At 40.0% G+C, this 288358-nt stretch overlaps 1 protein-coding gene across 3 annotated transcripts; it reads right to left on the bottom strand.

Moving 5' to 3' along the window:
* Nucleotides 1-98818: 98818 nt before the first annotated feature.
* LOC136863335 (uncharacterized) lies at nt 98819-217552 on the bottom strand. 3 transcript variants are annotated; one of them, XM_067139721.2, is made up of 6 exons: nt 217397-217552; nt 206981-207222; nt 187765-187987; nt 183928-184065; nt 106289-106382; nt 98819-99157 (listed from the first exon to the last, which is right to left on the bottom strand). In XM_067139721.2, exons 1-5 carry the CDS (start codon nt 217500-217502, stop codon nt 106303-106305), a joined length of 789 nt encoding a protein of 262 aa, XP_066995822.2. In that variant the 5' UTR covers nt 217503-217552; the 3' UTR covers nt 98819-99157; nt 106289-106302. The 3 variants fall into 3 exon arrangements, with proteins under 3 accessions (XP_066995822.2, XP_066995823.1, XP_066995821.2); XM_067139722.2 differs by lacking the exon at nt 106289-106382; XM_067139720.2 differs by lacking the exons at nt 98819-99157; nt 106289-106382 and adding an exon at nt 162550-163746.
* Nucleotides 217553-288358: the final 70806 nt, after the last annotated feature.

The following is a 288358-nucleotide window of genomic DNA, read 5'->3' as shown; positions in this document are numbered from 1 at the left end:
ACATGAACAACAGAGGGGGTTACAGTGTTGTGTAGAGAGGTGTGTTTGCTTGCCGTTCGTGTGCACAGACGACTTAATTATGCCTTATCAAATAACGATACTGAGATACCACAGGTCTGTGACTTTGATTGAAGGAAAGGTGGTGGAATATCAAAATTACGGAACATTCTTCCGAAACATGATGCTCATATTGGGTCGAATGCGATTTTGAAATCAGTAGGTCGAGGATACGTCGTATGATCTCAGTGGCCCCGTCATAGAGGAGAGACATCTTGTTTTGCAGGACTATTTCAGACACCACAGTGACGTCAGAATTCAGGTGCTCAAAACGCTCCTTAACACGTAAAAGTGCAAGTTACGAAGAAAGTACATAAGAGAGCCTTTCTAAGAATATTAATTCCAAACCCTGCTTGTTTTAATAGGACTACCAGTTTACAACTGGAAAGCTACTAGAATTAGGAAGAAAATGCATAAGAAGTTTTAATTGAGCGTATTCACTTTTATGGTTGCTATTCTTCTGATACTGTAGACGGAATGTTCCAAACAACACAACACACAAGGTCCCTATAAACGGTGTTGTGTTGTTTGGAACATCCTGTATTCTCTCCCTCACAACACTTCTACGAACAGTGTATGAGCAAGGGAATTAACTGTTTATTTATAATCCCCCGACCTGGCCTGGAATCAAATTCGGGACTCTCTGAACCGATGGCCCATTCATCCACGGAGGAGACCACCTTCCCCTCTTAAATACATTACTGCTGGGTGAGTGGTGATGTAGAGGTCAGTCAGGTCACGAACTGATTCGCCTCAATCAGCACAAAAGGTATGCATCGGAAAAACTACTTCAGAATTATTCAATTGGAACTCGGTACGTGCGCGCATGTCAGATGGCTATACGTACCTCAGAACTGTACCACTGTCGTTGTAACTTGCATGTAAATCTCGAGGCCACAATATCAAAAGCCACGTAAAACTAATGTTTCTCCTTGCATGAACTCAGATTAGAAGATGTAAAGTACCATCCTGGGGTTCGTCCTGTCTCGTGTGCTACCTCAGCATGGGTGTTCATTGAACTGATCTTAAATTTATGACAATGCCGGGAATTGATCTACAGGCCACTTGACTCACTTCGGCATACATTTCAGCATGCCTGGTTCGTTGACCATCGGAGAACTCCTTCAGTTTAAGCAACGGTCAAAGAATGCATGTTATTGTTTGAGTCATCAGTCCATAGACTGGTGTGATGCAGCCCTCCATGCCACCCAGGGGCGTATTCTCCTTGAATGCAAGGCATTCATTGCGTGCGTTATGATTACACAAAGAACTGTCTGATGTACGATTTTAGGTTGTTTCAAGTCAAATATTAACGATTTTATCTCTCAGAAGTTCAAAAGTTCCACGCAGCTGTACTAGTTCCGTTGCTTGACTACGTGTGGTGCTCGTGTAGTCTCGCCGTCTACTCCACTCTAGGAAGAAAGAGACAGCAAATGGAGGAGTTAAGGATGTAAGGCATTCAATCTTACAATTGCATTCGGTGGCAGACGTAGTTCTGAAACCCTCCGAACGATGTCGCTGCAATTGAAACTTGGTCAAAATTTGTCACCCCATACCCGTGCTACCCTCTGCCATATGTTAGCAACTTGGAGAAAGTCGGCATGTTTACAGCGAACGGGACCCACAATTACGCCCCAGCGAGAACCCAACGTGACGAAACTGACCAATGCCACTGGGGTGACTTACCTCCAGTGCTTGAGTTGTGGCTAACTAGTGAGTTAATTCATTGTGTGTTTTGCTGATTAGTGAGTTCATTCTGTGTGTGCTGTTCCTGTGCTATTCGTTGTTTTCGGTGTTTTATTATATTTTGCACACATGTGGTATTAACGATGGATGAGTCTAAAACGGATATAATTGTAAATCAGTTTGAAAAGCCATTTACTGGCCGTTCGTTTGATGAAAAGATTCAAATAGTTAAAGCCGGGAGACCTCTACCTTCCCTCGTAAATTTCTTCTTCTTCTTCTTAATCCGTTTACCCACCAGGGTAGGTTATTTCCTCGGACTCAGCGAGGGATCCCACCTCTACCGCCTCAAGGCCAGTGTCCTGGAGCTTCAGACTCTGGGTCGGGGGTACAACTGGGGAGGATGATCAGTACCTCGCCCAGGTGGCCTCACCTGCTATGCTGAACAGGGGCCTTGCGGGGATGGGAAGATTGGAAGGGATAGACAAGGAAAAGGGAAGGAAGCGGCTGTGGCCTGACATTAGGTACAATCCCGGCATTTGCCTGGAGTAGAAGTGGGAAACCACAGAAAACCACTTCCAGGATGGCTGAGGTGGGAATCGAACCCACCTCTACTCAGTTGACCTCCCGAGGCTGAGTGGACCCCGTTCCAGCCCTCGTACCACTTTTCAAATTTCGTGGCAGAGCCGGGAATCGAACCCGGACCTTCGGGGGTGGCAGTTAATCACACTAAACACTACACCACAGAGGCGGACCCTCGTAAATTTAAAAACAGAAAACAAGAATTGTGTACGCACGTTCAATCCAGAAACTTACAGTAAAACTTTTTGGCTCGAGTTCACCTACATGTAATTAGGGTGAGTAGAATTGAAATTTACTTAATACATTGTGTTAACTGCATGGTTACTAGTTGCATGCCTCAGTGGAGATTCCAGGATACGCCACTGATGCCACCCTATCCTGTGGTAACCTTTTCATTTCTACGTAACTATTGCATCCTACATCTGCTCTAATCTGCTTGTCATATTCATACCTTGGTCTACCCCTACTGTTCTTACCGCCTACACTTCCTTCAAACACCAACTGAACAAGTTCTGGGTGTCTTAAGATGTGTCCTATTATTCTATCTCTTCTTCTCGTCAAATTTAGCCAAATCGATCTCCTCTCGCTAATTCGATTCAGTATCTCTTCATTCGTATTTCGATCTATCCATCTCACTTCAGCATTCTTCTGTAACACCACATTTCAGAAGCTTCTATTCTCTTTCTTTCTGAGCTAGTTATCGTCCATGTTTCACTTCCATACAATGCCACGCTCCAGATGAAAGTCTTTAGAAACATCTTTCTAATTCCTATATCAATGTTTGAAGTGAGCAAATTTCTTTTCTTAAGAAAGCTCTTCCTTGCTTGTGCTAGTCTGCATTTTATGTCCTCCTTACTTCTGCCATCGTTAGTTATTTTACTACCCAAGTAACAATATTCATCTACTTCCTTTAAGACTTCATTTCCTAATTTAATATTTCCTGCATCACCTGCCTTCATTCGACTGCACTCCATTACTTTTGTTTTGGACTTATTTATTTTCATTTTGTACTCCTTGCTCAAGACTTCGTCCTTACCATTTGGCAGCTTCCCGAGATCTTCTGCAGTCTCAGAAAAAATAACAATATCATCGGCAAATCTCAAGGTCTTGATTTCCTCTCCTTGGATTGTGATTCCCTTTCCAAATTCCTCTTTGATTTCCTTTAAGGCCTGTTCTATGCAAACATTAAAAAGGAGGGAGGACGAACTGCAGCCTTGCCTAACTCCTTTCTGGATTACGACTTCTTTTTCAAAGCCCTCGATTCTTATCACTGCAGACTGATTTTTATACAGATTGTAGATAATTCTTCGTTCTCGGTATCTGATCCCAATCACCTTCGGAATCTTAAATAGCTTGGTCCAATCAACATAATCGAATGCCTTTTCTAGATCAACGAATGTCATGTACGTGGGCTTGTCCTTCTTGATTCGATCCTCTAAGATCAGACGTAAAGTCAGGATTGCTTCACGTGTTCCTACATTTCCTCCGAAACCAAATTGATCTTCTCCCAACTCAGCTTCAACTTGTCTTTCCATTCTTCTGTGTTAAAATTTTGCAGGCATGAGATACTAAACTAATGGTGCGGTAGTTTTCACACTTGTCAGCACCGGCTTTCTTGGGAATAGGTATAACAATATTCTGCCGAAAATCGGATGGCACTTCTCCTGTCTCATACATCTTACACATTAAACGGAATAACCTTGCCATGCTGGTTTCTCCTTACGCAGTCAGTAATTCAGAGGGAATGTCATCAATTCCAGGTGCCTTGTTCCTATTTAGCCGGCCCCGTGGTGTAGGGGTAGCGTGCCTGCCTCTTACCCGGAGGCCCCGGGTTCGATTCCCGGCCAGGTCAGGGACTTTTATCTGGACCTGGGGGCTGGTTCGAGGTCCACTCAGCCTACGTGATTAGAATTGAGGAGCTATCTGACACTGAGATGGCGGCCCCGGTCTAGAAAGCCAAGAATAACGGCCGAGAGGTTTCCTCGTGCTGACCACACGACACCTCGTAATCTGCAGGCCTTCGGTTGAGCAGCGGTCGCTTGGTAGGCCAAGGCCCTTCAAGGGCTGTAGTGCCATGGGGTTTGGTTTGGTTTGGTTTGTTCCTATTTAGGTCTCTCACAGCTCTGTCAAACTCTGACCTCAAAATTGGGTCTCCCATTTCATCAGCATCAACACCCTCTTCTAGTTCCAGAACCAAATCATCTACATCTTTACCTTGATACAACTGTTGGATATGTTCCTGCCATCTTTCTGCTTTGTCTTCTTTCCCTAGAAGTGGCTTTCCATCTGGGCTCTTAATATTCATACACCTAGATTTCCTTTCTCCAAAGGTTTCCTTGATTTTCCTGTATGCAGCATCTACCTTTCCTAGGCCTTCGACATGCCTGCACTTCTCCTTCAGCCATTCTTCCTTAGCTACCTTGCACTTTCTGTCCACTTCATTCTTTAATCGCCTGTATTCTTTTATGTCCTCTTCATTTCTAGCATTCTTGTATTTTCGTCGTTCATCAATCAGGTCTAGTCTCTCCTGAGTTATCCACTGATACTTAGTTGATCTTTTCTTACTTCCTAACATTTCTTCAGCAGCTCTATTGACTTCATTTTTCATTACTATTCACTCTTCCTCTATTGTGTTTCCTTCAGCCTTATCATTAAGTCCTTGTGCAACATGTTCCTTGGAACAATCCCTCACACTCTTTTCTTTCAACTTGTCTAGATCTCATCTCCTTTCATTCCTTCCTTTCTTCAATTTCTTCAAGAATGCATAATGGCACGAAAATCTATTGGATGGTCCCGGTGTGCAGTGTTGCTATCCAGAAAGTGACAGAAAGGGGGATACATCTTACAGTGCATCCTAAAAATTGTTGATATTCTCCCATTATTCATAATATAATTAGCCTATAGCATTCATGGTCATAATTAGAAGGCAAAACATATACCGGGTGGTTCACCAGCCAATTATTTTTTTTTTTTTGGAGGTAGGTAACCCAACTAACGCGTATGTCATAGTCATCCGAAAAACATTAGTATCTGCTTTTGTATGGCCTTAGTACGACAATACCATTCATATAATACTCGAGAATATGGTAGAAATCATCAACGGCTGTGTTATTTCTATTACTTAAACTATAATAAATATGTAAAACGAACACAGCTCTGAATAACAATACGTTTGGACAGAAAGTGTCTTATAAAGGTCTGCACACACCAACGCGGGGCGCAGGAAGCGGGAGCGGGAGCGGGAGCGGGAGCGGGAGCGGGAGCGGGAGCGGGAGCGGGAGCGGGAGCGAAACCTACAATCCCGCAGTCGCTGCGAAGTTCGTCTTTCTGCACACACCAACGTGGGACGCGGGAAGCGGGAACGGGAGCGAAACGTACAATCACGCGGTTGCTACGAAGTTTGTCCAGTACATTACGTCCTTCATGTCATGGCTATCTGTTTGAGGAAGTTCGTGATGGTTTCCTCACGTTCTGTTGCTTCCAGGAGTGAATGTAGCAGGCGCTGCCGATACTTTCTTTTTAGACATTCCAAAAGGGCCTGATCCATAGGTTGTATGAAACTTGTTACGTTAGGGGGCGAAAATAAAACACAAATTCCATCACATACTAGTCCGTGTTCATCTGGACGTGGCCCTGCGTTGCCCAGCAAAAAAAAAAGAAACTGCTTTAATAGCCAGACTTGGTCTCAGTAGAGGGGACCCACAGTACGATGACATGGCGGAAATACGCAAGGAATGAAATGCTGTAGACAAATCATCTTAAATTTACGAAAATTAACTAAGATGGTTAAATCACGCATAACTGCTATGTGGTAGTGCGTTCGATACACAGGCTGGTACACTCTTTTTTTCGATTAACGCCGTGAACAGTGACTGCAATATGGCCGCATATCATCCTGTTCCAAAGAGTGAATTTTTATTTGGTCCTGAAAAGGACCGTTTTCATCCATGTTACATAGCCAGGTTGGACATGCTGGTCTGTAGGTAGGAAGTAGGGTGCTCTGCATAATCAGTGTAACATTGTTCGAAATATTGACCACTTTACAGTGTTCTTCTTCTCTTCTTAATCTGTTTACCCTCAAGGGTCGGGTTTTCCCTCGGACTCAGGGAGGGATCCCACCTCTACCGCCTCAAGGGCAGTGTCCTGGAGCTTCAGATACAACTGGGGAGGATGACCAGTACCTCGCCCAGGCGGCCTCACCTGCTATGCTGAACAGGTGCCTTGCGTGGGGATGGGAAGATTGGAAGGGATAAACAAGGAAGAGGGATGGAAGCGGCCGGGGCCGTAAGTTAGGTACCATCCTGGCATTTGCCTAGAGGAGAAGTGAGAAACCACGGAAAACCACTTCCAGGATGGCTGAGGTGGGAATTGAACCCTCCTCTACTCATTTGACCTCCCGAGGCTGAGTGGACCCCGTTCCAGTCCTCGTACCACATTTCAAATTTCGTGGCAGAGCCGGGAATCGAACCCGGGCCTCAGGGGGTGGCAGTGTTTTAACTATTTGCTTCGAAATTCACTCATTCACTTCATTTTTTTTCTGTAGCAGTGTATATAGTACAATAGTAATTGTTGCAGTAATAATACTCGTAGTAATTCCACTCACGAGAAAACCAGGTTTCTCCATCGGTCTTGTGAAGGCTTGCCGCTTTGCCTGAGAAGGGCACAGAAGACTCCAATAGTCAAATATTTGGGCTATCATTAAGCGACGAAACGACCAGGAGCTGTTCACCGGCCATTATTGAACACCCAGTTTTGGATTTCTGTGAACTTTATTCCGAAGGAGTTACGAGGTTTCCTTCCCCCAGCGACGATTGTGTACTATTTATTATTGTTATTATTGGGAACAGGGTGGTGCTTGCCTGTCATCCCGGCGATCGTAGTTTGATTCCTGGTGTTGTTGGGGTGGGATTTACAGTTGAAATTTCCGTGATGTCAGGAAGGGCATGCAACCTTAAAAATCCCGTCACAACTCTTTCATGCCTCAGTGCGTAAAGGGACTCTGAGCAAGCGAAGACGATGATGATGATTATGATTAGGTCTCGGATGTTTATGACCTAAAATGTTAGAAACATGCAAGCATTTATGACTAAAAATGTATTAAAATAATATTAATCTATATATATATAAAATAACTTGTCCTGACTGACTGATTCATCATCGCCGAGCCAAAACTACTGGACATAAAGAGATGAAATTTTGGGGATATATTCATATTAAGACGTAGGTGCTCGCTAAGAGAGGATTTTGGGATATTCCTTCGCTAAGGGGGTGAAAACGGGGGTGAAATTTTAAAATGAGTTGCTCTATATCTCAAAACTTTAAAAGTTTACAGATGTAAAAATTGGTATTTAGAATCGTCTTTAAAAATAAGGAAACACGTATTTTTTTGTTTTCAGAAAATCCCAATAGGAGGGGTGAAAAAGGGTGAAAATGGGGAAAATGGGTTGAATGCCTTTAATCAGGATACCGGTACCTATATCTCAGAAACTGAAGATATTACAGACCTGAAAATTGGTACGTTTGATCTCTTTTAAAAATAAAGAAACACGTATTTTTTTGTTTTTGGAAAATCCAATTAATGGGAGGGTGAAAAGGGGGTGAATTTTTAAAATGAGTGAATCTATATCTCCAAACTTTTAAAGTTTGCAGCTGTAAAAATTGGTATTTAGAACCTTCCTTAAAAATAAAGGAACACGTATTTTTTTGTTTTCAGAAAATCGCAATAGGAGGGATGAAAAAGGGTGAAAATGTGGGGAAATGGGTTGAATGCCTTTAATCAGGATACCGGTACTTATATCTCAGAAACTGAAGATGTTACAGACCTGAAACTTGGTACTTTTGATCTCTATTAAAAATAAAGAAACACGTATTTTTTTGTTTTTGGAAAATCCAATTAATGGGAGGGTGAAAAGGGGGCGAATTTTTAAAATGAGTGAATTTATATCTCCAAACTTTTAAAGTTTGCAGATGTAAAAATTGACATTTAGAATCTTCATTAAGAATAAAGAAACACGCATTTTTTGGTTTTTTGAAAATCGCAATAGGAATCGTAAAAATGGGTGAAAAAGGGGTTGAATGCCTTTAATGAGGCTACTTATATCTCAGAACCTGAAGATATTACAGACCTGAAAATTGATGTTTGGGATCTCTTTAAAAAATAAAGAATCACGTATTTTTTTGTTTTTCGAAAATCCAATTAATGGGGGGGGTGAAAAGGGGGTGATTTTTTAAAATGAGTGTATCTATATCTCAAAACTTTTAAAGTGTATGGATGTAAAAATTGGTATTTAGAATCTCCTTTAAAAATAAAGAAACGCGTAATCTTTTGTTCTCGGAAAATCCCAATAGGAAGGGTGTAAAAGGGTGAATAATGGGTTGAATGCCTTTAATGAGGCTTCTTATATTTCTGAACCTGAAGATATTACAGACCTGAAAATTGGTATGTGGTATCTACTTTAAAAGTAAAGAAACACGTATTTTTTTCATTTTTTGAAGATATAAATATTGGGGGTTGAAAGTGGGGGGTGAATTTTTAGAAATGAGTGTGTTTACATCTTAAAACTTAAAAATTTACAGATGTAAAAATTGGTAGTTAGAATCTCCTCTAAAAATAAAGGAACACGTATTTTTTTGTTTCCTGTAAATCCCAATAGGAGGGGTGTAAAAGGGTGAAAAATGGGTTGAATGCCTTTAATGAGGATACTTATATTTCAGAACCTGAAGATATTACAGAACCGAAAATTTGTATATGGGACCTCCTTTAAAAATAAAGAAACACGTATTTTTTAGTTTTTGGAAATCCAATTAATGGCGGTTAAACAGGAGTGACAAATTGGGTGAATTTTTTGAAAGACTATATCTACAGAATATCTTGGAAACGTAAAATGTTACAGACGTAAAAAGTGGGTGTTTGGAATCTCCTGTAAATGTAAAGAAACATAGGTGATTTGTTTTTGGAAATCCACCTAAGGGGAACTCAAAAGTGGTGAAATTTTAAAATGAGAATTTTTACAGTATATCTAAAAAAACTTAACATGTTACAGAAGTGAAAAATGGTATTTTTTATCTCTATTAAACATAACGAATCGTGTATTTTTATTTTTCGGAAATACCACCTGGGTGGTGGGGGGTGGGTAAGAGTGACTGAAAATGGTGTTGAATTCTTTTAATTAGGCTACTGATATCTCAAAAATGAAGATGTTACAGACGTGAAATTCGATATTTGCAATCTGCTTTAAAAGTAAAGAAACACGTATTCTCGGAAAATCCAATGAGGGGGGGGGTGAAAGTATTGAAAATTTAATTGACTTAATTGTATGAGAATGCAAACATCTAATAAAAACTAAAGTTGTTACAGACGTGAAAATTCGTATTTAGATCTCCTTTAAAAACAAATAAAAACGCGTTTCGGTGGGGAAACCATCTTGGAGGGTGGGAGTGTAAAGGAGTTGAATTCCTTTCATGACGACACATAAATCAAAAGCTGAAGAAGTTAGAGTCGTGATAATTGGTATTTAGAAGATCTTTTACTATTAAAGAAGCAAGTATTTTTTGCGGGAAAATTCACTTACGGGTGGGGGGGAGTAGTGTGAGATGAAGTGAAAAAAATAAATTATTTTTATGGGGATACTTATATCTCAAAACTGACGGCAATAGACGTGAACATTGGTGTTTGGAATCTCCTTTAAACATAAAGAAACAAGCCTTCTTTTAATTTTTTTTTTGGGGGGGGGGTTTGCCGGTAAATAAACTTAACGGCGGTGGGGTGTAGAAGGAGGTGAACCCATTGATTTTACTGTTCTTAATGTACTTATAAGTATCCTCCTTTGCTAAGGCGGCAGCGCGCGGGCCTCTCTCACAGCTGGGTTCCGTGGTTCAAATCCCGGTCACTCCATGTGACATTCGTGCTGGAAAAAACGGAGGTGGGACAGGTTTTTCTCCGGATACTCCGGTTTTCCCTGTCATCAGCCTTTCCAGCAACACATAATAGTAATAATAATAATAATAATAATAATAATAATAATAATAATAATAATAATAATGTTCCGGACCGTCGTCAAATGTGCGGATCGCACTGGAAACGGCTCCTGGACGGGTAATGACTAAGAATGCAGTCCGGCCGCGGGTTCAGTGCCGCCAAAGCACCCAATATGACACCACGCCGGATCTCCTGAAGGATTTTATACATATTAAAATGATTATAGGAAAAGATGGCAAAGATTTACGGAGCCAACTGACCGGGAGGAATACCTGAGCCTAGCCCGGGAAGTACGAAATCGATTGCTGGAAAGGAAGATTGAAAAATGGGAGGAAACGTGCCGTAATCTAATAGAAAACGAGTCAGATCGGGAATTTTGGTGGATTCGCACAGAAAACGAGTCAGATCGCGAATTTCGGCGGATTATATATCTAAAACAATAAGCATTCAATTATAAATTTCAGTACAATACCGTAGCGAAGCACGGGTATCTTGCTAGTATTAAAATATAACTGGTCACATTTTTGAAATCTTCAAAATCTTGCCGCTGTTTAAATTAATATGATATTGAAAATATACTTTTAAGATCTAGCCCATTCAATAATAAATAAGTAATAATATTAATTGAGTAATTAAATTAAAATAATATTCAATTGAGGCACACTATAATGTCGCTTTCTATGCATCAGTCTCTTTCTATACAGCCTACCCTCCTAATTCACTTACATATATATTTCTAAGAAAGATAATTGTAAGAAATTACAGACAACAATTAGGAGATGTGAAAAATCCGTCTCTGAGACGACTGAATGCAGGTATGCGATCATTGAATAACAAGATAAAAATAAGACAAAAACACGAAAATTCACGGAAAAATATGACCACAATATGAAAAATTACCGGAAAATGACAAAAAACGTTCAAAGAGCCAAAATATGACTTTATATGGCCCGTGAAAATTTCATAATTTAAGTCACCGTAGATAAAATCATGCTTAACTTGTATTATCTATGGAAATAATATAAAGAAATAAAATATGGCATTTCATAAATATCCGGGCCGTAATTATTATTATTATGATTATTATTATTATTATTATTATTATTATTATTATTATTATTATTATTATTATTATTATTATTATTATTTGCTAGTTGTTTTACGTCGCACCGACACAGATAGGTCTTACGGCGACAATGGGACAGGAAAGGGCTAGGAGTGGGAAGGAAGCGGCCGTGGCCTTAATTAATGTACAGCCCCAGCATTTGCCTGGTGTGAAAATGGGAAACTACGGAAAACCATTTTCAGGGCTGCCGACAGTGGGGTTCGAACCTACTATCTCCCGAATACTGGATACTGGCCGCACTTAAGCGACTGCAGCTATCGAGCTCGGTATTATTATTATTATTATTATTATTATTATTATTATTATTATTATTATTATTTCGCATCCAGCAACAAACAGTTCTTATTTCTGGTACAATTGCAATGTAATCTTACTTGAGGTGTATGAAGGTAAAACAATTGGATTTTGCGGTACGCCCACAAGAAAGTTTGAATATCACTGAACTAGAGCATGTACGTGTTGACTGAATGTTTCAGAGGGTGCCAGGTTCGTTTTGGGGTTCGTCACACAACACACCCCTCCCGCCGCTAAATCGCCAGTACTTCATGTACCGTATGTATGATGTGAATGTGTGTAATGACCATGACTTTAACCCAGCCATTAAGAGACAGGGGAAATATGTATTTCATTTATTTATGAGTTTCGATCCTTCGAAGAACGAACAAAAGAAAGGGAATGAACTCACCAGGCGTGTAAATGAAGACTGCGTAGTCTCGTCGGGGTCGGAAAACACACAAGGAGATGGGAATGTGTGACATCAGACGACAGTGTAAGTGAAGGGCGAAACATTTGGTTTTAGACGTATTTTGACGTATCATGGCCACTAGACTACGTTTCGTAACATACAGTAATTGTAATTTAACACCTCGTCTCAAACGATATTACCGGTACCGTGCGTTACTTCCCAATTAGAGGGACACTCTTTCTACATGCTGTATAGTAGCTATAAAGTGTCTATATGCCATATTTTTCAAGTTTCCTGCTTCCATTTAATGTCTTTACATTCAATATCATAGGAGGCAGGGATTGTAAGTATAAAATAACGATATTCTAAATACATTACAGCAGTTAACTATGTAAAACAAAAATAGTCTACATTTCTGATCCCAAGTTGGTGGGCCCAATCCCGGCTCAGTCCTGTGGTATATGAAGTGCTCAATTGCTTTAAAATGATTTGCTTTAAAATTGCTTTAAAATGATTTGAGTGCCTCTAGAGGGAATTTTGGGAACTGGAGTGTGTTTTCCACCTGCTTCATGCTGTTAACAGAATATGTTTTTAATTGTTTATTCAGTGATTGTCTGCACTGTAAATTTAGAGTGGTATTTAGCAGTAGTGGCTGGTGGTATCTGAAGCTGGGTGTTGCACCAAAGTTTTCAGTGTCACATTTTTAAATGAGAAGTTTACAGAAGTAACACGAAACTATATTATCGTTAAGTAATGAACTACGGTACCGTACATTCCTATTAAAACTGAAATATATCCGGCGTTTAAAACGCAGGAAATAAGAGTCTCATTATACAGTATAACTACAGCTATTCTTGCCTTCCTTGAATTGAAAATTTGCCCTCCTGTTCTTTATTGATGCAAAAGGTTGGTCACACTGTGCCTTGACCGGTATGGCGCACCCTAGTAGTTTGGAAAATAAATTACCGTTGCGAGAGGAGGTAAGCAGGCATGAAGTCATATGTGCAGAGTGGTGCAATCTAACGGGGACATTTGGAGTTTCTTCTCGACAGGGGTTTGCTGGTCTCGTGCACAACCCAAGAACCGAAACTGGCGAGCATGCTACCTGATGCTACGTACAGGTTTAGGCTTACCGCTTGGGAGTTGCCGTAGGAAAGCAAACCCCCTGAGTTTGATTCGAAGTCGGCGGCGTTCATTGGTCCATTAAAGTATTAGTACATCGAACGACAAAAGATGGTTGATTTTTAATATATTCTACAATGTACGCTAGATTTATTAAACTAAACAATTAGAAGAAAAGACGACAAATAAAGTGTAAAATTACTGGGAGTTGTGCAACACGCACCGCCCCTGGTATTTAGTAATTAGCGGGAATGGGTTACGTCATGCTGCACTGAGTTATTTATTCCGTCCACATGCATTACAGTACAGTACTTGAATATTATAGACTTACATGAGAAATCCAGACCGGAAAGATGTAATTACTTAAAAGTAATATCATACCCGATCGTAGGTACGTTCCATATGCCTGTTATTATATATTTCCTTGCGTTTTCCACAACTTTCTTAGAGAGGAAATAACGCCTTTTGAACAGACACTCCTCAGTTGAAGTTTGATATTCAACTTGTTGCGTATATGCTACATCATAGATAAACATTCGTTTTCCGAGCGAGTTGGCGGTAGGGTTAGCGTCGCGTGGCTGTGAGCTTGTACTCGGGAGCTGGTGGATTCGAATCCCATCGTTGGCAGCATTGAAATGGTTTTAAATGCTCTTCCATTTTCACACCAGGCAAAACTTATACGTTAATTAAGGCCACGGCCGCTTCCTTCCTAATCCTAGCCCTTTCCTATCTTTGCATCGCCGAAAATCTTCGATTTGTTTGTGCGACGTAAAACTAGTAGTAAAAAGGAAAACCAACATTCGTTTCACTTCGGACGTGTTACTGTGTTCTCCTGTTTGCTACAAATTTGTCTACATGCTGTATATTCATTCATGGATGAAATAAATTTTCATACATGGTATGTGTTTATTAAATGATGAACCCCATGATTCCGTCTACTTTCTTGGTGTCTTATACTCTCAGTGTTTCTAACAAAATGAAGTGCCCGTGTAATCACTCAAATCTACAGATGGAAGTCTGTTTAGTAGCTCTTGCCTTTGTTGAAACAAAGAAACACTTCGCAATTTTTTGCAAGAAACAAGTGTGAACTAATTGCATCCAGAAAACTTTCATCGGTTCCACTTGGTATTCTACTTGAGACAGTCATCAGTTGAGTCTTTAAAACAGTGATTTACCGGGTGAGTTGGCCGTGCGGTTAGGGGAGCGCGGCTGTGAGCTTACATCCGGGAGAGAGTGGGTTCGAGCCCCACTGTCGGCAGCCCTGAAGATGGTTTTCCGTGGTTTCCCATTTTCACACCAGGCAAATGCCGCGGCTGTACCTTAATTAAGGCCACGGCCGCTTCCCTCCAATTCCTAGGCCTTTCCTATCTCATCGTCGGCGTAAGACATATCTGTGTCGATGCGACGTAAAGCAAATAGCAAAAAAAAAAAAAAATAACAATAATATTTTCTCTGACCCATAGGGCCATAGTGTGTAGCAAAGGCTACAATTAAGGTGTCCGAATAATTATGTGAGTCACTGTATTTACCCCTTTTTTCATATATGCATGTTCAATACAACTACCTTGTTATAATACAAAAGGAATTTAATCATGTCTGTTACTCTAATTATCATGTAATAACTTGTGCCCATATTCCCGACAAATATGCCCATATTACCTTACGAGTTTGGCAAATATGGGCAGTTGCAGGGTTTGCTGCGAAGCTGCACAGTACGTAAACCACTATGGATTGGAGGCTGGTTCAAGCTTTATTAGAATGGGAATGGTTGTAAGTTTTCAAGGATTTTTTACCAGAAAAATGGAAGTTGTTTTAGTGCTCCTTTTTTTAAGATACGTCTTGTAGTGCCCATATTTGCCAAGCTTACCCTAATCTTTCTGCGGGTCGATGACCTAGATGTTAGGCCCCTTTAAACAACAAGCATCACCAAGTAATCTCCGTGGCTCAGGCGGCAGCGCACTGGCCCCTCACCGCTGGGTTCAGTGGTTCAAATCCCGGTGAGATTTGTGCTGCAGAAAGCGGAGACAGGTTTTTCTCCGGGTACTCCAGCTTTCGCTGTCATCGTTCATGCCAGCAAGTTCTTCTTCTTTATCTGTTTACCCTCCAGAGTTGGTTTTCCCTCGGTCTCAGCGAGGGATCCCACTTCTACCGCTTCAAGGGCAGTGTCTTGGAGCGTGAGACTTTGGGTCGGGGGATACAACTTGGAAGGAGGATCAGTACCTCGACCAGGTGGCCTCACCTGCTATGCTGAAAAGGGGCCTTGTGGGGGGGGGGGGAGATCGGAAGGGAAGATACAAGCGCCCGTGACCTTAAGTTAGTTACCATCCCGGCACTTAGCTGGAGGAGAAGTGGGGAACCAGGGAAAACCACAAGGTTATCTGGTTCGATGGGGCTGAACTCTGGATATTGAGATGATGTTGTACACCCTACACTGGTCATCTTCGTGTTATCCTTCTGGTAATTATCGTGTTGTGTTCCTAACTGCCCAGTTTTAAAACACACTCCGTCAAATTACTACGGATCCTTCAACTACTGCCAGTTCACTAACTCCTGCAGCCCCAGTCTTATGGCATCTGCTATGCTTCACCGTTGGTAAGCCCTACTAACTTACTTCTTTGCTGTCCAGTTCCGCATTTTATCTTCACCAAATAAATCGTAGACAGTCAGATAATAACAATATTGAATGTACTTTCGTCCGCCTCTGTGGTGTAGTGGTTAGTGTGATGAGCTGTCATCCCTGGAGGCCCGGGTTCGATTCCGGGCTCTGCCATGAAATTTGAAAAGTGGTACGAGGGCTAGAATGGGATTCACTCCGCCCCGGGAGGTCAACTGAGTAGAGGGGGGTTCGATTCACATCTCAGTCATTCTCGAAGTAGTTTTCCCTAGTTTCGCACTTTTCCTCCAGGTATATGCCAGGATGGTACCTAACTTAAGGCCTCGGCCGCTTCCATCCCTCTTCCTTGTCTATCCCTTCCAATCCGCCCATCTCCTCACCAAGCCGCTGTTCAGCATAGCATGTGAGGCTGCCTGGGCGAAGTACTGGTCCTCCTACTCAATTGTATCTCCGACCCAAAGTCTCGCGCTCCAGGACACTGCCAAAACCAACCCGGAGAGGGGGGCCATACGGATTAAGAAATAATTTACTTTAATCAGATAAAGAAGACATTTTTGCAAAAATCGTGTCCCTTGTTTGCATATTCCGAAGCTCTGCCTCTATAACCAGCTTCAGGGCGGTGATTCCGCACAGTGTAGGGTGTGACAATCATTCCTGAAGTTCGGTCATCTGAGCCAAGGTGCTCCAAGGCCGCATGTACGCATGAGCCAAGGACCCTGGTGGCAATTTTCTTCTCATCAATATTTCGATTATGCCATAAGTAAGAAATGAAGTGTTCGCGGTCATGATACAAGTTCTTAACAGAATTGCCTGGTAATTAAACGACGTGTTATCTTCAAATACGTACTGAAGTTTGAGTTGCGTCACGCGCATTGCACCGCTTGTAACTTCTTGTTACGATGCAACTCGTATTACTTCAAAGGCAAGTAACATCTATTTTACGCATTTTGATTCGACAAAAGGTGTCAAAATGTGTCGATATAAGTTTGTTTTTGTACCTGTGCACCCCTGTGACGAACAGAACGGCCGAACCGTTATTTTTGTCATGTTGATGAATCAAAACATATCTTCGTTCTTCTCTTTCTGAAGAAAGCTTACAGTACTTTTCTCTTGTGTGCACTGGTGATGGTGATGATGCGAACGAAGCCTTTGCCGAAAGCAGAAAATGCGAAGAAATCCTTTTCAGCCGTGTCGTCTCAGAACTCACGAGTCTTAAAACTCACGAGTATCAAAATTCACGAATTCCAAGAAGAGGATTAGTAAGAGTAGTCTCCTTTGCCTGGGCTAGCCTCAAAACTCACGAGCTGGGCCAGTTCTGCTTTGAATGGATAAATGCCCACCCTCCCACTTAAACGACTCATGATGATGACGCTTGTTCTTTAAAGGGGCCTAACATCTAGGTCATTGGTCCCTGACACTTAACGACTGTAGATATTTGAAAATATAATCTGAATTGTGCGGAAAGTTCAATTGGTAGCGCCAGCCGAAAGTGCGTGGTCTGGTGATTGGCACAGAGTGTTCGCGACAGGAGGTTGAGAAACCCACGGACAGGAGGTAAACACTGGTGGGCTGTTCCACTTAACCCTCAGCTACTAACGTGGAGTCTCACAGACTCCTGTAGAAAATGAGTCATTCGCTTCCGTTCAGACCTTTCATTTTACGCCCTACGAACCTACTACGCTGTCCGACTCGTTGGCCGAATGTTCAGCGTACTGGCCTTCGGTTCAGAGGGTCCCGGGTTCGATTCCCGGCCGGGTCGGGGATTTTCACCTTCATTGGTTAATTCCAATGGCCCGGGGGCTGGGTGTTTGTGCTGTCCCCAACATCCCTGCAACTCACACACCACACATAACACTATCCTCCACCACAATAACACGCAGCTACCTGCACATGGCAGATGCCGCCCACCCTCATCGGAGGGTCTGCCTTACAAGGGCTGCACTCGGCTAGAAATAGCCACACGAAATTATTTAACCTACTACGCTGGCTTAGCAGGGGGAGAGGTGATACTCCCACATGGCGCGTCCCAGGTGGCGGATAGGGGGGTCCTAACCGGCTTGCCGGCGGACTTGAGGGAAATAAAATACCTCTCGCGGACCAAACACACAAACCCCTGTGGGTGGGGGACATAGACGAAGAATATACCCACGGTATCCCCTGCCTGTCGTAAGCTGCGACTAAAAGGGGCGACCAAGGGATGATTGTCTTGGAACCACGGAACTACTTGTGATTAGTACCACCAGGCGGGGAACACGAGTCGCTTTTACTTGCGCGTAGTACCACTATATTTGGTACCAAATAGGTTTGTGATTAGTAGCAAACAGGAGTACCGTGCGGTCGGCTTTTGCAGTACCTGTGATTAGTACCACCATATGAGCATGACCGTGTGATGATAGCTACCATGGTTCTGCCTTGCCTATGATTAGTACCCACGATATGAGGAACATCACGGGATAGCGCAGGTCCCTGTGGTTAGTACTCTTATGTGATGAACACCATAGGGTTGCGTTGCCTGTAAATGGCGCTGCAATGTGAGAAAAACCATAGGTCTGTATTATATGTCGAATTTCATAACCTGTGAGTAGTACCATAATGTGTGGAATACCGCGAGTGTCTGCTACTTTTGATTAGTACCGCGACATGACAAATACCATGGTTCTATTTTCCTAGCGATAAGTACCGTTATGAGGGGCCGATAACTTGGATTTTGGACCCCCTTTAGACTGCAAGCATCATCGATTCAGTGTTATGCTCTAGCAGCAGTCCCTTGGTCAGTAATCCTATTGTTTAGGTCAGTTTCTGTGGCTGTAAGGCATTGCGGGTCGCATCCACTGATTGTTTCAAATTCATATCCATCCATTCATTCATTCATTCTTCGTCCTCACGTTTTGAATTCTGGCCAGTGGAGAATTTTGGACTTTTAATTTGTCATTCCATTTCGTCTCATTTCGTACCATTAGGGGCCGATGACCTCGATGTTAGGCCCCTTTAAACAACAAGCATCATCATCATCAACATTTTACACCGTTGTGTCTGCCTGGTACCTTCCTCTTTCATCGTCTTCAGCAATCGCGCAGCAGGTCATTAATGAGGAACAATGTGAAACGAATAATAATGTCTGAAGTAGTGGAGGAGTCTCACAGACTCCATGTCAGAACAATGAAATACGTGTCAGTTTTTTAACCGGGTATGATAAAAGAAATATATTCTGCATACTTTTATTTTTCATACCTTATGAAGTAGTAATCTGGTATTTATTCATTTATGCACGGTTTAGTTTTTATATGACGAGAAAAACTGTGAAATGTGACATTTTTTGAGTCATTAAAGGGTATGTCATGTAAATATACAGGTCAGAAAGCACGTCATGTCGAATCATACACCAAACCATTTCCTACAATGCATGCTAAACCCATTGATAATACTTTGCTCACGAAAACTTATACCAATAATCCGTAATTTGAAATTGATTTCAGGGATATTCTCAGACCCTACGTCATTAACAATGTTATTTAGTTCTCACCTCAGCAGCTGAGGGTTAAAACGCTCTTGTCACTTGCAATTATAACTTTACCGATACACGCGAAGGACATTCTTTTATGACAAAACCATACTGTTTCGCCCGCCTTCTTTTCTCACTGCTTATAAAACCTATAACCGTTGTAAATGAAAGTTAGTTTACCCTTTTGCAAAGTTTTGAATTCCGTGTTGTGCAATGTTTGATGACAACCAAACAGAATAATTGGGTAAAGATCAGTGCTACATTTGGAGAATTTGGTCTATGGAAGGGTGATAAATCCTGTTAACAATACATAGGATATCCCATTCGAAAAGTGGGTGGACAACAAGGCTTGAAGAGCAGCATGAGTCACCGCGCACCTCATTCCTCCCGCAGGGACCTGCTGTCCGGAGTCGACACTCATGAGAATGTTAATTTAGCTACTAGTTTGTAGTCGTGAGTTTTGAGACTATTTTTAGCACATGAGTTTTGAGACTCCTGAGTTTTGAGGCGTAAACTTTTCAGCGATAACAAGTGATTTATTGACTTTTGGTATCAGATATTTCTGTTTAGTTTCCCCTCTTTTATGTTTTAAATTTGTTTACTGGTACTGATTATTCATTTCATTGTCTTACTTTCGATTATTTTTACGTATACCCGCAATGTCGTTGAGAGTTCAAGGGTGGTGTAAATACGGCCTTGAGGTGTTCCGGTTATTTAGAAGCATAAATTCTGTTTTTTAGGCTTCACGAACCAAATAGGTCTACAGAGAGAACCCCTGCTAGTCTCGCGCGAACGGGCGCTCATTTCATTAGGGTAGCGCTAAGAGATTGGTAGATGAAATGAAAAGAAATGGCGTATGTCTTTTAGTGCCGGGATATGTTCGAGGACTTCGGCTCACCAGAGTCAGGTCATTTTATTTGACTCCCGTAGGCGACCTGCGCGTCGTGATGAGAATGAAATGATGATGAAGACGACACATACACCCAGCCCCCGGGCCAGCCGAATTAATTATGGTTAAAATGCCCGACCCTGCCGGGAATCGAACCCGGGACCCCTGTGACCAAAGGCCAGAACGCTAACCATTTAGCCATGGAGCCGGACATTGGTAGATCTTACCTTTCATAAAAGCAGGTGTTCTCCATACAAACGTTGCATCGGTGTAAACAGTTCTGAAACACTCGTTGTCCCTCCGCCTCTGAATTTTCATGTATCTTTTTTTTGCTATTTGTTCTACGTCGCACCGACGCAGATAGGCCTTATGGCGGCGATGGGATAGGAAAGGCCTAAGAATGGAAGGAAGCGGCCGTGGCCTTAATTAAGGTACAGCCCCAGCATTTGTTTGGTGTGAAAATGGGGAAACCACGGAAGACCATCTTCAGGGTTTGAACCCACTGTCTCCTGGATGCAAGCTCACAGCTGCGCGCCCCTAACCGAATGACCATCTCGCCCGGTATTTCATGTATCAGTTGTCTGATTTCATTCTTCAGAGCTTCAAGAGTACGTAGACTCTGTTCTTGTAGACTTTCTGTTTTAAAGTTCCCCATAAAAAAAATATCAGAGACACTTGAATCGAGGGAACGAGGGGCCAAAGTCCACAACATGATTATTCCCTCATCAAACATCTGTTCTAATGAGCTACAGTATATGTGCAGTGACGTCATCGTGCTGGAGGTAGGCATACTGGTTCTCTTTCTCTATCAACATTTCAGACAGTGGTTGCACATAACGTTCCGAGTTGTCTGTATCACAAAAGAAAACAGGACAAATTACTTCGCGTGATACCGTGCGAGTTGGCCTTTCCTATCCCATCGTCGCCGTAAGACCTACCTGTGTCGGTGTGACGTAAAACAAATAGCAAAAAAAACTTCGCGTGTAGTAATGCCACACTAAGGCCCCTTTCACACGATCTACTGCTGTCCACGCCACTCCACTCCACCAGAGGTGTAGAAAGAGGCCCGGAGAAATGAAGTGGCGTATGGGTTTTAGTGTCGGGAATGTCCGAGGACATATTCGGCTCGCCAAGTGCAGGTCTTTTGACTTGACTTGACTCCCTTAGGCGACCTTCATGTCGTGATGAGGATGAAATGATGATGAAGGCAACAAATACACCCAGCCCCCGTACCAGCGGAATTAACCAATGATGGTTAAAATTCCCTACCCTGCCGGGAGCCGAACCCGGGACCGCTGTGATCAAAGGCCAGCATGCTAACCAGTCAGCCATGCAGCCGGACAGGGACCCGGAGCATTCACACGACACACTTCGGGTGGCCCCACCTCCCTTCACTCTCGTCAACAGCAGGTCGCTGTCTACTGGCCTGAAGTCTTGGCGACAGGTAGCTCACTAAATCGGATTAGTTCGTTCAGGCGGTCAACATCGTGTGCGCCACAAGTCCGAAGTTTTCGTCTCAGAATGACGGTCCCATTCATAGGTGCTGAAAAATTAATAATTGAAATAGAAAATATCACTTACCTTAAAGTAACAGCAAGCCTCTCTTTGGGTGGAATCCATTTTCTGGTGTTGGGATCTTTGGTCGACATCTCTATATAAGAAGACTTAACTTCTACAATATCCCCTATTTTTGATCGGCCGGGGTGACGCTACAACTATAACTCCGCACCTCGCCGAGCCAATTACGCATATCGCCTGGCACCAAGTTGGAAGCCGGCCTCCCCAACGACAATGTATACCTGCCATATTCCCGGTGTAGATCCCGCCTTTTCTGAAGAAGACATTCTCACCTATCTTCGCACAACCGGCGTCCCAGTCCATGATGTTTTCAGGCTCTTGGATGGTTCCACTTCCTTACCATCAACGCAGATTCTGGTCTATCTACGCAGCGAGGACGAAATGCTAAACTTCCAAGCCGTCGGCGCGACTCTTAACCACAGATTCTACGAAGTCGTGCATACTCCTTCATACATCCTCGATCAGCTCTTCGCAGACCCATCTTCTCTCCAACCGTCAACAAATCTCAACCCCGGACATCGCCGCAGCCACCATCGCGTTCCCTCTCGACTTACCTGACAACTACTACCACCACGACCATTACCACGTCCGCCTATACCTCCTCCCGTATTCCCGTCACTACTACCACAACTTGCCACCCTTCGTCCATGTCATCATCTCTCATAATTTCCTAGACTTCTGCACAACTTAGTCCTCAGCAACTCCCTGCCGCCTCCTTGGATTCGACCGCCACAGCACCGCCATCGCCATCATCATCTTCACAAGACCGTAGCAGCCGCCACCGCCACACCTTCATCGCCCTAGCAGCCTCCACCATCATTCCATGCCATGTCTAGTTGTGTTCTCCGTGGCATCGAACCTGCCATCTCCGAAAGAGACATCATACGGGAACTGCAAGTAGCAGCGTCCCCGCCCGTCGCGCGTTTCGAATTCACAACGCCAACGGACCTACATTTATGGTGCAACTACACCTTCCTACTGAAGAAAATGTCCAACACCTAATTAGCACCTGCGCCCGTATCTACAGTCATCACCACAGAGTGGAGCCTTCTCGTTCTCCACCCCCAACTGTTCGCTCTCGACCCAACAATTCCTACCGCCGCCCCCGGCCAGCCCCTCCACCTGTTCCACCCCTCAACCAGTTTGTCCACCTCCCCAAACTAGCTTCTTCCTCACACCCCTTCTGACATTAGACCTCATTCGCTTTCTCGCCACTTCTAATATCACAGCTACCCTTCATCTCCTCACATTGCATCTCCACCATGGAACTTTCTTCTAACCTACACACCCCGCACACATCATCCCTTTAATCCCATCTACGTAGCCACGAGGCCCCATCCGTTTTCATTCCACACTCCTTCGTTTTCCCACCTTTCTCCTTCATTACACCTGACACTCTCTACACATCTCCCGGCCCGAGAGAGAGCGTAACTCTCTAGTGGGCCCGCCCCGCCCTGTGGACGGGGAATGAAAACTTTCTCAGACAGACAGACTGGTGTTGGTATCCTGGCACTGTAAACCTGCTTCATGGATTGAAAACAAGTCATCAAACGAGCGCCCACTCATACGAAAGTAATCACAGAATATTTACGGATCACTGGTAAGTTCATCTAGAAGAAAACAATGAGCTCCTCGTTCTAGGCGCTATGAATTGAATGGGTGGACCCAATAAACCCTAGTGCTATCTCCTCAATCGTCTTTTCGCAAGAATAAAAATCCCAAGTATAACGTATGCGTCTATGGTCCAAAGCCAAACTGAGACCCAAAAGAAGTGGAAGGGACTAGAAGGTGCAGGCAAGTGAACGGCAAGGGAAAACAGTGCCTGAAGAGTGGCGTGGCGTGGCGTGGCGTGGCGTGGCGTGGCGTGACGCGGAAAGCAGTGGATCGTGTGAAAGTGGCTAAACACCAACTTTGTGATCGTGAAGAGGAATTTCGCCTGCATGGCGTAGTGGTTAGTGTGATTAGCTAGGGTTCGATTCCCGGCTCTGCCACGAAATTTGAAAAGTTGTGCGAGGGCTGGAACGGGGTCAACTCATTCGAGGTCAACTGAGTAGAGGGGGGGGGGGTTTCGATTCCCTCCTCAGTTATCCTTGAAGTGGTTTTCCGTGGATTTTCCACTTCTCTTTAAGGCCACGGCCGCTTCCTTCCCTCCTCCTTGTGTATCCCTTCCAATCTTCCCGTCCCCACACAAGGCCCCTGTTCAGCATAGTAGGTGAGGCTACCTGGGCGAGGTACTGGTCCTCCTCCCCAGTTTTATCCCCGACCCAAAGTTTAACGCTCCAGGACACTGCCCTTGAGGCGGTGGAGGTAGGATCCCTCGCTGAGTCCGAGGGAAAAATCAACCCTGGAGGGTAAACAGATTAAGAAAGAAAGAAAGAAAGAAAGAAAGAAAGAAAGAAAGAAAGGAAAAAGGCATTTTGCCTAACTTCCGGGCTCTACCCGTGAGTTCTGACATGAAAATAAAGCGTTCCGGACCTATGCCCTTGCAGGGTACAGGAAACTTAATTTCGTAAATTAAAGGAGTGTTAGAGGGAACAAGTACAAGTATCGTGAACATAGGAACCTTAGGTCTGCATGTTTTGGTGACGAAGGATACTTGTAAATATGTGCGAATTCTTTTTTTTTTAACGGAAACGCGCTTGAATCGTTTATTGACTACTGATTGTGAGTTGAGTCTGAGAATATTTTACACAAAGGCCCGTCAAGCGCGCGTGCCACTATTCTGGAACATGTCTGCAGAAATAAAGAATGAAACGAACTGACGCTATCGAGTGATGGCACATATTGAGTGGACAACGCAGCGCCCTTCATCAGCTGGACTCTCTCCATCAAATTGTTCTTCATTCATACAAATGACCCGTGGGTGGACACGCTTCTAAACAACTCTTCTGTTACCACTTCCGGTTATAATTCATACAGGGACACTTGATACTCTCAATCACACGGATTGGAACTTAGGCCGTGGTCATTTAAAACAAAAGCTAATGACCACGTGTCACGTTCCTTCTCTACAGATAATAATAATAATAATAATAATAATAATAATCATGATTTACGGCCCATAATTACTTTTACCCGCCTCTGTGGTATAGTTGTTAGCGTGATTAGCTGCCACCCCCGGAGGTCTGGGTTCTATTCCCGGCTCTGCCACTAAATTTGAAAAGTAGTACGAGCACTGGAACGGGGTCCACTCAGCCTCGGGAGTTCAACTGAGTAGAGGTGGGTTCGATTCCCACTTCTGCCATCCTGGAAGTGGTTTTCCGTGGTTTCCCACTTCTCCTCCAGGCAAATGCCCGGATGGTACCTACTTTAAGGCTACGGCCACTTCCTTCCCTCTTCCTTGTCTGTCCCTTCCAATCTTCCCATCCCTCAGAAGGCCCCTGTTCAACATAGCAGGTGAGGTCACCTGGGAGAGGTACTGGTCATCCTCCACAGTTGTATCCACCGACCCAATGTCTTACGCTCCAGGGCACTGGCCTTGAGGCGGTAGAGGTGGGATCCCTCGCTGAGTCCGAGGGAAGGACCAACCCTGGAGGGTCAGTAGATTAAGAAGAATTACTTCTACGATTTTAGAGATGCTGAGGTGCTGTAAATGTTTTCCTGCAGGAGTTTCCTTACGTGGCGTTAATATCGACACGAGGCTGGGTTTAAAACTATCAACAGTAGGCTGGCTTATTTAAACATCTTCAAATACCACTGGACTGAGGGGGGATCGAACCGAACAGTCACTCAACCCGGCACAATGGAAGAGAAGCTGTGACTCAAAGTAGTTGGATCTCTTCAACATAACAATGTGTTTAACGTTAATGGTAACTAACACGGGAGAGCAGACGGTGATGGATATTCAAAATACTTTTGATAACGTGTGCAACCGAGCGCGTGGCTGCGCGGTTTGGGTAACGTACCAATCAGCTTGCATTCGGGAGGCAATGGGTTCGAACCGCACTGTCGGCTGAAGACGGTTTTCCGTGGTTTCTCATTTTTTCACACCTTACAAATTATGAGGCTGTACCTTAATTACTGTAAAGCCGCAGCTGCTTCCTTTCCACGTCTAGCCCTTTCCTATCCCATCGCCACAATTCGGTGCGACGTGAAGCCAATTGTGAAAACAAATGATGTTTGCTGGTTTAGACTGTACAGGTGACAGGTCAGAGGGGCAGTAGGGAGTGGGGAAAGGCTGATCATTGCCGTCTGACTTGTGTCACAACTTCTCCTCATTAGAAGTTGTTGACAGAAATAGAGTGCTGCCACTGAGACGTGGCGGGGATAGCGCATCGTTAGCGGTAAGCGTACAAAAATGGACTTCTTGTTGAGCGCACATTATTAGTATTGTTGTCCGACTCCTTGGCTGAATGGTCAGCATAGTGCTCTTCCATTCAGGCGGCCCTAGGTTCGATACCCAGCTAGGTCGGAGATTTTAACCTTAAATGGTTAATTCCACTCGCCCGAGGATTGGGTGTTTGTACTGTCCTCAACACACACAACACTATCCTCCATCACAGTAACACGCAGTATCCTATACACCGCAGATGTCGGAGGGTCTGCTTACAAGCACTGCACCGGGCTAGATACACTCACACGAAATTAGTATTATTACACTTGTTGTTGAACGATATTTGTTTTAACTCTCGGTATGGTGACTTATAGATACAGTCGAGCCTCGATATGTGGAACCTGCATTACTTGAATTTTCATTATCTCGAAGTAACTTAAATTTACCGACCGTTTGTTTTCTCTATTACTCGAAATTCGGTTACACGAATTTCTCGTTTCCTCGAAGGTAACATTTCCTCCCTTGAAGCAAAAAATACTCTGTAACTCGAATTTTGTGCAATATTAACTGTGCAATACGGCATTTGTGGTTTGTGAGGAACAGTTAACAAGTAAAGAAAGGCTTACAGTGATGCTGGGAGCAAATATGACGGGAACCAAAAAACTAAAAGTTCTAGTGATCGGAAAATCGGCGAAACCTCGGTGTTTCTCGGGTGTGAATTGATACCGGTCACGTACGAAAACAACCCCGAAGTCGCGGATGATAAACTCAATTTACGAATCTCGGCTGCATGGTATTGACGAGAAGTTCCAGCGTGAAGGGAGGAAAGGTTAACAGTAACAAACAGAAGAGACTAACGGATTTTTTTTCCAAATGTGCGATAATGGCGTGGGCTCTGCTGCAAGTATTTCCAGTTGACACCCGTGGGTGACCTAGCCACTTGTGAAGAGTGGGACAACACATGCGATGAAATCTAATGTTGATGGCGGCACAAACACCAAGTCCCGATCTGGAGGAAATAGCCAATGATGATCAAAATCCCCTGCCCAGCCGAGAATCGAATCCAGGAACCTTTGGACTAAAGGCCAGCGTGCTAACAAGTAAAACCATGGAGCTATATTCTAACGTAACGCTTACACGTAAAATAAGAAATTCGTTTATCGGGCAAGTTGGATGTGCGGTTAGTGGCGCGCAACTGTGAGCTTGAATCCGGGAGATAGTGGGTTCGAACCCCACTGTCGACAGCGCTGAAGATGGTTTTCCATTTTCACACCAGGCAAATGTTGGGGTTGTACCTTAATTAAGGCTATGGCCGCTTCCTTCCCATTCCTAGGCCTTTCCTATCCCACCGTCGCAATACGACCTACCTGTGTCGGTGCGACGTAAAGCAAAATAGCAACAACAAAAAATAAATTCGTTTAGCCGCTCTCTAATTTTCTAGTAGTTTCTGCACACACTCGCGTCGGGTCGAATTTCATCGCAAGAGCAAATGCGCAAGAAATGATTGTTAAGAATGACCCCTACGGCACTATGACAAATAACTCAACAGCACTAACGATATTTTGTATTGCCATGTATCAAAGAATATTCAGTCGGGTCTCGTTGAGCCGACGCGAGTAATTAAGGGATAACGGGAAAATTTGCAGGAACAATCCTGGAGCTGCAGAAGAATTAAGAAACGAAATAGAAACAGTATTCATTGGTTTATAAACAGCGTTCCGTGACCTCATTTTATAAGAGCGCGTGCCGGCAAGATTTGATGAAAAATGTTCAGTGCGTGAAACGTGAAGCTGAGGAGAGGCAGATTCATTAGGCAAATTTGGCTTGGAATCCCATCGTACACCTTCAAATCACATGCTCGGCTTGGATTGCTCCTCACTGAATGGCGGAAGAATGCTGGCTGGCTGCAATTTGCAGACATCTTGCTGTCCCTCGGAAGGATATTTTCCTGTGACGCACTTCTCATAATTAAATGATTAGATGAGAATCATGCTCTCAAGTTGTCCATAATTTCCCCTAAATTAATTACAATGAAGAGCAACTGAGTTTGCGTATATGATAACTTCACGTCGAACAATAAACTAAATGTATTTTCCCTCCTAGATTGGCGCTACAGATGTTCTCAACTTCTGTTGGCTGGACATACTTTCGATGCTCATATTTTTGGGAGTAACTATTCTTGTGAAGGAATGTCGTGTATTTTCTATCCTCGTTTTTGTAAAAAAAAACTCCTTTCCTTGTCTTCATGTTCAACCGTCTCTTTGTTCTCGAAATGTCTTGTCTTGTGGAAAACCTGGTGAGAGCTGTTCCTCAGCGGTATATTAAGTTTTATTGGAGGGAGATTATGACATAATTTTCAAAACAGACCGTGACAGTAAGAACTTCTGCGGGCTAAGGATTACTACAGGGAGGTCTTTGATAAGTTCCAAGTGAAATGTTCGTTCTGAACACACTGCTGGTTGAATTTTATATGTAAAATCGATTAAATTTATCCCCTAGGGCATTAGTGTTATTTGTATAGTACCTAACTTAAAGTCACGGCCGCTTCCTTCCCTCTTGCTTGCCTATCCCTTCTGATCTTACCATCCCCCCACAAGGCTCCTGTTCAACATAGCTGGTGAGGCCATCTGGGTGAGATACTGGTCCTCCTCCACAGTTGTATCCTCGACCCAAATCTCACGCTCCAGGGCACTGCCCTTGAGTCGGTAGAGCTGGGATCCCTCTCGAAGTCCGAGGGAAAAACCAACCGTGGAGGGTTTACGGATTAAGAAAGAAAGAAAAAAGAAAAAACGAAAGAATGGACAAGTATAAATAGCCATTATAAACCGTAGTATACATGGCATCGATCGCAGGCGTCTTCAGCGGGTGCATCAGTGAAGACTGTTAAAACAGTTCCTGCAGCACGGGTTGCCTACCATACAGTTAGCGAGAATAAAAGTATACGTTCTCTTCTCGTCCCTTCGCAACTATTCGGAGACAGGCAATGTTACATGATGTTCCCTGACGTGGCCTGATATCTACCCTGAATAGTTAAAAAGGACGAGTTCTGCTGTATTGTAGTGGTGAAGTTGTAGCCTGCTATCCATGAGGTCGTGTGCTCGAACACAACCTAGAGCGTTTTTAAGAGAGAGAAAATATAATTGCTTCTGTCTATTTCACGGATGTTTTAGAAATGTATAATAATACTGTTATTTTTTGCGTCCCACTAACTACTTTACTGACGGTTTTACCGGGCAAGTTGGCCGTGCGGTTAGGGGCCCGCGGCTGTGAGCTTGCATCCGGGAAATAGTGGATTCGAGCCCCAATGTCGGCAAGCCTGAAGATGGTTTTCTGTGGTTTCCTTTTTCACGTTAGGCAAATGCTGGGCTTGTACCTTAATTAAGGCCACGGCCGCTTCCTTCCCACTGCTAGGCCTTTCCCATCCCTTCGTCGCCATAAGACCTATCTGTGTCGGTGCGACGTAAAGCCAATTGTAGATAAAACCTAACGGTTTTCGGAAACGCCGAGGTGCCGTTACTTTGTCACGCGGGAGTTCTTTTACATCCCAGTAAATCTACCGACACGAGGCTGATGTATTCGGCCACTTTCCAATACCACCGGACTGAGCCAACATCGAAGCTGCCAAGTTGAGTTCAGAAAGCCAGCGTCTCATCCGTCTGAGCCACTCAGCCCAGATATTTGAGAATTTAACACCAGGTTCATGCATTAACTATGCCTTGACTTTATGATTATTTCTTATGACAATGTGGCTACAAATAGGAAGACAAAAGTTTTTGTTCTGAACATTTTTTCGTGGCATAAACAAAAGAACATAACACACTGGCGTTTCCCTTAGAAAAGTCAAGCAAGTAAACGTTCAAAAACAAAAAGAAACACCACGAATCAATACTTAACGATTTTTCCTCCCAGCTCGCAGTCGCGTGGGCATGGAATCGATTAGTTTCTTCAAAGAAGAGCTGTTCTCAGCCAGGACATCCCAGGCATCCTGGACGATCTTTCACATATCTTGAGGACGTCTTGGAGATCGATTAGGTCAATTCTACCAATAGAAGAATTTCAGCAGGCTAGAACAATCTAGCATAAAGAACCATGTAACGTTCCAGCAACCGTTGCTATTTCTGCTGGTTCAATTTCTCACGAAAGCGACTGATTTTGTCCATTCCACGACGAGAAATCCATCCCGAACACGACACAGGCACTCTACTACTGCGGGCAGGAATGGCGGCGTATCTCTGGCCGAATAGGTGCCAAAAGTACGATACACCAAAGTGGGTCCTTCCGCAGTAAAAGAAAATGTGACTGCATCGGTCAAGATTACCCTTTTCCAATGCCGATCAGTATTTACCACTACAAAAACTAAACACTCGTTTATATGCTCCTTCTTAGGAATGGCACGTCGAGACCTCAAATTAGCAGTCCTGGAGCGGGTTCCCACGGTCTGCTGGTGGCCAGGAAATTTAACAACTGCCTTCAAAGTAGCAGCGGTATGAAAAACATGAAAATCAAATACTCTTCATTCGATTCAGCCTGTCCGCGAGACTTCACTATTTTCGGGCGTTAGAGTGTTGCCTACCACTACGGAGAGATCGTACTATTGCTACAAATAATATGTATATACGAGGTACATACTAGAGGCAGGCATAAAGACCACAGAGTTTACGAACGTAGTTACCTATCTCGACGTCAGAGCTGTGATTTGTTTCCTAAAGACCTACATTGAGAGTAACTGTATACACAAAATAACTCCTAGACCATTGTTTCGTTAACAATACATTATTACATCACTGCTGAGTTATTTAGTATTTTGTGCATGATGCAGATTTTCGTTCCCAACCAACATTCATGATGAATCTGCTCTTAGCTTGACCACCAGCATTATAGGCCGGCTTCTTGTATCAGTGTTAGCGTACTGGCTTTTTGCTGTATGTGCTTACATCCTACGGCTCGGGGACTGGGCGTGTGTCCTAACAAATAACAAAACATCACAGTACCAACCGCCACATAAGCTCGCAATAGTGAATGTTACCGTAGTTTGGTGGATTAGCAGAGGTGAAAGAAGGTGCTGGGATGAATACGTCTCAATATACGAAATTAAAGTTAATTTAAAATTTAACAAGGTTATATTTTCTTTTTAAGATCAAGAAATAACAAATATAACAGGTACTCAGTAGCCTAGCAACAAATCGAGAATGTACAATTACAGTGTTACAGGATTTGGGCTCCGAGAGCCAGACACATAATTCTTGAGCAATTAGCCCAACTTTAGCCAGATACCAGGTTTGCCAAAGGGGCCGAAAACCCCAATCATGCCCAGGAGCTCTTGCTCCCTATTACTCAGCAAAGCCTGCTCGAGGCACACAGAAATCAAAATGTTAAGAAAGAGCAACCCGCTCTTAAAGTTCAAGCCTATCAAAGGCCACACCAAACTCCACCTTCAAGCTGACCTCCAAGCACATGAAAACAGGGGTAAAAATACCCAACCTACTGAGGCCTACTCAATAAAGAAACAGGACAATTACATGGCCTCCAAAATACCAACTTGAGAGGAGGCGTCCTTGCACTCCTAATACACTTTATTTAAAACCTATTTGGCACTAGGCCGCATATGCAAGGGCTAATCCCATACTAAAGAGGTGACACGATAGGAAAACTTATTACATTACGAAACGAAGAAAAATGGTTGAGAAAACGTAGTCACCTCAAAAACAATATAAAAAGGGAGCTCGAGAGGGTTAGGCACTCTCTATCCCAATTTGTAGTTTAAAGAGATAGAATTTATACCAAGAGTCTATTACATTTTAGAGGAAAGTTACATGATAAAAGGTATCGAACCTGCCCCGAGAGTTAAACTGCTGAGCTAGCAAGAAAAGAAGTTATTAAAAGGCCATTACCTTATTGATGAACCGCTGCCCGACGAAAGAGGCGCTTCCCGCCCCCTGCTACATAATTTACACAATGACAGATGTTACTGAAGTGGCGCAGAGACCCGAAAATCAGCAGTTTATATACCCTCGCGGAACATTCGAGACCTTTCATGAATAATAACACCCGCCCACAAGCATTTTATTGGACGGCCAAAACATTACAAGTCAAAACTGAAGAAGATATCTAGGATTGGTGGAAAATTAATTACAAAAATTACTCATTGGTCGAATTCAAAACTGGCGGAAAGAGAAGGGTTATAGAGCCAACCTAAACAATGACTGAAAGAAATTTAACAAAGAACAAACTTATGCATACTAAAATTCTTCAAAAAAAAGTTCTTTCACTTCGCACTAGGGTGCACCGTTGTATTTCTTCAGTAGTGCCATCTAGAAGAGAATGTTCACACTTCTCACTACAGAGAAAACAAAAATAAATCGAAAAAGACACAGTTCAGAACTCTTCAAAATTTGCAGATAGCGACATCTTCTGATAACCTTTAGAATTAACATGGTTGTTAGAGTTCAGGCTTCCTCCAGTAGAGGAGTTTCAACTGGCGCAAAGTTTGAATTAGCGGCGCGGAGGTGTACCGCCTGATACAGTGAATACATCCCTCCACAACGGGTTGGCGTCAGGAAGGGCTTCCAGTCGTAAAACAGGCCAAGATCCCGTTGGGCTCCACAGTTCGCAGCCGTCATCCCACGAGTGAGGGAAAAGCGCTAGAAGAACAACATAGTATCTAGATGAGTAAATGAATATGACCGAGCAAGTGACCGTGCATTAGGGGCGCACAGCTGTGAGCTTGCATTCGGGAGATAGTGGGTTCGAACCCCACTCTCGGCAGCCCTGAAGATGGTTTTTGCGTGGTTTCCCATTTTCACACCAGGCAAATGACAAGAACAGCTGCAGTATGGGTGCATCTCTTGCAGTCTTCTGTTGCGGGTTGCTGTGTAAACTGGTACGTTGTCATCACACTATATAGAGCGTGATTCAATCGCCCCATCCAATGTAGTTTTATGCAATCCACAATATTCATTCCGTCCTGAAAACCTCTGCCCTGCCTGTATGCTCAGACAATACATTCATTATTCACTATAATTCACTATAATCTATATAAATAAAAATGAATCGCAAAATGTGTTGCTAAGCGCAAAACTCGGGAACGGCTGGACCAATTCTGCTAATTCTTTTTATCATATATTCGTCGAAGTCCGAGTAAGGTTTTTACGAAGAGAAAAGCTGGGGAAAATGCGAGGAAAAACGTAAAAGACCCATTTCTCTTTTTCCATTCAAACTGTTCGTCTCTCTTTCCTTCTCCCACGTTTGCGCTTAGTGCTGTCCTCCCCTAATCCAGCGCGTTTGCCAAATGTCCGTAAATCTCACTGTTATCGGTTAACATGGGTGAATATAGGATTATGTACAAAATTTCAAGCTGCATTTGATGTCGTTAACAAAAAAAGGTTTACAAAATAATTGAGTGTGAAAATGTTAATATAATGGAATGTTACCTCAAATGCAAAATCTTCATTGCATAGAAATCATGTCATAACTCCTATTTTATATTCACTATATTTGTAATTTTTTCACTGCTGGTAAAGGAACATTTCAGCTCGACGTAGATAAGTTTGTTTTTAAATTCAAATGATAAGAAGACGCACTATTTGATTTCTTTTCAGTCATGCTCAGAGATTTTTATGTGCAGGCACGAAAAAGTCAGTCGCTGGCCAACTTCTTTGCTATTGAATTTGCATGGGGGGTCAACGCGAGGCAAATGGTCTTCAGATATGGAAGTTATTTTTAAAACAAACCCCACGTTCTTATCTCGCTTAGTTCTCAGTTTGTGACAGGAAGAATGTCTCCTTGGGTTTTGGTTTCGCGCGGGCTGTCTGGCTGCCTCGACTGCCGGTACCGATCTCGCCAAGTTACGCTCTCCATGCAGTGTCGTGTTTTGTTATAGTTGGAGACCTTTGTCTACCCTGGTTGTTTTTAAATCTTCGCTTTTCAACAAACGCTTCTCAATAAACAAGTTCATCGATTTCTTTGTTTGACTGGTTTATTTTGTGTGTGCTTCCATACACTGTATACTCATTTCAAGAAAGACTCATGCCGCCCATAAGACGCGGACGGAGAAACTTCGGTCGAAGAATTCGAAATGCTAGAAGCCAAGCTAATTTTCATTCTAATCGGACTGCACAACAACGTGAAGAGCGAAATGAAACTGATAGGATCCGAATATCACAAATCCGTCAGCGTGTTGATTACTAATAATCTTCCAAGTTTGAATCGAGCTGCTTTCAGATACGATGTTTCAATTGACTACAGTGCCTACCAATGCGTTGCTATTGGATCTATGCACTCAGTTTGCCAAAATTGTAAGGTACTGAAATACTAAAATGAAGCCGCTGGATTGTGTTGCGCAAATGGCAAAGTGAAATTAGTGCCATTGATTCCACCACCAGATCCATTGTACTCATTGGTTTCAGCAAATTTGGTTTCAGGAACAGGAACAGATTCCAGACATTTCCTTACAAATATCCAAAAATATAACAACTGCTTTCAAATGTTTTCATTTGGGGCAACAAATGTACTTCGGGACAATTTCATGCCAACTTTCAAGGTAACATATAACATTGCTTTCTTTTAACATATACCGACCTCGATAGCTGCAGTCGCTCAAGTGCGGCCAGTATCCAGTATTCGGCAGATAGTAGGTTCGAACCCCGCTATCGGCAGCCCTGAAGATGGTTTTCCGTGGTTTCCCATTGTCATACCAGGCAAATGCTGGGGCTGTACCTCAATTAAGGCCACGGCCGTTTCCTTCCCACTCCTAACCCTTTCCTGTCCCATAGTCGCCATAAGACCTATCTGTGTCGATGCGACGTAAAACAACTAGCAAAAAAATTATTTTAACACATAACAAACAACGTGATCGAAGCTACCAGTCTAACGGGGAAGTATAAAGGAGAAGACGTTTTGATACCACGCATCTCTATGATTCCGACTGACATACCATTTGAATTTAAACGACTACAGTTTCCGGTGTGGGTCGCTTTTGCTATGACCATAAATAAATCCCAGGGCCATTCATTGAGTGTTTGCAGCATTAATCTTGAAAACCCATGTTTCTCGCATGTCCAATTGTATGTTACCTGTTCCCGTGTTGGAAAACCATCAACTTTATTTGTTTACGCGGCAGGTAATCAAACAAAATATATAATGTACCTTAAAGCTTTACAATGAAAAATATCTTCATAGTGTTCATTGGAATCAGCGTTTTCTGTCACAGTTATTTTCTACGAAGAAAGAGGAGTAACTTTTGCCACATTATCTTTACGCCATCAACTTATCAAATTATTTGGGTCCGATGACCTTCGATGTTAGGCCCCTTAAAACAACAAGCATCATCATCATCATCAAATTACCTGATTTGCAACGGGGGATAATTAGCTTATGGCTCTGTGAGGGATTTGAAGACCTAGTGAACAGTTCCCATCTACGTTACAGTCAATCAGGGTTATTTCAGAGTAGATATATGCTGTGACCTATTTGAGCATTTCCTTATTCACAATCAAGACATTTATATTGCAGGTAATGAAAACACTTTTTTTTCAGTAGTTTGTTACTAACCTTTGGTAGCGGTAGAAAATTAACTAATTTAATGTTGATAATGTAGTCATTTGCATTATTCTGATTTTTGCGTGCAGTACAGACTGAATTTCAGTTCGTTCCATTGTCATTTATTTTTGACAGAACGACGTCAGTCGGGTCAGCTAGTATAATAATAATTTCGTGTGGCTATTTCTAGCCGAGCGCAGCCCTTGTAAGGCAGACCCTCCGTTGAGGGTGGGCGGCATCTGAAACATGTAGGTAACTGCGTGTTAATGTGGTGGAGGATAGTGTAATGTGTGGTGTGTGAGTTGCAGGAATGTTGGGGACAGTACAAACACCCAGCTCCCGGGCCATTGGAATTAACCAATGAAGGTTAAAATCCCCGTCCCGGCCGGGAATCGAACCCGGGACCCTCTGAACTGAAGGCCAGTACGCTGACCATTCAGCCAACGAGTCGGACTTGGTATTCGCTGCCTCCCCATGATATGACGCCGTAATGTTATTCTACTATTAAACACTGGAAGACATGTGACCTTGACACGCCGGCGAAAAACTAAATTGATATTGTGACCGCAGTAAACCTAATACTTGCTGCAAGCTGCGCAATGTGCCGTACGGGACCGTAGTGCAGTTAGTAAAGGTGTGGCGGAGCGGGCTTGTATGTCAGGTGGGAGGTTCGAGCCCGGGGCGAAGATTACAATTTTTTGAAATATTTGTATAAAACGTACCGCACGCAATGTAAGCTCAGTACCCACTTGCATGCAAACTGTGTGAATGTGTTTGTGGCCCTAAGAAGGGCCGATTAGTTAGGAGGCCGGACACATAGCAAAACAAAGTCATCTCCGTACAGACCATGAAGGCCCTTGGAGGGGTGGAAGGTCAAGGCTTCCACTATCCGGAACCTGGGCATTTGATAGGGTAGAGTGGTTAGCACTACGCCCGGCCGTCTTTGCCCCCAGGAATTAACCTGGTACTCATTTTTGGTGTAGGCTGAGTGAACCTGAGAGCCATGTGCACCTACGGAAGTGGAAATCTCGTTTCTTAAATTTTACGACTTCCTGACGGGGATTCGAACCCACGTCCTTCCGGGCGAACCGAGCACACCTTAACCACCTCGGCCAGGCAGCCCCTGCCGGACACATCCAGACCGGAAATAATAGGAACACAACTGCCCTGACAATATTTATCACAGCAAATGTTCGATGTGTCCGCGTCTGTGGTGTAGTGGTTAGCGTGATTAGCTGCCACACCCGAAGGCCCGGGTTCGATTCCCGGCTCTGCCACGAAATTTGAAAAGTGGTACGAGGGCTGGAACAGGGTCCACTCAGCCTCGGGAGGTCAACTGAGTAGAGATGGGTTCGATTCCCACCTCAGCTATCCTCGAAGTGGTTTTCCGTGGTTTCCCACTTCTCCTCCAGGCAAATGCCGGGATGGCACCTTACTTAAGGCCTCGGCTGCTTCCTTCCATCTTCCTTTTCTATCCCTTCCAATCTTCCCATCCCCACCACAAGGCCCCTGTTCAGCATAGCAGGTGAGGCCGCCTGAGCGACGTACGGTACTGGTCATCCTCCACAGTTGTATCCCCAGACCCAAAGTCTCGCGCTCCAGGACACTGCCCTTGAGGCGGTTTAGGTGGGATCCCTCGCTGTGTTCGAGGGAAAAACCAACCCTGGAAGGTAAACATTTTAAGAAAGGAAAACAAAACAATAAAGAGAGAACAAAATTAAATCAAAAACTGTTCAAATAAAGTTTGAAAAATATCAGATCACAGAAATGACAAGCCTAGTTTATTATTAACTTCGTGCAGAGAGAGCTAGTTCGAAACTGAGTTGACTGATTGTCACTACACCAACGTCTTATTGGTATTATACGTTGTTGTCGAATAACTGTGTAACAAAAGTTCAATGTTGAGAAAAATGAGTGCATGATACGATGTCACTACCGATCAACAAAGTATCATTTTTCTAACTAAAATATCATATTTTGGTACCAATCTTCATTGTTGGACAGTCGAACCTCCATTACTAATTTTCAATATCTCGAAGTAACTTCAGTTTCCCGGTCGTTTGTCCTATTCTTCACGTGTATTTATTTCTCTATTACTCGAAATTCGATTACACGAATTTCTCGATTTCTCAAAGCAAACGTTTCCTCCCTTGAAGTAAAAAATACTCTGTAATTCGAATTTCGTACAACATTGACTGTGCAATACAGCATTTGTAGTTTGTGAGGAACAGTTAACAAGTAAAGAGACGGTTCCAGTGATGCTGGGAGCTAACATGACTGGAACCGAAAAACAAACGTCTAGTGATCGGAAAATCGGCGAAGCCTCCGCTGCTTTTCGGGCGTGAATTCATTACCGGTCACGTAGGAAAGCAACCCCGGAAATCCTGGAGGACAAGCTCCATTTACGAATCTTGGCTGCGTGGTTTCGAAACTAAACAGTAACAGAGAGACTAACGGATTATTTCCAAAGGTGTTAACGGAGGTATGTTTCTTGCTAATGGCTTTACGTCGACACAGATAGGTCTTATGGCGACAATGGAATAGGAAAGGCCTAGAAGTTGAAAGGAAGCCGCCGTGGCCTTAATTAAGGTACAGCCCCAGCATTTGGCTGGTGTGAAAATGGGAAACCACGGAAAACTGTCTTCAGGGCTGCCGACAGTGGGATTCTAACCCACTATCTCCCGGATGCAAGCTCACAGCCGCGCGCCCCGAAGCGCACGGCCAACTCGCCCGGTGTATGTTTCTTGTTTCACTACTGTATGTACTGTATTCTATCTTCTTAAAAGTTACTTTAATAAAGTTCATAATTGAAGCGATGCCGCAAAATACCAGTTTGTTAGTATATTTTAAAATCCTGTATTCAATATAAGCACGTAGATACATATGGTTCAATTATGCGCTATACATGCTCAAAAACGGTATTCCCTATATCTCGAAATGTCGATAACTGGAAATAAAATTTAGCTCTCGATGTGAACCGAGATGTCGAGGTTCCACTGGAATTATTTTTCAGTAATTTTGTGCAGGTCTTTTGTGAGGAGCACGTCGCGAGAGAGACCAAGGGCGAGAATTATTGTTTACAGCTGTGCTGTGTTATACTGGGTACAATAAGCTGTTGCTAGGTGCAACCAAGTGACAGTTCCTCAACAACTATTTCCACTGATTCTACAAAACCGCCCTCATCATTTCCGTGCGGAGTAACAGTAGGCTACATACATACAGAGTTGTTTCTTTTTTCTTTTTTTTTTTTTTCGGAAAATCTGCGAGGCCCGTTAAAAGCCCGGGCCCGCCTGCAGGACTTAAGGTTACCCCCCCCCCCCCAGCCTTCAAAGCATTTATCAGAGCGCTTCATTAATTCGGCAATAATTTCGTGAAAAAATGTGTTTAGATATAAACAAATGTTAATAAGAGGCCTGTCAGGTTGACGAAGCGAGGTGACAGCGTTATCTGGGCGTTCATGTACTCAAAGCGAGACAGTGACGTCTGCTAATTGATTTTCTGGAGCCAGTCTATTGTTACTTGGCGGACAATAATCGGCTTCTCGCGTGTTTCGTGCATTGCGGTTGTCAATGATCGCCCCAACTGCGCCAAGCGGTGGGCGCACTTTCTCCGAGCATTTCAAGAACAAGTGGGCTCTTACATAGTTACCAAACTGATACACTAGAGGTAGCAGCAGACACATCTCATACCGCCGTACTCAGCATGTAAATAGAACTGTGCGGATATGGTTTAAAATTCTTAAATATAAACATTCTTAGAGGCTCCCGTCCAATAGTAAGAAAGCCCAAAAAGCAGTGGCCGCCGATCACAATAATAATAATAAAGTCTACCAGTTGAATTATAATTCACTGTACTCACATCATTGGTGAATGCTCGACTGCTGCTTTCTAAGTGACTGACTTGGCAACACAGCGCACATCAAGACATAATCTGTTGTACTGTTTTACTCACTTGTTCAATATGTTTGGCCGCAGACTGCTGATAGTGCCAACTTAATTCTGTTTTCTTTTTTCAAGTTGCTTTACGTCGCACCAACACAGATAGGTCTTATGGCGACGATGGGATAGGAAAGGGTTAGGAGTGGGAATGAAGCAGCCGTGGTATTAAACAAGGAAACCACGGAAAACCATCTTCAGGGTTGTCGACACTAGGGTTCGAACCCACTATCTCCCGGATCCAAGCTCAAAGCTTCGCGCCCCTAACCGCACGGCCAACACGCCCGGTGAGTCAATGCATTGTTTCACTTAAGCACCACTACGAGCGCGAATGTGAGTCAATGTACAGTTTAACTTAAGACCTTATAAGCACATTAGGTGTGGATATTTTTCAAAAAATCAGAAAAAGCCTGAGGGTATTGAACCAAGGAACTCTTTACAGAAATAATTATGTAAATAAGTTAATCTGGCTCGGATTTGAATAAAAAAGAAAATGAGTAAAGAAACAAGCAATTTTAGGCTGTATTTCCGGAACTGCATTTAGGCCGGAAGTGATTTTCGAATTTTAATTTTGATAGAGCTATCCAAGACTCAATTTGAAACCTTTCCGGGCCCTTTAGACCTTGAGTTTTCGGCACAATTTACGAGATTGCTTAATTTTACGATTTTCGTGGAATGGGGACCCCTATTTTGCTAAGAAATGCTTTCAACATTGAAAGCTACATCAATGATGGATGTTTACAGCTGGGATAAGCACGTTCAAAACTATAGGTACCATAAAAATAGTTCAAGGGAGAGCCTAGCCTTGTCACACGCCCTAATTAGCTAGTTGCTTTACGTCGCACCGACACAGACAGGTCTTATGGCGACGATGGGACAGGAAAGGGCTAGGAGTGGGAAGGAAGCGGCCGTGGCCTTAATTAAGGTACAGCCTCAGCATTTTCCTGGTGTGAAAATGGGAAACCACGGAAAACCATCTTCAGGGCTGCCGACAGTGGGGTTCGAACCTACTGTCTCCCGAATACTGGATACTGGCCGCACTTAAGCGACTGCAGCTATCGAGCTCGGTGCCCTAATTAGCAGTCCCACTGCTGCATGGACGTTGGACAACCAGACAGGCTGCTGATAATTTTACACTGATCGTAAATTGGACACGAACTAGTCTTTCTTCTCATTCATTTTTCTTCTGTAAGTGGAATGATCGCAAATGGGATACAACGGTGGGAAAGCCCCTCGGTAATACTCTTTACTGGGAATGACCCTTGCTGGTGGCGATTTACAGGGCACCATTACCGATCTCTCCTCAAATTTATGAAGCTAGAGGGGCGAGGAGAGGAGAGGAGAGGACGTATGTTAAAAATAACAACGTAATATTATCCCGCCTTCACACTGTTCGTACACAAGTTGCACCTTCCTTTCTTTGCGTGATCATTGCTTACCACTTTCTCCTTTTCGCGTTCTTCTCCGCCCGTCAGTGATCTGGCTCGTTTTCTTGTCTTTGTTGTCAGCTCTCTTCTGCAAATGGTTCCTCAAAAGTTCTTTTCCAAGAGACTTCAGAAAGTTTCTTCTGTTTTTGTCTTTCTGACTGTTAGATTTATATACCGTATTATCAGACTGTTGATGGCGGCAATGTTAAATACGCAGAATAACAGAGCAAGTAGCCAGCGATTTGTTGTCTTCGCTACGCCATATACAGTACCGGTCAAAAGTTTAGGACCACGTGAAGAAATCACGAAATATCACCTATAACCTAAAATTGTGCCACTAGACGCCTGCAATTTTCTGTCTGAGCTCTCACATCTAATAGGATATATGTCGCCTGATTTCATTGAGTTAGTCCAAGTACTGAAGACGTTATGAATTTTTAATTCCTGGAAGGTCACAATAAAAAATCAAACATTTTGGTAATATTCACCAAGATATTTTTTTGTAGTCTTAACAACAGCTTTTTGTTAAACAACAAGCTTTCGATCACCTATCACAACTATGGATTTGTGGTTAAAACAGAGATGTAGTTTTAAATAATCTATCATAGCCCTGTTCTGATAATAAAACAAGCATAAACATGTAAAGACGGAACGACTCTGTTGTGTATTTGACCGGTTCTCCGCATGGAGGGTCGCTGATGAGTAACCACAACACTGACGTGTCTTTACCCAAGACGTGTCCACTCGAATAGGCCTCATTCCTTCAGCTGTCTGTGTAGCAAGCAGTTCACATTAGTTTTCAGTACACTGTGTGCAGCTAGCAGTGTGTTTATGAATCTGAGCAGGTTCATACCACATTACCTCCAAATGGGACGAAAGCAGGAGATTGGAACTGAAAAACGTGCTGTAATTGTAGCTCTGCATCACGAAGGGTATTCTAGTAGGACAATTGCAACAAAAGTTGGCGTAGTCTAATCTACAGTGGTGTATACATTGCAGCGGTTCAAGCAAACCGGTGCCAATGCAAGTGTTTCGCGATCTGGAAGGCCCCGTGTAACATCATACAGGGAAGATCAGTTCATATGTGTACAGAGTAAACGTCAGAGGACTCGTACGGCACCTGAAATTCGCGAGGAAGTCAATAATATGCGAGCTGCTCCAATCTCTGTCTCAACAGTGCAATGCCGTCTTCGTGAACGAGGTTTAAAGGGGCGCATAGCGGCCAAGAAACCTTTATTACGGACACAAAATAAGGTGAAAAGAATGCAGTGGGCACAGCAACATAAAAACTGGAGCGTGCAGCAATGGTCCAAGGTGTTATTCACGGATGAATCGAAGTCTGAAGTATTTGGGAGCCATCGTTAGCCATGTTTGTTCGTCGACTTTGTGGAGAACGTATGAAGAGTCAGTATGTGACACCTACGGTGAAGCATGGTGGAGGGTCGGTTATGGTGTGGGGATGTTTTGCGGGTGATAAAGTGATCTAGTGCGAATTAATGGAACATTAAAGAAGGAAGGATATCACAGGATACTGATCAACAATGCAGTTCCATCTGGCAAGAGGCTTATTGGTCGTGGGTTTGTTATGCAGCAGGACAATGACCCCAAACATTCTTCTAAATTGTGTAGAGGGTATGTCAATGGAAGAGAGAAATGTGGGGAACTGAAAAATATGATTTGGCCAAGTCAGTCACCTGACCTAAATCCCACTGAACTGTTATGGGATGAACTTGACAGGGAGGTCCGAAAACTGAGGTCAACTAATGTTGAAGAGCTATGGAATAATTTACACAGTTGTTGGACTGCAATATCTATACAAACAATACAAAATCTTATTTCCAGAATGGCAAGAATTTGTGCAGCTGTTCGGAGGGCAGAGGGTGGATACTTTGAAGAGGCTAAAATATAAACCACATTGTATTCTACTTAATGATAGAGAGAGAAAATACATATTTTGTTGGTCCATTTAGTTTTTACGATGTGTTTGTACATTGAAATAAAGTATCTAGTTTTGTGCATAGGTGATCGAAAACTTTTGACCGATAGTGTACCTGCCATGATAGTTTCATTTTTACTCTGCAGTTACATCCAAGAACACATTTCTGATGCCGATAACTCACACCGAGTCCTAGGACAAGTATGAGGAAAAATTGACCACCTTAGCGTTGGTTTGAAAAAGAAAGGTAAGCACACAAAAATCGGTGCCGGTAAGTCTACAAAAGAATCTTGGTGGTGATACTTGCAACGAATTAGAGTATACAGTAGATAATATTTCCAAAAATGTTCACTTTCTGATGTGACCTTCCAACAGTTAAAAATGTATAACTTCTACAATAATTGGCATAACTCAATGAAATCAGATTACGTATGTCATATTAGATGCGAGAGCTCAGGAAAAAAATACAGAGGTCTAGTAGCACAATTTTAGGTTCTAGATGATATTTCATGATTCTTTTATGTGGTCCTAAACTTTTGACCGGTACTGTAAGGCACTCATTTCGTCGACCACGTCTACTCTACCTTTTATAGCATTGTAGAGGGTAATAATCTCAGGCTTCTTCGCATCGCCTTTGCTCTCGTCAATTTTGGCATCATGGTGCATGGTACTCATTACAATCACACACTTAATCTTCTCCGGCACATAGCTGACAATTGTGCAGTTTTTCAGTCATTCAGGCCATCCAGCATCTCAAGAATACGTAAACGTTCCGTTTCATCCATGTTTCCTGTAATATACACAGAGAATGAAGTTATGGGCTATGATTTGTGTTCATACTGAGGTAAAGAAACACAAAAGCGCGAAGTGAATCTACGTTGGGTCTAGTGAACCCGTGCTTGACATACCTGCTTGCTACCGTTGGGTCTGTGGAGCTCTAAACAATTGAAACAAAGCTGGAGTGTAACGTCACGATTGGCGCGCACGACCAAACTATTAACAAAAGTAAAGTAGGAAGCTATACTGAGACCCACGAGAGTTGGAGACTAACGTTTAGCGCCACCGGCGAAAAAAAAGTTGACTAACGCTGCTCGAAAATGGTTTGTTGCTATGGCAACGATAGCAGCCATGTCAAATTTAAGGAAGCTATAGCCACGTGGGTTGGCTTGCTCTGTCACTTTTGTGATATGATTCAGAGTGGCACTGTGATAGTTGTTGCTGCTTTCTGTATTTACGTGTTTGTTTTCTGAATACTATTTTCGTTGTTAGTTTTTTGTCTTGTAAGTTAATCAGTGGCTAGCTGTACAGTTCTATTCTGTATTTATCATGTGCATTTGTTGAGGCTATTGTCAGAAACTGATGAAATGAAATGTCGTATGGCGTTTAGTGCCGGGATATCCCAGGACAGGTTCGGCTCGCCAGGTGCAGATCTTTCTATTTGACTCCCGTAGGCGACCTGCGCGTCGTGATGAGGATGAAATGGTGATGAAGACAACACATAAACCCAGCCCCCGTGCCATTGGAATTAACCAATTAAGGTTAAAATCCCCGACCCGGCCGGGAATCGAACCCGGGACCCTCTGAACCGAAGGTCAGTACGCTGACCGTTCAGCCAACGAGTCGGACAGAAACTGATGATTTTAGTGATCATGAAAACTCACATTTATCGGCAATGACGGGTTCTGTCTTAAATGCTGGAATTAGTAACATGAGTTGAGGAACGGGTCAAAGTTTATTGAATTGCAATAGGCCTGCATGTTTTATTAACAACTCAGCCGGTATGAAAGTGTGATATATCGCAAATGAAGGTAACTATGACAACGCAGCGTACTTCGTAGTTACTGCTTTCGCCGCCCAAAAGTCAGACTACAACTCTTGTGGTCCCAGCTACAGAAGTCAGATGAGCATTGTCCACTGTTGCCAACATGTTCAGAAACACGAATGGACAACTGCATGGTTTCTAAGATCCAAGAGTAGCAACGGAGGAATAAAGGTATTTCTGGTGTACACATATAGTACAAGTCACCTACTTATGACAGAGATGAAACATTAATTTGAAATTTTTGCCTCGTAGAGTTTCACGGCCGGAGGTAATGTCGTCATGTTGCAGTGGAATAGTGGAACTAGCCGTCATCGCTAAGTTATGGTACACGATATGCCATTAGTTCAGCGAGAGCAAGGCTGTTCTATCCTGGAATATGATTTGATGATGTAACATTGTGACACGTGACGATGATTTCCATCCCATCTTCAGTTTTACTGCCGATGACCTCACGAAATTTCAAAATACACGAGCTACTCATTAATAATTATTTCGTATGACCTACTCATTTATAATTATTTTGTAAAATCCAGTATTACGAATTACTTTGCTTGACAGAACGCAACGAATGAATTTCAATTAGAGGTTCAGTAAACTTTAATGTTGCTGCTAGTAACTTGTATTTACATACAATAGTGACTAGTGAAGAAACCTTTAACGCAATTGCTGGTATTTGGAATCGTTCTCCGTCGGGATAGAATGAGTCGCGAAGGAATTGGAAAATAATCGTAAGAAGCGATTCGTAATGAATAAATGAATCGTTAGAATCGATTCTTGAAAAATAATGCTATTGCCCAATGCTAACCGCTTGTTAACCTCCTCCATCCCCCTCCCCCTGCCTGGAATTCTAAAAAATGTTGGAATTTGATTGTTTAATGTCATACCAGATTATTTCAGAAACTGAAGTTGCTGAACAACTGTTATAAACGGTTACGATAATTTTTGAAAAATGAAAGTGGCAGAAAAACAATGGCAAGTTCTTAACACAGGCAAATACACTAATCAGCTAGAACATTATGACCACCTAGCTAATAGCCGGTATGCCCACCTTTGGCACAGATAACAACGGCGACGCATCTTGGCATGGAAGCAAAGAGGCCTTGGTAGGTCGCTGGAGGGAGTTGGCACTACATCACATACACAAGTCACCTAATTCCCGCAAATTCCGGAGAGGGGCTCGATGAGTTCTGACAGTACGTTCAATCACATTCCAGTTGTGTTTGATCGGGTTAAGATATGGCGAGCTGTGGGGCTAGCATATCAATTGAAAATCGCCACAGTGTTCCTCGAACCACTTCATCACACGCCTGGCCTTGTAATATGGCACATTATCTTGTTGAATAATGCCACTGCCATCGGGAAAGATGATCGTCATGAGGTCCGCTAAGGGTGTACGATACTTCTCGGCCGTCATGGTGCCTTGCACGAACTCCACTGGACCTATGGATGCCCACGTGAATGTGTCGCAGAGCACAATTGAGCTGCCGCCTGCTTGTCTCCGTCCCGCAGTACAAGTGTCAAGGAGCTGTTTCCCCTCATAGACGACGGATTCGCACACTCTCATCGGCATGATGAAGAAGATATCGGGATTCATCGTACCATGCAATGCTCTGCCACTGCGCCAACGTCCAGTGACGATGGTCACGTGCCCATTTCAATTGTAGTTGTCGATATCGTGGTGTTAACATTGGCACGTTCATGGGTCGTCGGCTGCGGGGGGTCACCCTTAGGAGTGTTCGGTGCACTGTGTGTTCAGACACACTTGTACTCTGCTCAGCATTAAAGTTTGACGTTAGTTCCGCCACAGTCCGCCGCGTGCCCTGTTTTACCAGACTGTCCAGCCTACGACGTCCGACATCTGTAATGAGGGGTGGCCGCCCAAAACCTCGACGTTTAGACGTGGTTTCACTTTGGGTTTGCCACTTGTTGTGAGACACCACACCACTCCTAGAACACCCAAGAAGTCGTGCAGTTTCCGAAATGCTCGTGCCGAGCCTCCGGGCCATCACAATCTGCCCTCGGTCAAACTCAGATAGATAGCGCGTTTTCCCCGTTCAACACACGGACAGCACGCTCACTGATACTAAATGCACCGTGCGTGTGTCCGACTAGCAGTCATTCCTCGTCAGGTGACGCTGCCATCGTCTGGATGGGTTTATATCGATAGTAAGTAGCTGATCATAATGTTCTAGCTGATCAGTGTATGTGGAACTCGTAAGTACGAACTATTACTAACACAATGGGCTCCACAAATAAAGTACGATTTGCGACCTGCAGCCAGCCGCACTTTCAGACACCAGTGGTTACAGGAACATTCTACGTAGCTATGCTATTCTCGCGAGCTGCAGCCAGCCGCACTTTCAGACACCAATGGTTACAGGAACATTCTACGCAGCTATGCTATTCTCGCGAGCTGCAGCCAGCCGCACTTTCAGACACCAGTGGTTACAGGAACATTCTACGTAGCTATGCTATTCTCGCGAGCTGCAGCCAGCCACACTTTCAGACACCAGTGGTTACAGGAACATTCTACGTAGCTATGCTATTCTCGCGAGCTGCAGCCAGCCGCACTTTCAGACACCAGTGATTAAAAGAACAGCGTGGCTATGATATTCTCGCGAGCTGCAGCCAGCCGCACTTTCAGACACCAGTGATTACAGAAGCATGCTACATGGCTATGCTATTCTCGCGAGCTGAAGGGCGCCTTACGCCGAACGTGTGTTCTGTTTAACCCGAGTGTTAAGAGGTCTCCAAGGGGCGTTCATTACGAAGCCTTTAACAAAATACGACGACTTAAACGCCAGCGCCAAAGATCATACAGCACCAAATTAAGTACAGAGAACCATCAAACAAGGTCCAAGAAAAACACGTTCTGGATATCTATGAAGGAAGACAACTCACGGTGGATGATCAAATCAGTAGTAGTCTCCACCATCAGATTGAACAAAATAGAAGCTGGAACCAATTTTGTCAATATTATTTTCTGTGGCAATCATGTTATCTCACATCAAGGAAAAATGTCAGATACCGCAGTGTTTCATGATTTATTGGCGTTATGCCTGAAAGCGGGAGAAGTTGTACTAAAAGAATATCGTTAAAATTCTGCATAAAATGCCAAGTACACTTCTCATCGAATTCAAAATGAAATGATAGTGTTTTGTGAACAGGAATTATGAGAGATACTGGTTACGGAAGCAAATGTATCTATTGCCTTCTCTGTTATCGCTGACTAGACAGCTGAAGTATCTGGAACTGAAAGGCAGCCTATTGGAATTTGGTTGTAAAGGATACTAGCTGAAGTATCCGTCATTGATGGGATAATTACTTAGCATGTGCATTATTATATTTTTTTGTCCACACCTCATGGTTTCGCCAGATTCTGAAGCGCATACGTGGGCAGGGTTCTCCCTCTCAGCGGCTTGTCGTGACGTACTCTCTTCCTTGCCCTCTGTGGCCCATTGCAGTTTAATATTGTTTTGAATTATTGCTGATCTTGTCCGGCTCTATGGCTAAATGGTAAGCGTGCTGGTCTGTGGTCACAGGAGTCGCGGGTTCGATTGCCGGCACGGTCCGAAATTTTAACCATAAATGGTTAATTTCCCTGGCACGGGGACTGGGTGTTATGCCGTCTTCATCACCATTTCATCCTCATCACGACGCGCAGGTCGCCTACGGGAGTCATATTAAAAGACTTGCACCAGGCCTCCCTGGAGGCCACAGGGCATTTCATTCCTGATCTTGATTTGATCTCTTCCTTCCGCTATAAAATAAAGCCAAGTATCGGATTCCGATATTGTAGGCCTTCACATCTAGTTTTCTTTTGACTGTGATATTGGGGCATTCAATGTAAAGGGAGTCCTTCTTCCTCCTTTCATTACGTTTCTTCCACGACTTTTTTTCACTACGATAGTCATCTTTACAATGTTCCTTGCGGCAGCTAGCCCTAGCCTCCGTCATTGGCGGGGCAGCCATATAGAATGTGCAAATTTATCTAACACCCCAGCAACTTTTCCGCTACCGAGCTCGATAGCTGCAGTCGCTTAAGTGCGGCCAATATCCAGTAATCGGGAGATAGTGGGTTCGAGCCCCACTGTCGGCGGCCCTGAAGACGGTTTTCCGTGGTTTCCCATTTTCACACCAGGCAAATGCCGGGGCTATACCTTAATTAACACGCCCCCTTCCTTCCAATTCCTAGGCCTTTCCTCTCCCATCGTCGCCATAAGACATATGTGTGTCGGTGCGACATAAAGCAAAATAGCAACAAACAACAACTTTTCCGCTAATATTCAGGTTGCTGTTTTACTCGGAACGCAGCAACAATCCCATCTACGGGAGATGAGTGGCAGCAGAAGAGACAAATCACATCACAACAATGATCAACGTAATGTTATTGTTGATCAGGTTTATGAGCTATCAATATTTAGTTTTCTTCCGACTCTGGGATATGGAGTCCTTCCTTCATGACTCCCTATTGTCTTATTCTTCAAGCGAACGTTCCCTTAAGATTTTTTCGCACTTTTTGGTAATCATCTTCATCATTTTTCTTGTCTATATGGACCAATAACAACGCGGTTTTACACTTTAAAACAATCATGACAAAAACTATCGCCAGTTGCAATTAAAATCTAAACTCATGAATTCTCTTATCATCGTCGGTACGGTAAAATTGTATAAGACACAAATGATTGGAAGTTTTATCCTCTATAACTTTTGGTTATGCAGTACTTTTCTATAGAAACAATAACATAGATATTTAAAAAGTAAATTTTACACGCCTTCCCCTAAGCTACCATTTCATCCAGAGTGAATAAAATTATGTATAGCCTAAACTGTAGTGTCTTATTCACTGACTTTACTTACCGATTTTCATTAATTTCTGTGTCCCCGTTTTCTCGTGGTTTGGCGTTGATATGGACTTAGTAACTAAAATCGAAATTCATGAATATCTCTGCTATCATAGCCGGTACGGTGAAAATATATAAGACACATATGATCGAAAATGCAATTCTATATAACTTTAATTATGTAGTATTTATAGACAGGACCACAAATACCATAGATATTTGAGAATTAAATGTTATGCCTTCCCCTAAACAAACATTTTACTTCTTGTGAATAAAATTATTTATATCCTAGATTGTATAGCTTCATTCCCAAATTTTACATACCGATTTTCATTAAATTCTGTTCAGTCATTTACTCGTGATGCGCATTCGTTCGTACATACATGCATGCATACAGACAGACAGACAGACAGACAGAGATGACGGAAAATTTAAAAAGTGAATGTCCTTGTTACTGTGGACACGACCGATACGGAAATACCATTCCTTTTAGATTGTGATTGCAACGTACAGACAAATCTCTTATTTTGCACCAGGCGGCCCGCGAGCGCCGTAAGCCATACATTCTACTTACAAATGCCCCGCATAAAATAATGATGAATGGGATAACTACTAACTGATTTTCACAGGGGCACTACTGCCAGCAGGCAGGTTACGTCGGAATATGAACAGATAACAACCGGGCGGTCGCTCGCAGCATGTTCCTCAGCGCTACCCGTCTAATGCAACCCCTTGCATTCGTAAGCCTCGTTTTCGACCGCATACTACTAGGCTGGTCTATGATACAACAGCACGACATTTGCTGTTTACATATCGGCAATGACTAGTGTGTCCAGCAATGACGAGTACACAGACATCATTTTAACCTATTGAGAATCTGGTTGGAAGGGGAAGCAAAAGATCGGGGTGGGAGGTGCGTCTCATCTAGAGACATGAAATGGAAGAAACAGATATCCTCTTTATGGGAGGAAGGTTGGTTTATAAAAGTGTTACTGTGTACATACGTTCAATGGTGAAAGTGCGGACTTACAGTAAATAAATTCGTAATATGCAAGTAGAAAATATTCGTGTTATCTAAGAAGAATGAGTACTTTGATCCTTTAAAATGTGTGTGGCACAGCACAATACCAAAGTAGGCATTAGGGTGTTTCTTTCTTCGATATCCTGTAACCTTGTTCCTAGAAACTACCTCCGGACGCTAAAATGTCCCGTATTTTGTTAAACATGTGAAAATTTATTAATTTTTCCAATTTTACACATCGTAACTTTAAAATAATTGTTATCGACCGAGTTGGGAGTGCGGTTAGAGTCCCGCAGCTACGGGAGATTGTGGGTTCGAAATCCACTGTCGGCAGCACTGAAGATGGTTTTCCGTGGTTTCCCATTTTCACACCAGGCAGATGCTGGGGCTATACTTTAATTAAAGCCATGGCCGCTTCATTCCCTCTCCTAGCCCTTTCCTATCTCATCGTAGCCATAAGACCTGTCTGTGTCGGTGCGACGTAAAGCAAATTGTAAAAATAAAAATAAAAAGTTATTATATTACAGACCCTGTTTTGAACGTAATAAAACCTCTGTTTTAAAAGGAAAATATTTTTCTTTCAGAGGTTACCAACACTACATCGAGTACCGAGACACTTTATTTCTCCGTCCGAAGTTCGTAGTCGACACATATTTTATGGTGTAACGACTGTAGCTAACGTGTAGAAGAAAATTGGTCGAAATAAAGCACCTATTCACAGAAGATTTTCGGAAACAGATTCCTTTCGTGAAGGCTCTCACTGATGACAGACGAAAAGGACAGACTTCCCATTAACACAGTGAAATGAATGCTAATTGCGAAATTTCACTTCAACAAATAATGTGTAGACTTGTTCCTGAAAAGACCTGCACCACCTCCGGATAGAGACACGAATTTACTTTTTCATTTAAAAAATGTGGAAGTAAAGAAGAACAAAAATATAGTGGGATATTACTAAAACACTTTGCAATTGTAACTTAGTAAACATCATCGTCCCACTATTGGGTAACAATTGAAACTATTTCACACTTAACTACTACACCACACAGGTGGATAATAATAGACAATAATGGAGATCTCTTCCGCAAAAAGATGCTGACGAATGGGCTAAACCGAGACAAGCAACTGAAAAGAAGACAAGGTACCACCTGGACAGAGGAATGCAAGCTGGCTCACTCGCAGAGAATGAGGGAATTCTGGGCTCAAAATAAAGCGAAGCAAACTGCCAAATGTAACAAGACTTAATGTGGTCCTAGATAGCCCCAAATAATAATAATAATAATAATAATAATAATAATAATAATAATAATAATAATAATAATGGTAGGAGGGCTGAAGCAGGGTTCACTTAGCTTCGACAGGTCAACTGAGTAGAGAGGGATTCGATTCCCGCCTCAGCCACCCTCGAAGTGGTTTTTCGTGGATTCCCATTTCTCATGCAGGTAAATGCCGAGATGGTACCTAACTTAAGCCCACGGCCGATTCCTTCCCTCTTCATTGTCTATCCCTTCCAATCTTCCCATCCCTCCACAAGGCCGCTGTTCAACATAGCAGGTGAGACCACCTTGACGAGGTACTTGTCTTCCTCCCCACTTGTATCCCCCGACCCAAAGTCTCACGCTCCAGAACACTGCAAGTGAGGTGGTAGAGGTGAGCTCCCCCGCTGAGTCCGAGGGAAAAACCAACCCTGGCGGTAAACGGATTAAGAAAGGAAGAAAAAGGAAAGAAAGAAAGAGAGAAAGAAAGAAAGAAAGAAAGAGAGAAAGAAAGAAAGAAAGAAAGAAAGAAAGAAAGAAAGAAAGAATAATTATAATTAATAAAAAAATAATAGGAATATGAAATTACGTTTCCCACGTCGCGTACAAGAACTGCGAATCTAGTGTTCCTCTATCTGACAACCTCCCCCCCCCCCCCCCCCACTGAAAACGATAGAAAAATAGGCAGGAGTATGCACTCAAACTTCGGCGAAAGAATTTTTTGAAATTTGGAACACAACAAATTACAACTTGATTCGGAGGCTGGGTGTTTGTGCTGTTACTTCATCTATTGTATACCCACCACACTAGTCTCCACCCGATATGGAGTTTCATATGCACAGCAGATGTCGCCCACCCTTACAAGGGCTGCATCAGGATAGATACAAGAAATAATTAGTAAATAAATAACTTAGTTTTATGGGAAATTACATTGTCGAAAGTATTTCTCACAAATGAATACCAGAATGCTTTTGGCAAATGATTGTAACTTGGCATACAGCTTGTGCAGTTTGTTAGCCGAATCTTTATCTTCCTATCGTTTATACAAGGTGTTCCCAAAATCACCAACATCGCTTAGTATGTTGTGCGGGAAGGTAAACAGATCCGTTTTCAAGAAAGAACACATTTCCAGAAACGCACGGCTTGGACGCTGTAGCGCATCGAAGTATGAGATGGTGTGCGTTCCGCATGTCGTCAATAAACCGAACATGAGTAGCACATTGGGCTCATTCCAGACTGGGTTCGAACTGTGTACCTCATGCGTCATTGCAGAGCCTACACCGGCGGTGCTGAGCCTCGCGCACATGACCCAATACGTGCGGTTGACTTTGAAAGATTTCAATCGCTCCTTGAACTCGAAAATAAGGTCCTCCGCTGACGTTACAGGAGTGCCATACACCATACTCTACATACTACCTACGTGGAACTGTCCGGCTCCTCTTAGTCGTCTCTCGATGGCCGCAAATGTGGAATGATATGGGGTACGTTTGTTTAGAAAACGTTCCGCATACAATATTGCAGCAGCTGTACCATTGCAATAAGCTTTGACATATGCAAGCACCGTGTCGGTCATTTCCGCAGCTGTGAACTGTACATGTCGCACTGCTGTTAACAAGATACTGCACTGGCAGACTACAGTACACAAGTAACGCAGTAGGATGCGCATCAAGGACTGTGTGGAGGAATGTAGCGCATGCGCAGGAATGGTATTAGGTTGTAGTCGTCCATCCGCAGTACACAGATGGCTACAGGGTTGCATACCTTCCGTATTAAGACACCAAATCGGAACAAATTATTGTCACAACCGTTCTCAGACTTCGACGCTCTCCAGCGCCCAAACCGTACATTTTTGGACAGGGGCTCCTGCTTGTAAACCGATCAGTCCGCCATCCCGCACAACATAATAAGCCTTGTCGGTGTTTTTTGCGCAAAGACACAATGCAGTAGGCCTGCCTGACAAAGCACAGCAGATGCCGCCCACCCTTCAAGGGCTTTGACATATGCAAGCACCGTGTCGGTCATTTCCGCAGCTGTGAACTGTACATGTCGCACTGCTGTTAACAAGATACTGCACTGGCAGACTACAGTACACAAGTAACGCGGGGGCGTAACGTTAGAGCCCAATGCAGGCGGGCCCAGGCCTTTAAGGGGCCCCGCAGACCGCTAGCAAAAATTAAAAATAATATCTATACCTAATGCCTCTCTGCACGGAAATGGTGAAGGCGGCTTTGTAGAATCAGTCGAAATAGTTCGTTTTACAATACGTACGCAGAGGAATGGATATTTGGTGGCTTCTAGCAGCTGTTATCGTAATTGTGTTGAGTGTAACACACCACAGGTGTAAACAATACTTGCCTTTGCTGTCTCTCGCAACACCGCGTCACACTCCTCACAAAACACCTGCACCAAATTATTTAAATATAAGACTAAGTTAGGAATGAACTCGATGGATGAAGCTGTACGCGTAAACCGCCTTCGGTGGTGGGGGCATGTGAGGCGAATGGAGAAGGATAGGTTACCTAGGAGAATAATGGACTCTATTATTGAGGGTAAGAGAAGTAGAGGGAGACCAAGAGGACGGCGGTTGTACTCAGTTTCTAACGATTTAAAGATAGAGGTATAGAACTAAATACGGCCACAGCACTAGTTGCAAATAGGGAGTTGTGGCGACACTTAGTAAATTCACAGAGGCTTGCAGACTGAACGCTGAGAAGCATAACGGTCTATAATGATGATGTATGTATGTAATAGCAGCAACGAACATTGATGCCGAAATATCATATTTTATTTAGAAAATGATATTCTTGATGCGTTGTGCACCTGAAATCTTAATATGCACAAATTTTGCTGAACATTTAACTTTTGTCACACATTTACTTGACAACAATGTATAATGCCAAAACGAAGTTGGTGTAGTGACAATACTTCTACTCAGTTTCGAACGAGCTCCCTTTGAACGAAGCTAATAACATATACTAATAACAGGCTTATCACTTGTGCGATTTGATATTTTTCAAATTTGATTTGAACAGCTTCTGATTTAACTTTTGTTCGTATATTTCTTTTGAGTTGTAATCGAATACATTATTATAAATGAGACTTCGGTATCAGTTACATATTATAGTTCCATAGTTACTGAAAAAATGAAATCACCGAGCTCGATAGCTGCAGTCGCTTAAGTGCGGCCAGTATCCAATATTCAGGAGATAGTGGGTTCGAACCCCACTGTCGGCAGCCCTGAAGATGGTTTTCCGTGGTTTCCCATTTTCACACCAGGCAAATGCTGGGGCTGTACCTTAATTAAGGCCACGGCCGCTTCCTTCCAACTCCTAGGACTTTCCTATCCTATCGTCGCCATAAGACCTATCTGTGTCGGTGCGACGTAAAGCCAACAGCAAAAATAACTATGGAGGCAGTCAAATAAAAACCTATTAAACATTATTTTTTAATAATCTTACAATGATGAATAATCCCTTTGCTTGTATAATTTAACTATATTGCTTTAGTTCTACCTGCTATAATTACATTTATATTATTATTTTGGCAGGAGTGCCCGTATCGCATTCGTTACGCCCCTGATCATACAGTACATCCTATCTACCAGAACAGTAAGACCTTCTATAGCAGTGCTTAATTCAGCCACTGTCTCCTTCATTCGGCTCCTTTCTGGCACAATTCCTTTTCTTTCTGTAAGCAATTCTCTTGGTCTTCAATTTGGCCTATTTGAATGTTAACACAGGTTTCTCCACTATTACTTAAGACTGAACATTAGACATCAGTTTTTTTTTACGTCACACCGACAGAGAGAGGACTTATGGCGACGATGGGATAAGGAAGGGCTAGGAGTGGGAAGGAAGCCTTAATTAAGGTACAGCCCCAACATTTTCCTGGTGTGAAAATGGGAAATCACGGGAAACCATCTTCAGAGCTGCCGACAGTGGGATTCGAACGCTCTGTCTCCCGGATGTAAGCTCACAGCTGCGCGGTCCTAACCGCACGGCCAACTCGGCCGGTCAGGTATTTCCTATACTGCCATAGAAGAAACTAATGAAACAACTGTTACAGTTTATGGAGAAATTATAAGAACTCTCCTCTCCTGTAAAAAAAATTGTACTCTCTAAATGTGTGCGACGTAATTCTCACATCAAATGTGTAGATAGGGGTGTTTGCCTGTGCAGTCTCCCCACCCTACAGACTTGAGTATCCCTCTTGGTTTAAGAGTTTTACGATAATTAGTTAGTGTGGTGGATATACTTCTGTCTGTAGTACGTCAAATGTAGGACATTTTCATTATTGACCTCGTAATTAATTTATTTGAACATAAACCTACTATATACACCGCTGACAAAAGGAGTTGCAATTCTCTATGACAGGTAAAACGGTCGCTAGAGTGCGTTAGTGTTGCTAGCAGGCCTGGTAGGGTAAATAAGGGGCGTGAAAAGCGTCAGATGTCGACTATGAAGGACACAGAGATGCCGCGTAGTCGTGAGATAGCGTTATCAGCACCTGACAGGGGCTTCGTTTTTGGTCTCCGTTTGGGCGGCTTGTTAAATCGTGTAATATCCAATTTGTGGGGCATTCGGATGTGACAGTGGCCCGATGTTGGACTGCATGAGAACGTGAGGGCAGGCATACTCGCCGTCAAGGTTCCGGTCGACCATGTCTGACCACCACAAGGGAGGATCGCCGTATTATGCAACGAGAACATCGTAACCGCTTCACATCTGCGCCTATCATCTGAGAACAAGCAGTGGACTCCCTGCAACATTCTGTGTGATCCCTCACCCTTGGTCAGAGATTACCAGCAGCCGGACTAGGGAATCACCACCCCATGCTTAGGTTGCCGTTAACACCACAATACAAACAGCTGCGTTGTGCCGTGACCGGGAAGTATGGAATGCTGATGAATTGCGTCGCATTGTGTTCAGCGATGAATCGTGGTTCTGCTCTATCCCGGATGACCCTCGTCTAAGAGCATGGCCGCGACATGGGGAGAGGTCCCATTCTTCCGATGTTTTGGAGAGGCACAGCGATGTTACTCCTGGCGTCATGGTGTGGGGAGCCATCGGGTATGACTGCAGGTCACAGCTGTTAGTGATTGAGGGAACTCTGACGGCACAACGATACGTCACGGGCATCCTGCGTCCTCATGTGTTACCTCTCATGCGACAGTATCGTGGTGCCATTTCTCAACAGGACAATGCTCGTCCACCCACGGCATGCGTCTCTATGAACTGTCTGCGTGATGCCGAGGTATTCCTCTGGCCAGCAAGATTTCCAGATCTGTCCCCAACATGTGTGGGACCAGCTCGGACATCAACTCCGTCCCAGTGCCAGTATCAATCACATGAAGGACTAGTTACAACAGTGGTGGGCTAGCTGGCCTCAGGAGAGGATACGACGGCTTTTATGACACCCTTCTCAACCGAATCAGTACATGCATCCAGGCCAGAGGAGGTGCAACGTGTTACTGATAAATGTGCTCGTACAGCCAAGTTCTTTGTAAACTTGACTGGATTTTGTAATGAGCGAAATAACACCACATACCCTCTCAGCACATGGAGTTTCACTTCGCTTCCTCCTCCCCTTCTGTGCGCTTCAATTTTTTTCTCAGGCAGTATGTATTTTTTGTTGTATATGGTATTACGTGTATACACCGTCTATATAAATTATCATGAACTGTTCACAATGTTGTTGCTTTATCTAATATATGCCTTTGTAAAAACGTTCCATTATTTTTTAGCTATGCCTTGCAAATTTGCTATACGTTAAAGTCTAAATAAGGATGTAAAGGGGAGGGCATAATAGTCTCTGCTAAGACCCCAACTAGTGTATGGTTCCAGTTTATTGGACCCTCACCAGGATTACTTGATTCGAGAACTGGAAAAAATCCAAAGAAAAGCGGCGCTACTTGTTATGGGTGATTTCCGACAAAAGAGTAGCGTTACAAAAATGTTGCAAAGTTTGAGCTGGGAAGACTTGGGAGAAAGGAGACGAGCTGCTCGACTAAGTGGTATGTTCCGAGCTGTCAGTGGAGAGATGGCGTGGAATGACATTAGTAGACGAATAAGTTTGAGTGGTGTCTTTAAAAGTAGGAAATATCACAATATGAAGATAAAGTTGGAATTCAAGAGGACAAATTGGGGCAAATATTCGTTTATAGGAAGGGGAAGCTGCCTCTGTGGATCAGCGGTAGAGTGTCGGCCTCCGGATCCCAAGATAGCGGGTTCAAACCCGGCAGAGGTAGTCGGATTTTTGAAAGGCGGAAAAAAGTCCATTCGACACTCCATGCCGTACGATGTCGGCATGTAAAAGATCTTTGGTGACACATTTGGTGTTTACCCGACAAAATTCATTAAATCTCAGCCATAGACGCCCAGGAGAGTTTCGGTTTACTCGGTCTGCCACCTAGTGGGGGCCTAGAGTAAAACGGAACGTCGAAATTGACGAGCAGACAGCCAGATGGCGTCAAATTGAAATGTCTGCACACGGTAGGTGAGGCCATACGATGATTATTATTATTATTATTATTATTATTATTATTATTATTATTATTATTATTATTATTATTATTATTATTATAGGAAGGGGAGTTAGGGATAGGAATAACTTGCCAAGGGAGATGTTCAACAAATTTCTAAATTCTTTGCAATCATTTACGAAAAGGCTAGAAAAACAACAGATGGGGAATCCTGACACCTGGGCGACTGCTCTAAATGCAGATCAGTAGTGACTGTGATTGATAAATACAATTTTATATACTGCAGGAAATAATTCCAAATCTTTAAGCTACTGCGATCTATTATTAGTTCTGGACTGCGAGTGCATCTCATTACGACTAAGATGCTTTTCTGTTGCGTCAAACTGGTAAAAAGACGAAGCAACAACACCGCGATGCCTTAATATATCTGATTCTGATAAGAATCAGCAGGCACAGCTGACCTAGTCAATATGGCGAGCGCATTGCAGTCTAGTATAGACATCCTGGAGCTGATTTTAACCCAATGCCACGTGATTTTAGAGATGATGGAAATTCCAATCCAGGACGGACCGAGATTGGAACCTGAATCGTCCGGGTGGAAGCAGTTAAGCCCAGAGCCTGGGGGTGGAGGCTGGCCGTAAACAGCACCGGTTAACAATCTACAATTCGTTTATCGAAGATTTCAAATGGATATTAAGGCTGGAAGGCTTAGAAGAACTAAAATAATAGTAATTAGTAAATAAATAATTATATCGTACAAACATAAAGCTTTCCTAGTCAGTATTTAGGCATAATTCTAACCGTACCTGTAGTGACAAAGATGACTTCAAAGAATATGTTTAATAAACTGTGTCCTTTTTATTTGCTGACTTTTTTATTTTTCACTATTTTAAATTAATTTAATCAAATTAATTTGTCATAAATTATTAAAACGAAATCAAACCAAAAAGGCTAACAGGGCGTGTTCTAAATGCCTAATTTTTAAAAATGTTCGTGGAACGGCAGGACTGGGACCATCCACAACGGCATGGTTTTCTAAAGTTCACTCCCTTAAATTAGACCATGGAGGTGAGGTTCGCACAGGTTCTGGTCAGGCTAAGCTACAACACTGATCAATTCCCCTAGACTGTATTCTACCACACTCTGGTGGACTCGACCATGTTTTACGGCCGGATGCCCTTCGTGACACCAACCCTATATGCGTTCGTGTTGTGTGAATATGAAGAATAGTGTATTGAAACAAACATAATTGCTCAGTCCCCGAGTTAGAGGAATTAATCAGACGCGATTAAAATCCTTAACCCGGCTGGGAATCGAACCCTGGACCCTCTGAAACGAAGGCCTCAGTGCTAACCAGTCAGCCAAAGAGTCATACTCAATAAACGGCTGCCTAGCCGAGCCAGTAAAGTCGTCTTCGGTTCATCCAGGACGTAGGTTAGATTCCCCGCCAGGAAGCCGAAAAATTTACTAACGAGATTTCTACATCTGCCTAAACCAGAGATGACAGCTAACAAGTCTATCCTCCATGTATTTCATGCCCTGCACAGGTCAGCAGCGTTTAATAATAATAATAATAATAATAATAATAATAATAATAATAATAATAATAATACCGTCCAACTTCTTGGTCGGATAGTCAAGCTTAGCGGGCTTTGGGTCTAAAGGTCCTGGATTCGATTCCCGACTGGGCTGGAAATAGTAGCCGCACCTGGCTGGGGGATTAGTCGTGTTGGTTCCCACCTCACACTATCATACAGGGTGGGTTCAAACCCAACCGTTGCTACCTTCGCCATTGGCTTTCCGTGGTTTCCCAATTTCATCAGGCAAATGCTAGGATGCACCATGACTACTACTCTTCCCATCTGCACGTGTTTTTTGCAACTTAATTTACGTCGCACCGACACAGTGGGAACGAAGCGGACGTGGCCTTGCATTTGCCTGGTGTGAAAATGGGAAACAACGGAAAACCTTCTTCAGAGCTGCATGTGTTAATAAGACGTTAAACGATAAGAAACAGTTTTTTAAAAACGTCGATGAGAATTTAGCCTACTTAGATGTCGTCCTATGTACGTCACTAATGTGCGTTTCTGTGGTGTTCATGTTGTCACACATCCATGGAAGTCAGACGATTCTTTGGCAGAGAGTTAGGAGGTAGATAGTGTTAGTATAATTGAATTGGTTTAAGAAACGTCGTAAGTCAACCAAAATAAAATGTACAGGATGCTCATCAATCGGTATCAACAGAAATGCATTGAATCAAAGTAAATGGTGCATGGTCCACTACCGGGGAAAACATGCAACATCCTCAAGGACAAGATCACTTTATTCACAAGCGATGTGCCAGGTAATTCATCACTGCAAGAGTATATGTTTAAAAATTCAGACCAAATGAAACACACATGTCACGATAAAGTGTGCCCAAACAGTCGCATCAATACACGGTGTATCCCTCTCTGGCGACAATGCAGGCGTGTATTCAGTCATGCAAAGGACCATAAAGGTGCCGAGTGTCATCCTGCAAAAGATTGTCCCAAGCATCTTGCGCCTTTCTGTGCAATTCGGCAATGGTTCTTGCGGGCTCTAAAAAACGCATAAGTTCCCGCTTCATAATGTCCCGTACGTGTTCAATCGGTAGGAGATCCGGTGATCTTGCTGGCCAAGGCAGTTGTACACAACATAGAGCACGCAGCAGCTTTATTTGGACGTGCATTGTCCTGCTCAAAAAGCGCATCACCTTCCTGTCGAAGAAATGGCAATAGCAGAGGGACAACATCCTGTGCAATGTAGCGGGCACTGATTACATTACTCTGCCGGAACACCAGCTGTGACCACTAGTTGTAACTGATTGCCCTTCTACACCATGAAGCATGGGGTGAGACCTGGGTGCCGTGGGCGAATGCACTCTGGAATAGGCCGCTCACCAGGTCTACGCCATACAAGTGGAAGTCTATCGCGTGCATACACACAGAACCTACTCTCGTCACTGAAGACGACAGAGTGCCATTCACATCTCCAGTCTAGTCTTTCACGACACCAGAGTAGCCGTGCCTGGCAGTGTTGTAGTGTCGATGGTAACCTGGCCAGAGGCACACGTAATCGTAATCCAGCTGCAAGTAGACGGTTCCCAATGGCCCTTGGTGACACATGAGGTGCAACATATGAACGGATGTCGTTCCTGGATGCTGTTCGGTTTACGGGTGTGGCAATGTTCCACAGACCACTGCTGAAAGCAACGATACACCACAGACACATTGTGCCCAACATGTGCAACAATCCGTCGACATATCCACCCAGCTTCCTTCAGGCCCACAGTGCGACCCCGTTCAAATGGCTGCAGTTGTTCAACAGGAGCACGTACTCTTCTGCGGGGCATGGTTTTTACCCTGGAATGAATGTTGCAAACACTGTTCACCTAAACTTCAGCACAGTTAATGCCCGCAGAGTCAAAACAAGAGTGTGCATAAACTGGCCTCTTGTGGGTCATCTGATCGCCGATGTCTGTGACAAATTATTCACTAACACAACAACGCCACCGTATGCACATATTATACCGCAGTGCCACTGAACACAGTCTTTGAGGATGTAGCTTGGATTTTTGCTGGCAGTGTATATACATTTTCTTTTGGGGAAGAGATATTCTCTATCCAATGATGACTATATCTTCCAAGATTCAAATAAGTCTAAAAACTCACTGTGAGAGAAGTGCTGACTTACAACGTTTCTCAAATCAGCGATTCAAGTTATTTACTATCCCGTACACATATTAGCTCACTGGACAAAAAGTATTCACCACTGGAGAAATCATTACAAGCATCATGAAATACTGGGTAACTCCACCTCTGGACTTGATTAACCACCTGGATTCGGTTAGGAATTGAGTTCACAAGGTTGTGCAGGTACGTTGCATCCAGGTTAAGCCACTTGCTGAGGATTTGATCGCTCAATTCCACCAAATTGCGGAGATGTTGATGTCAGCATTTTACCCGCTGTTCCAACGTGTACCACAGATTTTCAATGGGGTTCAAGTCAGGTGATTTTGCACGCCAATCGAGATGTAATAGGGTGGTGGAGTGTTCATAAAACCAGTCACATATGCGTCCAGCCGGATGAACTTTGCTCTTGTTATATTGAAAAATCGGAGTATAAATAGCATGCTCATCATGCAGATGTTGACTGAAAGGCAAGTCCGGCTCCATGGCTAAATAGTTAGCGTACTGGCCTTTGGGGGCAGGAGCCCCGGGCTCGATTCCCGGCTGGGTCGGGAATTTTAACCATAATTGGTTCATTTTGCTGACACGGGGGCTGGGTGTATGTGTAGTCTTCATCACAATTTCATCCTCATCACGACGCGCCGGGCGCTTACGGGTGTCAAATCAAAAGACCTGCATCTGGCGAGCCGAACTTATCCTCGGTCACCCCCCGCACTAAAAGCCATACGCCATTTCATTTCATTACTGAAAGGCAACACCTGATCATCCAGAATGTTTAAATAAATATGCTGGTTCATGTTAGAGGTCACCTCAGTAAGCGAGCCCAATCATTGATACGAAAAACATCCCCAAAACGTCACAGACCCACTTCGGCTTGAACCTGATCATGCACACATCCGGGATGAAATGCTTCATTTGGCTTTCGGTGCACTCGACGACGTGCGTCATTGGAATATAGGCGAAAACGTGATTCGTCAAACAATATTACGTTCCGCCAGTAAGCTGCTGTCCGCATTCCATGATTTCTAGCCCATTGAAGACTTGCAGCTTTGTGTGCCTATGTGAGCAATGGCCCCTTGCGAGGTGGCCGATTCCAAGTGTTCATTACATGCAGTTCCCCTAGCAATGTTCCCTCGTTAACAGGTTGAGATAAACCTTGATTCACTGACTGCAGCAATTTCTGTCGGGTATGGAAGCGATTATGATTCACAAGCCGTGAAACGCGTCTCCGGACCCTCTTAGTCAGCATCTTTTTCCGACCACAATTCTCACGTCGTGTTTCGTGGCGACGTAAAGTACTCCACCGCTTGTAGACACGTTGAATAGTCCGCTGCGAAACACTAACAAATCCAGCAACTTCACGTACCGTATGGCCTTGGGCACGGCCAAACACGATTGCACCTTATTGCCACTCTGTCACATCCGTACATCCACACATGTTGACGTACACTGTCCGCTTGAAACATCAATGTCTCACAGATCGAAACTGCCTTATGCTCACGTAGAGGCAGTGCGCGTGCGATTGAGCGTGGGATTCGTTCGCTGCGCCAACTGTATAGGCTTAACTATCCATCTGTGCGCACTAGGGTGACTAATTTTGTCCCTTGAGCTTATTTTCCTACACCAATGCTTAAATTTCGAGGTATTTGCACTATCCACAGTGTTTACCATAAACAAATAAGTAATGTGTTAAATACAAAGCCTATACAAAAGAAATAAGTGAATAAAATTGTCACTTTCTACCCTATACGGGTGCCTTATGCCAATAGGAAGAGGAGCTGTCCACTTTTGCGGCGCGTTTTCGAAATATAGCTTACGTTCATTACAAGGCCACGAGGCTGCAGTTTCCAAAGTGGCCGGTCATTAGAGGAATGTATTCCGTGTGCTCCGATTTGAGGTTTTCAATTCCGTTATTAAAGTGTTTCTTTTCCCCAATTGGATACTGATTCAACACCTACGTTCTCCAAATGTACGGAGCTCCTCTTTATTTTGACTGGAATGTACAAGTGTTCCTCAGCCATGTTCTTTCACAGCACTGGACTGGCCGACAACTTTCTGCGTAGCCGAAACTCACGACCTACGATTCTTTCCTCTGGGGACAAGTTCAACACAACGTGTACATGCCACCATTACCCACGTCCCACCAGGCTCTTCCAAGTGGAATAGAACGTGAACTACAGTAATTTGATTATCATGTTTATATGGGCGATGTGATGTGACCAATACATTTTAGGACTCAAACTTCGACAGCCGCTCCTCCTAATGACACAAACTGTACCTGTGTCACACACTAAGAGATACATGTGACGGACAATTTTTTTAAATAATGTTATTTACTGTTTACGTTTCGGAAGAGGCAAGTTCTTGGCATACTCTGATAGTGAGATTCGTAGCTTTACTGACGGCCAATAAAATCCATTCTGGAAGACAGAGGTACGGGCGGACAACTCCTCCTCCTCTCTGTTCTGAGCGATATGCAAGTGATCATATCTATAGAGACAGATCAGGTCAGTTTATTGGGTTCTCGTCTTGTGGGGCGGGCGACGATGTACTCTCTATAGCTTACTCATGTTCTCCGCTGTTGTCGGGTGCCAAACAGATGGATCATAGTCAGAACAGGCCGCAACTATAGAAAGTTACACTGCCCTTATTACTCTTAGCCTGAAGTCTCTTGAAGTTGTGCACAGGAAACGCAGGATTTTCGTTACTTCATTTCGCCTCTTCACACTGTACTTTCTATTGTAAGTCGTCGCACATAGTTAGGCCTAGAATACTCTCAAAATATCAATAGAAAACAGCAAGGTCACCATGCTAAAGAGAAAAAGATAGGATTTACTAAATACATAAACAAGAGCAATGAAAGGCAAGTGGAGAAATAACTCGAGGTTGGTATGAAGAACAATATGATGTGTGTTGCAGGCGGTCGAGACAATGCGGCAAATCCCTCAATGGCACTGTTTGCGGTACAGGAGGTTCGACCTCGTCAAGAGATGCCGCAACTACAGAAATGGTCGTAAACATTAATTAAGGTATGTATGAAACATGTTTTTCCAGATTTTTGAGTGTGTTTTGTATACAAGTACTTAATTCAAGTTTTCATTTCGATAGTATAAAACAAATAAAACCGAGCTCGATAGCTGCAGTCGCTTAAGTGCGGCCATTATCCAGTATTCGGGAGGTAGTGGGTTCGAACCCCACTATCGGCAGCTCTGAAAATGGTTTTCCGTGGTTTCTCATTTTCATACCAGGCAAATGCTGGGGCTGTACCTTAAATAAGGCCACGGCTGCTTCCTTCCCACTCTCCTAGCCCTTTCCTATTCCATCGTCGCCATAAGACCTATCTGTGTCGGTGCGGCATAAAGCAGCTTGCAAATATATATATAGCGTCTGCTTTCGTAGCCCCCTGTGAGACTATTATGTTGTTAATACGAATACAACTTCCCCCATGAGGAGGCTGGTTCTGGTTGAGTCGATATACTGATTGGCAGTTCACCAACGCACAGTTAAGGAAGATTGTTTTGGGGGAAGTAACATGTCCCCCAATAGCCGAGCACCATACTGTATGGTCGATCTCCGTCAGGTCCCCATGAGCGACCGCTGCTCAGCTCGAGACCTACACATTACGAGGCGACGCGTGGTCAGCGCGAAGAATCCTCTCGGGCGTTATTCTTTTTTTTTTTTTTTGCTTTACGTCGCACCGACACAGATAGGTCTTATGGCGACGATGGGACAGGAAAGGCCTAGGAATGGGAAGGAAGCGGCCGTGGCCTTAATTAAGGTACAGCCCCAGTATTTGCCTGGTGTGAAAATGGGAAACCACGGAAAAACATCTTCAGGGCTATCGAGTGTGGTTCGAACCCACTATGTCCCGGGTGCGAGCTCACAGCTGTGCGTCCCTAACCGCACGGCCAACTCACCCGGTTTTCACTTGTTTATTGTCAGTTTGTTTATTTTCTTTTGTAAAAACTTCACCCCGGTCATTAGCCCGGATAATCGAGAGTATACTGCATATACACTCTGGTGATACACAAGTATCTATGCACTCTCAATATTATAGAAACTGTCATCAGAATCTCTCATTTCATGTCTAATTACAATAATTCACACACAAAAAATGCTGTGTGTTCCTTGAAAAAAGCTTTGTTGCACAGCTTGCAGTATGTAGTGGTCGTTCGTCTCTTCTTTGTAGGACAAATATAGCAAACAGTACGTCTTGCAGATTGACGGGTCTTCCTTTTAAAGTGCCAATAGTTGGAATTATGTTTTCCTTGCCCACCCTGTGAAGATTCTCGGTTTCAAGAGAAGCACTTCCTTCTGCACTTAGAAGGTCTTCATCGGAGCTGTCAACTTCTTCTTCTTACACATTATCGTCTGTTTCCAAGCAAGTGCTTTCATCATCAGTAAGAACATCATTCAGATATTATTTCCCAAATTCGTCCAAAATAGTTCCAATCTTATCAGCAAGGAAAGGTCGTCCGCACACAGACAACTGAAAGTGAACGAAATATCGATCTGATTACTAAAAACTAATGTGAGATTTAATACATACACTAATCCACGAAGTACTCCAAGAAAGACTATATGAACACAAGAAAAATAAAAGAAATCTACCGTCTATCTTCTTCAGCTCAAAAACTTCACATCCACTACAGGTAAACGATCATCATTTTTACGACGAACCTCCGATACAACAAGACGCGGGAACACCGCACACCGAAGTATCGCTTGAGCTCATTGTTGAAGGTACTGAGGGAATCAGACTCGAGATTGCTCACAAATGCCGTTTAGAGTGAGAAATGTATACTAGTGGCGTAAATTTTACAACCTTACCTATCCAGGGTTAAGATCGTACGATAGCACCACATCTGAAAGCAGTGGCGGCGCGTGACTTTTACTGTAAAGGAAGCACATAACATAAGCTAAGGAGATATATACAGTAAAATAAATATAATAACTCAAATTGTCTTGTGCTATTTGAATGTTAATTCCATCCGCCTCTCGTTCCTGACGAATCCTTCTATGACAAGGCCGTAGAATTCTTCTTCATTGTTGAATGCGCTTGAGAACGGTTGGCTGTTGAGAGAGCTCTTGCATTATTGTAGTGAAAAAGTAGTGAAAACCTATTGAAATAGCTAAATTTTGTGTATATCTGATTCATTTTGTGCTGTTTATATAGTGGTGTTTAGTACTTGTTGGTAGAAATTGGGAGTAGTGATATTTATTTAAATTTTGTAACAAGTAATTCAGCTGGTCGTCAGTAAATTACGTTTTCTAGGTTAAGTAGGCTAGCTAGGTTTAGGAAATACTTTAGGTAATAATATTAACTTTAAAAATATTTGTAAGTATCTGTAGGTTCGTTGGTTTTACTTACAAAGGCAGATTATCATAAGGAATAGTACCGTAACTTCTGCAGCAACTTCTCCGGTATTTCGTATAGATATCCGTTCAAACTATCGCGAAGGTAATAATTTACTACATTAAAAAACACGATACGCCTGTAAACTACCATTTAAAAAGAAGTTAAAGAGATTACACGGTAACAGTTAACAGTCGTTGTATTGTTATTGATTATTGTCGCTCCTCATATTCAAATATTGCATTGTTGGCTACAGTCGTGAACAACGGGTGTAGTGTAGTCAAGTAAATATAAATAAAAATCAGCTGACCTTGTATTCCATTCATTTGTACTTCTGAGTAGGTAGTTAAAGTATCCGTAATTTATATTTCGCTCCCTCGATCTTTCAGTATTTATGAGCGGTTAGCTACTAATAATAAAGTTCATATATCCCAGCAATTGCAGTTCAAGTCCCTGGAGTAGTAGTAGTAGTAGTTTTGATAGAAATATTTGAGAAATTATTGTAGACAACCTCGTATTTTTCAGTAGGCCTAATTAAGGACACCTTTATTCTCCGTCCCGTGGAGTAGGGAAAATAATAGTAATCCACCAGCTGTAATAATCACATACCGGTAACCACATTTCAGTAGAATTGTAGTGAAGATAAGGTATAATATATTAGATAGTATCTTGCCAGTTATATTCGTGTTTTTCTTCGTGTACGGCAATCCTTTCGATACTTAAGCATTTAACCAAACGCAGTGTAGTGTAGATACATTGTAGTACAGATACAGTACATTTAGATAGTGCCGTATCTTGCCTGCTATATTCGTGTGTTATTTTTCGTGCGTATCTATTAGACCGTAGGGACTAATAATAATTTGTCTAGGCATTTAGCTTCGTTAGCTTCGTTGGTAATCTTTGAGTACAGTAGTTCTTGCAAATTTCATTTCTGTTGTGCTTAGTTTAGTGACATACGGTACGGTACCGGTATCGTAATTAGGATACGTCTGAAAGTAGTTTAAAATTACTGTAGTGTACTGTACAGTAGTATACGAGTAATATCCTATTAGAATTTAGTGTGATTATTTTATTATTGTAAAATATTTGTGTAGTATTGGTGTAGTAGAAGTATCCGTAGAAACTCTTACTAAAATACTGTTGTTGTAGTTAGAATAGGCTTAATTGCAGTTTGGAATTGTGTAGTTCTTGTGTAGGCTATTACTTTAGATATTCAGTAATTAACAGCAGTTTTTATCCTGTCAGGGGTTGTAGGATAAAAAAATAGAGCACGACTAAGTAGTATTCTGGGTAGTCGTATATTAATTACCTTATTGTTGTGTACTATCCCAGACAATATATCCCTCCGTTCATTTATTTGTTTGCAAATAAGTTATTTTATTTTTAATTTCATTTTCCCCCCGTAAAGAATGGCCAAGGAGCGCGAGTGTACTTACTGTGGGTGTGGCGAGGTATTGAGGGGTATGAGGGAGGAGATGGAAAGTTTGAGGGAGATAATTGGGATTCTCACAGAAGACAGGAAGGAAGATAGGACTCCCTCAAACAATGTACAGGTTACAGTAGGTGTACAAGAGGGAGGGGTAGGAAAGGGAGGAGTTGTAGAAGACAGGTGGTCTAATGTTCTAAGGGGAAGGAGATTGCAGGCTAAGGGCTCTATTCAGGATCAGGATTCAAGACAGGTGTCTGTGCGAAATCGGTACGAGTCACTCCAGGTAGAACAACAGAGGGACGATGAGGGACAGGGAACTGTTGCTGAGATGTGTGGAAGTAGGAGGAAGGGAAAAGGTAGGAAAGGAAAGTGTAGAGTAGAGGATAGGAAAAGACAGGTGGAACAGGGTCATGGGAAGGAGAAAAGGGAGGAGGAAGTAGCTTCTGCAGCTATCAGGAAAGATAGGGCTGACCAGGAGGGGAGGGGATCAAATGAGGTGGGTAGGGTTGAGACTCTGGTCATGGGGGATTCCATCGTTAGACATGTGGGGAAAGTGTGTGGAGGAAAGGGTACCAGGGTAGAGTGTTATCCAGGAATTAGGTTGAGGCAAATGTTGAGGAAAGTAGAAGAGAGGGAGGAGGGGAAGGAGAAGGTGGTAGTGTTTCACGTTGGTACCAACAACGTAAGGCAACACCTGATATAAGTACCAACATAGTTGGAGATGTGTGGGATCTGGTAAATGCAGCACGGGTGAAGTTTAAGAAAGCGGAGATTGTTATTAGTGGAATACTGTGTAGAAGGGCTACTGACTGGAGGGTGATTGGGGATTTAAATGAGACTATGGAGTGGGTATGTGGGAAACTGGGAGTGAAATTTCTAGATCCTAATGGGTGGGTAGGAGATAGGGATCTGCACTCAGATGGCCTTCATTTAAACCGCAGTGGTACGTATAAGTTAGGAAATTTGTTTGGAAGGGTAATAGGGAGGTACATTCAGGGAAACGGGATGGCCTAGGGAGCGGTGATAAGGGAACAGGGAACTGGAAATCAAGTAGGGATGACATAAAATTGTTAGTGTTGAACTGTAGAAGTATTGTAAGGAAAGGAATAGAATTAAGTAATTTAATAGATATATATTTACCCGATATTGTAATAGGAGTTGAATCATGGCTGAGAAATGATATAATGGATGCAGAAATTTTCTCACGGCACTGGAGTGTGTATCGTAGAGATAGGATAGGAAGGGTGGGAGGGGGAGTGTTCATTCTGGTGAAAGAAGAATTTTTAAGCTACGAAAAAGTTAAAGATGAGACACATGAAATTCTAGGTGTAAGGCTCATTTCTAAAGATAATAGGCAACTTGATATATTTGGAGTATACAGATCGGGAAGGGTAGCACTGACGCGGATTCGGAATTATTTGATAGGATAGTCAGGTATGTGGGAAACGACATGGAAAGAAATGTGATTGTAGCGGGAGATCTGAATTTGTCAGATGTAAGTTGGGAAGGAAATGCAAACGACAGGAAGCATGACCAACAAATGGCAAATAAGTTAATATGGGAAGGACAGCTGATTCAGAAAGTGATGGAACCAACTAGAGGGAAAAAAAATCCTGGATGTCGTGCTGATAAAACCAGATGAGCTCTATAGGGAAACTGAAGTAATAGATGGTATTAGTGATCATGAAGCTGTTTTTGTCGTAGTTAAAAATAAATGTGATAGAAAGGAAGGTCTTAAAAGTAGGACTGTTAGGCAGTACCATATGGCTGATACAGCAGGCATGAGGCAGTTTCTAAAAAGTAACTATGATCGGTGGAAAACGGTAAATAAAAATGTAAACAAACTCTGGGATGGGTTTAAAGAAATTGTTGAGGAATGCGAAAACAGGTTTGTACCATTAAGGGTGGTAAGGAATGGTAAAGACCCACCTTATTTTAATAGAGAAATAAAGAGACTAAGAAGGAGGTGCAGACTGGAAAGAAATAGTTAGAAATGGCTGTGGAAGTAAGGAGAAATTGAAGGAACTTACTAGAAAATTGAATCTAGCAAAGAAGGCAGCTAAGGATAACATGAAGGCAAGCATAATTGGCAGTCATACGAATTTTAGTGAAAAATGGAAGGGTATGTATAGGTATTTTAAGGCAGAAACAGGTTCCAAGAAGGACATTCCAGGAATAATTAATGAACAAGGGGAGTGTGTATGTGAGGATCTTCAAAAGGCAGAAGTATTCAGTCAGCAGTATGTAAAGATTGTTGGTTAGAAGGATAATGTCGAGATAGAGGAGAAGACTAAGGCCAAAGAAGTAATAAAATTTACATATGATAACAATGACATTTACAATAAGATACAAAAGTTGAAAACTAGAAAAGCGGCTGGAACTGATCAGATTTCTGGGGATATACTAAAGACAATGGGTTGGGATATAGTACCATATCTGAAGTACTTATTTGATTATTGTTTGGTCGGAGAAGCTATACCAGATGAATGGAGAGTTGCTATAGTAGCCCCTGTGCATAAAGGAAAGGGTGATAGACATAAAGCTGAAAATTACAGGCCAGTAAGTTTGACATGCATTGTATGTAAGCTTTGGGAAGGCATTCTTTCTGATTATATTAGACACTAGCAAGATACCCGTGCTTCGCTACGGTATTATACTGAAATTTATAATTGAATGCTTATTGTTTTAGATATATAATCCGCCGAAATTCGCGAACTGACTCGTTTTCTGCGAGAATCCACCAAAATTCCCGATCTGACTGGTTTTCTATTATTTCACGGCACGTTTCCTCCCATTTTTCAATCTTCCTTTCCAGCAATCGATTTCGTACTTCCCGGGCTAGGCTCAGGTATTCCTCCCGGTCAGTTGGGTCCGTAAATCTTTGTCATCTTTTCCTATAATCAGTTTTAATATGGATAAAATCCTTCAGGAGATCCGGCGTGGTGTCATATTGGGTGCCTTGGCGGCACTGAACCCGCGGCCGGACTGCATTCTTAGTCATTTGTCCAGGAGCCGTTACCAGCGCGGTCCGCACATTTGACGACGGTCCGGAATATTATTATTATTTTTATTATTACTATTATGTGTTGCTGGAATGGCTGATGACAGGGAAAACCGGAGTATCCGGAGAAAAACCTGTCCCGCCTCCGTTTTGTCCAGCACGAATGTCACATGGAGTGACCGGGATTTGAACCACGGCACCCAGCTGTGAGAGGCCGGCGCGCGGCCGCCTGAGCAACGGAGGATACTTATAAGTACATTAATAACAGTAAAATCAATTGGATACACCTCCTTCAACACCCCACCGCCGTTAAGTTTATTAACCGCCACCCCCCCCCCCCAAAAAAAATAATAATGCTTGTTTCTTTATGTTTAAGGGAGATTCCAAACACCAATGTTCACGTCTATTACCTTCAGTTTTGAGATATAAGTATCCCCATAAAAATAATTTACTTTTTTCACTTCATTTCACAATACTCCCCCCCCCCCCCCCCGAAGTGAATTTTCCCCTCAAAAAATACTTGTTTCTTTAATAGTAAAGGATCTTCTAAATACCAATTATCACGACTCTAACTTCTTCAGAGTTTTTGATTTATGTGTCCTCATGAAAGGAATTCAACTCCTTTACACTCCCGCCCTCCAAGATGGTTTCCCCACCAAATGCGTTTTTCTTTGGTTTTAAAGGAGATCCAAATACGAATTTTCACGTCTGTAACAACTTTATATTTATTAGATGTATGTATTCTCATAGAATTAAGTCAATTAATTTTTCAATTCTTTCACCCACCCCCCTCCCCCCCGCCTTCAAGGGATTTTCCGAGAATACGTGTTTCTTTACTTTTAAAGCAGATTGTAAATATCAAATTTCACGTCTGTAACATCTTCATTTTTGAGATATCAGTAGGCTAATTAAAAGAATTCAACACCATTTTCAGTCACTTTTACCCCCCCCCCTTCCACCCGAGTGGTATTTCCGGAAACTAAAAATACACGTTTCTTTATGTTTAATAGAGATAAAGAATACCATTTTTCACTTCTGTAACATGTTAAGTTTTTTTAGATATACTGTAAAAATTCTCATTTTAAAATTTCACCCATTTTGAGTTCCCCTTAAGCGGAGTTTCCAAAAACAAATCACCTATGTTTCTTTACATTTACAGGAGATTCCAAACACCCACTTTTTACGTCTGTAACATTTTACGTTTCCAAGATATTCTGTGGATATAGTCTTTCAAAAAATTCACCCCAATTTGTCACTCCTGTTTAACCGCCATTAATTGGATTTTCCAAAAACTAAAAAATATGTGTTTCTTTATTTTTAAAGGAGATCCCAAACACCAATTTTCAGGTCTATAATATCTTTCGTTTCTGAGATATATGTATCCTCATTAAAGGCATTCAACCCATTTTTCACCCTTTTACACCCCTCCTATTAGGATTTACAGGAAACAAAAAATACATGTTCCTTTATTTTTAGAGGAGATTCGAACTACAAATTTTTACATCTGTAAATTTTAAAGTTTTAAGTTGTAGACACACTCATTTTAAAAAATTCACCCCCCCCCCCTTTTTCACCCTGCAATATTTGGATTTTCCAAAAACGAAAATGTTACCGTGTTTTTGCGGTAGTTAGAGGTGAAAGAAGGTGCGGGTGTGAACGGGTCTCAAGCTACGAAATTAGAGTGCATGTAAAATTAACAAGGTTATATTTTCTTTTCAAAATAAAGAAATAACAAGCATGGCAAGTACAGAGTAGCAAGGCAACAAAATGTAGTTACAATATTTACCGGATTTGGGCTTCGCGCCCCGACTTCACAATTCTTGGGCAATCAGCCCAACCTTACTCCAAAATAAGTTTTAACAGAGGGGCAGAAAACCCCATTCATGCTCAGGAGCACTTGCTCCAAATTACACAGAAAAGCCTCCCCGAGGCATACAACACTCAATTTTCGAGAAAGAGCCACTCGCTCTCAACATTAAGCCTATTAAAGGCCATACCAAACTCCACCTTCAAGTTGTCCTCTCAGGACATATACACAGGGGTAAAATACCCAACCTACTGAGGTCTATTAAATAAGAAAAAAGGTTAATTACATGACCTCAAAAATAACCACTTGAGAGAAGGCGACCTGCACTCCTAATACATTTGTTTAAAACCTACTTGGCACTAGGCCATTAATGCAGGGGCTAATCCCATACTAAAGAGGTGACTTTAGAAAGGAACAATTTACATTACGTTAAAGAAGAATAGGTTGAGAAAAAAATAAGTTCACCTCAAAACAATATGAGTGGGAGCTCGAGAGGGATAAGCACTCTCTATCCCGATATGCAGTTTAAAGATAGAATAGATACCAAGGGTCTTTACATTTTAAGGAAGGTTACATTATGGAAAAACTCCGGACCCGCCCCGAGAGTTAAACTGCTGAGCTAGCAAAGAAAGAAGTTATTAATCGGCCATTACCTTGTTGTTGACCGCTGCCGAATAAAGAGGCGCTTCCCGCCCCCTGCTATGTACTTTACACACAGAAAGATGGAACAGAAGTGGCGCAGAGACCCAAAAATCAGCAGTTTATATACTCTCGCGGAAAGTTCGAGGCGTTTTTGGAATGAGAACACCCTCCCACCAAAACTTTATTGGTTAGGGATAAGCAGCATATTCAAGTTGGGGGAAGATACATCAGATTGGTCAGAAATTAATTAAAGAAATTCGGGATTGGCTAAATACAAAACAAGGGGAAAGAGAGGGGTATACAGCCAACTTAAACAATAACAGAAAGAAATTTAACAAGAAACAAACTTTTGAAATAAACATTTCTCCAAAAAACAGTTCTTTCACATCGCACTAGGGTGCACCATTGTAGTTTTTCAGTAGTGTCCTCTAGAAGAGAAAGTTCACACTTCTTACTACCGGTAAAACAAAAATACATCAAAAGTGGCACAGTTCAAAAACTCCAAACTTTCCAAGTAGTGACATCTTCTGAGAAACTTGAAAATTAATACCGTCGATAAAGTTCAGACTTCCTCCAGCAGAGGAGTTTCAACTGGCGCACATTTTAAATTAGCGGCGTGGAGGTGTACCGCCCGGTACAGAAAAAAAAATACGTGTTTCTTTACTTTTAAAGAAGATCCAAAATACCAATTTTCAGGTCTGTAATATCTTCAGGTTCTGAAATATAAGTAGCCTCATTAAAGGCATTCAACCCATTATTAACCCTTTTACACCCTTCCTATTGGGATTTTCCGAAAACAAAAGAATACGTGTTTCTTTATTTTTAAAGGAGATCCTAAATGCCAATTTTTACATCTATAAACTTTAAAATATTTGAGATATAGATACACCCATTTTAAAAAAATCACCCCCTTTTCACCCCCCCCCATTAATTGGATTTTCCACAAACAAAAATATGTGTTTCTTTATCTTTAAAAGAGATCAAATGTACCAATTTTCAGGTCTGTAATATCTTCAGGTTCTGAAATATAAGTAGACTCATGAAGTGCATTCGACCCCTTTTTCACCCCTTTTCACTCCTCCTATTGCGAATTTCCGAAAACAAAAAAAATCGTGTTTCTTTATTTTTAATGAAGATTCTAAATACCATGAAAATTAGCCTCTCGAAGACTAAATTGATGTCAGTAGGTAAGAAATCCAACAGAATTGAATGTCAGATTGGTGATACAAAGCTAGAACAGGTCGATAATTTCAAGTATTTAGGTTGTGTGTTTTCCCAGGATGGTAATATAGTAAGTGAGATTGAATCAAGGTGTAGTAAAGCTAATGCAGTGAGCTCGCAGTTGCGATCAGCAGTATTCTGTAAGAAGGAAGTCAGCTCCCAGACAAAACTATCTTTACATCGGTTTGTTTTCAGACCAACTTTGCTTTATGGGAGCGAAAGCTGGGTGGACTCAGGATATCTTATTCATAAGTTAGAAGTAACAGACATGAAAGTAGCAAGAATGATTGCTGGTACAAATAGGTGGGAACAATGGCAGGAGGGAACTCGGAATGAGGAGATAAAGGCTAATTTAGGAATGAACTCGATGGATGAAGCTGTACGCTTAAACCGGCTTCGGTGGTGGGGTCATGTGAGGCGAATGGAGGAGGATAGGTTACCTAGGAGAATAATGGACTCTGTTATGGAGGGTAAGAGAAGTAGAGGGAGACCAAGACGACGATGGTTAGACTCTGTTTCTAACGATTTAAAGATAAGAGGTATAGAACTAAATGAGGCCACAACACTAGTTGCAAATCGAGGATTGTGGCGACGTTTAGTAAATTCTCAGAGGCTTGCAGACTGAACGCTGAAAGGCATAACAGTCTATAATGATAATGTATGTATGTATGTATGTATGTATGTATGTATGTATGTATGTATGTATGTATGTATGTATGTATGTATGTATGTATGTATGTATGTATGTATGTATGTATTACACCCTTCCGGGCCTCGAATGGATGACCCACGCATAAGAATGCCTCCACGTAACGGGGTAAACACCTACGGATGAGATTGGATTGAAGAGCGGGTCGAATTGCTTCACGAGCTTCGAACCGCTTCCCTTCCTACTCTCTGTGCTTGCCCGGGCAGCCTGAGCACTTGGGGAGTGGTACGTTCGAAAGAAAGAAAAAGAAAAACAAATACTTAAGATGGAGCCTTATGTCTATAATATGAAAGTAGGATCTCTGGGTTCAAATGCCTAGTGGATACTGCTTAGCACTGCTACAAATGACAAGAATCATAAAATAGGGGTTACGAATACGAATTTATTCAAATATGACATATTAAAGAAGTTGACACAGCTCTATACAATGAACTCTCCACATATGGGAGGAAAAGAAAATAATGATCACTTTAAAATATGAATCGCCCATGGGCGTCGTCTGCATAACGGTATGATTGAGGTTTTTGCGATTTGCTATCGTTCATCTTTCCTCATTAGTTCAGACCGTTCATGAAATTTTTATATTTTTCTGTCGATCACACCGTGAGATGATCTGATGTCCCTATTTACAAATTACTTGTTGTTCTTAGCACGAACATAACCGGGGCCTACGCTACATAATTATCATATTAAAAGAAACATTTACATGATACACAAACAAACACACATACCATTTAGCTAAACCCCGGACTCCTCATCTATCACCAAGACCACGCAACGTGCACATAGGTTCTGTTTGAACTCAAAAATATATGCACATAATTACGAAACATACACAGATATACGGATATATACACTTCATGCACAAAGGAGAGCCATTCCTAGAAAGAAACAGCATGGTTAACACTGTCTCCGGCCCAAGGCGCAAGCCTGGAGCAGCCCGCTCAAGGGCGCCATCATAATCCGGAGTCGAACTGGCCGACTCCCGACCGAGAGGTACTGTGGGTTTCTGTAGATCCCTAGAATAGCTACAGTCTCATATCACCGGATATCTGGGGGAGATCCCTACCCATTTATTAAATACCTTTTAAAATCACCGTGATATTATCATTATACAAGTATTCTTAGCTAAGCCATTTAAACCAAACAGAAGAGCACGGGGTTGACACAGGGCTCCAAGTCTTAACACAATGGTACAAAGGGATCCCTCTGTCACGAGGGCGAGAGCCAGACATTCACAAAAAAAAAAGGAGGGCGGCCATTCACTTCGCACGGCCATTTCTCATTCATTGGCCACGCCAGATTCTTCTCTCCCTCACACGTCCACCCTCTCATCTCGGGGACACATATCCATGGCCCACTTCATTTGTTTATTCATATTATCGTGGAATTCCCCTGAAATACTCTTTTATTCTCTCCCTTCTCATTATTATCGCTGAGCGCCGACTGTGGGCACGATCACTTCTAACTCATCTCATCATAAATTACTCGGGCATTCGGCCCTCTCACTACGTCTCATATCGCGTATCTTCTTCCCGTGGGCATAGGGCTCTCATGACTATCTCGTTCCTGCCACAGGAAATATACTTATATTTAAATCTTCTGACAAAAGATTAGGGACTCCTGCCTCTGGGCCCCACCCCGGCTATAGATTAGAAAAAAACACTCCAAACCATTCTGGCCAATTAATCAACAATCACGGGAGACTTGCACATGGTCCCTCACACCTACCTAAATAACACAACATATACCTCTCCCGGTCGGGATTTCTTCTTTCTTGCTGTATATGCACTGATTATATGTGTAAGCTAGGCATGCATTGACTGACTGACCCATGAGTTTCCCCGGCATATACGACAGCCACGTGGGACAGTAACTACCAACATTTTGACATGGTTTTCCCTGCTCGCCAGCACTATTGTTCCAACCACCCCTAAGGGAAACTCAAATATTCTCCTAACCTTGTTCCCATATTTGCTAGGACATTCTACATATTACTAAAAATATAACCTTCACGATAAGCTAATCATTAAGAAAAAAATGAGTCGTCCGGGAATTTAGCTCCCTTGAATTTACTCCAACATTATAAAAATCAATAAAATTTCCATATAGGACATGCATTATCTTACAACATTTTGATATTTACAAAGAAAGCTAATCCTATCCCCCGGTTATGTTATCATGCTTAGAAATTAGATTTTGACATCACTCATCTGTTTGGTGGCCGTTGTTTCTCCTTCCACGGGAGACCCATGGTGGAGCTTTAGTACTGCATGACCACGCGGTTGGTGGCGGGCGTGCATTCCTTCATCCCTGGTCCACACAAGTCCGACATCCTGGGAAACTCGTTCACAGCTGAAATCTTACAGTAATCCAAAATGGGTGACACTTTACACTCGTCACACGGCCTCTATTTCCAGAGTTTACACCACGAATAAGACGGTCTTTCAAATCACGGCGGGCGCGTTCACAGCAGGGATCGGGTGGCTCACGAGACTCGAGCCCTCTGATTCAGAGTAACACTTTGGGTGATACCAAATTATGAATTTCACTGACTCATTAAGGCCGGCACTGTCTCAGCCGTATTCTGCTACTCGTTTGTAAATTATGCTCGCGGATTAACTAGTTTGACACGCAGCACAAAGACAATTCACCTAGGCTCGTTTGGCCTCCCGTTCACTTCACAAAGGCTTTGTACTACACAGCGGCGCTGGACACAATAACTCTTAGTAAGCGGTCGATGGGTTCGGACCGTAGAACTAGAACACCGCGGGACACAGTGTCCTTCTCAACGACCCGCAAAGAAACAACTGTCTTCTCCGATGGCCAGCCCGGCCTATATCATTTTGCCCGCCGGAAGCCTGGGGGCGTAAACGTTCACGGTTCATTAAGAACAAGAGCTCCTTTCATACCAAGAATTGAAGACATTTAAATAGTGCATCTTGTAGCCCTCTGTCTCCTCTTTCATTTGAGCAAGGCGTGCTGGACCTACGATCGGCAGTTTTTATGCAATTTGCCTCCCGCCTTTGATTAATTCATAGCGTCCCTCGGGGGGTTGGAGTCATCCTTTGAGCGCGACTCTTAGCTTGGGTGACGCTGTTGTCTTCACATGTGTTAGCAATATGTTACATCTGGACAGCTGGTGACCTCCTTTCTTCCCCTGAATAAATTATTACATATTTTTAGTCTGGGGACCGCAGAAAATTCCGCTCTATTCAATGGTGCGTCTCACATAATTTTCCTATGTCTGGATCAAAAATATCATCCCATTTTTACGCGCCAAAATCCGACGTTGGCACCCGTGACACGTGCATAAAAACCGGAAGTTCCTTATGTTAGTTTGGAACTCTGGGAAGCTAAGCCACACCTCGGGGCGTATCTGACTATTCCAGCATCGCGTCCTCTTCTATCTCTCTCCGCAAGTTGAGAGGGTATTTCCGTGGGAGCTTGGCTCTTGCTCTGTCTTCCCTTTGTTTTGCAGGCGCTCTTTCGCGGGTTCCGTTCTGGCCGGACGCCGCTCGATCCCCTTCGCCCATACTGCTACCAATGACGCGACCTTTAGGAGTAATTTTAATGGAGTAGAAAGGCACATATCATTCCCATGAACTGTACAGGACACTGTACGGTGTCAGTATGTATGTATGTATGTATGTATGTATGTATGTATGTATGTATGTATGTATGTATGTATGTATGTATGTATGTATGTATGTTCTAAATGCCAATTTTTACATCTGCAAACTTTAAAAGTTTGGAGATATAGAATCACTCTTTTAAAAATCCCCCGCATTTTCACCCTCCCATTAATTGGATTTTCCAAAAACAAAAAAATACGTGTTTCTTTATTTTTAAAAGAGATCAAATGTACCAATTTTCAGGTCTGTAATATAAGTAGACTCATGAAATGCATTCGACCCCTTTTTCACCCCTTTTCACTCCTCCTATTGTGATTTTCCGAAAACAAAAAAAAATACGTGTTTCTTTATTTTTAATGAAGATTCTAAATACCCATTTTTACATCTGCAAACTTTAAAAGTTTGGAGATATAGAATCACTCATTTTAAAAATCCCCCCCCATTTTCACCCTCCCATTAATTGGATTTTCCAAAAACAAAAAATACGTGTTTCTTTATTTTTAAAAGAGATCAAATGTACCAATTTTCAGGTCTGTAATATCTTCACTTTCTGAGATATAAGTACCGGTATCTTGATTAAAGGCATTCAACCCATTTTCCCCCATTTTCACCCTTTTTCACCCCTCCTATTGGGATTTTCTGAAAACAAAAAAATACGTGTTTCCTTAATTTTAAATAAGATTCTAAATACCAATTTTTACATCTGTAAACTTTTAAAGTTTTGAGATATGGATACACTCATTTTAAAATTTCACCCCCCTTTTCACCCCCTTAGCGACGGAATATCCAAAAATCCTCTTTTAGCGAGCACCTACATCTTAATATGAATATATCCCCAAAATTTCATTTCTTTATGTCCAGTAGTTTTGGCTCGGCGATGATGAATCAGTCAGTCAGTCAGTCAGTCAGTCAGTCAGGACAAGTTATTTTATATATATAGATAATGGAAGTTTTACAAGGTGGTGTGAAATTTTTACAATTTTACAATATTTACAGTTTTACACCTAGATATTTACAGTTTTTCAGGATATAGTTTTTACAATATTGACTATGATGCCAGAAGATATTTACAATATTTACGGTGTATAGATGTTAAGTCATTCAGTACCTTGAGCTGGAGAGTACTGGTTTCTGCAACAGAGTAAATTATTTAATACATTGCTCTTAGTGTAACTATAGGTTTTATTGAGGGGAGGGAGGAGGTTGATGAAGGCTCACTTGTTTTGATGATTTTTGATGGTTTTCTTGTTTTGTGTGTGTGTGGGGGGGGGGGGATATTCAGGGAATTATGGAAGTTGGGGTGATGGGTTTGGTGTCACAGGTCCCATATTTTTCTAGGTGGCACCACTTTCAGGTGGGGGGAGAGACCGGAAAAGGTGGTACGGTGTTTAGGTAAAGTGGGGGATGGGGGGAGGGGATTCAAGGGAAGCTTTTTTTTTTTGCTAGGGGCTTTACGTCGCACCGACACAGATAGGTCTTATGGCGACGATGGGATAGGAAAGGCCTAGGTGTTGGAAGGAAGCGGCCGTGGCCTTAATTAAGGTACAGCCCCAGCATTTGCCTGGTGTGAAAATGGGAAACCACGGAAAACCATTTTCAGGGCTGCCGACAGTGGGATTTGAACCTACTATCTCCCAGATGCAAGCTCACAGCCGTGCGCCTCTACGCGCACGGCCAACTCGCCCGGTAAGGGAAGCTTTATCGCGGTCTAGGGCTTGGCGAAAGGCATGTTGGAGTTGGGTGAGGATGTAGGAGTCGAGTGGTGGGAAGTAGGTCAGCCATTGTACTTCAGTGGTCAGTAGTTTAGTTGTTACGTCTGCTCAACAGTCGTGTTTGGAGGTGTGAGGGTGAAACAACTTACAACAGGTTGTCTATTGCTGTTTTCCATACTCTCTACTGCAAAATTCTGGGGTAGAACTACTTCAGTCTTAAGTTACATGTAGAGAAGTGGTGCACTAACAGGGATATTATGGTACTCGAAAAGCAGGAACATGGGACCCTCTGAACTGAAGACCATGACAGTTGTGTAAATGAAGCTCTACAGATGGCGCGCAGATTGCAGCTTAAAAGCACGAGAATTGGAAATTATAATAAGTAGGAAATTTCGGTATTTCAGTTTTCAATATTAGCAACACAAGCCAACAAATACATTGCAGGTAGACTATTGTTGTTTAGCTTAGGAAAAGAGCATCTCAAACTGATAGCAGAATGTAGTGAATGAACTGAAACATTGTGGGAAATTTCTCGCTCACACAGCAACTTAAAATAAATATATATTTATAGGCTGTAGCTCCAGACACTCAGAGAATTATGATTTAGCTGAAAGTCATTCAGCATTCGTTTTTGGTCTTCAGTGTTTGGCCTTGGGAAAATGTTTGGTTTTGCCCGTGAATCAAGTTAAACATGGAACAGAGTCTGTACCGAGGACGTACAATCCTCACGTTGTACCACTACATATTACGTGATATAGCCTATGCCGAATACGCATGTTATCGCAATCGAGCAGACAGGTTTGGTCTTATTCGAGCAAGGAGCCAACCTTGATTTTTATATGCCAAGCTTGGTGGCTTAGATGGTTAAGGCGCTGGCTTTCTGAGCCCAAGTAGGCAGGTTCGATCCTGGCTCAGGCAGTGACATTTGGAGGTGCTCAAATACGTCAGCCTTATGTTGATAGATTTATAAGCACATGAGTGAATTCCTGTGGGACAAAATTCTGGCACCTTGGTGTCTCCAAAAACCGTACAATTAGTAGGGCATAACAACCAGTAACATAATTATTCATCTGCTGGCTGCAGTGCACTGAACAGCTTTCGAGGAGAGGGTGACCTGGGGAAATCACAGCCATGTGATGTTATATTTTACAGAGGGGAATATCCAGTGCCTAAGATTTGTGATGTATTTTATCCTACACTAATTAAGAGAGGAGTAACATTTTTGAATATATTTCCTTACAATACCATCTTCCACAATCAGTTCAAATGATGAACATCATTTCAATTACACTCTGTCTGCTGAATGATTGCAGCAGGCACCTTCATACCAACTATGCCAACAATGCTGATCTTTCCATGAAGCAATATGACAGAAACACTAATGAGATGAGGACCAGCTGGATCTACAGGATGAACAAAAAATGCTGCACCCAGAGCACTCCACACAATTCCTTATCCAATTTAAGATGAAAGTTTATCTAACAAAATAAAAACTGGGTGCATTTGAAGAAACGGCGTCAGTGAAAGTTGACCTACACCCCTGCCACAACGTGTGGTACATCATCATGCAAATACAGTAGTAATGTGGATTACTAAACAATACCCAAACCAACTTACACCAGGGAGCTTGGGTTCGAATCCTGATCTTCCTTTTTTTTTTCCCTTCACGTTTGTTCAGTTCAATGGTTAGCTCACATCATTTACAAGCAGTGCACCATTTTGTTATTACATGACATGACAACAATAGCCTATCACATATTAGTGAAAGCCAAGTTCCCTATGGACACTGGGGTCCTTTAAATTGCATGCATTAGCCTTTGAACCGCACAGTGCAGTACCATGACTCATCCTGTTAAGTTCACATAGTGCATCTTCGTGATACAGCTCATGTTACTGTTATGAAGGAAAATCAGTGTTTGTTTACATGTGTAAACAGTTAATCTTATGTTTCAATGTTAAAATGAAGTTAAGCATAAATGAACACTGCCTCTATGGTGTAGTGGTTAGTGTGATTAGCTGCCATCCCTGGATGCCCGGGTTCGATTCCCAGCTCTGCCACAAAATTTGAAAAGTAGTACGAGGGCTGGAACAGGGTCCACTCAGCCTTGGGAGGTCAACTGAATAGAAGGGGGGTTCGATTCCCTCCTCAGCCATCCTTGAAGTGGTTTTCCGCAGTTTCCCACTTCTTCTCCAGGAAAATGACGGGATAGTACCTAACTTAAGGCCATGGCCGTTTCCTTCCCTCTTCCTTGTCTATCCCTTCCAATCTTCTCATCCCCCACCACAGAGCCCCTGTTAAGCATAACAGGTGAGGCCGTCTGGGTGAGGTATTGGTCTTCCTCCCCACTTGTATCCCCCAACTCAAAGTCTCATGCTCCAGGGCTGCCCTTGAGGCAGTAGAGGTAGGATCCCTCTCTGTGTCTGAGGGAAAAAACCAACCCTGGAAGGTAAACTGTTTAAGAGAGAAAGAAAGAAAGAAAGAAAGAAAGAAAGAAAGAGCCACACAAGTAGAAATACTGCATTGTACAGAATGAAATTAGAAAATTAGATACACTAACTACATTAGATATATTAGATAGATCGGTACACTAGCAGAAAGAATGAATGACAAAAAACCCACATGTGAGTGAGACTCAAACCCTGGCATTTATGTTTTTTCATATCCATCAGACATCTCACTGAGCTAATCAGACAGCTCTGGTATAGCCGTGTGTTCCTGGTATCTGTGCTTAGCTGCACCACACATAGTTACACTGTCACCAACATCTCCATTTTCTATTATACTTATTGGCCATACAATATTGTTTGCTAAGTCACCTTTGTTTTACAGTCATGCAGAATAGCATGGTGTACTCTGAGTGCACCAATTTCTATTCACTCTGTATGGGTAGATGTCACCTATCTGGTTGTTTCTACACAAAAAAAAAAAAAAATCTGTTTACTCACCAATCTTGCTCATTCTTTATGGCCATTACAGCCATAAAGAAATACTGAGTAGATCGAAATGTCCGGAGGAAATCATATTGCCACTGTAAGCCTTCCACTACATACAACTCACCATCTGCAACCTTTAGACATAGTATTCATGGAGGCACTGAAGACATATTATAGCAAAAATATTTGTCAGTGGATGAGACACAAAGAGCACACTCCTAGTCCATATGGCATAGCAGAATATTATTCGGCAGAACGTTTCTCATTACGTCGCACCAACACAGATAGGTCTTACGGCGGCAATGGGATAGGAAAGGCCTAGGAGTGGGAAGGAAGCGACCATGACCTTAATTAAGGTACAGCCACAACATTCGCCTGGTGTGAAAATCGGAAACCATCTTCAGGGCTGCCGACAGTGGGCCTTGAACCCGCTATCTCCCGGATGCAAACTCACAGCTGCACGCCCCTAACCGCATGGCCAACTTGCCCAATAAAAAAAATTTAAAAAAGATAAATTATGGCCGCCAGTGGTTTTAAGGAGACTAACATATATCCTAGTGACAATGGTGTATATACTGATGCCGATTTGATCATATCTGAGAACGAAACACGAAAGAAAAGGAGGAATCTCTGATAGCTATTACAAATCCAGCTACAGTACGTGATTGCACAGAACTAAAGTGAAGAACATTAATGGACAAAGGATGCAGCACATCTTCAACTCCTGAAGAAAACATCAAAAACATCAATTCCGAGTCCTGTGTCTCCATAAGATATTTCACCAATTCCACAGCATCATCACAGGATCTCCCTAAAAGAGAGAATTACAAGTTTCCATCAGAAAATCACAACAGTGTGCGGAAGCTTCATGGTGCTGGTTGTAGTAATGTGTTGGTCATGTAAGTCATGCTACTAAAATGTCAGCAAACCTCTTCAGAATTAAGTAATTTGGAAGAAGAATTCATCTGTATGTCAGCAGATTCATGTTCTTCATTTAATTTACCAATATTGGACAACTTACCACTTGTGAAAAAGATGTTACCTGTCTCTTCTGCAATACAAAGTTTTTGGATAGCTGTCAAGGTGATCTATGGATTCAATGTATGGTATGAATGTGCAGGATGTGAAACGGATGCTTATGTGAGCAGTTTCTGCAAGTGAACACTCCTAAAAAAAAAAACTGTTTCTTTCTCATATCATGCATAAGATTGTGATTTTCAGAGACTTACTCCGGTTTAATAATTTCTTCACATACCAGTACCCAGTTTATTATGCTTTAGCAGTCTAATTTTGGTTTGTTTAAACTTTGCCATATTATGAGCATATTTATCAAGAAATGATATTGAAGTTGTTTAAGAAAAAAGCTCTGTTAAATATAATACTAATTTTATATTTCAATAAAAACATATTATAAAACAGAATCTGTTCTGCTATGATTTATGAAATTTTATTCTACAGCAAGATAAAGTGATTACAAAAAAAATGAAAAAAAACAAACTAGAGTGCCACATTACAATTTTCTCCTCCATTGTCAGTCTGGAAGTGGGCAGCAAGTACCTGATGATTGATGTAAAGGTATATAGTAATACCAGTATTTAAGAAAGGTGACAGGCAGGTATGTGAGAATTATCGAGGTGTTACACTGTTGTCACAAGTAGCCAAAATATTGGAGAGAATAATAGAAAGAAGGATGAGAGGAAAGGTGGAAAGAAATTTAGAAGAAGAGCAGTATGGATTTCGACAGGGCAGGTCAACGATAAACCCTATATTTACCATGAGATTACTGATGGAAAAACAGTGGGAATATGGAAAAGATCTGGTCATGATATTCCTTGATCTAGACATAGCATAGGATAGTGTCAATAGAGAAAAAGTGTCGGAAACCATGGAAAGAAAAGGAAGTGGAAGGTATTCAAGGGAACTAGTGAAAGCAATGTATAAGAATTGTTTTCGTTGTGTCCAGACTCCAGTGGGAAGAACAGATTGGTTTAGAAACCAAACTAGAAAAAGACAAGGAATTGTATTGTCACCACTCATGTTTATAATGTTTATGGCTGAAATTCTAAAGGAAACAAAGGCAAGATATGGAGGGAATATGAAAATATTATTGTTTGCAGATGACACAGTGATCTGGGGAGACAGCAATACAGAAGTGCAAATCCAACTAGAGGCTCTAAATTACCATATTGAGAAATATGGTATGAACATCATTGTGGAGAGAAGCAAAACAGTGCTGATGACAAGAGGAGAAAGAGAAGGAATCATTAGTATCAGGGGACAAAACCTTGAGGTTGTTGAATACTTCAAATATTTGAGAAGTGAAATAATGCAAGATGCAAGTTTGGTTATGGAGATAATCAGAAGTGCACAAGCAGGAAACACATTCTACCAGAATATAAGGAACCTGGTGAGGAACAGAAATGAAATGTAAAGAGATAATGTATAAGATGTACTATACCCCTATATTAACATATGCATCAGAGACTTGGACTTTGACAGCAAGAAATGAGAGTAAAATTTCAGGCCAGTGAGATGAAGTTCCTAAGAAGTATGGTAGAGAAGACAAGGAGAGACAGAATAAGAAATATTAAGGTCAGAAAAGAGATAGGGGTAGAAAAACTGAGTGATAAGATGGAGAAGAATAAATTGAGATGGTTTGGACATGTTACGAGGATGGAGGAGGGAAGGATACCAAAACAAGTCTTGGAGGCTAAGGCAGAAGGAAAGAAGCCAAGAAGGAGGCCCAGAGCAAGATGGATGGACTCTGTCAAGGGCAGTATACCAGGTGCTCTACCAGCCCCTTGCGATCCAGTATTATCCATACCTTCACATTTACCACATTTCTGAAAGACATTGGTCCCTCTCCCTAAACCAGGGTAATATAATGAGATGTGTGTTTACGGGCTAGAAGACAGCAGGAATCGTGAGCGCCACTATTAATTCATTATGGGTACCTCGAAAGAACCCGTAAAACAAGGCTTCCCTGGGAAGGACACGGCCTGTTTGAGATCATCCCGTGACATCTGCTGACAATAACGCTATCTGGCGTAACACTCATACTAGCACACGGGCCATTGCACAGAAGACAAACATCAGCCGAGCATCTGTTATGTGGTATTGCATACCCACCAGTTTCACTCGTACCATCTGCACTTACACCAGGAGCTCCATGGTCATGATTTTGATGCCTGGGTGGTGTTCTGTCAATGGATCCTACAGCATGTGGACAATCATCCAGCTTTTCTAACGACTCTCTTATTTATGGATGAAGCACGATTCCACAACAATGGAAATGTTAATCACCATAATATGCATTACTGGAGTGTGGATAATCCCCACTGGGTGTGACAGACAGCTTATCAGGTACAGTGAGGCGTGAATGTATGGTGTTAAATCATGGGTGATCACCTCATCTGAGAGCCATCTGATCAGCCAATGCTATCTGTGATTCCTCCAAGATGAACTACTGCCGTTTTTGGAACATGTGCCACTCCATGACCGCTGCAGGATGTGGTTTTAACATGATGGAGCTCCACCGCATGCGGTGGTCGTCTGGAACCATCTCCATGCAACGTATCCTAATAAACTGATTGGAAGGGGAGGACCTGTCCCCTGGCCCAACAGATCACCCGATTTTACGCCCCTGGATTTTTTCGGTGGAACCATGTAAAACATCTGTTGTATGCACAGGAACAGGCCTGCCCTTGTCACCTTAGACAGCTCACCACCGAGGCATGCCGATCCGTTTCGCCAGAGATGTTGCAATGGGCCAGACGGTCCTTACAACATGGCGCGCAGCTTTGAATTGACCATGGAGGTAGTCAGTTCAAGCCAGTAATGCATTAAACAATGTAGATAACTGAAATCCTGTCACAGGTTTCCTAGCCTCTATCAACCCAGCTCCATACCAATGGCCCTTTCCAGGGCCAAATAAACAAACCAGTCTGTGAAAAATACTGGTATTAAGTACACAACCTTGCCACATCGCAGGCAACTGGCTTAAAAAAGTACTTGCATGGGACTTGAACGTTATAACCCTTGAGCATGGTCAACTATCACATATCCTACCCCTCACTAGCCATGTGACCTATGACCTATGGTGCCCACTTCCCAGCCTACACTGGCCGCAGGCCATTATCTCCACATTCTTGTTAAACCCAGTACCATACCCAATGCAACGATACATACGGTCTTTTACAGGGTCAAATAAACAAATCAGTCCTTGGAAGCTATCAAGTATGCAACCTTACCACATCCCAGGCAACTGGCTGTTAAAAAAAAAATTCTTATGTGGGATTCGAACCTTCTACCTTGAGCATTGTCCACTATCACATATCTCCTCGCCCGCTTGCCAAATGAGCTGCTGTGTCACTTGACCTATGGCACCCACTTCCTAGCCTGTACAGTACCATGCTCCTGGTCTGTGCATCTACCTCCTGTTATAAAGTACATGTTCTGTGCATCTGTACTCATTTTACGGGTTCATTTGGGGTACACATAATGAATTAATAATGGCGCTTACAATTACTGCTGTCCTCTACCCCGTAAACACACATCTCGTTATATTACCCCGGTTCATGGAGAGGGACCGATGTCTTTTAGAATTGTAGTAAATGTGAAGGGATGCATAAAACTGGATCGCAAGGGGCTGATGGACCACCTGGTATAAGAAATAAATTTACAAGAGGGTGGATCCTCTTGTCAATTTAATTCTTATAATTGCACTTCAATACAGAACAAAAATTAAATTTATAGCTTATAAAGGACAGTATAAGAAAAAGAAGACTGGACTGGAATACAATTACTGAAGAGGAGTGATAGAAGGAGAGGCAACAGTGGCGAGGTACCATCAACAACTCGACCTGGCAGGAGCTGGACAAGGGAAAATGAAAATGATGGTGACTAATAGAAACAAGAGAACTGAGTGGAGGGGCCGTGTTTATTAACATGCTACAGCTATGAAAGCCAAGTTCTCCATTTGGGAGATGAGTAGGTTTAAACCTCACCTGTTGCTGTCCTGAGATTTTTTTTTTGTGGTTTCCCATTTTCACTTCCAGGCAAATGCTGAGACAGAAATGGTTATGAAAGTAAGGAGAAATTGAAGGGACTTAATAGGAAATTGAATCTAGTGAAGAAGTCAGCAAGCACAGTGTAATTGGCAGTCATGTACTTCAAGACAGAAACAGGTTCTAGGAAGGCCATTCCAGGAATCATTAATGAACAAGGGACTGTACATGCAAGGATTTACAAAAGGCAGAAGTATTCAATCAGCAGTGGGTAAAGGTAGTTGTTATAAGGAAATGTTGAGGTTGAGAAAGTGACTAATACTAACGGAGTATTGGAATTTACCTAGGATAACAAAGACATTTCAAATAAGATACAAAAGTTGAAAACTAGAAAAGCAGCTGGAATTGATAAGAATTCTGGGAATATACTAAAGGCAAAGGGTTGGGATATGGTATCATATATGAAGTACCGTCGAGTGCGGATACTTGGGACTGGAGGGAAACTTGGGACAATTTTGGGTATACTTGCATTAGTTGTTATTCTCAGCTGAAGTGAATGTTTTAGGCACACTGTCTAACCTTATTCAAGCTTTATAAGTTGAGGTATGTACATAATAGTTGTGATTTAGTTTCATTATTATTTCTGTTTGCTTTAGTAACCTTCTAAAACTTCACATACCAAGGACAGCTAAACTATCACTAAAATCAGTTTATTAGTGTCCCATATAACCTATAATTTATTAAATGTAATAACAATATAGTGAGCTGATATCTGATATTCTATAGTACAGTATATCCACTATGTGATCAAAAGTATCCGGACACCTGGCTGAACATGACGTACAAGTTAGTGGCACCCTCCATCGGTAATGCTGGAATTCAATATGGTGTTGGCCCACCCTTATCCTTGATGACAGCTTCCACTCTCGCAGGCATACATTCAATCAGGTGCTGGAAGGTTGCTTACGGAATGGCAGCCCATTCTTCATGGAGCGCTGCACTGAGGAGAGGTAGCGATATCGGTCAGTGAGGCCTGGCACAAAGTCGGCGTTCCAAAACATCCCAAAGGTGTTCTGTAGGATTCAGGTCGGGACTCTGTGCATGCCAGTCCATTACAGGGATGTTATTGTCATGTAAACACTCCACCACAGTCCGTGCATTATGAACAGATGCTCTATCGTGTTGAAAGATGCAGTCGCCATCCCCGAAGTGCTCTTCAACAGTGGGAAGCAAGAAGGTGCTTAAAGCATCAATGTAGGCCTGTGCTATGATAGTGCCAAGCAAAACAACAAGGGGTGCAAGCCCCCTCCATGACAAGCACAACCACACCATAACATCACCGCCTCCGAATTTTACTGTTGGCACTACACACGCTGGCAGATGATGTTCACCAAGCATTCGCCATACTGACACCCTGCCATCGGATCGCCACATTGTGTACCATGATTCATCACTCCACACAACGTTTTTCCACTGTTCAATCATCCAATGTTTACGCTCCTTTCACCACGCGAGGCGTCGTTTGGCATTGACCTGCATGATGTGTGGCTTATGGGCAGCTGCTCGACCACGAAATCCAAGTTTTCTCACCTCCTGCCGAACTGTCATAGTACTTGGAGTGGATCCTGATGCAATGTGGAATTGCTGTGTGATGGTCTGGATAGATGCCTGCCTATTAAATCTTGACGACACTCTTCAAATGTCGGCGGTCTCTGTCAGTCATCAGACGAGGTCGGCCTGTACACTTTCGTGCTGTACATGTCCCGTCATGTTTCCACTTCACTATCACATCAGAAACAATGGACCTAGGAATGTTCAGGAGTGTGGAAATCTCGTGTACAGACTTCTGACACAAGTGACACCCAATCACCTGACCACGTTCGAAGTTTGTGAGTTCTGCGGAACGCCCCATTCTGCTCTCTCATGATATCGAATGACTACTAAGGTCACTGCTATGGAGTACCTGGCAGCACAAACAAGAGAGTGGGAGCAGGAGATACCATGATTTTACCCATGAGACTTTGGAAAAAGCCATAAAATGTGTAAAATTTGGAGGTATGTCATTCAGAGAGGCATCCGAGTTGTTTAATATACCGAAATCTACTTTACAGAGGAAGATGGCAAACAAAAATTTTATGAGTTATGGTCGCCCTCGTATATTGTCATCAGGAGATGAGAAATCGCTGACTGATGGACTTATTGTAGCTAGTAAGTGTGGTTTCCGTTTCACAGTTTTTGACATTCGATGCCTGGTGAAAGCCTTGCTGGACCAAATTGGTGTTAAGGAACCGCGCTTTAAGAATTTCAAATTTAGGTTTGGTACCATGACTAAAATGTATAAACTGACACTTTAACATTCCATTTGGGAAAGTTAATGTTTAAAATAGGAATTTAATTATCACAAGCAACGAATAAATTTATTTGTTTTAGTATAATAAACCACAAAATAGCAGTGTAACCAAAACATGAAAATTGTAGCAGTTTGAAAATATAATCTATTATGGAGAACTTTGTGCCCGTTCGCATCTCGTAGACCAATTGCAAAATGGCGGCGTAGGAAGGTATGGCCCATGCGATCTATCGGATACAATGAACTTCTTGGTAATGTGATGTTATAGAAGGCGATGTACGTCACGGAATGGACCATTTTGGAAGGCACAACGGGACAGTAGAGGGTCAACTGTATTGTTTTGAAAAAAGTGTAGCAGCGAGATGATTGTTAAAAAACTTCACTCTTAAAAAAAAAAATTGCATCGGTAAAGGAAGGATGCAACTGCAAGTCGAACTTCGTATCGGAAGATAATAGAAGGATTAAGAAGAGGATATCAAAGATTTACGATCGTCGTTCAGAAACTGACGAAATAATTCACCCCCAGACGATATAAGAAGAGCCGAGGAATAAAAATAAAAAATAAATAAAATACGGAGACCTACATCTTAACAGGGTCCCGTAAGCAACCATCCCACGTTTTGGGAAAGGAGGACCAACTGTAAAAGAGGAGCGACAATTTCAATCGAGAAGAGGATTATTCCTGCTCAATTTAAGAAGAACGAGAGTGAATTTGGAGTTCTACAGAGAAAGGCAGATACATAAATTTGCATATACGGAGAACTTAATTCCGACCAAAGCAGAAACTTCATCCCAAAGAACAAAGAAGAGTATATCAACTGAGAAATAAAAATTATAAAAATGGAATTTATTATGACTGAATTTTTCGTCGAAATGTATATCTTTGATGCCTACAGAACTGAAGTCATGACTGTTTGCTAATTCTACAAGATGGACCGAACTGGGGAAAGGTACATCCTAACCAGATGACCAACCTACGGCGTAGGAAGGCAACGGCCAACCAGACGACCAGCCGATGACGTGGAAGGCGATGTCCAACCTGATGTCCAGACCATGACGAGCGAGAATCTCAACCCACCAGGAGCCGATTCCAAACACGTGGACGAAGGATGACCAGACCCGGATCTCAACCGCGGGTCTAACCACATCCAAGCACTGGAGCTACTACTGGACCACACACATATAACAACTAATGAGCTAAGTCCTTACACTTTTATCTAGTTACATAGTTTCTTTTTTATCTGCACCCGCACTCTAACTTCGGCATGTGTCGATTATTTGGAGATATTAACTACTTAATTAAGAATATGAGTGAATTATTCAAGTGAAGTCTGAGATATTTAAGGCTTTAATATAAGATGGCAGTGTAGAATAAGATCTATATTACATTATATACGCGCTACCGTACTTGGTCAGAAATAGTATAAAGTGGCATGAGTAAATGAAAGTAGTGTTTTTCTAATATCTGATAGCAATGAGTTAACACACGTTGTTGGAACTTAAATAGATCTCGTTTTAATTGTACAATGGTTACGTCACATTTGACCCGCGCGGCAGATATGATTGAATTTGAGTTATGTACTCTTTGGTCTGTTGAATGAGGGCATTGAACTCTGTCTTATGTTAAAATATACAAGGTTATTGAAATGCGTTTTATAAAAAGGTAATTCTGAGATGCTTAGTATAGCGGTACAAAAGTAATCGGCGATATGTTTATGGTAAAGAGTATGCAAATGAAGTGATAGTAGTACATTGAAATGAAGTTGTAATGTGATTATTAGGCGGAGTCTAGTAAGGAATATTGAAACGCAGATATTTATTTATGTGCTTCGGTGTGGATATGAATTGCTATTTGCTGAGGAAACGCTATGTTACGTTAATATGAGGAGAGATGCCGTGTTGAAATAAAAAGAGTACGTGAAAGAGAGTACATTGCGCGGATGACCTATTTGAGGTAAGATTGATATGTACCATAGTAGAATTGAGATTCGTGACAGAATTTATCTGACAGTTGTAGAGGTTGTGTATTAAATACGAGAGTTCATTGACATGTTATTTAAATGCGCTCATGACCAAGTGTAATTATGATATTCTTTGATGTGGTGACATATTCGAAACATGAATGCGTGTTATTTTCATTCTAACTGACCATATGAGTTTAGTAGCCCGTAAGGATACGAGATATTGTATAATGTGAGAAAAGGAAGGCATATTGAGCCTGGGATAGATGTGCGTGTGGATCGGAAACTACGTAAACAGGTAGTTAGGTGATTTATTTCTTTTAAAACAGAGATTATTTTGAGGCGATGTTCTTAGAAAATATAATGAGTAGGGAAATGGTAGGTTAGGAGCCGTGTCTCACAGGCACTAGGAAGGTATTGCCTTAGCCCGTAAGCTGTTATTCAAACGTATTAAAGAAGAAGGACTATATAATCAGAGTTCAGATTTATGAATGCCAACTTAGGAGAGCAATTTTATGAGTTCATACTCATGCTAAGGTTTATTTCAGAGGCATATACCCAAAGATATGCTCGGTTTTATATTTGCAATCTGATTTTAATCTATTTAATTATTATTATGCTTCATTATGGTGAACTATATGTTTGATTCAGAAGTAATTGACTTGTGTGTGTTGAGAATAGATAATACAATTAACATGACAGTATTTACGTCAAGCTAAAGAAGTATTTTAAGCAAGACTGTGATTGCTCAGTGATCAAGTGTACATATTAAGGGTCATTTTGATCTCATTTCAGAATAATATCAAAATAATTATAAATATGGAACATAAAATGAAAATATTGAATATGAATGAACAAAAACATAAATGTGAGTATGTGAGTGTGTAAATAGTCGGAAATTCAAATTACATTTCTTTTATTTTGAGCCAGCGCTGACTCTGAACTATTATGTGTATATGATATCAAGATACTACTACCCAAATTTACATTAATTTTTCGGAGGCTGATATTTTATTTCAATAAATACTATTATTTTATTTTTCTAGAATGTGTCTGTGTAATGAATTCTTTCTCTGAATGCTTAGCTCATAAGTTAGTTGTTAAGTTAAATAGGCCTAAGCAATTGAAGGGATTGACGAATGCTAAGAATTTTTTCGAGGTTTTCGGTAGTCGGTACTCTCATACGAATTAATACTTCGGTGATACGTCTGCGATGGACTGATACTCTTCAGAGCTCCCGTTAAGCGCGACCAAATGTAAGATCACAGATTTTACGAGAGGCATGGAACACCCTGAGAAGAAATTGAGCCGCTGGAAAAATAATATGCTGACCGTGCTACCACGGGGCACAACTTCAATTAGATTATGTTGATGACTATATAACCAAATCAAGGAGAAACCCCTGCATGGGTGTCCAAAATTTGATTCATAATGGTTAACATAATGTTCCTGTGCAATTTGTATTACTGTCCCAAGTATCCCCTCCTGGAGGGAAACTTGGGGCACTTTGTTTTTAATTAAATTAAAGCATTTTAAATAATATTTTCACAGGGTTTATTGCACAGATGTTGACAGCTGTCACAGACCTGTTCCCTGTAATTAATTCGGTTTTTTGCTATTTGCTTTACGTCGCACTGACACAGTTAGGTCTTATGGCAACGGTGGGACAGGAAAGGCCTAGGAATTGGAAAGAAGCGGCCATGGCCTTAATTAAGGTACAGCCCCAGCATTTGCCTGGTGTGAAAATGGGAAAGCATGGAAAACCATCTTCAGGGCTGCCGACAGTGGGGTTCAAACCCACGATCTCCTGGATGCGAGCTCACAGCTGCGCGCCCCTAACCGCATGGCCAACTCGCCCGGTATAATTAATTCAAGTTTGTATGATTATAGTTTAGCGTTCTATAACAATTTGAATTTTAAAACTGTCCCAAATAACCCCACTCAATGGTACTTATTTGATTACTGTTTGCATGAAGGAGCTGTACCAAACAAATGGAGAGTTGCTATAGTGGCCCCTGTGTAAAAAGCCAAGGGTGATAAAACATAAAGCCACTCATTAGAGGCCAGTCAGCTTCACATATGTTGCATGTAAACTTTGGGAAATCATTCTGTCTGATTATATTAGACATGTTTGCAAAATTATTAGCTGGTTTGATGGAAGGCAGTTGGTTTAGGAAAAGTTATTCCATTGAAGCTCAGCTTGTAGGATTCTAGCAAGATATAACAGATATTTTAGATTCAGGTCAAATGGACTGTATCACAATTTATCTCTCTAAGGCTTTTGATAGGACAGATCAAGGGAGACTTGTCAAAAATGAATGCAATTAGACGAGACAAAAATGTGACTGAATGGGTGTCTATATTTCTAGAAAACAGAATGCAGGTAATTAGAGTAGGTGAAGCAAAGTGTGCCCGCTCTCTCGCTTCACTGTGATGCATGCTTGTTACGTACGCTGCCCACATTTACGTCACGCCAGCCCGGTTGCACTGGGCTAGCCCCAACGGCGCCCAGCTGAGCACCTCTGGTACAGAGTAATAACTAAGAAGATTGTTAGAGATTCCAAAAAGACGTCAAGAATGTTGTAAGATGGACATGTAATCATTAAGAGGGAAATTTGTCAAGGCAGTATTACTGGACCTTTATATTTTCTTATAAGTATCAAAAACACTTTCCTGGCCTCCTTGAAAACAGGCATACCACTCGTACACACACTTCAAGGACAGTGCTTGATCTTGAGAAACAGGTACCAGCATCGCATGCGTTTCTTTCGGTGTCTTGCTAAGTTTAAAACAAAATTGTACATTGAAGTTTTGGATGTTCATGTTCCTGTTCGCAGTTCAGAACGAATGCACTAAACAAGCACTGTGTCAAACAGGTCTTACACAGCACACACACGATGCTCAACTGAACAACGTTGGGAGCAGGTGGTCAAAAGCTGCTGCTAGGCAGGTGCAGCGTTATGTGTCATCAGTGTTGCCAGATCGACCGTTCTGACTTCATTCACTGAACTTTATTGTCACAGGTTGTAGTTCCAGTGTATGGGATCCTCACCAGGATTACTTATTAGAAAACTGACTAGAAAAAAAATTGAAAGGAAAGCATCTTGACTTGTTCTAGTTGATTCCCAACATAAGAATAGCATTGCGGTACGAAAATGTTGCAAAGTTTAGGCTTGGAATACTTGTGACAAAGGAGACGAGCTGCTCCACTAAAGGGTATATTTTGAGCTGTCAGTGGAGAGATGGCATGGAACGACATTAGTAGATGAGTAAGATTGTGTGGTGTTTTTAACAGGAGGAAAGATCACAATATAAAGATAAAGTTGGAATTCATGAGGAAAAATTGCAGAAAATATTTTTTTATAAGTGGTGTGAAGAATTGGAATAATTTACCAAGGGAGATGTTTGATAAATTTGTAAATTCTTTTAAATTACTAAAAAAAGTTACTAGTTTAATGTTGCACTGACACATCAAAGGTTTTTGGTGATGGAAGATTGGTAAAGGGCTAGGAATGGGAAGGTAGTGGCCATGGCCTTAATTAAGGTACAGCTCCAGCATTTACCTGGTGTTAAAATGGGAAATCATGGATAACCACCTTCAGGGCTGCTGACAGTGGGATTTGAACCCACCACCTCCCAAATGTAAGCTCACAGCTGCATGACCCTAACCGCAAGGCCAACTCACTCCATATTTAAGAAAGGACTAGGTAAACAACTGATAGGCTATCTGCCATCAGGGCAACTACCTTAAATGCAGATCAGTGGTGACTGATTGATTGATAGGCCACAGCCGATTCCTTCCACCTCCTTACATAATTTCATTCACTATCATTCATTCGATCTTCATTAGCTCCTCAATCGAGGATGGCAACAGGATGGGCATCCTGCTATAAAAGCATGCATAAAATTTAATTTCACCTTAACCATGACCCCGTATCAGGAAATGGTGCTAATGGTGCAGAACATAGGGTGACCAGAGATCCGATTTTCGGGTCTATATTCCTTCCACCACACGGTGATTTGTCTTCATTTTGGTAAGGGTTTGGCTATAAATGTATAAGTCATTAGTATGGAGCATTAGAATGGATCATTTAACATGTCTGAAAATATTTCACAATAATAACTAAACTTATGTCGTAATGGTCCACCTCTTCAATATTATATCACGTAATGTTTATATTTTTAATCTAGGATCTAGTTTTGGCCTTGGCTGGCCATCATCAGCCATAATACAAAACTGTAAAAATACACCTAATAACTAAAACAAATGTACAGACATACACAAATGTCATTAAAAAGTATTAAAAGCATCTGGAATGAACTACGTGTACAACACACAAAATATGAGATGAAAGTAAAATAAGGCTCTTAGTGAGATGTAACATCCTTGGATGCATTGTATCATGTTAAAATGTTTCATTAGCGCTTGCTGTTAAAATATCTTGAAAACACTGAAAAAGTTCCTCTATCAGAAGCTGTCAATGGTTGAGTGAACGATGGCACACGAAGATGTTTAAATAGCTGGCACGTTCTTAGATTACAGCTGGTAGAGATTCGTAATTCAATTCAGTGTCCATGAAGTCACCTTTTGTTGTGACATGTGGTGTGTGGCCTACTGTTGTATGCATCATACTAACGCATATCCCAGGAAAATATTTGTTAAAATTATACCAAGATGGTGATATCAATAGAGATTGCGACCATAACATGCTGGACTTTCGAGATATGACTGGAGGAATGTATGCCCATGTACAAGGATTTGCTCGATAACAACAGAAACCTCCAAGTGTCAAGGAAGGGAATAAAGTACCAAAATATGATGTGTAAATAGTAAATAAGGAATAAGTGGACTTAATGCAATTTGTTTTTTATTGTGGTTATTAAATTATTTCCTCAATGTAGCTTTCAAATCAGTACTTCAATACTATTTTGAAATTGTGATAATTTAAAACGCCTTTTTTTTTTTTTTTTTTTTTTTTTTAAATTTTATATTTTGTAAGCATCGGAGTAGATTTTCATTGTGCTGATAATGACTGAAGTTTGGTGTTATTTGGAAATGGTCTCTCTAATAAAAATGCCAGAAACAAATATTAACAGTTAACCCCATTTCTTGTAAGGGTCATGGGTATTATGGTTAAAATAGCTAAAAAATGCCTTACGCCGGGCTGAGTGGCTCAGACAGTTGAGGCGCTAGCCTTCTGACCCCAACTTGGCAGATTTGATCCTGGCTCAGTCCGGTGGTATTTGAAGGTGCTCAAATACGACAGCCTCACATCGGTCGTTTTACTGGCACATAAAAGAACTCCTGTGGGACTAATTCCAGCACCTCAGCGTCTCTGAAAACCATAAAAATGTGGGACATAAAGCAAATAACATTATTAATAAAATGCCTTAAAATGTAAACAAAGTGGAATATCCTGATTGATGAAAAGCCTAAACACTGACACACGGTCCTGCTCAGTTTCTTCGAGTGCCATATATAAACAATATAGGAAATGGTGTGTGGCCTCTGAAGAGGCCTGGTGCAGGTCTTTTGAACTGACACCGTATAGGTGACCTGTGTGTCTGTGGGGATGGGGCCCTACCTATGATGAATTCTAATGATGGAGACAGCACACACGCACCCAGCCCCCGAACCATCGGAAATAACCAAAGAAGGTTAACATCCCCTAGCCAGCCAGGATCAAACCCAGAACCCTCTTAACCATTTAGCTATAGAGCTATGGAGCCAGACAAAATAAGATGAAAATTCCTTACAAATTCGGTGTTCCGTATATCATAACTTATTTCCAATGTGTGCACGTTCTATTTACATCACACGAATTACTGTTTTTTCAAAAATATTTATAGGAAACTTTATTCTACTCATGATTTTGTAGCTTTTGAATGTGATCTGCAGCCAGTCCTTTGTCTATTGGCCAACCCAGCAAAGAGTGCATGCTGGAAGATTTGATGGTTGCTAACACTGTGACAGTTGATGTTGCTCACCATTGGGCAACATGTGTTTGATATTCTAGCCACCTATTTTAATGTCATGTTTCTATTTATTGTAAATATTATAGTTAGTGTAAGTACATTGCACATCTGATTCCAATACCCTTGACTTGACTAATAATAATAATAATAATAATAATAATAATAATAATAATAATAATAATAATTAATGAATATGTACTGTTTGGGCACTTTCAGCAACTGCCCTTCTGTGTCCCAGCTTGCAGACACCCTTATAATGTGATAAAAGATATTTTTCCTGCCAGCTTTGCAGATAGCAGGCACATGATCATGTTGTAGAGGGTAAGCGCCAAAGTAATGTTAACTGTCAATGAACAGGCATGACAAGGACGAGTATATTTAAGAAGTATTTCCAACATTGTGTTACATAGATCAAGAATAAGCAGGGGCGTAACGTATATAATACGGGCCCGTCTGCCAAAATACAAATTTGTGCCCCTCATACAGAATGTAAATCCTATAAATAAGCATTAAATGACAGCAGCCAGAAGTAATGCAATATATTATAAGTTGTACAAGTTATTGTAAAACTCAACCACCCAATGTTGTCACCCTCACAGCCCACAGCCATGGATCCTGGACTTAACCACTTTAATTTGTTTCATTTTACAGTAACTTCAGAACGATACTCTGCTGCCAATATGGAAGTCTCAGTAATAATAATTTATTTGATTACATCACCAAAAATTAAACAAACAAAATCAAATCAAAAACTGTTCAAATAAAGTTTGAAAAATAGCAAACTGCTCAACAGATAAGCATAGTCTATTATTAACTTTGTGCAGAAAGATCCCATTTGTTACTTCACCAAATTCTTATTGGAATTATACATTGTTGTCGAATAAATGAGTGACAAAAGTTAAATATTCAGCAAATTTGTACATAATACGATCTCTGGTATTACATCAAGAAAGTATCATTTTAGAGCTAAAATGTGGTATTAATTTTAATTGCTATAATGATTTTTAAATTATTTTGTGTAGGTCATTTGTGAGGAGCATATCACAGTGTTGTGACATACGGCAAGCTGTGGTGTGTTACACTCAACACATTGATATAATAATAACAATAATAATAATAATAATAATAATAATAATAATAATAATAATACACAGATGAAGGGAAGTACGAGGGGATGCAAAAGAGAAGAATTATTTTTTAAAAGCTATGCATTTTCGTTTTTTTTCTTGACCTCTTTAATGTTGTCAAATCGGTGTCCATTCATACCCCTTTCCAAGCATGGAAATAAGAAAAAGTCGCACGGAGCCATGTAAGGCGTGGGGCAATGGAACCATGCAATTTTTAGCCAAAAACCATTTAACAGAGATGGCTGTGTGTGCAGGTGCATTGTGGTGGTGGATGAATCAGTCTCCTGTCTGCCACTAATCAGGTCATTTTTGATGAACACTGTTGTGCAATCTTCTTAAAAACTACTTAATTAAAGGTTTGCACGTTGTTCACTTAAACTTACCATCATAAAAAAACGAAACAAGAACAAAAGAGTGCTAGCAAAGACAATCACTGAGAGGATGGGGCCCTATCTAATGTTGAAGGCAGCACACACGCAGCAGGCCCCTGAGCCATTAGAATTAACCAAAGAAGATTAAAATCTGTGACCTAGACAAAAATCGAACCCAGGACTCCTTTGACCATGGAGAAGCATGCAGACCATTTAGCCACAAAGTTGGACATTTTTGTCAGTGATATTAAATTTCTGTTGCGCTATACACGTCTAGCGGCAGAAATGCGTACTACACAAGCTTCGCCCATGGCAATGTTATTCCAGTTATTTTTGGGTACCCCCTCTATATTAAGACAAACATGAAAACCCAGACCCTAATCCAGAATTAATCATAAACAGTCAATAATCTCTGGCTCAGCTGGGAATCGAACCTGGGGCTCTGTGAACCAAAGGCCAATATGCTGGCCATTCAAACAAAGATCTCAACAGTCATGTAGCTTTAACTGTTTTATATAATGTAGATTTCATCAGATACTACTTTATATTCTTGTAACCACTTCTATATTTGTTGACTTTCCGAGTTTGTATTTGCATATTTTTGATCAAACATTATCATGTGTCTGATCTTGTAAGTTAAGTGTACAATGAAGTCTTCCATATTATATATGACTACTGGCATATACCTAGGCATATATTCTCATTCATTTTTCTTTCTCTTTTTTGAGTGTGGCCTTTGAAGAGGCCTGGTGCAGGTCTTTCATTCAGTCATCATCAACTATCAGTGATCTGAATTTAGGGCTGTTGCTGAGGCAGCAGTTTCCCTATAAATTGCTTGTCTGGCTGTTTTTTAAACGTTTTCAAAGACCTTGGAAATTTAAAAACATTTCCATTTATAACTTATTCCAATCCCTTACTCCTTGCTCAAATTTGTCCTCTTGAATTCCAACTTTATCTTCAAATTATCATCTTTCCCACTTTTAAAAATTCCACTCAAGCTACTAACATCATTTCATGCCATCTCGAGGTGATGCCTATAGACGATATGCGTGACTGGGAGGATGGGGCCCTACCTATGATGAATTCTAATGTTGAAGGCAGCACACACGCAGCAGGCCCCCAAGCCATTAGAATTAACCAAAGTAGATTAAAATCTGTGACCTAGACAAAAATCGAACCCAGGACTCCTTTGACCATGGAGAAGCATGCAGACCATTTAGCCACAAAGTTGGACATTTTTGTCAGTGATATTAAATTTCTGTTACCAAAAATTGGCAAATAGACTCAACCATTCTTGTTATGTCATCCACATTAAGAGAGTAATATCTTTATTTTTTCAGGTGATCTGCTACAAAATGGAGTCTTCGAGAGGAACAGCAAAAGGACTCCTCCATGGTATAGATGCAACATCTGAAGATATATGACCACATTTATAGCCCTGCTTAATGGGTAAGAAGGATGACATTCAGACTAGAAAACCTTTCTTCTAGAGCCCAATGGAATATATAGACCTGAAGCTTCCTTCCAAACATTTTGTGTAGTGTTATTATTATTAGGTGACAAGGATTGTGAGACCTGTTATGCAAGTTTGTCTCCGTTTACCAGTAGAGAGGTTTCTTTAGATAGTTAGTTGGTAAGACCAGAGCTATAACTACAAGAATACTTCATTTGAACTGCACTGCATCCACCAAATATAAATGAGTTCAGCAAACAAAAATATAATCATGTTTCCATTCACTTCCAGATATATTTCTGATTGTAATATGTACTTCATAAGTACTGTATCTGAACCATACGAAGCATATATAATATGTTACCCAGTTTACATTGACTGCACTTTTAACCTAAGAGGCAATTTTCTTTGAGTATGTCCTAACTCATTCTTGTTGAATGCTAAGTGGTATACACTGAGTGGTCAAAAGTCACGGGAAGACACTGAATGTAACGAGTTGCTCCTCCGCGAGCCCTGAAAACGGCAGCAATACGGTGAGGCATCGACTCTACAAGGTGCTCGAATGGTTCTGGAGGGATCTGAACCTACGCAACTTGCACTGCTACCCACAATTGGTCTTGTGTAGTTGGTGCCGGGTACACGGAACGTACACCAGCATCAACAGCATCTCATAAATGCTCGATTGGATTAAGATTGGGAGATCTGGAGGGCCAATCATGGTTGTAACTTCACTGGAGTGTTCCTCCAACCACCTGCGTGCCACCACAGAGCAGTGACATGGCACACAGTTCTGCTGAAACATGGCATCACCATCAGGGTGCTCTAGGGTCAGAAAGGGTTGCAGATGGTCTGAATGAATGTCCACATAAGTGCACCTGTCAGCTCTCTGTGCAGCCAAACAATGGAGCCTAATTGCGACCATGAGAACACTGCCCAGACCAGAACTGAGCCACCTCCTGCCTGGACACAACCTTGCCGACATGCAAGATCCATAGCTTCATGGGGCATTCGCCACACTCTCACGTGCCCATCAGTTTGATACAACACTGGAACTGGGATTCATCAGACCATACCACATGCCGCCAATGTTTCATGGTCCACTGCTGATGTTCACAGGCCCATGCACATCATTGAGCTCTGTTTCAAGGAGTTGACAAAGGGATACGAGTAGGTCGTCGGCTGGTGAAGCCTATGTGGTGCAGTTGCCTCCTTACAGTCCTGATAGAAATGGGTTTCCTGACTCCCAACATTCAACTGGGCAGTGATCCAACTCACAGTAGCCCCTTCAGCAATGAGTATGGTTCTGTGGGAGTGACAAGATGTCCGTTTGTTAAAACCTGTGGTCTTCCCACGCCGTGGTTTATGCAGGTGGTAACATTATCTCTGCGATATTGAAGATCCACCCTCAACATTTTTTACCTCAGAAACCTGAATTTACGTTTAATCCCCGCGATGTTATGACTCATGCGCCATCTGCCAATGATCATCCCACGTTCAAAGTTGGTTAACTCACGACGTATTGCCATCTTCAAGACACCGGTGTCTGTGACAGACTGCTCAGCTATGCTGCAATGCTCAGGGGTCATACATGGTACATTTTGTAAAGGGACACCCTTTCCCGTGACTTTTGGCCACTTAGTGTATTTGTTTCACTTTCATTTGTTATTACTTGTAATTCCATTTCCTATAGCTTCAAGCGCTTTTAGGTTCTTGTTCATGGCATATTTTTAGAAAATTATGATAAAGGAAATGTACTTAATAAATATAAAATCCATCATAATCTTTGAGAGTGCATTTCATTTCGGCCTACACTGATAGGTCTTATGCCGATGATGGGACAGGAAGGAGCTAGCTAGGAGTGGGAAGGAAGCGGCCGTGGTCGTAATTAAAGTACAATCCCAGCATTTGCGTGGTGTGAAAATGGGGAACCACGGAAAAACATCTTCAGGGCTGCCGACAATGGGGTTCGAACCCACTATCTCCCAAATACTGGATACTGGCCGCACTTAAGCGACTGCAACTATTGAGCTCGGTAGAAAAACTTGTAGGGTGGTCAAGAGTGAGATTTAACCCATCTTTCCAACATTCCATAGTGCAGGGATGAGTGGCTCAGACTGTTGAGGTGCTGGCTTTCTGACCCCAACTTGGCAGGTTCGATCCTGGCTCAGTCCAGTGGTATTTGAAGGTGCTCAAATATGTCAGCCTCGTGTCGGTAGATTTACTAGCATGTAAAAGGACTCCTGCAAGACTAAATTCTGGCACCTCAGCATCTCCGAAAACTGTAAAAGTAGTTAGTGGGACGTAAAACAAATAACATTATTACTATTATTATTATTGCATTCCATAGCTCAGTTTTTCTATTCTAATCTCTCAACTCAGCAGTAAATTTCTATCAGAACCAGGAGTCAAACCTGACACAACCTTGTCAGAAACTCCAGTGTACAGGCAATCATTGAGGAGAAATGAGCATATGAAATTATCTAGTGTAAGAGGAACCATCCTGTTCAGTATGCGATATGGAATTACTGTCAACTTTTAGCTGATATTGGTTAATCTGAATGTTATGGAAACTGCTTTGCAGCATTTCTTGAGTTTTCCATACAGATGCAGATTAATTCTAGCTGTTCTGCTTCAGACTCTTCTGTCTTTAAAATGATGGCATACAGTGTGCTTTGAAGGAAGTATTCTGCTGAATGGTCTCACCAACCAACCATTGTGTTAATAATGCTGTTGACAGGAAGAACTAAATTTAAGGAATGAAAAAGTATCTAAAGTTTTTCTTGTAATGACAGATACTTGTGGATAATCAAAAACACTTAGTAAGAGGTTATTGTTTCTTGTAAACCAAATTGTCAGTAAACAAATCTCATTCAATAATTTTATTCATATCACCATTAGTGATAAGGTTTAAGTCATTGTATAATTACACCGATGGATAATGATAACGTTGACGTGGTTTGTGTAGCATTCAGGTGCATCCACCTACCTCAGTGTATTCTCGGTCTAATATGTCATTCTAGATATGTGAAATGAATATATTGTTGAATGGTAAATGAGTCAGAGACATCAGTATCTTAGAATGTTTGATTGTGATGGGTTTAAGCCACTCGTGAAATATTTACATATTGGATGGGCACATAAATTTAATAGTTCATTATAAGACCTCTCCCAATCAACAATGGCTACACACTGGAAGGAAATAACTTACTCATTTTTGTTACTTTCTATTTAGAGATGTGATTATCTCTAAAGTATTAAGTGTAATGCATAGGCTAAAGGACATACAAGGATTTGAAACACCAAAAAAAAAAAAAAAATTAAAATTTACAAAAGTAGTAATATAGCAAATTACTTCATTGAGAGCAAATTCATCAGTCTTCTTTTGCTGTCAAACTGGATATAGATTAGTTTGGCAACCAGATATTATAAACAGAAGAAGAAGAAGGACTTATTTTTCAGTCTGAATTTGTAAACTAATGGAGAAAAGTAACTAGTGTAGCTGCTTTTGAAATAGTTCCCAGTTCAATATGTTACACTGACCTTGAGAGAGCTAGCTACTGGTAACCCAGTTCGCAGTCGGTCGATCTAGTCCAAAAATGGTTGTAGTATCTAGAGTGCATCATAACACCTTTCACTGTAAAGTAAGAACCAAAATCACTTGGATGACTTGTAAATTCTTATCCTTAAGCCTGATCATAATGAACACCAATGGTCCGTATTGACTTAAATTACTCTTATTAATTATTTACAGGTCCGCCATGTCAATACAATTCAAAATCTATTATATTTACTAATATATCAGTAAAAGTATCAGTAAGTATACTAGATTTTAAATTGTATTGACAAGGCAGACCTTTAAATAATTAATAACACTTGCCAATTCTTTTCAACACGAGGTATGATACGGGAGTGGCATAGTCGCTGGCTTGCCACGGTTCAAATCCCGTCCAATCTAAGTGAGATTTTTGAAAGGTAAAGTCCTGCCCCTGTGGTTCTGATTGACATAAAACCGAATAACAATAACAACAGTCATTTGAAATTACTTTTTCACTGCTCTGCATTTCAAAGAGGTAACTGCACTTTCCCTTCAACATCTTGAGTACGCATATAGCATGCACGTACAAATCACATTTAAATTACAACTCCTATTTTAATCACTGAATTGGTAAACATAGCTGCCAACTGAGCAATTCAAGGGAAACAAATAAGCAGATACTTTTGTGATGCATGTTCGAATACCTCCTAATGACGGAAAGATGCCAATGATAATAACTTTGAAAAATATTAGCTCTTTTTGATTGAAATATACATCCGAACTTATCCCAACACAGGGTATTCTCATTCATGCTGTCCCAAGATCAAAGGAAGTGACATTGTGTCACCCTAATGTACATTTAAAAACAAGTGAAATTTCCTTCAAAATATTCCAAAGACTTTCAGCACAATTGATGAGTGAAAATGGAAAACTACCTAAGTGCCAGAAGGTACCTAGTGGAGAAATACGGACAAAACGATTGCTGTAAAGAATATGGCACTTGCGTTGTTCTCCATTTCCCTCTGCTGGCACATGTGACATTTTCCAGGTCGTTATACAACACAATAATGAATGACCTATCATTCTGTTTTGGAACGTACTCAGTGCATTTAGAAACATTTTATTGAGTGGTATATGTATGTATTCATCACATTTTATCTCTCATACATTGTGATGTAAGCCTACATACTATGTAACGTGAAAAGGGTAACAAATGACACTTTTCTAGTTAAGACTTACAATTGTGCAAGTTTCATAACTGAACGACACACCAAGTATCCTTCCTACACAGCATAGAACATGTTAAAAACCACTGTTATCATCATTATGAATGTTACACGGTAAATGGTTATGAACACACAGTTTCTTTTTTTTAACGTAAGAAATTTCATTATTCCGTATTGAACTAAGAATTACAAATATATAAAGTTTTGGTATTTCCACCTCCTCAATACATAAATCAAATCACACTTATGTGTCAAAACTAGTTCTGTATAATTCTATAAATGTTGTAGTTGAATAACAGCATTAAATTATGTATTGAATAGGTGGAAATACCAAAACTTTATATATTTGTAATTCTTAGTTCAATACGGAATAATGAAATTTCTTACGTTAAATGAAGCAGCTCACCAAGCAAAAACCACAGCCTACCAATGTATGGGCTTAAGAGTCAAAGTAGGAAAAATAGGCAAAGACATAAAATTTATTAAACAGTGTATTACACAGAATTTGACCCCCAAATTCCTGAAGAGCATTTTCAGAAAACAAAGTTCATAAACATCAAAGCGATGTTCATTTAAAAGCTAAAAAGTTATGGTTAAAGAATGAATTAAAGTTTCTTCATAAGAAAAAATCCTTTTTAAACCAGAAACTGTATGAGGCTCACTTCAAGGCCACAACTTTACTCACGAAGGCTTAATGGCATTTTGAGGCGAGTCTCTCCTCCCTCTTACAAACACTCATCATTTTCAGGTTGTACATACTCAGACAATTCCAACATAGGTTTTTTAACAGCGTTTCATTTCATTACAGGTTCCATATTGAACTAGGAAACATACGCTCTAGTAAGATCTTAAGAAGCCATCTGAATGTTTTCCACCTCATAAACCTAGGATATAAACTAAAAATTGTAAGCCTTCACAACTTTTATGATACTGCTGCATTATACACATGAATGAAATGCAGCATTTTATCAAGAGCAAAAATTCAAGAACATCGCAACCGGCCGTTTATAAGGAGACTTAATGAACTCTTAACATATAACTGACTTGCAAGTTTTTTACTTGTTATAAATATTTTTAATGTGTTAATATTTTCAAAACAGTTTTTTCCATACCCATTATTTTAAGTCATATTATGAATTGTATGTATGCCTATTTTTCATTAACAGCTGAGGATGACACTATTGTGTGTCGAAACTAGTTCTGTATAATTCTATAAATGTTGTAGTTGAATAACAGCATTAAATTATGTATTGAATAGGTGGAAATACCAAAAATGTATATATTTGTAACACAGTTTCTTCTGGACACAGCTGACGATAGTAATCTCTATACTTTACAAGTAGTCACAGAGCGCCAGCAGATCCTTCTTTTCTGCACTGATATGATGATGCTTCTGCACATCGGGAAGCTGTGATGGTGGAGGAAGCCCCCACATTTTCTTTGTTTCCTTAAATATATTGTAGGACACTCAATCACTATTGAATGACGTTCCGATATGTATTACTTTAGGGTGTCTGTTACTCACTCTAATGTGTGAGGCTTTATTGAGCAGCAGCTTGGTAGGTATTGATGTACTCATTGGCGAGAGCTCCAAACTCAAACCAATCATCTTTACCCATTTTAACTATCTTAAGTGTCCGAAGCCGCTGATTTGCGCAGCAAAGATGTCCTCGAAGGTGTTGCTGCACACTTGCACATGCTCACCTCTTCTGTTAGGGACACTGTAGCACATTGTTACTTGTCTCTATCTTTCTGACAGATGGTTGTATATTCCATGTCGTCTTCTATTTATGTTCACAAGTTTCAGTCTCTTTAAAAGGTATGCACCTTGCTCATTTTCGCCCAAAGTGTAGGACTGGGTGAACAGACTCTCCCTGTACTCACGTTTTTGACGTCTTACAAGCATATTTACAATTACATGTAAGTTGTTCTGATGGCGCTTTCTTGCCAGGAATCTCACGACCTGTAGATGTTGTGTAAGGTTCACCAGCGGTACGTTTCTCCTTACGCTCTTTGTTTATCGTTGATTTGTAAACCTTCTGAGACGTATGAGGTTCCATGTTAGTTCATCTGCATTACTCACAGACAATGTAATAACGTGTCACACAACCGCTATAACAGCACTGGCTAGTACGATGTAATGCGGTGCGAGCTGCGGCACTACACACATTGACGACCGGACCTTCCTAGGCACTTGCGTCACCCTCCAGGTCACGGTCACAGGCACTAGTGTCTGGTCGAAATCCTAATGCTATTTGTGTACCGTGCTTGGAACAAATATAAATGTTTCTGGTACATGAATCCTTTCCAGAGGGATCACCACAACACACAGATTCATGTCGTAACAAAAACCTCAAAATGACATTTGCGGCACTTACATCGTTTTCCATTTCCACTCCTCAATTAGAATATGATTCTGGTGTGCTCAGTTTAACATTGGCAATTCATCACAATCTTTGCACTGTGAAGTGAAGGTAGGCAAAATTCATATAACCTTAGGATATCTCTAAATACTGTTACTGTGTCTGTAGAAACAAAAAAAAAAAAAACTCTACTTTGTTGTGCCAGATCGCAAGTTTCAAAACTGAGCAGTATTTAATTAATGTTGTTATTCATGGCAACTGAAAATGCAAAATCTGTACAATGCTTCTGGAAATTCAAGCTGTTTGTAATGTTCCTGAAAAGTATATTACTAAGATAAACGTGGCAAATATTGTAGAAAAATAGAAATTACAATGTTTTTCAATGTTTGTTCAATGTCATAGGTAAATGTAATTTTTGTGAAGATCATCTGTCTCCACAGAACAGGCACACAGTTTAGGGCTAAAATTTGATTTAGGAAGAAGTATAAGATGTTAGAGAGAAATACAAAGGACTTCCTTCAAAACGTGTGGTAATTACAAAAAAAGCAGCCAATAGTTGTAACTTAAATTAATAAAAGAGTTGGGTATGTAAACCTCCAGATTTTTTGATACTGCCACCATAGAATAGTGTCCACCATTTTATTTGAATTGCTTAAGTCCATCATAAATTGAACATAAAAAGATGCAGCAAAAGATGTCTTATATCAATATTTATTTAAGTCACAATGCTTATAGTGAATATATTGCCTATTTTTGATCAAGAAGGGAATATTCAAGAGCTGGTTAGTTAGGACATGAACTCAAACTGATATTATTTTTATTTATTGTTCATGTATATTAATCGAATATCAAACAGAATGTTTTCTTTGAAGTAGTTTCTTAATAATAATAATTCAAACTTCCAAACTAAAGATTGTACTTTACCTTATGTCAACAAAGAGCCGAAAGAAAAGTGATGTGGTGTTTTCTTGATTTTCTATGGTCCTTTAATGTGTAATTTCTATAATTCAATCAAAGTCATAGAATTGTTTAAAAGGTATTCAATTTCTTGTCTTAAATGTATCCTACTCAAGTTAATCTTTAATACTTTACTTATCACGCTGAGTAAACTCTCAAGTGATATTGAGTTAATATTACAATATAATCTCTTAACACTAGAACCGCGGCAATCTGGGTACCCCCTAAAACTGTGGCTGGGTCACTTACTCCTTTTTGTTATTATTAGTGAATGGATGAGGATGTGGTAACCAAAGAATATACCCGTACGTGTGCTGGTTATTTTATTTGAAATTTAATACTCATAGTGCATTTTGATGTAGAATATTGAACATACAAATAAGGAACATGTAGACAATAGGATTGCCCCACTTTGCTGACCACAATGAATCCAGTTCTAAGCTCTTGCTCCTATGGCACCCCAAATGTACAGTATAGCAAGAAAAATTTACATCTCAATTTTTAGAGACTAATCATCTGACATCAGTACACACGATGAACATTATGCTGCATATAGTTTCTTTGTAGGAATGACACTTCACATGACACACATTGAGCATACATAATATTCCTTGGCTGTACACTTGCTACAAATAGCTTTTTTGCAGAAGATAGGAAAGAAAGAACTAACAACTGGGTCACAAATGACCCAGCCGCAGTTCTAGTGTTGAAGCATTATATCAAAACTTATGTAAAAAGAAATACCAGTTACTTTCTCATTTGATATATTATTACATAATATTTACTTTCTTAAGTTTTAGCACAAATCTGCAAAGAAAAGTAATACATGTATCTTAATATAATGTTTGTTTCTCAGGAAAGTAAAGGCTGTGATGAACTCCTGTAAAGAGATTATACTGGCTCTGAAATTTGTTCTCCATTACCATGGGTAATAATAGCCCATAAAAGTACCATTTCTAATTTCCTGAAGATTATGCATTAGGCCCTATAAGTACCAAATAATATATCCATATAGTGCTAACTGAAATCTTGTGCCTGTAGATTGCAGGCTGAATTTTTGTACATACCACCCAATATTTACTTGCTGTCTACAAAACAAGCCATTTTCATGTCATGATTCAACCACCCTAGACAAGGTAGTCATTTGATGAAGTGAGAATAATTAAAAAGGTTTACATAATCTTCTAGTCCTAAAGTGCTTTCATGTTAAGAAAATTAGTATAACAACTGAATAAGCTGTGAAGCACCTTAGTCAACATGGTTCACTTATTTAGAATATTACTGTATTTCCAATATATAGGAAAACACTTTCCAGTGTATCATTAATATTTACAAGGAAGTACATTGACTTCATTACCATCAGTCATTAACAAATGGTATTCATCATTTCATTTGTTAGGCAACGACCATCCTCACGGACCAACAATTGATAGTAATGATCTCTTAATGATCTCCTTGGATTATCTTCATAAAATATTTATGAAAGGAATAGATTTCAGTGGTAATAATTTATATATACTTATATGATTATAGGACTGACATTTGCCGAGCCCAAATGTTTAAAAGAGCTCCAACAAGTTCACACTGAAAAAAGTACTCTTTAGGCCCTAAAAAATGACATACTGTATTAGATAATAGAAAAAATAATTTATTAATAGGTCTTCTGTACTAATTTTTTGTTTTTGTAGTAGAAACCAACATTTAATTTATAAAAATATTATTACTCAACGCTTGCATTGTACATAACAGAGAATGGTGTAACAGAAGTTCATATGGTAACTTTGACTAGATTTTAAGGTATGTTTGTTGTTTTATTTATATTTTTTACTGCATTTTTATACCAGAAATTGAATAAAGATTTTGGTCTCAATAACATGTTCTTATTTCCTTCCCTACCTTACAGAAATAAGATCAAGTATTGGAAATCATGTATTTAGAAGTAAAATTAATACATAAGAAACTAGAGATTACATTACATCTATATATATAAAATAAGAGTTTTGTCTGTACATTGCTCAGAAATTAAAAAAGGATGGTATTTCTGTATCGGTCGTGTCCATAGTATCAAGGAAATGCACTTTTTAATTTTCCGTAATTTCTCTCTCTCTCTATCTGTCTGCCTGTATGTATGTACACGCATCACGAGAAAACGGCTGAAGAGAACTTAATGAAAATCGGATGATAAGTCCGGGAATAGGCCGCTACAATCTAGGCCATGAATAACCTTACTCACGCTGGGACAAATTGTAGTTATGGGGAAGGCCTAAAATTTAATTCTCACATATTTATGTTATTAGTGGTCCTACCTTAATGAAAATAGGTATATGATGTCCCGGAATAAGTCGCTACAATCTAGGCCATGAATAATCTTACTCACGCTGAGACAAATGGTAGTTTAGGGGAAGGCCTAAAATTTATTTCTCAAATATTTATGTTATTACAGAGGTCCTATCTTAATGAAAATCGGTATGAAAAGTCGGGGTATAAGTCGCTAAAATGTAGGCTATAAATAATTTTATTACCGCTGAGTGAAATGGTAGTTTAGAGGTAGGCCTAAAATTTAATTCTCCAATATTTGTGTTATTAGTGGTCCTATCAACAAATACTACATAACTAAAGTTATAGCATTAAATTTCTGATCATTAATTCTTATACACCGTACCGGCTATGATAGAGATATTCATGAATTTGGATTTTTGTTGCCAAGTCCATACCAGCGCCGAGAACTGCGTAAACAGAATTTAATGAAAATCGGTATATAATACAACTTTCAGAAGATTGATACGAAATTTCAATGATTTCCAGGAGAAGGAAAAGAGGGAAGGTAATAACAACATCTGGACACAAGAGAGGAAGAAACAGCAAAGTGAAACAATGAAGAACTATTGGAAGTCAAGAAAAGAAGGATTAAGATGAATGCACAGGGTTACTTTCCATGGTCCTTAGGTGGCCAAAATCGAAGAAAGAAGAAGAAACTCGGTATGTAAAGTCGGGGAATAAGGAACTAAAGTCTACGCTATAAATAATTTTGTAAGATGTCCTCATGTCACAGAGTCTAAAGAAAACTAAATGTGAAGGCCTACAATACAGAAAGCTCATAACACTGATCAACAATAACGTTACATTGACCATTTTTTGTTGTGATGTGCTTTGTCTCTCTCTTGCCAGTCATCTCCGATAGATACGGTTACTGCTGTATACAGAGTATTTTTTTTCTTAATTTGCTTTACGTCGCACCGACACAGATATATCATACGGCGACGATGGGATAGGAAAGGGCTAGGAGTGGGAAGGAAGTGGACCTGGCCTTAATTATGGTACAGTTTCCTTCTGAGAAAATGGGAGACCACGGGAAACCATCTTCAGGGCTATCGACAGTGGGGTCCGAACCCACTACCTCCCAGATGTAAGCTCACAGCTGCCCTTCCGTAATCACACGGCCAAATCGATCAGTCGACCGAGTATAACAGCCTGTCTGAATACTGGTGGGAAGCAGCTGGGGAGTTAGATAACTTTCCTTGGTTCAAAAATTTTCTGATACTACTGGTACGTAACACATCGGTTCATCATAGCATTCAATCCCTACTCTGAAGCACTGAATGGAATGAGCAGTGTGCATATTTATCGGAATAATGGCAGAGGAGTGTTCACGGCTGTCTGCTGCCTGGTCATTCCAGCACTGGAACTTTGGGCTGTTAGATCGGCACCGTAGTATACAGTATACAGTTAGTTAAAAGTGAGATAATGTGTGGTTTTTCATTTGATCTAGAATTTTATACGACAACGTGGCTTTTAATCGCTACATTCCAACTGACGCTTTTGTAACGGCCTACCGAGCTCGATATCTGCCGTCGCATAAGTGCGGCCAGTATCCAGTATTCAGGAGATAGTGGATTCAAACCCCACTGTCGGCAGCCCAGAAGATGGTATTCCATGGTTTCCCATTTTCACACCAGGCAAATGCTGGGGCTGTACCTTAATTAAGGCCACGGCGCTTCCTTCTCACTCCAAGCCTTTTCCTGTCCAATCGTCGACACAAGACCTATCTGTGTCGGTGCGGCGTAAAACAACTTGCAAAAAAAACAATGTAACGGCCTAATTTGACTACAGTTAGGAAAACCACAAAGACGTAGCGAAGCACGGGTACATCAGCTAGTAAGTTATAAGGAGTAAAAGAATGCCTTATCATTTTGCAATCAATATTTTACAGTAATTGATTTCATTTAACATTTATACTGCCCATAATGTCTTTATATATTATTATACTATATATATATATATATTGTACCAGTAAAGCCTAGGTCCTGGTCCATAGTTATCAAAAGAAATGTTGTTCCAGCATATAAGATCCGTCCGACGTACGAACATCTAAGTAAAAGAATGTTCCAGTATGTACCCGACTCCACGAGTGCGCTAGGCGCAGTCAAGTGACGTCACCTGTCGTTTAAAGCTCACCTCCCCTAGAGATATTTCTCGAAAATATCTTTCTTTTCACAAGTTTTCAACGCCTGTACCAATTTTAATGGAACAAACGCTAAATGGTAGCGGACATCATGAAAATTAACCTCTATAAATTCCAAATTAATCCATCCTATGGTTGCTGAGTTACAATGATTTAAAATCTAACAGAAATTACACACTCACGGTCACATGACCGAGAGAAACTACCCCTCCCAGCGCCAGCTATATATGCCACTGGGTCAAGGCTAACAGGTAAAAGGAGCAGCTGACTGTCGTAGCGAGAGGTCGTACGTGCCTGTCGCTCCGTTGTCTCTCTCCTTGCCAGGCGCTCAGTACTCTCAAGTGCTAACCAGGCAGCTGTACTTATTAGTACGACTTCGAAAGGGCTTTTGTCTGAGCTGAGCACTTCTCAGTGCTCGCTTATTCTTATTCTCTTTCAGGAGTACCAGGATGAAGAATACGGACGTGTGGCGAGCAGCAGACTACTGCTGGGCATCGGAGGAGAACGAGCCGCCTGCACCCGAGCCGGAGCCGGAGACCGAGGTGGAGACGGAGCCGTACAGGGACGGGTGCGACCCCCCTGACGGCTTTCTCTTCTCCGAAGGCCACACCGACCCGGAGTACGAGGCGCTGCTCGTGTACTACAGGCCAGGGCGCCCTGTAACTTCTGAACGGGGCCTCGTCCTGGACAGAATGCGGCGCCCTCGCCGAGGAGGCAGGGTCATCTCGACAACCATGGCCGCCGAGAGCTTCCTACCAGGAGGCCTCATTATCCGGCATCACGACCAGGAGCGGATGCGCGACGCAGAGAAGGAGCTTTCTACTCTGTTCCAGGTCATCCGTCTACCAGGGAGGGACGGCGTGCCAGGGATGAACACCGGCGCAGTCAGGGCCGCGACGGAGACCAGGGAGACGCCGAGGAGGCTAAGGAATAAGGCGGTTAATACCGACCTAGTCCTGGCCACCCAGCCGGCGACCAGCGACGCCATCACGGAGGTGGGGCATGACGCCCCCTGGCGCCGCGACGATGCGACTTCAGTGGAGGAGGACGCCCCCTGGCGTTCTGAGGCTGCTGTCCAGGCCCAGCCTGACAGCACGTCTGTCGAGCTGCAGACCTCGATGTGCGCCCCACAGGACAGGGAATGCACTCAGGCGTTAGCACCGACCGACGCCGCCGCCGCCGCCAGCCAGGAGAAGGAAGAAGACGGCGACGCAGCGGAGCCATCAGCTACCCTGGAGTCACCAGGCCAGGAGGAGGGCCACCAGGACGAGGCCTCTTCCCCCGCCGAGAAGCAACCCCCGGGAAGGAAGAAGAAGAAGACGACGCTGCACCAGGAAGCAGAAGGCGTCGCTGGCTCACCAGGAGAGGACCGCCAAGCCGCAACCCAGGACTGCTGTCAACCGAGGAGCCAATCAGGAGAGGACCTCAGCGGGTAGCGGCAGTCAGGTGAGAGTAAAACGTCCCCCTCAGCAGCTCTTGCAGTGTTTCCGCTGTCTGAGGTGGGGCCACCGTCAAGTTAGCTGTGGACTCCAAGTGAAGTGCAACCGCTGTGGTGGTGATCACCACTACATGGCCTGCGCAACACTTAAGGAGGCGCCGGTGTGCGCCAATTGCGCGGGGGGCCACCCGGCCTCCCACCGCAGTTGCCCAGTCTACAGGGCCATGGCGCGGGCAGAGAGGAGGGAGGCCCGGCGCCATGACCCACCCCATTCCAGGAGGCCCCCGCCTCGGCGGGCTTGGCCTCATTCTCCGGGATCGGAGACTGGGTACGAGGTACCCCAAGGAGGTGGAGTCGTGCGACAGGCCCTAGTGGTACTTGACGCATGGCTCCGCAGCCGGCAAGGACCGCGCTAGTCCCAGCAGTGCCCAGACGGACTGATCCCCAGGCGATGGAATGGCGAGGAATTGGTTTATGTTTTGTGCATGTTACCTGTTCCTAACTAACACAACCTCTGGTCTTTTTCCAGCCCACATCCTTGCATGTGCTATCACAAGATGTCAGGTTTTACATGTAGGCTCTTTCTTCTTTCTGCCTATGTGGTTTTTCCCTGACCCTTCAATACCAAACTTCAATACCATATACCTAATACAATATCGCCTGGTAGCGTGTTTGACATGGAAACAGGCAGATACTCCTTGTATCACTTCCCACTCTTCCCTGCTATCTCTTTCTTCTTCTTAGAAATAATAGCATGTCGGAGGCCATGTAGATTGAGTCGTTGGTCACGCGGGGGGAGCGGGCTTCGGGGGCCCCCCCGAAAAAAAAAAAAAAAAAAAAAAAAAAGCTAACAGGTAGTTGTGTGTTGAGTTGAGTTCAGTTCATTGCAAGCAGTCCAGTCTAGCAGTGCAGTATGTGTATGAGTAAGAGAGAGGGGAGACTGGCCCTCACATAGTATGTTCGTGCAGTCTCGAAGACAGTACTTTTCGTCGTGTTTCGCGGAGACGAAATTACGGGCTAGTAAATAGCCATCGTACTTGAAAAAAAAAGACGTCGCACCGTAAGTAGTCTATTGTGCCGCGACTACGATATAACTTACAGACATTTCAAAGTATAACACGTACGAAATCAGTGAAGTTCGAAGTTATATATTGGACATTCACAACATGACGTGTGGACTTAATTAATTGCACACAATATTAAATTACCAACAGAAACTGTCGTGTACAGTAACTTTAACTATTCTAGAACTTATTTTCTAACATAGCACATCCTTGGACTATGTCTTTTTATGTGCCATATTAGGACATGACGTGTTACAACTGATTAACTTAGTGAAAGTTAAGAACTTTTTCTAAAATAAGATAGTCCTATCAACATTAGAGAATCAGTGTTATCTGTCAGGACAACGATTCAAAGACTGTGGTTAGAGACGGCAATGAGAAATATTGCGTGTTTGCACTGTGTTGGACGTTCTCAGTGACAGTTTAAAATAGTGTTTTTTTTTTTTTTTTTTTTTTTTTTTTTTTTTTTTTTTTTTTTTGCAACAAGGACTGTGATCACTCATTGGACGTCCTAAAATTAACATAGTATCTGTAAATACTACTTGCATGTTCCGTGTGTTAAGATCATTTCCACGAGCAGCACAAATCTTCCGAAAATTCTACAAGATCCAACTACCTTCAACATCATTTCATCTATGACGTCAACGTGGTTTCTTCGTGGAACTTCAAGTTTGAGTCATCATCCGCACCCGCGGAATGTTCCAGATTCTCATCAGTATTCGTAAGCCAAGTTTTTTTAATAAGTGAGTAGTCACAAACTGACTTTCTTTTTTTTTTTTTTTTTTTTTTCTTACCAATCGTGAACAGTGGTTTACCCAGTGCTGCGTGTGACGATACTTCGTAGTTTTCCACCATTACTCAAAATTCATCTTTTAATGATAAATCTATTTTCAAAATATATTTCACATAAGAAAGACTCTAGGAGTTTCAAGGCTCACAAACTGAGAAACTCTCAACAGAAGTTCAAATTCTTATTTTCAATTATAAGTGTGTTCATGTCATGTCATAATACTTAGAAAGACTTTAGGTGAAAAACTGACACTTTATGTTTTCGCAAAAGACTATTGGATCTGTGAGATTTATTTATTTTCACAAATTACATTCAAGAAGATTTACGTTAACCCTTTTGATTTCAACAAATTATTTGCATTCTATATCGACATTGCAGGGTGGTGAATTGATTGACATTATTAATAAATTGTTTGAAAAAGGGTATAACCATCTATTATTCGCCCTGCGAGTCCATCCTGCTCTGTACCGGCTCCAAAAACCAACTTCCACTACCTGAGATCCTTCTCATGCCTTACGCCCCGAACTTTTACTGGTACAGAGAGGACAGAATATATAATAGATGGCGCACAACGTGGGGCTCAATTTGGAGCCGTGCCATAAATATAGATGATACGCCAGTTATAATAGACATCATCGCAATATTCAGGGTTCGATTCAAGTCATAATAAATTGCAATTTAAGTACAGGATTCGACTGCAACGAATTCAAAGAACTTGTTCGAATATTCTGGAAACACGGATAACTTACTTGCAGCAATCGAAGCTCTCAGGCTTAGCATTAACGATCAGAATGCTAAGATCGATAAGTCTAATACGCAAATGGTCGAGTCCCATAACCAATTGCAAGCACAAAATACTCAATTACAGGCTCAAATGAACGCACAAATAACCGCGCTAGTCACAACTACAAGCGCAGTTAACTGAGTCAAATAGCAAAGTCGAAGACTTAACTTCTAAAATTGATAGGACCTTGAACACTAAGTTTGCAGAGGCCGATAAAGTCATTAATAAAAGGCTCACTGAATCCAGTGCCCTTATCGAGCAACGATTCCGTGAAGCTGGAACTCGCCTCGAAAATAAAATTATTGACTCTAGTACACAAGTCAAAGCCACATTGAAAGACATGCGGGATCAGTTTGTTGAAAACTTGGAGTCCATCAAGGAAGAAATAAAGATAGAGGTCGTCAAGTCTTTAGACAAAGATCTTAGAAATGTTCTTCCTTCTGTTCAAGCATTTTCAACCGAACTCAAAGACTTACGAACTGAATTTCAAGAATCCCATGGTAACGTCTCACAAGCTCAAGCAAAGTTAGCTCAGGTGCAGGAAAACCTGCGAGATGCATTAAAGAATGTGGGCAAATTACGTAGCGAGATAGGATTAGTTAAGAGCACGCAAGGAGAACTTGACAAGCGTATTACAGGACAGCTAGACAACACGCATACCCAGATAGCTGCTTTCTGTGAAGACGTACAAGTAATTAAAACTGACTTGAGAAATGAAATAAAAGATTTAGACGCCTCAATTAATTCTAAAATTGAAAATTTGTCTGAAGAAATGAATCAAATTAAACTCAAAAGACATACGCCTGACGTCACAATTCCTGGTTCTTCGAAGGAAGTACATAACACAACAACCCTCATTAAAGTACTAGATGACAAACCAGTCAAATTTTCACGACGTGACGAGTATACTGCTCGGGAATTTTTGTTAAATGTCGACGATTACCTGGAAGAGAATAGGGTAGATGACGATAGAAAACTTAGAGTAGTATCCAAACTTCTAGAAGGACGAGCCTTATCATGGTTCATAGCTTTTAAGAGCAACTTTAAAAACTATGACGACTTTAAAAAGGCACTTCTCAAACGCTTTTGGGATTCGGAAAGACAACACCTCGTCAAAATGCAACTCCACTCTAGTAAATACAATACTTCAGTCAATACTTCCCGATATTCCGATTATTGCCTAATGCAATCAAAGAAGCTACAGTTTTTAGATCCACCTTTGCCAGATATCGAACTCATTCAGATCCTGACACTTCAATATCCGCCTCATGTTCAAGAGATACTAGTCGCTGCCAACATTAAAACATTGGAACATTTCGACGCTACTTTGCGTAGGTTAGATATGGCTAATACCCAATCTAGTCCGAAAACTAACAGGAGTCGAGAAATAAATGCGAACTCTGCGGAAATAAAACCGCCGAAGAGAGAGGAACCAAGGACACGTGAAGAAGGCAGATTAAGCCCTACCAACCCAACCAGATTCCGGAATTTTAGACGTCAGAAGGATCAGGATAGACACCCTTACCAACCTAGGAATTTACGGAGACAGCATGAAAGCACTCCTGAAGAAAATCGTGAGTCCAGACGACGAGAACTCGAAAGTAGATGGAAGGATACACGGGAATACATCAGGGAGAGAAATTGTAATCCTGATGAGCTTGGAGCCACATCCCTGGAATACCAACGTCAATACGGGCCAAGAGAACAAAAACCACCTGATCCTGAATCAACAGGCGCTATAAAAAAACGCCAATCCCACAATAGGGAGATTGACTACAGAACACGATGAGGACGAGATTTCAAACTACTGTACTGCTGTTGTCAATTACTAGCACATTGACGATTCCGAATTACTATTCGAAGACGCACAAACACCAAGGCCAATTATTACACGTTCATTACCTGTCATAACAGTACGCACAGGCAACCTACAGGTGATTACGCTCATCGATTCTGGAGCGCAAGCTTCTTTAATTTCTGATAGGCTTGTAGACTCACTTAAAAATCGGAACAATGTTTTGTTACTGCCTGTAGCTCAGATCAAAGTAAGAGGAATAGTTCCTGATAAAATTGTTAAGTGTAAATCCCAGGCATTTTTAGAATTTGAAATTAACAGCCAGTCATTCGAACACATATTTTTGGTAGTATCACGTCTTAACTTCAACTTAATACTTGGATCAGATTTTATGATCAAATATAAAGGAACCATTGACTATGATGCCAACCTCGTAAGATTAAAGAATAGTTCCGAAGGACTACAGCTGGCAGGACGAAGTGACCTGGAAGTTCAAGAGAATGGAGCCCGTTTCGAAGAAACCGGTGGTGACATTATTGGGCCCGCTGTAAGCGAGGTTGCGCCAGCCGAAGCAGAATGTAGAAACGGTGACCAAAGCGGGGATGACGCAGAGTCCCTATTCAATGAGAACTCCATTATAGGTCCAGATTATATAATGTCTATAGCCAGTGTGGTTGAAGATCCGGAAATTAAAGTAAAATTGGAGGAGGCCAAAAATGATGACGTACAAAAATTTGCATGTGTATTCGATGACAAGCCTGGAAAAGAAAATCCTGCGTATTTTCTTTTCGTCCAACCAAGGGGAAGATGTACCAGTAAAGCCTAGGTCCTGGTCCATAGTTATCAAAAGAAATGTTGTTCCAGCATATAAGATCCGTCCGACGTACGAACATCTAAGTAAAAGGATGTTCCAGTATGTACCCGACTCCACGAGTGCGCTAGGCGCAGTCAAGTGACGTCACCTGTCGTTTAAAGCTCACCTCCCCTAGAGATATTTCTCGAAAATATCTTTCTTTTCACAAGTTTTCAACGCCTGTACCAATTTTAATGGAACAAACGCTAAATGGTAGCGGACGTCATGAAAATTAACATCTATAAATTCCAAATTAATCCATCCTATGGTTGCTGAGTTACAATGATTTAAAATCTAACAGAAATTACACAATCACGGTCACATGACCGAGAGAAACTACCCCTCCCAGCGCCAGCTATATATGCCACTGGGTCAAGGCTAACAGGTAGTTGTGTGTTGAGTTGAGTTCAGTTCATTGCAAGCAGTCCAGTCTAGCAGTGCAGTATGTGTATGAGTAAGAGAGAGGGGAGACTGGCCCTCACATAGTATGTTCGTGCAGTCTCGAAGACAGTACTTTTCGTCGTGTTTCGCGGAGACGAAATTACGGGCTAGTAAATAGCCATCGTACTTGAAAAAAAAAGACGTCGCACCGTAAGTAGTCTATTGTGCCGCGACTACGATATAACTTACAGACATTTCAAAGTATAACACGTACGAAATCAGTGAAGTTCGAAGTTATATATTGGACATTCACAACATGACGTGTGGACTTAATTAATTGCACACAATATTAAATTACCAACAGAAACTGTCGTGTACAGTAACTTTAACTATTCTAGAACTTATTTTCTAACATAGCACATCCTTGGACTATGTCTTTTTATGTGCCATATTAGGACATGACGTGTTACAACTGATTAACTTAGTGAAAGTTAAGAACTTTTTCTAAAATAAGATAGTCCCATCAACATTAGAGAATCAGTGTTATCTGTCAGGACAACGATTCAAAGACTGTGGTTAGAGACGGTAATGAGAAATATTGCGTGTTTGCACTGTGTTGGACGTTCTCAGTGACAGTTTAAAATAGTGTTTTTTTTTTGTTTTTTTTTGCAACAAGGACTGTGATCACTCATTGGACGTCCTAAAATTAACATAGTATCTGTAAGTACTACTTGCATGTTCCGTGTGTTAAGATCATTTCCACGAGCAGCACAAATCTTCCGAAAATTCTACCAGATCCAACTACCTTCAACATCATTTCATCTATGACGTCAACGTGGTTTCTTCGTGGAACTTCAAGTTTGTCATCATCCGCACCCGCGGAATGTTCCAGATTCTCATCAGTATTCGTAAGCCAAGTTTTTTTTTAATAAGTGAGTAGTCACAAACTGACTTTCTTTTTTTTTTTTTTTTCTTTCTTACCAATCGTGAACAGTGGTTTACCCAGTGCTGCGTGTGACGATACTTCGTAGTTTTCCACAATTACTCAAAATTCATCTTTTAATGATAAATCTATTTTCAAAATATATTTCACATAAGAAAGACTCTAGGAGTTTCAAGGCTCACAAACTGAGAAACTCTCAACAGAAGTTCAAATTCTTATTTTCAATTATAAGTGTGTTCATGTCATGTCATAATACTTAGAAAGACTTTAGGTGAAAAACTGACACTTTATGTTTTCGCAAAAGACTATTGGATCTGTGAGATTTATTTATTTTCACAAATTACATTCAAGAAGATTTACGTTAACACTTTTGATTTCAACAAATTATTTGCATTCTATATCGACATTGCAGGGTGGTGAATTGATTAACATTATTAATAAATTGTTTGAAAAAGGGTATAACCATCTATTATTCGCCCTGCGAGTCCATCCTGCTCTGTACCGGCTCCAAAAACCAACTTCCACTACCTGAGATCCTTCTCATGCCTTACGCTCCGAACTTTTACTGGTACAATATATATAAAATAACTTGTCCTGACTGACTGATTCATCATCGCCGAGCCTAAACTATTGGACATAAAGAAAATGAAATTTTGGGGATAAATTTATGTTAAGATGTAGGTGCTCGCTAAGAGAGGATTTTTGGATATTCCGTCGCTAAGGGGGTGAAATTTTAAAATGAGCGTATCTATATCTCAAAACTTTGAAAATTTACAGATGTAAAAATTGGTATTTGGAATCTTCATTAAAATAAAGAAACACGGTTTTTTTCGGAAAATGCCAATAGGAGGGGTGAAAAGGGGTCAAAAATGGGTTGAATGCCTTTAATGAAGATACTTATATCTCAGAAACTGAAGATATTACAGACCTGAAAATTGGTATTTGGGATCTACTTTAAAAATAAAGTACAGGTATTTTTTCGTTTTTGGAAAATCCAAATAATGGGTGGTGAAAAGGGGGTGAATTTTTAAAATGAGTGTATCTACATCTTAAAGCTTTAAAAGTTTGCACATGTAAAAGTTGATATTTAGAATCTGCTTTAAAAATAAAGGATTACTTATTTTTTGTTTTCTGTAAATCCCAATAGGAGGGGTTAAAAGTGTGAATAATGGGTTGAATGCCTTTAATGAAGATCTCAGAAACGGAAGATAATACAGAACTGAAAATTTGTATATGGGATCTCCTTTAAAAAAGAAGCACGTATTTTTTTTATTTTTGGAAAATCCAATTAATGGCGGTTAAACAGGAGTGACAATTTAGGGTGAATTTTTTGAAAGACTACATCTACAGAATATATGAGAAACGTAGAATGTTACAGACGTAAAAAGTGGTATTTGGAATCTCCTGTAAACGTAAAGAAACATAGGTGATTTGTTTTTGGAAACTCCTCTTAAGGGGAGCTAAAAAGGGGGTGAAATATTAAAATGAGAATTTATAGACTATATCTCAAAAAAACTTCACATGTTACAGATGTGAGAATGGTATTTTTATCTCTGTTAGAAATAAAGAAACGTGTATTTTTAGTTTTCGGAAATACCATTTGGGTGGACGGGGGGGTAAAAGTGACCGAAAATGGAGTTGAATTATTTTAATTAGGCTACTGTTATCTCAAAAATGAAGATGTTACAGACGTGAAATTTGATATTTGGAATCTGCTTTAAAAGGAAAGAAACACCTATTCTCGGAAAATCCAATGAATATGGAGAGGGGGGGGGGGGGGGTGAAAGAATTGAAAAATTAATTGACTTAATTGTATGAGAATACTTACATCTAATAAAAACTAAAATTGTTAGGGCCTACAGACGTGAAAATTGGTATATGGTTCTCCTTTAAAAACAAAGAAAAACCCTTTTGGGGGAGAATCATCTTGGGAGGCGGGAGTGAAAAGGAATTGAATTTTCATGAGGACACATAAATCAAAACTGAAGAAGTTAGTCATGATAATTGGTATTTAGAAGATCCTTTACTATTAAAGAAACAAGTATTTTAGTGGGGGGCGGGGGGGAGGAGTGTGAAAGTGAAAAAGGTGACTTATTTTTATCTCAAAACTGAAGGTAATAGACGTGAACATTGGTGTTTGGAATCTCCTTTAAACATAAAGAATCACGCCTTCCTTTAATTTTTTTTTGGGGGGGGGTTACATAAACTTAACGGCGGTAGGGTGTAAAAGGAGGTGAGACCAATTGATTTCACTGTTCATAATGTATTTATAAGGAACCTCCGTTGCACAGGCGGCAGCGCGCCGGCCTCTCACAGCTGGGTTCCGTGGTTCAAATCCCGGTCCCTCCATACGACATTCGTGCTGGACAAACGGAGGCGTGACAGGTTTTTCTCCGGATACTCCGGTTTTCCCTGTCATCATTCATTCCAGCAACACTGTCCAATATAATTTCATTTGTCATTCATTAATCATTGCCCCAGAGGAGTGCGACAGGTTTCGGCAGCCGGCACAATTGAGGAGCGTTTTTTCAAAACTTGATAAATGCAAAATTTTTCGAAATTGAGTTATGCATGCTAATGTTATCAGTTTGACCTTGCTCACCATCCTGTGCAATCATCCTTTGCATAAGTCGATATTTGCCGTGTATAGAAGTGGTTGAAATCACTAGGTTTTTGCAAAAGTCGATATATGCTCTCGGAAAGTTAAAGCAAAACTCGATAAGTGCAGTTAACTATTAATCATGTGGCATTCTCATGGATAATCGGAAGTGTTATTCTGTGGTACAATGGAATGCCGGACTCCATTATTTAAAGGATGTATTCTTGGAACTGCATGCCACATGTTCCCGCGATTAGCTCTCATTGTCGTCGACAGAATAAAACTCACTTCTTGAGAAGTTTTAAGCAAGTTACTGCGTGAGGAACTATTTCACTCTACAACAGTATGAATAATGAATCTGAAGATTCTGAAGCTGGCGTGCCGGTTCAGGAATGTGTCGGTGGAAGAAAGTCTAGATACAAGAAGAGAGTAGCTGGAAAGCTGACTAGAACTAAAAACGAACCTAATATTAAATGCATGTATGGACTAAAAGACTTGCCCACAAGTACAGAAGCTAAAACGATGAAACAATGCAAAGCTGCTGAACTCTGCTATGAAGATATCACAGAATTCCATCATCATGTGACTTCTTTAAACAAGATCGATCAAGACAAGTTTCTTTTGAAGTATATGCACATTTCCACACCTCAGCGCAGGGTAGTGAACACTGCAAGTGCTAGGAAGAAGAAAACTGTTTCTGTGAAGTACAGCATTAGGAAGAAAACTGGTGAAATGCTTCCTGTCTGTGCTGCAACTTTTCAAGGAATTTCTGGGATGTCAAAGGACAGATTATCTTACCTGGCTAGTAGGTTTCATCACACTGGGAAGTTACCTAAGGAAAATCGAGGTGGTGACAGAACAGGCAAGGAACACAAGGACATTACGGTTACCATTAAGAATCACATCAAAAGGTATAAATGCAGAGAGAGCCATCATGGCAGAGGAAAGTCTAAGAGAGGATATTTACCGTCATATCTCTCAGTCAATAAGATGTGGAAGACATTCTGTGAAGAAAGGAAAAGTTCTGGATTGAAACTGTGCTCGCTATCAAAATACAAGTATACATTCTATAAGTGCTTCAATCTGTCATTCAAAACTCCTCACACTGATACCTGCTCCACTTGTAAAATTAGTCTAATGAAAATAAAGACAGAAACATGCCTAGAGAAGAAGAGTGAACTGAGGACAAGTTATAGATTGCATAAACTTCGTGCAAAGCGGTTTTATCAAATAATGAAAGAAGAAAACCCAGGTGTCATCAAGATATGTTTTGACATGCAACAGAATCAACCAATTCCAAAGTTATCAGTGAGTGAGGTTTTCTATGCTAGACAAGTGTGGTTATACAATCTCTGCATCATGATTCACTCAAAGGAGCAGAGAAAGGAAGACATATTTTTCTATACTTGGCTAGAAACAGAATCTTCAAGAGATTGCAACCAAGTTGCTTCGGCTTTATTGGCCTTTTTTTTTAACCTGGAAAAGAAACTGCACAAAGATAGCCCTACCACGATACATTTATTCTCAGACTCTTGTAGCAGCCAAAACAAAAACAGTGTCATCCTGGCCACACTTACTGCTTTCTTGGAAAAAAGCACATTATTCAGTAATATTCTACATTTCTTCCCTATTCGTGGACACAGCTACATGGCTCCAGACAGAGTGTTCGGTAGAATTGAGAAATCTTATAGAAGACAGGAAAACATACTGTCTCCCAAACAATACTATGATATCTTAGAGAAGCATGGCACCCTTAAAATTCTGAGCAGGGACTGGGAAATCAAAGATCTAAAAGAGAGTTCACAGAAGGTACAACGAGCTAGGTTGCCATTTAAAATGAATAGTCAACGTGTTATCACATATAATAAGAGACATAAAAGAGTCTTCGTATCAGTACAGGATACCTACTTCACATATCCAGTGGATGTTGAAGTTCTGAAAATGAAATCCAGCCATGAAGTATTGGTAAAATCCTCTGTTTTACCAAAGAAAAATATGGTGAGCAAAGAAAAGAAGAAAGATGTTCAAGCTCTGTTGAAGTTTTTTGAAATACCGGATGATGCTGTGGATTTCTACAGGGTCGTGTTAGAAGACAAGTAACAGCCTTCTGATGGCTAAGTGTTTTGATGAGTTCTTGGAGCAGACTTTATTTTGTAAGACTTGAATTTAACCTGCGTGATATTAATGTGTTCATTCAATACAATAGGATTGATATTATAGATTAATACCTTATTTTGTTTTATGTTACACTGCTTGATGCTCAGTATATTAGAATCTAATAATAGTATGTAATCTTACAATACCAAGTAGCCTATATTAAAACATGTATGACAATGGAGCTCAAAAATAAATAAATTTTCAAAAAATATTATTCACAAAATAACAAAAATAAAAATAAGTAAATAATTCCATAAACAAAAGTATATCATTCAGTTAGGGTATTAATGTGAAGTTCCATTTTACCAGAATATTTGCATATATTGACTTTTGAAAAAACTTGAGAAAATTATCTTCTAATCTTACCTCATCCACCTTAAGTTTCAACAAGTTCTATTCAGACATCGTACTTGTCTCTATTAGAACTAACATCGACGAAAATTTGAAATGTTTCATGCATATGCTTCTAAGTGGAAATAAAAAAACACATTTCCTGAAAAATGATGTTTGCTGCAAATGTCGAGAATTGAAAAAACGCTCCTCAATTCCTGTTGTTGCCGCTAGATGGGGGCTTTATTCATTCCATTCCTGACCCTGTCGAGTGACTGGAAACAGGCTATAGATTTTCGATGTACTTATTCTGATCATAAACCGATCATTTTTAATCTTTCCTGGGTTTGTTTTCAAGAGCCATCTTCTCCTTTGGAGAACGTTCTTAGATTACAGTAGATTCTCCTGGCATATAAATAAAAATTTAAACGCATTTGAAATAAACGATAGGAATGAGATTGACCGTCCAATTGTTCACCTCTATAATAAGGTCAATAATGCACGGAAGTATGTCATTCGTATCGCCAGAAATCCCGCACACTTGACTACGCGGGACAATGGTGCTGGTCACATTGTCAACAATGACAATGGCAGCAGATGTAATTTACCGCCAAGTAGCAGTCTTGCATCTTGCTGTGGGATCCACAACATATAATAATAATAATAATAATAATAATAATAATAATAATAATAATAATAATAATTTCTTGGACCGTCGTCAAAATGCGCAGACCGCGCTGGGTGTCCTGGACGGATAATGACTACGAATGCAGTCCGGCCGCGGGTTCAGTACCGCCAAGGCACCCAAGACGACACCACGCCGGATCTCCTCATGGATTTGATCCATATTAAAAATGCTTATAGGAAAAGATGGCAAAGATTTAGGGATCCAACTGACCGGGTGGAATACCCGGACGTAGCCCGGGAAGTACGAAATAGATTGCTGTAAAGAAAGATTGAAAAATGGGAGGAACTTTGCCCTAATCTCTCAGAAAACGAGTCAGATCGCAAATTTTGGCGGATTTATATAACACGTAAAGCATCCAATTTTAAATTTTAGTATAATACCGTAGCGAAGCACGGGTATCTTGCTAGTTATTGATAAAATTAATAGGTTTTAATGGTAGTATACACTGAGTGGCCAAAAGTCATGAGAAGATACTGAATGTGATATCAATAACGAGTTGCTCCTCCGAGAGCCCTCAAAACAGCAGCAATATGCACACGCTTGATTGGGTTAAGACTGGGGGATGTGGAAGGCCAATCCATGGTCGTAACTTCACTGGAGTGCTTCTCCAACAATCTGTGTGTTAACACAGAGCGGTGACACTGCACATTGTCCTGTTGAACCATGGCATCTCAATCAGGGTACTCTAAGGCCAGAAAGGGACGCAGATGGTCTGAAAGAATGTCCACTTAATGTGCATCGTTCGGCGCTTCCTGCAGCTGGACAATGCGGACAATTGCGACCATGAGAATGCTGCCCACACCAGAACTGAGCTACCTCCCACATGGACACAACCTTGTTGACACGCAGGATCCACAGCTTCATGGGGCATACGCCACACTTTCACGCGCCCTTCAGCTCAATACAACTGGAACCGGGATTCATCGGAACATACCACATGCCACCACTGTTCCATGGTTCATTGCGTATGTTTGCGGGCCCATGCATATTGTTGAGCTTTGTGTCAGCAAAGGGATATGAGTCTGTCGTCAACTGGTGAAGCCTATGCAGTCCAGTTATCTCCGAGTCCTGGTAGAAATGGGTTTCTGACTCCCAACGTTCAACTGGGCGGTGATCCGACTCACAGTAGCTTGTCAAGCGCCCAGTATGGTTCTGTGAAGACGATGTGATGTCGTTCGTTAAACACCTGTGGTGTAATATTCTCTCTGCGATATTGAAGATCCATCCTCGAGACTGTTGACCTTGGTAACCCAAATTTGCCTGTTATCTCTGCAATGCTATGACCCATGCGACGTTCATGGAATGTCTGATGCCTCAGAAAATGAAATGGACAAAGATGGATATGACAAAAGAAATAAGGGTCCAATGCATGTGGAAGGGTTTGCTGCCAAGGAAACTGCAATGATATGGTTTGAACATCAACCTGGATTCTGCTCAACTCAACTTCTTCTACTGAAGGGATTTAGAGACCTTGCAGCTAGCAAACACAGAGCTATATTTCAACAGTTAAAAATCACTGACCGAGCTCGATAGCTGCAGTCGCTTAAGTGCGGCCAGTATCCAGTAATCAGGAGATAGTGAGTTCGAGCCCCATTGTCGGCAGCCCTGAAGATGGTTTTCCGTGGTTTCCCATTTTCACACCAGGCAAATGCCAGAGCTGTACCTTAATTAAGGCCACGGCCGCTTCCTTCCAATTCCTAGGACTTTCCTATCCCATCGTCGCCGTAAGACGTATCTGTGTCGGTGCGAAGTAAGCAAATAGTAAAAAAAAATTTTTAAAAATCACTGATTACTGTATTTCAGAATATAAAGGTAAGTTGATTGTATAAATTACATTAAAAAATTTGACCTTCATGGTGAAATTATGTTCAGAACCTAAAATTTTGCGCACTCCTTGATGTTTGGTTATCCGAAAATTTGATTGTCCAGACTATATCCGATCCCAACTGATTCGGATAATTTAAGTCCTACTGTACCGCTAATATGACTGAGAATTTTTTTAAATGCTATTTATTCAGGGCATCGACCTAAGAAGATCTTGCACCATATGTTGTGAACCTGCGTGCATTTAGAAATGGCGGTAGTGTAAAGTGTTGAATGTGAGGAAAGGATTATTAAGGATGACACAAAGACCCAGTCCCCAGACTAGGGATATTAATCATTTATAATCAAAAACCCCTGACCCAGCTGGGAATCGAACCTGGGGCCGCCGAGTGACAGGCGGACGTGTTGCCCCCTACACCGCGGGGCCGGACATATGATTGAGTTAGTAGGTTGTGCAAAATGATCTGTTGTGATAAAACCTAAACGAACACTACCAAACATGAATCAGAGGTATGACATGAAAATTAACTGTTGAAGTGAAGGAGCATGCGTAAGTAAGAACTTCCTGTAAGCAAGGAGAGTGTTGTCATATGGCTGGTAAGGTCTTTGAGATTTGAGAATGGATTCACGGTTCACATCCTACTCTACGCAGATATACTTGATGACACTCACAGCCTCACTGTACCTTGTCTCCTGTGAGACAGCATGTATGCTTTCTGAACTTCACACCTATTAAAAAAAAAAAAAACACAAAGATTATTTATTCACTTGTTTAGTGGAAGCAAACATTACTGTTTTTAATAATTTACACTTGCAATATATTTCAGTGACAATCATCATCATCATCATCATCATCACCAATGTCCCAGTCCAGTTGCCCAGGTGTGATTAATTTCAGTGACAAATACATACATTGACTGAAGATATCCTATAAGAGGACGAAACATGTTTCATGAGTGTAATTTAATGTAGTCTTTTTAATAAAGACAATTACAGTATTGTAAAGGTGGAATTATAAAATCTAAATTTTCACAAGTTAAATACATACATACAAATACATTCTTTCCAAAAATAAAAGTTAAACTAAGGTCAAGTTGTACATGGGTAATATCTGGAATATTTTGGCAGTGAAAAGAGGAACCATACACTAGTTGCAAGGGGCAACAAGCTCTCCAGAGAGCTGTGTTTCCTCATCCCACGAAATGAAGATAAAGAAGTTATTACTCATTAATATTAGATAAATTTTCTATAGCTCTCCAAAGAATCACAAAATAAAAACAGGGAATAATCAAATTCCTAAAACATATTCTACAAAATTTCCCACAATGTATCTGAAGAGATTAGAAAATATACTAACTAAATAAGTGAATGGTTATGATTATTGTTTTCTGAAATTTAACTGGTTGCAGTGGAATTTGATCCTGTAATCATGGAGGGAGGAACAGGACCAGAATGACTTTATTGTGGCCCTTTGGTCAGACAAACCCTGAAGCACCCTGTGACCACTTTCACCACTTTCACAATTAACCAGCTGAACCCGTCAGGACATGGTCAATAGGGTTAAATATTCATTGGAAGATTCCCTTATATATGACATTCTTTGTACTTTATTTTTTTACATTTTGCACTGACACAGGCAGATCTTACAGTGATGATGGGATAGGAAATGGCTAGAAACTGAAAGGAAGCAACTGTGGCCTTAAATGAGATACAGCCTCAGCATTTGCCTGGTGTAAAAATGGGAAGCTACAGAAAACTATTTTCAGGCCTGCCGACAGTTGGGTTCGAACACACTATCTCCCAAATGCAAGCTGATAGCTAGACCCAAACCATGCAGCCACTTGCTCAGGGTATACCTTGTACAATTAGATTACCTTTTGGCACAATTCCAACTTTAAAATATTGCACTCTTGACAGTGCAACATTTAACTGGCCAAGGTAAACAGAGACCTGCACGTCCCTTGAGGTTTATTGATCGTGATACAAAATGCCAGGAGAATTGGAAATTGATGCCTCTGGAAAGAAAATGAAAGTTTTTTACCGGATATTGTTAAATCAATTTGAGGGATAAGAGCTCTCTCTATCCAGCTTTATCTCCACTAATTATTTCCATCGTCGCCATAAGACCTGTCTGTGTCTGTGCGACGTAAAGCAACTAGCAAAAAAAAAAAAAAAAAAAAAAAAAAAAAAAAAAAAAAAAAAAAAAAAAAAAAAAAAATTTCCAAATCTAAGCAATTTTTGTACATACGTCTCTAGAATTAGGCTTTAACCTGGTTCCATTTAGGAACCATTGGGAAACATTCCAAATTGTAGAATAAGAATTTTTAGAATAAGAATATGTGGAGGCAAAGCTTTAATTTGAAGGAAATCAAAAATTGATGATGATGATGATGATCATGATGATGCTTGTTGTTTAAAGGGGCATAACATCGTGGTCATCGGCCCCTTAAATAAAAAATTATGTAGGGAATTGAAGTAGCAAGCTTTCATCTTCAGTATTATAAACTGTTGATGTTAGTGTATGAATTTGAGCTGCTGGGTATAAGCCCAATGACTTTCAAATTAATTAATGAATAATTAATTAATTCATTAATAATAACTTTGGAGGAAATGTCTTCTTTTGCAGAATTGAACGTTTTGCTACAAAATTCGATCACAATATCATCATGTGCTAAAATTCTGGTTGGTAGTTCAGTAACATTTGATCCTTCACCATTTACAGAGGGGTAATAGCCATTACTGTTTGCTTGCAAAAAAAAAAATGAGTGAATTCAATTTTTTTGTGCTTAAGCCCGCATATGTTTATGTAAGTGGTATATTTTGAAGAAGGGCAAAGACCAGACTATTTAATACAATTATAAATAAATAAATGTTTGGTGATAAGCATGTGACAAAACAGACAACACCTTTATGAAATCTCCCCCAAGAACAATGATATATTTTAGAAGATGATTCACACACATTAATGAATGACTATTTGCCACTGGGGCTTTATCCCATATTGAGCCATGCTAATCAAATATCAAATATGGAAATTAATTTTAATCTAGACACTGAACTGTCATTCAAATTCAGAGGAATTTTGAATGTAATGTACACTGTTAAACTGCTGGGCAGGAAATCAGTGGCTATTCCTGTCCACAGAGTACAGCTGACCAGGAAGACATCCAACTGTGTATGTGTGCTTAACCCCTTCCACCTCCCATAACATGCCACATGCCTCCACACACAAACGGTTCACGCGGCCTTGAAGCACAGGTGATGCTTTGGCCAATTGGAATGCTACGTTTTTCTTTAATAATTTAGACATATACGGCAAGAAATGTTTATGCTTTTAAAGGCACTCTGTAGAGCTTCTGTCAGAATGCTTTACAATGTCAGTCGGTTCAGCCGTTCTCTCAAACACTCTGTCACAAATATCACCCCAATGTTTAAATACACTGCTTGGAAAAGAAAAAAATTCAACACCTCACCAACAAGGTCATTTTATTCACAAGCGATGTGACAGGTAGTTCATCACTGCAGTATATGATTACACATTCAGACCAAATGAAACACACATCACAGAACAAGGCATCCAAACAGTCGCATCAACATACCATGTACTCCCCTCTGGAGACAATGAAGGCATGTATTTGTGTGTGCAAAGAATCATAAAGGTGCCAAATAGAATCTTACAATACAGCATCTTGCACTTTTTGATACAATTCAGCAATGCTTCTTGCAGGCTCTGGAGAACATTTAAGTTCCTGCTTCATCATGTCCCATACATGTTCAATTGGTGAGAGATCCGAGAACTTGCTGGTCAGGGCATTTGTTGTACACAACGTACAGCAAGTTGCATCGCAGCAGCTGTACGTAGACGTGCATTGTCCTGCCAAAAATGCACATCACTTCCTGTTGAAGAAATGGCAGTAGCACAGGGACAACAACCTATGCAATGTAGTGGGCACTGGTTATGTTACCCTGCAGAAACACCAACTGTGACCACGAGTTGTAACTGATGGCCCCCCACACCGTGAAACCTAGGGTGGGACCTGGGTGTCGTGGGTGAATGCACTCTGGAATAGGCCACTCACCAGGTCTACGCCGTATACAGCCAAAACCTACTCTCATCACTGAAGACGACAGAGTGCCACTCCCATAATTTTCCAAGGCCATCCTATATTTTAGGTGTATATACGTTGACAAACAACAAGAAGTCTAACATTTAGACTATTTTAACCAGATCATGAATCCATGTGAAAGACTATAAATATAACTTATATGGTGTTTTGATTATACATAGTGTTATGTAATCTTTATTATAGAAAGGACATTGACCTAGAAGACAAAATAGGGCTACGAATTAAAGAAATTTTAAGAGGTTAAAAAAATAAACTTTTCTTTGAGTAGATATTATTGAATAGGTTGTTAGACAACAAGTAGCTTAAACAACATCCAAATAATTTCTAACTAAATTCTGAATACTGTAAATGTTCATAACATTCTTATGTGATGATTTCTTTTGTATAATGTGTAAATGTAATCTTTATTCTATAGGACATTGATCAAGAAGACAATAGTGCTACACTATATAAAGAAATTTTAATAGGTTTCAACACAAGCTATCCAATGAGCAATTTAAATACTGCTTCAAGAATTTTCACATAATTTCTAAAATTTTCTGCCAGTTAGTTAAAAATTGCCAAAAATGTATTTTTCTAATCCATATTATTTTTACACTTAAGTATTAAGATAGTCTGTAAGAGAAAATCGGGATCCCGATGAATTTATGATTCTGGGGACAACGTTTAAGCTGATGCCCGCAACTAAGGGCGAAACATGTCCCAATTTGATTGTAATGTATAAGTCATAAGCATTCAGACGAATGTAATGTATTCAATAGGTTGATCATTTTAATAAACTTGATTGTTTTAAAATAGTATATAAATCTTCAATAAGGACCAACCATGAAATTTATTACATGTAAACTTGGATTATCCGGTCAACACGGGGATAGCAGCCTCCATTCTGTGCCCGTCACCAATGTGTTAAATTGATAGTTTCACAAAACAAAACATAGTGAAGCTGAAAAATGTCTAAGTAAATTTTAGTCTAATTTACTAAAAAAATTAAACTCTTGTCCTCATCCCGAGGTGGTGCAGCTCATTTTTAGGCATGCCCCCGATGGAGGTCAGCTGTGTGTACCATTTCAACCACATGCCAGCCCTTCTGCCATTGTCAAATTTCTGGCAGTACCGGGAATCGAACCCAGGCCTCCAAGGACGGCAGCTAATAATGCTAACGGTTACGCTACAGAAGCGGACGCCCAGTTTACTGAAAATGTAGCACCATATTTCTGTATTAACCACTTGAAGTAAGCACGGGTAGATACACGTAACACCATCACATTGAACATAAAGCACCATACTAGCATCATGACACAAAATGTTCTTTAAGGAATTGCTGCACTAAGAGAAAGATTAATGTTTATACAAAATCACTCATTTCTGATAATAGCACACTTAACTTGATTTAATATCAGTCTTCTCAGAAGATACTAAAATTCCATTACCAGAGCCAGATAAGCCCATTGTTCATTTCACATGCTGATAGTTAAGAAATTGGGCTAGTATAACAAGTGAAACTTGAGACTGGTGTTGTGGAGTCATGGCCTGGTGTGGCGAGCTGTGCAATGACGAACTAACATACTGAGTAGACTAGAAGAGAGGCGACAGTTAATTTGTAATCGTTGTGCAGATGACGCAAGACCTTCAAGAGAAAGTATTTAGAAATCTAATATTTAAATAAAAAGGAACCAAGTAATAAATATTTAATTTTCAATTATTTTAAGTATAATTTAAATTTTGTGAAAGTACTAGATTAACTAATAAAAGTACCAAAAATAATTCGTGAACTGACAGTAAAAAAAAAAGTGCAGAGGCAGGGATTTCAAACACAAACAGGTGATTTGAATACCTGGACTACAATATCTTTGTGTGGTGCACGAACACATGGTGAAAGGAGAGAAAGCGAAGTCTGAGCTCGTGACAGACTGGGCAGGTGAACCATACAGCCACTTGCTTATGGGCAAGGAGTGTACTTCTCCAGTGGCCAGATAAATATCACACTAGCGAGTAGAGATAAGGAAGTGACCCACTCTTCACCTTGCTGCCTCACAATCTAAAGGAAGACTTTGTTCTCTGGACTTTTATAAATTTTGTCCAGCTGGTCAAACTGCTGATTAAACAGTGCCATGCCGAACTTTTGTTTACCTTGGACACCAATACAATTAAAACAGAACCTATTCTCATAATATACAGTTTTTAGGAATGGAAACGAATTTTGTAAGACACTATTTATTGTACTATTCTGTTCCAAAAAAGTTGTAAACCAGCCACTGTTCGTAATTTCCTATACCTATAATATTCCTTTCTTGTAGGCTTCCTGTGAAAATCAGATGGTATTGAGATTTGGAACTAAAGAGGTATTAAAGTCAAAGGTGGCAACAGTAATAGTACATCAATACTCTTGTATTTTTTCTGTGTAGTGACGAACAATGCAACATGGCTACCGACTTGAGATTGACAAAATCCTGTTCAATACAATGCAATCCACTATTTCATGGGTTTAAAATTTATACATAATATTTAAAAGTCATAGGTGCATGTTTCACCCTTTTTATGGGTATCATCAGCCTATATCAATCTTAAAATTATTGGATATGGGATCTTTCTAATCTTATGAACTATAGAATAAAATGTTGAACAATTATCTCATAAAATGTTATAGTATAACATTTAAAATGATGACAATGCACAGAAAGTATGTTAAAAATACTGTAAATTAACAGTTTTGAAGATTACAACGTGGTTAATCTAGAATATTTGAGTGTTTAAAACCAAAATGGATCATCATCTTATACACCATTAGGACTATGACAGCCTTGAGTGTGAAAGCACAATCATCCACTCCCATAACATGAGTTCAAGATAGTAAAATCAATGTCAAATATTTAAAATAGAAGTGTGAACATATCAAGTGTATTAAAATATATACGGTTGATTTATCAGAAATTCGTAGAAAAGAGATAGGACTTCTTGTAGGAGACGTTGCTGTTGATAAAATGTTGAGGTGACAAAGCTAGCTGATGTCAATGTTTGGTTATGTTAATACGGTAATTGATTGGATCCAAAAGACAGTCAAGTGGGTGTTATTATACCTGTTGAAATATTTATTTGAAGAAATGATCGAGTTTTACCTGAAACAAAATATTAAAGAGAGCTAGTTAAATGGTATTGTGCATGCGACTTCTCATACGTCAAAAATTCCTAAGTCGGTACTTACTCGTACGGTGCGTGTTAAGTTGTTTCAGGTAAAACTCGATCATTTCTTCAAATAAATATTTCAACAGGTATAATAACACCCACTTGACTGTCTTTTGGATCCAATCAATTACCGTATTAACATAACCAAACATTGACATCAGCTAGCTTTGTCACCTCAACATTTTATCAACAGCAACGTCTCCTACAAGAAGTCCTATCTCTTTTCTACGAATTTCTGATAAATCAACCGTATATATTTTAATACACTTGATATGTTCACACTTCTATTTTAAATATTTGACATTGATTTTACTATCTTGAACTCATGTTATGGGAGTGGATGATTGTGCTTTCACACTCAAGGCTGTCATAGTCCTAATGGTGTATAAGAAGATGATCCATGTTGGTTTTAAACACTCAAATATTCGAGATTAACCAAGTTATAATCTTCAAAACTGTTAATTTACAGTATTTTTAACATACTTTCTGTGCATTGTCATCATTTTAAATGTTATAGTATAACATTTTATGAGATAATTGTTCAACATTTTATTCTATAGTGCATAAGATTAGAAAGATCCCATATCCAATAAGTTTAAGATTGATATAGGCTGATGATACCCATAAAAAGGGTGAAACATGTACCTATGACTTTTAAATTATATGTATAAATTTTAAACCCATGAAATAGTGGATTGCATTGTATTGAACAGGTGGATCTATAAATATTATTATAATATTTGTGATATAAGTGGTACGTTCCGAGCTGTCAGTGGAGAGAAGGCGTGGAATGACATTAGTAGACGAATAAGTTTGAATAATGTCCTTAAAAGTAGGAAAGATCACAATATGAAGATAAAGTTGTAATTCAAGAGGTCAAACTGAGGCAAATATTCATTCATAGGAAGGGGAGTTAGGGATTGGAATAACTTACCAAGGGAGATGTTCAATAAATTTTCAATTTCTTTGAAATCATTTAAGAAAAGGCTAGGAAAACAACAGATAGGGAATCTGCCACCTGGGCGACTGCCCTAAATGCAGATCAGTATTGAATTATTGATTGGTACAATTCACTTCACTGCGTCCAGCCATGCATCAGACAGTATCGCGCATGTCTGGAAGGTTAAATATTGTTTAAAAGTCAGCAGTCAAGCCATGTCTTGAATTTGGTTACGTACCCTGTTGTGCAATTACAGCATTACAACTATCTGAGAGGGGTCGCATTGTGGGACTTTTCGCAAAGCAGGATGTACACATCAATGGATTCCCACACACGTTGGGGCTGTAACACATCAACAATAGAGATCAGAGAAAATGTGGCACCAGGGAACTGTCCACTTGCAGCAAGACTATGAACTTGTGTGCTTTTTTGCCCAGTTTCCTTTCATGTCACAAAACCATTCTGAATGGAAAAGCACTCCGTTGTGTTTAGCTATGCTAGCAGACACTGTCTTCATTCAAGTGATGGCCTTTTACATGGCAAGTATCATTTTACAGAGGTGTTTTTGTCCCCGACATATGGGCCCCAACTCCTGGCATCAAGGTGAGGGGTGCAATAATCTACAATTTCTGTTCACCTCCAGCATTTATGGAGAGAGTGTTCAACCATGCCTGCTAAATCCAAGACACTGTTCAACCCATCCTGCTTCCATTCCTGCAACAGGAATGTGATATATTATTCAAGGAGGATAATGCTCCTCCACATACTGCTACTACTTCATGGTGTGTGTGTGTGTGTGTGTGTGTTTCTGTACATGTCTACTGATTTATAGGAAGTCCAAATTGTAATTAACTCCAAGTCCACAACACTGGTTCACCTTATCTGCGTTATTTAGAACGTTTTTGTAGGCGAATCTAAAGTTCCTGCACTAACATAACTTTTGGGATGAATATGATAAAACAAGGAGAATTCAGGAATTTAGATATATTTCAAACCATTTAGCTGCAAAGAAACTGGACATTTTCTAAACATATTCTACTCTGTACACTATTTTACATTTCAACTGTATGTGGTAATAAAACAATAACACAGAAAAATTAATTACAATAGAAAATAATATAATATTTATCTCCTGAATAAATCATATAGCCTACAGTGAAACCTCATTAGGACATTTTTGCAGGGAACAAGGAAAAGAAAAGGTTTAAGCGAGAAAACGTACTAATGAATATACGAATAAAAACTATCCAACAAGGATATGGAAACACTAGGTACGATTTTTTCCAACATGAGGGCGTTTTACATCGTGAATCCGCAGGTACAATGTAAACTATAGCCCTATCTACCATTTCTGAAGACGAGAGGAAAGTATTAAAAGGTATGAAAAACACGAGAGAACAAAAATGAAAACCTTTTCTGCTGGGGATTATAAAATAACAAGTACCGGTACACTGAAACGCGTGAAACAAATATGAAAACATGCACAGGGGCCAACAAAAATATCAAAATATTACTGCAGAGCACACTCTTTCTAAAACAAATGTTAGTAGGAGCCTTTTATTTCAGAGCAGTGGTTTATTAAACAATATTTTCTTGTCACACCCTTAGATGATGAATCGGAGGTTACACTCTACCATCTGCAACTGCGAGGAATGAGGAATGACTTTGACCGCCATTTTGAATCGAACAAAACTTTGACCAACTTGAATGATCAAGATAAAACTCGAAGGTATGAGTTTCAACACTGACAACCTCTGTGCGCTTATGCCAGTCCACTTTCTGACAAATTTTAATTCTGTCTTCATTATTAAGGAATTTTACAACAGTTCATTTTCTGTATCCATAAATAGGCTATCACATTACAAATATGCAACACGCTAGTCAATTTCACATGATTATGTTCCTAATCCAGATATAGGCTACTGTATCATGCAACAAATATTAGTTACACTTCACCGTACCACTCAACAAAAAATACATTTCTATCTTCTGAATGGAATGCGAAATACAAGCACAAAGCAGGCTCACTCTGCTGTTCAGCAATTTTGCTGCTAACCGACAAGCAAAACTAAACATTCCTGAGGCTAACGGCTTGCTCCTCGAAAGTGCAACTTATCCTTTGAAGTTCAGGAAGGCCTTTACCCATAATCACGCAACTGTGGTAACGGCTCTTACCCGAGTTGGAAATCACATTTCTTTCAGAAGGGATGACAAATACAGTAACATTTTTCAGATCTAGGAAAAGTATGATTGTACTAAGCAGTAATAGTGAAAATTTGTGACGCAATAAGGGACATATTTTTTATATACATCTAATACGATGAGAATCGGGACTTTGAATTTACGACGTGCTAAGCGGGAAAATGTGTTAATGAGGAACGCACTAACAAGGTTTCACTGTGATTAATCTGGAATCTTCCCAAAGGGAAGATATTCAAATAAAGTAAACCATTTAATAAAAACACTGAAAATCAATCCAATTCATGCACTAGAGATCAAAATTTTTAAACTATTTCCTTTGGAGTGCAGTTAGTCAGTTTCAACAGTACATGACATGACATGTAATATTTTTGAAAGTGTTTTTCTAATCTTTCACTCTGCACTTTCTACTTTAAAAGAAAATCAAAGAATGGATTTACAAGGAGACTAAGTTATAATTAACTTATCTTCAACATTGGTACTTCTCTGCTTCATTTAATACAGGGAGAGGCAAACCTAATGCATTGGGAAGTTCATGGGCTGGAGCAGGTCCCATCTGACCAATGAAAGCTGTAACATGATATTCTGCAGTAATACATGTAGCTGACAATTTATGACACTGAAGGTTTTGTCTTACCTGTACAGTACTTATTCATTTACCTCGTTATCCTTGGCATACTTAAGGGTTGTTCCTGTACACATTTTGTTTGAGGGTACATGAAGATAATGACACACAGTGAAGTCTGGCAAACAATGAGAGAGCGGATGGGGAGCGGGGTGATTTAAGGTCCGCTACTAACTAGCCATTCACAAAAAATCTTGTGAACAAATTCCACAGAACAAAGCGTGTGCGAGCTGTAGTGCAATCCTCCTGAAGTATGTGTATTGTTTTCCTTTTGAGTTAGCATTTCAGGGAATATTCACATAATGTCATTCGTATAGCTCTAGGAGTTTACAGAGTTGTAAAAGAATATAGGACCGATCATCTGTTTGCACTAATCACATGCCATACTTTTTGATGGCCAGGCAGCCTCTGGATAGTGTGTGTTAAAATTACGTAAGGATTTCTCATTTCAACTTTTCTTTAAAAGATGTGTCTCAATGACAAATAATTGTTGATGTCTAGTGTATGGCCTATCTGTCCAGATACAAGCCCTCAACTGGCGGATTCTCTGCAGCCCGTGAATTCCCCTAAGTGTCAGGTTTGCCTCACCTTGTACATATTTGCTGGGAACCTACAAGAGTTCCTTCACTCACATACCTTTCAATGTGAATATTCTAATCAACAATATCAAATAAGAGATAGTTTTGCTGCACAGAACTTATCAATTTTCACCAACCATTCTATACACTATTTTAAGTGTATGTGGTAATAAGAAATAAGTAACAATAGAAATGTATCTGGTATATAAACCATCTGGGAAACAGTTTGTGGCTCTCACGGGAAATTATTCTAGTAAATACTGATATAACCTTTAAGGCACCATAAAACGTTGGAAGTCAATCCAATTAAATCACAACTCAGCACTCAGCATAATTGTCTTTCACAAAAGGAAAGTCCTACATCAGTATACCACAATCTACTGTACATCAAAGCCTACAATAGCGAGTTATTTTCAACCAGCCAAGTCTTGGGAGTTCACTGCATTGTACGTCCATTCACTATCACTCACGACTAAAGAAGAACCGCAAAAACAGCTTACAAAATACATAAAAGTCATCACAATATAGTCAAAAGGACTTGGTACATTTGTAAAAAAAGTTTGTAAACTATCGTTGTCATCGGGAAGGAAAACACAAAACTTCATCCTGAGTGCTACGAGCATAACTAAGTACTCTCTCCTGAACCAACATAAAAAAGATCTCTCCTTCCTCAGTACATTTCATACAAACGCTAATGTCAAAATCTTTTGTTTTCTCCTCATGCTGTACTTATATTTTATAAAATCCATAGGAATTTGTAAGTATTGATAACAACAACAACAACAACATGACTTGTCTTGCACACAGATAAAGAAAAAGCCACCCATTAACACACGTTTTCTGTCATCAACTTGAAATTTCTTACAATAGGTTTAAATGAAATAGCGTATGGATTTTGGTGCCAGGAGTGTTGGAGGACATGTTCGGCTCGCCAGGTGCAGGTCTTTTGATTTGACACCCGTAGGCAACCTACGCGTCGTTAAGAGGATGAAATGATAATGAGGACGACAGGTACACCCAGTCCTCGTATCAGTAGAATTAACCAATGATGGTTAAAATTCCCAACCCTGCTGGGAACTGAACCTGGGACCCCTGTGACCAAAGTCCAGAATGCTAACCATTTAGCCATGGAGCCGGACAATACATTTTAAAAAATTAAACGATAGTTTTTAATTATGGCCATTCATCTCAACAGAAAAAATTACTTGTGAATGAATTGATCGACATATGAAACGAGACAATGCTCCACATGATGCACACAGAGGAGGTGTATTTTGAGCTGTAAGTAATATTACTTAATTTACTGCTACAAACTATGGATCTGGTTTTTGAGGTCGCAGCCAAGACAAATTTGTGTTTACTATGAAAGTTTCTTATCTCGTGAGAAGATATTGTCATGGTTTTCTAGATGAAGTATGACAACTGAGGATACCAATTGAGTTGGCTGTTAGCTTGCACATTTTGGGAGATGTTGGGCTTGGAAACCACCATCAATAGCAGCCCCTGAAGATGGTTTTCTGGGGTTTCTCACTGGCCAAATATTGGGGCTGTACCTTGAGACAGCCTTTGTGTCTCTATGTACATTTATTTCTGTTTTGTTCCATAATTGTTCGAAGTACTTGTGAATTTACGTCAGTAACCTTTTATTGGTACCTAAACACTGTCTTGTTTTTTACTGTGTCCATAGATGCTGATAATTTTCCATCTTGCCTAGTAGATTCTTTCCTTTGTCCTTCTTGGGCCCTTTTGTTCCTTGATTTTTCAGGAACTCTTACGATGACTAAAATGGAAGCTGGGAGCGATGATTGCGTTTATATATTACAGTCATATTTTCTCTAGATTTAAAGATGATTTGTTCCACGGTTCACGCTGTTGACAGACTTTCAATTATGTATATCCCTCCGAGGTACTGTATTTTTCTGTAGCCTAATTCTTTGGTTTGGTTATCCCTTGGTTGCTTTCACCTTTAGGAGCCTGTTTGTAATTCACTTTTGTCCATTTTTGACTACCCTATCTTTATACTGATGCTACGTCGTTTAAGATAACATTTTACTCCTGTGATTTATGTTCTCTTATGCCACTTCATTTAGCAATAGGTTTTCGGCCTATTCTTGTGCGAATTGTTTAGTTGTTTTACTCTGATATCTGCCATATGGTGGTGATTCTTCGGGTAACTGCTGTCAGGGATTTATTTAAACTAGGTCCTTGACCCGATAAAATATATGTCTCATACCCTGCTTTGTAAATGCCTATCTGTAGTATTTATAGTCGAAGCTTGACGCTGTGAGACTGGAGTCTGAATGAGTAAGTTATGATATTATGTGATCTTGGTTTTGACACACACTTTTGGTCTATAGGATTTGGGCTAAACCGATGGCTGTATCCCCAGTATACTGGTGGTGTACCTTAATTTCGTGTGAAGTTGGATTGTGGCACATGAGATTTGAGAGCAGGATTGTGCGTTGTGATGAAAGAGTGGTTATAATAGACCAAAACCTTTGCTAACTGAAGGAGGAGAGTCTAATTTACTTTTCCTCCCTGGAACTTATTTTCTTTTCTCCCTGCATTTTTGCTTTTTCTACTTGAGTTCTCTCCTTTGTATTCCTGTTATGTTAATATTTTGTGTTGGCACCATAGCAAACAGTTCGCTTATATTTTTCCTTGTAGCTCATGGGGGCTGCCATATTAGTCCGATTAAGAGTGTGAATCGCTCCCTTTTATCATTGAGGTCATGCCTTTTAGTGACATCCTCTTATCCTTAATTTTACTTTAACTTTTATTCTGTGCAGGGGATTGTTGGAAGATATGCTTTTCTTTTGGGCGTGGGTGTGTTTTCTTATCTGATCAGTACCAATATATTTATTCTGAATATCGTACAACCAGATAAATCTTATAAATGAGATGGAATATCAGTTACCGTAGATGTGATAAGAGTATATGCTATAATATCACTATATGAAGATAAGTGAGCAAACGACATGTTAAAACGAGTTATTTAAAAGAATCTGTAAGTACGTTTCTTGGTACTGAAATGGGAATGCCCTGCGAGGCGTTCATGTATTTCTCGAGAAGAACACGCTAACACCCGACTGTATGGATTCAAAACGAGCGCCGAGCGCGCGGGCATAATGGGTGACAGCATGCAAGCAAGCGCTGCTACAGAGTGCCAGCCAAGGCCAAGTGACGTCACACCGAATGTTCTATTAGATTCTATGTCATTTCATCACGAACAGAAGGTCAGATCATTTTTTGGAGAACGTTACCTTGCAGGACTGGTCAACAAATGCTACTACCCAAAATGTTATTAAAATCAGCAGAAGGATGGCCGCGATATGAATTTTTTAGAAGCTCATATTTCTAGTCTCGCTATCCGACCTTGAGCAATATAAGGGGGTCGCCAGCCTCGAGGAGAACAGAGTGTGTCAGTGTGTCACAGTACTTCGACATGAACCAGTCGTCTCGCTGATGTGATACAATTCGTTACTCTGTGCGGCTAAAGACCGGGGTTTGAAAGTGCGTAATACGAATGTTGAAAGCCTTCTCTGTGGACTAACTTTGCGTGTAAGCGAAAGCTTATTCACTGATAATATCGGTCTATCGAGCCGAATAACATTATTTTGTAATCTATAATCTTCATTTCCGTATTGACAATTGCACAATTAAAAATAGGAGAGGATTTCCACCAATCAATACTTATTTATTGTATATATTAAACTACAGGACCGGTTTCGACCTCATATTCAAGGTCATCTTCAGCTGAACCATATATACATATTAATATAATGAAGCTTTGATTAAGATTGTGGTGTTGAAGGAATGCCATATGATGATGATGTACATTTAGTTTCATACAAATGGGGCACGTCTTAGCGTGAGCTGGCGTATATGTCATTCTGTGCAATATTGCAACTGTATGTCTAAAATGTTGAAGGTCTTAAAACTAGTGTATAAAACACGTCTTTTCCTAAACTAACTTATATATATGTACAAGATAAAAACAATACATAAAAACACTTCATGTACATGAACATTCGTTCTTGCTTGGTGGTCAATACATCGACTAACTTCCGTATTTAAGTCTTATTCACAGTTGTACACTTCAGCTGCTATTCATAGAGTTTGTAAAATTGCATGGATAAAAGTTTTGTCTTCCTGTGCGTATGTGAGATAAAACACTTTCAATTTAAAAAGGGTGCCAAATGTATGGATGAAATTCAAGTAAAATATGTTCAGCTCTGCTGTGTGTGTTGCCCTTTTATAAGAACCAGTTCATGTCAAACCAGTTTGCATGTCAAACACAACTCAGCTACACCAACAACAATAAACATAACATCATTGCACAGCTACAAATGGGAAAGGAGCCACTACTTTGAAACCAATGTCACCCAAATTTACGGACGCCAATAAGTAAACATGAACTGGTTCTTATAAAAGGGCAACACACACAGCAGAGCTGAACATATTTTACTTGAATTTCATCCATACATTTGGCACCCTTTCTAAATTGAAAGTGTTTTATCTCACATACGCACAGGAAGACAAAACTTTTATCCATGCAATTTTACAAACTCTATGAATAGCAGCTGAAGTGTACAACTGTGAATAAGACTTAAATACGGAAGTTAGTCGATGTATTGACCACCAAGCAAGAACGAATGTTCATGTACATGAAGTGTTTTTATGTATTGTTTTTATCTTGTACATATATATAAGTTAGTTTAGGAAAAGATGTGTTTTATACACTAGTTTTAAGACCTTCAACATTTTAGACATACAGTTGCAATATTGCACAGAATGACATATACGCCAGCTCACATACATTTGTATGTAACTAAATGTACACCATCATCATATGGCATTCCTTCAACACCACAATCTTAATCAAAGCTTCATTATATTAATATGTATATATGGTTCAGCTGAAGATGACCTTGAATATGAGGTCGAAACCGGTCCTGTAGTTTAATATATACAATAAATAAGTATTGATTGGTGGAAATCCTCTCCTAAGAGACTGTACAGTAATCACTTGATATTTTGAAACTGTGTCTAAAGGACTTGGGGCATAAAGAGTGTGCTTTAATTATTTCCTCTTCAAGAGACTGTTAGGTTGCTTCGTGAAATTGTGCCCTAGTGAAAGTACAATTCTTTTCATGGACAGTGTTATTTGTTTCATAAAGGACAGTGCCTACTTTTCTTTCAAAGACTGTGTCAATTACGCCGTGAGAAAAACAGTGTCGACATTTTCTTTTCATAAAACTGTGCCAACCTTCATTTTCAAAAAACAGTGTTAATTCACTTCGCATAACCGTGCTAACATTTTCTAACATAAGACTGTGCCGATATTTCCTTTCAAAGACTGTGCTGATTCATGAAATACGGTGCCTTTATCTCTTCTCAAGGGACTATGTTAATTCCCCTCATAAAGACTATCTACATTTACGTGTAATATTGTGCCTCAGTGGAAAAGTTATCTCTGAGAAATTACGTGATTTTTGTCGTAATAGAACTTAGTTCTCGTTCATAAGACTGTGTCATAAACTGTTCTTTTTTCTGTCTTTGCAGAAACTTTAACTTATTTCTACATGTGCGTGTGCTAGAACACTGCATATGCTCATTACAAACAGTACAAAGACAGTGTCTGTGGGACTTAATTTACTTTCTTTTCGCACTGAGATTACGTGAAGTGATAAATGGTTGTATCTCAGAAAATTCCAGATTATTTTCATTACCTATCACTTTGGGTTTGACAGTGACTATTGCACGAACAATATTAATTATTTTCATAGAACTGTGATTTTGAATTCATCTCTTTTCCAAAAGTAATGTGCGCCCAACACCATTCCCGGTGGAACTTGTTCTACCAGTAAACAGTGTCTTGACACAATTTGCAGTGCAGTGCGGAAGAGAAGTGTCGTATCAGATTCTATTGACATTCTGTGTGAAAGTTTTTCATTTCTCTGCTCCCTTCCTGGGACTTACTGGAATACAAAACGCAACAACTATTCCACGCTGCACTATCATCAGATGACTGCCCCAGCTTCGTGTCTCCTTCAACATCAAGGGCAACAACCGCCGTGGGATGACACCGACAACGTGGGACGACGCCTTCTCCACATCTTCGAGGACATTCAAACCATTTGTCTGTAAAAGGTGATATAATTTCTATGCATTTTCTTTAATAAACTGCAAGTTCCACTTTAAATATGAACTCATTTCACTACCCTTCTCTCGTACTCTCTAAAGCATGAACCGTACACGCCTTGGCGTTCATCCATGCTCTCCACAAAGCTGAAGTAAGGGCGTTCCTGTTTCAGTACTAAGTGTCTTGGTTGGATGGCACAACTATGCCCTTATTTTGTAAATTTTACTTTTCTCTTAAATTTTTCAATTTAATAAACTTATGTGTTTTTCCTTCTTTCCTTTTAGTTAGTTAGGTCTGTTATTTTGTTGGTATCTCTGGTGGAGGAGAAACGGGTCTAACTTCGGACTGTTTTACGTCCAGCTTGGTCGGGATTTACACGGGCCTATGGGTGGGTCATACACCACTACTGTGTTCGCGTCTCTATTGAGTATATTATCGTGCAACTTATGCATTTTATCTCTGTTTTCTGTTGGTGTCGGTTTAGGCTAAGGGTCAAGGTTTGTTTCAACCTTAATAAAGGCCACGGTTGCTTGCTTCCCAGTCCTAGCCACGTCCTGGTGGAGGTGGATAATGAAGATGTTACAAAAAGTTATTTTTTTAAACAAGGAATGACAATATCTCCTGGGCCCTGTTTCATAAAACTAACTACAGTAGAAGTCCGCTATAGCGAGTACGGCATATAACGAGAACTCCGTTATAGCGGCAACATTTTTTGTCCCTTCAAAATTCCTATATTAAACTGTGTATCGTCCTTCGGTTACAGCGAGAACCCTATCACTGGCGCATCCGTTATTACGAGCGATTAAGCGCGCGCGATTTTTCTGTTACCGATATTTATGCACCCCAGTGATGATATTGCATGCGATCGATTACCTTCGGCATCGTTTCCTCGCCATGTGCACTAGCGATTTCCCTCGTCGACATTCGAAGGCGATGTCGGAGTCGATTAGTAATATCCGTCGACAGTTGTTCCGTAAAGAAAATTCGAAATGAAAGAGAACATATTTTCGTTACAAATGCGTAAATCACGTGTCCGATAACGGTTGCTAACTCGTTAAAATTAAGGCTGACTAAACGACCGCTTAATTTTGAGGCTAAACACTGCAATTAAGTAAGAATGGGATACACCTTGAGATATGGCAGAGTGCTTAATTGATTTCAGAGGTTGGTTTATATTTTGTCGCGTCTGGTTAAATTACGGAAAGGCTAATATGAAAATTTATAGCGAGAAAGGTATAGTTTCTCTACTGGCGCTTGAAGTGTGTTTTAATCATATGTATAGTACGGTTAAGTTAGGATACGTGACGCTGTTTGAATAAGAAAACTGAAACGTTTGCAACAAAATGCTATCGATCATCTTCGGTACGGTATAGTTTTCTCACTTTGTGCATTTGCGAGCTCTCTCGTTGACATTCAAAGGCGATATTGGAGTTTATTAGTAATATCCATTGACTGATGTTCTCTAAAGAAAATTCGAAATGAAAGTGAAAAACACGTTTTTGTAATAAATGCGTAAATAACGTGGCCGATAGCAGTTGTTAACTCGTTAAAAATAAAGACTGAAGTAAACGATATCTTAATTTTAATGTTATATACGGAAATTAAGAAAGAATGTGATACACCTCAAGATATGGCAGAGTACATTACTGATTTCAGAGGATATTTCATATCTTCTGGTGTCTAGTTACGGCTATTTACATGTAAAATTTTCGCGAGGAGGTTATTTCTCTACATGCGTTTCAAATATGTTTAACGGTTAGGTTAGGTGACGCTGTTTGAAGAAGAAAGCTCAGGTGTTTGCCACAGAAATCTCTGTAGTGATACGGTATTTCTCCGAATCCAAGACTTTTTTTCTCAGAATCTCATGCGAAAACTCAAGGGTTGTTGCATTCGCGGCCTAACAGTAAGTTAATGGATACCACTGGCAACTACCGCGGTAACCAGGCTGCTTCTTTTCACACGGGCACAGAACTCGTTGACAATAAACGATCGCCTCTTTACTACACATCGCTAGCCGCGACAACCGGATGTACAGAGCCTGTGTGTTTCTCAAATTTGCAGAATGGCATCAAAGCATGCGACCCTTCGAAATCTTAGAAAAACCATGGCTACTCAGTGGCAGAGTCATAACGCGTCTATTGTACTCGACTCTTAGTAAAATTAAGGTTTATAGACAGCAGGAATATTTTCGTGATGGATAGTCGTATTGTAATGATACGTGGGAAAGGTATTGCCGGCAAATTTTCAACGGGTTCTAGTTGATATTATGATGCCAATTATAAGTTAATGTTTATTAAACACTCGGAAATGTAGAATAATTGTGCAGCCGCAAGAAAACACGGCATAGACCTAACTAAAGCCAATATTTGGCGTTAGCGTGAACACAAAGAGCTAAAAAATGCTTACCGTACAAAAAAATGCACCCAGTGGTCCGCAACAAGGACGCTTTAAAGAAGTCGAAGATGAAATTGTGAGGTATGTGGACGAAAAAGCACGGGCGGAATGGCCATACCGTGGTGCAATAAACTCGTTCGTTGACTTTCAACATTCGCGATTAGGCCAATACATCGCTAGCCGCTGAATTTGGCCGAATACGACAAGCGAGACGCGCGTGTAGCGGCAGCCGGTTATATATGACGCTGCGTAAAAGTAACAGTTTTATAGACAGCAAGAATAATTTCCTGATGGATCATTGTATTGTAGAAATGCATGGAATAGGTATTGCCGGAAAGTTTTCAACGAATTCTCTTCGGTATTATGATGCCAATGTTAAGTTAATGGTCCTTAAACCCGCGGAAATAAAGAATAATTGTGTAGCCGCCAAAAATAAAGAAATATAGTGCGACGAAAGTCAATTTTCGGCGTCTAAAAATAGTCTAAAAATGCGTAGGCCCACCGTACAACAAGGCATTCATATGATTTTACAAACTTCTTTTTGAGCCTGATTTAAATTTTTTGAAAGAAAAAGTGGGGTTCATCTTGGATTCGGAGATATACGGTACTATATTTTTTCAGAAGGAAATTAAACATACACTTTCACATAGTAGCGGATTACGAAACAAACAAGTAAGCCGTAGTGTAGATATCATCCTCGGAAATGCAAGTTTTGACAAACTGATTGCCGTTTCATACCGATTTTAAATTGCATGAAGGGTTTGCCGACTTTTATACAAAAATCGGATATAACGACAATCCGTTATAGCGAGTAAATTTTTCGCCATTATGAATTCTCGCTATAACGGACTTCTACTGTAATAATATTAGAACTCATAAGAATAATTATTAGTTAACCAAATTCTGTTTCATAAATATTTACACATGACTAATAAAATATCTTCACTCATAACATTAGTTCATTAGTTAGCTGATACAAATGGAGGTTAGAATTGGTCTGTTGCACATGTTTATGGTTTGTGTTTATTCTTAGCACTAGGCAAGTGCTTGACTACAACCGGCTATTAATCCGTATGTTCAATAGGCACTTGATATTTTCATTGTTGTAACTTTGATACATATGAGAAAGGATAAAAGAAGTGAAATTAATGTGAGAGAAGAGAGTTCCTTTGCGGAAAGTGATTGATAATACCAATATAATGGTCCGTTATTGGACATTATAAATTTTCCAGCTAACTCATTCTTGGTTGCCTGCGTTTCGCCCTCGTGTGCTAAGTTAGGCTCGTCAGCTGGGACATAGCACACCACCCAAGACGCAAGGCTAGTGCATACCGTGGAGGCCACTGCATAGGCTATTTGAAGCCACCAGCAGTGCCAATGCACTATGAGAGCTATGTCTGATTGAGTTTAAGTATCAACTATTTGCACTTTTTGCACACTATAACTCTAATTGTTCTTTTTACTTATTTATTCTATGTGCTCTAAAAAATCTCTGTTGAGATGGACCAGCAAAATCTTTGTTTACTATCCCCTGTCGGTGGGGGCGCTAGAATAATACCCACGCTATCCCCTGCCTGTCAAAAGAAGCAACTAAAAGGGACCCAAGGGGCTCTCAACTTTGGAGTGTGGGTTGGCGACCAGGGGCTCTGAGCAGAGTCCTGGCATTCCTGCCACTTGTTTGTGCCAGGATCATCACTTTCATCTATCCTATCCAACCTCCCTTGTTCAACACTTGTTCTTTTCTGACCCTGACAGTATTAGGTTGCGAGGCCTAGAGAGTTCATTTCCATGCCCTTCATGGCCTCTCTCTTTCTTTGGATGATACCTTCATTTTTCGAAGTGTCGGATCTCTTCCATTTTTCTATCTGTGCTATATAGAGGATGGTTGCCTATTTGTACTTCCTCTTAAAACAATAAATTGTTCGAACCCCACTGTCGGCAGCCCTGAAAATGGTTTTCCGTGGTTTCCCATTTACACACCAGGCAAATGCTGGGGCTGTACCTTAATTAAGGCCACGGCCGCTTCCTTCCCACTCCTAGCCCTTCCCTGTCCCATCGTCGTCACAAGACCTATCTGTGTCGGTGCGACGTAAAGCAACTAGCAAAAAAAAAAAATTTTTAAATAATGTAATGCTTCATTCCTTGCAATGGAACACTCTAGGATACTAATCATCTGTCTGTCCATTAGGTCATCAGCCCAGAGGCTGGTTGGATCCTCAAATAGCACCACCAAAGGTTATGAGGTTATCAGGAAACCGCAAAAACCAATGGCAACACCAAAATGAGGCTTACTAGGCAAGACGAGGAGTGAGGTAGTTTGCCATTGCTTTCCTCACTGGGTCAGAAAGTGCTATTGCAGCACGACTGACCCCATGAGCAACACCTTTCATAACACTAAGATGCACTAGTCGTGCTCTGAATGCCATTACTCAGCACCACCCATACCCCAGCAGCTTCCATATTGTCACAGCCATGGAAGAGACTGGGACTTCGGTGAAAGCTACACTTTATTCTAGCCTGTGCCATGAGATGGATAAAAAAGTACCGTATCCATCAAGAAATGGCAGCAGGCAATATACTAATCATATCAAGCAAATACTCCCAAAGTTCGGTAATCTAACCTGAATCTCTCACTGTATTCATATGTTTGTTACATACCAGTACAGGCTGCTTTTGGCCTAACATTTACTGAACGGTGAACACCTACACTCGTTCCTCATCACTATTTGAATCAGAGTCGACCATTTCACTGATCTTCATGATTTTATGCCAAAATATTAAAATACCTTCACTTTGGTTTCACTAATAATATGGATTATGAGTCAAAATATGTTAATGGAAATAATCCCAATAATATGAGTAACTTTTATTAGTCATGTTGTCTACGAAACAATTTACAAATATTATTAGGAATATCTACTAATCATTTTGACTCAAACTAATTACTAATATTATTAGCTAATAATTCTATGAAACGTAATACACAAGAACCTCGTTTATCCGGCCCTCATTAATCCGGATCTCCAGTTTATCCAGATTGAAAATAATAAAAATTTATTTTTACTTGTACAGTATTAATCTTACGAGGTTGATTCTTCTTAAATGCCTTTTCCGCCAAGGATAGTTAAAGACAGGAATTGAAAATAAGTCAGCCGCGGTCATCAAAGGTACCATCCCGGCATTTGCCTAGAATTGAGAATGGGAAACCGTGGACTCTTCCGAGTTCCTCGACACATTTGCACGCATTCCCGGATGCTTGGACGTAGATTGAACGACGTAAATGGCCGGTTCAAAAATGACTAATTCAAGCTACGGTATAATGACAAATGAATAAATTATTGCCTCTTGTTCCTTAGCAGGTAATGACGAGAGTGATGGTGAATTTGAAAATGAAACCAGCGCTACATGAGAAGAAACAATGACTCATGGAGATGCAAAAATGTAGCTGGACAAACTGATGGCCTATTTAGAATCCCAGACTGAAACCACACCGGCAGAACTGATGTTAGTAAAATGTCTTCGTGATTGTGCTGCGCGCAAAGGCTATACAAATGTAAAACAGAAAAGCTCACACATTATTTTAGCATGTAAAACAGTCATAAATGTAAGAAAAGTGTTCTTATATTTTTCTGTACTATTGAAAAAAGGTATAACTGTACAACTTATGTTAATATATTATATAACATGTACTGTATTTATTTTTAGTTTTTTCAGATCATCCGGATTTTCGATAATCCAAATTATTTCCGGTCCCACTCAATCCGGATAAACTAGGTTCTTGTGTACTAATAATATTAGTTAATATTTATTGGTTTCTCACTAATAATATTAGTTTTAAATGTTTTATGAAACAGGGCCTTGGAGCCTGCATGATGCAAGGAACTCCACCAGGGCCTTGCAGCGACATAACATCTACCAGTGTGATGTGATCAGGGCCTCAATCTCAAGAGCTCTAAGAAAGTAAATGGGACAATAAGTTATTTGTCAGGTGACTGGGCAAAAAGACTGAAAAAATATGATGAGGAGAAGACCCATATGATGAGTCTTAGCTAAAGCCCAATGGACTGCATTCAGGAGATGATGGGTTCAAATTCCAACGTCGGCAGCTCTGAAGATGTTTTTCTGTGGTTTCCCATTTTCACACCAGGCAAATGCTCGGAATGTACCTTAACCCATTAATGCCCACCGTATATCATACGCAAAAGGTGATTTCCAAATTGCATTATATCTCCATCCCTGTGACCGTTTTGCAATTTTTAAAGGCATTATTTAGCGCATCAGGGACGCAAATAATGTTTCCTAGCTAATGGCATTGTTGTTTTCCTCCTGTTACGACGATAGTTGGCAAGAAAGTGCGGGTAGCGCAGCAGGCTGACAAAAATGACGCGCCGGTGAGTATTTATAATTATTGTGGAATTGAGCTATGAAAAATTAATCATATTTCAGTACATTTTTTATGGGAATAACATGAGGATTTGACCTTGTATGATAGTTACTATCTTCACTGATCGAGATGGCATTCAAACACAAATATCTTTTAACGTATGAAATATCATACACTGGGCATTCGCAAGATGAAATTTATCAATTTCAGATAAAATAGAATAACAGATGGGGAGGTCATTCTGAACATTCTAGACAGCTTACAAAATGATGATTTTGATGATGACAAGTTTTCAGAAGCAGATGAAATAAGATCAGTGCTTACGGGAGCTAATGATGGCAATGACAGTGATCAAGACGTTGGGCCTAGTGGTGATGATGATTGTGTTACAGCTTGGGACGTAGGGAAGGGTGTACTTAGGCAGAAAATCGAGGTCAGAGGGTAAAGAATAATCCATGTGGCTTAAAAGAGTGACTCGATATATTGAACCCGACAAGGGCATGATCTAAGAACCTTTGGCTAATACTGATCTTCCAAATTACAGACGCAATGCTATCTGAGAAAAGGGACATCGAAATAATCAATATTCGCATCAGTACGATATATAAATTGAGTCTTCAGAATTTATATTACAGGATTTCTTTATTTGCAACTCATTGTGCAATACTTCCTTTGTGTAACGGGGGGACACAGCAGGAGCCAAGCCTAGCCACCGGCAAGAGGGGTTATGAATGGGGATTCCCCATGACATCACTCGAGAGAAGACATCCCTTCCTCATGACTGAGAGAATGAGGGGGAACAGATTTTTTCGAAGCGGAATACCACAGCCATCTTTATTTCGGACTAGCCAACTTAATTCTCTACGAGATAAAATTTATTCAAATCTGAATTCTGGAGTCGTTCTTCACTTTAAAAGAGACAAATATGATTGAGCCATTTATTTAGAGTCTCTAATGCCATATTACATGCTAACTTTTCATACAAGAAAGAATACGGCCTCAGTTATGAGTGGAAAGTTACCAAAGGCCATCTGGTTATCGTCCCCATTCACCCTTCAGACGGGAGTTCACCAGAGCAGAGAGGGGGAAGCTGGACAGACTAATTAATTAAAGGAAATCTAATGAAGGATAATTGGGCGGTTATGACTCGATCACATCAGGCGGTTACTGGTCACCTGATAGTCACGCTATCACACCTCTGAGGTGCCGTGAATGGGCCATATGCAGATTAGGGGTGGGAGAAATGATCCCCTTGTATAAACCACTGCCGAGGGCGCAGTCTCTCACTCGGGATTTTCAGCTTGGTAAGGGCGGAGCTATATTCGCTACGCTCGCACTAGTTCCTTGTTCTAGTGACTTAAACTTAAATTTTTAAGTGAACTCAAATAATTCGTCTAAAAAAATGAACAGAGTTAGTCTCTGTGATACCTACGTGAATATTTAATGAGCAGTGTCGTATCGCGAAGTTACAGTGCAGAATGTAATAACAGTATTATTATTATTATTATTATTATTATTACTGTAGCACTGCAGTGCCAACGAGCAACAATGGCTAAAGTAGCTGTGACAGACTGAATTCGGTACTGAACCGTGAGTGACGGGATAGTATTCAAAGTAGTGCCCGAACGTTCATGTTGAACGCTGATTAACTGAAGTGTAAATTTTAATAGTGACGTGACTGTGCACAGGAGTACTACCAGTGGTTTCATCAGCAAGGAACAATGGACTTCAAACTGAAGCGGTGATGGAGCTGCAACTGATTACTGTGGTATCCATGGAGCGGGAGTAAACCCAGGAGGGATCTCCTGACCTGACAAAGATGTCGTCATCGTGATAGAGATGAGTATTAATCTTAATATCTGGCGTGTCAAGAGGGGATGGGAAATGTTTATCATAAGCTGAAGCTATAAAAGGTTGAAGATGTAGTCCAGTGGAATATAAAATACCAAAATGGACATGTAGTTGTTAATTATTAGTTTATGAAGTCGGCGACAGGTCTGAGTGATTGATTGTAAATAATTTAGGGAATATAATACTTTAGTTTTGCATGTGGTAGAGATTTATTCAGTTATTTTATCTTGGGAGATTTTTGTTTGATTATTTGCGTCAGAAGACCAGTAATAATGAGTTTAGGGAATTGCAGTTAGAGTGTAATTAATCTAATTTGATAAGTGCATGACAGGAAAAAAATGGTAAGTACTATATTGCGTGAAGGCATGGAGCTACAAAAATCGCCGGCAGAACTGATACCCCAAGACCTCCCCTGAAATACTTAGATAGGGAGCGTTATATTTTAAATTGATTATTTGATTAAATTCATCAGGATTTAATTACAATTCGAGCGTGAGATAAATATCGTGTGAATATTGAATTGATTACTGTATTGCCGTGTGACGATAAAGTAACCAAGTGCTAACTATCAATTAATAAGAAGTTATTAATTCGGTGTTAATTGCCGTGTGAGTACGTAATTATATTGTAATTGCGAAGTAGATTCCGCACGATGACCAGGTATGATCAAAGCACCAGGTAAGTCATGTAGAATGACAGTCAAAAGATGGAAATAATAATAATAATAAGTCACGCAAATATTAGCATTGTAATACCGGTGTCGCGTTGTAAAAGTGACGTGACACTGTTGAGAAGAAATGTGTTGAATTCAAGGTGATTTATGCGATTTATGAGGAATGAGCCCTTAGATTATTTTGTGGATGTACTTCAGTGTGAAGTGTTTTTGTTTCCTTTGAAAGGGAATGTTACGCTTGTTATGTAGGGCTATCGACCCCTGGGGTGGCGGACGTGGCCGTTCGACCTTGCTCCTGGTTGTGTTTTTTTTTGTGCGGGTGTCCCGTAACTGAGGAAAGAGGGACATTAAGTTAAAAGGAAGTTGGCCTGTCTGAACGGCTAAATATGTGATTTATTCAACACGCCAGAGTAGTGGAATAACTTACCAAGAGAGATGTTCAATAAATTTCCAATTTCTTTGAAATCATTTAGGAAAAGGCTAGGAAAACAACAAATAGGGAATCTGCCACCTGGGCGACTGCCCTAAATGCAGATCAGTATTGATTGATTGATTGTATTTATTAACAAGTGACCCGGTCGATAATGCTAATGTTTGCCAGTGAATCATTGTTAATTGTTTGAATATAATATAGATAGGGATTACAGGACCATGTCTTCATCGCAAGGGGTTGTCAGTTCAATGCTCAGCGTAGGCATTGGAAGCCTACAATGCCAAAAAGAACATAGGAGTGCCTCATGTATTTGCTGCATATCATGTATTATTTTATGTGTTCTATGTGTCATGCTTTGATTGTAAATAAGGTCGGCGATGGTTCTATCCATCGGCCCGGCACTGTCTATACTAGCAAGGATTGGTTCGAACCCAGGTGTCATTTCATATTTGTGTATTTTTGTTTCATGTCATTTCATTGGGAAATCTAGGTTCTCATTACAGTAGGGATCGCTCAGACATGTTGTTGCGTGCATGTTAGTTTTATGTGTTAGTGATATGATATAGCCTCAGTGTTATGGTAAAATTTTCCGTTCGCGTCATGTCACGATACATCGCTTCGCGATAAACTCACTCATTTCTATCACGCATAATGGACAAACGTCCACAGAATAATTCACTACACCACTTATGAATATTAATGTAGTTCATCAGTGTATCTTAATGCGTCATTCTCATCACCATCAAGGTTAAATAAACGGGTCTTGTTAGCTAAAATGTAATCCGAATGTGTTCTCATTGTAGTAAGGTATGACCTGTATTTCCTACCCAGTATGCCTATAAGGATTACTTTAGTAGAGCGCCTATTTATTTATAATTTCTTAGACCCATATGCTTCAAGGATCGGTTATAGATGTAATGTTGGAAAAAGTACAAGAAAACCCAAAAAAAATATTTTCCGGGCATTAATGGGTTAAGGCCATGGCTGCTACCTTCCCAATCCTAACTCTTCCCCATCCTTGGGCCACTGAAAACACTTCTTGTGTTAGTTTTACATTAAACCAATAGGTAAATAATAAATATACAGTAAAACCTGACTTTAGTGGAACCTTTATGAACCGGAAAACTGTCTATTGATGGTTTACGTTGTTATTATTATTACTTATATATTAAACTGTCTATATCGAAAAAAAATTCCGGTCCTGTGAATTATGGTTTACCTGTATTTAGCAGAACCTGTTCGACATGGAAATGGAAGGAAATTTTCCTACTACAACGGAAAAAGGATGTAAATTTCCTTCCTAACCATTTTTAGTACACGTGTATTCCAAATGGATTTAAGATGGCCGAGATAGCATTCAGCCAGGAAATGTCTGTGCTCGACGCTGTAATTTAGATTGCAGAAGCAGTGACAGGAATGTAGCCAAATATGGTACATCAATGATATCATAAAGCCAAGTTTGTCCGACACACTGACGAAGGAAAAATAATATACGAAAGTAACGTATTTACTCGTGTATTAGACCCCACCCCCTTGGCTTTACAAGGCGAAGTAAATGAAAAAAAAATACATCTCGCATAGAAGACCCCCAATGTAATTCGGCAGAGAACAACAATAATTCCGCTTCAAAGGGGGTATAAGCCTTACTGCAGCTCTGATGACATTACACAATTTTGTGAACACTTTTGTCCGTACAACCCACGCGATGAAAACCAGCCAAGTACATCTGTGCTCCGTAGTTAAGAAATGTCTGCCTCGATAGCGTAGGCCTATTGCAGCTCTGATCACGTCGCACAAATAGGCGAATCGTTTCGTGTCCGACCTGCGCATTGCAAGCACGCATAAGTCATGTATGCCAGTGTTTTGTAGTTAAGTATGTCCGCCTGTGTAATGGTTAGCAAAATTAGCTGCTGTTGTCGGAAGCCTGAGTTTGATTCTCGGTCCTGTATTGCCAGAGATTTACGTATGGCAGGAAGGTTGATATGCAGTAAAAATGGCACATGCAACTATCTTCCACTGGAGGCCTGTCTAAAAAGAGCTGCACCACCTCAGAATGTGGAAATAAGCTTATTCTAGTTAAGCAATATTCACAGTTGTTGCTATTAATACAGCAGGCGAGATCATTAACAGAGTGATCGTGTAATATCTTGTAACTCGGGCCAATAGGGAAAGTTCTTTTTGAGAGAAGTAGGTTTAAAACGTGATAAAAACAATCCAATCATAATGATTGTTTTACTTGCCAACATACCTCATGAATAATAATAATAATAATAATAATAATAATAATAATAATAATAATAATTTTACATCCCCACTTAATGATTTTCGGACACTGTAAACAAAACATGGTACTATGAGTTCATAAAAAAAAAAAAATGGAGACAACGATCATACGAAATTAAACATTATGATAATAAAATGTATTACCGCCACACTTGTAGATATCCATAAATGCAGCAAACTTTCCTGTTATTTATTTTTAATCTTCCCATCATGGAACTTCTGGCACTGTGCGGGCACTTGATTGCATACCTAACCTAAACAGAGCAGTCTGTCTCATCTCATTTACAGAAGTTTAGGTAAATCCTGAAGTGATAAATGTGGAGAACAAGCATCAAATATACTTAGAAATAAGAGTTTGACTTTCAACAGCAGCAGTTATACAAAGAATGCTTCCAGTCACTATGCATTATATTCGGAAGTACAACTCGCAACATACGCTAGTTATCAGCTGGTTGTTTGGCACGCTTTTTACAGCTTGTCTTTAATTGGAAGAAGTGGTTTCTGCTATACATACACCAACTGGGAAAATCAGAGACCATCTCCAGAAACCACTTGCGAATAGATTCTCACGGTTTGGACTCTAGTCGGGAACAAAACTATTTTTAGAAGTTTCAGAAAAGACGGGATCTCGAATGCTTTCGATGCATGCTGATGAGATGGCAGTGGAGATGTCATTTGGAAATACGACATGCCGGTAGCAAGGAAGTTGGCGGCACAAGACGATATTCAAATGCAAGCAGTGATTAGGTTTACTCAGGTTTACTGTGTGGTAGGCCTACTGCTGAACTGACAGAGACAAATGATTCTTTTGTATCAATAACGCATAATATGATACCCTTATCCCTTTTCTGTACGGGGTCAAGTATGAAATGAGACAAACCTTCGTAGTGAGTTTTTACGATTGTATGCCCTTCCTGTCGTCAACCTAATCAGAGGAATTAATGAGATGAAACGAATGACGTGATATAAGTAACTAAAACTGACCATATTCACTTTATATGTAGGCCTAAAAGACGTGTTTAACATTTATTGTCTTTTTACATTTAGAAATACTGCCTTCCAATGAAAAAAGGCAGTATAATTCAAATACATTCATAAGCTTGTTCAAGAATAGTGTAGAATATTTACATGTATAATTTAAGGCTATTTATAGCCTAGAAGCCATGTGTGTTTACGGCATAAAATTTGAGGTTATCGCATATTGGACCCCACTCACTTCACCGGTTTTTTGTAGTAAAAGTGGAAAAAGAAAATGGGATGGTCAAATATGCGATTAAATACAGTATTTCTATGCTACAACAAATTCTTGAACAGTGTAATTATGGTAATGTCAATGCAGAAGATTATGTGGCCAGTGATCTAAAAGTTGAGACAAAGGTAGGGTTACGGAACATCAAAGAGTTCGTCAGTCATCAACTCCAAGACAAGAAAACAGAAATCAATGGTGATGATGATGATGATGAGAATGAAGACGATGAGGAAGATTGTTTATATCATACGAAGTCCTACCGAGATGCCTTATAGACCGTAAAGGATATAGAGTCTTTTTCGCTAGCCAAAAATGACTCAAAATTGTTAGACATTACTTCCCATGCCCGCATTTTAACTGACAACCGTGCTACCATGGATAGCTGTACCAGTGTACAACTGTGGATTACTGGAAGATGTAAATGACAGTACTGTACAGTATTACTATTGGTGCTATTTCTATAACACATGTAATGTGTAGTAAATAAGTGTGTGTACTGAACTACTGTTGTTTGCTTTACGTTGCACCAACACAGATAGGTCTTATGGTGACTATGGGGTAGGAAAGGGCTAAGAGTGGGAAGGAAGCAGCCACAGCCTTAACCATATTCAAGGCCAGTGACATTGGGGTTCAAACCAACCAGCCATTTCCCAAATGCAAGCGCACCTGCGTGACCCTCACCACATGGCCAACTCACTCGGTTTGAGACATCATTCATAGCATCTAGACATCTATCCTTTCCCTGTTGCCAGGTGATTCCAGAGGACAGATATAAATCACAGGGTGCTAATGAACCTGTCAAGCTATGAGAATGTTTTGTGTGCATCAGCTTCACACAAATGGTATGGCTTTTTCTTCCCTCAGTGCAAAACCTCCCTGGTAACATAATGAGAACTTTAACACATATGAACAATTAAAACTACCAATGTAGTATTAACTCTACAATGACAAAAACATACATTAACTAATAAACTGAGTCACTTATGTATAAATATTGCACAGTCTTAATGTGCTCTTTCCAGTCAAATATTTGGAAATATACTAAACTACAGTGTAATAACTACAGTATAATAAAATTCACATGAACTCTGCTTAACCTTGGAAGCCCAAATCACTCAGTTGGGAATAACCAGACTAGTTTTTCTTACTTGCAAAAGAGTCAGTCTAAATAATGGAAGGCAAGTTGAAGAGGAGTGTTGCCATATACGGTACATCAATGCTTTCATAAAGCCAGGTCTGCCTGACACACTGACTAAGAAACCATAATAAACGAAAGTACTTATATGCTGCAACAAATTCTTGAACAGTGTAATTACAGTAATATCAATGCAGATGATTACGTTGTCAGTGATCGAGAAGTTGAGAAGTATCCACCACTGAATACTACCTGCCAGGAAAGAGTGACTCGTAAGGCGGTGGCAAGTCTTTGTTGTCTGGTGTTATTGCAGGTGCAACAGTAAGACCACCATCATTCGAAGTTTCAGGAGGAGGAACTGGATTGGGAATGGTTTGAATCCCATGCTGGCATCTCTCCTCGTCACAGTGGGCACCGACTGCGTGCTGACATACAGTTGGTGGTATATGCATCATTCTTGAAATTCTGGTACGACTGAACTCGGCAGACCAGCAAAGCTTATGGTAGCGTCGAGATAACCAGATACAGCAGAAGAATAGAAAAAAAGACATCAGCACAGCAGTAATGGCGCCAATGGTCACTTTGCTGCCGACGCCTATTTTTCTGCGCGCTACATAAAACAAAAAAAAGAATAGTATTTATAAAAACAAATCTTGAAAGTTCATAAAACAGCACATAAATTACTAACAGTAATGTAAAAGAGATATGGTACTTGTATTCAAATGGGACTCTGGATACCACAAACAGTTGAAAGCTTGAACTACACAAAACATTTCCCTTTTCATACTTCACCAATCAAATTCATGATCACTCTCAATGCAGTCTCCAGATAAGATCTAATGGAGTTTGAATGACAAATATTTTTATTTTAGTTTGGTTTGCTTTTTGCATTGCATGCACACCACCACTGTGCCACAATTAGGAAATTAGAAGAGACATCAATCAGATAATTAAAAGAATATCAGAATATATTAACTATTGATGCCAGAGGACAGCGGAATTCATATTCAAAGGTATGGCATAAACACCTTCATTAGAGGCTCTGATGGTGAAAATAAACAGCAGAATTACAAATGACAAAAATGAGTAGCTGAAGGAGACCAAATTACAAAGGATGGACCTGGTAGAAAATAGCAGAACTGGAACATGGTGATGAATGAGAAGGGATGGAAAGATGGAGTAAAAACGAGATGAAACCTTAACTGCAGAATCCCATCTGCATCTAGAACTCCTACTCCTTAATGTGCTTGTTAGGAAGTCAACTACCTATATGAGACAACACACACCGACTGCTACTTCAATAAAGATGCCAATTACAATTTACGATGATGAAAACACTCTCTAGGTGAGCTAAAAGGTTATCTCAGACAGAGTAGCTTCCCTTCTCACCATTACCTTGCCAACAGACAAAGCAAACTGAAATAAAGACAACAGTAGAGAAAAAACAAAAAGAAAGGTATTCCTTACAAATATCCAACAATTACTGGGAGGAACAGCAAGGTCTAACAGTGTCATAACATCAAGATCATCTTAGGAAATATACCAGCAGTTACGCTCAGCAACGACACTACCTGTAGTGTAGGCGTATGCAGAACTCCCTGCTCATGTGGGAAAATATACATCGACAAACACCGACCGCAGTCTTAATACAAGACTGAAAGAACATCATCACAGTAGTCTCGTCCAGCCACAAAAATCTGCGTTATCTCTTAAATCAAAAAAGAAAATTTCAGGAAGTTACGGTTCTGGCTACCACTCGCCAGTATCATGCTCATCTCTACTGAAAAGTATTTGAAATACTACTTGACAACTGACCGAACAAGAAAGGAGAGCCAAGCTTGATGACATAAAAATGGCTGCACTGAATAACACTGCAAGAATCTTGATAAAACCAATCTCAATTCATGACATGGTAGCTGAAACATCAACACACTTGAATATTGGAATATTCTGCTTAACATTCAACAATGTCAATGAGGAATTACTTGACAAGTCGTAACAGCCTACACCATATTCCATCATGTTAGGTCTTAGAATGAAATGTAAATTTCAAGAAATAAAATAAAATAAAATAGTTATTTGAATCTGGTCAAACTGACTACTGTATATTATTTTATGAATGTAAGGTTATAATTATTCTAATGTTAAATTTCACCAAAATTCAATACTCTTCCAGAAAGTAAACTAATAATATTTCATAGAATTCAAGATCCAAGCCAAGCTAAACAATCAGATCACAGAGAAGTTCAGAAATTATTCAATTTCAATGCCATTTTGAAAGAGAATGGGTGGCATACAGGGATGCCTAGGAACAACTGTATGTAAAGATAGGAAAAAGCAAACATCTTGCTGGAATGATAAAGTGAAAGCAAGCTTGTAAATGAAAATGAATGTCAAATACTGACAATGGTTATGTAATTGGAATGCTCCTCCCATTTTATACTAAACACTGATCCTATTTTATACTTTTTTATTTTCATTTTATTTTTATGTACTTATTCCGATCATAAACCGATCATTTTTAATCTTTCGTGGGTTCGTTTTTAACAACCATCTTTTCCTTCGGAGAACTAATCTACATACTGTATATAAAATAATTTGTCCTGACTGACTGATTCATCACAGCCGAGCCAAAACTACTGGACATAAAGAAATTAAATTTTGGGCATAGATTCATATTAACATGTAGGTGCTCACTAAGAGAGGATTTTTGGGTATTCCTTCGCTAAGGGGGGGGGGGGGGAGGGGAAGGGGGTTGAAATTTTAAAATGAGTGTATCTATATCTCAAAACTTTAAAAGTTTACAGATGTGAAAATCGGTATTTAGAATCTTCTTTAAAAATAAGGAAATACGTATTTTTTTCGTTTTCAGAAAATCCTAATAGGAGGGGTGAGAAAAGGTGAAAAAGGGGTTGAGTGCCTTTAAACAGGATACCGATACTTATATCTCAGAAACTGAAGATATTACAGGCCTGAAAATTGGTACTTTTGATCTCTTTTAAAAATTTAGAAACACGTATTTTTTTTCTTTTTTGAAATCCAGTTAATGGGAGGGTGAAAAGGGGGGTGAATTTTTAAAATGAGTGCATCTATATCTCAAAACTTTTAAAGTTTATAGATGTAAAAGTTTGTATTTAGAATCTCCTTTAAAAATAGAAACACATATTTTTTGGTTTTTGAAAATCCAATTAATGAGGGGGTGAAAAGAGGGGTTAATTTTTAAAATGAGTGTATCTATATCTCAAAACTTTTAAAGTTTACAGATCTAAACATTGGTATTTAGAATCTCCTTTAAAAATACAGGAGCACGTACTTTTTGTTTAGTGTAAATACCAATAGAGGTGGTGTAAAAGGGTTGAATGCCTTTAATGAGGAAACATATCTCAGAAAGTGAAGATATTACAGAACTGAAAATTCGTATATTGGATCTCCTTTAAAAATAAAGAAACAAGTATTTTGTTTCTGGAAAATCCAATGAATGGTGGTTAAACAGGAGTGACAAATTGGGGTGAACGTTTTGAAAGACTATATCTGCAGAATGTCCGAGAAACGTAAAATGTAATAGATAAGAAAAATGTTCCATCGATCAATACATTTATTGTGGATGAATTACAACACTAGTACCGGTTTCGACCTATCTTGGCCATCATCAGCTAGCACACAAATTTACAGTCATGGGATAAATTATAAAGGAGTTACTTAAGAGCATCCAGATGTCTGATAAAAATGGAAGTAAAATATATTGCAGTATGTTGCGTTAAAATAGCTCTGATTAAAAGTAGTGATGGTTAGAATAAACTAAAACCTATTGATTGAGCATGGACATGAATACATAAACACATTAAAATATATATGCCACATCATAAGACACTAAAAATTATATAGCACATTAAACACATTAAAACATGGTATATTTTTAAAATGTCTATTAAAATTTGAGTTCATGTTGCGTTGCATTCATTCTTCAATCCTCTTGTAGTTCTTTCAACTTAATCAACACAAGAACTACAAGAGGATTGAAGAATGAATGCAACGCAACATGAACTCAAATTTTAATAGACATTTTTAAAATATACCATGTTTTAATGTGTTTAATGTGCTATATAATTTTTAGTGTCTTATGATGTGGCATATATATTTTAATGTGTTTATGTACTCATGTCCATGCTCAATCAATAGGTTTTAGTTTATTCTAACCATCACTACTTTTAATCAGAGCTATTTTAACGCAACATACTGCAATATATTTTACTTCCATTTTTATCAGACATCCGGATGCTCTTAAGTAACTCCTTTATAATTTATCCCATGACTGTAAATTTGTGTGCTAGCTGATGATGGCCAAGATAGGTCGAAACCGGTACTAGTGTTATAATTCATCCACAATAAATGTATTGATCGGTGGAACATTTTTCTTATCTATTACATTCAATCCAATCAATACGGAATATGAAACTTATTAATAATAAAACGTAAAATGTTAGACGTAAAATTGGGTATTTGGAATTTCCTGTAAATGTAAAGAAACATAGTGGTTTGTTTTTTGAAACTCCCCTTAAGGGGAAATAAAAAAAGGGGTGAAATTTTAAAATGAGAATTTCTACAGTATATATCAAAAAACTTAACATGTTACAGAAGTGAAAAATGGTATTTTTTATCTCTATTAAAAATAAAGAAATGTGCATTTTTAGTTTTCGGAAATACGACTTGGGTGGAGGGGGGGGTGTAAAAGTGAGTGAAAATTGTGTTTTCTTTTAATTAGGCTACTTATATCTCAAAAATGAAGATGTTACAGACATGAAATTTGATATTTGGAATCTGCTTTTAAAGTAAAGAAACACGTATTCTCGGAAAATCCAATGCAGGTGTGTGTGTGTGTGAAATAATTGAAAAATTAATTGACTTAATTGTATGAGATTACATACATCTAATAGAAATAAAGTTGTTACAGACGTGAAAATTGGTATTTGGATCTCCTTTAAAAACAAAGATAAACGCGTTTCGGGGGAAACCACCTTGGGGGGCGGGAGTGAAAAGGAGTTGAATTCCTTTCATGAGGAAACATAAATAAAAAACTTAAGAAGTTAGAGTCGTGATAACTGGTATTTAGAAGATCCTTTACTATTAAAGAAACAAGTATATTTTGCCGGAAAAATCACTCAGGGGCGGGGAGTGTGAAAGGAAGTGAAAAAAAAAAAAAAAGAATTATTTTTATGGGGATACATATATCTCAAAACTGAAGGTAATAGACGTGAACATTTGTGTTTGGAATCTCCTTTAAACATAAAGAAACACGCCTTCTTTTAATTTTTTGGGGGGAGGGGGGCTAAATAAACAATTGATTTTACTGTTCACAATGTACTTATAAGGAGCCTCTGTTGCTCAGGCGGCAGCGCGCCGGCCTCTCACAGCTGGGTTCCGTGGTTCAAATCCCGGTCACTGCATGTGATATTCGTGCTGGACAAAATGGAGGCGGGACAGGTTTTTCTCCGGATACTCCGGTTTTCCTTGTCATCATTCATACCAACAACACTGTCCAATATTTCATTTCATTTGTCGTTCATCGATCATTGCCCCAGAGGAGTACTTCGGCAGCCGGCACAATTACTATTGTCGCCGCTAGATGGGGCTTTATTCATTCCATTCCTGACCCTGTTGAATGACTGGAAACAGGCTGTAGATTTTCGATGTAATTATTCTGATCATAAACCGATCATTTTTAATCTTTCCTGGGTTCGATTTCAACAGCCATCTTTCCCTTCGGAGAACGTTCTTGGATTACAGTAGACTCTCCTGGCATATAAATAAAAATTTAAACACATTTGAAATAAACGACAGGAATGAGATTGACCGTCAAATTGTTCACCTCTATAATAAGGTCAATAATGCACGGAAGTATGTCATTCGTATCGCCAGAAATCCCGGACACTTGCCTACGCGTGACAATGGTGCTGGTCACATTGTCAACAATGACAATGGCACCATATGTAATTTACTGCCAAGTAGCGGTCTTGCATCTTGCTGTGGGGTCCAGAACATCTAATAATAATAATAATAATAATAATAATAATAATAATAATAATAATGTTCTGGACAGTCGTCAAATTGTGCGGACCGCGCTGGAAACGGGCCGTGGCCTGGCAATGACTACGAATACAGTCCGGCCACGGGTTCAGTACTGTCAAGGCACCCACGACGAGACCATGCCGGATCTTCTCCAGGATTTGATCCATACTAAAAATGTTTATAGGAAAAGGTGGCAATGATTTAGGGACCCACCTGACCGCGTGGAATACTTGGACCTAGACCGGGAAGTACAAAATAGATTGCTGGAAAGAAAGATTGAAAAATGTTAGGAACTTTGCCGTAGTCTCTCAGAAAACGAGTCAGATCGCGAATTTCGGAGGATTATATATAAAACGTTGTGCGAAGGGCTGGTAACTCTTCCACTTAAAAACTTACCTCACTCATAAATCTCAGATGAATAACCGGACGGATTCTATGATGACGACAAAGGCAAGATCAAAGGCCAAACGATTTGGAATTAGAGATACATTAAAGTTGGGAACTTTGAACGTGAGAGGCATAAAAGGAAAAGAAGAAGAACTGGATAGAGAGCTGGCTAGGAAAGAAATCTATGTTGCTGTAATTACTGAGACAAAAAAGAAATTACAAGGAACAAAAGAAATTGATAAATACACTATGATTTATAGCGGAGTTACACAGGATAAAAGAGCTGCAGCAGGAGTCGCAATATTAATAGACAGGAAGTGGAAAAACAAAATAGAAAGCTACACCATTATAAATGAAAGGATTTTGGTGTTGAGGTTGAAGGTAGAGAGAGGGAAATTAACCTTGGTAGCCGTGTATGCTCCTGAAGAAAACAAACAGGAAGAATCTGAACAGTTTTATGAAGTTCTTCAATCAGTGTTGGATAACATATGTAAAAGTGACTTTGTTGTTCTGGCTGGTGATCTCAATGCTCGAGTAGGAAACAAACCAATTGCAGAAATAGTGGGAAATAAAGGTGAACCAACTTTGAATGAAAATAGTAAATTATTGATAGAATTTTCATCCTATAATCAATTAAAAATTACTAACACCTTCTTTGAGAAGAAAGATACACATAAATTCACATGGACTGCAAGAGGACAGCGATCAATTATTGACTATATAATGGTCAATAAAAAGTTAGGCCCAGATGTAACAGATGTCAGAGTACATAGAGGAAGCGATTTATATACAGATCATTATCTGGTCATTGCAAAAATCAGAATTCTTGCTAAATGGAGGAAAAGGCTGAATAGAAATATACACAGAAACCAAGAGATCTATAAGGTATATTTACTACAGGATGATGGAATAAAATACTTATATCAAAATCGGCTGCAACAGTATTTAGGTCAGATTCCGACAAGTACTGATATTAACAAAGAATGGGAAATCATAACCTCAGCAATTCAGAGGGCAGCAGATGAAGCCATTGGAGTGAAGAAGAAATTTAGGAGAAAAACTGGGCTTAAAATATGGAATAAAGAAATTTCAGAAGCTGTCAAGCAAAAACAAATATTATACCTGAAAATGATACAGCATCGCACCCCACAAAATGAGAAAGAATATAAAAACAGCAGGAACAAGGTCAAGTCACTAACGAGAAAACTCAAGCAAGAATCATGGGATAGGTTAATAAACTCAATAGAGGATGATATCCATGGTAGGCAAGAGATGGCATACAAGTTAATGAAGCACCTCAACAGTGATGAAAGAGCAACTGCTAATATAAATGTAATCAAAGAAGAATCGTGGATACAACACTGCAAAGAATTGTGGTATAACGGAGAGTATGGAGAGAGTAAGGAAGATCAAGATATAGATATCGACATTGAAGGAATTGACCTAATAGATATAGAAGAACTTAATACTGTTCTGAAATCTTTCAAAAATAGAAAAGCACCAGGTTTAGACAACATAAATATGGAGTTGTTCAAATATGGTGGGATCATTCTTAAATTTAGAATGTTACATTTAATTAATCTTTGTTGGAAAAGAAGAAATATACCTGAAGAATGGAGAAAAGCTAAAATAATATCACTTTTCAAGAAAGGAAATCGAAGTTTTTGCAGTAACTATCGAGGAATAAGTTTATTAAATGTTGGCTATAAAATATATGCTAAAATAATAAATAATAGACTTAAAATCATTGCACTCAATCTCTTATTGGAAGAACAATGTGGATTTAGGAAGGGCAGATCCTGTACAGATAATATATTTAGCCTCAAACAGATACTGGAGAAGAGAAGAGAATTTAACTTGAATACTTATGTCGCTTTTGTCGACTATGAAAAGGCTTTTGATAGGGTAGATAGAGAACAGTTATGGAATATAATGGTAAAAAATGGATTCCCTAAACATCTTATTCAAGTTACCCAAAGTCTGTACAAAAGGACGAGAATTGTGTTAGATTTAGGATACAAACTAATGGAAGAAATATTAATTAATCAAGGTGTATGTCAGGGATGCAGCCTCTCTCCAACACTATTCAATATATATACAGATGAAGTAATCAGAAATTGGAAACGAATTGTGCACTCTGGAATAAAATTGAACACAAACACATACATAAATACTATGCTCTTCCCAGATGGTCAATTTATCCTGCAGGATGATGAAGATAAACTCCAGAAATCAATACATCAGTTAAACACCATTTGTAAAAGTTATAATCTTTGGCTATCCAGAACAAAAACCAAAGTTATGGCATGGCAAGGGAAATATCCTATAAGAGCGAAGATAGTAATCGACAATCAACCAGTAGAACGAGTCACAAATTTTAAGTACCTTGGTTGTGAAATATCTTTTAATGATGATGACGAGGTGAAGAAGAAGCTTCATCGATTTCAATATATGTGTGGGACAATTCGCCGAACACTGAAAGGAAAAGTAAGAGAAGATACTCAACTTAAATTCTATAAGACTATGGCTGTACCGACTTTGCTATATGGAAGTGAGACATGGGTAGATAAAATAAGCTATAGGAATAAAATACAATCATCTGAAATGAGATTCCTAAGATCAGTGAAAGGATACTCCCTAAAAGATAAAATACGAAATGAAGAGATAAGACAAAAATTAAATATATTCTCAATGAATGAAAGAATATTCCAAAACAGGATAAATTGGAAAAACCACGTTCTGAGGATGGATAACGACAGAATCCCAAAACTTGCCCTGGAATACCATCCTACAGGAAGAAGAGATATTGGTCGTCCTATGAAGAGATGGAATGAAATCTGAGGTCGGAACAGGCTATTAGCCTAATCCATGAAGAGGAAGTAAGTAAGTAAGTACGTTAAGCATTCAATTATAAATTTCAGAATAATAGTGTAGTGAAGCACGGGTATCTTGCTAGTCTCTTATAAATATTTCGAGTAATACACGCCAACGTCAAATACTGACAATGGTTATGTAATTGGAATGCTCTTCCCATTTTATACTTAACATTGATCCTATTTTATACTTTTTCTACCATGTATTAACTTGTCAATTTCCTTCTGGATCAAACATTGACCAAGGCCTCAAGCCATCAATCATGTTACATCTAGTCAAATGAAGCCTCCTCCTTTAACCCGTTCGGTGGGCGATGCAGCAAGATACGCGGCTACAAGTAACTTGCTTGGCGGGGAACGCGGATATATCTGCCGATTCAAATTAATTTTTTTTTTCTCAGTTGCCTGCCTGCGGAGGTTTATTTCCTTTTCAGTAGCGTATTCTGGATGAGTCTGCCCTCTGATGTGAATTTTTTCATGTACATTTTCCCAATACCAATGTGTCATCCACGAGTTGCATCAAACAGGACGCAGCAAACGTCCAGGCAAGAACGACCTAAGGCCTAATACCTTCACGCTGAAACTTTAGCTCATTGCATAATTGTACCTTGGATGTAATAATATTGCTGTACAAGGGATTTCTAGAAATTATGATACTGAACAGACCTCTCTAATGACATTTTAGAACTGTGACCTGATTTATTATCCCCAGTCTTGAGTTCTTCCTTCAGACTGGAGTGTGTTTACCACGAGTTACACAATATTTATTAACGTACGCATCCGTAATACAGGCTCAGTTCATGATTTCTGTCCAAACTGCATAGACCAGGGTTCTATTACATCCTTTTTCTTACATTTTTTCCGTTAAAATATCTATAACGAATTACCGGCCCCCACCGTTAAAGGAAGACAGGCCAAACAACAATCGACCACAAGTAGTTTTTCATTCTCTAATCTAATAAAATAAACCACATTAGGTACAAAAGCGCCCAACATGATGGCAAAATCCTTTTCTTTAAATCTTCCATTGTAATTTGGTTACCGGTTTACTGTTCCCAGTCAGTTTACGGAAATCTTGTACCGCATAAATTAGGCCTAGGCTACATCGACTTTTAAAGGTTATGTTGAACGCGAGAATATGGTTTCGAAAGTATCAATCCTCAAGTTCTCGAATGCATTATATTTAGTTCTACCCAACACTAATCACAATCAAATTGGAAAGAGAAAAAATAACATTAACACTTCCGAAATTACGATTATTCGCAACCTTGAACTCAGCTGGAAAGCGCGCTCGCTGTACGAGTTAGTACGAGTGCGAGATACAAAGTTTTTAAGTGTAACGAGCGCAAATAAAATGACTACGGCTTTTATAACGTTTTAACACAAAAACGTTAAATTCCCAGTCTTATATTAGGACCAAAACAGTAATAGGCAATCCCAAAACCTCCCATGGCTTTATGTACGTACAGTGGCGGTCAAAATTATAGAGCCACCTCTATTGACGAGATTAAGAACTAGGATATCTATTAGTTCGCAAAATCTCCACGAGTGCCGTGTTGTCAGTCCCTTTTAGACAATATCAGGGAAGACGTCGCTGCTGTCTGTAGTCGTGCGAAAGGAAGCGTTTGAGCTAGACGTTCGAAAAGAGGCATAAAGGTAAGAATCCTATGGGTCAAAATAATAGAGCCGTTTTACAGAAGTCCCGTTCAAATTGATTTTTTGCAGTTGTTTTGGGGGCTAGTGATATTATTTGTCAACAAACCTCCACTCAATATTATTTTGTATGTAAACTGACGTTTGGTTTTGTTTACATTCTTCTAGATGGGCAGAGCAGAGCATACAAGTGATGATGGTCGTATAGTAATGTTCCGGATGTTCAAAAGTGGGATATCCATGAATCAAATAGCCAAAGATTTACACGTTTCGCGAAAACGAGTCCAGAACGCCATTAGACTGGCAAAACAAACAAAGCCGCAGGTGGGGAACAGGGGGCGACCTCGTGTAACTACTCCTCGCGTAGACAGACTCATCACTAGGGAAGTAAAGAAACCCATTTTTGTCACCACCACGACTGAAAGCCATTTTGTTTAGCAACAAAAATGATGTTCAACCATCAACTTCAACGATTCAAAGACGACTGAGATCCGCAAAATTGAATGGGCGCATTGCGAGACAGGAGCCACATGTTTCAAAAGCTAATGTTCGGAAAAGGTTGGCCTTCGCCCGGAGAAATGAACACAAACCCAATATTTGATGGAGGAACATCCTTTGGTCCGATGAATCCAAGTATAATAGGTTTGCCTCAGACGGAAAAGTCTATGTGCGCCGCCCACCAAACCAGGAATTTAATCCCAAGTACACTTTAAAAACTGTGAAATACGGTGGCGGAAGTGTTACGGTATGGGGATGTTTTTCATGGTATGGCCTGGGTCCAATACACCGTATCAACGGCATAATGAACGCAGAAATGTACAACGACATCTTAGCAAATGTGATGCTGCCTTATGCTGAAGAGGAAATGCCGCTGAAATGGAAATTTCAGCACGATAACGATCCAAAGCATACTGCAAGGATCATAAGGCAGTTTTTTCAATATCACCATATCGAAGTATTAGAGTGGCCACCTCAATCCCCTGACGCATCATCCATCGAGAACTTATGGGAGATCGTAGACAAGAGAATTGACGGTTCAAAAGCTACGTCTTAGATAAACTTTGGGAAGAAATCCAGAGAGCCTTGTATGCGATCAGCTGCGACGAATGCAGGCGTTTAGTCGACTCTATGGGTAAGAGGTGCAGGGAAATCCTAAAAAATAAGGGTTACACCACGAAGTACTAATGCACTCCTATGCAAAAACGACTGTTCCTGTAAATTTCATAAGACTTAGATCAAGTACAAAATATTTGTGTCAATTGGCTCTATTTTTTTGACCCTGTGGTCTGGTATTATTTTGAACATTATTGATTAGTTTCAGTTGTGTTATTTATATAACTGACTGTGGTACAATGTGACTCTGTTGTAATGGTTCCTGTACAACGTAAAATTTTGTTTCCGTCATAGTACAAACATGTCTAGTAATAAATTTGCACTTTATTCTAAACCTTTGCCAGGTGGCTCTATTATTTTGACCACCACTGTATGTAAGGTGCAACATCTGTTCTGGTCTCGATAACATAATCGTATTCGATAATATTAAAATACTAAATTTGTATTTACTTAAGAAGGAGCAGTTTTGATTCCTGCCTGAAAGCCCAGTGACTATACAGTGCCCTGAGGGAAATGCCGAAAACCTGTTCGGCGACGAACTCGGAAGAAACAAAAAAAAAAAAAAATCTAACCCTGGACATAATGTAGACGTTTCGCAAGTACGAACATTTGACGAAACTTGTTCCGTCTTCAAATAGAGCTGTCGAAATGCGCTCTGTCTCCTTCCAGTTGTCGAGGGCACTCTCTGCTTTATGATTTCCGAGGATTCTCTAAACAATACAACCCGAATGCGATGCTAAGATGATCCCTTATGCAAGTTCACTGTCGATCGCTTTTCCAGTACAGTACCGGTACTTCTTCAAATTACCACAATGACGGGACGTCAACACCAAGATCCGTGCCATAGCCATCCTTTCATAAGATAGTTTCTTACAAAACGTGTGATCGAGGATTTAACGTTGATGGGACTGAAATTTTTGGACGGTTGATCCGGGAAATCATTTCTTCGAGGAACGGATAATGTGGGATTTTTATAACGTGTTTTAATTAGGATGCTCGCGGGACCACGTAATTTGAACGAATAATACGGGGAAACGTAGTTTCCGGGAGCGTATAATCGAGGTTCTACTGTATATGTAATTACTGGGCAAATAATATCCAGAATACTTTTAATGATGATGGGGCGATTTTCAACTCCAGTGGCATTTGACTTGAGTGAAAGCAGTTCATGTTTCACCCCAATTTCATTAACAGTATGGAATTTAAACACTGGTCTATTTGGTGGCAGTTTAGTCAGTAATCTTAATTGTATAAGTTATAATATGTGGTTGGTGCTTAATTTTAATGTCAAGGAAGTGTACATTTAAGTCGTGAAGTGGTATATCTGGGTAACAATGGCTTGGTTCAAGTTTCCCTATTCCCATGGAGCAAAGCTCTCACCATGTGCTTCGTGCATTCAAATTATTGGCTAGCTGTTAGTAGTGAAAGAATATCTTATTTCGGATTACCACTTTAATTTTGTTGCGCAGAGACCGATACTCTTCAAGTACGTACATTAGGAGAAATGATTCGTCTAATTAGCTGATGTAAAGAAACCCGATGGGACATCATGTGTTTAACGTCATCAGTTAGCCATGGGGAGGAAGGTCTAGATACTTTAACCCTACGTTTCGGAGTATGCTTGCCTAGGAGACCAAGTAAGAGGGAATTGAACTTTTGTAGTTTCATATGAATGTCATCCATGTTAATTACATCCTCTCAAGGAGAATTAGAAGTTTCGAGTCTAAAGTCACGCATATTTATATGTTTAAGTGAAAGTGATTTATTTCGTTTTATATTTTGGTACTTTAGAGAATATGACAGGTATATCAGTCATGCTTAAGAATGCATGAAACAGAAATCTGACCATGCAATAAAATTTTATAAGAATTACAGCAGAACCTCGAGTATAAGTTCCCGGAAACCAAGTTTCCCCGTACTCTCCGTTCAAATTACATGGTCCCGCGAGCATCCCAATTAAATCACATTGTAAAAATCCTGTATTATCCGTTCCTCAAAGAAACGATTTCCAGGATCAACCATCCAGAAATTTGAGTCCCATCAACGCTAAATCCTCGATCACGTGTTTTTCAAGAAACTGTATGTCACGAAAGGACAGCTATGGCATACTTACGGATCTTGGTGTTAACGTCCCGTCATTGCGACAATTAGAGGCAGTACTGTTCTGGAAAAGCGATTGGCGGTGCACTTGTATAAGGGACCATCTTAGCATTGCATTCGGGTGGTATTGTTTAGAGAATCCTCGGAAATCATAAAGCAGGGAGAATGGCCACAACTGGAAGGAGACAGAGCGCATTTCGACAGTTCTACTTGAAGACGGAACGAGTTTTGTCAAATGTTCGTACTTGCAAAACGTCTACATTATGTCCAGGCTTAGATGTATATATTTTTTACTTTTTTCTATTGTATCGCCGAACAGGTTTCCGGCACTTCCCTCAAGGCATTGTATAGTCACTGGGCTTTCAGGCAGAAATTGCAACTAACACAAATTTAGTATTTTAATATCATCGTATACGATTATGTTATTGAGACCAGAACAGATGTTGCACCTTACATACATAAAGCCATGGGAGGTTTTGGGATTGCCTATTACGGTTTTGGTCCTAATATAAGACTGGGAATTTAATGTTTTTGTGTTAAAATGTTATAAAAACCGCTTTCGTTTTATTTGCGCATGTTACATTTAAAAAGTTTGTAGCATTTCGCACTCGTACCGACTTGTAGGCCTACAGTGAGCACGCTTTCCAGCTCAGCTCAAGGTCACGAATAACTGTAATTTCTGAACTTTTGATGATATTTTTTTCTCTTTCCAATTTGATTGTGATAAGTGACGGGCAGAATTGAATATAATGCATTCGAGAATTTTCGAGAATCAATCTTTACATTCAAAACCATTTTCTCGAGTTCAACATAACCTTTAAAAGTCGATGTAGGTCTAATTTACGCGGAACACGATTTCCATCAACTGACTACGAACTGTATACCAGTACCGGTGACCAAATTAAAATGGAAGATTAAAAAAAAAAAAAGGGATTTCGCCATTATGTTGGGCGCTTTTGTATCTAATGTGCTTTATTTTATTAGATTAGAGAATTAAAAACTACTTGTGGTCGATTGTTGTTTGGCTTGGCGTTACCAGTATTAGACTTTTCAAAGTTTGCCTAACTAAAAGAAGTTTCCCCGGTAAAACTGAATGTAAAGTTTCGAGTATTTTAAGTTGCGTACCGGTACCGGTAATTAATGTTTGAAGCCAGTCCCTTGATCTAGCTTGTCTGCCTCTCACCCGGAGGGCACGGGTTCGATTCCCGGCCAGGTCGTGCATTTTTACCTGCATATAGGGCTGATTCCAGGTTCACTCATTCTACGATTACCTTTAATTGAGGAACTATCGAATGTTGAGATGGGGACCTCGGTCTAGAGAGCCAGGATTAACGGCCGAGAGGATTCGTCACACTGGCCATGTGTAACCACGTAATCTGCAGGCTTTTGGGATGAGCAGCGGTCGCTTGGTAGGGGGAAGGTCCATTGGGACTGTAGTTTGGTTTGGTTTAGGAGTGTTTATAAGATTATAATAATACACATTTCATTTTTGTGAAATTTAGCCAAATTATTGATGGTTCATTCGTTCCCGGATATTCCGTTTTCCCGTGTTGTACGATTTTTTTCGTGGTCCCTCCAGAAACGGAGAATCGAGGTTCCACTGTATTCATAACCAATAAATCAAGAAGGGTATGAGATGATGAGGTCATCCTGTTAGTGTGGTTAGTCGGTTATAGTGGTAATACACGACTGGAATATTTTTTTTTTTTTTTTTGCTAGTTGTTTTACGTCGCACCGACACAGATAGGTCTTATGGCGACGATGGGACAGGGAAGGGCTAGGAGTGGGAAGGAAGCGGCCGTGGCCTTAATTAAGGTACAGCCCCAGCATTTGCCTGGTGTGAAAATGGGAAACCACGGAAAACCATTTTCAGGGCTGCCGACAGTGGGGTTCGAACCTACTATCTCCCGAATACTGGACACTGGCCGCACTTAAGCGACTGCAGCTATCGAGCTCGGTGGGAATATTTTTAGCAGTTGCTTTGTTTCACTTGTCTGCTGTAATATGTCAGTATTGAAGTCCCTGAATATTAATATGCCTTCATAAGTTGGTAATAGTCAGTGTAGAATGTCTTCATAAACAGTCGCATATTCCCTATTTGGGGGGTGCCTGTAGACAATAACAATTAATATCTTTACTGGGGAAATAACTGCTTCCGCAAACATGAACTCAGCTCTCAGCTCAGAGGAGTGGCCAGACGTGTAAACTGATTTACAACCGATATGGTCTCTAAAAGGGATAAGTGAAAGGCTGATTTAAGTCAAAATAACAGTCAAATGAAAAACCTGGCAAACTGTAGAAGTATACGCCCCACAAATATGATCCATGCAACAGGATAAAGATGACTAAGGAAGAACTGGAGAGACAGTTGAATGGCCAAAACAGCGTAATAATGGGGGACTTGAATGCCCATATTGGCATGGAAAGGGACATGAGAACATGCTTGGAGCGGAAGGATGGGGAAATAGAAATCAGGAAGGGGAAATGCAAAAGATGGTCGATGGTTGGGAACTCGTGGTTCAAGAAGAGAGAAAGCCATAAGATCACCTGGTAGAGCAGTGACTGGTCTAGGAAATCAGTTGTGGATTACATGATCTACGACTGGGAAATGAAGGGAAACGTTACAGATGTAAGGGTAATACCATCAGAGGCCCTAGATAGTGACCACAGACTAGAGAGAGAGAAGCAAGACAGACTTATCAAAATATGGAATGTGAAGGAGAAGAAAACCAAGGAAGAATACCTGGAAAAATAAGACTGAACTTAGCAACAGATGATACATTTTTTTTGCTATACGTCGCACCAACACAGATAGTTCTTATGGCGACGATGAGATAGGGAAGGCCAACGCGTGGGAAGGAAGCGGCCGTGGCCTTAATTAAGGTACATCCCCAGCATTTGCCCAGTGTGAAAATGGGAAACCACGGAAAACCATCTTCAGGGCTGCCGACAGTGGGATTCGAACCCACTATCTCCCGGATGCAAGCTCACAGCTGCGCGACTTGAACAGCACGGCCAACTCGCCCGGTAGATGATACAAAAAACAGGAGAGGAGGAATGGGAAAGGTTCAAAAGGACATTAGTAATAACTACACAGGGAGTTTGTGGAAGAACTAGTACCAGGAACAGATGCAAGAAGACCCCATGGTGGAATGACACGAGTCAAAATGGCAGTTGGGGAGAAGAGCAAAGCTTTTAGAGAGTGGTTTCAACAGAGGACAACTGACTCAGACAAAAATATAAGACCAAAAAGGAAAAAGCTAAAAATGGTTGTAACAGAGAAGAAACAATGGATAGAAAAGTGGACAAACATGATGGAAGAAGATAGCAAAGAAAATAAAAACGTACTGTATGGAATGGTCAAAAGCAAGAGAAAAGGCACAAGGGAAGATGTTAAAATGATAAAAATGGAAATGAAGTGCAAGAAAAGGAGAAAATCAAAGGAATGTGGAAGGAGTATTTTGAAGATTTATTAAACCCAGAAGGATGCACTGAGCAGGAAAGTAGAAGCAGTGAGAAAGGGAGATACATGGGAAAAGACTTTAAATGGTGAGAAGTGGAGGTAGCACTGGGCAGGATGAAAGGAAGGAAAGCCCCATGTTTAGGTGACGTGAGTATTGAGATGGTGAAGGTAGCAGGAGAGGTAGGGAGCTTTTTCGTGTGTTGAATGTAGTACAGAAGGAGAAGAACACCCCTGAAGACAGGAAGAAGGGGAATAGGGAAGATTTTAAGAAGAAGGGGAATAACATTCATATGTCACTGTGCAAAGATGTTTGAGAAGATTCTGGAGAATAGAATCAGAAAGAGAGGAGAAGTATGGCTTCAGATCAGGAAGGTCCACACTAGAATTTATATTCGTAGTAAGACAACTACAAGATCATTATGAGTGGGGTGAAAATCTACTGAAGGGCTTCTTGGACTTTGAGAAAGCAGATGATTGTGTGTGCAGAAACAAGGTAAGGGAAAACTTACGGGAAAAAAAGGTGTCGAGAAGCAGTGAGGGAGATGTACCATGGGAGTGTCAGTTGTATGAAAGGAGGAGAGAGAACAGACAGGTTTGAGTAAAAAGGTGGGTTAAGACAAGGAAGTACTCTTGTCACCTTTGCTCTTCATTGTAGTAATGGACAAGTTAATAACAATATTGGCAAGGAAAATTGGGGGGGGAGGAAAACTGAAAGTGATTACATTTGCAGGTGACTTCTTGGTCTGGGGGAGAAAAGGAAGAGGATATTCAGGAACAGGCATGGGAAGATGAGGTGGAACAATATGGAATGAAATTTAATGCCAAAAAAGAGCGAGATAGTGATTACAACTAGAAACGAGAGACCTAAGAAAGGAATAATGATTTGAGGGGAACAGAGGGAAAGAGAGTTTTAAGTACCTGGGAAGTATCATAGGGGAAAGTGTAAGAAATGATAAGGAAATAATCGAGTAGGATTCCTAAAAAGTGCCAGAAGCCTGGTTTGGAGGTCCCTCAGAGAAGCAAAAGAGTGATACACAGGACATACATACCTATTCTGATGTATGCAGAAGAAACTTGGGCAATGAGGGAGAGAACTGTGACTAGGATACAAGCACGTGAAATGAAATTTCTAAGAAGCAGGATAGGAGTGACAAGAATGGATGAGATTTTTTTGAAGTGGCGTGTAGCCTCCGGAGTTGACGCCATATAGGCGACCTGAGCGTCTGTGAGGTGGGGCCCTATTTCAGATGAAATCCAATGCTGAAAACATTACAAACACTCGGCCCCCGAGCCATAGGAATTAACTAATGAAAGTTAAAATCCCCGACCCAACCAGGAATTGAACCCAGGACCCCTTGAACCAAAGGCCAGCCGGACAGATGAGAAATGAGTCGGTTAAAAATATAGTAAAAGAAGAGCCGCTACAGAATCGGACAGAGGAATCTAGACTTAGATGGTATGGACACATGAAGAGAATGACAGAGGAAAGGATATCGGGGAGGATGCACGAAATGGAGATAACAGGGAAACGACCAAGAGGAAGACCAAGAGACAGGTGGATAAAAAGAGTGGAAGAGTGTGTACAGAGAACAGGAGAGGACTGGGCAAGAGTGACGAGGGAGAAGCAGTGGGAAGACAAGAGGAGACGGAGGGGCTTCTGTTCCAAGCAGACCTGGCCAACAGCCGGAAACTGCATATAATGATGATGATCGTCTCTACAGTATAAAGCTACTCCTCTTCCTCTCCAGCCAACTCTGCCATGCCTTTAAAGACAATATTTGTTTATATCAACCATACTACTAGGAATGGACTTCCTCAACCAAGTTTCACTCACTCCAGCAATATGCACATTGCTGTCTTGAAGTAGAGCTCTAAGCTCGTCAATGTGGGCTGGGGCAGACTCTGAATTTGTATGAATGCAGTTCGAAGAATGGGGTTTAGTCACAAATACTTCCTGTAGAGTGTTACAAAGTGATGGTAGCGAAGGCAGCAAGTGTTGGGAGGGTGGGGAAGAAGGAGAAGCAGGCCCGCTGTCTAGTTGATGGTCATTGTCACACTTAGAGTAAGGCATAATGGTAATCTGTAATACAGGCATTAGCCAAGAGAGAAAGACTTCTTACCTTCGTATCTATATAGATGTATTGCCAACATATACTTTCACTCAAACACACAAGTTAAAAATTAACTGAAAGAAGGCACACGCACTATAACATAAACCTATCATAAAATTAATACAGGATAAAACAGCCATAGCAGATTGATCAGTTCATCTCTGCACCAAGTCTTTGCAGAACAGAGTCTAGTTCAGCAGGTGCATTTACAAAATGTCCTTTGCCGCCACTGTCCATTAAAATGGCACATCCATTTTGTGACCAATCTCACCTACCCACACATTCCCTGGCTTTGTGTAGCATCTCCTTACGTGTCTGAGTAAGAAACTCTGTTATTAACAGCCGAGTGCCCTTTAGAGCCCGCTTAGTACACCACACTGCTTCTCGCTCACGGTACCTAGCAAATTTTACTATTATGTGTCTTTTTCCATTAGTCACTGCATCTGCCACTGTCCTCTTACGACCTCCAAGTTTGTGACACCTGTCAATGCGGACCATTGTCAGTTCTATGTTCAGTGCTCCTTCACAGTGTTTAGAATGTTTGCAACTGTATCCTCATTAGGCCACTCACTAACACCATGAAAAAGAAGACAATTCTTCCTGGAGTATTGCTCTTGAGCGTCCAGTATCTCATTTCACTTGTTAGCTCTCAGTTGAAGTGCCGAGAGTTTTTGCTTAATGGATTCAAGCTCAGCACTTATAGATGCCTGAAATTCGCTGAAGTTCGAGTGCATAGCATCCAGTTGTTCCATGGGGTTGGTGGGCCTGCCTGCAGCCATGGTTGCTTGTTCCAGTTGTTTCTGAAACTCATCCATGCGTACTTCAAATGATTCAATTGTACTACCTTTAGAGTCATAATGTTCATTCAAGACGGTGACATTACACATATTCAACAGTTTCTGTCAATTGCAATAACTAATTGATAGTTTATGTGAGGATACGGCTGGTGTTAAACGGAGTGACTTTGTACTACATGCAATCTTCTCCATGTATAGTACATATATAGTAATATACAACTACTTTACCTGGAATAGATCTGTAACAGCCATCTTCATCTGGGCAGTTTACGAAAGGACAATTCACAAAACCATCCTTGAGGAATTCCCTGCGGATACACAGATTGTACCCACATACCGAGTACTCATGAGATGCTGATGGACAGTCTGAAAGAAGAAGTTTCACCAGTTTATTGCTGAACGTCCATATGTTTTAAATATTAACAGTGTGATGTGACAAAGAAATTATGCTTTGTTATTATTTTCTCAGCCTGTGGAATGTGGTTGGAATTTATATTAAATATGCTCATTGTAAAACCAAACTTGTTATACCTTATCTGGGTCTCATCTTAACTGATACATTGTTAACTGCAAATATCTTTGTGAATTGCAAGGTATTGTAATTATCAACAATTATCAACTTATGGAACTTTCTTCTCCACCAACATCTTCCTTGTCAGTAGCTGGAGAGAGAGAGAGAGAGAGAGAGAGAAATGATAGAATGAAGCAGTAGTATGACCTCTAATCGAGAGAAGGGGCTCAACATGATGCATGTCGAAAAGCTGGACTTGACACAGCATCATCTATTCGTGTTGGATAAATATCTAAAGACTGAACTACCATTGGACTGCAGTACAGTGATATATATATATTTTAAAAAAATTGTATCAAAATCCATGGGCAATCTGATTTAATGTTTTTTTTATTTCTGAGCAATAGTGTGGCTATTATTGTGTAGAAATGGATTGTGTATATGGAGTGTATTGGAAGATAAGTATGCGTGGAAAGGTCTTTATTTGAATTTTAATTCTTGTTTGCAGTCATATGGAGATAAACAGAGCATATTCCTAGTTATATTATGTGTTCCTTATTTTCTGTAACTTAAATTATGGTAAGTGACAACATAGTGGTTCAGTTGACTTGATTCAAAGACATCTTAAATATGGTTTAATAATATTAAATTCACTACCTCCCCTGAGCTTCATCAACAATTTTACTTGAAAATAAAGTGTTGTTATTATGTGCAGTATTGTAAGTTTACTTTTCATGTTCCTAAAAATTTAATTTAATCTCTTTTCGTGTAAGGAGTATAGGACGTCCACCTGAGCCTTTAACTTTATCTCACATGTTGTTTATTGGCCACTCTTGTTATCTTTTCCCCTTATTTTTAGCCAATAATGAAAAGTTGCTTTTAACTTCTGTCCTGGTATGAGACACAGATCAGACTCTCGTGTTGTTTGGCTTATGTATTTTATGGTTTGGAAATATTTAAGTAAGTGGTGTGTTGCATGGCAAATTCAATTGGATTGTTTGATTTCCCTCTAAGGTGTTTATTTGTCCCTATTTCTAATTTGTGTGAATTTGTTTCTGTGGGATCTTTATTTCCATATGGATTCAAGTCATATGTTCAAAACTTTATTTGGTTTAAAATTAAAAGCATCATTTTCTTCCTGGTATTATTCTTCTTTCTCAGCATTTGTCCCACAATGTGACAGAGTCCGCTTTCTTGGCTTTATTTCTCCACTTGGCTCGATCATATGCCTCGTCAGGGTGTAGACCTACGACCTTCAGATCATTATGATGGGTGTCGAGGCATCGTTACATTGTTATTTGCGCATTAAGCATAGTCTTACTGTCTGCATATCATCCTGCATGGGCTTTGTCTGCCTCTGAAAATATTAACTACTGTATTTACCCTATAGTATGTAACTGCATCTGAAATTCTTTTGATCTTCATTTTCTTATTTTCAAATTTATTCTATTGTTCCAGTGAGTGTTGTTTTTAACAGGTAACAAACTATACATATGTCTCTCTGTACCGCAAACATATATTTTCTCCTTTATTCAATAATTCTACCTTTTAAGGGAAGCAGGGGTATTAGGACATGGGGTAATTAGAACATTATCATATGAATACCACATGTAGGAAAATGCAAAATTAATAGGGAATTACATCATAAACAGCCTAACTAGCCCGACATACAAAACTTCACAATTCCTCCAAACATTTCTCAAAAAACATTTTAAATTCCACAAATGAAATGGCGTATGGCTTTTAGTTCCGGGAGTGTCCGAGGACATGTTCAGCTCGCCAGGTGCAGGACTTTTGATTTGACTCCCGTAGGCGACCTGCACGTCGTGATGAGAATTAGCCTGCGTGCCAGGGGAATTAACCAATTATGGTTAAAATTCCCAACCCTGCCGGGAATCGAACCTGGGACCCCTGTGACCGAAGGCCAGCACACTAACCATTTAGCCATGGAGCCAGACGTTTCACAAGATATAAACCTTTGGACAACTCATGCTGTCATATGACAATCAGCCTGCCTCATTTTATTGCCACTATAATAAGTCCATAGGTGAGAAGTTCTCTTCTTGAAGAGAATTTAAAAAAAAAAACAGATTACAGTGACTGGTACAGATTACAAAATTTAAATCAAAATGTATTTAAGGCTTTGGCCTTCTAATGACTGCTACCCAACAAGACAGGAAGTAAATATGTGTTACATGGTCAGGGACACAACATCCTTGACTTCCATGACTCGCTTCGCTGCCTCCTGTATTTGGCGATGTCATAACGATGAGGGGAAATCATTGTAATATTTTAGAGGGCAAACTAAAATATTAAGGGGAACAAAAAACCTGAGGAAATGTTGTTAAAAACACTACACTCTTCGTTCTCAAGGCTATGAAAAAAAATGATCCAGAGAATACCTGTCCATTTCAACAAGGTAGTCAGAGGTAATTCACACTACAAATTATTACATCCTGCTCAGATTGATGCTCTTGCAGCCCAGAACAACAGACCCAGTATTCTTTTTGGTTTATGCTGAGTGGAACAAGAAATTGCAAGGAAACTTCAGTCTGGTTCCTCAGGTATGTGTTCACTTCGTGAACCATGACAGATCTAATAGCGGCAATGGACAGTTGCTCTATTGAAGCTTTGCTTTTCTTTTGCTAGTGATTTTATGTTGCACTAATACATTGATGCCAGGATGGCCAAGGTACAGCTGCAGCATTTGCCTAGAGTGAAATGGGAAAACTCATTTTAGGGCTGCTAATGGTAGGTTTTGAACCCCTTCATCTCCCGAATGCAAGACCAAATCACCGTGTGCTTGAGGATGCATATTCCACCTATGTTCAAGTGCACAAGCACTTATTTTAAAAGATTTAGAGTTTTGATTGCAGAATAAATCCTGAACTACTAGTGCACCAGCACTCAGCATTATTGCTGTTTTCAACAAAGTTTGATATACAGATATATTCTTTCAACCTTAGAAATAAATATCCCTGCAAAATATATGTGGAATAGCTTACCTCTCTCCATGCAACTTTCACGAAGTAGATGTCGCGAAGTAATACTCTGTATCTCAGCCAGGAGGCTGGTTGGATCCTCCAAATGCACCACCGCAGGTAATGCAAAAATGAATGGCAAGGCCATAATGAGAAAAGGCGTGAGGTAGTTCGGCATCACTTTCCTCACTGAGCCAAAAGTGCTACTGCAGCACAACTGACCTTTCGTAATATGCTGATACACAAGTCAATACTCAGCACCACCTATAACCTCATCAGCTTCCATACGACAGAAATCAGTGAAAGCTAAATTTTGCTCTGGTCCAAGACACAGCACCCATCAAGAAATAGCAACAGGAGGAATACTCTGTGTACACTAGGAAAATTCTTGAAACTAATGAGAACTGATCAGAAAGTTTGAAAATTCCTTATCTCTACTGAAATTACCCAATTTCTTCCAGTGTTCTAGTAGTAGTAAAAGAAGAATAAAACATAGAAAACACAGTACCTCGGTCAGAGAAACTACTACAATTATGTTAAACATCACAATGTACATCAGTGTTAAAATCTAACCTCGAGCAGATGTGAATACTATTTCGAGGTCCAGCTCTTCTTCCGGATGCAGCTTCTTATTCGCAACGTATATAATTACATCCAATTTCCCTTCATCATGAACGACAAATGCATTAGGAGCAATATTACTGGCAGGTATGTCAGGATCCATTGGATACGTTCCTGAGTGCATAGCTCTTATAAAGCCACAAAATTTTTCGCTCTCTTCTGTGCCTGACTTGAACTAGGAAAGAAATTACATTCATTAGAAAACAAATAATATATAGATTTACTTATCTGCAGTACAAAAACAAACGAAGATAAATACAAGATACATACATAGTAAAAAAACACAACCATTGTGTTGTAATACTGTGAAATCTCAATATGATACTGGGTATTAAATTGTAAAAATCCTTACAACAAATGTTCCACCTTTACAACAACAAAAATAGTCTTTATTGATTAAGACTGCATTAAAATATATTAGTGATACGTGTTTTGTCCTGCTTTCAAGACATCTTCAGTCACAAACAAAATTATTTAAAAATATGGTAAGGATAATGGATCTTGTGACGTGACAGATCAGCGTCTTGTCGAGTCTTGAGTCATAAAAATAACACGAACATGAATATAATGTGAACCACCAAGTCCAAATGTTGGGATCCGTGGATTGCACAGATGTAATAAAACATGAGTGGCTTTATAAAATGAATTAATCATGTAGATAAACCAACATTGTAAAAAATTATCCAATGGTTCTATTATGTCCTTACCATATTTTTCAATGATATTTTTTTGTGACTGAAGATGTCTCGAAGGCAGGACAAAACATGTATCACTAATATATTTTAATGTAGTTTTATCAATAAAAAATGATTCATGGCATTGCAAAGGTGGAACATTTGTTGAAAGGATTTGATAATACGGGCTCAAATATGAAATTTATCACGTGTAATGATACTGGGTGAACCATAGAAAAATAATGTTGTAGAGGGAGTTATGAAAGAGGATTTAAATGTAATTGACAAGCATATAGGTAAACATCCTATAAGTGAACTGTAACTCTCAATAATGATAAATCTCTATGAAGAGGACAATGTTCTCGAACATGTACGATTAGATATACCTAATATGTATTAAACAGTTTTCTTTGTATAGTACTGACAAGGTGGGCTCATATCAACTCCTGCTTTTTCAGTGTAGCGAGTTTGTTAAATCTTCCTATTACAATTACTTTTTCACACCGTTGATTTACTTCCCCCTGCTCCCATACCACGAAAATACGGACCATCATGAAAACATGTCCCTGTCATTTGGAGAGTAGCCTTAACCACTATGATGTAGACTCTATTGTGAACATAGCCAAAAACCTCACTGTCATTCCAGTGCACTTGTTGACCTACCAAGTTACTGCTGCCATACCAAATTACAGGAAAATGTGGTCTGCATGGCAGAAGGATTTAACAACATCAACATCATTTTCCTCCTCCCCATGAGCTTGGCTGTTTGTAACACCACAATGATGATTTCCTTTTACATTGAGAAGATGTTCAAAATATTCCCTCCACCTCTCCAGTGATTCCCTGGGATCTATTATGAGTTCACCTGAATTACTCAAAACACTGTTTATTTCCTTTTTCCCTCCCTTCCTAAGATTCTTTATTACTGTCCAGAAAGGTTTCCCTGCTGCTTGACCTAGCCTTTCAAGGTTATTACCAAAATCTTCCCATGACTTCTTTTTGGATTCAACAACTATTTGTTTCGCTCTGTTTCTTTCATCTACGTAGCAATCCCTGTCTGCCTCGGCCCTTGTTTGGAGCCATTTCTGATAAGCCTTCTTTTTACGTTTACAGGCTGCTCTCACTTCATCATTCCACCAAGATGTTCGCCTTTTCCCATCTTTACACACAGTTGTTCCTAGGCATTCCCTTGCTGTTTCTAGTACAGCATCCCTGTATGCCACCCATTCACTTTCTATATCCTGAAACTGCTTACTGTCTACTGTTCGGAACTTCTCACTAATCATATCCATGTACTTCTGTCTAATTTCCTCGTCCTGGAGATTTTCTACCCTTATTCGTTTACAGACAGATTTCACTTTCTCTACCCTAGGGCTAGAGACACTTAGTTCACTACAGATCAAATAGTGGTCTGTATCATCGAAAAATCTGCGAAAAACTTGTACATTCCTAACAGATTTCCTGAATTCAAAGTCTGTTAAGATATAGTCTACCCCTAGCCTCCCACGTGTAGCAGTGAATAGCCTTATGCTTGAAGAATGTATTCGTAACAGCTAAACCCATACTAGCACAGAAGTCCAGCAAACGCTTCCCATTCCCTTCCATATCTTCCCCACATTTACCAATCACCCTTTCGTATCCTTCAGTTCTATTCCCAACTCTCGCATTGAAATCACCCATTAGCACTATTCTATCCTTGCTGTTGACCCTGACAACGATGTCACTCAATGCTTCATAAAACTTGTCAACTTCATCCTCATCTGCACCCTCACATGGTGAATACACGGACACAATTCTATATATGAAAATAAATGGCATTCATACCACGAACTGCAGAACAAGGAATAGATTAAAAACATTTTATTTTATCGGCATCATGGGTCTGCACTCAGTCCGCCTGCTGAGCTGTAACACAGTCTTCTCCTCTCACTTTCTCTTTGATTTCCACGTCTGTTTGTTCTTCACAAGCATTGCTTACACTATTAGTAATATAACTGCTAATTTCACTGAAAAAATGACATTCCTAATCATCATTACTTTCTAAAAGGGGTTATATATCGGTAAATTTCAGTTCTTTACTGGCAGCCATCTTGTTTACAAGCGAATCTCAAAGTCTAGAGATAGCCAACTTCAAACTAATATTACCAAGCACACTATCGATATATATTAGCAAAGAGCATATACCATTGCAAAGAAAGAGTCACTACGCAAATCACAAATGCAACTCACTCTGCCATGTCTTGAGGGAAAGTTGAATTACATAGTAAAGTGAGACAACGGAACAGTTGAAGCACAAAGCGGTTCCATGGCTTGGGGGCAATGAGTTAACACAGGCAGATGGAAGAGAAACAGTGGGGTAAGGAGGAAATCAGAAATTTAGAATGTTAACTAAGTTTCGAACAACATTATGCTAAGAGCTATGGCACTCCTGTAAGTTCAGCAGGACTCAGAACTTGCATGGTATTTGATCTCTCCATGTTGAATTGGACAATTTTTCAACATTACATTTTTAAAACTGATGAATTTATTAATTTTTTCTTAGGGAAAATTTAAGAGACCTTTAACATTTTGCTGGTGCCGAACTTCATATGCAAATTATTGGAAAAGTGTGGGCACTAACAGATGTAAATAAACATTTTTGTTGAATTCATCACAGGGAGTTGATCATAGTGAGAACTTATAAGTTCATCCTATAAATATTTAGTTTCTCTTCATTTTAAGTACATCTTAAATATTTTACATAATGTTCACAGGAATAAAATAAAAATATTAATGCATCCTCAATGTAATTCTCTTGAAGTGTGCAAAATATCTAAATGAGATCTTATATGACAGAATAAAAACAAATATGGATGTAGAAACAATATAGTAATTGTTCTAGCTGCTGCAGTCTTAGAGGATGCTCTATGCTGTAGTTAAGAGCAGAAAAGCAGCTGGTGTGACTGTTGTGATTGGTACTCTCTCTACTCTGACATCAGTGCACCAATTTTGAAATACAAGCTGTCTCTCCTTACTACAGAGGGAGAGAGAGAAGCTTTCTGGAGTTACCTTCAAAGTCATTTCAGTCCTTAAAGATGGAAAACTCAAACATCTCGCCGATACCTTGTCCAAACAAGACATCTTAATAACAGCATTACTGGAGACCAGGTTCACAGACGAGTCAGCTTTTGAATCAACAGGTTATCGGATTTTGAAAGGAAAATCAGGCAAGAAAGTGATTAAAATACGTTGTTCACCTGGGAACAGGGGCCTATTCCACAAAAGTATGGTCTTGTACATTACAAGTAAATTCTCTAGTAACTAGTACAAATACCAGAGTTTCTGTTCCACAAAAGAATTTTCTACAGTTGTACTTCACTACTCCATACTTACAAATTACCAGTGAATTTTTATAGGTATGTTCCACAAACATACTAGTACTTGTAACCTACTAGTGAATTGGGAAGTATTCTCTACCAGGGAAAGGACAATAATATATAAATGTACTAGTGCTATTTAAATATACTTATTTCAGATACATTTTGATAAATATGTGGCCTAGCAGTAGTGATAGTGATGGTAACGAAAATGAAAACTACTGCCTGTATAGGGAAAGAATAAACTTCTAGTTTAACACTATTTGAATACAATGAGAGTTTTAGGTTAAGCACAATACAAGTGGAAGAACTTTTGATGGATATTTATCATAGGTTGAAACATCCTATGAACGGAAATAAATCTATCTCTGCTAAACAACAGTTAGGCCTACTAACAACACTGCTTTGGCTAGGAAATTGTGGCCAGTACCATGGTATTGCGCATATGCATGGGATGGCAAAATCTTTGGTCTGTAGGTCAATACATTCTGTAGTAGCTGCAATAAATGATATAAAATTTCCTCAAATTGTTCGTTGACTTGAAAATACTGAACAAACATGTTCCAAGGAGGACATTCCTGGAATCATTAATTCCAAGTAATTCCAATCATTAATCCAACATTTCCCCTCAAAAGCTCCATGAGCTTTTCCAAATCAAATATTTCCATCCAACCCTTTATTTTGTCTTGTTTTTTCAGACTCTCGCTGAATGCACTGAAATGAATATCTTTCCTTCTTTCTATTTCCTTCAAAATGAATAACTTCCTTTCCTTGACACCATTTTAACAATTCATGCAGAGCGCGCAATTTTGTAACAATTAAGTTTGGCGGCCGAATGTCGTTATTAGCGGCATCCAATTCCAAATGACAGACCAAGGTGGGTACGTCAGACCATCATGAAACATATGCGAGGATCGCGGAAGAACAGAATGTGTGATAATAATGGAGTAATTTCCTATCATCAAAGAAATAAACTGAAAAATAACATTGTAGCATTGAGAAATTCACAGAAATATTCTTTGAATCTTTGCTACATAACTTAACTTAAAATATGATATTAAGATTAATGAGGCAAGCATAACCTAATTCAACTAATGGAATATGAAGATAAACAGCTGATTCATGCTATGACGTAGTATGTTTATTGATATGTTGCCACTTGTAAAACTTGTAACAATTCACTAGTAATATACAAGAGACTGTCAATCTTTTGTGGAACAGAAATGTACAACTTCATACATTACAAGAACCAACACTAGTAACTTGTAATGTACAAGACCATACTTTTGTGGAATAGGCCCCAGGTTTCATAATCAATAAGCAAAACCAAGGAGCAATCACAGACTTCACTTACAGGAATGGCAGGATTTCCACCCTTTCCTTCAAAGGAGCAAATAAGCTTCACACGCTAGGCAAAGCGTGCGCGCACACACACACAAGATGCTGTTTTTATCTTCAATTGTTCTTCATCATCGCTCAGGACTTCAGTCTTTACCTTAAGTTCTGTTTCATCTCTACTCATAGTCTCAGTTCTTGTCCTCGCTTGTGCTTCTTCATCACTATTGACTTCAGATTTTACTGTGAATTGTGTTTCATCACCATTAGTGATTTCAGTTTTTACCTTTTCTAATGCCACATTTTCATATATTTTTCAATATAGCAAACGGGGAATGTTAGACACAGGCAATTCATGATTTCTAAGACTTTTGGCCCAGAAAATAAGGCCTAGTGATAATAATGTTATTTGTTTTACGTCCCACTAACTACTGTTTAAGGTCTTCGGAGACGCCGAGGTGCCGGAATTTAGTCCCGCAGGAGTTCTTTTACGTGCCAGTAAATCTACCGACACGGGGCTGTCGTATTTGAGCACCTTCAAATACCACCGGACTGAGCCAGGATCGAACCTGCCAAGTTGGGGTTAGAAGGCCAGCGCCTTAACCGTCTGAGCCACTCAGCCCGGCAAGGCCTAGTGAAAGTACACACTCTTGTCTCTTTATGTAAGTAGATAGGCATTCCAGTAATGTGTACTGCTTGAATCTAACCCTCTGGTAAATTTCTGTACTAGGGATGATTGATTCCTTTACACAGAATCTTCTCTGTCCCTTTATACTGTCTGTTTGCACTACTATAACTTACCTGATTGAATTTTCTTTGCAAAAGACTTTCTGCTTCTTTGTCGGTACCATTATTATTTGTCGTACTACAAGGATAACTATTTTTTTCTTAACATGATTGTTATCTTCCTTAGTTGCACTTATGCCAAATTGCACTGTTGTGCTATTCGTGAGGAGATTCACTGCAGCATTCCCATCAGTCTTAAACTTACCATTATTTGTCATTTCATTAGAATTTTGTGAATAAATTAATTTATTTCTTCTCCACTGTAAAGGTTACTGGAATCAAATCCTTTATCTACATCCTTGTCCATTTTTTCCAGGCACTTCTCTTGTTTATTCAAGATGATACACGACACTAATGGGACATTAGAATCCTCCACCATCAACAGTACACTTGAAGATAATGTTAATAATGTAACTGAAAGTTCAAACTATTCCAGCACAATTTTAAAGAATCTCGTCTGCTTCTCAATCGCACTCAGCTGTAGACTTTGTATGTGATGCTATTTTGTAGTTGTATTGTCGTGGTCAGAATTGTTAAGTGACTATTTCCATTGATTTTAGTGCCTGAAAATCTGCAGTGTGATTACACTGGTACACACAGTTGGAAAAGTTGAATGTTAGTGGTGCAGAGAATGATTTCATTATGTTTTTTGGGTGACCGAACCTGAAAATGAAACTTATATTTAAAGATCGCTTCTCATTTTCGAGATAATGGTATTTATTATATGAGGCGTGTAGTTTCAAACACGACCAAGTCCATCTTTTTCACGTTCTGATGTTTTGACTTCCATGGATTCATCTTCAGAAGATGAATACAATGGGAACGAAAGTGGGTTTCAAATCCGGCCAGATCACATTTAAAATTGCAGCAAAGAATGGAGTTTCATATCAAAGTCGGCCAAGTGCCTGTTAATCCGCACGGGCCAATAATCCTGCGTTATCCAGTCACGTGTTTTCTTCCTGTAATATGGCGGCCTGACGTTTGTTCGAGTCACATGTGGTGGTTTTGTTTGCGTGTATTTTAATAAATATTTTATAAATAATAAATATATACATAATTAATTGGTCGTTTTTAATAGTATTCATATTTGCTGTGCAATAAAATGGAGGAAATTAATAAACGCCATACCAGAAAGCGGCAACGTGATCTTTCCACCTTGAAGCGCATGAGGGAAAAACAGCTGAGATGAGTACAATCAACAACGTGTTGTTAGTGGTGATTTAATAAAGGCTCGGTGATATGTTTAGAAGGCGCGATGGTATTGAATAGGTATAATATGAAGAATATACACTGAAGTAGCTACATGAATTCATATATTTGCAATATATACACTATTTAAATGTTAATTAGCCTCTACATTGGTTACAATATTGGGTAATTTTACACAAACATAATGTTTAAAATAATCTTTAAAGATTTTTCACTAAATCGTATATCATTTTTAATCATATTTGTTCCAAATAAAGTCAAGATGAACACAGTTGGAAAATAGGCCTAATCTAGATTTCTTTTTTCTTTAGGTATTAGGCCAAATTTTCTATTCTAAGTTTCAAAGATGGCCAAGTCCTCTTACGTAAGTTTCAAAATCGGCCAAAGTCCCACAGTTAGTTTCAAACATGGTCAAGTCCAAATTTTAAATACATTTTTCAATTCATGTAATATATTTAGACGGTAAAATTTGTATGGTAATGAATCAGAAGCCTCTGCTAAGCAACAAAAAGATTAAAGTGTTAGAATATATATGAATTAATAACCTAAACGAGTTTTTTGCTTCTCCTGAAAAAAAAAAACAGCTCAACGGACTTGGCCATGTTTGAAACTATACGCCTCATATGTATCTTACAAACAAAGGTGAAGAAAAAATTATATGAAATACCTTAACAGCATCTCTATTCTGACCTGTTGGTGGTACTGTGTAGCAATAATCACTTAACATAGCAGCTCTCAGTTTCCCTCTGTACCTTTGCTCCGTTACTGAAATATGTTGGTGAAAGGGCTCACCATGTCCATTGCTCACATCACCACAATTTGGTGGGAAGGAATCCAGGTGTGATTGCAAAAATTGTTTTTTTAGTGCAACTCTTCATATGAGCACATTAGATCCTGTACAATGTCTTCGAAATTTTCTGTTTCGTAGTTACCCAGAAAAACCATTCTAAATATTGTTAAAAGATTGCCATGCTGTTTCCTCCTTGTTCCTTAGTATTTTATTGAACAATAGTGTGACAATTATGACATGTTCAGGCAGTGCTGCCAACTGCTTATAAATGGGCACGCAGTGTTTAGTGCAGAAAGTGTTATTACAGTTAATGGCTTTAGTTCAAAAACTAGAGCTAAGATGCAAATTTTAAGATCACTTTTCTATTCAGTGGCACAAAATTAATAAAGTTTGGCTCATTTTCATTTCTGTAAAATTTGTGTGTTGAACAGTGTTGATCCTATTCTTCAAGAAAGAAGAATCATAGTTCAGAACATTTTGAAAAACCAATTTTCATTTCTGGATATTTATTCCTAAAAGCGTGGATAGTTTCCTTCGAATTGAGTACCAAGAATCTTTTGTACATTGTGATGTAACTTCACATAACAAAGTTCTTCTTTCTCTTATTGAAGTTGTTCATTATCTTTTTACTTCTGATATGTCTTAACAACACTGTTTTTAGTTTAGAATTCGATTTACGTTGTGTCGACACAGATAGGTCCTTAATGAAGGTATAGCTTCAGCATTTGCTGGTATGAAAGTGGTAAACCGTGGAAAACCATCATCAGGGCTGCCAACAGTGGGGTTTGAACCCACCATCTCCCGATTGCAAGCTGATAGCTACGTGACCAAAACCGCTTGCCAACTTGGTTCTGCATGTTTTGAGATCTCTCTGTGATCAATCTGGAACTTTCCAAGGTTGGGGTTGGAATACATCCTTTTTTTTCCCCTACGGTGGTATCTGAAAGCTATTGATTTCATGACCAGGTTGAAGGTCTTGCGTAATTCTGTTAATTGCTCTCCATTATGATTCACCCTTTTGTGGGCTGGATAGTCTCCCATAATATCTCTGAATCTCCTTTCTTTCCCTAGTTGTGCATTAAAATATCCAAGGAGTGTGATTATATTTTTGGTTGGTACCTTGCATATTGTTTCCTGTAGGTCTTCCCAGAACTCCTCTACCTTCTCTGGGCCTTTTCTGTTGATCTCTTTCGTGGTGACGCAAGTGTGATAACAGGTATAACTTGAAAACAATATTCTCTCACCCATCGGTAGCTAATGTAGATATCGGGCTCGAATATTTTTTTAATTATTAGGCATTTTTAATGATCGTGATGATGATGATGATGATTATTATTATTATTATTTCTTGTATGTATAGCTCTGAAGTGTTACATACATTTAGTTTTAGTATTACTGTTATTGACGTAGTCGAATGATCATATTATGTATGAGGTTATGTCATGGAACATATGTTGTACGTAGACATTGATATCAGTTCCGTTAATGTAAATACCTGTAAATTAATATTATGTAATTTATTCTTACCTGTATATATAAATTGTAATCCATAATTGTGAAACACAATGTAACTTCCAGAATGGTGTAGATAGACAAGAATGATTGAGAAGTTTCTGTACACTATTTCTATGTATTGGACACTCTGGGATATTGAAGAACGTAGTTATTTTTGGTAACGTATTTTTCTGGAAATCTGGCAAGATATATATGAGGCGATCTTGACGGTGAAGTTAGTTACTGTTGAGTTACTGAAGTTGTGGTTTGGAAGTTATTGTGCAGTAGCACGTGGCTGACATGCTGAGTTAAGGCAGTCTCCATGTTGAACTGATCAGTGGTCATCTGTTTTTCAACTGTGTTTCAAAGTGTGACCTCTTTGGTATTTGGTGTCAGTTGTCAACTGTTTTAATAATGGCAGCTTGTTGATATTCTTGAAGTGTTTTATTGTGATACTGTGATTAAGGTCATGTGAGTGTGTAATTTGTGAATATATGTGATTAAAATTCATTCGATGTCTACAGGGTGCAAAATCCACGTCTAAGGCCCCACAGAATGGTACATGTCGCGAGTAAAGTAGAACCATGGTATTTGTCATGTTGGGGTACTAATCAAATGTAGCGAAGACTCACGGTGTTCCACACAAGATGGTACTACTCACAAGTATTGTACTTCGTATAGGTAACACAAACCTATGGTGTTTCTCACACAATGGCGCCACTCATAGCCAACGCAAACCGATAAGGTTCCTCACCTAGGTGTACTAGTCACAGGTGCCGGTATTCCCGTGGTTTTCTCACATAGTGGGTACTAATCACAGGCAACGCAGACCCACGGTGTCGCTCATATAGTGGTACAACTCACAGGCAACGCCCAGACCCGCGGTGTTGCTCACATGGGTACGACGCACGGGTACTGGAAAACCCCAGGCTAGGCTCTTGGCTGCTACTAATCACAAACCTATTTCATACCTAATATAGTGGTACTACTTGCAAGTACAGACAACCTACGGTGTTCTCCGCGTCATGGTATGAATCAAAAGTAGTTTCATGGTTCTAATTCAATCATCCCTTGGTCACCCCTTTTACGTCGCCTCTCACGACAGGCAGGGGATACCGTGGGTGTATTATTCATCTGCGTCCCCCACCCACAGGGGGTAAAGAGAGAGAGAAAAGAAGAAGAAAGAAGGGATCCATCACTTCGAAAGATGAAGTAACGGACGAAGAAAAGCAAGGGCCACGAAAGGCGTGAAAATGAAAGACTCCCTAGGCCTCAAATGCTCTAATACCGTTGGGGTCGGAAAAGAACAAGAGTTGACCAAGGGAGGTCGGACAGGATAGACGAAAGTGAGGAGCCTGGCACAAGTAAGTGGAAGCAATGCCAGGACTCGGCTAAGGGCCCCGTGGTCGCCAATCCACACTCCCAAGTTGAGAGCCCCTTGGGCCCCTTTCAGTCACCTCTTTCGACAGGCAGGGGATACTATGGGTGTATTCTTCATCTGCGCCCCCCACCCACAGGGGGTTTAATCAGTTTCAGTAACATGCTCAAACATTGTACTTGGAAAACAAAAAGCTTCTCAGATTATGTTACAACGTTTACATCCTAATCTTAAAAACTGGGATACACTGTTCCAACTGTATGGCAAAAATGTAATAAAGAAAAGAAGAAGAAACTGCTCGATCTGGACATCATCAAACAGAATGTTATGTTACAACGTTTACATCCTAATCTTAAAAACTGGGATACACTGTTCCAACTGTATGGCAAAAATGTAATAAAGAAAAGAAGAAGAAATTGCTCGATCTGGACACCATCAAACAGCATGAAATCATTCTCTGCACCATTAACATTCAAATTTTCAGAATTTGTGTAACAGTGTAATCACACTGCAGATTTTCAGGCACTAAAATCAATAGAAATGGTCACTTAACAATTCTGACTACGGCAATACAACTACAAAATAGCATCACATACTAGGTCTATAGCTGCGTGCGATTGAGAAGCAGTCGAGATTCTTTAAAATTGTGCTGGAATAGTTGGAACTTTCAGTTACATTATTAACATCTATCTTCAAGTGTACTGTTCATGGTGGAGGATTCTAGTGTTCCATTAGCATCATGTACCGTCTTGAATAAACAAGTTTCCTGGAAGAAATGGACAAGGATGTAGTTGAAGGATTTGATTCCAGTGACCTTTACAGTGGAGAAGAAATTAAGTAATTAATTAATTAACAAAATTCAAATGAAATAGCAGATAACGGTAAGTTTAAGACTGATGGGAATGTTGCAGTGAACCTCCTCACGAAGAGTACAACGGTGCAATCTATATGGTATATAAAATAAGAGTTTTGTCTGTACATTGCTCAGAATTTAAAAAGGATGGTATTTCTGTGTCAGTTGCGTCCACAGTAATAAGGAAATGCACTTTTTAATTTTCCGTAATTACTGTCTGTCTGTCTGTATGTATATACACGCATGATGAGAAAAAGGCTGAAGAGGATTTAATGAAAATCTGTATGCAAAGTCGGTGAATAAGTCGCTACAATCTAGGCTATAAATAATTTTATTCACGCTGAGTTAAATGGTAGTTTTGGGGAAGGCCTAAAATTTAATTCTCAAATATTTCTGTTATTAATGGTCGTATCTTAACGAAAATTGGTAGGCGAAGCCAGGGAATAAGTCGCTACAATCTAGACTGGAAATAATTGTATTTATGCTGAAAAAAATGGTAGTTTAGGGTGCGCCCTGGTGGGGGTGTGATAGGCGTCATTCAATTGTAATTAATTATTTCAGTTTCAGAAGCAAGAATATCTTACTTTACATATTTGTAAGTGCAGGCCAGGCCGAGATGGTATTGTGCAACCTGCCACAGACTGTTGTCTCCACTAAGATTAAGAATTACAATGGCCAGCAGAATTAGAATTCTCAGTGAAGGGGAAGGAGAGAGGCATGAGTTGTTGACAAGTTAGTGGAAAGATTCATCGCTGCGAGCGAAATTTGGTGTGGCAACCCCGCAAGAGCCGTGTGCAAAATTCCTAGAAAAGATGTCAAAGGAGCTGCTAGTTACTAGCAGGAACTGAGCGCAAGGTTGGCACATGAAGAAAAAAAATATGAAACTTCTCTGTCCCACGAGAGCTTGGACCAATCGTAAAATTCATAGACCGGTAGCAGGTACGCCAACTTCGTATTGTAAGAAGCACTAGCAACCGTAACTCCACGGATTAAATTTATAGAAGGAAGTGAGTTAGAAATTCGAAATAAGGTGAAATTTAGAAGCCTAACCATATAATAAAAGTTATTAAAAGTTATTAACTGAGGGAGATTGATTGGCGTAACTCTGAGAATTCATGGATGCTATCCATTGATTGGCTGCAGGCAGGAGACGCTACAATATGGCGCGAAATTCCCGCCTGGAATACAGGAGCTAAATTCGCAATTATATCCATTACCAGCAAACGATATTAGTTGAAAATTGGCGTGGAGCCTTTGAGAACATAATCACATCATTGGATCCCATATTTAAGCCACTGGCAGAGCCAAAAATACTCGTATGAGGATATCGGAGCTGCGCGTCGTAAGATGACCTATCGTGAACTCGGAGGAGAGGGGAGACGAATATAAATATAGGGTCGTGGAGACGGACTTACTTACTTCTGATAATGTGTTTGAGCTGTTACAACGCCAGGGGTGCGTTACTTACTTGTGAATATTTTCCGTGCTGTTACTACGCCAGGGAGCATGTGTGTATTTACTCGTGGAGTAGTGTTCGAAGTGTTAGAATGTTACGTAGCACGGTGATTCGTGATGTGTAGTAGTTCATATTACAGTCTTGAACAGTCTACTAGCAAGAAGAGTTCCAATATTTACTGAACTAATTAAATTACAACCTATGGATAGGAGTGTGAGATTCTACAAAAAGAAATTAGGAAGTACGTGGCGTGAGAACGATCACGGGCGTTCGACGTATTTCATCCAGTAAACAGTCAATCATCAACTGATACCTGGTCAGCTGCACGAACACACGACGGGAAATCGAGTGCGCGTCCGGGCCGTTGTAAAGGGGATCCCGAGGTATCCCATGTTCCTAGTGTCCGGGAAAGGAACGAAGAATGTATATTTACATTAAGTGGGCTAGATAAAAGGCCAGACATGTAAAGTTTCAGTTCAATATTAGTGTGTGTAAATTTGTTAAAATATTAAAATTTTAAAACTTGAAAATTAATATGTGTAAATCTGAAAAGTGCATTGGATTACCTCTTCAAGCTGGCATGAAAACCAGTAGGATGCAGGGCTAAGCTGGACGGGGCCTGTGCTCCTCGTCCAGTTTAGCAAACTATAAGGCTGCGATGAGTACCCATTAATATATTTGTAGATTGCTATCGTTAGCGGGAGGAAATCATATTCCTTCATTATGGTAACTTGATTGTGAAATGAACTGTTTCCGGCTCGTATAAATTCAGAGATAGATAAAGGGACAAATTAAAATGTACATAATTAGATCAAGCACTCATCATAATTTTGATTATATAATAGAGTAGAGTAGGGTTGATTTGTTTATTCACGTGCTTGAATTGTTTGAAATTATATGGAGCATGTTTCACATAAAGATAAAATTAATATTCATTTTAGAAGTGCTCACAATGTGTTTTCCATTATCGGAACTTTATAGATATTAAGGCATGGTGTAAGATTATCCAGAGGTAGAGGGTTGCAGAGTGATTTTTGTTCTTGTGGGACGGAATGAAGTCCATTGAAATGTCTGTAAATATCGATGATTATTCGTGCAGCGAAGTTTCGCCAGTGGACAGAAACATAATAATCAGTAGAAGTATCGGAGTGTTAACTGAACATGGGTAATGTGTAAATGCGTGTTTATTGCAATGCTTTGTGAATAATGGCGCAGGCCTAAGTTAATGGAATGATTGCAAGTTAAAGTAATTTCAATGTGGAGATAACATGTGGCGTGAATATTTTGATTCGGGCAGTAAATTTGATTTAACCTGAATTGTTGATTTAACGTTTTTGGACTCCATAATAATCATAAATATTTGTTTAGAAGTGATAGAGGCATGTGTATAAGATGGTCATGATATGCTGAAAGCCCATTTTTGAGATCGGAAGTCATGCGGGACGAAAATCCGGCATGAGGTGAGAATTGAGCCGTACTGTGTTTGATGATGAAATAGATAAATCTCGATGCCTACGTCGATATAATATGCCGATTCGGTGTCATGAGTGGCAGGAGTCCACGCACCAAAGATTAATGAATGAATTAAATGTTTGAAGAGTTCCAGTGAAAAAATGGACTTCAAAACGAAATTAACGACAGTACGAAAATAGGTTGCGGGTTCGAATACCGTTATTATGTCCCAACCGATATGAAATCGGATCTGGGTGGTTCATATTTGGAAGTTAACATATCTGACTAAGTTCTAAAGAAGGGAAATAACAATATAAATTTTCGAAATAATAATAATAATATTCCAAGTAAATCATGTCTTAATTGATTAAGTGCCAAACTAGACCGGGATTGTAAAAGGGGTTATGCGTTAAACATAATAATAGTCGACTGACACTATCAATTGAAATTAAAATATAAATTTTCAAAATAATAATAATAATAATAATAATAATAATAATAATAATAATAATCCAAGTAAATCATAAATCAATTGCTTAGGGCCAAAGTAGACCGAAACTGTAAAAGCTTATGCATTAACCATAAATATCGCTAATGGTGGTATAACACGTGAAATTAATTTACCATTATAATAATAATAATAATAATAATAATAATAATAATAATAATAATAATAATAATTTGAAGAGGCAGAAGATGAAGAATTTCTTTCTTTATATTTCTGAACATAACAATGATGGTGGGAATTACAATTAAAATATAGAATTTCCAAACTACTTTAATAATAATAATAATAATAATAATAATAATAATAATAATAATAATATTTGAAGTATCAGAAGAAGAAGAAGAAACTACTTTTTTATTTCAGAAGATAATAATAAGAGCGAGAAGTAGAAATATTAGAGCGAGGATGATTACGGGTTACGATAATCACGATCTGCACTATTAATAATAATGTTGATAATAATAATAATAATACCTTTTTTATTTTTATTTCAGATGATGATGATGAATGATACTAGGGAAGTCAGCTGGCAAAATAACGTAATAATGTCAAGTTGTTGTAAATAATAAGTTAATATTTGTAATAGGAAGGCAAATCCCTACACCTGGACCATTAGGTTAGAGTCTCTTTGTCGTTTCCTTCAGTTAACGATTAGCATATCTTGGTTAGGAACCCGGGGAGAGTTTGTAGTTTCCCGGGTTGGTCTCATCTCAATAAAATTGGAGGCGAAGACAGGGGTCATGTGATCGCGCCCACTTGGCCAACAGGTAATTGGTCCATGACCAGAAATGGTCATTGTGTCAACAAGGGTAAATCTGATACCTTCAGATATCAACGGTTCCACCACCCAAATGGATGGGTGGTCAAAAGTGTCAAATATTGTGTACAAATTTTCTGGAATAATTTGCTAATACCGGCAAATTAAGGATCAACAGATTTTGGTTGTGTGTAAAAAATTATTTTGTTTACTTAAATAAAATGCTCCTTTAGCATTTGCAAGGAAACAGTTCCAGGTTCCTGTTCTTGTAGAATAGTAAACCCTTGGTGACCGTTTAAATATCCGTCCCCATTCCTAGGACGGAGCTTTCATATTTTTCCCTTTGATCTGATTTAATATATTTTTTATGTGTTTTTATGATGGGCCTTAAAGTTAATGATTATAGAGTATCCCGTTCAACCCTGTAGTACTAACTGGATGGCGCCCATACATTTAATTGGAGATCTTATATCCCGATATTAATTTTATTGTTTATTAGTTGCGATAGTTTCGGACCGTAACACTCCCCGAGATAAATGCTGGTTGGGATTCAGGCTTTGAGCGGGTACAAGGGGAAGGTCTAAAATGTAATTCTCAAATATTTATTAGTGGTCCTATCTTAATGAAAATCTGTATGCATCCATTATTGGACATTATAAATTTTCCAGCTAACTCATTCCTGGTTGCCAGAGTTTCCCAGCCTAGCACATGGGGGCGAAACGCAAAGCAAACCATCATATTGGGAAGCAGCAGATGATGTATGTAATACACTTGTTGTAAATGCTACTAGAAGGGACTGCTTTCTGGAAATATGTTTCTTCATTCATTGTATGGATAATATTCAATTTGATAAGAATGATAAGATAAGGAAATTACAAACTATTATGAACAAGCTGAAAGAAAGATTCCTTGTGCATTTCTGGCCTGAACAGGATTTTGACGAATGCGTGGTGGAATATGATACAGTAGACACAGCTGCAAGCAATTTATCTGTGGGTATAAGGTCTGGTGTTTGAACACTCCCTCAGGTTATCTAAAAAATGTTGACATTTGCCAAGAAATGAATCCTTATGATAATCCTGAAAATGGTCAACAATTTGGAAAGTATGCTGATTCAATTATACTAATACTGGATCAACTATCCAATGATATGTCACACTTGCCCTTTCAATTACATTTTGATAATCTTTCTTTTTTTTTTTTTTTAACGGAATGGCCCTTTTGGCTCATCTAAAATGTTCCGGACATGGCACTACTGGAATTAATCGTGAGACTCGAATTCCCAAAGACTGCCCGATCACACCTTCAAACGAAATTAAGAAACAGGGTCGGGGAACATACAACATGGCAAAGAACCCTGAGGGTATAAGTATTGTTCACTGGATTGATAACTCCGTGGTTACCATAGTATCAACATGCCATGTTGTTGAACCAATTTCTATGATACCACGATACTCCTGGGCAGAGAAAAGGAAAGTGCATATAACGCGGCCAGCTGTGTTTGGAGCTTAAGACAGTGGAATGGGTGGAACAGACAGGATGGACCAGAATGTGTCATAGGTATACGTAGAATGAAGTGACATTGGTCGCTGTCCACATGGCTCCTGGATGTTTCCATTCACAATTCATGGTTCCTTCTAAGGAGGTGTGGATGTGATTTGTCATATCTAGAAATTTGTCACGATTGTGCAGACATGTCTCCAGAAATCTAAAACACCGTAATGCCAATAGGAAGAGGCTGCCCTGTCACCTCAAGATATAGCATCCAGCAGAGCAGTGTCACTGACGACATAAGACTTGATGGCATTGGTCACCCTGTAGCACCCTACATTCAATGAAGCTGTGCTGGAAAGGAATGCTCCAGCACTGTTTGGCACTGAGTGCATAAAATGCAATGTTGGTCTCTGTATTCCAAAATATTTCCTATTTTATACAGTATAAAGCACACAGTTCTTAAATATTTGTTTCTTTTTTTTTTTTTTGCTATTTGTTTTACGTCGCACTGACACAGATAGGTCTTATGGCGATGATGGGCAAGGAAAGGCCTAGGAATGGGAAGGAAGTGGCCGTGGCCTTAATTACGGTACAGCCCCAACGTCTGCCTAGTGTGAAAATGGGAGACCACGTCAAACCATCCTCAGGGCGGCCGACAGTGGGATTCAAGCCCACTATCTCCCGGATGCAATCTCACGGCCTCGCACCGCTCACCGTACGGCCAACTCGCCCGGTTAAATATTTGTTTCTACTGAATAATTTCTGTGAATTGGATAACTGTATGTAATTTATTAGAAGATCTTGGAACTTTCAGTGCTTTTTTTTTTGTGGATTTATTTATTTGTGTATTGTAATTAGTGCAATTAGTGTATATTCTTCATAGTCCGGCTCCATGGCTAAATGGTTAGCATGCTGGCCTTTGGTCACAGGGGTTCTGGGTTCGATTCCCGGCAGGATCGGGAATTTTAACCATACTTGGTTAATTTCGCTGGCAACGGCGGCTGGGTGTATGTGTCGTCTCCATCATCATTTCATCATCACGACGCGCAGGTCACCTAAGGGCGTCAATTCAAAAGACCTGCACCTGGCAAGCCGAACTTGTCCTCAGACACTCCCGGCACTAAAAGCCATACGCCATTTCATTTTTTTCTCCATAAATGATCATTTTCAGTTTATGTTAGTGTATTTTGTTCATAACTCATCAATACAAATACATAAAAATCTATAAATATGAAAGAAATGCCATAGAGACTAGAATGCTGACATATCTGCTAGCGTGATCATATGAACACGGCACCTGCTGACAAAACTGTGATAAATACGAGCTTAATATTTTGTAGTTATACTATGGACTTGAAGTGATATAGACGAATTTGAAAGCAAATAGAGGGAAAAAAAAAGAACTTTTGGGTTTAAAGGGGAAGGTTGGAAGAATTTGAAAACCAAATCTGCCAAAAGATGAACTCTCAAAATATGTTTAAACGATGCCAAATGTGTGTTACAATTAACACTTGTAAAACACATAATCACATGAATAAGGCAAAACAAGAAACTAATGCATTCTTACAGGAAAAAAAAAAAAAACTGATCAATAGTGAAACAAAAATAAACAAAATTCATAAATACCTGAACATAATCAGTACAGTTTCCAGATTCATCCTGGCGAAAGGACAATTTTTGTATTACTGCTACAATCTTATTCTTTCGGTGCTCTTTAACTTCAAATCTGCATTTAGAGATTTTGCGACCAAACCAGTAATTGAACCTACTAGTCTCACTTATAACTATACCATGTTCATTATATTTTGCACCCAGTTTCAATGTATTATTTTTGAAAGGTGAACACACTTTGCCGGCATCCATTGTATCTGAAAAAATAATGATAAAAAATCAAAATTGAATGTTCAAATGAGAACAAAACCAAATAAACATTAGGTCTCACTTCCTGCTTATAATGAAAAAAAAAAATTATTATTAGTACTGTTATTATTATTATTATTATTATTTTAAGGGGTCTATCGGCAAAAAAAAATGGAAGGCAAAATGAACTATTATATTACCTCTTTCTTCTTATTAAGAATCATATGAATGAATTAATGACACCCAATACAACAAGTAGCCTACTGTCATGCCTGAAATTGTGGCAAAAGCATGGAGTAAACAATTAGCAGCATGAAGGGAAAGACTTTCCAGAATTGTTTGCATTTTTACTGTACCAAAACAATGTACTCACCGAAAAAAAAAAAAAAAAAAAAAAAAAAAAAAAAAAATGCTCCACTTACTAGGGTGAGAAAATTTACAAGTAAAAACACATTTTTCAGAACCAAATTTCTCAAACTTGAAACCATTACAACTCATTTTACTCTCAGATACAGTCCTTGGATAGATGAAATACAGCCACGTTTCACAAACTTGACCAAATGTGGACTGAGAGAGAGAAACATGGCTCCGACATCCTTGCTTCATAATTGCTTGGCCTCAGGGCGTGATGGTGCTTTCAGATTTTTACATTTGAGAAAATTTCCCCACTGAAGGCACAAACTACTGGGGGGGAAAAAAAAAAAGTCCTGATATAAATTCTATACGAACAATGATAACGTTACCTCTCTATTGTGAACACTCCCAGGTACAGAAACAGACAGCTATTACATGGTCCCAAAGTATGCTGTTACCTCGTCACTGCGGACACAAATGTAAGGGGTCATGCAAAAGAGACCCTCAAAGGAATTTAAAGGGAATTTATTATTTTCCCTTCAAGTCCCCTTTTGCGTGACCACCCAAAAATAGATTCAAGATTGAACTGCATGACTGTAGGTTTACACATTTCAAAAGACTTGTGAATACAAATAAATGCAATGCAGTTTGTGTACCAAAGAACATCCTGGTGATCTTATTTTTACATGAAATTCACACAGTAAATTTCCAGTAACTCAAGATTCCATAAAACTGAACATCAGCCAAAGTTTTTTTTGTCCATACTTAACAAATCTTGAAATTAGTCTTTGTTAACTTATTTCTGCATTTACACTGGTCAAGCAATATGACTATTTGGAACATACGGTAATGCAGTGAAACCTCTCTATTACAGACAATGATTGCATGAAAAAATTTGTATCTGGGAAGCGTTTGTTAATGGAAAGGGATGCTTACATAAGCAAAATTTATCCCTCGCAATGCATATACTGTAGGGCTACTATCTGAAAGACATTTTAGGAAATAAGCTAATAAGCAGCTGACAGTCTATGCACTACAACACTTTTTTCACACTGACACTTCACAGACTCTGTGGACAGCATATACTATTGTATATTGTACTTCAAGTCACCAACACTCACTCTTGTATGACATATTTCCCTTTTAAAAAACTTGTCTATGCTGGTTTGTCCAAGAACATTCCAATTTCACTATCTTTCTGCAGAGATCAGAGGCAGAAGATGCAATGTTCAGGTTTACTATGAGCTGCTTCAGTATTAGCTGTCTGCACTGGCCTTTGAAAACATGAATGTTACCTTGATCAAGAGTTTGACAGATCTAAGTAGTGTTCGAGGGATAGATCACTAACTAGATATTTTTCAAGTTCAATTCAGGATGGGAGGTCTCATTGTCTTTTGGCTTATCATTTCCTTATCAAAAGAAACAAGCCAGTCAGTCATAATTTCTTGCACCTTCCACGTTTTTCTATCAGCTATCCATTCCACTGTTAACTCCCTTACATCCTGTCCTTTCCAATAACAGGAGGTTTTGATGCGTCAGGTATGATATTTGAGAAGAGTAGCACAGTCAAATGCTCTTTAGAAAATTTTCTCCCCAGAAACACTTCTGTCAGGATGAGCACAAAAAGAATAGACCAGTTCATCCACATTTTAAACATCTTCTTCGTTATAACCTGCAATAATGGAGGCCACTTTTTCTTTCCACTGAACAATCTGCAGGCAAGCAACATCAGGAGATTCTCCATGCACAGTTTTGTAGCTAATTTTTTTTAGCCAACCATTCGAAGCTTTAAAATCTTTGTAGCCAAGTTCCCTTATTGCTTACTTAGCCTTTTCTCGAATAATAGGACCGGAGATAGGACTGTTTTTTCTTCTTGCAGCTAAAAACCACACAAACAGAACTTTATCAATGGCAAGACCTTGAATTTTAAGTAATTTGCTTTTCCTACTGCCATCAAAGTTCTCATGCAGCTGTTTTAATTATGCTGCCTTTTTGTTGGAGAGTTGAATTTATTCTTGTCTTTCCCATATTGAATTTATCTGCAAGCACACGCATACTGAGCTTGTTTATTTCTGCACTCCTGATAACTTCAATCTTCTTCCGAATTGTTAAAATTTCCTTTTAGATGCCATAGCTATGTACTAAAAAAAGCGACTGCACAGTATTACTGGGCCACTCTGTTGTATTTCTTCGATACTCCACTGTCAGCGCCAAGATAGAACTTCCCTGTGTTGAAATGAAGAGTAACAATTCTAGTTGCTCAGGAATGCTGCCAGTGACCGTTCACTCACAAGTTACGAAGGGATTTTTCAACAAAGCTTGCATCATTCCATTCATAACCAAGGCTGTTGTTGATACGGTCAAGATCAGACAGTTCAGTTAAACTTAACAAGGAAGAGAACTACATGAGCAAACTGTTGAGATAGAAATACCGTAACATTTCAATCTCCCAGTAAACATGAATAACAAGGGAAAGGCGGGTTTGGATCACGACACAAGAAAAATGTAATTACAGAAAGTGCAAAAAGCTTTCAGTAAGAAAGTCTACCAAAAAATTCAAATGGAGGAAAGCACAAACAAACACAATTTTGAAACATAAAAATAAAATTTTAAGGGAGTAGGAGGAAAATAGGAATTGAGAAATGAAAACAAAAGCAGGAATCAATTTTTTCAGAAATGGATGTTGTATGAGTGGTTCAAATGTGCTCGAGCAAAAGAAACAGTGAGGGGGGAGAGCAATGTTACAAGAAAAGGCACGAGAAATTGCAAATAATCTGAAAGTTTAAGATTCTTAAACAGAGAAAGAATTTGTGTATTGCACTGGAACACACGTTTACTGGAACTATTTAACAGATTTTCTTCCCTTTTCAAGAATATTGCAGTAAAAAAAAAAAAAAAAAAAAAAAAAAATGTTAAGTTGAACGATTACTATCTGTAGTTGTAATGTTTGTAAAGGCTCTAAAATCGCTTCTAATATCTCACACAGAAATATTTAGTATGAAATTATTTAGAATAATAAAAATAAAAAATGTATGCTTGTTAAGGTCTGGTCTCGAAAGTCCAGAATAACGGCCGAAAGGATGCATCGTGCTGACTACATGACCCCTCGTAATCTGCACGCCTTCGGGCTGAGCAGCGGTCACTGGGCATGCCAAGGCCCTTTCAAGGGCGTTAAGTGCCGTGGGGTTTGGGGGTTTTTGGTATTCAAGGCGGGTGTTTTTTGCCGTTACAAATTTTTACAACCCTGTAAAGGATATTATTCCGCAGAACCAATGGTATCCGCAGAAGAGAGGCTCAACTTAATTACTAATTTAAATACAGCAGTCCATTTGGAGTGAACAACAACATTCTTTTAAAGGATGCTTTAGCTCTCAATTAATGCCACAGAAGAGTAAAAAGACTAGTATATTCTGATTCTTAACTGGTGTATATACAACTGAAAATGTAAAAAGGTTTTTTGATGATATCAAATTAGTATCCTAAGCTTTGCAAGTTCTCACTGAATTAGAAGTCTTGACAAAATATACATTTGTTTTTCAATCTGCTTTGCGTCGCACTGACACAAATACTACCTGCGCACTTTTTAGCGATAGATTTACACCCTAGTGCTGAATCGGTTGACTTTGGTTATCTTCGAGATTCGTATTGACAACCTTTGAAACGCAAACTAAGAATCGCTTATCATCGTTGTGAGACATCTGGCGTACACTTTAAGTACTCGTACTGTTGTTGTTGTTTACACAGCAAAACCAAATTATAGAATTCATGCTAGGAACACGTTTTGCATCGGGAAATGTTATATAGCATTATATATTGTGTGTGTGACACAGTTGTTTGTTTAAGATAATAAATGTTTATAAAATTCATATCGATCGATCATATTATCGATTCAATTCAGATTTCATTTCCATTCAGTTGGCAATATTACCGGAACTGGCAGTGCTCCCTTCTTACTCCTGCAACGAGTACAAAAATCTATCTCTAAAAAGTGCGCATACTATAGGTCTTATTGCGACGATGGGTTAGGAAGGACCTAGGAGTGGGAAGGAAACGGCCCTGACCTTAATTAAACTACAGTCCCAGCATTTGCTTGGTGTGAAAATAGGAAACCACAGAAAACCACTTTCAGGTCTGCGGACAGTGAAGTTCGAACCCAATATATCCCGGATGCAAGCTCATAGCTAACCGTAGGCCTACAGACAACTCGCCCGGTAAATTTTGTTTTCTAACAGACTTAAATCATATACTCATTATTAGATTAAGTGAATTTTTTGATAAATTTCACTAATTAATTTGCATATTTACAAAAATACCAAAGTCAGAATTTTTAATTTCCAACAGTAAAAGAAAATTTTATTCATTAGAGCTAAATGAGTAAATTAAATATTGACAAATACTGTACATTCAACATAAAATATCACAGTGCTACTATCTCTGTTAATAAACAAGTCAAACATCAATTCTTAGATCGTTCTTGTGAAAAGTGAGACAAGTTACAAGGTGAATTCTTTGCTACATCTCAAAGGATAGAAAACTAAAGTTCTCCTGAGGATTTAATGTCTTGTGTGAAGTTTACTTAGAATCCTAAGAGCTATGTCTACATTAGGACACCTCCACTATGTCGTCCTGACACACAACCATGCTTATTGCAATTAAACTAACATTTTTATCTTTAGATGTTCCTTGTTCCGGGAGTGACTTTAGGTGCAAACATTCATCTATAAACAAGGACTCAATATTTTGTACAAATTCATTAACCTTTCTGCTCTTCATGAAACATAAAGAGACCGGGCGAGTTGGCCATATGGTTACGGTCCCGCAGCTATGAGTTTGCATCCGGGAGATAGTGGGTTCAAACCTCACTGTCGGCAGCCCCGAAGATGGTTTTCCGTGGTTTCCCATTTTCACACCACTTCTTTTTAATCTTTATTTCTTCAAGAAATTCAAATGCACTGTGCTGATGGTTGAATTTTTCAACATGCTTTCTCACATCTGTACTGAGTGTATCCAGTATGACAGTAAATGTGTTTATGCAGAAATTTATGGAGCCATTCAGCAAAAATTCTCCACCTCTGGAATCAACAGGAGCCAAAGCTTGTTTTATCTTCCTTTGCATATCTGCTCTGTATTCCTGAAAACAGAGTTTTCCCTTTGTCTGGCTTTCTAAGCGATTGAAATAACTTGTAAATGTGAAATGAATTTGGAGAGAGAGCTATAATACATTAGTCTGACCCCAATTTGGCAGGTTCAATCCTTTTTTTTGCTAGGGGCTTTACGTCGCACCGACACAGATAGGTCTTATGGCGACGATGGGATAGGAGAGGCCTAGGAGTTGGAAGGAAGCGGCCGTGGCCTTAATTAAGGTACAGCATTTGCCTGGTGTGAAAATGGGAAACCACGGAAAACCATCTTCAGGGCTGGGATTCGAACCTACTATCTCCCGGATGCCTCTACGCCCGGTGGGGGAGGTTCAATCCTAGCTCAAATACATCAGCCTTGTGCCGGTAGATTTACTGGCAAGTAAAAGAACTCCTGCTGGACAAAATTCCAGTACCTCAGCGTCTCCGAAAACCAAAACAATAGATAGTGGAACGTAACGCCAATAACATTATTATTTTGTTGAATATTTGAAGTATGGTTTCCCATAATATAGTCAGAAATGCTGTTCCAAGTGACTGTACTTTCTCCCTTAGCATGGAATCTTCACTACTATTGTAGCTTTTACATCATCATCATCATCTGAAATAAAATTCAAAGTCTGAATTATACCAGCCTGCTTTCCAGCAGCGTTCGTCAAGCACTATGGACAGACTGTGCACTGTAAGATGACAGTTTTCAAAAAGAAGACCCCAGCAGTGTGCTGAAGAGGAGAATCCCAAAGAGAGATACTGTGCTTGAACATGATTCAGCAGCACAACTGGCCTCTACAGTTACTGATATTCAAATTAAATCAGTCAAAAAACACATAAAATGGTCCATACTATTTGTTCTAATTTGTGCCCGACATATGGCAAGAAACCCAAAAATTGTTCCACTGGGTTACTACCTGCTGTAACACATCTAATAACAAATGACAGCCGGCCCATATGTGAAATGTCTGGTGTAGAGTCAAGCACGACACCAAAGTGCATGGCCTCTGTCACTTCATTTAATATTTTTGTCAAGCAGTTTTTGAGACTTTATACATTTTTGCAAGCAGTTTAACATAGTACAAACACATCAAAGGTTTTCGGGCTAGGATTGGGAAGGCAGCAGCCGTGGCCTTAATTAAGGTGCATACTCAGCATTTGCCTGGTGTAAAAATGTGAAATCGTGGAAAACCATCTTTAGGGCTGCCGACAACTGGATTCCTCATAATGTTATAGAACTGCAATGCATGGTACATATTTTTACAGTCATTCTGGTCACTAGATGATGTAGCTCAAAATCTGCCTTCATCCATTTGGTAGAAATCGCTTCCGTGGTGTACATATCTTCCCATATTTCTATTCTTTTATTCTGTAGTTCCGCTTGCAGCTAATTATATGGTGTAGTAGAGGAGGGACAAAATATTTATCTGAGTTCTTCTGTATAGTAGGCTATAACTTCTGGGTTTAACAACCGAGTTTTGTGATTGGAAGAACACCTCCCAAAGAGTGCATGACCATGAAATATCTCCTCACCACAAAACAATTGTAGGAAACTTAAGAATGCAAGCAAATGCACAAGGAGGATTGATTGCAACCTCATAGAGTAAGCACTAGAATTTCAGTATTGGAGGGAAGTTCTAAAGCGAGTCTTCTCGGCTGTTAAATTTCTACCAATAAGAGGAATGGCATTATAAGGCAATAATGAGCATTTGGAGAACTACATGGAGGTAGTTTTCTTGTTTGCTAGAATTTCTTGTTGATTTTGACTCCTTTCTGGCATTGCTCAGAAAATGCTTTCTACCTGTCTAAACAAAATTTGATACCAATGATAAACTCTTCAAATGAGGAAGAAGATATTATACAAATCTTATGCGGAATTCCTTTCTAGAGGAGTGATGTGTTCATTGGATGTCCAGGAACCCACCAGCCATCCACCAGAAATGCATTTACATTTAAAACCTAATAAAGAGCAGCACAGTTCTCCATTGCTTAAGTAACTGCTAGCATTGCTATTGGCCAACAAAAAATGGGATGAGACATCATTCCCAGCAACAATGAGAATTACATTCAGTTACCAACCCCCACAGAATTAAAGCACAAGTAAAGCAGCATAGTGTCTGCATGGCAAGGAAAAAAACAAAAGGTCATTTAGTAACTGTAACCTATCACTGCACATCCAGGACAATCTCTGTCATCAGAACAGTGGCCCCAAAAGGGGCCACACTCCCTTAGGGAGGCTTTTATCTGTGGCCACGGTACATACTGTCCGCACAGCAAGAGTAAAGGTCATTTACTGCTTATCTTAGTTCCTAAGTAGACAGTTTGGCTACCTTGTGCACCACCTGATCACATCATCTGGGAAATAAAAACAAACGACAGTCATTCCGCAAGCAGATGTTTGCGATACAAGTGGTGACTTGTGGCGCTAATGTTGAGGAACGCAGGATATAGTTTTCGTTATCATGTGTGCAAGACCATAATTTTTCATTCTATGAACATAGAATGCGTGTGTGCACAGCAAATTCTCACACTTAACCCTGATGGACAGAGACCAAGAAAATGCTGGATGGACTGCTTACACGAGTATATGTGGTATGTAAGCATATGATCTGCTGATACCATTGACCGGATGAAGTCAAAGGTCCAATGTCGAATTATGGCAGACCCCGCATCTTGGCGGGAAAACGCCTAGGAGGAAGAAGAGAAGAAGAGAGAGTGTGTGTATGTGTGTGTCAGCTATGCGGGAAAACATGTGGAAGGTACCATGATGTAAATTGCTCCACAAGAACAACTTCAGTGTTACTTTTTCGTTAAGAATAAGTCTTTTGCTAATATCTGCACATTGTGTGCATTTCTACTTTTAAAATAAACCCAGTTGTGAAAAACCTGTGTCACTTGGGCTTCCAAATCGCATACATGGCAGACTTACACAGTATGCACAGTCTGCATGTACACTAGCCAACACATGGTATAAATTTCACCATTGCAAAGTTTTCTTTTAAAACGTGCTTTTAGATAGGTACCAATCTTTGTTTGAATACTAGCTCCTTACATGTACTAAAATAAACATCACCATTTTTCAATACACCCTGTATTGCAACATCATCTCATAACTCTTCGTTATTTCTTCATAGAGCAGGATCCGCACCAGGGAAAAATGTTATACAAATCTGACTTTTTTTTCAACAGCTAACTGCAGTGGTTGTGTTTTCTGTCTATTTAACAATATTGTCTAACACAAGAATAGGGGCAATCATGTCAATGTCATTGTTGTAAGTTACTTTCATTTAGATCAAAGTGCGAGGTACTGGAGAAAGCCTCTGACGAAAACACCACTACTACCATCACCCACATTAATTTCATTGCTGTCCTCATCTTTATGAGAATAGGAAGTTGTCATTTTTGCAGGCCATTTCATTAATTCACCATACCTATCCTCCTGCTCTTCCCACCGTTTTTTATATTGCGCACTACTACGCTTGTACTTCCCACTACTAGCCATAAGATTGTCCATCTCTCAGTCACATTCACATATGATTATACTAAACCTAAACTAATCTGTACATTAACACTGCCACGACTAGCAGAAAAGTAAAGCTAAACGTACATACAACGCACTGTAAGAAACTACATAGGTACACTGCTGATTGTTACTAACAGATACACGAATACTTGCCCAGACAGGTCGGTCAACCTGCAATAATCAAGCCAAATTTTGTAGAGCTGAAATATATATGCCAGGGCCTAGCGAGCCTAATTGGAAATACATGCGTGACAAGATGACAGTGGAAGTTGGGCGAATTGCATTTTGCCGAACACAGCTAATGGTTCTGTCGACTCACAACTAAACGGGTGATTTCAACTACACAGTTACTTAATTCACAAGTTAATAGGCACTGCAAACACAAAAAACACCTGATTAATACAGATTTCCAAGGCTCGCCACAAAAACTGACAAGGTGTGCTGCAACAGCGGGAAGAACCTTAAGGCCCATAGTGTTTGAGGATAATGTAAAAAAGAGAGGTACCATCCACAAACCACCATTGTTTTGCTTAATATGCATATTTTCAACAAAATTCTCAAACAGTGCAGTACACACTGCTTGGAATTTTTCTGTAATCAATATGGGACATCTGTTATGACCCTGTTCACACGTTCCTCTGACTTTAGTGCATGCAAGTTTTATCTATCAGGAACGCTAAAAGATACAAGCCAGGGGAATAGGTATAATAACTTGCATATTGAAAAGGAATTTGAAAGAATAAAGCAAACAATGGAAGAATTACAGGAGCACAGCTGTTCTAAGAGCTGCATTACAAGCAGCCTATGGGAATTGTTTCTTCTATGATATAAAATGATAATTTCCCAATAAGTGCAACGTAAAAAATAAGGGATTTCGGACAAAGAAAAAAGAACGAGAGAAGTACAGTTCCAGATTTGCATTGAAAAACACCAATCCGGTAATACATGATACCACAACGTTGCGGAAGTTAAGCCTGTCAAATTCTCCCGCCACCAACCAATAAAATTATTTATGTAACAATTAAGAGGAGTAAGATCTGTAGAAATAAGCGTGTTTTAGAAAGTGGATTCAAACAATGTAGTACATCAAATGGAAAACAATTGCTAACAATAATATACCGTACATTGTCAGATATCATTCAAACTAGCTGTTAAATAATTAAACGAATAGCTTACAGTTTAGATATGACAAGCAAATATGGTTGGTTAGGACCACACCAAAAACAATAAAAAATGTAAATAAAATATTGTTCGTTTCCATCATGCCACCGGGACACAGCATTTCGAATTTTTCCTCAAGGAACTACTCCACGCGACTACATAAGCAACACATACCCGGACATGTCAAACATCGGTGTGGGGGAAAATAAACCACAGAAGATATATATCCATAATGTATAGTATAACCAAGACCAACTACAATATCTCAGACCTTAACCGACCTATCGAAACTGTCCATAATGGCGGCAGCTGGAGTGTTAGCATGCGTTTGTTTTGATTTGTGAAAGTCGTGTTGTTACCAAATATTTACGGAAATTTGAATATTATTAATCGTACATTATATTTATTTATGGTCTTAAGAAGGTTATAGATCCTCTTTCAGTGCCGTAAGAAGCTGTTTGTTCTCAAAGAGCTTATTTATTCCAACAATATCGGCGATGATTAGGTTAACGTTCATTCTCGTGTTGTTCTCTGAAAGTATTTTCTTCATTTTTAGTTACCTATGCAATATGTTTATAGTTTAATGTGCTGTGTGCCTTGATGTAAGTAAGAGTTTCAGTGTTCCCGTTTCCAAAAGACCTAATATTAAGGCAAAATTGGGTTAAGAGCATTCGTAAGGAAAACTTCGAACCGAATCATAGGCCTAATAATGCTGTGTACATTAATCATTTTATCATTTTTGAAATCAAATGTATTGTTAGGGAAAACATTATATACCCGTAGAAGGTGGTGATCTAATTCGAGTGCCGCGCAAACTTCCGAAGTTAAAACTAATGATGCCTATCCTAGCATTTGCCCTATCAGCCAACGTAGCTTACTACAAAGAAAATTAAATCAGTCCCAAAAACATCCGGAAAATCATGACCAAGATTTATGATTTAGAGACGAAATTAAACGGTGGTGCAAGAATGATGTAATTAATTTTCTACGTTTTACAATGAACGTGCGTAAACTAAACCTAACCCCTTTCCCGTGAGTGAACATGTGGATTATGTTCTTTTTTATGTAATATACAATTTTGCCGTCAATTCTGGTGAGTTATAAGGTAACGAGTTCTTTAGATGGCCAAGTGTATCATACAAATATCGCTTGTACCTACTCAACAATACAGGTGGATTTTGGAGGGTTGAAATATTGTTGGAGAAATTTGTTTGCGTGTTTTACATAATGGGCGGTGGTTAATAGTGGTGTCATAGTATTTCATGTAAGGTTAATAATGTTCTTTGTTGACATCTATATATCGTATTTAATTATTCATATTTCGAGTTAATGAGTTGCATTTCATGACGTTCGACTTGTGATCTTTTCTTTAGGTGACTCGGAATAAACACGCATAACCTTGCCCTCAACCTCTCATATCGCCCACCGATGTCCGCCATGTTTTTCCTGGATTACGGTCTGATGTAATTGTAGTTGGTCTTGGTATAACCATCGCCCTCTACAATGAATGCGCTAATACGCCTTCTCATTCGTCCAGTTTCATATGTAAACGAGCGAACACGGCGTAGTTACCAGTTCAGGCGCTTGGAGCGCTGAAAAGCTGGCTTTAGTCTGCTTGACGAGACACGCTCAGTAATCATTGCTAAGAGTGCTGGTGTAATTTAAGCCTGTATTTACCTTATTTGGTAATTTCTTTGGTCGTGAACCGTTTTAGTGTTTATGTATATAATATTGTTTACTGCTGTGTGCCTTAATGTACGATGAAAGCAGATCGGGAAGAGGGATTTTGTTTCATGAATTTCCTCTCAACGAGCTACAACGTCATAAATGGCTAAATGTTATTTCAAGAAACATTTCTCACCGAATTTCAATTCAAGATCATCCTAAGGATATGTTTGCCACGCCGAATAAATCTACACTTTCATGCTACGTAGGAGATATGAACTGCGTGACTGGAATAACACTCTTAGTAAAGGAGCGCCTCTTAGCAGAAAGTCAGTGCATAAGTGAAGCAGAGAGATTGTGATTGTTGGTAGTCCATTGAACAGCAGACGTTATATGACAAGATACTCGGCACCTTCTTTCAACAGAAAGACGCTTCATTCCATGTTGAGCGAATAAAAACTACTGAAGATGACCATCATCCAAACGAAAGTAGAAATCGAATTACCCTAGTCAATAACATTTTCTGTTTTATAATTTCTGCTGTGACTACAAAATAAAGGTTGCAGCAGCATTTTTCTTCTTTAAGAGGCTTTTAGGTACAGAGCTACATAGTTTAACACTCAAAGCAATAAACGAAGTCGAAGCTTGCTGTTTTATCGTATTGCGCGTTGTGAGTGACAATCATAAGACTAATGTTAGCAGGATAAGAAGAATGTCTTCCTCAAAACACATTAAACCGAAGATCTGTCATCCTGTTGGTAGTGAAATGCCTCTTCTTGCTTTCGACAAATAGCACATTCTGAAAAGTAAGAAATTCTTTACTCAAAAAATCTATGTTTGATAGTTTCCATGATATAAATGGTGATTTTATCAAGGAACTGTATCAGATGCAATCAAATGAAACTGCAAAACGGGTTCATTTTTCTTACATAAAAAACATCGAGCCGTCTAAGTTTAGGAAATGAATGTGCTGCGCGAGAATGATATTTTCGCGACTGAAGTAATAACAGCCATATGATATTTAAAAGACCATTCCTATACAGATATGCAGGATTTTTTAATGCAGGTACCAATGTCAAATACAAGTTATCGATAAAAAATTGATTCGACATACGTGTCAGTAGCACAAATGTAGCAAAATTGCAGTCGGACAAGATGCTTGATTCTTTTGACAAGACAATGTGTTCAACAGTGCTAATGGATTGATTTATAAAAGAGATCAAAAAAGCAGGCTGCATTACCCATCTGATTTGCCACTATGAATTTAGAAAGTAATTCATGATTTTGTATTGAAAGCACAACCATTTGTACACAGAAAACCTGTTGCATCTACGAGTGACCATTTAGAGTCCTGAAATCGGACATTCATAGTTATTGAGTGACGTTACTTGCGAGTGTGGTATTCCTGTATTCTTAAATAACATGGCCACATAAATAATAGAGATCTTGAAACATTTGAACGCAAAAACGCGAAACACCTAAACAGAAAAGTGTGTGAAATTATTTATTTTCTACAGTATTTACTACCTACAGTTAACATTATTTTGTACGGTTTTTCCGCTGCGGTGGGATACGTTCTTCACTGAATTTCTTTATTAAGGTGTAAGGTGTGATTCAAATATAATTATTGAGTGATTGGCTTTATATTTGAACAGCAATATACAAAACACTTAACGTGTGCTGTAATGAACAATCGTGTTTTAATGCCAGCGAAACAGTGCTCGGTGGTAAAAATGCGAACTAGGCCCATATCGCTCATATAGCTGTATTGGGAAGGCGTATTAGCGCAGTCATAGTAGAGGGCGATGGTATAACCAACGAGATATCATGACGAAGTGAAATATATTGTGTGACGACTTGTGCTGGTTGATATGTTCCTCCAATATGCGACGCTGGTTTAGATAGACAGGGATTAGCTCTCTGAACATGTGTTTCTAACTGGGAAAAGAGGTGATTTGATTCGGAATTTATCGTTTAAATAAGTGATTTGAAACCGTGTATTCATTATTGTGTTTACTGTCTGATGACTGTGTTTATATGCTGTATATATTTGATGTAAATTAAGATTTAGCGTTTTTGATTTTGAAAGTAATCTGTGAAAAATACGTAGGAAGTATTTTATAGTTAATAGTACCGGTAACACAAGGACTTCACTTCAAAAATTGGTTCGTCCGTAACGGGTAATCAAACGTTTGTGCTTAGTTGCGCTAAGTGTTCTTTCAATAATTCGCTTCGAATATGTCTGCATACAAAACTCTGTAGCAATTATCAGTTATAATAATAGAGTTAATAAATTATACACTAGAGGTTCATTGGCGCTGCAGTAGCGTGCGAAGTTGAGCGAGCGCGCTGTTTGGCAAACGGTGGATTGTTTGGCACTGTCATTACTGCAGATTTCTGGTAAATTGAAATATATACGTCTGTGAAGGACGATGCCAGTCTCTTGTGCACCTTATGGGTGCAATGAGAGGTTCAGAAAGGGCAACGGCGTATCATCTCACGGGTATATTTCATTGAAATTCATTTTCGTGTGTATAAAATAATATTTTGTGTGGCACTTATTGTCATGAGGATTGGCCTACTCGCGCCAATTTTTTTAAATTTTCCTGTCCGAGTGAATGGAAATTTTTCGTTACCTCTGCATAGGAAGGAAATGCTGAAACGCTGGATACGGGGCATGATAAGAGAAAACTGGTTGCCAACCAAGAATCAGAGTACATGTTCCAAACATTTTAAAGATGTTGATTTTACCATAGAGAAAGTATGCAGAAGACTATTGAAGCATGATGCAGTACCTTCAGTGTTTAATTTTCCTCGGCATTTGCTGAAGGTAGGTCCATTTTAGTAACATTATTTTACTATTGAAAACCTAATGAGTTTGAATGGTACTTTAATGTCTCATTAGATACATTTTCTGACACAGTAGCAACTGTAGATTAAGGTATTTTCTGTAACCACTTCTTTTCTTGCAAGAAAAGAAAATAGTGATAACATATTGTGTTATTTTCTATCCCAAAGTGCAGATCACATCATTCAGAAATACCAAGCCCTTCTAATACTACAAATGCTGCCCATTCTGGACTTCTTAGTCCAGAGTGTTCTTTACAAGATCAATCCTACAGCTTCCTTGTTTCATCATCAGAGGCAGAAAGAAAATACTCTGATGCTATTTCGACTCTGAAAATTTATAGGGAAAAGAAGCAAAAGCAAGTCTATGCCAAAGAACAGAAGTTGAAGCGGAAAGGCATCAAGGTTAATTCGCTGAAAGTGTTAATCGATACCGTACCTTGAAGGAGGAAGGGCTTATGACTCAGGTGAGTAATGATATCATCTTAGACATTTTCGCAGACATTCTTGCTTCCATCATCAAAAGAAAGTCAAATACCGGTACTCTCCATGGTGAATATGATTGGACATGCAATCATTTGCTTTAACTTTGCATTTCTATTCACCTACGGCATATGAGTTTGTAAGAGAATCTCGTGATTTGTGTTTGCCTCATCCTTGCACATTGAGACGCTGGTGTAGGGTTGTGAAAGAGCTACCATGTCTTACATCAGAAGCCCTTAATTCAATTAAACATAAAGTTGAAAACTGGAAAGAGTCTGCTCCATTTTATGGCTGTTTGATGTTTGATGAACTGGCTATAAAGAAAAAAAATGAATGGAATGAATTAAATTTTGTGGGTTATGTTGACTATGGATTGGGAATCAGTAGTGAAAATTTGTTTGTTGCACAAGAAGTATTGGTTTTCATGGTAGTGGCATTAAATGCTTCATGAAAAGTGCCCATAGGTTACGTTATGTTGATGGAATATAACTGGAAGAAGAATGTAATATACTGGTCCAGCCACTTCAAATTCTTAATGGTATAAGGCTAAGGATAATTTCAGTAACTTTTGATGGGTAAGCTGCAAATTTAAATGCTGTAAAAAGCTTAGGGCATCATTTTCTGCAGATGATCCTAAGCCCGTGTTTCCAGACTCTTCAGATGAGAACAGGAAAATATTTGTTGTACTCGATCCTTGCCATGTGCTAAAATTGGTTAGAAATCTTTTAGGAGATAAGAAACAACTTCTGGATCATAATGGTGAGGTTGTAAACTGGAAGTACTTTGGAAAGTTGCATGCACTGCAAGAAAAGGAGGGGCTGACTCTAACAAATAAATTGCGAGCCAATCATTTGTTGTGGTATAATCAGAAAATGAAAGTTAAATTATCGCAAGTGTAGAAACAATGTAAAAAATTTAAAAAGGAGCTTAAAAACAAATATTACTCTGAAAAATTTAGAATTCATAACAAGAACCCAAAGCAAATGTTGAAAATAATCAATGAAATCATACATTACAGAAAAACTACAAAAGGCGATAATTGTACATCTCTAGAAATAGATAACAAGATAATTACAGACAGTCAGGAAATATGTGAATCATTACATTTATATTTTTCAAATATTTCTAAAACCCTGGCTTCAGCAATCCCTCCCCAGAGCACTGAAACACATGGGGTTCCTAGTTACTTGAACTCATTTTACCTATATCCAGCTGATGAAACAGAAATAAGATCTATAATATCAAATCTAAAAAAATAGTAGCTGTGGGCAGGTATGTATAACTGCCAACTTTTTAAAAGAATTCCAGGATTCTTTAAGCGGGATGCTAACGGAGATCATTAACGAATCCTTGGCATTTGGTACATTACCTAGTGAGCTAAAAGTAGCTAAAGTAGTTCCTGTCTTCAAGGGTGGGGATGGGAGGAATCCTAATAATCCTAGGAATCCTATCTGTATTCTTTCCATAATATCCAAAATATTAGAAATTATTGTTAAAAAGAGACTTCTCACTTTTTTAAACAAAAATTATTTCTTTTACAATGCACAATATGGCTCTCGTGAGAACTCTATCACGGAAATAGCAAACGTAGATCTCATAAATCTGCTGCAAGAGTCAATAGATTTTAATAATTTTGCTGGTGGGTTGTTTATAGATCTAAAGAAGGCCTTTGATACAGTGGACTATGAAAAACTGTTAGATAAATTAGAGAGAGCAGGAGTTCGTTCTTTGAAGTGGTTTGATAATTATCTGTCTGATAGAAAACAGTATGTAATGCTGAATAACTGTAGGAGCTCAGCAATTAAGGTAACCCATGGCGTTCCACAGGGGTCGGTATTAGGGCCGATACTCTTTCTAGTGTACATCAACGACATTGTAACTTGCCGTTTGAAAGGACGTATCGCACTGTATGCCGACGACACAAACATGTTCTATACTGATTGCAATATAGACTCCATTGTTAAATATATGCAGAATGTGCTCAATACTCTGTGCTTTTGGTTTCAAGCAAATAAATTAACAGTTAATGTGCGAAAGACTAATTATATGATTACAAAACAAGGTCAGAATGAAATCCCTAACAGTAAAATATATATGCAGAATACTGAAATAAAACTAGTTAGTGCTGTCAAATATCTTGGATAGGTAACTGATAGGAACTTGAACTGGACAGACCATGTAGAATACATTACTAAAATGATCACACCTTTTGCAGGAATTTTAAAGAAACTTAGTTATCTTATCCCACAACATCTTCTAAAACAGATCTACTACTCTTTAGTTCATAGTCACCTACAATATTTGAATATAATCTGGATGTGCTGTGAGAAGTCTGACTTGAATGAGCTAATGGTAGTACAAAATAGAGCTGTTAGAAATATACTTAATCTTCCCTACTTAACGCCAATAAAATATCTATACCTAAGTGCTAAAATACCACACCTAAGCATGAGTACAGAATTCAATACAGCTGTACTCATGTATAAAATAAAACATAAATTTATACACCACAACACTACGTATACTCTGAATTCTGACAACCATCCATATAGTACTAGGCACGCAAATGACTTTACCTTATACAATGTTCGTTCTTATAAATATGGTATAAACAGCGTGAAGTTCACTGCGATCCAATTATTTAATAACATCCCTGTGGAGGAAAAACAGCACCAATTTTGGCAAAATTCAAACAAAGAGTCAAGCATTATTTTTGGGAAAGGTACAGTGCTGTTTAAATCAAAATATCAGTTGTCATTTAAATCATTCTCCCAAACAATCTTGCAAACTGACGGGAACTATTCTTGTACCTCTGCAACTTTTATGTTATGTAAATGTAAATACTCTGTAATCTGTTATTCTACCTCTGCAACTCTGTGTTATGTGTATGTACTGTAAATACTCCGTAATCAGTTCTTGTACGTCTGCAACTTTCATGTTATGTAGTTGTAAATAATAAAAAAAAATCAAAATATCAGTTGTCATTTAAATCATTCTCCCAAACAATCTTGCAAACTGACGGGAACTATTCTTGTACTTCTGCAACTCTTATGTTATGGAAATGAAAATACTCTGTAATCTATTCTTGTACCTTTGCAACTTTCATATTATGTAAATGTAAATACAGTCAGAAATAATTCTCTGTAGTCCTCATGTTGATGATGTACATATTTTATATGTTGTATGTGTTTATATGCTCAACCGTTTACTAATAATCTTATATGCGCAAACTATATTTTGATATAAGTAAATTTAATCACTACAAAATATAATTGTTTTGAATAGGTGGACACAGTAATTTTATTCAAGAAAGAATTTACTTATTGTATCTTCAATACGGAACAAAATGAGATTAGTTACTTCTAATATTTTGATATGTAAGTGCCCGCCAGTACCGTATGTAATGTCCTGTACAATTCCTATGTATAGCCTGCAGGCTCGTTGGAATTAATTGAAATAAATAAATGAATTACCTGCTGAGCTCCTAAGTACCAGTATCTCGGTTGGTGATGCATTATCTGTGTTACAGCATGATCCCAAAGTTACTGACTTTCAGGGGTCTGGTCCAACTGCTAGGCTTTGTTTTACTTTTTATAGAATATCTGACATATCCAACTCTAAGAACCCCTTTGCGAAGGGATAGAAAGCAGTGCTCAGAGCTAGTAATGAATCCTGCTGGAGACAATTCCTGAACAATTTGTGTAGCTATATTTTAGTTATAATTGACCCTGTTACAGGTAAAAGAATTGTTGATACCAACAGAAGAACAGGACTTGTTGGATTTATTTGTAATGCTGTAGTTTTTAACCAGATGTTCGAGGAGCTGATAGCAATAGGCTATATTGACTACCTCCCAACATACAAACTGATTCAGGACCATACTGAAATGCTTTTTAGCCTAATTCGTGCAAAAGGAATTTGGAATAATACACTTTTTTTAGTTCAGTTCCAAGCAGCGTACAGAAAAGTCCTTATAAACAACAGCATAAAAGTTGTTGCAATGGGAAATTTTGTTCCACAGGATGTCACAACTATATTAGTGAGGAATTCATGGCACCCAATACCAGCAAAGTTATGTTCAGTTCCTGCAAAGTGTCGCTCAAGGAGAACGAGAATTATGTACAGTGTGACGGGAAGTGTAGTGAAACGTTCCACTTAAACTGTGCGCGTGTTTCAAATGCTGTTTTTAAGGCAATGCTGTAAATCCGAGGGGAAATTTGTGACATTGTAAACAATTCAAACATAACCCTACTTCTTCTATATCGCCTTCATACTCTTTTCAGCAGAATAAAGTCAAAGCGGACAATACAAGCCTATGTGAAGCTGTGAACAACATGTAGCAAATCCTGAAAGTTGTCTGCAGCTCACTGGAGTTTCAGTCCAGGAAATTTGATGAACTGCTACAGTAAAAGAGTGAACTTAAAAGGTGGATAGACCATTTAACCAGCGATGTGAACTACAGAAAGGCTGAAAATAGTGCTCTCAAAGAACAAAATAATCATTTGAAGGATCAAATCAATGATCTTGAACAGTATTCTAAGAATTATAATCTAGAAATCGCCGGCGTACCAGTCTCTATGGATGAAAATATGTATGACATAGTAACTGAAGTTGTAGGAGCAGTTGGAGTGGAAATTGACATTGAATATTGCCACCGACTCCCAGCAGCTACAGACAAGGACGGAAGGAAGAAGATTCCTCACATAATTGCGAAATTCTATTCGCGTAAAACAAAAGCGCGATCATGGACAAAAAAGAAAGCATGGGAAACTTTTCTGTGCAGATATTAAATTCAGTGGGGACACAACTATATATTTAAATGAACATCTAACATAATAGAACCAAAATCTACATTGGCTAACCAGAAGTACGAAACACTCCACGAACTAAAAAATCGACTGGACCAAGAACGGGAAGATCTTCAAGAGGAAAAATGAGGACAGCCCCATACTACAAATCAAGACTTCAGCTGACTTACCAACATCTCCTACGAAGAAGAGGGACTGAGAATTCAAGTTTGGGTATGTATTCCTGAGCCAAGTTATTCGTAAATATACTTACATTAAAGTTCTCCCTCGAAGAGTGCACCAAGCAATTACAAATTGTAATACTAGACAATAGGCTATGGATATGAAACCAGATCATGAGTTAGGGCTTACCTTATAAGGTGATATCGCCACAGGCATTGTAAACACCCCTCAAGACTTGAACAAATTAATCCACTATACTGCGGGAACGAGAATTGTGCACCTGAATACAAGTGGTATGAAAACAAATTTTGAAAGCATGCTAGTTATGTTAAATCAACTGGACCCTACACCAGACATTATAATGCTCTCTGAAACCCAACACATTAGGGATGTACCCTTCTCTATTGTAGGATATAATGAGTACTTCATACCCCCACAAAATTCTACACATGACAGTTTACATATATACACTCATGTAACCCTCATACAAAATGTTGCAATATCTTCTGTGAAAACCCTAAAAGCAGCCAATGGTAGCCTACTCAACTTAAAATAATATAAAGTTACTTGATACTTGCTATGTACAGATCACCTTCCACAAGCCCAAAGATATTAGTAGAAGAACTAGAAAATACACTTCAGCAGCTACCTGCAGCCACACAATATGTAATAATAGGAGATACTGACATAGACTTTTTAAACCCAACTGGTCAGTATGTTCAAAAAATTAAAAATGAATACATAAACACCTTAAGTGCAAATGGTTTCATTTCGTACATTAACTCTGCAACAAGGATAACCCCGAAATCTAGAACATGTATAGATCACATACATGTTAAATCCCATAGAAGTAACCATTTTGAGTCATATGTTCTACATGGTAGTATGACAGATCACAGTCTTATTTTTCCCATACAAAAACAATCCCAGAAACATCGTATACCACAAATAGAAGGAAAAATACTGAACAATGCCAGAATAAATTATGAAGCTTTAAATAAAGCCTTAGAAAGGAAAATTTGGAATCTGTCCTGAATGAACATGTTGTCCACAAAGCGACTGGTAGGTTTATTGGGCTATTAAGTCAACATATCTCTGAACACTCTACTAACACAAGACATGTAAGATCAAAATTCAGAAAGATAACACCATGGATCACAACTGGAATCCTAACTTCCATTAGAATAAGGGATAAATTACACCAGACAATTGTAAAACAGAAGATGAGGTCCTGAAATAATGTCGAGATCACAAACATTATTAAGAAACATAAAACATACCGAAACTGGATAAACAGGCTCATTAAAGTAGCAAAGGAGAATTACTATTTTAATAAAATGATGTCAAGCTCAAACAATTCTAAAATCCTATGGAAAAGCATACATGATATAACACGTAGAAAGGAGAAAAGAAATTCAGATATAGACAGCATAAATCTTACAGACTCACAAGAAACAACCCAACCAACTATCACTGCAGACAAATTTGTAGATTATTTCAGTAGTATAGGTTTAGACCTTGCTGACAAAATAATGAATACCAGCAAAGAACCTAATGACACATGTACATATGACATACATGCAATACCTTAACCACAATCAATCTTTTTTTGTTCCCATAACAAAAACAGAAATAATGAATCACATAGCTGCACCAGAAGATAAGTCAGCCAATGTCTATGACAATATCTTAAGTAAAATACTCTAAACAATTAGTTCGCATATTCAACAGCCTCTGCAATATATTTTTCATCTTTCACTAATGAAAGGACAATTTCCAAACACATTCAAAATAGCTATCATAGTCCTAATCCTTAAATCAGGCGATAAAAGAGAGCTAAAGAATTATCGCCCAATTTCTCTCACAACCCACCTTTCAAAATTACTAGAGAAATGCATTGAAACAAGATTAATTAATTACCTGAATAAGTACAACATATTGTCTCCAAATCAGTTTGGTTTTAGACCAAAAATTAGCTCTCAAGGTGCAATATTCTCCTTAACTGATCATTTGTATAAAACCATTGATAGCTCCAAAAGGACTATTGCTATATTTTTGGATTTAACAAAGGCATTTGATATCGTAGACCAAAATATACTCGTTAGAAAACTTGAAAAAGTAGGCATTCGTGGAATTCCTCAAACACTAATTAACAGCTTTCTTTCTAACATATTACAAAAGGTAAGAATCAAGGATACCCTAAGTAAAAGTGCTCAAGTATAAATCGGAGTACCCCAAGGAACAGTGTTAGGACCAATTCTTTTTCTGTTATATACCGTATCAATGATCTGTGTGAGCTGAACTGTAATGAAGAAATTAACTCATATGCTGATTACACGGTAGTCACAATCACGGGCGAAACTTGGGAGGACATCTTCAAGAGACCCTAGTCATAGTTCAGAAATTGCTAAACAACCACTTACTTACCTTAAATGAAAATAAAACAAAATTCTTCTGCTTCTCACATAATAAAACAATACAACCCTCAGACAACCTAACTCTAAGACTCCGTACACCAACTTGCAAAAATACTGAAAGCTGCAACTGTTATAGTTTACAGAAATCAATAAATGTTTCATACCTAGGGATAATTATAGATAGTTATCTGAAATGGAGTTTCCATGCATTAAATTTGATCATTAAACTTCAGAAATGTATTTATATTTTACAGAATTAGAAATGTTATTTCAAGAAAAGCCTTGAAGTCTGTATACTTTGCCTTAGTCCAATCGCAACTGCAATATGGAATTAACAGTTGGAATGGAAAACTTGATTCACACTTGGCTCAGGTAAATACATGCCAGAACTACATATTGAAAGTCATGTCCAAAACTCCACTGATGTTTCCAACACATGAACTGTTCCTGCAAAGCATGGTACTTAACATACGGCAGCTATTTTTGCAGTCAATGACCCTATACATGCATAAAAATTTAAAGCTCTTCTGCAAAGAACGCAAATAAAAAATTTGCAGTAGGCTGCGAAACAGAAATGGAATAAGTATACCAACTTAGTAGATCAACTTATATATTTCCATTATAATATTTAAATCAACTAGCACACTATTTCCTGCTACTAAGAAACCAACCTTCTCGTTAACCCATGTCCCTCCTTTTCAGCTTCCTGTTTATTACATCAAATGCGGAAAAACTGTTCATAAAATTACTGTAATACAATATCACCAAAATGACAATGGAATAAATGATAATCACTAGATGCCATGATGTACATAATCTAGCTATTGTATTTTTAAAGCCCACATGCAAGTTTACCTCATGTGGGATTCACACTGTATCTTTTACTACCTATTGTTTGTGAATAAGAATGTTTAAAATTTAAAAACTCAGGTAGGTGACCATGATACTTCAGACAGTGTAATAAGTTGCAACAGTCGTCTTGAAGAACAGGACCCAGAAAATGAGCTTCATGAAATACCTGATTTTCCAAATCCCACATTGTCTGAAATATTGAAGAAAATCAAAACGTATGAGTCTGGGTTTATTGTACGTAGTTTGTTGAAGAAGGTGAAATGTTCTGTATGCTGCTATACTCTCGAAGGAAAGAGGACTTTTAAGAACAGTCATCTCCTCAACAGGAGGCAGAGAGGTGGTCTCATTGTACCCTCAAAATATACTGTCAATGTTGCCTCCTGACAGAGAAGTATCTTCGTAGCGTACTACTTAACTATGGTAATGTACCTCAACCTATGAAGGACCTTACATTGAGTACTGAAATTAACGTCTTAGGAAATATAAAGGATGGCATTTTTCTTTCACTAACTGGCCATGCCTTTGAAAGTGAATATCCAGAAAATCATGTTATCAGGTTAATGAAGCTAATTGTGAAGGAGTATACAAATATACGAATGCATCACATTGGCAGGTCATACATGAATGATCCCAATGTCAGAAGTAGGCTAACAAAAACAAGTTGGTTTTGCAACCAATAGGTGATACACTGTTACCCTTCATTATAATCAGAAGGTCGTGTTGAATTTTCGACATTTCTTACAGTTCTGATTATGCTGATGGGTACAACGTAATTATTGGTACTTTATCACTGTCGTGCATATTCAGTTGTTAGAGATTAACATGATGGAATATTTTACATAGGCATTTATTTCCATTTCTTGTAATGTCACTCACTGATGTGCATGGCAGCCTGGAATTGTACACCGTTCTACATTTTTCACTTTTTGTCTGTGTTTATTTTAGTAACAGATATTGAGTGCATTTCCTGTATACACAGCTTGTTACTTTGCCTTCATATAATATGTGTAGAAACCCCCAATCTTACCATAACTATAAACTATAGACTTGATATGCAGCATGATGTGAACATCTGAATCATTTCTTGTGATGCCACTGACGTGCATGACAACCTGGAATTGTACATATTTCTATGTTTTCACCTTTTGTGTGTTTTTATTTTACTGTAGTAACAACTATTGAGTGCATTTCTGAATACACAGTTTACTTTGCCTTCATATAATACGTGTAGAGCCCCCAGTTGTACCATAATTATAAATTATAGACTTGATATGCAGCACCATGTGAACATCTGAGTATGGTAATTTCTTGTGATGCCACTGACGTGCGTGACAGCCTGGAACTGTACATAGTTCTATGTTTTCATCTTTTGTCTATTGAGTGCATTTTCTGAATATACAATTTACTTTGCCTTCATATAATATGTGTGGAGCCCCGAATTTTACCATAATTATAAATTATAGATATGATACGCAGCACCATGTGAACATCTGAGTTTGGTAATTTCTTGTGATGCCACTGACATGCATGACAGCCTAGAATTGCACATAGTTCTATGCTTTCATCTTTTGTCTGTGTTTATTTTAGTAACAGCTATTGAGTGCATTTTCTGAATATACAGTTTACTTTGCCTTCATATAATACGTGTAGAAGCCCCCAATCTTACCTTACACAGGGCGAGTTGGCCGTGCGGTTAGGGTCGCGCAGCTTTGAGCTTGCATCCGGGAGAGAGAGGGTTCGAACCCCACTGTCAGCAGCCTTAAAGATGTTTTTCCGTGGTTTCCCATTTTCACACCAGGCAAATGCCAGGCTGTACATTAATTAAAGCCACGACCGCTTCCCCCACTTCCTTTCCTGTCCCATCGTCGCCAAAAGACCTATCTGTGTCGGAGCGACGTAAAGCAAATAGCAAATTTTAACATACCGGTAATTATAAATTATAGACTTGATACGCAGCACTATGTGAAAAGCCGAGTCATTTATTTTCATTAACGTTATTATTATTATTCCTTTAAATATGACAAAGGACTAGGTAGACTATATATACAAGCACAATAAATTCATGTAAATCATTTCTCAGTTCTCTTCAATCATACAATTTCCCACTCTCCTTTTCCATTAAAAGAAGTTATTTTGCAACTTAAAAACTTGATATAAATGAAACATTTCTGCAAAAGCTAAATATAAAACTACATAATAGACTATAACCACAACTGGTTATCATATTTCCACGTATAATAAATTTCATAAAACAGCAATGACAATAATTTTACTATTTTGTCCCAAAATTTTTCGAAGGATTAAAAACTGTCATTTGCTTCATACGGGTGAAAATGTTTTCGGTCGTTGGAGAGAATTAAGCAGGAAGTACTGGCTATTTAGACAAAATATAGTGAAATATACGTTCCCCCATTCTAAAAGTAGGCCTATGTTGTTTGAAGAACTTAACATGATTTTGTGTCACGTAAGTGCAACTGAACACCGTCCACGTTTATAGCGCATTTCTCCTTTATTTATTCTTTTTGGGATTATCTACCACTGGACAGAAGCATCTAAAGTATACTGTAGTCTCTGAGAATATTTACATGCAAGAATTTTAGACCGTGTCAATATCCACACACTTTTTAAAGGCCTCTTTTTACATTGATTATTATAGCGGGGCGAGCCTTTTGCCAAACAGCTGAAATTTCAACATAGTCCATTCGCTACAGCGATTTTCACATAGACGGTGGCGCCAATTCTATCTCTAGTGTATAATTTACTAACTGTATGGTTATAACCTTGTCCCTATAACGCCGCCAAAATCTGGTTATGCCGCAACTAGCCAGTCACGCAGATGTGTACGAATCCTCGAAGCAAAGTCGAAATTTTACCGCTAATACTGATTTTAAGGAACATATACTTCGACAGACGAACAATGAATAACGTGCGAAGCTCTCTACTAAAATAACGAGCAACAGTTGGTGAAAACAAATTTTAATTTATTCAAAATATCTGCAAACAATAGTAAGGCAAAGAAATCAATAAAAAACGCAGATTAAAAATCCTGAATCCCATGACCTTCGATGTTAGGCCCCTTAAAACAACTAGCATCATCAGCATCACCAACCACTCTCAATTTCGACGTGTTTGTAAACGTCCAGAGGTCTTTACTGCAATGAACATGAAAGTTACCTCTAAATACTTGGCTTTAACATACTTGGTGTTGAATTTTAACCGAAGTGAACATGTATTTTATTTCTCGTCGAACACATGGGTAGCTAATTCCATATCCACAAAACGTTGTGGTGAAATCCTAACCGACCTCTACTTGAATATTTGTGCGATTACTAATAACTAAACTCTAATATTTCGTTAAATGAATCGCATTACGTACCGGTAACTTATTATGCACTACACATTATCTTAAAATCACGTATAGAATCCTTCAATCCTTCACGTGGATTTCAATTCACCACGGACACAAGTTATTTACAACACAAATCAAATAATCAAATAATACATAATGCACTCACAATACCTGAAAACATAATGTCAGTCTCACATACAGACCAAAATACACAACATTGACACTCGGCCATCAAACACTCCTCGCCTGTCATGCATGCCAGCGATGACTAACACTGATATGAACCTGCAATATACAATTCTCGGACTCAAACACCAAAAACATTCCCTCGTGCTGCCTATCTTTCGACGGGATCACGTTCGCTACACTCCCCAACTTATTAAATGATGCGGATAATTACCACGCATAAACCTACAATCCTTGGGATTTTATTTATTACCTCGCCAGATTTTTCACTATTCCTGAGGGCATTACTCACTAGGAGATCACACATGCTCCCTACTCCCATTAATACATTCGACGATGCTGTCTTACGCGTATCAGTGGCCATGGCCATCCAAGCAATGTCTATAACTTGAAGAACTCAATTCTCAATATCACTATCATTTTCCAAAGGCCTGGCAATACATTAATTTATTCATATCGAGCATTTGTAAGCGCTCTGCTACAATCAGTATTTCAATCTTCTTCCTCAAGATTATTGCAGCATTGAATGTAAACTCCATCCGCATCTATCTGTAACATTTTACTTACTTCGGTGACCACTTACCGTGTTAATTACTCTTTCGACGATGTCACCTATTTACTGACTTTCTATCTCAACGCTAGATTCATTTCTTGATGACATAATTGTAATAATTATCAGCACACCTGATAACCGAACACATTATCTGAGTTAATTAAACACACGCTTTAAAATTCACTCGACGATTCTCCTACCGATTAACAACGACAACTGAGAACATGGACATAACCACAAATTTGTTTCTCTAGCATACGGAGAAATTTCAGGCAGTTCCATTCATATGATCATTTATTTCAAAAGTTTGCATGTTACTCGATTACAATAGCTAATAGTGGCGTAGCGAAGGATGAAGCGGTAGGAAGGGAAGGGGTATTTAAGCGGAAGGGCAATGGACGGAAGGAGAGACAGTTAGAGGATAAGGGGAGACATTTGGAGGGTCACTGATATGAATCGACTTAGATATTCTGGCGTAATAATTGAAAATTGTTGGGATAATTGAATCCATAAATTCAACCCGAGACAATAAAGTTCGGTGAATGAAGTCATAACGGTCGATCTGGCAACACTGGCGACACACAACGCTGCCACCTGCGTAGCAGCAGGTTTTGACCACCTGTTCACAACGTTGTTCAATTGAGCATCGTATGTACCGTGTAAGAACTGTTTGACACAATGCGTGTTTAGTGCGTTGGTTATGAACTGCGAATAGGAACATGAACGACCAAAAGATCAATGTACAGTTTTGTTTTAAGTTTGGCAAGACATCGAAAGAAACGCATGCGATGCTGGTACGAGTTTATGAAGATCAAGCACTGTCCTTGAAGTGTGTGTACGAGTGGTTCGCCCGTTTTCGAGGAGGCCGGGAAAGTGTTTCTGACCATCCCCGTAGCGGAAGACCGGCGACCGCCTTCAGTGACGAAAACATTGAGAAGCTGAGGACATTAATCACGAACGATCGGCAATTAACTGTGCGCATGATAGCGGATGAAGTGCAGATTAACAGTGAATCCATGCGACATATCGTTACCTAGAAGTTAGGGAAGAGGGAAACGTGTTCTCGTCTTGTGCCACATCACTTGACTGACGATCAGAAGCAGGCACGTTTAGAGGCTTCACAGGATTTTTTCGAAACGGCGTGTGCGACACCAAATTTCTTGAACTGAGGATGAAACCTGGTGTCTCAGGTACGACCCTGAAACGAAACGGCTAAACATGGAGTGGCGTTCTCCGGGATCCTCTCGTCATAAGGAGGTCAGAGCCGAAAAGACAAGCGTCAAAATGATGCTCATCACCTTTTTCGATAGTCAAGGCATAATCCACAAGGGATTTCTACCTGAGGGAACGATGTTGAATGCTGCACGGTACATTGAAATTTTGACCCATTTCATGAAACGTCTACGCAAGGTACGACCCCAGTACGCACAAGAAGGTTTATGGTTTTTTTGTCCATGACAACGCTCGCCCACACACAGCCATATCATCAAAAATTCAACGCAAAAAGTGTGTGGTGCAACTTGAACATCCCTCATACTCACCAGATCTCAATCGTCCAGACTTCTTCCTATTCCCACAACTCAAACTCGCTTTGAAAGGAAAGAGATTTGACGATATTCCTGACATCCAACGAAACGTGACGAGGCTTTTGAAGACCATCCCAAAGGAAGCTTTCTTGCAAAGTTTCCAGGATATGTATCGACGATCTTAGCAGTGCATAGTTATGGGAGGGGACTACTTCGAAGGACAATAAGTTGACTGTCGTGCATTGTTCATCTATGTTGATAGTACAGGACTATTCATCGAACTTTATTGTCAAAGATTGTACATTTGTCTTCTCAGAGATGTCATTCAGATTGAATGCAGGATTGCAATATTGATCTAACGGTATAAAATACTCTTCGAGGGAATTGAGAAGAAGGCCTTTTTGATTAAAACAAGAAATGTCCATGTCCTGTTATACTGTGGAGAAGTGGTGATTACTGTAGCTTCCTTAATGTGTGAACCTAAAGTGGAAAATCTATTATATTTAACAGCGTTTACATGTTCCATATACCTGATGTTAACGATCTTCCTGTTTGAGCGTTTTACGTACTTTTACAGTTCAAACATTTCAGTCTGTAAACACCTGAGTGTGCAAAATTATTGACAGAATTCATTGAACTAGAATTGTCAATTTTATGAACGTTTGTTAGAGGTCTTAAAAGCTAATTGAATAACGTATTTCTTCAAATTTTTTAAACCATAGCGAGTAGACGGAATAAGTGTGATCACTTCGCTCTCCCAGCAATATTTGAGCTTGAGCTTACAAGTCAGCATACGAATAAAAGACAATTATTGCATGAAAAATATTATGCTTTTGCTTACCATTCCAGAAGTAATTTGTCAGATAATTTAGATAGCAACCGGGTAGACTTTGTGATCTTAGAATATTTCAGTTCCTTTCTCATCTATCTTGTTACAAAATAAAATCGACATTTCATATACAGTAATGTAACACAAGTTTAGGGATAATGTCCGCAACATGGCCATCGCAGCATCCTAATTCTTTCGAATTAATAGTGTGTAGCACTTAGAGCAATTAATGACACAATCACCCCAAGTGACAGCACAAATGCTCTGACCATACAGTCAAGGCACAGATCAGAGTCATGGAAACGTGCGAGACCAACACTAATGAAAGAATAAAGGAACAATCATTCACTAATTAATAAACCGATGACACCAGAGGGGTGGATTAAATGTAGACCTGGTCATTTCAAAATTGCCCCTTAAAAGAAATACCAACACTTACTTGGAAACAAAGACAGATTTAATGACAAACTTTAAGTAACTTACAAATTAATAAAGGTATATCCTCGCTGGAAAATTAAGTTTTAAAAACTTACTGCTCAAAGATCAGAAAAACCTACGTTCGACCGCTCATAAAAGAAAAAATTAATTAATTAATTAAGGAATAAAAAAATTAACCAGACTAGATACAATTCTGAAACGCCTCTTCAACTCGAAGCTATCTCTTAAATACCAATAAATTACCTTGACAAGTACTTAGTTCTATCACACATCTTATTCAACCTAGAATCAATTTGAATTAAACAGTTATTTTGTTGATACTGAAACGTTTTTTAGGGTATTTCCAAAGGAGCTCCTACAAGGATGGGTGGGAAATTACGATCAAGTTTCCAAGAGAAGAAAACCCAAAATAGTAATAATAATAAGATCCGCAACACCGAGTGGAAAAATATGCAGGTAGGGAGAGAAAATTGCCAAAATCAACTAAAGGGTAACAGGTTAAATCGCCCACAAAGCAAAATTCGTAACAGGGACATCAATTCATCTTCATCAAAAATCTCAACAACATTTTCATTTCCATAGCAACTAAACCACGTTAGGTCAGTCAAAGGAAAGGGCCAATCACAGGCCGCGAATCAACAATAGGCGAAAACATCTTAAGAGACAAGAGAAAAACGGGACACTGAAATACCACCCAAATACCAAGCAAATAGGAAATAAAATTAAATAAGGAAGTCGGAAATGAAGTTAGAACGGAAACAGAATACACACATAAATCCCACACCCTTGTAGCAACTCGCTTGGTTAGTAACCCAGCTAAAACATAGCGTTTACCACCTACTTATTAAGCCTAGAAAGCCATAATCAAACATTAAGTTTTGAATGTACAATCTCGAAGAGTAAGAAAAAATTATTCGTTTACTGTTCACGCAAGTTCCTAGTAAACAAACTTTATTTACATATACTGTAAGTTCCTTTTAAAATCCGAAAAATGTTCAAATACCACAAGGCAAAAACGTAGGTTTTAGATGACTCAAAACTACGTCGTGTCCCGGCACACACTTCACATTTTGGAATTTTCAGTTCGCCACATAAAATCGGGAAGTGATGAGTTGGAAAAACACTTACAGTTCATGCTGCCGTAGTTGTGAGGTCGCTACAGCATCATTTTCTTACTTACATATACTAGAGGAAATCCTTAAAATGTACTACAAATTTCAGGCGAGGAAGAAAAATCTAAAGAGAACCTTCGAGGTTCACCAGGGCTTAAGCCCTAGCAAAGTAACTTCAGTCTGGGTCCACCATAATTCCACAATTCATCTCGCTAGGGAGAGAGGCACACCACACTACCATCTCGCTTCACTCTCCAAACTGTAATGGCGATTACCCAAGATCCATCAGTCAGTTCACTGCTTCCATGATAACGTGCGCACACGCGTCCAGAGAGAGAAGGAGCGAGTGGCGAGGTAGTTCATACCTACGCCTTTAGAATGCAGGAGAATACAGTAAGGCTCCGTCTGGACTCACACGACAGAAGGGCATCTTAATAACCTTTCCAGCCGGAGAAGTTTTCAGTTTATAAGTATTGAAAATAAGGGTACCCTTGACCATGAATTAATAAATAACGAAGCGGCGAACCACTTTAAGAACACGAATTTCCACAACCATGCAGTTAGTCCAAAAATATTTACGGAGAGGGTATAAATTATTACGCTGGTAATAAGTGTTACTGTGCAAACTGTCCAAACACTCGTGAATGTATATTGCCCCATAGACTATGTTCACATGAGAGTTTTTGTTCCACTACACTTTCAACTTGCACAAACAAAACTGCTCTTGAAGGATGGTTGAGGAAAGTGCTGTCAGTGCTGCATTTATTGCTATAGTCCCTAATAAATGTGAGGGCTGCGTCAAGTATTTCTTCCGTAGGCTTTCCGTGAAGCAGGCTGACACATTTATGGCATTTTGTGAACTTGGATACTGTACCGGGCGGTACACCTCCGCTCCGCTAATTCAAACTTTGCGCCAGTTGAAACTCCTTTTCTGGAGGAAGCCTGAACTCTAACAACCATGTTAATTCTAAAGTTTATCAGAAGATGTCGCTATTGTAAATTTTGAAGTGTTCTGAACTGTGTCAGTTTCGATTCATTTCTGTTTTCTCTGTAGAAAGAAGTGTGAACATTCTCTTCTAGATGGCACCACTTAAGAACTACAATTGTGCACCCTAGTGCAAAGTGAAGGAACTTTTCTTTGAAGAAATTTTGTAGTCATAAGTTTGCTCTTTGCTAATTTCTTTCTGTCATTGTTTGAGTTGGCAATGTTAATCCGTTCGTTCCGCCAGTTTTGAAATTAGCCAATCCCGAATTTCTTAAATTAATTTTCGACCAATCGGGGCTTTCTTCCCAACCTACTCTGTAACTGTGTTCGGTAACCAATAAAAGCTCGTGGGCGGGTGTTATCATTCATGAAAGGTCTCGAATGTTCCACGAGGGTTTATAAACTGCTGATTTTCGGGTCTCCGGGCCACTTCAGTAACATCTATCATTGTGTAAATTATGTAGCAGGGGGCGGGAAGCGCCTCTTTCTTCGGGCAGCGGTTCATTAATAAGGTAATGGCCTTTTAATAACTTATTTTCTTGCTCTCTCAGCAGTTTAACTCTCGGGGCAGGTTCGATACCTTTTACCATGTAACTTTCCTCTAAAATGTAAAAGACTCTTGGTATAAATTCTGTCTCTTTAAGCTACAAATTGGGATAGAGAGTGCCTAACCCTCTCGAGCTCCCATTCATTTTGTTTTGAGGTGACTACGTTTTCATAACTGTTTCCCTTCTATTTGTAATGTCATAAAGTTTTCTATCGTGTTACCTCCGTAGAATGGGATTAGCCCTTGCATAAGCGGCCTAGGGCCAAATTAGGTTTTAATAAAGTGTATTAGGAGTGCAAGTACGCCTCCACTCAAATTGGTATTTTGGGGCCATGTCATTGTCCGGTTTCTTCACTGAATAGGCCTCAGTAGGTTGGGTATTTTTACCCCTGTGTTATTGTACTTGGAGGACAGCTTGAATGTGGAGTTTGGTGTGGCCTTTGATGGGTTTGAACTTTGAAAGCGAGTTGCTCTTTCTTAAAATTTGGTTTCTGTGTGCCTCGAGGAGGCTTTACCGTGTAATGAGGAGCAAGTGCTCCTGGGCATGATTGGGGTTTTCTGCCCCTTTGTTGAATCTGGTATATAAGTAAAGTTGGGCTTATTGCTCAAGAATTGTGTGTCTGGCTCTCGGAGCCCAAATCCTGTAACAACTGTAATTGTACATTCTCGATTTGTTGCTAGGCTACTAAGTACCTGCTATATTTGTTATTTCTTGGTCTTGAAAAGAAAATATAACCTTGTTAAATTTTAAATTAACTTTAATTTCGTATATTGAGACCTATTCATCCCAGGACTTTCTTTCACCTCTGCTGATCCACCAAACCACGGTAACAAGTGGTAGCAGAGCGTGGTTGAATGGGTCTCAAATTAGCCCCCTTTGTCGGCTAAACATTGCTTTGCTCTTGAACTCTAACAATTTTCTCTGTCGCTGGACTTTTCCTTTTCCTTTTTCAAAATTGTTAAATTTTTGTCATCATGCCCGGCCCTCGCGATGTCCTGCATCTCAACTATTTGCGCAAGGAGGAGTTGATCTATGAATTAACAATTAGAAATGTGCAATCTGGAGGTACGGTTGCGGTAGACACAAATAAGCTTAGAGAGTCCCTTGATTTACCCATTTCCATCCCCGCTTTGGGAGAGAAAGAAATTGACGGCTCTCTCTCCACGATCACGGACAATACTACTGAGCTAGCATCTGTAGTTAGTTTTTTTGAAGAAAAAGACCCTTCTAATCAAATTAAACGCGTACAAGCCGGGTTATTTCATTTTTTTTATAGAGTTAACGATCTGTTGTCGCTGAAGTTGAATGACATTCAGAGGAAGGAAGCTAGTGTGGTTCTTGAAAACCTTTCTGAATTGTCCAGTAAGGTTACCCAATTGTTAACTGGGGATGTTCCTCCCAAAACCGACCAACCCGCTACGGTAAACGTAGTCAACGAGGACCGTTCTCCCACCGGGGAAGAAAGTACTAAATCGGTAGGAGTTCAACAAACCTCTGCCCCATTAGAACATGAATCTGAACGACGTACCTCATTGAATAATGTACGTTCTGAATTAGCTTCTTTGCCAGTTAAACCTTTACCTACTATGTCACCCGGGTTCAGCACCTTGCCTCATCCATTAGCAATGTTGCTCAGAGGTATTTCTAAGATTTCGGTTAACTCTACCAGTGAAGTTATTTCATTCTTAAAGTTTTTAGTTGAATTTCAGGATCATGCCCTTGTTTTTTCTCTTTCTTCGTGTCAAATTTTGCAGATCATTTATCCCTATGCAATTGGTGTTCTGTCAGACAAAATAGTCGGGGCAATTGCTGAACAGTCATCTATTGAAGACTTTCATGCACACCTTCTCGCAAACTTCATTCCGGCTCGTGCTAGGTCATCGCTTATTCAAAAACACTACTATCGGGTACAGCGTCTGGACGAAAGTCTTGCCGACTTCATCCAGGACATCACATTTTATACAAGGGTGTTTGCTCTTCATTTTCCTGAAGATCAAATTGTTCAGGCTATTGTAGAAGGTATTTCACCACCTTACAGGTCATACTTGTGTTTTGCGTCGCGTCCGCAAACCTTCGCTGAGCTTGAGGCTATGGCTGTCTCAGCCGAAGGAGTTAGATACGCTGATACACTGCGTGTCGCGAAAGAATCCCCTCCATCCTCTGGTAGTTTTCGGCTTCCTCCTCGCCGAACCGTCACTGCCCGTAAATGTTACGCTTGCGGGTCGCCTGACCATCTTCGCAACAAATGTCCATTGATCAGATCAAGTAGGACAAATAATGGAGCCAGTTCATCTCGAGGTTGTTTTAAATGCGGCGCGTTTTCCCATATCGCCAAGAATTGCTCAAATTCTAATAGCACCCCCTCCTGCTCAACTTCTGGTGCAACTTCCACCAATGCCAATAATAATAAGTGACTAGTGGCTTCGGCTGAGTCGGCGAACCCTTCTTCTCGAGGCTCAGCCCTAAGTAAACATACCAAAATTTCAGGGAAAACTCACGCTTCAAATTTATCTTTTGAAGGCCATAAGGAATGTCTTAGGATTGCGGCGGATTCCCCCGCACCTGTACCTTTTCTTACAATTGAGGTGAATAATGAACCTGTAACAGCTCTATTAGACTCTGGCAGTGTTTTTTTCTATTATTTCGGCTGAATGGTATTCGAAATTGAAATCTATTTGTAAACTTCCTGACTATTGCTCATTTTCTGTTCAATATGTTTCGGCTAATTCTTCTCTATTATAAATTTTAGGTTCCTTAAAAGCCAAAATTCGTATTTCTAAATTTACTTGGAAAGTTAAATTGTTTGTGGCAAAGCACTTATCTTGCCCCATTATATAGGGAGCCGACTTCATGTCCCATACGGGTCTAGTGCTCGATCTTCAAAGTAAGTCATGCACATTCAAATTTGCTTCTAATTGTAAAATCCCCTTATTGAAATGTAATTCTGTATCATGTTCATCTGTTTCGCCTACCCAGGATGAGATGTAATTAGATCTTAGACATCTACCTGAGGAGCAGGCTGATAGTATTCGTAAGTTGTGTCAGTCGTTTCCAGAGGTGTTCTTTGATACCCTTGGGGTTACTGATCTTATTGAATACAAAATTGAGGTCACGGATTCGATTCCTGTCCGTTTTTCACCTTATAGGCTATATCCACCTAAAATGAAGGCATTGAAAGAAATCATCGATCAAATGTTAAAGGATGGTATTATTCGGCCCTCTAAGTCGGCGTATTCTTCGCATATTTTTCTAGTCCCGAAAGCCAACGTGGCTTCAGGCCTGTCATTGATTATAGGGCTCTCAATCGGAAGGTGGTGTTACAATCTGTGCCCCTTCCTTACCTTCATTCTTGTTTTTCATGGTTTCGTAAAACTAAGTTCTTTACCATCTTGGATCTGAATCAGGCCTGTAATCAAATTCCTCTGGCTGAAGAATCGAAACATCTTACAGCGTTTGCCACGGATTGGAATCTGTATGAATACAACCGCGTGCCTTTCGGGCTCCCCACGGGAGCAGCCGTATTTACCAGAATGTTAGATAGGGTCTTCTCCGACATCATATTTGAGTACTTTTACCACTATCTGGATGATGTCGTCGTATTTTCGGAAACATTCGAAGAACATCTTGATCATCTGAAAGAAGTTCTCAATCGCCTTCGTAAAGCTGGGTTAACAGTGAAATTGTCCAAGGTCGCCTTCGCTAAACCCTCTATGTCATTCCTAGGGCATATTGTGTCGCCCGATGGTGTTGCAGTCGATCACTCTAGAACGCAGGCCATCCGTGATTTTAAACCTCCCAAGGACATCAAAGTTATTGCCAGGTTCATTGGTATGGTGAATTTCTTCAGGAAATTTATTCCTAACTTCGCTAATAGAGCGGCGCCCTTGAACCTTCTTCGTAGGAAAGGCATAAAATTCGAGTGGGGGCCTTCGCAACAAGCCGCTTTTGAAGACCTGAAATTAGCTCCCTGTAATGCCCCTGTCCATGCTATGCCAGATTTCTCGAAGAAATTCATCGTCCACACCGACGCGTCGTCGTCGGCGGTAGCTGCAGTCCTTCTCCAAGAGACTGAACTAGGGAGGCGACCCATCGCCTATGCATCTAGGACTCTATCGGCTCAAGAAGCCAAGTATTCCATCTATGAGCTCGAAGGTTTGGCAGTCTTATTTGCCTTAGAAAAGTTCCGTCTCTATCTGGAACATGTCAAATTCGACCTGGAGACTGATAATCAAGCCTTAAGCTGGGTCTTAGGTAGGCCGCGTCGTACTGGTAGTATAGCCCGGTGGGCCATCCGAATTTCTGCCTTCCAATTTGACGTTAGGCATATCAGAGGTACTGAAAATATTGTCGCAGACGGACTCAGCCGTATGTTCTCCAACGACGTCGAGACCTATGAACCGGTCGATAGTTCATCACCTCCCGTGTCCATACTATCGGAGGTTAATGCCATCTTAGCAGATACTCCCATGCCCTTTAGGGATCTTGAGAAATATCAACGTGAAGATCCGACGCTGGCTCCGATAATGGAAACCCTTTCTTCTGGGGAACATGTCGTCCCTTATGTGCTGAGGAATGGTGTTCTATGTTGCCCGTCGAGGCATGATAAGAAGATGAAGGTAGTGGCTCCAGCCGTTCTTGTGCCGATGATCTTCAAGTACTATCATGAGACTCCTTTAGGGGGGCATTTAGGCATCTTCAAAACCCGGGAAAAGATCCGGGAAATGTTTATCTGGAAGGGTATGGACGGTGAAATTCGTGAACTAGTTAAAGCTTGTAAATCTTGTTTGCTTAGTAAACCAACCATGTCCACCAAGGTAGGCCTTTTGTCTTCTCATCAAGCGTCGCGCCCCATGGAACGTCTCTACGTCGATTACGTAGGACCCTTCCCCCAGTCAAAGGGGAATGCCAACAAGTTCATCCTTGTATGTGTAGATGGTTTTACAAGATTTTCTTGGTTATTTCCGACTAAACTGGCTACCGCCCAGTCCACCATCACTTTTTTAAATTCCATTTTCGCTTCTTTTGGTCCGTGTCAATATATTGTATCCGACAATGCTAAAGCATTCACCTCCAATCTCTTTCGTAAATTCTGTTTTGATCTGTCCATATCTCATGTGACAACTTCGGCTTATTATCCTCAACCATCTCTGGCTGAACGGGTTAATCGTAATCTGAGGTCGGCGCTGATTGCCTATCATCATGAAGATCATTCTAGGTGGGACACGTCCCTGCATTGGTTAGCTTTTGCTTTGAATTCGGCGGTTCATGAATCTCACAAGTTTACTCCAGCTTCTTTAATGTTCAAGTTTGTTCCCAACACGCCGCTCTCTAACCTCTGGTCTCTGAGTGACATTCTACCCGAGACAATAGATCCAGATAATATTAAAGATCTTTGGAAGAAGGCTAAAGCCAATCTTAAAGTGTCTCATGAAGAGGTTAGGGAAAGATATGATCGTGGACGGAGACCGACCAATTTGAAGGTAGGTGACCAGGTGATGGTCAAAAATTTTGTTCCCGCGTGCAAGCTTGCCCCCAGATTTCATGGGCCGTGCGTAATCCTAGATTTTCTTACGCCGGTTACGTTGTTATTAAGCAATCCAGCCACCGAGAGGATATTTAGGGTTCACCTGTCGCAGGTGAAACCTGTGTACCTACCGCGCTAACGTAGCTGATTGTATATTTGTTTTAACATTTTGGAAGTATTCAGAAGGTCATATTTTTGGGGGGTTTCATTTTAAGGCCTTCTGCCCTTGGAATCTGGTTCTTTGTATTTAAGTATTTATTGTAAAACCTTCCCCGAACAGTTAAAATGCCATCCTGTCCTTGCCATGGCCATTACCATGCTCCCGCCTCCTGCTCACATAAAACAGTGGCTAAGTGAAATGAAAAAACAAACCTCCACGCCGCTGGCCCCTCAACCTCACCACAAAGACTGTACCCTAAAATCATTCTGGTCCAACAAAATTCTGTCGCCGAGATTTGAATGTTTCAGTGCCCCCGCAGCCGCGCGGCGCCGTACCGCCACTGAGGTGGGGTACGGGCCCGCCCCTCTCGAGTGAGGCCAACCAGTGTACGGCGAGCCGGAGTCCTCCTCCCGGCCAAGGCTGATGTGCGGTGCACAACCTGCAACTTGCCCGCGACCTGTATGTTCGCCGCGGGCGCGGCGTGCTTCAACTCCACTACTCCTCTCATAGTGCGGGCGTGCGGTATTCAGGGTACTTGAGGGGTCCGAGCGGTCTCCTCTGGACACAAGCAGCGGCGGCTGGTCTGGCCGTCAAATTTAATCAACATTGAATGTACTTAATCAGCTACATGGACATTTAATATCAACAATTACTACATTTTTGGATTCAACTGCAATATTTGGTGGACTTAGAAAATTTTTCTTCCCTTTCAAGAATTAAAAGTTTTTCCTTCTGAATTCAACTTCGACAAGCATAAAGACATTACATCAAAAGTAACTACAAAGAATTTTGAAACTGGATCCAATCATTTAAGAAAATTTGGTTGTAAATACTTCTGCAATTAACTTCTATATCAACATCATAACTTGGACCTTATTTTAAAACAAAAGTTTATGTTCTTCTGTGTTACTCCTTGGAGGGACTTTGGAGGGGGGGGGGGAGGGGAGGCCTGTACCGGGCGGTACACCTCCGCTCCGCTAATTCAAACTTTGCGCCAGTTGAAACTCCTCTTCTGGAGGAAGCCTGAACTCTAACAACCATGTTAATTCTAAAGTTTATCAGAAGATGTCGCTATTTAAATTTTGAAGTGTTCTGAACTGTGTCAGTTTCGATTCATTTTTGTTTTCTCTGTAGAAAGAAGTGTGAACATTCTCTTCTAGATGGCACCACTTAAGAACTACAATTGTGCACCCTAGTGCAAAGTGAAGGAACTTTTCTTTGAAGAAATTTTGTAGTCATAAGTTTGCTCTTTGTTGAATTTCTCTCTGTCATTGTTTGAGTTGGCAATGTTAATCCGTTCGTTCCGCCAGTTTTGAAATTAGCCAAGCCCGAATTTCTTAAATTAATTTTCGACCAATCGGGGCTTTCTTCCCAACCTACTCTGTAACTGTGTTCGGTAACCAATAAAAGCTCGTGGGCGGGTGTTATCATTCATGAAAGGTCTCGAATGTTCCACGAGGGTATATAAACTGCTGATTTTCGGGTCTCCGGGCCACTTCAGTAACATCTATCATTGTGTAAATTATGTAGCAGGGGGCGGGAAGCGCCTCTTTCTTCGGGCAGCGGTTCATTAATAAGGTAATGGCCTTTTAATAACTTATTTTCTTGCTCTCTCAGCAGTTTAACTCTCGGGGCAGTTTTGATACCTTTTACCATGTAACTTTCCTCTAAAATGTAAAAGACTCTTGGTATAAATTCTGTCTCTTTAAGCTACAAATTGGGATAGAGAGTGCCTAACCCTCTCGAGCTCCCATTCATTTTGTTTTGAGGTGACTACGTTTTCATAACTGTTTCCCTTCTATTCGTAATGTCATGAAGTTTTCTATCGTGTCACCTCCGTAGAATGGGATTAGCCCTTGCATAAGCGGCCTAGGGCCAAATTAGGTTTTAATAAAGTGTATTAGGAGTGCAAGTACGCCTCCACTCAAATTGGTATTTTAGGGCCATGTCATTGTCCGGTTTCTTCACTGAATAGGCCTCAGTAGGTTGGGTATTTTTACCCCTGTGTTATTGTACTTGGAGGACAGCTTGAATGTGGAGTTTGGTGTGGCCTTTGATGGGCTTGAACTTTGAAAGCGAGTTGCTCTTTCTTAAAATTTGGTTTCTGTGTGCCTCGAGGAGGCTTTACCGTGTAATGGAGAGCAAGTGCTCCTGGGCATGATTGGGGTTTTCTGCCCCTTTGTTGAATCTGGTATATAAGTAAAGTTGGGCTTATTGCTCAAGAATTGTGTGTCTGGCTCTCGGAGCCCAAATCCTGTAACAACTGTAATTGTACATTCTCGATTTGTTGCTAGGCTACTAAGTACCTGCTATATTTGTTATTTCTTGATCTTGAAAAGAAAATATAACCTTGTTAAATTTTAAATTAACTTTAATTTCGTATATTGAGACCTATTCATCCCAGCACCTTCTTTCACCTCTGCTGATCCACCAAACCACGGTAACAGATACATTGCGTACTATATATCCTCCTAGATAATAAATCAAACAATCCTTTGCAAGACTGCGGCTATCACTGTTAATTAGACCGAAATTGATCTCCCAGTCCGGTAAGAGGTCATCCATATTCTCAGTGAAGTCTAGTACTTGTCTTATTTTATTTTGTGCATTTTCTACTACAGCCTTATTTGTATCTTCTGTCTTCTTGGCCAGTGTTCTCGTTTGATTCAAGAATGATGTCAATGTCAGTTCAAATTTGGGCTCACAATCACTACCCGATGACAAGGCAAGTTTGGTTGGGATATAAATAGACTGCAACATGTGTAAATTTAGAAAATGTATTGTTGAAGGGTGGTCGTCGCAACTTAATGAGCGTAGTATACAAAAGTGCCATTCTAGTGGATCTTGATTAAATTTGTCTATGAGCACATATCGGAATCCATTATTCCATAAATACTCAGACACCTGTTACTCTCAGGGATGCTAGAGTTCTTTCTGAAGCAACAGTATTATCTTCCCACTGAGGTTATATCTCCATTTTATTAAGGTTTGATGCCCTGTTGAATCTTTATAAAGAGCCCCTGCTGGTGTCGAAGTATTTAATACATCTATTAGGATGTTTAATTCCTTTGTGAACGTTTCTGTCGGTTCGCTGTCTTCAAATCTTTCCGAGTTTACCTGTCTAAAGAACTTTATGCCATTTGCAACAGAATTACTAAATAACTGAAAAGCAAGTCGCACGTTCATGCGCTGATATTAAGTGGGACTATATGTGCAGACGTTGGCTTGTGGCAAACCTTCAAACCTGCAAATTTATGGCAGTTGTCCATTTCAAAAACTTGCCGATAGAATTTAAAGTCCACAACTTCATTATTGTAGAAGACTTTCCTTTTGTCGTGAAAATTATTTCTGATACATTTGATTATATGTACAGCATTTAAAAAGGCCCAAAGTCTCCTACTAGAATCGAAAGATTAGAAATAGAGCACACGACCTTGCCGTTTTTTCCATTTACTCCTAAACATGTTCATACCTTTTTACTAGACTGACTTCCGTCTTGGGTGAAACCTATAATTCTGGCGGCAATTTGCTCCAGTTGTAAGACCACCTGGATTAAAATTGGAATTTCGCCTTGCGTACACATCAAGCGGTTGAACCTAATTATGCAATAGGGGCACAAACATGAACTAAAACGTATCATTTGAGAGTTTATTTTCCCCGTGTTTGGGCGTCTTATCCTAAATTTACGAATCCATCAACTTTTAATGAGTCGGTGTTAAACTGAACCTCTTCTCTCAGTTTTACTTCGTCATATATGAGAATTCCCGTGCGATTGTTTTCACTCATCTCATCGCAGAAATAGTTCTCAATAGCACTAATGGCATGGGTGTTCACCCCGTGAGGGCACTTAAGACCTTTAACTAATTTTCGCAGGTGAGCCTCCGCAGGAAGGGGAAGCATGTCATGCCCTAAACAGTGTCTATAGCCCTTATGTGATTTAATTTTAAATAAGAGACTATCTAAAGGAATTCATTATCATATCTCATCCCTTTCTTATTTCTTAGCTGACCATTTTTTACCATGGTGACAATAATCTCCTTTTGATTTCTGCTTAATGTCGGCTCACTTGAATAATTTGGCTGTAATTTGGAATCTCATAGTTTTTTTTTCTAGCGACAAAATCTTAGCATTAGCTATTTTCAATTTATTACGGATTGTCATTATATTGTGTCCGTGTCTCTTTAGTTTGTTATTAAGTGAATTTATTGTCTTTTTAGCTGTGTATGAATCCATTTAATTTATTTTAGCACTCTCAGAAAAAGCATCGAAATTGAATTCGCGGTGAGGCCTGTGTGATTTGTTTCTTGAACCCTCTTCCGTCCTCGGAGGCTGTCTTTTACTGGGTGATTTTCGTTTATTTGATTGTTTCGTGGAGTATCGTGGAAAATTGGTGAATATATGAGGGACAGCGCCAGTTTTCAGTTTCCATCTATCTTTAGGAATTTCTACCTATTCGCCTTGTATTACAAAGGAATCTGATTTAACAATACATTCATCAGAAAAATGTGAATCACACACATAACACTTATCAGAAAGCTTTTCATCCTTTCTGGGAATTGCCTTTTCCCATTTTGAAAAGTCTGCTTCATTTTTAGGTGGTTTGAAGAAGTTTTTACCTTTCGTAGTTTTTGGAACGATGCAAGTAGGCATTCTTTCTCGTCGGTATTTTTCTAAGTTTTATAAACTCAGCACTATATTTACACTAAATGAAAGAATACCATCACCAAATCACACGCTCTTCACTTTCACGTAACAATAATGCACGACAATTAAGTTTTTGCCTTCACAGAACAACACTACCGAACATAACCGTATTACAACTACTGTTATAAACCCTCAGATAGCAACGGTGCCGCCCCTAGCGGACGATTAATCACAGTCCCTATACTAGCCAACAGGGAACAACTTAAGAGCACACACTTTCTCTTCTACTCGTTATGGTTAAACTGTGAATGCTACTTTTATTGTGTGTAAAAACCGCGTACATCTTCTGAGGTTTAAGCTCCCTAATCAACTTGGATTTAGGCTTAAATTTGATTTTGTTAGTAAGTTTATTAATAAACTGTAATACCGAGCTTAGTGGCTCAGATGGTTGAGGTGCTGGCCTTCTGTCCCCAACTTGGCATGTTCGACCCTGGCTCAGTCAGGCAGTATTTGAAGGTGCTCAAATACGTCAGCCTCGTGTCGGTAGATTTACTGGCACGTAAAAGAACTCCTCCGGGATTAATTCTGCCACCTCGGCGTCTCCGAAAACCATAGAAGTAGCTAGTGGGACGTAAAGCAAATAACATTATTATTATTAATAAACGGTAATGTGAAACTATTGGTTAATGCTATCTGCAGGATTATATTAAGTTCATATTCAAGATTGGTCCTGAACATAGGGATATTAAACTTTTCCGGGATTTACGTGGATCACGGAGGGATAAGAAGCTCCTGGGCTGAAAGGGTGGACAAGGAGTTAACTAGAGCAGAACTTAACCAAAAAATGTGGACATTTTATTTTTTTATTTTTCCCGACTTTAAAATTGGAGAAATAGAAAATCTTAATGAACAACAACCATATAATGAGCTCGTCAGCTCTAACAATACTGTGGACTTAGAAGTCCGAATATCTGGGACAAAACTTGATAGAATTACAAATATCAATTTACATGGAAGTGAGCTGAATTGCTCTTGGCAGGTACAAAATTTACAAGAGCACGATTTTCACATTTCATTTACGCTATAGGGAGTCTGCGCCGAGGCATGAGTTTCATATGGCACACATACGTTCCACCTAACAACCTATAGGTTGTCCTCCATTACACTGAATGCGGGCTTATCTGTTTGCTCAACAGTTATAAAATTAACTGTTCATAAAGGGAACTGACACCAGAAACAATTACAGAATAAACAGGGGCATGATTGCCCATACTAAATGGCCTTAATAACAAAAGAATAATGTTGGTTGTAAACGGACATAAACAAAATGCAGGAGGGCGAAACATCGGCACTCCTTCTAGATGTAAGGTAAGGGTTATTCTGCCCGAAGGCAGGTCCGAACCTCCGCAGAGGTGTTCCTGAGCCGGATTTTACGTGCGGTAGCGTGGCCAGTACCTTTCCGCTCCTCCATTCCCTTACCCCCACCAACAGCGCGTGGCAACCCTTCCAAATCCTGACCACGCCCAATGTTGCTTAACTTCGGAGATCTTACGGGATCCTTTGTTTCAACACGGCTACGGCCGTTGGCACTCCTTCTAGAAATAGTTAAAAATCCTAAGTGGGCTTATGGCCCAAAAATGCACATGCTAGTCCTATACTACACCGGAGTGACAAAATGAGAAACGTTAATGCCACATAAGTATTAAGGTATTTAGAGGTTTTAACACATTAGTCACCCCATGCTGGGAACCAACAGAGGGTAATCACTCTTTGTTCCCTTACGTTACGCGTTTCCCAGTACGGAATAGATCAGAGTCCTCAGACTTGTCGAAAATTCTACATTTAAACGACCAAATTTAAAAATGTACATTGAATATGAGCAGGAGCATTCACATAGGTATGAAAATTCCTCTATTACCTTGAGATGCTGGGCCTTCCTAACGCAGGCCGCGACCCTGTCTCCATGTTCATGTCGATTCACCTCCTCACACTGGAGCAATTCAGACCATACGGCCCTAAAGCAACTTGGTTTTATAGTATTGTTAGCAGAAGCTTCCAGAACTCTTTACTGGTAGGCAGGATTCCTGTACACACCCTCGAATTTAATTGGGTAGAGAAAATATTTACAAGTTTCTGATGGGCTGATTACAATACAATACAATACAAGTTTGTTTACACAGATGGCCTTAGAGAAGGCACGCATTTTAACTAGCCGGGGGATGTGTACCCTCGGTACAGACCTCCACCCCCTGAGGTTTTTCAGTGGGATAAACAGCTTGAAATTTGAGACATATTAATTTTGGCAAAAATATATAAAAGTGGTAGTATATGTTGACGGAGAGTCAGTTCTTATTTGTTTGTTTCGGGTTATTGAAGTAGAGTGGCATTGATAGCGTTGCCGAAGTAGTCCAAGTCCAGGCTGCAGTGCCCAGGGTTGACGGCAAGAGCGGCCGCCACTGCCGATGTTTCGATGGGATAGCTCGGACCCCTTAATACCCTGAGATACCATCCTCCCGATATATTGAGGGCTGAAGCTAAGGTGATGATAGACAAAGACCAAGTAGCACGGTCCCGCCCAAGGATAGAGTGAGAGGTTGAGTCCTGCACCCCGGTATCTCCCAATGATGACAGGTCCAAAGAGGGCAGTTAATCTGGAGTCTTAGTCGGAACGAGGCGGGCCCTTACCCCACGCCTGCGCCTCTCCCAGGTTGATATGACATGGCCTCGAATGAAAGTTGGGCACTGTAACATGCAATTTTGTGGCGACAGTAACTGTTCAAATGGTGCTACATATGATGTAGATAAGGTAGGCGTCTTTGGAGAAGGATCACACGGAGTTTCTGACTCAGGTTTGGAGGCAGGGGGTTTAATGGCAGATTATGTATAACTTTTTTTTTCTATTTGCTTTACGTCGCACCGACACAGATATGTCTTATGGCGACGATGGGATAGGAAGGGACTAGGAATGGGAAGGAAGCGGCCGTGGCCTTAATTAAGGTACAGCCCCAGCATTTGCCTGGTGTGAAAATGGGAAACCACGGAAATCCATCTTCAGGGCTGCCGACAGTGGGGCTCGAACCCACTATCTCCCGATTACTGGATACTGGCCGCACTTAAGCGACTGCAGCTATCGAGCTCGGTGTATAACTTATAGAAGGGAAGGTTTTTACAAAAGAATTTTAACATCGAACCAAAATTAACATAGGATGTAATTTAAACACGTGAATAAATTCTAGTTTTCATACATAACTTTTGATAACCAAAAGGAGCTGAAGGCCTCCTTCACTTTACTTCCCATGATACTTAAAATAATAAATATCTTAAGGAAGGAATTATTTTTAATTCAGCAACATGATTACGAGGTGGCATTTAATGAACAAAGCTAAGGCCTTCACACAGACTTTACTTGAGACAGGTGAACATGAAAAATCCTTTCAGTCTCCGGATTACTCACAAAACGGGTGACAGGAGTAAGAAAATCTTGAATGATACAAGGTCCATGAAATCTGGGGGCAAGCTTGCCCTCGGGAACAAACCTTTTTAACACGTCTTGATCTCCAACCTTTAAATTGGTGGGTTTTCGTCCACGGTCATACCTCAGATCCCAGGCTACTAAGTAAGGAAAGGGAAACCGAAGTTCATCGCAATAATTTGAAAAAATAGGAACCGAAAATCGGAAACATACAGAAATTTCAGAACACCTTATGAGGGAGTGATGCCATGTCTAATTCACGATGGAATTCAATGGAAGACTTTCAACGGATAATTGAATTACGCCGCCGATCAGCGCTGTACGGCAAATTTTCCATTTTTACAGTGAAGGCATAAAATGTAAAACAATAACAATAAAGAATAATTTGGTCCTTATATCAAGGAAACAGGCACGTTACATCTTCACAACATATATTAACTCTTAATCAGCTATCTGTAACCGAACGTTTCAAAGTTGATGTCGTTCTAAAGCGAATATCAGTCGAAAAATTATGTATGTTATTTATATCTTATAAACATAAAAAACAAAGGAAAAGCTCAAAAATAAAATAGCACATGTAACACTTTAAGGTTATGTAACATGTAGGCCTAAGTAACATAATTCCTTGTGTTAGTACACACTCCATAATCAGAACAAAATTTTAACAAGTATATCACTTTAAAAATAATATAGACTAAATAACAATTCTAACATATTTTAACACACACTGTTTTTTCAATGTCATAAACTGGTTAATCAGTTGGCAGGTAAAGGCCAATTCATATTACAGAGGAGTGCTGAGGAGCCGTGATCCTTCTTGCGTATTTTAATTGGATGTGTTCTCACTAGACGTTCCGTGCCATGGAAATCAAGGTCTTTTGACCGTCGCGCCGCCTTCATCCCGAGAATGCCAATATTTTGGCCTCGTCTATGATTTATTACCAAATGCACAATAAAATAAGGAATGTGGAGGAAACCTCTTCCATTCAAAATGACACATATATGGGGTCGTCAAATGTAGGGTGGTAGCTAACGTATAAAATTATAATCCATTTTCACATTCAACATCAGTTATACATTTGAAAATAACATAAAATAGGACACATTAATTTATAGGAACATGAATTGATATTCATGACAATCTAGAGACCGGAAAATGTGTGTACTGCAGTACACATGCAGAGTTGTTTGACAGATTGTATATGGAGGTGTATTTCCAACCACCTCTTAGCCTATTCAGCTTTTGTGTGGCATTCCGGAGTCCCTTAACTTCTCCCGTTTCACACCATTCCACTGAGAAGTGTTAATTTTTCGTTTTCTTGGCCTATTAATTCGTTTTATAGTGTTTGGTGAAACATGTATACCTACAGCGGCAGCCATCTTGTTTGCTGTAAAGTATTATTCCACTGAAATGCTTCAGACATCTGACTTTTACTGCCGCCTATCGATGGATACTGTGACCTTACACGCATTCTGATTCAGTGTTATGCCTCGGCTGCAGTCATGCGGAGAGGCAAGGTACTCCACTCGAGGGACGTGCAAGTTCGTCGAGTCTGGTCACAGGGTCTCACCGTTTAGATTCAGAAGTCCGACTGACGTATGAAAATCTACATCCAATAATTACTTTAAACCATACCATATTATGATACTAGACTTAATCTATTAATGAGAATTCGAAAAATGGTTCTTTTCTAGGAAGGATATCGCGTTTAATGAATATCATATCACGAAAACACAATTACAGATTAATCAAAACAGCAACATAAATGGACGTCTATTTGAAATTGAATATCATGATTAATTATAAATGTTCAAAGTCCATAACCTTCGTTGGTTATTATCTGTCACAATATCGAACCCCATTCATAACAAAACTGAAACATGTTGGCTTCGTTATCAATCTTAAAATGCCAATAAATAAAATAAAACCAACATACGAGATGCTGAAGGCTTCATTACGTTACAAATCCATTATTCATATTGTTTGTCTTCTGGCTAAAAATTAAACTAAAGAAATCTTATTCTTTAGCACTCGTATTCATTGACCCTAAAAATTCATGTCTTCCAGTATATCGTTATCATTTAAATTCATCGCCTAATTTCAAAACTCTAAATAAAAACAACTTGGATGCTCCACTGATATGTTCTCAACGTTATTGCTTTTACAAATATACGATCAATAATTAGGAGTACATTATTATCTCCCTTAATTACTAAAGTTGTGTGATAACTTGAAAATGAGCCTCCTTCGAAATTCTGCAACAGCTGCATCTGGATAACAACTAATTCCTGAAAATAAGGACATCAATAATAATTCCAAACTTCCGATGAATCTGCAACCTCTGGTATCCTCCATGAAAAATCCTGAAAATCCATATTCAATGCTCACTACCAAATCTGTGATCTACCAGAAGAATGTCATTTAGCAGGAAATCAATCTACGCATTACTCAGAACAATATCTACATATCGCATAAAGAAATAAATGAACCGGGTTAAAGCCACTCTCTATATATACACTGACTGACAGAGCAAATGCAACACCAAGAAGGAGTGGTTCGAAAGGGATGAAAGTTGGGGAAAAAACAGAGACGGCACGGACGAATAATTGATGTTTATTTCAAACCGATATGCAGGTTACACAATGCGCACGGCATCGACTCAGTAGGATGTAGGACCACCGCGAGCGGCGATGCACGCAGAAACACGTCGAGGTACAGAGTCAATAAGAGTGCGGATGGTGTCCTGAGGGATGGTTCTCCATTCTCCATCAACCATTTGCCACAGTTGGTCGTCCGTACGAGGCTGGGGCAGAGTTTGCAAACGGCGTCCAATGAGATCCCACACGTGTTCGATTGGTGAGAGATCCGGAGAGTACGCTGGCCACGGAAGCATCTGTACACCTCGTAGAGCCTGTTGGGAGATGCGACCAGTGTGTGGGCGGGCATTATCCTGCTGAAACAGAGCATTGGGCAGCCCCTGAAGGTACGGGAGTGCCACCGGCCGCAGCACATGCTGCACGTAGCGGTGGGCATTTAACGTGCCTTGAATACGCACTAGAGGTGACGTGGAATCATACGCAATAGCGCCCCAAACCATGATGCCGCGTTGTCTAGCGGTAGGGCGCTCCACAGTTGCTGCCGGATTTGACCTTTCTCCACGCCGACGCCACACTCGTCTGCGGTGACTATCACTGACAGAACAGAAGCGTGACTCATCGGAGAACACGACGTTCCGCCATTCCCTCATCCAAGTCGCTCTAGCCCGGCACCATGCCAGGCGTGCAAGTCTATGCTGTGGAGTCAATGGTAGTCTTCTGAGCGGACGCCGGGAGTGCAGGCCTCCTTCAACCAATCGACGGGAAATTGTTCTGGTCGATATTGGAACAGCCAGGGTGTCTTGCACATGCTGAAGAATGGCGGTTGACGTGGCGTGCGGGGCTGCCATCGCTTGGCGGCGGATGCGCCGATCCTCGCGTGCTGACGTCACTCGGGCTGCGCCTGGACCCCTCGCACGTGCCACATCTCCCTGCGCCAACCATCTTCGCCACAGGCGCTGCACCGTGGACACATCCCTATGGGTATCGGCTGCGATTTGACGAAGCGACCAACCTGCCCTTCTCAGCCCGATCACCATACCCCTCGTAAAGTCGTCTGTCTGCTGGAAATGCCTCCGTTGACGGCGGCCTGGCATTCTTAGCTATACACGTGTCCTGTGGCACACGACAACACGTTCTACAATGACTGTCGGCTGAGAAATCACGGTACGAAGTGGGCCATTCGCCAACGCCGTGTCCCATTTATCGTTCGCTACGTGCGCAGCACAGCGGCGCATTTCACATCATGAGCATACCTCAGTGACGTCAGTCTACCCTGCAATTGGCATAAAGTTCTGACCACTCCTTCTTGGTGTTGCATTTGCTCTGTCAGTCAGTGTATATATATATATATATATATATATATATATATATATTCAATAATAAAGCCAAGCTTTCAGCCAAACTGCATTGGCCTTCATCAGGGCAAGTGAAGTTTTGCCTCCGACAGTGAGCAAAGGAATTCTCCGAAGGAACGTGGAAGTCATGCCCGTACTATCCACGGCCTCCCCCACTAACTGGACTCAAGGATAGTGGCGCTGTGCTGAAAGCTTGGCTTTATTATTAAATAATTATATATATAGTGGCTTTAGTCCAATTCATTTATTTCTTTATGTTAATACAATGAGCCACGAAAACCTACGTTCATTAATTAGTAACCTCTATGGAGAGGATATATACTTGAAGGTTAGAAAGTTCGGTGAATTAAGAAAGAAAATATCTAAGTCAATCACCAGACTAGCCTTCTTGAAGAGATGCCGTGACAGTGACATGATACCTTCATGGATCAAGATTAAACATCATATGGAAACAACTGGAGCCCAGAAGATTCTGGCGGAAGCCAGCAGGAAATGACTCCAGTTAGTGGATTAGGCCGTGGATAGTACGGGCATGACTTCCACGTTCCTTCGGAGAATTTCTTTGCTCACTATAACAGGCAAAACTTCACATGCCCTGATGAAGGCCAATGCAATTTGGCTGAAAGCTTGGCTTTATTGTTAAATAAATAAATAAATAAATAAATAAATAAATAAATAAATAAATAAATAAATAAATAAATAAATAAATAAATAAATAAATAAATAAATAAATAAATAAATAAATAAATAAATAAATAAATAAATAGTGGCTTTTAATCAAGTTCATTTATTTCTTTATGTTAATACAATGAGCCACTAAAACCTACGTTCATTAATCTACGTATCTCATTTGCGATATAATTTACATGGTGTCATTTACTATTAAATATTCTATTTAACCCCTTCACATATGCGCGTAATTCACTCCCATTAACTCTTAGGTTATCGCACCTTTGACGAGTATCAATTAAGCATGTTTGGTATTCTTCGAAAACCTTATCACAAAAAATTGCATTCATGCTTAAGTACACATCATTCATTACCACCATTGAATTCATACGCATGACGAACAAGAATTCTTACCTCAATAAATATATCACCGGGAACTTTCGAAGACTGCATCACATCATTTAATTCCCAACCCCAATGAATTATTCTCCATCAAACAACACATTAATTATTCAATTTATCTCGACGATCCTATTCAAAACCCTTCTCCCCTTATATGCGCATCATGCTTCATAAATTCTCAATTCAAAGAATTATAATTTATAAATCGCCGGCATACCAGTCTCTAAGGATGAGAATGTGTATGACTTAGTATCTCAAGTTGCAGGTGCAATTGGAATGGAAATTCAAAATGATCGGGACATTGAATATTGCCACCGACTCCTAGCGGCTACAGTTAAGGATGGAAGGAAGAATATTCCTCTCATAATCGCGAAATTCTATTCGCGTAAAACAAAAATCATGATCATGGACAAAAAAGAAAGCATAGGAAACTTCTCTGTGTAGATATTAAAGTCAGTGGGGTCACACCTGTATATTTGAATGAACATCTAACAAAACAGAACTAAAATCTATATTGGCTAGCCAGAAGTACGAAACACTCCACGAACTAAAAGTTCGCTTGGACCAAGAACGGGAAGATATTCATGAGGGAAAATGAGGACAGCCCGATACTGCAAGTAGGGTAAGTTTTGGGGATTCTGGATCACCTCAGCCTCTGCGCCAATGCTAGCGCCAGCTCCCCCTGCGAGGCCCCCTCACTGGCAAGGCTATGCGTGTGCTGAAGGTTAACTACTCTTGTTATATTTCTTGTTTTCTATCCTTTACTGAAGGCTAATGTGAGAGTGAGCAGGCTATCCGTGCTTCACCAACCCCGCTCTCCGAGTGGGGATAAATTATATTGAGTGTAGATAAGTGGTCTGTTCTTATAATTCTGTATTTACAGAATTGTTTTCCAATCTACTTACCTATAAGAATTTATGACCTTGATTAGCTCTCAAATTGTTCATGTTGGTGTCAGGAAGGGCATACAGCCATAAATCTTCATGTTGGATAATTGCGTTATCAACGTATTTTCAAGTCTTTATTTACAGAATTTTTCTACCTACTTACCTATGATTATTTATGATCTTCATTAGCTCTCAAATTATTCATGTTGGTGTCAGGAAGGTCATCCAGCCGTAAATCTTCATGTTGGACAATTGCACTCTCAACGTATTATTGCACAAATTGTTTTTTACGTCGTATCGTCGCAGGTAGGTCTTATGGCGATAGGAAAGCCACAGGAAGGAAGCGACCGCGAGCCTCCCCAGGTAAGGTACAGCCTCAGCATTTGCCTGGTGTGGGGAAAAATCTTGACGTGTATGCATAAAAGGTAGGAAGAATTATCATATTGAAGCTAGTCTAAAAATGTAGAACACCACATTGATTTATTTACTTTTTTTGGTTCAAAATACATTTCTAAATACCTTCTTACAGGGCTCGCATTCCTTAATCATTGGATTCGGACCGTCAAAATTAACTCCACTATCTCCACGATGATTGTAGTGACGCTGGCAATGACGACATATGGCAACCTCGAGTAAAGCGTTTGTGTAGAACGGTAGTTTTTTCCAAGCAAAATCTACGTCGTGAGCAGCATACGTTGAGAGAGTTGCGGCATTCGAAGTAAGCTACTGTGTGTGTAATAGGCTGAAATAGCATCACTTACTAGTGAGAAATATATAGTACGTAACGCGTCCGGCTTAACGTTCGGCGTATAAACTTCGCATTTACGGCTGTGTTTAGTGTTAGTTTCAGTGGTTTCCCCCCAGCTTATTTCTCTATAATCTATAATCTTCAAACAGTTTTTTATGAATACTCATTCACATGCACCTTTTACGGGTATGGGGGATTTATAAATTTTGGATACGGCTGTCCCTATATTAAACTCACTAAATTTACATAGCTTTATTTAGTAATTTAGTTAGACAAAACTTATCAAACATTCGTCTGTTCTTACCAGGAAGGGACCTTAGTGAATAAAGAAGCGTATGAAGGAAACTAAAATACCAAACCACGCAGGGACAAGAACATAGCGAAAATAAAAAGAACGTAAACAAACTAACCCTAGAAAAAGAAGCAGAAAATCAAAATGAACGCGAAGAAAAATCAACAAAAGAGAATTTCAATAAAACCCGAAGAAGAAAAATGAAATATATAATGCCATCAAACAATTTAAGGGAAGTTAGGTCTGAATTTATGAAAAATAGTAATTATTGATAGAATTTAATGAAATTTGGTTTGTACACTGCAAATATCACACTGAAAACTGGTGTACGGGCACTTCAAGGTATAGAAAGAATTTTAACAGAGAGAAATTCTGCATATGTAGTCCATGCATGTGAGGAAAAAGTATGTTTTATGTGTTTATATTTTTCTTAAATTATGCTAAAAATACCCATTTGAAGACTACTATCTTTTAAAATATCAACATTATAAAAAATTCCTTCTGTTAATATAAAAACAATATAGGTGTTCACAACCCATGAAATTCTCATGGAATTTGAAACCAAATTGGTTCAGCTGGAACATTTTAAATACCTGAAAATGTATATAATATGAAAAACAAACACATTTTAGTAAGTGAGACATGGTTGAAGGCTAACCTATTACTTAAAATGCTCCAGACTTGTAGGTAGTCCCTTCCTTCTTCCTAGCAGCAGCCTCTGCAGACAACTTAGCAGCTTTGAATAACTTCCTGACAATTTTTCCTTTTCCAGTACTGGACTGCTGGCTTTTGTAGATTCGTCGACCATCATGACGTTTACTAATCACCCATGAAGTTGATGGAATAATTTCACCACTGCTTTCCTGCTTCAGTTCCTGGGTGGCACAGCTTCCCATATTAAATTCTGCAATTGCATTACAAACCCCTAATTGCAGCTTCTTCAGGGAGATGAATGTTTCTTTAGGGCACCATCTCCAAATAACAGAGTGCGTACAGTTAAGTTCCGATGCACGAACAGCTGTGTGAGAGAATGTTCTCGTTCTCATTGCGCTGAATGAGGGAGACCGCAAGTCGAGCAAGTTCAAGTGACATCACGACTGCCTGTAGCTTCCCTCCCCTTCAGAATTCTCTCGAAATTATTTTTTGAACTTTTGAACGCCTGGATCAATTAACATGAGACCAACTCTGAAGTGTATCCAATATTCTGAAAGAGCAACTCTGCAAATTTGAGATCCATCCGTCCAGTGGTTTCCGAAATATAACAAGTTAAAGTTTGGAAAGTATTATCACCCCTTCATCACCTGATTCCGAGCGCTGCTCGGAGACAGGTATAAATAGGTCAGTGAACCAAGGTTATAACCAGTTGTGTGTGTGTTCTGCAATTGTGACAGAAGGACAGTATGCTCCATAGCGATCCGCGAGAACATAGTGGTCACAACCGAACACTTTGAAATTGTGCGAAGACGTCGCAAGTAAAGTTTCTGCTGCGTCGCGACGAAGGGAATATTCTAAAAGTTTCTCCAACTAAATCGTCGTTATATAATACTTAGAAGTGTGTTAACCGAGTGAAGCTATAATAGAAATAGTGAATTGAAGTGTCAAGTATCTCATTTATCAGTATACGACATTGTGAACTTTGCCATTTTCACGTAACTCTGAACTGTATCATTGACTGTGATAATATTCTAAGACATTGCGTGTGGTGAACTAAAATCCTAATTTGAGAAAATTTTTATGATTCTGAGACGTATTTCTCCTACAATAATACAATTGTGTACTGTGTGAGACATTATTTCACTAAACATTCGGCAATAACTGGGCTAGAATTGACTATTTTTGTGTACATTTTCTCGATCCTTCGATCGCTACTACGACAAACTAAATGAACATTAAGTACTTTTTATGACAATATTAAGTAGTACAGACTCGTGTGTTGTAAATCCAGTCATAAAATCGTCATAATCTATGAACAGTATTATTTCAGAGACTGCTGTAGAGACTATTGTTAATAAGATATTTTTCAAGTGCTTATGGACTGTGATTATTAATCTACTGTCGAACCCCTGACATAATTAATGAATATTATGAACTGTGACAGTGTTAAATCTTAATTCTATAAACTGTGTGTGTAAAAACTGTGTTTTCCGTGGTGAAAACGGTTGTAAGTCCTTACTCCATTAACCTGACTTACAAATCATACGGTAGCGTGGACTGTGATATTCTAAGTCACACATTCAACACCGTAAACTAACATGAGAATAGAACTGTGCATTAAAACTTGTGTCGGTGTATTAAATCAATCCCAGTGATAATTAAGAGCTCTATAGTGCCAATTGAACTTTCCGTGTTCCGACATTACCCCAAAGAACAACGGGAATCTTGGTAAAGTGCTGTGAGATTCTGCTGCATCGAACGTCGTTTTCAACGTGGTTTCTTCAGTTATAGTACCCATCGAGGGAAGTCGACGAGGGAGATTAACGTGGTATCTTCACTGAACGGAGTTGTCACGTCGCTGGTGCTGAGTGCGAGCCCTGGCTGCACGCTGTGGAATGTTCCAAGCACCAAGTCGCCGTACAGCACAACACCAACACTTGTAAGCAGATTCCTGGTGATCTTCTCATATTCTGAGTGAGTAATCCAAATGACTGACTTTTAACAAAGCATTCAATTAATTACAGTGCTCCAACAAGTGCTTCGTGACTTCGTGTGAATTTCAGCTTGCAATTTATAATAATTCAAGAAAGCTACATATCTTGCTTTGGAACTGTAAATTCCTTTTTTTAAATCATTTATTATTTGAAATAATTTCACATAGATGAACTTTAGGATTTGCAAGTGCACTATTTTATTTTATCCTTCAACTTAAATGAACTGTAGAAGCATACAGCAAGTGATCAAATATTTTTATTTAAAGTATCTACTCATTCATGAAAGGGTGTGTTAATTTTATGTTCAAAGATATTAGAAAGACTGTAGGTCTGCATCATGAAATTCAAGGTGCAAAGTGATATTTTTGGTATATGAATCCATATTAGATGAACTGTAGGGTGTATATGGTCTCTAAAAGAGTGATATTTACTTTAGACAGTCTTAAGCAAGTAGACGCCTCAGAAGACTACAGCATCGATTTTTATTTTGCATTTTTTAAAATATTGGCTGGAAATTTGAGTTTGAAATTTCAACTGCAGGATGATATTTAATGAATATTTTTAATGAATATTATCAAAAAATTTTACCATCTATTATTCGCCCTGCGATACTACCCATCTCTGTACCTGCTCCAATAAGAAACCGAACACTACCTGAGATCCTTCCCATGCTCTGGACCATTAATCATTTCCTGGTACAATATACTGTTCGAATATTTCAAATGTCCGGCCAAGTGTATTTTAAGTTGAATGCCTAGAGCTTCATTCCAATTTAATTTCAGAGTTTTATATTGTAATTTCAGTATCGCCGCAAATCTCACGATTTCTATTTCAAACTTTAAGAATACAATTTTTTAGTGTCAAGTGCAGTTAATTGTTTTATTTCATGGTAAAACAGGTAATCCCAAATTCTAGGTGGTAAACAAACGGCAACATCATCTATTATAGGTTATGCTGTCAAGTAAGCTATTACCCCCTACCCTAGAGGTATTAAAGAGTCCCGCTTTATATCTGTTACATTTATTTGTAGCTGGCTCCCATCACAAATTAAAGTATTAGAAATTCCGGTTATTGTATGTGCAATCATTCAGTTAACTACGAGGTGGTTGCCCAACAGTAGGGAATATTTAATGTGGAAACCTTGTGCGTGAGCACAAGGTGGCATCACACAGTGCGGCGGTTAAGTATTTTATACATATTTTATTACATAATAGTGTGCCATTACATTATTCCCGAAACGAAAGGTCAATCGATTCCGAATGAGCGCCATTACTTAGAGCGGAATTAAGTAAAATGACTGAATTCATATAAAAACCATACGAGCTCAGATTGACGCAATGTCGAAGTAGCATAATCATGAGGGCAGTGAAAAGAGAGAAAACAAGGACGTCGGATTGTTAAAAAAAATCCAACAGTGTAGAAGACAAAAAATGATTAGCCATCTTAGCAAATTGATGTTTCATGAATAAGGAGCAGATTGAATCCCTAAAGAGCATTAGAGAAGAAGATTTATTAAAAGAAAATATCAGATACAATTCTACGCAGATAAAATGTTAAAATCAGCAACATAATTCTGAAGCGCATCTGTTTTAATTAAAGTATTTAACAATACTTGGAAGTCAACCAGACTAAAAGCTTCAAGAGAATAGAACAGACAAAGACTTAAGAAATCGCCAGAACGCAATATCATTGCTAGAAGAAATTATAAACCAATCATTTACCACACACATGCTTGAGAATTTTGGAGACATATTGGGAGTCAGATATAAAAGCCGTAGATTAAACAAAGAAATTTAATACCGGTTAAATTAGGAGGCTTTGGTTATACCAATATGTATCGACTGATTGCATATATGTTTGGTATTTACAACATTGATCAAGACGAGATGATGAGTCTTTAAGAAGATGGACTACAGCCTACCCGGAATTACCTGAGCAGAGCTATGATTGACCATCATAACAGACGACGACCGTATAGCCTGCCGTGCAGTATAGAGATCGCCCGCCGACAGCGCAGATTGAACCAAGCATAAATAATCAAAAAGGGAACGGAAAAATAGGTATTTTTCAAAAATAAGAATTTTTATATAGATCATGGTTTATCAATGAGTTGAAATTTTGAGGTTTCATTATAAAAAATAACTTATATCATGTTAGATTCTCGCTATTGTTTCTTCATTAGATCGATATAAAGGGATATATTTGGTCATCTACAAATATAATCAAATTCTCGTTACATGTACATGCGATGTTTTATCCGGATATGTTATGCCATAGCTGATATGAAGTTCTTCTAGGAACAGTACTTTTGAGTGTTATATAAGAGGATTGGGGCAAAACTCTTGGCAACTATTTTTTTTCTTGTAGGTATGTGAATAGATCACAAACGTATATGTGTCGTGTGGAAGTTCTGCAGGCATAGTGTGTAAGCAGAACAACAGATGGCTCCGTGATTGCTGGTAGTAGCGCAGCGAGGGCTGTGAAATCAGTCTTTTCGTGAGTGTCCTGCGAGATGAAAGTAACCCGTGTTGGGCAGCGCCCTTCCATCAAAATTGCCATTCACCGAGGGAGAAATGCGATGGAATGTCACAGTGAATTAGTGGAAGCCCTTGCGAATAATACCCTACCATACCGTACAGTAGCACTGTGGGTAGGAATGTTTCAGCAAGGACGTGTGTCAACCAGTAATGGGCAACGATCGGGACGACCTGTCTGCGCGACTACGTGCTCGACCGGAATACGTCTGAAGAGATACGGCAGGATTTTCTAGGAGGAGAAGGCGCCGAAATGGAACGACGCATTCTACAAGAATTCGTCAATTTTCACGTAGAGGAAAAAATTCTACCTGTAGTAACGGCGAAGTCATCCCTTTGAAAGTGTTTGAAAAGGCTTCGACGGGAGGACATGTCACCCATTTGAGGATAAATAAAAGGAGGTGGAGAGACCATGTGATCACAGAGAAAATAAGGTCCTGAGAGTGCATATCTGACCAGAGAATAGACTCTTAAGCACTGAGAAATGGTACTTGGGCAGCAAGAGATACTCTCTCATCAAATTGAGAGGGATTGGCGGGCAATACGAAAAGAAGAAACATTACGTTCCAAGTGTAATGTATGCCCTCTAAGCAGTCAGTGACGGCAGGAAATGCTTGAAGGCGAATGTGCCGTCATGGAAAACCACATTCTGTAAGATTTTTCTATTGTCATGTAGAGGCACAATTTCTACATGTAGTAACGGCGACGTCAGCCCTCGGAAAAATTTGGAAGTAGTGCACCGATGATCAGGTCAACCATCAACACGACAAATGTAACCACATTTACAATTACAATTATTGGCATTATTACTAGACGTAAAATGCAGACATGAACGTGCTCACAGTAAAGGCTGGGCCTCCCCAGCTGACGCGAGAATATTGCCTGCTGCTGTCCACAAATGCACACATGAAAAATGCCCTGATTGATCTAGTGAAACATCAATTGAGGCTTCGTTAAGCTGACAGATATAGGTGATAAAACACGAGAAGAGCCAGCTGGAAGAGCACTATCAGATGGACTGTAAGATGCAACACCCACCTAAGGTTTAGAATACCGTCAAGTAGCAGGTCTATTATGCCGTCAGTAACAGGAGGAACTGCTGGGATGAGAAAGCACCGAAATGGAACTCCACAATCTAAAAGATTTCTTCAATTATCACGTAGATGAAAAAATTATATATACAGTAACGGCCTACCAGAACTCTTAAAATGTTTGAAAAGGCTACCTCTGAAGTACATGTGAAACATTTGGAGATAAATAAAGGAGGTGGAGAAATGGTGTGTGAGGAGAGAGAAATAATTTCATACCGGTTAGGGAGGGAGTGGTGGGACATAGAAGAACAAGAAGCACTACGGTCACAGTAATAACTTACTTCTCCCTGTAAAAACATATCACATGATAAGTACTGGAAGTACTGCCCCCGATGGTCATGTCAACCATCTACACGACGAATGTATCCAACTCTACAATTACAATCGTTATCTTTGTCACTAGACTTGAAATGCCGACATGAAGGTGAACAATGTAAATGCTGCGCCCTCCTAGCTGATGCGAGAATACATGGCCTGCTGCTGCCCACAAACGCACGCATGAAAAATGGCCTGATTGATCTAGTGAAACTTCAATGGAGGCAGCGTTAAGCTGACTTATATAGGTGATAAAAGGCTAGAAAAGCCAGCGGGAGGAGCACTGTCAGAAGGCCTGTAAGATGCAACACCTAACTGAGGTTTAAATTGTCGTCAAGTAGAAGGTCAACGAAAAATATTCATGGGCATCGGAAGAAAATACATGTTATGAAAGCAGTAAATATTTTACTAGTGAACAGGAGCGTGGTATATTGTACACGTTCGTCCATTAATAGTATTTCTGTGAATAATGAATTCATGACCCCACCAATCGAGGGCGGCTTCAGCTCGATCCCGAGTGTGTGTCTACTTGAAATATTGTAAACTATGGCCTCGAAAGGCATAAGTCTGAAATCATATCACTTATGCCGTCAGTGACGGTAGGATCTGCTGGGATGGGAAGGAGCCAAAATGGAACTAAACATTCTACAAGAATTCGACAACTTTCATATAGAAGGAAAATTTCTACATATGGTAACGGCCAAGTAAGACCTCTGAAAGAGTTTGAAAAAACTGCGACTGAAGGACTTGCCTCCCATTTGATGATAAAGTATATGAGGTGGAGAGACAATGTGCTCACAGAGAAAATAAGGTTCGAAGAGAACATATATGGACGGAGAATAGTTCGCTAAGCACTGAGAAATGGTGCTTGGGCAGAAAGAGTTATTTTCTCACGAAATAAATGGGGAGTGGCGGGCAATACGAGAACAAGGATTATTATGTTCAAAGTGTAATCTATGATTCTTAAGCCGTCAGTGACGGCAGGAACTGCTAGGAGGCGATTGTTCCGACATGGAACAACACATTCTACGAGATTGGGTCTATTTCCATGTCGAGGCAAAATTTTTACATGTAGTAACGGCGACGTCAGACGTCGGCAAAATTGAGAAGTACTGAATCCCATGTCCATGTCAACCATCAATTCTACGAATGTGCTCGACCTGAATACTTCTAAAAAGATACGGCTGGAATTTCTAGGAGGAGAAGGCCCCGAAATGGAACAACACATTCTACAAGAATTCGTCAATTTTCACGTAGAGGAAAAATTCTACATGTAGTGACGGCGAAGTCATCCCCCTGAATGTGTTTGAAAAGGCTTCGACGGAAGGTCATGTCACCCATTTGAGGATAAAGTAAAGGAGTTTGAGAGACCGTGTCCTCACAGAGAAAGTAAGGTCCTGAGAGTGCGTATATGAACAGAGAATAGACTGTTAAGCACTGAGAAATGGTGCTTGGGCAGCAAGAGATATTTTCTCACCAAATAGAGAGGGATTGGCGGGCAAAACGAGAAGAAAAAGCATTACGTTCCAAGTGTAATCTATGACCCCTAAGCAGTCAGTGACGGCAGGAACTGCATGAAGGCGAATGTGCCGTCATGGAAAACCACATTCTGTAAGAGTTCTACTATTGTCACGTAGAGGCAAAATTTCTACATGTAGTAACGGCGATGTCAGCCCTCGGAAAAATTTGGAAGTAGTGCACCGATGGTCAGGTCAACCATCAACACGACAAATGTAACCACCTTTACATTTACAATTATTGGCATTATTACTAGACGTAAATTGCAGAGATGTACGTGCACATTGTAAATGCTGCGCCTTCCTAGCTGACGCGAGAATATTGCCTGCTGCTGTCCACAAATGCACACGTAAAGAATGGCCCTGATTGATCTGGTGAGACCTCAATTGAGGCTTCGTTAAGCTGACTGATATAGGTGATAAAACACGAGAAAAACTAGCTGGAGGAGCACTATCAGATGGACTGTAAGATGGAACACCTAGCTGAGGTTTTGAATACCGTCAAATAGGATGTCAACGAAAATATTCATGTGCAACGGAAGGAAATAGATTTTATGAAAGCAGTAAATGTTTTACTAGTGAACAGGAGTGTGCCATATTGTACACGTTTATCCATAAATAATATATGTCTGGATAAAGAAAATCGAGCGACGCTTCAGCTCGAACCCGAGGATGTGTCTACATGTAATAGTGTAAACTATGCCCTCAATAGGAATCATTCTGAAAACGTATCTATTATGCCGTTACTAACGGTAGGAACTGCTGGGATGAGAAGGCACCGAAATGGAACTCCACAATCTACGAGAGTTCTTCAATTTTCACGTAGATGAGAACATTCTAAAAGTGGTAACGACCAAGTCAGACCTCTGAAAATGTATGAAATTTCTACCTCTGAAGTACATGTGAACCACTTGAGGATAAATAAAGGAGGTGGAAAAAACATGTGAGTAGAAAGAGTATGAGGTTGAGAACGAATGTGGGGGCAGAGAGAATACTGTTGAGCACTTAGATATGTTGTAACTGTAAAAAGAGACATTTTCTCACCATATAGGGAAGGACTGGTCAGACACAGGAGAACAAGAAGTACTACGGTCCCAGGAAAACTTCTCACAGGATAACCTTAAAACCTGATCTAAGCAGTGAATGCAGTGAATTACCTAATTGCAGGAAATCATTTGCGGACTCAAAGAAAAGGAATTTGACCTTGCTACAGACAGTGGGAAGCTCCATTTCGTGAAGGCCTAATAGGATACGTACAAGGCGGGATCGAGTGTACTCTCTCCCTTCTGGAAGTTACGACATGGACTTGAATACCTGCACAAAGTATTGAATACTACGTGCGCTCCTTTTGTCGGCGGACATGCATAAATCGAAGTGTTCAGGTTCCTCAAGGTGGAAGCGTAATGATTATGGAGGTACTGGGCATTGCTCCTGAACTTGTTGCTCTGCTCTCAGGGGACACCGCGGGGTAGAAAGTACCTGATGGAAGAGGAAGGTAGGAGTCTTGAGACGCTGGAAACTGCTCTTGTACTTGTGCTCAGTGGGTTCGGCTTGATAAAAGCACTAGCCTGAAAGAATGTAACACAATATCCTCGATTGGAATAGTTTCGTAAAGTTACTCTTGTGCCACAGTGACGGCAGGAAGTGCTATGGGACGAAGTCTCAGAAATGGGGCTGCATATTTTACGGGAATTCCCCCATTTTCTAGTAGAGGTAAAATTTTTATATTCAGTCATGTTAACGTCAGGGCTCTGAGAAGGAATATGAAAAGACTACCACCGATGACATGTCAGAACTCAGAAGCGAATGTGTGCACTTTTACTATTCGGATCCTAACTGAAATATACAATATGGTGAAGGAGCAGGTGAACGACAAGTTTCATACACAATGGTAGAAAATCTGGCCAGCACTAACATTTTGCTAGTTAACGTGCCATCATCCGATCTCAAAGCAAACTCTAAACTCGGCGTCTGAAGATGGGTATATGAATGTAGTGAATTTCCCAATTACGATAAATCCAAGACAGGACTAAGATTGGAAGGCACTGATCCATTCTACCCATTCAACTGGGAATGGGTACCTCTATGTTGGTCACGCACTGGCAGAGGAAAATTGTTGAGCTCTGAGAAATGGTGTGTGAGGAAGAAGAATTTTCATACCGGATAGAGAGGGACTGGTGGGACATAGGAGAACAAGAAGCACTACGGTCACAGTAATATCTTACTTCTCCCTGAAAAAACTTATCACATGATCTCCCAGCAAACTACAAACTGAAGAACTTAAAAGGGATATATGCAAGTAGTGAATTTCCTATTTGCGAGAAATGGTGCTGACAGAAAGGGCAAAACATTGAGCCCTGCTACAGAGATTTGGAGGTTTTGTGTGGATAAAGAAAACATGAAAATTGCCACAGTAATCGAGCGACGCTTCAGCACGAACCTGAGGATGTGTCGGCATGAAAGTGTGTAAACTATACATCGACCGGAATAATTCTGAAAACGTATTACTTATGCCGTCAGTAATGGCAGGAGCTGCAAGGAGGAGAAAACGCCGAAATGAAATTCCACATTCTCCTAGAATTATTGAATTTTCACGTATATGAAAAATTTCGAAATGTAGTAACGGCGAAGACGGACCTCTGAAAGAATTTGATACGCTGCGGTTGAAGGACTTGTCACCCATTTGAGGATAAAGTAAAAGAGGTGGAGAGACCATGTGCTCACAGATAAAATAAGGTATCGGTATTGCACATATGGACAGAGAATAGTCCTTTAATCGCTGAAAAATGGTGCTTTGGCAGAAAGAGTTACCTTCTCACCAAATACAGAGGAAGTGGCTGGCGATACGAGATAAAGAATCAATACGTCAAAGGGTAACCTATGCCTCTTAAGCAGTCAGTGACGGCAGGAGCTGCTAGGAGGCGATGGTGCCGACATAGAACAGCAGATTCTATGAGAATTCGCCTATTTTCCATGTAGAGGCTAAATTTCTACATGTAGTAACGGCGACGTCAGACCTCGGAAAAATTTGGAAGTACTGCCCCTGAAAGTCATCTCAACCATCAATTCCACGAATGTAACCACCTTTACAATTACAATCATGGGCAATATCACTAGACATACTATGCAAACATGAACGTGAACTTTGTAAATGCTGCGCCTTCTTAGCTTAGCTTAGGCCAGAATACATTGCCTGTTGCTGTCAACAAATGCACGCATGAAAAATGGCCTAATTGATCTAGTGAAACTTCAATGGAGGCAGCGTTAAGCTGACTTATATATATGATAAAACGCGAGAAAATCCAGCGGGAGGAGCACTGTCAGAAGGCCTGTAAGATGCAGCACGTAACTGAGGTTTAAATTATCGTCAAGTAGCAGGTCATCACTCTGAAAGTGTTTGAAAAGGCTTCGAAGGAAGGACATGTCTCCCATTTGAGGATGAAGTAAAGGAGGTGGAGAGACCATGTGCTCACAGAGAAAACAAAGTTTTGAGAGTGCATATATGACCAGAGAATGGACTGTTAAGCTCTGAGAAATGTGCTTGGTCAGCAAGAGATATTTTCTACCCAAATAGAGAGCGATTGGCTGCCAATACGAGAAGAAGAACCATTACGTTCCAAGTGTAATCTATGCCCCTTAAGCAGTCAGTGACGGCAGGAACTGCTTGGAGGCAAATGTCCGTCATGGAAAACCACATTCTCTAAAATTTCTTCTATTGTCATGTAGAGGCACAATTTCTATATGTAGTAACGGCGATGTCAGCCCTCGGAAAAATTTGGAAGCAGTTCACGATGGTCAGGTCCACCATCATCACAACAAATGTAACCAACGTTAGAATTACAATTATTGGCATTATTACTAGACGTAAAATTCAGACATGACCGTGCACATTGTAAATGCTGCGCTTCCCAGCTGACGCGAGAATATTGCCTGCTGCTGTCCAATAATGCACACATGAAAAATGGCCCTGATTGATCTAGTGAGAATTCAATTGAGGCTGCGTTAAGCTGACTTATATAGGTGAAATAACGCGAGAAAAGCCACCTGGAGGAGCACTATCAGATGGACTGTAAGATGCAACACCTAACTGAGGTTTAGAATACCGTCAAGTAGCAGGTCAACGAAAATATTCATCTGCAACGGAAGGAAATACATTTTATGAAAGCAGTAAATGTTTTACTAGTGAACAGGAGTGTGCCATATTGTACACGTTTGTCCATAAATAGTATATCTCTGGATAAAAGAAATCGAGCAACGCTTCAGCTCGAACCCGAGGATGTGTCTACATGAAATAGTGTAAACTATGACCACGAAAGGATGAATTCTGAAAAAGTATCTATTATGCCGTTAGTAACGGTAGGAACTGCTGGGATGAGAAGGCACCGAAAGGGAACTCCACAATCTACGAGAGTTCTTCAATTTTCACGTAATGAGAAAATTCTAAATATGGTAACGGATAAGTCAGACCTCTGAAAATGTTTGAAATAGCTACCTCTGAAGTACATGTGAACCACTTGAGGATAAATAAAGGAGGTGGAAAACACCATGTGCGCAGAAAGGGAATGAGGTTGAGAACGAATGTGGGGGCAGGGAGAATACTGTTGAGCACTTAAAAATGTTGTAACGGTAACAACAGATATTTTCGCACCATATAGGGAAGGACTGGTCAGACACAGGAGAACAAGAGGTACTACGGTCCCAGGAACTCTTCTCACAGGATAACCTTAAAACCTGATCCATGCAGTGAATTACCTAATTGCGAGAAATCATTTCTGGACTCAATGCCAAAGCGTTGGACCTTGCTACAGACAGTGGGAATCTCCATTTCGTGAATGCCTAGTAGGATACGCAGAAGGCGAGATCGAGTGTACTCTCTCCCTTCTGGAAGTTGCGACATGGACTTGAATACCTGCACACAGTATTGAATACTACGTGCGCTCCTTTTGTCGGCGGACATGCATAAATCGATGTTTTCAGGTACCTTAGTGTGAAGGCATAATGTTTAAAGAGGGGCTGTGCATTGCTCGTGAACCGTCTGCTCTGCTCTGTGGGGAAACCACGCGGTAGGAAGTACCTGATGGAAGAGGAAAGTAGGATCCTTGAGATATTGCCCACCGACAGCGCAGAATGAACCAAGCATAAATCATCCCATAGGCAATGGAAAAAGTGGTATGTTTAATAAATAAATACGTTGGTTGATAGAAATAATGTTATATAGATCATTCGTTATCAAAGTGTTGGAAATTTTGAGGGTTCATCATAAAAATTAACTTATAGCATGTTAGTTTCTCTCGAATATTTCTTCATTAGATCGATATAAAGCGATGTATTTGGTCATCTACCAAAATTATCAAACCCCAGTTAGATTTATGCGATGTTTTATCCTGGTATGTTATGCCATAGCTGATACGATGTTTTTCTAAGAACAGTACTTTTGAGTGTTATATACGAGGATTGGGGTTAAACTCTAAGCAACTATTTTTTTTTCTTGTAGATACGTGAACGGATCGCAAACGTATCTGTGTCGTGAGGAAGTTCTGCACACAGAGTGTGTATGCAGAACAACAGATGGCTCTGTGATTGCTTGTAGTAGCGTAGCGTGTGCTGTGAAATCAGTCAGTTGGTGAGTGTCGTGCGAGATGAAAGTAAGCCGTGTTGAGCAGCGCGCTACCATCAAAAAAGCCATTCTCCGAGGGAGAAATGCGATCTAATATACAGTGAATTAGTGGAAGCCCTTGCAAAAATACCCTACCATACCGTACAGTAGCACGGTGGTTAGGAATGTTTCAGCAAGGACGTTTGTCAACCAGTGATGAGCAACGACCGGGACGACGTGTCTGCTCGACTATGTGCTCGACCCGAATACGTCTGAAAAGATACGGCAGGATTTTCTAGGAGGAGAAAAATGTCGAAATATAGTAGCGGCGAAGTCGGACCTCTGAAAGAGTTTGATACGCTGCGGTTGAAAGACTTGTCACCCATTTGAGGATAAAGTAAAAGAGATGGAGAGACCATGGGCACACAGAAATAAAATAAGGTATCGCTGAAAAATGGTGCTTTGGCAGAAATAGTTATTTTCTCACCAAATAAATGGGGAGTGGCGGGCAATACGAGAAAAAGAATCAATAAGTTCAAAGGATAACCTATGCCTCTTAATCCGTCAGTGACGGCAGGAGCTGCTAGGAAGCGATGGTGAAGACATAGAACAGCAGGTTCTATGATAATTCGTCTATTTTTCATGTAGGGGAAAAATTTCTACATGTAGTAACGGCGACGTCAGACCTCGGAAAATTTGGAAGACTGTCCCCGGAGGTCATCTCAACCATCAATTCCACGAATGTAACCACCTTTAAAATTACAATCATGGGCAATATTACTAGACGTAATATGCAAACTCGAACGTGACCTCTGAAAATGCTGCGCCTTCCTAGCTTAGGCCAGAATACATTGCCTGCTGCTGTCCACTAACGCACGCATGAAAAATGGCCTGATTGATCTAGTGAAACTTCAATGGAGGCAGCGTTAAGGTGACTTATATAGGTGATAAAAGGCGAGAAAAGCCAGCGGGAGGAGCACTGTTAGAAGGCCTGTAAGATGCAGCACTTAACTGAGGTTTAAATTATCGTCAAGTAACAGGTCAATGAAAATATTCATGCGCATCGGAAGAAAATACATGTTATGAAAGCAGTAAATATTTTACTAGTGAACAGGAGCGTGTTATATTGTACACGTTTGTCTATGAAAAGTATTTCTTTGATTAAGGAAATCATCAAAATGTCCCCAACAATCGAGGGAGGCTTCAGCTCGATCCCGAGTGTGTGTCTAATTGAAATATTGTAAATTATGGCCCCGAAAGTCATAAATCTGAAATCATATCACTTATGCCGTCAGTGACGGTAGGAACTGCTGGGATTGGAAGGCGCCAAATTGGAACTACAAATTCTACAAGAATTCGACAATTTTCATATAGAAGGAACATTCCTACATATGGTAACAAACAAGTAATACCTCTGAAAGAGTTTGAAAAAACTGCGACTGAAGGACTTGCCTCCCATTTGATGATAAAGTATATGAGGTGGAGAGACAATGTGCTCACTGAGAAAATAAGGTTCGAAGAGAACATATATGGACGGAGAATAGTCCGCTAAGCACTGAGAAATGGTCCTTGGGCAGAAAGAGTTATTTTCTCACGAAATAAATGGGGAGTGGCGGGCAATACGAGAACAAGGATTATTATGTTCAAAGTGTAATCTATGATTCTTAAGCCGTCAGTGACGGCAGGAACTGCTAGGCGGCGATTGTTCCGACATGGAACAACACATTCTACGAGATTGCGTCTATTTACATGTCGAGGCAAAATTTTTACATGTAGTAACGGCGACGTCAGACCTCGGGAAAATTGAGAATTACTGCCTCCCATGTCCATGTCAACCATCAAGTCTACGAATGTGCTCGACCTGAATACTTCTAAAAAGATACGGCTGGAATTTCTAGGAGGAGAAGGCGCCCAAAATGGAACAACACATTCTACACGAATTCTTCAATTTTCACGTAGGGGAAAAATTCTACATGTAGTAACGGCGAAGTCATCCCTCTGAATGTGTTTGAAAAGGCTTCGACAGAAGGTCATGTCACCCATTTGAGGATAAAGTAAAGGAGGTGGAGAGACCGTGTGCTCCCACAGAAAGTAAGGTCCTGAGAGTGCGTATATGACCAGAGAATAAACTGTTAAGCACTGAGAAATGGTGCTTGGGCAGCAAGAGATATTTTCTCACCAAATAGAGAGGGATTGGCGGGCAATACGAGAAGAAAAAGCATTACGTTCCAAGTGTAATCTATGCCCCCTAAGCAGTCAGTGACGGCAGGAACTGCTTGAAGGCGAATGTGCCGTCATTGAAAACCACATTCAGTAAGATTTCTTCTATTGTCACGTAGAGGCAAAATTTCTACATGTAGTAACGGCGATGTTAGCCCTCGGAAAATTTGGAAGTAGTGCACCGATGGTCAGGTCAACCATCAACACGACAAATGTAACCACCTTTACATTTACAATTATTGGCATTATTACTAGACGTAAAATGCAGAGATGTACGTGCACATTGTAAACGCTGCGCCTTCCTAGCTGACGCGAGAATATTGCCTGCTGCTGTCCACAAATGCACACATAAAGAATGGCCCAGATTGATCTGGTGAGACCTCAATTGAGGATTCGTTAAGCTGACTGATATAGGTGATAATACACGAGAAAAACTAGCTGGAGGAGCACTATCAGATGGACTGTAAGATGGAACACCTAGCTGAGGTTTTGAATACCGTCAAATAGGAGGTCAACGAAAATATTCATGTGCAACGGAAGGAAATACATTTAATGAAATCAGTAAATGTTTTACTAGTGAACAGGAGTGTGCCATATTGTACACGTTTATCCATAAATAATATATGTCTGGATAAAGGAAATCGAGCGACGCTTCAGCTCGAACCCGAGGATGTGTCTACATGTAATAGTGTAAACTATGCCCTCAATAGGAATAATTCTGAAAACGTATCTATTATGCCGTTACTAACGGTAGGAACTGCTGGGATGAGAAGGCACCGAAATGGAACTCCACAATCTACGAGAGTTCTTCAATTTTCACGTAAATGAGAACATTCTAAAAGTGGTAACGGCCAAGTTAGACCTCTGAAAATGTTTGAAATTGCTACCTCGGAAGTACATGTGAACCACTTGAGGATAAATAAAGGAGGTGGAAAAAACATGTGAGTAGAAAGACTATGAGGTTGAGAACGAATGTGGGGGCAGAGAGAATACCGTTGAGCACTTAGAAATGTTGTAACTGTAAAAAGAGACATTTTCTCACCATATAGGGAAGGACTGGTCAGACACAGGAGAACAAGAAGTACTACGGTCCCAGGAACTCTTCTCACAGGATAACCTTAAAACCTGATCTAAGCAGTGAATGCAGTGTTTTACCTAATTGCGAGAAATCATTTGCGGACTCAAAGAAATTCAATTCGACCTTGCTACAGACAGTGGGAAGCTCCATTTCGGGAAGGCCTAATAGGATACGTAGAAGGCGGGATCGAGTGTACTCTCTCCTTTCTGGAAGTTACGACATGGACTTGAATACCTGCACAAAGTAGTGAATACTACGTGCGCTCCTTTTGTCGGCGGACATGCATAAATCGAAGTGTACAGGTTCCTCAACATGGAAGCGTAATAATTATGGAGGTACTGGGCATTGCTCGTGAACCTTTGCTCTGCTCTCACGGGACACCGCGGGGTAGAAAGTACCTGAAGGAAGAGGAAGGTAGGAGTCTTGAGACGCTGGAAACTGCTCTTGTACTTGTGCTCAGTGGGTTCGGCTTGATAAAAGCATCAGCCTGAAAGAATGTAACTCAATATCCTCGATGGGAATACTTTTGTAAAGTTACTCTTGTGCCACAGTGACGGCAGGAAGTGCTATGGGACGAAGTCTCAGAAATGGGGCTGCATATTTTATAGGAATTCCCCCATTTTCTAGTAGAGGTAAAATTTTTACATGCAGTCATGTTAACGTCAGGCAAAGCATTAAGCCCTGCTCAGAGAGTTGGAGGTTTTCTGTGGATAAGGAAAACATGAAAATTGCCACAGTAATCGAGCGACGCTTCAGCACGAACCTGAGGATGTGTCGGCGTGAAAGTGTGTAAACTATACATCGACCGGAATAATTCTGAAAACGTATCCCTTATGCCGTCAGTAATGGCAGGAACTGCAAGGAGGAGAAAACGCCGAAATGAAACTCCACATTCTCCTAGAATTATTGAGTTTTCAAGTAGATGAAAAATTTCGAAATGCAGTAACAGCGAAGTCCGACCTCTGAAAGAGTTTGATACGCTGCGGTTGAAGGACTTGTCACCCATTTGAGGATAAAGTAAAAGAGGTGGAGAGACCATGTGCTCACAGATAAAATAAGGTATCGGTATTGCACATATGGACAGAGAATAGACCTTTAATCGCCGATAAATGGTGCCTTGGCAGAAAGAGTTACCTTCTTATTAAATACAGAGGAAGTGGCTGGCGATACGAGAAAAAGAATCAATACGTTCAAAGGGTAACCTATGCCTCTTAAGCAGTCAGTGACGGCAGGAGCTGCTAGGAGGCGATGGTGCCGACATAGAACAGCAGATTCTATGAGAATTCGCCTATTTTCCATGTAGAGGCTAAATTTCTACATGTAGTAACGGCGACGTCAGACCTCGGAAAAATTTGGAAGTACTGCCCCTGAAAGTCATCTCAACCATCAATTCCACGAATGTAACCACCTTTACAATTACAATCATGGGCAATATTACTAGACATAATATGCAAACATGAACGTGAACTTTGTAAATGCTGCGCCTTCTTAGCGTAGCTTAGGCCAGAATAGATTGAACGTTGCTGTCAACAAATGCACGCATGAAAAATGGCCTGATTGATCTAGTGAAGCTTCAGTGGAGGCAGCGTTAAGCTGACTTATATATATGATAAAACGCGAGAAAATCCAGCGGGAGGAGCACTGTCAGAAGGCCTGTAAGATGCAGCACGTAACTGAGGTTTAAATTATCGTCAAGTAGCAGGTCATCACTCTGAAAGTGTTTGAAAAGGCTTCGAAGGAAGGACATGACTCCCATTTGAGGATGAAGTAAAGGAGGTGGAGAGATCATGTGCTCACAGAGAAAACAAAGTTTTGAGAGTGCATATATGACCAGAGAATGGACTGTTAAGCTCTGAGAAATGTGCTTGGTCAGCAAGAGATATTTTCTAACCAAATAGAGAGCGATTGGCGGCCAATACGAGAAGAAGAACCATTACGTTCCAAGTGTAATCTATGCCCCCTAAGCAGTCAGTGACGGCAGGAACTGCTTGGAGGCAAATGTCCGTCATGGAAAACCACATTCTCTAATATTTCTTCTATTGTCATGTAGAGGCACAATTTCTATATGTAGTAACGGCGATGTCAGCCCTCGGAAAAATTTGGAAGTAGTTCACGATGGTCAGGTCAACCATCATCACGACAAATGTAACCAACGTTAGAATTACAATTATTAGCATTATTAGTATACCTACAATGCAGACATGACCGTGCACATTGTAAATGCTGCGCTTCCCAGCTGACGCGAGAATATTGCCTGCTGCTGTCCAATAATGCACACATGAAAAATGGCCCTGATTGATCTAGTGAGACGTCAATTGAGGCTGCGTTAAGCTGACTGATATAGGTGATAAAACACGAGAAAAGCCACTTGGAGGAGCACTGTCATATGGACTGTAGGTTGCAACACCTAACTGAGGTTTAGAATACCGTCAAGTAGCAGGTCAACGAAAATATTCATGTGCAACGGAAGGAAATAAATTTTATGAAAGCAGTAAATGTTTTACTAGTGAACAGGAGTGTGCCATATTGTACACGTTTGTCCATAAATAGTATATCTCTGGATAAAAGAAATCGAGCAACGCTTCAGCTCGAACCCGAGGATGTGTCTACATGAAATAGTGTAAACTATGACCTCGAAAGGATTAATTCTGAAAAAGTATCTATTATGCCGTTAGTAACGGTAGGAACTGCTGGGATGAGAAGGCACCGAAAGGGAACTCTACAATCTACGAGAGTTCTTCAATTTTCACGTAGATGAGAAAATTCTAAATATGGTAACGGCCAAGTCAGACCTCTGAAAATGTTTGAAATAGCTACCTCTGAAGTACATATGAACCACTTGAGGATAAATAAAGGAGGTGGAAAAAAACATGTGCGCAGAAAGGGAATGAGGTTGAGAACGAATGTGGGGGCAGGGAGAATACTGTTGAGCACTTAGAAATGTTGTAACGGTAACAACAGACATTTTCGCACCATATAGGGAAGGACTGGTCAGACACAGGAGAACAAGTGGTACTACGGTCCCAGGAACCCTTCTCACAGGATAACCTTAAAACCTGATCCATGCAGTGAATTACCTAATTGCGAGAAATCATTTCTCTACTCAATACCAAAGCGTTGGACCTTGCTACAGACAGTGGGAATCTCCATTTCGTGAATGCCTAGTAGGATACGCAGAAGGCGAGATCGAGTGTACTCTCTCCCTTCTGGAAGTTGCGACATGGACTTGAATACCTGCACACAGTATTGAATACTACGTGCGCTCCTTTTGTCGGCGGACATGCATAAATCGATGTTTTCAGGTACCTTAGTGTGAAGGCATAATGTTTAAGGAGGGGCTGTGCATTGCTCGTGAACCATCTGCTCTTCTCTGTGGGGAAACCTCGCGGTAGGAAGTACCTGATGGAAGAGGAAAGTAGGATCCTTGAGATATTGCCCACCGACAGCGCAGAATGAACCAAGCATAAATCATCCCATAGGCAATGGAAAAAGTGGTATGTTTAATAAATAAATACGTTGGTTGATAGAAATAATGTTATATAGATCATTCGTTATCAAAGTGTAGGAAATTTTGAGGGTTCATCATAAAAATTAACTTATAGCATGTTAGTTTCTCTCGAATATTTCTTCATTAGATCGATATAAAGCGATATATTTGGTCATCTACCAAAATTATCAAACCCCAGTTAGATTTATGCCATGTTTTAACCTGGTATGCTATGCCATATCTGATACGATGTTTTTCTAAGAACAGTACTTTTGAGTGTTATATACGAGGATTGGGGTTAAACTCTAAGCAACTATTTTTTTTTCTTGTAGATACGTGAACGGATCGCAAACGTATCTGTGTCGTGAGGAAGTTCTGCACACAGAGTGTGTATGCGGAACAACAGATGGCTGTGTGATGGCTGGTAGTAGCGTAGCGTGTGCAGTGAAATCATTCAGTTGGTGAGTGTCGTGCGAGATGAAAGTAAGCCGTGTTGAGCAGCGCGCTTCCATCAAAAAAGCCATTCTCCGAGGGAGAAATGCGATGGAATATCACAGCGAAATAGTGGAAGCCCTTGGAAAAATACCCTACCATACCGTACAGTAGCACGGTGGTAAGGAATGTTTCAGCAAGGACGTTTGTCAACCAGTGATGAGCAACGACCGGGACGATGTGTCTGCTCGACTATGTGCTCGACCCGAATACGTCTGAAAAGATACGGCAGGATTTTCTTGGAGGAGAAACATGTCGAAAGATAGTAGCGGCGAAGTCGGACCTCTGAAAGAGTTTGATACGCTGCGGTTGAAAGACTTGTCACCCATTTGAGGATAAAGTAAAAGAGGTGGAGAGACCATGGGCACACAGATCAAATAAGGTATCGCTGAAAAATGGTGCTTTGGCAGAAATAGTTATTTTCTCACCAAATAAATGGGGAGTGGCGGGCAATACGAGAAAAAGAATCAATACGTTCAAAGTTTAACCTATGCCTCTTAATCCGTCAGTGACGGCAGGAGCTGCTATGAAGCGATGGTGCCGACATAGAACAGCAGGTTCTATGACAATTCGTCTATTTTTCTTGTAGGGGAAAAATTTCTACATGTAGTAACGGCGACGTCAGACCTCGGAAAATTTGGAAGACTGCCCCCGAAGGTCATCTCAACCATCAATTCCACGAATGTAACCACCTTTACAATTACAATCATGGGCAATATTACTAGACATAATATGCAAACATGAACGTGACCTCTGAAAATGCTACGCCTTCCTAGCTTAGGCCAGAATACATTGCCTGCTGCTGTCCACTAACGCAGGCATGAAAAATGGCCTGATTGATGTAGTGAAACTTCAATGGAGGCAGCGTTAAGGTGACTTACACTGACTGACAGACCAAATGCAACACCAAGAAGGAGTGGTCAGAACTTTATGCGAATTGCAGGGTAGACTGACGTCACTGAGGTATGCTCATGATGTGAAATGCGCCGCCGTGCTGCGCACGTAGCGAACGATAAATTGGACACGGCGTTGGCGAGTGGCCCACTTCGTACCGTGATTTCTCAGCCGACAGTCATTGTAGAACGTGTTGTCGTGTGCCACAGGACACGTGTATAGCTAAGAATGCCAGGCCGCCGTCAACGGAGGCATTTCCAGCAGACAGACGACTTTACGAGGGGTATGGTGATCGGGCTGAGAAGGGCAGGTTGGTCGCTTCGTCAAATCGCAACCGATACCCATAGGGATGTGTCCACGGTGCAGCGCCTGTGGCGAAGATGGTTGGCGCAGGGACATGTGGCACGTGCGAGGGGCGCAGGCGCAGCCCGAGTGACGTCAGCACGCGATGTTCGGCGCATCCGCCACCAAGCGGTGGCAGCCCCGCACGCCACGTCAACCGCCATTCTTCAGCATGTGCAAGACACCCTGGCTGTTCCAATATCGACCAGAACAATTTCCCGTCGATTGGTTGAAGGAGGCCTGCACTCCCGGCGTCCGCTCAGAAGACTACCATTGACTCCACAGCATAGACGTGCACGCCTGGCATGGTGCCGGGATAGAGCGACTTGGATGTGGGAATGGCGGAACGTCGTGTTCTCCGATGAGTCACGCTTCTGTTCTGTCAGTGATAGTCACCGCAGACGAGTGTGGCGTCGGCGTGGAGAAAGGTCAAATCCGGCAGTAACTGTGGAGCGCCCTACCGCTAGACAACGCGGCATCATGGTTTGGGGCGCTATTGCGTATGATTCCACGTCACCTCTAGTGCGTATTCAAGGCACGTTAAATGCCCACCGCTACGTGCAGCATGTGCTGCGGCCGGTGGCACTCCCGTACCTTCAGGGGCTGCCCAATGCTCTGTTTCAGCAGGATAATGCCCGCCCACACACTGGTCGCATCTCCCAACAGGCTCTACGAGGTGTACAGATGCTTCCGTGGCCAGCGTACTCTCCGGATCTCTCACCAATCGAACACGTGTGGGATCTCATTGGACGCCGTTTGCAAACTCTGCCCCAGCCTCGTACGGACGACCAACTGTGGCAAATGGTTGACAGAGGATGGAGAACCATCCCTCAGGACACCATCCGCACTCTTATTGACTCTGTACCTCGACGTGTTTCTGCGTGCATCGCCGCTCGCGGTGGTCCTACATCCTACTGAGTCGATGCCGTGCGAATTGTGTAACCTGCATATCGGTTTGAAATAAACATCAATTATTCATCCGTGCCGTCTCTGTTTTTCCCCCAACTTTCATCCCCTTCGAACCACTCCTCCTTGGTGTTGCATTGTCACTGTCAGTCAGTGTATATAGGTGATAAAAGGCGAGAAAAGCCAGCGGGAAGAGCACTGTTAGAAGGCCTGTAAGATGCAGTACTTAACTGAGGTTTAAATTATCGTCATGTAGCAGGTCAATGAAAATATTCATGCGCATCGGAAGAAAATACATGTTATGAAAGCAGTAAATATTTTACTAGTGAACAGGAGCGTGTTATATTGTACACGTTTGTCCATGAAAAGTATTTCTTTGAATAAGGAAATCATCAAAATGTCCCCAACAATCGAGGGAGGCTTCAGTTCGATCCCGAGTGTGTGTCTAATTGAAATAGTGTAAATTATGGCCCCGGAAGTCATAAATCTGAAATCATATCACTTATGCCGTCAGTGACGGTAAGAACTGCTGGGATTGGAAGGCGCCAAAACGGAACTTCAAATTCTACAAGAATTCGACAATTTTCATATAGAAGGAGCATTTCTACATATGGTAATGGCCAAGTAAGACCTCTGAAAGGGTTTGAAAAAACTGCGACTGAAGGACTTGCCTCCCATTTGATGATAAAGTATATGAGGTGGAGAGACAATGTGCTCACAGAGAAAATAAGGTTCGAAGAGAACATATATGGACGGAGAATAGTCCGCTAAGCACTGAGAAATGGTGCTTGGGCAGAAAGAGTTATTTTCTCACGAAATAAATGGGGAGTGGCGGGCAATACGAGAACAAGGATTATTATGTTCAAAGTGTAATCTATGATTCTTAAGCCGTCAGTGACGGCAGGAACTGCTAGGAGGCGATTGTTCCGACATGGAACAACACATTCTACGAGAGTGCGTCTATTTCCATGTCGAGGCAAAATTTTTACATGTAGTAACGGCGACGTCAGACCTCGGGAAAATTTAGAAGTACTGCCTCCCATGTCCATGTCAACCATCAATTCTACGAATGTGCTCGACCTGATACTTCTAAAAAGATACGGCTGGATTTTCTAGAAGGAGAAGGCGCCGAAGTGGAACAACACATTCTACAAGAATTCGTCAATTTTCACGTAGAGGAAAAATTCTGCAAGTAGTAACTTCGAAGTCATCCCTCTGAATGTGTTTGAAAAGGCTTCGACGGAAGGTCATGTCACCCATTTGAAGATAAAGTAAAGGAGGTGGAGAGACCGTGTGCTCACAGAGAAAGTAAGGTCCTGAGAGTGCGTATATGACCAGAGAATAAACTGTTAAGCACTGAGAAATGGTGCTTGGGCAGCAAGAGATATTTTCTTACCAAATAGAGCGGGGTTGGCGGGCAATACGAGAAGAAAAAGCATTACGTTCCAAATGTTATCTATGCCCCCCTAAGCAGTCAGTGACGGCAGGAACTGCTTGAAGGCGAATGTGCCGTCATGGAAAACCACATTCTGTAAGATTTCTTCTATTGTCACCTAGAGGCAAAATTTCTACATGTAGTAACGGCAATGTCAGCCCTCGGAAAAATTTGGAAGTAGTGCACCGATGGTCAGGTCAACCATCAACACGACAAATGTAACCACCTTTACATTTACAATTATTGACATTATTACTAGACGTAAAATGCAGAGATGTACGTGCACATTGTAAACGCTGCGCCTTCCTAGCTGACGCGAGAATATTGCCTGCTGCTGTCCACAAATGCACACATAAAGAATGGCCCTGATTGATCTGGTGAGACCTCAATTGAGGCTTCGTTAAGCTGACTGATATCGGTGATAAAACACTAGAAAAACTAGCTGGAGGAGCACTATCAGATGGACTGTAAGATGGAACTCCTAGCTGAGGTTTTGAATACCGTCAAATAGGAGGTCAACGAAAATATTCATGTGCAACGGAAGGAACTACATTTTATGAAATCAGTAAATGTTTTACTAGTGAACAGGAGTGTGCCATATTGTACACGTTTATCCATAAATAATATATGTCTGGATAAAGAAAATCGAGCGACGCTTCAGTTCGAACCCGAGGATGTGTCTACATGTAATAGTGTAAACTATGCCCTCAATAGGAATAATTCTGAAAAACGTATCTATTATGCCGTTACTAACGGTAGGAACTGCTGGGATGGGAAGGCACCGAAATGGAACTCCACAATCTACGAAAGATCTTCAATTTTCACGTAGATGAGAACATTCTAAAAGTGGTAACGGCCAAGTCAGACCTCTGAAAATGTTTGAAATTGCTACCTCTGAAGTACATGTGAAAGACGTGAGGACAAATAAAGGAGGTGGAAAAAACATGTGAATAGAAAGAGTATGAGGTTGAGAACTAATGTGGGGGCAGAGAGAATACTGTTGAGCACTTTGAAATGTTGTAACTGTAAAAAGAGACATTTTCTCACCACATAGGGTACGACTGGTCAGTCACAGGAGAACAAGAAGTACTACGGTCCCAGGAATTCTTCTCACAGGATAACCTTAACACCTGATCTAAGCAGTGAATGCAGTGAATTACCTAATTGCGAGAAATCATTTGCGGACTCAAAGAAAAGGAATTCGACCTTGCTACAGACAGTGGGAAGCTCCATTTCGTGAAGGCCTAATAGGATACGTAGAAGGCGGGATCGAGTGTACTCTCTCCCTTCTGGAAGTTACGACATGGATTTGAATACCTGCACAAAGTATTGAATACTAGGTGCGCTCCTTTTGTCGGCGGACATGCATAAATCGAAGTGTTCAGGTTCCTCAAGGTGGAAGCGTAATGATTATGGAGGTACTGGGCATTGCTCGTGAACTTGTTGCTCTGCTCTCAGGGGACACTGCGGGGTAGAAAGTACCTGATGGAATAGGAAAGTAGGAGTCTTGAGACGCTGGGAACTGCTCTTGTACTTGTGCTCAGTGGGTTCGGCTTGATAAAAGCACCAGCCTGTAAGAATGTAACACAATATCGTCGATTGGAATACTTTTGTAAAGTTACTCTTGTGCCACAGTGACGGCGGGAAGTGCTATGGGACGAAGTCTCGGAAATGGGGCTGCATATTTTATAGGAATTCCCCCATTTTCTAGTAGAGGTAAAATTTTTACATGCAGTCATGTTAACGTCAGAGCTCTGAGAAGGAATATGAAAATACTACCACCGATGACATGTCAGAACTCAGAAGCGAATGTGTGCACTTTTACTATTCGGATCCTAACTGTAATATACAATATGGTGAAGGAGCAGGTGAACGACAAGTTTCATACACAACGGTAGAAAATAAATGATCTGGCCAGCCAAACATTTTGCTAGTTAACGTGCCATCATCCGATCCCAAAGCAAACTCTAAACTCGGCGTCTGAAGATGGGTATATGAATGTAGTGAATATGCTAATTACGAGAAATCCAAGACAGGACTAAGATTGGAAGGCACTGATCCATTCTACCCATTCTACTGGGAGTGGGTAGCTCTATGTTGTTCACGCACTGGCAGAGGAAAATTGTTAAGCTCCGAGAAATGGTGTGTGAGGATGAAGAATTTTCATACCGGATAGAGAGGGACTGGTGGGACATAGGAGAACAAGAAGCACTACGGTCACAGTAATATCTTACTTCTACCTGTAAAAACTTATCACATGATCTCCCAGCAAACTACAAACTGAGGACCTTAAGAGGGATATAAGCAAGTAGTGAACTTCCTATTTGCGAGAAATGGTGCTGACAGAAAGGGCAAAGCATTGAGCCCTGCTACAGAGAGTTGGAGGTTTTGTGTGGATAAAGAAAACATGAAAAATGCCACAGTAATCGAGCGACGCTTCAGCACGAACCTGAGGATGTGTCGGCATGAAAGTGTGTAAACTATACATCGACCGGAATAATTCTGAAAACGTATCACTTATGCCGTCAGTAATGGCAGGAACTGCAAGGAGGAGAAAACGCCGAAATGAAACTCCACATTCTCCTAGAATTATTGAATTTTCACGTAGATGAAAAATTTCGAAATGCAGTAATGGCGAATTCGGACCTCTGAAAGAGTTTGATACGCTGCGGTTGAAGGACTTGTCACCCATTTGAGGATAAAGTAAAAGAGGTGGAGAGACCATGTGCTCACAGATAAAATAAGGTATCGGTATTGCACATATGGACAGAGAATAGACTTTTAATCGCTGAAAAATGGTGCTTTGGCAGAAAGAGTTACCTTCTCACCAAATACAGAGGAAGTGGCTCGCGATACGAGAAAAAGAATCAATACGTCAAAGGGTAACCTATGCCTCTTAAGCAGTCAGTGA

This window comes from Anabrus simplex, chromosome 2, assembly GCF_040414725.1.
Source record: "Anabrus simplex isolate iqAnaSimp1 chromosome 2, ASM4041472v1, whole genome shotgun sequence".
Lineage (NCBI taxonomy): Eukaryota > Metazoa > Arthropoda > Insecta > Orthoptera > Tettigoniidae > Anabrus > Anabrus simplex.
Note: the sequence above shows the minus strand (reverse complement) of the source record. Positions and strands in the feature narration are given on the sequence as shown.

What these genes read in the sequence shown, in the direction of transcription:
- LOC136863335 (XM_067139720.2), bottom strand. Translation starts at nt 217,502, where the DNA reads ATGCTGTGTCCCGGTGGCATGATGGAAACGAACAATATTTTATTTACA. An exon ending in ACTGTACTGATTATGTTCAG is followed by an intron (nt 187,988 to 206,980) that starts GTATTTATGAAT and finishes TTTCTTTCCTAG; the next exon opens with TTCAAGTCAGGCACAGAAGA. An exon ending in AGTATTCACATCTGCTCGAG is followed by an intron (nt 184,066 to 187,764) that starts GTTAGATTTTAA and finishes TTCTTCTTTCAG; the next exon opens with ACTGTCCATCAGCATCTCAT.